This window comes from Pseudorasbora parva, chromosome 8, assembly GCF_024679245.1.
Source record: "Pseudorasbora parva isolate DD20220531a chromosome 8, ASM2467924v1, whole genome shotgun sequence".
NCBI lineage: Eukaryota > Metazoa > Chordata > Actinopteri > Cypriniformes > Gobionidae > Pseudorasbora > Pseudorasbora parva.
In genome coordinates, this window is record NC_090179.1 from 13,183,750 (window position 1) to 13,472,107 (window position 288,358).

At 39.4% G+C, this 288,358-nt stretch overlaps 7 protein-coding genes, 1 long non-coding RNA gene, 1 other non-coding gene and 2 pseudogenes across 13 annotated transcripts in view; 10 read left to right on the forward strand and 1 right to left on the reverse strand.

Annotated features, from left to right (window-relative positions):
• Positions 1–1,533: 1,533 nt before the first annotated feature.
• On the forward strand, positions 1,534–111,537 carry ece2b (endothelin converting enzyme 2b). 3 transcript variants are annotated; one of them, XM_067450148.1, is made up of 20 exons: positions 1,534–1,691; positions 1,789–1,866; positions 47,961–48,047; positions 62,001–62,145; positions 63,829–64,044; positions 82,687–82,811; positions 88,572–88,718; positions 88,844–88,906; positions 89,011–89,199; positions 95,762–95,904; positions 96,196–96,310; positions 98,160–98,270; positions 98,444–98,542; positions 98,697–98,774; positions 100,597–100,700; positions 100,795–100,905; positions 100,995–101,062; positions 101,912–102,102; positions 105,373–105,468; positions 107,954–111,537. In XM_067450148.1, exons 2-20 carry the CDS (start codon positions 1,834–1,836, stop codon positions 108,128–108,130), a joined length of 2,298 nt encoding a protein of 765 aa, XP_067306249.1. In that variant the 5' UTR covers positions 1,534–1,691; positions 1,789–1,833; the 3' UTR covers positions 108,131–111,537. The 3 variants fall into 3 exon arrangements, with proteins under 3 accessions (XP_067306249.1, XP_067306250.1, XP_067306251.1); XM_067450149.1 differs by lacking the exons at positions 1,534–1,691; positions 1,789–1,866 and adding an exon at positions 22,883–23,023; XM_067450150.1 differs by lacking the exons at positions 1,534–1,691; positions 1,789–1,866 and adding an exon at positions 37,287–37,319.
• Positions 111,538–114,269: 2,732 nt separating this feature from the next.
• ano7 (anoctamin 7) lies at positions 114,270–159,210 on the forward strand. Of its 2 annotated transcripts, none has more exons than XM_067451586.1 (24): positions 114,270–114,388; positions 126,092–126,245; positions 126,536–126,593; positions 126,945–127,093; positions 134,977–135,084; positions 135,158–135,294; positions 136,658–136,715; positions 136,850–136,960; positions 137,529–137,694; positions 138,724–138,814; positions 138,914–139,010; positions 139,122–139,265; positions 139,405–139,542; positions 139,633–139,731; positions 143,852–143,954; positions 144,035–144,146; positions 144,220–144,274; positions 144,471–144,568; positions 144,665–144,819; positions 147,243–147,448; positions 149,225–149,361; positions 149,612–149,702; positions 158,531–158,650; positions 158,815–159,210. In XM_067451586.1, exons 2-24 carry the CDS (start codon positions 126,156–126,158, stop codon positions 158,947–158,949), a joined length of 2,658 nt encoding a protein of 885 aa, XP_067307687.1. In that variant the 5' UTR covers positions 114,270–114,388; positions 126,092–126,155; the 3' UTR covers positions 158,950–159,210. The 2 variants fall into 2 exon arrangements, with proteins under 2 accessions (XP_067307687.1, XP_067307689.1); XM_067451588.1 differs by having other exon boundaries at positions 114,295–114,402.
• A 1,625-nt stretch (positions 159,211–160,835) lies between these two features.
• On the forward strand, positions 160,836–179,433 carry rnf168 (ring finger protein 168). Its single transcript, XM_067450151.1, has 7 exons — positions 160,836–160,944; positions 161,533–161,950; positions 162,021–162,091; positions 165,343–165,513; positions 174,956–175,050; positions 175,185–175,260; positions 178,433–179,433. Exons 2-7 carry the CDS (start codon positions 161,617–161,619, stop codon positions 179,120–179,122), a joined length of 1,437 nt encoding a protein of 478 aa, XP_067306252.1. The 5' UTR covers positions 160,836–160,944; positions 161,533–161,616; the 3' UTR covers positions 179,123–179,433.
• A 4,327-nt stretch (positions 179,434–183,760) lies between these two features.
• On the forward strand, positions 183,761–192,743 carry LOC137085037 (transmembrane 4 L6 family member 1). Of its 2 annotated transcripts, XM_067451590.1 has the most exons (6): positions 183,762–186,226; positions 186,535–186,726; positions 188,159–188,227; positions 188,375–188,529; positions 189,756–189,948; positions 192,380–192,743. In XM_067451590.1, the coding sequence occupies exons 2-6, from the start codon at positions 186,550–186,552 to the stop codon at positions 192,392–192,394; spliced, it is 609 nt and encodes a 202-aa protein (XP_067307691.1). In that variant the 5' UTR covers positions 183,762–186,226; positions 186,535–186,549; the 3' UTR covers positions 192,395–192,743. The 2 variants fall into 2 exon arrangements, with proteins under 2 accessions (XP_067307690.1, XP_067307691.1); XM_067451589.1 differs by having other exon boundaries at positions 183,761–186,726.
• On the forward strand, positions 188,962–189,036 carry trnaa-agc (transfer RNA alanine (anticodon AGC)). Its single transcript has one exon. It is a non-coding gene; the product is annotated as a tRNA-Ala (tRNA).
• A 22,347-nt stretch (positions 192,744–215,090) lies between the features above and the next one.
• Positions 215,091–230,905, forward strand: LOC137085038 (P2Y purinoceptor 14-like). The gene is made up of 3 exons (XM_067451591.1): positions 215,091–215,191; positions 221,994–222,397; positions 227,946–230,905. Exons 2-3 carry the CDS (start codon positions 222,009–222,011, stop codon positions 228,544–228,546), a joined length of 990 nt encoding a protein of 329 aa, XP_067307692.1. The 5' UTR covers positions 215,091–215,191; positions 221,994–222,008; the 3' UTR covers positions 228,547–230,905.
• On the forward strand, positions 224,253–224,369 carry LOC137085517 (5S ribosomal RNA; annotated as a pseudogene).
• A 5,141-nt stretch (positions 230,906–236,046) lies between the features above and the next one.
• On the reverse strand, positions 236,047–236,885 carry LOC137085039 (uncharacterized). Its single transcript, XR_010906884.1, has 3 exons — positions 236,727–236,885; positions 236,425–236,595; positions 236,047–236,319 (listed from the first exon to the last, which is right to left on the reverse strand). It is a non-coding gene; the product is annotated as an uncharacterized lncRNA (long non-coding RNA).
• Positions 236,886–244,443: 7,558 nt separating this feature from the next.
• On the forward strand, positions 244,444–279,297 carry LOC137085043 (G-protein coupled receptor 87-like). Its single transcript, XM_067451597.1, has 3 exons — positions 244,444–244,556; positions 277,239–277,645; positions 278,689–279,297. Exons 2-3 carry the CDS (start codon positions 277,257–277,259, stop codon positions 279,287–279,289), a joined length of 990 nt encoding a protein of 329 aa, XP_067307698.1. The 5' UTR covers positions 244,444–244,556; positions 277,239–277,256; the 3' UTR covers positions 279,290–279,297.
• Positions 271,478–271,594, forward strand: LOC137085690 (5S ribosomal RNA; annotated as a pseudogene).
• A 6,335-nt stretch (positions 279,298–285,632) lies between the features above and the next one.
• LOC137085040 (P2Y purinoceptor 14) overlaps positions 285,633–288,358 on the forward strand; it is a 4,412-nt gene continuing 1,686 nt past the window's right edge. The window contains exons 1-2 of the mRNA XM_067451592.1: positions 285,633–285,735; positions 288,323–288,358. The exon at positions 288,323–288,358 is cut by the window's right edge and continues 1,686 nt beyond it. Coding sequence (XP_067307693.1) covers positions 288,325–288,358 — 34 coding nt within the window. The 5' untranslated portion in view covers positions 285,633–285,735; positions 288,323–288,324. The remainder of the gene's footprint in view (positions 285,736–288,322) is intronic.

The window sequence follows — 288,358 nt, forward strand, 5'->3', positions numbered from 1 at the left end:
GATTATTTGTAAGTGTGAACTCTTAGTAAGACTACTAATATTTAGTAGTGAGCACATCACGGTACCATGCTTGAATTCACAGAGCTCCTGAGAGCGACCCATTCTTTCACAAGAAGCGTTTGCATTCACAGGTGCTTGCTTTTATACACCTGTGGCCATGAAAGTGATTGAAACATCTGAATCCAATGATTTGGAGGGGTGTCCCAATACTTTTGGCAATATAGTGTATCTGTAGTGTATAGCAGAGCTGGACTGGCAATCTGGCATACCGGGCAATGACAGCAGCCCATTGGTTTGTCTTCTGAATTGACAGGCCAAAACAAGAGAGACCCCCCCTCCATATAAGGCGCTTTTTTACATGTATTTATTTATTATTTGAGCGCATGGAACTGCAAAAGGCGAATATCCGCACAGCGCAGCTGCCGAACGTATGCTGCGTTTATCCTGCTCTATGAATGGCACTTTGACTCTGAATTTTGTTTTATACAATCGTGTGAAATGGGAACATTATGTTGAATCATCTGAAAACAGCCGTGAGCATGTATTCATGACGAGGTAAAGTGGAAAATGGCAATACACACAAACGTTTCACTTTACACAACCCCAATTTTACCTTGCAGCTACTAACAACGAATAAATATGGTGTTTTGGAAGAAACATTTATTAAAAATGTTGCTATTATTACTTAAATTAATATTGCAGAATATAAATCATTTTTATAGAGGCTGTTTTTGTATTTTCTACAGGTGTTTACAATTTTTTTAAATACATTTTAGAAACCATACAGTTATATAATGAGGAGCAAGGTTTTTACAGTCTATGTTTTTTACCTCTGTGACTACCATGATCTTATAAAACTGGCCTACAGTTAAACTACAGTCTATAAAACAGTTTTAAAGTCTGGATCCCATGAATTAAAGACTTAGCTTTTTTCCTCTTTAAAAGTTTTATTAACTTTTTTAATATATCTAATTAATTTAATTAAATTATATTTCAATGATAGACTCATGAAAGATAGATCTGTGTCTTACTCCAATTTAAGGCCCTAACCCCAGCAAAAACATTCACGGGGAACTCATGGGCCGGATGGGCTGGGTTTGCCAGGGCCGAATTTTAGCCCCAGTCCAGCCCTGGTGTATAGTATATACTGTTATATTTTGTAAAAAGATAGAAGCAACTTTATGAAATACAATAACTTTAAAAAAAAGAAAAAAAAAAGAGGCTTTAACTCTTTGGAAAACTATCTAGCACCAAAACGTCACGTCAAGGCGTTTTAATCTCTATAGAACCATATGGCAACCCAAGAACTACAGAGAAAATTGTGTTTTGAAAAGAGTACACGGAAAGGCTTTTAGCGCTCATCTCTCTTGATGCTTATGACAGCGTCAGCATCCACCTCCATACAGATGCTGCAGGAGTTCGAGAGGGCTCGCGGGAGCGCGCATTCAATCACGGACACGGAGCTGGCGCGCATGAGAGCGAAAGGGGCGGGGAAATGAGAGAGAGAGAGAGAGAGAGAGAGAGAGAGAGAGAGAGAGAGAGAGAGAGAGAGAGAGAGAGAGAGAGCACAGGGTGATCTCTATCTCCCACGGACATCTTTCTATGTATAACACACAGAGCAGAGGACGTGCTGGTCGTTGACGGTGGCACAGCAACCCATCATGCGCGCCGTCTTCTGAAAACCTTCAGCGGTAGGGTAACGCATCGCCTGTCAGTCTGTTTTCAATATCTGCAGACTGCGAATGGATGAAAGATGGTTTTAACACTCATTGGTCATGTTTGTTTCAGGCGCGAGGGATGGCTTAGTCGCGTGCGGAGCGCCGATGCTGCACGATGAGTGTAGCGCTGCAAGATTTACGCAATAACGTGAGTCGCACTGATGCTTTTTATTACAACAAAAACATCTGCAAGCCATGTCATTGGCAGAACACAGGGTGAATTGATCGAACTTGCTTTACATTGATTAATGGCACGTAAAAAGGCAAATTGTGCACATTTGGAGAAGGACCACATCAGTTATCGCGCGTATGTTTTCTGATGTTTACTCTTCGGTTGCGCAACGACTGATGTAACGAAACTCATGACAAATTATGTTCTGCTCTTGTATAACGCAGCAAACTGTTTATCTTCTACAAACGTTTGATTATATTTGTGTTTACAGGTTTCCACACTCGTTTCCGCGTTTCATTGAGCACGAAGCATCTTTTTTTAGAGAAGTTGATGCCCAACGTCAAAATGTTCGTGAGGCTGAAACGTGTCATTGCGCTCGGTCTCAGTCGCAAACAAAATATTTATTGTAACGCTTGTAGATTCCCTGAAACCATAAACTGTTCCCCGAAGACATGCTCTCGACACGAGTGCATGTCGAACGCCTTCGTTTTCCAGAATAACACAGATTCCTTTTACAGTAGGACAGCTTTTTTTCAACTCCAGACGAACTGGTTTTTATTCATTGACTCTTTGTTCGAGGTTTCGCTCGTTTGTTTACAGGGAGTGGCTACGAGAGCATCTTGAGTTGCACAGCGCTTTATAGACTTGCGTACGCTACCATGGCAACTGGGGGGGTCGCGCGAGGATAGTTGTACTGTAACAGGTAGGACAATGTCTCATTCTCCCGCGAGCTCTCCTTTACAACCACGCTGCGAAACATACGGTTTCATTTGTACATTTTTAAATTACAGTCATGTTCAAGCGTCCTTTGAGTAGGTTTGTTAATTAGATATGAGACAAACCAAACATGGGCTATTTTGAAATTGTGAGTGGTGCCCATGCAAAACTCTGTAGCCCAACCACAATATTATACTCACTGTAAAATGTTTTGTCAGATAACCTGAAATGTACTTACTTCAATGCATTGGGGCCCAGGGTCGTGACCAACATAGACACTGCTGTCCCAATTCAAAGGCAGCATCTCTTGAAGGACTCAGACTTCAAAGGCCATAAAGGTCAGACCGAGCTGTTAAAAGGGATGGTCTAGCCTATGGATGATTGTTTTTTTTCTTCCTAGCAGCTGTGACAGCTGCCATTGATGAGCAGTAGTAACGTTTGTACTGTACTTTTTAAAGTTATTTTAAATTGTCTAAAAAAAAGGGATCACAAACTAAATCTAAATATGTTCCCCATGGTCCATTTCGGTATTAAAAAGTATAAACTTTTTATATGTCAACATTTGAACCACTTTTTTATTTTTTACATATGTATCATTAGATATTTGAGTAAGCTAAAACCCAGTGTCTGCGTTTAAAAATATAATTTGACCATGTCTAATTGCTTAATGAATTCTGGCGTAGGCAAGGCTATGAAAGGATCAATCTCTTGTATCCTTCATTTCACGGGAACAAATAACACATTTGAAAGACCCTTCAAATTGGGACGCCCTTTGCCGCACACAGGTGATGCAATCGCCTGTTGAAGGATGCAGCCCTTTGAATTGGGATGCAGCATATGAAGGGAACAAGTCCTCCCCAATAATTAGAAATGGCCAAGTTGCCCCCCTCCCCCCAATATTTGTGTGTACGCACTGGTCTGTATGTTATTAGGATGACAAACAGGTTTAAAAGTTACATTTTTAGTCTGGTCTGCCTCAGCAGTCTAACAGCACTCGTCAATGTCGAAAGGACTGAGATGGCCAATCAAATCAAAGTAGGCGGTGTTTACTTGTATCAGAGGCAGAGTGTGAATTTATTGCTAAGTGTCAGTTTAACGATTAAAGAGCGTGATTTAATAGCGCAAAATGTAATACATATCAGCTGTTTTGTGTAAGAAAAGTTTAACGACTGATAGTAACCGATAGGAATGCAAACTCAACTTAAAAAAGGCTATTTTGAATTGAAAATATGCATTTACGTGATGACGAGTGTGATGAGACAAGGTATGTTTTCGGGTATTCCAAAAAAAGTTGGGACACTACAAATTGTGAATAAAAACAGAACGCAGTGATGTGGAAGTTTCGCATTTCAATGTTTTATTCAGAATACAACATAGATGACATATCAAATATTTAAACTGAAAAAATGCATAATTTTAAGGGGAAAATAAGTTGATTTTAAATTTCATGGCATCAATACATCTCAAAAAAAGTTTGGACAAGGCCATGTTTACCACTGTGGGGCATCCCCTCTTCTTTTTATAACAGTCTTCAAACGTCTGCGGACTGAGGAGACAAGTTGCTCAAGTTTAAGAATAGGAATGTTGTCCCATTCTTGTCTAATACAGGCCTCTAGTTGCTCAACTGTCTTAGGTCTTCTTTGCCGCATCTTCCTCTTTATGATGCTCCAAATGTTTTCTATGGGTTTTCTATAGAGTTTTAGCCAGCAACGGCGAATGGCACGGTGGATTGTGTTCACTGACAATGTTTTCTGGAAGTATTCCTGAGCACATGTTGTGATTTCCATTACAGTAGCATTCCTGTATATGATACTGTGCCATCTAAGGGCCCGAAGATCATGGGCATCCAGTATGGTTTTCCAGCCTTGACCCTTACACACAGAGATTGTTCCAGATTCTCTGAATTTTGGATGATATTATGCACTGAAGATGATGATAACTTTAAACTCTTTGCAATTTTTTCTCTGAGAAACTCCTTTCTGATGATCCTCTGCTCATCTTGACTTGTCAAAGACACTGCCACTCTGAGAGGCTCTTTTTATACCCAATCATGTTGCCAATTAACCTAATAAGTTGCAAATTTGTCCTCCAGCTGTTCCTTTTTTGGAATGTGTGGCTCTCATGAAATCCAAAATGAGCCAATATTTGGCATGACATTTCAAAATGTCTTACTTTCAACATTTGGAATGTTATCTATATTCTATTGTGAATCAAATATAATTTATGAGATTTGTAAATTATTGCATTACTTTTTTATTCACAATTTGTGTCCCAACTTTTCTTTGGAATAGGGTTTGTATTAGGCATGTAAATAAGTATATGTGTGAAAGTCATGATAACAGCCTTGGGTTACACAAGCAAATTACATTTTAAGCTCATGTAAAGTAACTCCTTTAGTTAAGAACTGCATTGTGTGTGCTTTTCAGTGAGGCTGTACAGTGCTGTTTTAAGAGGTTGTCACTCATTGCTGTGGTTGCTAGGCTGATCTGATAGTTGCTATGGTGTTGCTAAGTGGATCCTTAATGGCTCAAGTTCTTATCTTTTATAGAACCTTTATTTAAACAGGCAAGCCATGCGAACAGGTTCTTATTTACAACAGCCAGGCAGGAGAATAACAATGTCCTGGATGACATACAGACAGACATTGTACACATACAATCCATCAAAACATAAGACAAGGAACAAGGGATTAGTGAAAACATTTATAAATAGTAACTCAAAAGGCCACTTCCATGGTCACGTGTGTATAAAATAAAGCATCTGGGCATGGAGATGCTTCTACAAACATTTGCGAAAGAATGGGCCACTCTCAGGAGCTCTAAGGCCCCGTCCACACGAAGCCAGAGCTTTCCCAATCCGATCTTTTTTTCCCTTGTTTCAAAAAATATCTGCGTCCACACGAGATTACCGAAACCAACTAAAAACGATGTAGTTTGCATGCCAGGCCAGTGTGTGGCACTGTAATTCTGCCACAGAAATACACTAAAAACGGAAAAGAAGAGTTGTGGCTTGCAGGGGTATAGCAGTGGTCGTAGGTGAGGCAAAATCTCACAATAAAATAACAATAAATACGTTTGCTACTTAACAGATGTGTTTTATTAATGCCTCCTACCCCAACCCAAAACATACCCTTACAATAATGCAGATACGGTAATTAAATGAGGCGATATTGATGTGCGCATGCCCAGTGCCTGTAGTTGTATCCCTTAACTCTTTCACCGTTTCAGAAAATATACGGATTCGCTGTACACACGAAAACAGAAGATTGCCGTTTTCAGATTTACCCACTTTGGGACGCGGTTTCAGAAAATATCGGCTTCATGCTTCTTAAACGCCGGATCCGCGTGGACGAAACGCTGATACGGTACAAAATGTATACGTAAACAGCTAAACGTGTCTCCGTGTGGACAGGGCCTAAGTCCATCTTGAAATTTCCTCACTAATAAATATTCTACGGTCAACTGTTGGTATTATAACAAATTGGAAGCAACTGGGAACAACAGCAACTAGGCCATGTAAAATCCAAGTACACAGAAGATGCCTACTTTCTGCAGCTTACATCACCAAGTGCAATGCAAAGCGTTGGATGAAATGGTGTAAAGCACACCACCACTGAACTGAAGCAGTGGAGACGTGTTCTCTGGAGTGACCAATCACGCTTCTCTGTCTGGCAAGCCGATTGACGAGTCTGGGTTGACCGGCTGCCAGAAGAACGGTACTTGCCTGATTGCATTGTGCCAAGTGTAAAGCTTGATGGAGGGGGGATTATGGTGTGGGGTTGTTTTTTCAGGGGTGGGGCTTGGCCCCTTATTTCCAGTGAAAGGTACTCTAAATGCTTCAGCAAACCAAGACATTTTGGACATTTTCATGCTCCCAACATTGTGGGAACAGTTTAGAAATGACCCCTTCCTGTTCCATCATAACTGCACACCAGTGCACAGACTCGAGGTGTTTCTCAATGTCAAAGATGCTTCCTTGGAAGGACGGATCCTTCCAAGTCACTTCCTTCAGAGGCTAGGCGAGGCTCCTCTTTAGCATTCGGAGAACACGTAAATGGAACAGGCTAGCAAGTGCACGTCATTGCGTCATTACGTCAGTGAAAAGGTCCGTTGGCCATCAATAACGTTATTTGTATTTTTTTAATATCAATACAGTAGTATTTTGTACCGGTATTTCAACGTTAAACTTTACTTATATTTACTACGGTTATAACAAATGTTTGGTAACGTAAATAAAAACATTGTGGCAAGCAGCGAGGTGAGGGTCCGTGAGAGCGGGCCGGTGGAGTGATAACGAGCGGAGGCTGATCGCCACACCGGTCTCGGCTCACGGCAGTGACGGGAGTATAATTGGAGGAGGGTGGAAGGACTAGGCCTGGACTTTATGTTATGGTTTGTTTATGTTTTATTATGTGCGTGCGGGCAGTCGCCCGTGAGGGGGCTATTATAAAGTTGTTGAACGTTTGCCGGTTCCCGCCTCCTTCCTTCCCATCTACAAACCCCGATACAAGCATATATGCCCCGTTCACGCTCCGAGTCCGACTCCGGGAACGTCTGATAGCAAAGCTGCGCGCATAAGATTGTGGGTGATTTGAGAACGCGAAGTGCGCGAAGGCTAATCATATGCATCCTTTCCTGTATATGACATATTTTTCGAACGAAGGACTCAGTCCTTGGTTGAATTCCGAGGATTCTCGACATTGGAACAGTCCTTCGTCGGATGTCGATGACGTAGCATCCTTAGAATTCTGGCTTCCGAGGATCCTTCCTTGACATTGAGAAACGCCTAAGGTCCATAAAGACGTGGATGAGCGAGTTTGGTGTGGAGGAACTTGACTGGCCTGCAGAGTCCTGACCTCAACCCGACAGAGCACCTTTGGGATGAATTAAAGCACAGACTGTGAGCCAGGCCTTCTCATCCCTGACCTCACAAATGCACTTCTAGAAGAATTAAATTTATATATATATCCTAGTAAACCTATTATTTAAAACATGTGTAAAGGTATGGGTACCTTTCTCTATGGCTTTCTGGTTCCTGGATATGGTTTATATCTCTCATATATTTATATTTATTGCTAGGCAAAAACTGTATGTCTAGTCACAGCACACATCCTCTCCTAAACAGCCCACAATATTTCAGGTATCACGCATGTCTGTGGTTTAAACAGAGTCGGACTCGCTGAAGCGTTTATAATAAGGACATGGGGTTTTGAAGAACCCATCACCCTGCCTTAGCAATCACCACTAATAAGTGGAACTCATTTCTGTACACTCAATGTACCTCGGGCGGATGTGAACACACACTGTCTCACTCATTTGGGAGGAGTGCTCAGAGGTCATGATGAAGCTGCTCTCATTAGCCCAGTCCAATATGCTGTAAATCAATTACCGCTTGCAGAGAGAGCGCCATTTCCACAACTTTGTTATCTGGATCTGCAAGATTATTTATTTGTAGAATGACGCATGTCGTACACTGTGTCCCAGGTTGTTTTGCTGATGTTATATAAAAATGATGAATGACTTCACCACAGTTCCTCTACAGAAAAATGACTAGTTCAGTATTACTCATGAACATACTAAATGTTAAAGCATATACCCATGTTATTTTAGTGAACGATTGCATTGTATTACTATTATTGCTGGCTTTTTGTCAAGTCACTTTGGCTAAGTGTCAGCGAAATGTAAAATGTAAATGTCTGCTAAATGCAGAAATGAATATTTCAGCTTCAAAAGCATTTTTGTAGATTGGTTCACTGTGCAGTATATCTGAATGGTGTACTGTAGCTAGATATACACTCATAAAATATCCTGTTAAACGAACATAATAAAATAAAGGAAAACATTTCCACGCAATTGAATTATGCTTTTCCAACAAAATCAGTTTGAAACAATTTGTTGCAATCTTGTTGTATGAACTTAAAGTCATTTAGTTAAAACTACAAAAATAAAAATAAAAAATCATGTCATTACAACTAGATAAAGTAAGATAAAAGGGGTAGAATTGATGACCATATTTAGTCTGTGAGGACCGTGTCACATTAATTTATTGTATTTATGTCTTCACTCAAAAAAATGGTTCAGGCCCTTCATAGATACAACACATTTAAATTATTTTCACTTTACTTAAACATATCTAATTTAGATAAAATTTAATTTAATTGTGTTCAGTCAACCTAATATATTTAAAACTAAAGTTTACCTAATTAATTTGTGTTAAAACTACATAAAATATTTGAGTTGACATAACTAACCGGGCAGTGGATCTGTAGTTCCCAGCATGCTTTGCAAGGGACTAAATTATGAGAGTAAATGTAGGGATTAAAGTGTTAATTTATGGTTTTCTGTAAAGGGAAAGATGTTGTTAGTTAATGTTATTGTTTAATGTTTAGTTATGTTGGACTTGTAGAGGAGTGTTTTTGAATTCTGTGGTTACCATTTTGCTGAAGAGCGGTGCCTGGGCTTAGTCTCTGGGCACTCAGTGACCTATGATAATGTTAGGCGTTACATCACCCTTTTCTTAAATTTTCTTTATATACATTGTGTATGATGATGAAAGTATGACACGTTCAAAAAAGTAATGTTTTAAGTATAAAAATATGTATTTGATAAAATTGAGTTGGACTGACTCAATTACATTGTCCAAAACTGAGTTTGACCAACTCAATTACATTTCATTGCATGAATTAGATTTTTATTATTTGGGGCTACACATATTTATTGGATGAAAAACCTGCCCTCAATTAAATTGAGTTTGTCCAATGAGTTATTTTTTTTGAGTGTAACTGTTTCTAAACTATTAGTCAACAACAGTTGATCACTTGCTAATTGTAACATGCAAGTAATGATCAAGTAAAGCATTCCTCATCACTGGCATTAGCTCAGTTACAGCTCATTGAGAACAGCACAGCCTAATCACAAGGTCTACACCATAATTGTAACCTAAAAAAATCGACACAACATAACACAACTTTTAAATGTCAAATATAACTGTCAAATATAACATCAAACATTAACAAGCCATTCCCTTTACTAAAAAACACATTAAACAGCACTTAATTTCACCATTCACTCTCCTGATCCATCCCTATGCAAAGCATGCTGGGAACTAGAGATACACTGCCCAGTTCAGTCAGTGCAGCATAAATGATTCATGTAGTCTCAACACAAATGGTTTAGGTTAACTTAACATATAAAAAAATGTTAGTTAATTTAACATAATAAAATGGAGTAAAATGGCAATTAGGTAAAAAAAAAAAAAAACTAAAGATTTTTGTTGTTTCAGCTTATTTTATTTAAATAAACTGAACAGCTAGAGTAATTTTTTTGAGTGTAGTTTCGCTGTCCATCAGTCCTGAGATTTCGGTTTACAGGAAACCTTTAACACAGTCTTTACTTTCTGGCGAATGGGTGGTAAATTCATATGTTTTCATGCAATTTCATTCATACATTTTCTTTTTTTTCAGAGTCTTTTTTCGGAAAATCTTACATTTTTGTACTACGGAGCCCTCCACATGACATGCATGAAAAAATATCTATATCAGGGCCAAGAATTTACAAATCATTCCCATGACTACTAATACGTCAGCATGTTTTACTAATTTGCTCCCTTGTTTTAAGTCAATCGTGCACACAATATCATTTGTTCTCTTGTTTTAGTTACATCAAAATGAGGGAACGAATTAATACGAACGAAAAAATCAAAAACTGCCTACTTTTTTGGAGGGTTATTACAGTTTAGACAACATAGACTTACATGTTTATCACTTTTAGCAGTGTTTTGTGTAACTAAAAAGGGTTTCCTGTAAAATGAAACCAAAATTTTGAACTTAGACCATTGTATGTGTGTATGGGAAGCTTTTCAATTTGGACGGAAATCCCCAAAAATGGTCCCAAAGTTTAAGCGGTTAACAACGTTCGGGTGAAGATAATCTACCCAACATCCCCCCCTCCACCCCAACTCCTCACTCTCGATTATTCCTATCCCAGCCAGGGAATGAGGGAGACTGCTCTGGATTTAGGCCAAATTCTGGGCTCAGAGCCCTCTTCTTGGACAGCACGCCAAATACGCATATTTTATACTATATCTGATTATATGTAAGTGTGAATGTGTGAAACAGTAATATTGCAAATTGCATTTCCAAAAGCACTGACCCACCGCTCTCTGACAATCTTATTCTTACACTCCTATGTCGGAGTGAAATGCATCAAACCTTTTGCTAAATTTGCAGTGTCCTCTAATTGGACGTGAACTCTGTGCAAGGCCACTGATAGCTTATCCTCTACTGTACTTCCTCTGTGCTTCTGCACTTTGTGAATCATTGAAATAGTACCAGTGTCAGTTTTTGCTGGTTTTTGCACATTTCAATAGCAATGCTATTGTTTAGTAATTTCCAGGGGAGCGCTGCAAACGTTCGGCCAAACTGATGTTTGGTATGGCCAGAGATGCACACTGGCTTCTTTGGACAGTTATTGGATTATTTGGTTGTTAAGATAAAGATGTTATGTAACCAGCATCATCCTGTTTGCATGTTTATGCTTCATGCGTGCTATTTCCATCAACGCTTACTGAAAAATTAACCCATACTTATCTGGAATATTGTTGTCTTTAGCCCAACATGGTACCATTTTCAGCTGAGCACTGCACACTGCGGTAGGATAGTTTTTTCGAGACCCTCTCGGTCTAATCTAGGAGCGGCTTGTCAAATCCCGATCCAAACCGTAACCATCGTTGGAGAGAACACAGCACTGGCTCCAGATCAGAAAGACAGGGAGACTCCAGGGTGTGGTTTGCTGTGGGAAAGGCTGGTTGTTAAGCTCTCTGGAGGTGGAGTGCACTCTCTAGTCATCCCCTGCGTGACCCCTGAAGCACTGCTCGGGGCTAGGGAGCACTGGTACATCCTGCCGTTGGGTGTGTGAGAGCAGGGAGATGGCCACACTTTCCTGTCTACGCCAAGACTCCATCTGTACCGGTGTGTGTGTGTGTGTGTGTGTGTGTGTGTGTGTGTTCAGGGTCCAAGTTAAGGTCAGCAATCTAGCAATCCACCTTCTCAGTCACCATCTGATGTTCCTTTGGACTCTGCAGCATTTGGGTTTCTCTAAGTCACATTAATGGACTTCTAGGATAGAGGTTTAACTTTTTTTAGCCAATGGCCAATATAATGGCAATATTATAATTTAATGCCAATAAATCAGACACACAATTTTGAAACTTGAACATTTAGTGTTGAAACAGGCTCATTAAAAAAAATAAATAAATAAAAAAAATAAAAAATAATAATAATAATTTATATATATATATATATATATATATATATATATATAAATATATATATATATATATATATATATATATATATATATATATATATATATATATATATATATATACACTGTAAATATACACTGTTAAATGATATTTTATAATAATAATAAGCAAATATTATTTTGTTACATATTAAAATATTAAAATATAAAATATGTGTAAAATTAAAATAATTAAATATTATAAATATATAATATATAATATAAATAAATATTAAATAATTAAATTAAAATATGTGTGCGTGTGTGTGTGTGTGTGTATATATATATATATATATATATATATATATATATATATATATATATATATATATATTAATCTAATTAATTAGAGGCTTTGTAATTAATTAATCGAATTAATCGCATTTTAATCGCATATAAATATTTGACCTGAGAACAATGAGAAGTAATTTTTCACATGTATTTTTAGTATACCATTGAATAATGACTGAATACATAAGCTTAATCAACAAAATATTGTTTATTTATTTCAGTCCAGCAGACCAGCGCAATGTTTGCCATTAAGTTTAGCAAAAGCATATTTGTGATATTTGAGGCTCAATGTGCTGCGGTGATACGCAGATTCCTTGTTGTATAGCTTGCACACAACCATACTCTTGTCGACGCTTCCATTCTTTCGTTTTTTAAAACAAAATTTCCCATCCACGGGGCCAAGCAAAGCAGTCTCATCAGCTTCTTCGTTCATGTTCACTCATGCCCTGCGTCTCAATCAGCTCCCTAGTTCCCTAGTCAGGGCACTGATCAGGACATAAGTCAATGGGCTGACTCCCTGATCAGTGCCCTGACTACTGAACTAGGGAGCTGATTGAGACGCACCCATGTTGTTGTCGTGACTCCGCTCCGGAGCGCTAGTTGGTGTTCCAGTATAATCGGTCCGTCGAAACTGATTTATTGAAAAACGTTCCACGGTGCAAAAATAAATGCGGTTAAATTTTTTATTTTTTTTGCGTAATTAATTAACGCGTTAAAGTCACGTAATTAATTAATCTTAATTAACGCGTTAAAGTCCCGGCCCTAATATATATATATTATATTATAAAATATACACACATTTATTATAAAAAAAACCTTTATGTTAGATACAATAAATTGCGTTAGATAAATTATGTTAGATAAATAAAAACTAAAAATCTTTACCTATTCCTTAATGAAAGAGAATTTAAACATGACAGAAACTAAAATAAAATGTACATGCCAATGATAACACTTCTTTCTAAAAATCTTTTGTGAATTGCTATTATTAGAATAACCTTTATCAAAACATTAACCAGCATTTCTTGAAAAGTTGGAAACTTTATTTTTTAAGAGTTTATGTAATGTCGTTTCAGAAGCGGAGCATAATATCATTTTAATTAGATTTTTATGAAATCGTGTACATGCATATTAACCTTCATGTTCTTTTAAAATTGACTTTCCTGTTGTTTTGCTTCCCCGAGGCCCTAATGATGGATGTATGAAGATAATGATAGTAATGGTGCAATTAACCTCTTATTTTCCCTTCGGATTCTTTTAATTTGTTCCTCTGACCTAATCAAAACTCACTAGAGAGGCATTACTGAAGCTTTAATCTTGTGTTGTTTCACAAAGTAGACTTTTCAAAAATACTATCAAATATAATGATCTTCTGTCTCAATTAAAATAAATTGTCAGAAGTGTTTTGTCACCTTATACATTAGTAAGTGTGAAAATTCATTGCAATTATTCATGCTTATCAGGCATCTCTGAGGCTATAAACATTAGAAATGCAACAAAAAAAAAACAATTCCTAGAAGCCGTTTGAACTTCTGAGCATGTTCTCAAGTTGAAATTTTGTTTACAAACAGTTTTCATAAGATTGGGAAAACTCATGAAGTATTAACCAGCCACTTCAATGTTAATTATGTTTTTTTGAGCTATTAAAACAGAATATGAAGGTTAAGAGAGGAAATAGGCTCAATGGTGATTTCTAGGGACCGTCAGTCTTGACATGTCATTCTTTCATCTTTTCCAAGCCAGCTACTCTATCATCTGCATTTGTCCTTCAGCATCGCCTCCTGTTGTCTTTACCCTTTGTGCTCACTATACACTTTCTCCTAACTTTCTTTTTTATCTCTCTGTCTCCATTATTCCTCCATGTTGCCATCATTGGCTTGTTTAACATTCTGCCAGCTCTGCACTGCAGTACCTGAGACCTGGCATGAAAATGACAGAGAGAGAGAGAGAGAGAGAGAGAGAGAGAGAGAGAGAGAGAGAGAGAGAGAGAGAGAGAGAGAGAGAGAGAGAGAGAGAGAGAGAGAGAGAGAGAGAGAGAGAGAGAGAGAGAGAGAGAGAGAGAGAGAGAGAGAGAGAGTCAGCTGTGAAGAACTCAATTCCTCTTCCTCTTAATCACATCCCCTTGCAGTAAATTTACAGCTTGTCTAGATCGCTTACAGATTGCATATTATATATATGAACAACATTATTATGATTTGTTCTCTATATTTTTCAGCTAATTATTTTACAGACTGTATTCTATCATGTTTGGCAGTTTATGTAAAACATAAACGGTTGATTTCAATTTTTAATTGTTTGACAGCCCTAATCTAAACTAGACAAATTCACATAAGAATCTAAATGATATAGGATAGTAATATTTATTTTCAGGAAATATATTTTGATTTAGTTTGTTAAACACACTTAATTCAAGATATGGTCTCTGATTAGAATTAAATAATGCATTAATAATTATATTTATAACTATTAATTATTGTCCGAAAGGAAGTATCTTTATTTCTTGTCAAGTAAACTTAACTTGTTGTTGGGGTTCGTACTGACAACTGTACAGAAATAATGATTAAGAACACGCGTTTTGCCGTGTAAGCTTTCTCTGCACAAACACACCTGTGTGAAAGCTTAGACAACAGGAGGGAAGCTGTTTGAAGTCTTTCAGGGCCGCACAAGCAGAAATCCACAGGAAGACAGGAAGCAGGCAGTTAATAGATGACGATATGCTGTGAAGAGCAGCTCTACAGCAGACTGTGACGTTCGGACGGCTCCCTCCCATGATTCCTGTGGTGCATTTCAGCTGGAGCTCTGAGGAAAGCTGAATGTGTTTGCACAATTTGCTTATGTGTCCTACATTTTCCTTTCAAATGCGCGTTGGTCAACAGTTTGCGTGTTCTTTTCTTTTTAAAAGAATCAAGTTAAAGACTATGCGAGAGTGAATCTGAAGGTAATCTCATTTTTTTAAATCCTGTTTCACAGAAAAAGAGCACAGTATCACTGCAAACCCATCACAACTCTTTGCAGTCTCTTCACTGTCTTTTCTTTTCCTTCCTTCCTTCCTTCCTTCTGTTTTCCCTCCGTTCCTCCCTTCTTCCTCTCGCGGTCTGCGTGTGGGGAGTGAGGTAACCTTGATGCCCAGATGGGTGACGTCATTTGGGCTCTCTGGGGAATATGCTCTCTCTCTTTCTCAGAAATACACACACACACGCACGCACACACACTCAGTGTGGTTCTTTTCTTTTAATCGATGACACACTCAAACCGAGAGTGGCATAGCAAACAGAAAAGAGAATGTGCACTCTCTTAAGTAGATGCCTTTATGTTTCTGCTTTATCGTGAATGGCTGCATTCACACAGCTGTTAAACATGGCTTCTTAAATGTAATTTTTTGATATGTGGAATTACATTTAAAGGCACAATATGTAAGATGTTTTAAAATTAAATTATCTAAAAAAACACTTGAAAATTTTTAAATATTTTGTTGACTTGTGTATTGGTGCACTTACATTATCCCAAATGTTTCCAAGAATGTTTAAATCCAGAGGAATAAGCAATTTAACCTAGCCTGACGTGGTCATACTCAATTCTAGTCAGAATATGAGTCTGAAACTGCTCCATTGGGCTGTGATTATGAGGCGTGTTTCAACCAAACCAGGAAAGACCTCAATTGGACAGATCTACAACCAATCAGAGCAACGAAGCGACGCATTGTCAAATGTCAACAGAGCTCAACTGCACTGTGTTGCCAAGTCCGCGTTTTTTTTCCGCGGGTTGTTTTCTATGTCCGCGGGTTTAATTGACTATTATGTGATATATAGACCCATGAGTGCAAATTTTAGCAGCAACCTTGCCAAAATAACACACATTTTACCCCCCAAACACCTTGTTTTCCGGAGAACCCCCCCTCTCCTAGTAGTTGGAGGATTTTTTTTGTAAAAACTTGGCAACCTGCACGCGTGCTGAAATAAACGATCTTAGCCGTGTTGTAAAAAAATAAAAGAATTTATTGATACACAGAGTACTTACCCAACATGATCATCACCTTTGAGAGAAATTGTGAAGCTGAATGAATATACAAACAAGCTCTCCGTTTAGGATTCGAACAAATATAACCCAAGCCCCTTTCATGACGTGGATGATTACGTTACTGTTGATCATCTGTCCGTCATCGTCTAAAGCCCGCCCTGATGATTTCATTGGTCCGAACAGTTTCTGTTCGGGGATAATTACTCCTCTATGGAGCAATGCCAGACCGAACTGCCAATACATTTTTTTTTTTTATCGCCATGCCTAATATTGATCTCTTACTGCAGTGTGTCTCATAGCAGCCGCCGAGCGTAGCATTATAACATAACTTTCAACATGCTCAATTAATTTCTAATATGATAAAACAGCGATGGGTTACCTCACATACACATGAAATCAAGGCGTCATCAATCTACACCTTGGTTTTTTAATAAGCACCATCTAGCGCCAAAAAAATTACGCATTTGACTATATGAACTTCATGACTGACGTGATTTAAACTCTAGTTGCTGCATTTTGGGCTAGTTGAAGTTAGTTGAGTAAACATGCAGTAATGATCAATCATCCAGCTTTTCAATATCTAGATTCTATGCTGTCCATTGGGTTTTTTAACCTCAAGGACATTTTGAGTATCATCAGAGAAAAGCAACGGTCCTAGTACTGAGTCTTGTGGTACACCGTATTGAACTTGTGATTCATCTTTATTTATTATCTGACTATAACTTAATCTGATTTAAACCATGCTGATGCCATTTCACTATATGCCAACATATTTGTAGAGCAATATTGTGGTCAATAGTATCAAAGGCAGCATTACGGTCCAGTAATACTTAAAGAGATATACAACCATGATCAGATGATAAGAGCAAGTCATTTCTACTTATTATCAAACTCTGATGAGAGCAGTTTGGGTGATGTGATATGGTCTAAATATTCCTTATACCATTTCTCTTCAAGTAGTATTTGGATTTTCACCACTTCACTAGCAGCACTCGAGCTGCATTAACTGCACAAGTTTGTTTGAATCCTGATGATCAGGATCAGTGTTACAAATGGGGTTATTTTATTAGTAACATACACTCCTGAACAAAATCTTGGTCAAAAAGGTCAAATCTGCGCAAAAATATGGCTTTCATGTCATTGTCCTTCAAGCAGTCATACTGTCAAGATCTCCTGATGGCAAAGGCAAAAAGGCTTTCTCTCTTTGAACGTGGCAGGATTTTTGAGCTGCACAAGCAAGGCCTTTCGCAACGCGCCATCGCTGCCGAGGTTGGACGCAGTAAGACAAAAAATCCTGAGAGTTATCGGACGAAAAAGTCAAGTGGTAGACCCAAAAAGATTTCACCTGCACTGAACCGCAGGATCCGACGGGTTGTCCGTGAAGACACAGGTCGATCCTCAACCCAAATTAAGGCCCTTACTGATGCTGACTGCAGCCCAATAACCATAAGACGTCATCTGCTAGAGAAGGGCTTCAAGAACAAAAAACGTCTTCAAAGGCCACGTCTCCTCCCACAACACAAACTTGCCCGTTTAGAATTTGCAAGGGAGCACCAAACATGGGACATTGAAAAGTGGAAGAAAGTTTTATTCTCTGATGAGAATTTTTTACCTGGACGGTCCTGATGACTTCCAACGTTACTGGCATGACAAGATCCCACCTGAGATGTTTTCTACGCGGCACAGTGGAGGAGGCTCCATCATGATCTGGGGTGCTTTTTCCTTCAATGGGAAAATGGAGCTTCAGGTTGTGCCGGGGCGTCAAACGGCGGCTGGCTATGTGGATCTGTTGCAGCGGGCATCCCTCTTGACCGAGGGCCCCCGTTTGTGAGGTAATGACTGGGTCTTTCAACAGGACAACGCTGCAATTCACAAAGCCCGTCTGACGAAGGACTTCTTCCAGGAGAATAACGTTGCTCTTTTGGACCATCCTGCGTGTTCCGCTGATCTAAATCCCATTGAGAACATTTGGGGATGGATGGCATCCATTATTTACAATAATGGATGTCAGTTCCAGACCGTGGATGCCCTTTGTGAAGCCATCTTCACCACATGGAGCAACGTTCCCACCAGCCTCCTGGAAACAGTCTCATCAAGCATGCCGAAACGAGTGTTTGAAGTGATCAACAAGAACGGTGGGGCTACTCACTACTGAGTCCTTTTTTGACACTTTTAGTACTGTTGTGCGTTTATTTTTGGGCTATGGTCTTAAACTTTTGATCAGCTGATGAACGGCCTGTTTCAGTTTAAATGCAGTTTTCAATAAATTGCCTACTCTCTATTTTTTGTCTCTTACTCCTGTTTCTTCTTTTGGCGTTTTGAAGCAGCACTGACAACCCAAGTGCGAAATGTGTAAAACTTGCAATGCATCCCCTGGTCTTAAGATTTTGTTCAAAAGTGTATATTTAAGCTGCTTAAAGTGTCAAATTATAATATATATATATATATATATATATATATATATATATATATATATATATATATATATATATATATATATATATATATATATATATATATACAGTATTGTTCAAAATAATAGCAGTACAATGTGACTAACCAGAATAATCAAGGTTTTTAGTATATTTTTTATTGCTACGTGGCAAACAAGTTACCAGTAGGTTCAGTAGATTGTCAGAAAACAAACAAGACCCAGAATTCATGATATGCACGCTCTTAAGGCTGTGCAATTGGGCAATTAGTTGAATTAGTTGAAAGGGGTGTGTTCAAAAAAATAGCAGTGTCTACCTTTGACTGTACAAACTCAAAACTATTTTGTACAAACATTTTTTTTTCTGGGATTTAGCAATCCTGTGAATCACTAAACTAATATTTAGTTGTATGACCACAGTTTTTTAAAACTGCTTGACATCTGTGTGGCATGGAGTCAACCAACTTGTGGCACCTCTCAGCTGTTATTCCACTCCATGATTCTTTAACAACATTCCACAATTCATTCACATTTCTTGGTTTTGCTTCAGAAACTGCATTTTTGATATCACCCCACAAGTTCTCAATTGGATTAAGGTCTGGAGATTGGGCTGGCCACTCCATAACATTAATTTTGTTGGTTTGGAACCAAGACTTTGCCCATTTACTAGTGTGTTTTGGGTCATTGTCTTGTTGAAACAACCATTTCAAGGGCATGTCCTCTTCAGCATAGGGCAACATGACCTCTTCAAGTATTTAACATATGCAAACTGATCCATGATCCCTGGTATGCGATAAATAGGCCCAACACCATAGTAGGAGAAACATGCCCATATCATGATGCTTGCACCTCCATGCTTCACTGTCTTCACTGTGTACTGTGGCTTGAATTCAGAGTTTGGGGGTCGTCTCACAAACTGCCTGTGGCCCTTGGACCCAAAAAGAACAATTTTACTCTCATCAGTCCACAAAATGTTCCTCCATTTCTCTTTAGCCCTGTTGATGTGTTCTTTGGCAAATTGTAACCTCTTCTGCACATGCCTTTTTTTTTTAACAGAGGGACTTTGCGGGGGATTCTTGAAAATAGATTAGCTTCACACAGACGTCTTCTAACTGTCACAGTACTTACAGGTAACTCCAGACTGTCTTTGATCATCCTGGAGGTGATCATTGGCTGAGCCTTTGCCATTCTGGTTATTCTTCTATCCATTTTGATGGTTGTCTTCCGTTTTCTTCCACGTCTCTCTGGTTTTGCTCTCCATTTTAAGGCATTGGAGATCATTTTAGCTGAACAGCCTATCATTTTTTGCACCTCTTTATAGGTTTTCCCCTCTCTAATCAACTTTTTAATCAAAGTACGCTGTTCTTCTGAACAATGTCTTGAACGACCCATTTTCCTCAGCTTTCAAATGCATGTTCAACAAGTGTTGGCTTCATCCTTAAATAGGGGCCACCTAGGGGCCACCAAAATTTCAGACTTTTTTGGAATGTTTGTATAATGTGTTGTAAATGTGTGAACTTAAATGTGTGAACAAAACTGTAAATCTGCCATTTATCATGTATCCTTGAAAGCATAGAATAATTTATGAATTGCATATAAAGAATTAAACAAAAATGTGCAAAAGGATGTGAGACATGGTTTTAACAGAGACAATAGATTTTATATATCAGAAATCTTTTTAGTCTTTGACCCAAATTGACCCAAGTTGACATGAAATTACCATATTTATTTCCTTAATAAAAATTCCTACTTTTTTGGTGAATGATTCACCAGTGCATGGTATTACAAAAATGTTTGTCTGCATAATCAAAATGAAATAACTTGTTCCGCCTGTGATACATCTTTCCTTTTTCTACTGATATCCGTGTTGAAAAAACAGCATATGCTGGTTAGGTATGTTTTGAAGCATGGCAGCTGGTTTGAGCTGGTTTGAGCTGGTCCTGAGCTGGAGCAAGTTTCTTAGGACCAGCTCTTGACCAGCTTAAACCAGATCAAACCAGCTCAAACCGCAGATGCTATGCTTCAAAACATACCTAACCAGCATATGTTCTTTTAAAAAAAAGGGATATTACCAATCTCTTACTTCTCAACCTCTCTTAAACACAACGTGCCTCCATCTTAAACACCCACTTTTATGATCTAATCAATTCCCGGCGGATAAAATCAAGTCCAGCCGCGCATTCTTCAACACTGACAGTTCTGTTGGTTCTGTTAAATGGGTTGCAGATGGCATTTCACTTTGACTTGATTGTCAAAAACAACATAAAAAAGCTGCTTTCAGCAGGTCTTCATATATTGTGCTTATTGGTTTACAGTGAAAGGGGGACTCGTGTGAAGTGCGCTCAAGTGTCTAACTACTTCAGGGCATGTTGGGCCGCCGGCACAGAACAGAATGGCCTTTTGTACCACAACAGTACGACTCTCTGTCCCTTTACCCTTTAACTGGCCACAATGGAAGCCCCCTCTAACGGTGCAGAAGTGTTAGCACACTCAGAGCGGGCAGCCTGAATGAAGTCCCTATGAATGAGCGGCCAGAGGACTGTGGGAAAAGGGGCTGGTGGGGCGATGTTGAATGGGAGTTACTGTGGAGCGCATGTGTACAGAGGAAAGGAAGGGTTGCGGTTTGTTTTTACGTGTTATGTCTCGGACACGGTGGATACTCTAAATAGCTGGATGTAAATGTATGTTACTGTAAAAACTGTGAGATGGAGAGTCCATGTTATTTTAGATTTGATTTCCTTTTTCCCAAATTAAAATTCTGTCATCATTTCTTACACTTTCTGTGAAACGCTAATGTAGACGATGAAACCAATGATTCAGAAATGTAGGATTTGGAGTGCATGAACCATTTGGGTTAATTTTCAGGTACTTTTATTGTGTTATTTATTTATTTGTTTTATCTTTTTGGAGCTTGATAGCTAATAGTCTCCAACCGTTTGGATTGTAGAAAAGGGCAACATGAATATTTTGCTAAACATCTCATTTTGTGTTCAACTTTAGAAAGAAATCCATACAAGTTTGAAATTTGACAGGCATGAATGATACCTCAAACCATCAGACTTCAAATTTTATCTTGAGGAACACTTTTGCAAGCTAAATTTGAATAATCACCATGATCACCATAATCATCATGGGTCAATGTGTGAATAAATGATTGCTACATTTTCCTCTTTTTTTGGCTAAACTATCCCTATTTTGGGGCATTTTAGTAGGCAAACATCATTATTACATTAACAAACTTGAAAAATTTGAATAAACCCCTAACATTATTAATTAAAGTTGATGAATTAGCGAAAAATCTTTTTATCCATACTGGGATGTACATCCGAATGTAATGGATTATGCACAAGTAGGGCAATTTTCATGCATGGGTTGTTGATTGGATTTTGAGATCTAGGCATTGCATCTAAAAATATGAAGTGGACTTAATTTGGCATACGTGAATTTTCATTTTGGCCGACTTCTCTCACAAAAGTTTGTTCTCTCGCAAAACTATTGCGTTCCCAGTGAAACATTGCATTTGCTTTCTGTGGCAAAACTATTGCGTCCCTTGACAACTTACTGAAATATAGCTTTTCCTCCCGCCTCATATTATTTCCATCACAAAAGTTTTGAGACTGAAGGCAAAGTTTCTCAGGGGAACACAAACGTTTTAAGAGAAAAGGCAGAAGCCCTGAAATGTTGCCTCCCATCTCATTTTTGAACATCACCCTGTCCCATTAGGGGCTTAAAATTGTCACCTGGCAGAAGATTTATTAATGTTGCGAGTAGGATTGAAACTAGTGTTTCCTCTAGGAGCACCAAGGCTCAATGTGTCAGCATGAGGCGAAAGCTCCTATTTTTACTTCTCTCTCTCATTGTGTAACATTCATTTTATAAGGACCTCTCCTCTATTGTGTCATGATGTCGAATGAAACAAGCAGCCGCCCCAGGCATTTATTCGTAGGCGAAGCTGTTTATTTTTCCCACTATCATCATGCCTTTAGAGAACTCCCCTGTTGATTCTCTCTCTTCCTTTTTGTGTGTCTCAAACCCCCTCCTACTCTCACAGACCCTCCTGACTGTGATTTTCAGACTCCCCTGCATGTGTTGTCTGTCTGTGCGTTCATCTGCTCTCACTCTTCCCTCCCGCCCTGTCTGAAAGCTTTCTGCTCGCTGTTTATGGTCTCTCTGTGACGGAGGCCACCACCAGTGAGAGAGACGAGAAAAGGAAATGAGAGGGGGAAGGCAGTGTATTTCATGTGTTTGTGGTGTGCGAGGTACGTTACAGAGCTTGTTCTCGGCACTGTATGATGCGCCGTGTTGAATGAGGGATTGATTTATTGTTTTGTTTGCCTGCCGTCCGTTTGCAGCCGTTGCTGACTTAACAGAGATGGTGAGAATATATCCAGTATATTAAAGCTATAAGTATTTACTACAGGCTGTTTCATTATGTTTATGGCTGTGTTTCTGCCCACTGTTGCGCAGACAATTTACACTTAGTACAAATAGCTTATTTGAACTTTGCGTGAATTGTGTTTATCGCTATTTTCACTTTATCTAAAGAAGAGGTTATTTTTAGCTATTTGCATTTGATGAACAGCATATCTACATCAATATACATTTACTCTAAAGAGACCCCGGGCAAATAAGCCAGAACGTTTATTGTTTATTTTTTATTTTTTAATAAATCTAAGTTAAATAGTTAGAAATGTTATATATGTCATTGTATACTGTTTTCTATAAGTATGTTAAGATGCTAAAATGTCGAGTGTTTGTAACCAATAAGTAAAACGTTCTACTTTCTAAATTCAATTTTTTATAAGTAAGTTATGATAACATGTTTTTACATTGCTTTAAACTCATCAAAATAAAAATAAAAGCAAGTATCCACTTTTTTTAAGTTATACAAGATTCAAATCATTTTTTAAAGTCAGTTTAATGTAATTTAAGTTTAAATTACTTAAACATCCAAGTTGATTGTACTTTTTTTCAAGACTAATGTAGTGCTCTACATGACATGCAGGTACATACATAATATATATATATATATAAATATATATATATATATATATATATATATATATATATATATATATATATATATATATATATATATATATATATATATATATATATATATATATATATATATATATATATATAGTAACCATGAATTAAGAAATAATGTTGTATGTGAATAATGTAGTCTTGTTTTACTAAATCATGGCCACATTTTATTAATTTGTTCCCTTGTTTCGATGTAACTAAAACAAGGGAACAAATTATTACAAAGTCGCCATGATTTAGTAAATCAACAGTATGAATTGTTCATCCTTGGCCACAATATACACTATATTGTAAAAGTTTTGGGACGCCTGCCTTTACATGCATAAGAACTTTAATGACATCCCATTCTTTAATCCGTAGGGTTTAATATGGGGTTGGCCCACACTTTGCAGCTATAACAGCTTCAGCTCTTCTGGGAAGGCTTTCCACAAGGTTTAGGGGTGTGTTTATGGGAATTTTTGACAATTCTTCTAGAAGAGCATTTGTGAGGTCAAGGATGAGAAGGCCTGGCTCAGTCTGTGCTTTAATTCATCCCAAAGGTGCTCTGTCGGGTTGAGGTCAGGACTCTGTGCAGGCCAGTCAAGTTCCTCCACACCAAACTCACTCATCCATGTCTTTATGGACTGATACTTTGTGCACTGGTGCGCAATAATATTGGAACAGGAAGGGACCATTTCTAAACTGTTCCCACAAAGTTGGGAGCATGAAATTGTCCAAAATGTCTTGGCTTGCTGAAGCATTAAGAGTACTTTTCACTGGAACTAAAGGGCCAAGCCCCACTGCGGAAAAACAGCCCCACACCAAAAATTCCCCATCCACCAAACTTTACATTTGGCAGGATGCAGTCAGGCTAGTACCGTTCTCCTGGTAACAGCCAAAGCCAGACTCGTCCATCGGATGGCCAGACAGAGAAGCATGATTGGTCACTCCAGAGAACACGTCTCCACTGCTATAGAGTCCAGTGTCAGCGTGCTTTACACCACTGCATCCCACGCTTTCTATTGCACTTGTTGATGTGAGGCTTGGATGCAGCAGCTCAGCAATGGAAACCCTTTCCATTGAGCTCTTCACACAATGTTCTTGAGCTAATATGAAGGCCACAAGGAGTTTGGAGGCCTGTAGCTTTTAAAAGTTGGCGACTTCTGCATACTGTGTGCCTCAGCATATGCTGACCCTGCTCTATGATTTTACGTGGCCTACTAATTCGTGGCTGACTTGCTGTTGTTTCCAGCTGCTTGCACTTCGTTATAATACCACTAATTTGGAATATTTCGTAATGAGGAAATTTCCCAAATGGATTTATTGCACAGGTGGCAACCTATCACGGTACCACACTTGAATTCACTGAGCTCCTGAGAGCGACCCATTCTTTCACAAATGTCGAGGTGCTTGAGTTTATACACCTGTGGCCATGGAAGTGATTAGAACACATGAATTCGGTGATTCAGAGAGATGTCCCAATACTTTTGTCAATATAGTGTAGGCTATATATCTTTTTTCTTTCCTATGGGAAGGTTTAGTGGCTTGAACAACATTAGTTTCATCCCAAAATTTCCCTCTGATTGTAGTTGTCGTCAATGGTTATGTTTAGGAACGTTTTTACATGAACTTTTTTTCAAAACCCACAAAAGATGTTGATCGGTTTTGCTGAGCAAAAACAAACACTGTTTGGATACAATAACATATCTGAGGAGATGTCTAAGAGATAATTATTGGTTTGTTCTGTCTGCATTAACAGGTGTGTGTGTGTGTGTGTGTGTTGTGGTTGTTTGTGTACATGTGTGAGTTATTGAGCGGGTCTCGCTGTCGGAGTGTGGAGAGAGGTCATGAATTGAAGAAAAGAGGAAAAGGAGATTGCTGAACCCTGACTTCCGTTTCGTGTCACCACTGAGAGCTCGGGCCAGCAGTTTCTCTCTCTCTCACTCACTCGTTCGCTCTCACACCCTTGTTTTGCCCTCTCACCCTCTCGCATTTGCTCTATTAGATTTGTAGCATTTATTAGAATTACTTTACAATAAGGAACGAACTAATCTAAATGAACTTAACCTTGAATTTATACATATGTACATATATTTATACATTTGACAGGCTGTGACATGAAGAGTGTACAAAATAACATATTTTAGCAATTGTGTGAAAGTGATTAGCACATAACGGACACAATACTGGCATAAACATGAATATCTATTGTGTCAATATCCGTCACATTACTAAATTTACGTCACCGTTTTCCAATACCTCCGTTTTCAAACCACACTACAACGCGAAAAACGAAATGTTTCAAATATGCACTTTTTAGAGCGTTTTCAAAAAGCTTAGTTCTCTCTGGTCACCCCACACCACTTGATTTATGGATTTTGACAGAGCATAACTAAAAATAAATGTATTAGATTGATTAGATTTAGCCATTTTGTTTAGAATGCTGTAAAAACAACCACATAGAAACGCATGAAAAACCACCTGAAATGCTTTAGCAACCAACTACAACACACAAGTGATGGTGCGTTTTGCACAGACAGGTTGTGCATATTTTTGTATGTAAAAATCTTTTGTGTGTGTGTGTGTGTGTGTGTGTGTGTGTGTGTGTGTGTGTGTGTGTGTGTGTGTGTTATTGTATTTGGTATCAGAAGTGGCACAGAAATCAGGCCTGCAACTTAATGATATTGTTCACTGAAAAAAGCTCATAAGATCTTCATTCACCTTTGAAACACAGCCCTTTTAATGAACGCAATGAATGCCCCAATTACACCAACTGCAAAACCTTTTTGACAGAGGCTATTTTCATGAACTCCGCCCACCATTATCTGATTGAGACATAGTTACAAAAGAAACTCATCTGATAACAGGATCAGTGGTGTGGAGAGTAAGGCGGATGGCGTTAGCGTTTGTTGCAATCGACCTTTTGAATCCACCTTTTTCCAAACTCATTATTCTCCCTTTTCCCACCGCGTATCAGCATGGAGAAGCCATTATTTTAAATAATGGTCAAGAAGATATAGTTGAAAAGTGACAAAGAAAATGCACCAAATGGGTGTTTAATGCTGGGGTAGGGTTATGGTATGGCTTCAGTGACAGGGACAAGTCAACATCCATATATGATTTTAATGAATATAATTATATGCATTATATTATAGTATTATTGTGCTTTCAAGTGCACCTTCCTTTCCTTCACGCACTCCCAAAAGCCCACACTTAACATCCAAATCAGCCAAATTAAAGTTTGTTGTAAAATGCAGTCTACTGATAATAAACCGCAGGACGTGTTTGATATTAAACAGTGTAAAAAACACACATTAAGCCGCAAATAAGACACTGTTGCCCATGGCTTTCTGTGTGTGCACTCCGAATTGGAATCGAACGTGGGAAAAAAATGGGATTTGTGCGTAACATTACAAGTGACAGCCGAATAAACCTGCTGCAGTCCGTCATTAATGAAAATCAAACAACCAATGGCAAAGGAAATAACTTAAGTAGCTTTAATAAGAAAGTTTTATACATCTAAGGGATAAAGTACACAGAAGAATAAACCCAAACCCGTTTATCCTGTGATAACACACGGCTGGATGTACATTATCTCGCGTATTACATGACTACTTGCCACATAAGTAAATAATTAGACACAAAATATTGATTGATATTGAGGTCTTTAAATGCAAAACTTCGTGAAGACAGCAGTTGCTAGCAAGTGGCTAGTTCAAACTAGTTCAAGACGGACACACTGTATATTACACTGTATTTTGCCACATAAATAATTATAGGAGTTAAAGATATTGATCTGACATGAAACCATCCAATACAGTGTCCAAAACAATTGTTGCAATATGGCAGCAGCTGCGTTTGTATGAAACGAGAGTGAGTCTGCGATACCAGGGGACGGATTCACACAAATTTTCTTAAAGGGGTACTTCAGCGCTGGGAAGATGAATCTGTATTTAAACTGGGTCATCAATGCAGTAGAAATGTGAAATTATTTTTGAACTTGGTGTCTTCTAGACTGAGAAAAGACAGAAAATGTATTTTTGTCCCATGGGGATGAAAGACTCCAATTCCCAGAATGCTTTGCTGTCCTGTGAGGCCATTCCCAACGCCACCAACTTGATTACAGTGACTGAGTTAGAGGAGACACTACAATTAAAAACTGAACGTGTCTGTTCAATATAATGAGTGAGTCACCGCGCGAGTATCACAGCACTGAGCACTGACTGCAAGAGTGATGAGAGCTGAGGTAATCGCGACTTCACTCGCGGCATACATTCACAACGCCTGTTCAGTCTGGCACGCGTTTCAGTTCATGCCTTTACAAGCTTAACTTTCATAGAAATTAATTTGAGAAGTTAAAAGACTTACATTGCTCACCATATCTCCGTTTAAATGAGTGCCTGTAGCTGCCTGCTGAGCTCTCCCTGCCAGCTGAGTGTGATCTCCATCCCCCATGCGCAGATTCAAAACATGCGGTAATGGCTCCCTCTGCTGGCTGTAGTCTTTAGCCTTTGGGCAAACATTCCTCCTATGATGCAAAAATCGTCAATTTGCATCATAGGAGGAATTTTTCCAGAAATAAAATGCATAAATCTCTTGTCTCAGGGGGATATGAGGGGGGAAATCACAATAATTTAAATATACTCCAGGGTTTCTACTGATACAAAGCCATATGCTAATCGCTGAAGGAACCCTTTAAGAAAAAAGTTACGAAAAATCTTAAAATAAATTCTAAGAGGTTCGTAAGAATGTTCCTCAATATTTTCTTAAGAACGTCTTAATTTTTTACTTAAGAAGAAAATAAATGGTGTTATTTTATTGAAAGGTATTACTGAAGACTCGCTGAATGAAAAACACCTCAAAGCCTGTCTTTTTGTGCTTCCTGCAGATTACCGTAGATATCATAATAAGTGTGCAGCCTATTTTCGTCATAACTGGCTTGACGGGAGAAAATCACTAAATGTTGTGTTTTTAATGTGTTAGTAAAATCTGTATTTTATCAAAGACGTTTATCAAAAACGCTGCTCAGGTACCAAGGATCGGCCGCTAGATCTACACAAGACAAATCATATTTCAGAGACATCCGAGCCCACGGCGGACGTCAGAAGGACTGGCCGAGGAAAGGCTGCTCTCGGCGGCTTAACAAGCGCTGGCTCTTGCAACTCTGAAAATGTCAGATAAAATTGTCAAATAGGCGCTCTCTTTATAATAAAAAAACAGATTTAATATTTAAACAAGTACATTCTCGGCTGAAAAAGTCTTAAAACTACTATTTGTGGCACAATAACAATAGCTAGTATTTTTAAATTACATGCAGTTTCTCATTCGCTATTGTCTTGCTGGTTGGTGCGCGCTGGTTTCTGGTTTTATACTCATCTGTATGGAAATATTAGTTTTAAATATTATATTTAGCTAGCTACTGTTATGTTGTAACGCTTAATATTTGAAACAACTCAATACATTCTGTAAATATCTTAAATCTGGGTATTTAAGATAGGTTGGAGTTTATCCTAACTTTAGGAAGTTATTTACGATGATTTTTAAGAACATTTTTTTTCGTGAATATGAATACTTCTTAAATTTTATCTTAAAGGGTGAGTTCACCCCAAGATTAAATTTATGTAATTAATGACACCCTAATGTCGTTCCACACCCGTAAGACCCGTAATTCATGATTCGGATCGCCAATGTAACGTGATTTCAGCAGTTTGACACGCGATCCAAATCATGAATCAATTCGCTGATTCATAACCGTTTGAATCTTTATTTGAGGATTGAAAACAAACACAGAAGAGAAGACAATGCTGAATAAAGTCGTAGTTTTTGTTATTTTTGGACCAAAATGTATTTTCGATGCTTCAAGAGATTCGAGTTAACCAACTGATGTCTCATCTGGACTACTTTGATGATGTTTTTATTCCCTTTCTGGACATGGACAGTATAGTGTGTCTACACTTAGATACGCTCTCAGACTAAATATAAAATATCTTAAACTGTGTTCTGAAGATGAACGGAGGTCTTACGAGTGTGGAGCGACATTAATGACATACATTTCATTTTTGGGTGAACTCACCCTTTAAAAACAATCATAAGAAAAAAGGAAAGAATATTTTTAAGAAAAGTTTTTCGGAATACAAAATATTCTTATATTTTTTCTTAAGTTAGAAAATAAGAAGATATTGGCAGTTAAGAATAATTTTATACTAAAGAATGTTTTGTGAATCCGGCCCCAGTTGACTATTTAATAAATGTACACACATTTTTTTGTTTTAATATTTTATTAGCTCACCAAACGCAAAACTTCCACAAAGAGAAAACATTCCTGGCAAGCATATAGTGCTGACTTCAGTTAGATAAGCCGATGTTATCAGTTTTTACTGGTTTTCATCAGGGAATAACATACCGATCAGAATCAACTGTTCCACAGAGCTGAGTAATCTTAAATCTTAATAATACTGTTTATTTAATTTATATTTTCGTTCTGTTGTAGTCAAATAAGACTTTGATCATATTGCCCAACAATAATTGTATTAAATAATTGTAATTTCAATACTGCCCAAAAATAATTGTGATTATGATTTTTCCATAATCGAGCAGTCCTACACTGGGTTCACTTCTCTGTAGAGCATTGGCCTAATTACAGATCTGGTGTCATCCAATTTATCAGAGCTTTCCCAGCTGTTCAATATCCACTTTCAGCAAGGCAATGTTTTTCCGTGCGTAAGTGTGTTTTGTTTGTGTAATCCACACCCTGCGAGGAATTCCACTTCCTCAAATGATCAGGCAAGGTCACTTAGGCCCTGACATTTGCTGTTAAGATTTTACAGATTGTGTGTGTGTGTGTGTGTGTGTGTGTGTCCCATAAAACATGGAAACACGACATGAGCGTGCGTGTGTGTCACCTCAAAGCCTTGATGAAACTGGAAAGTGCCACTCACATCCTCTGAAAAACAAAAGTGTAGTCATTAGGAGAATATTTTTTGTAGAACTGAGCCACTAGCAAATAGCAATTTTACTATTCAAGTCATGCAAGGATGTTTAGATGTTTTCCAGTCATACTAATAGGAAAAGTAATATTTACAGCTATGATGTAAAATGTAATTGTTTAAATATTTTTTTTCTTAAATGTTAACAGTGAAACATTTCAATAGCAATTTCTTTTTTATTTAGTATTTTTATAGTTGTATTTCCTAATAATAATAATAATAATAATAATAATAATAATAATAATAATAATAATAATAATAATAATAATTATTATTATTATTATTATTATTATTATTATTATAATTATTTTTATTAATAATAATAATAATAATAATTAATATTTTATAGCCATATTGATATATAATCACAAAATATTGGCTAAATTGTGTAGCCGAACAGTTTTTTTAAATGCATTTTTATAAGAAACATCACAATTAGATCCCCCCACCCCCAAATCATGCAGCCCTATTTTTGTTTGAGCAATATTTGTAGTCATCGCTTGTCTGTAAATGTACTCATATTTTAGCAAGTCAGACAATGTAGATTGTGTGTGTAATTATGTATGTGTATGTGATTATTTGTACTTGGACCTCACCCATGTCTGGCGGCGACAGAATGTCTGAGCACCTTCATTTGGGGCGACTGCAGACCGATGATGGCCCGCTCTCGGACTTGCGCTCTGTTTTCCACCCATTCTGTTCATCCTTCTTCAGTATTCTTCTAACTTGGATCCAGTATTTCCCATGCTGGCTGTTCACAGCAGGCTTTGTTACCTCATCTTTCCCTTGCATGGTCTCTGAGGGCTAACAGAAACGTGTGTGGACCCGCTAGTCTCTTAATAACTGTTCAGCGAGTGTGTGTGTGTTTGTTGTATAGCTGGTGCTCTCTTCTCTTCAAGGTGGCTTTGGGTTGGCTTGGGTGGGTTTCTCGGGGCAGGAGTGTGAGAGTATTTCTAGCTCTCAGGGGCAGAGGTTGGGCTATGCCAGCCTTCCCCCACCGAGCTGTTTCCTTTCAAAAACACTCCTCAGGAAACCACTTCAAACAATCACATTCCGTGCAGAGAAAAGGTCTGCACCACTCCTGGAACTTGGGAAAACCTCTCCCTTCCCCTCGTAAGGCTACTCTTTTTCTCCGTCTCGCTCTCATGAGTGAATCTCCATCTCGCTGTATGTTTCTTGTTGGCCGTCAGCTTACGCATATGGGCAAATGTATCTTTTAGCTATTGTATCTTTAAGTAATATTATAAGTAAATTGAAGTTGTTGTGATTAGTTCATCTTCTTAATTTTGTACAATCTGAACATTTTCTGATTGGCTTACATACACTGGCCTTGGTTTGTATTGAGCCTGAGGCTACAGTGCCTGCACAATATATTCGTAAAATATACATCACATCGGTTGGTGAACGTTGGTCCTGGAGAGCCACAGTCCTGCAGAGTTTTGCTCCAACCCTGATAAAAGCTCACTTACCTGTAGCTTTCTAGTAATCCTTCAGACCTTGATTAGTTTGTTCACATGTGTTTGATTAGGGTTGAAGCAAAACTCTGCATGACTGTGGCTCTCCTGGATCGGCATTCACCACCCCTGCACTATATGGATGAAAGTATTGGGACACACCTCTTAATTTTATTGAAATTGGAGGCTGCTAATTAGCTTGATCACATGGATCAAATTTTTTGCGAAGAGCGACGGGGGTGTGTGTCACCCACACACACAATATGGCTGTAGCTATCATGGACAGTGCTGTCTTCTTTTCTCTTGGTTGAGCTCTTGGGCTGGAGCGGACTCCTGGTCACGCTCTGGGTAGGAGTGGACTCTGGTGCAGACTCTGGGGCTGGAGCGTACTCATGACTGAGTGCTGGGGCTGGAGCAGGCTCTGTAGTGGACATATGGGCTGGAGCAGAATAGGGAGCAGGCTCACAGGCTATAGCAGATGCAGCAGTGTATTGTGAAAGGACCATCTCTTTGATCATGCTCAACCTGACGGAAAGAGCTGAAGCAGACTAAGAAATTTCACTCCCTGGAACAAACTTGTAACTTGCACTCTCTGGAACAGACTCTGAAATTTCAGTCTCTGAAACAGGCTCAGGAATTTCACTCAATGGAACGGACTCTGGGATTTCACTCACTGGAACGGACTCTGGGATTTCAGTCTCTGAAACAGGCTCAGGATTTACACTCACTGGAACGGACTCTGGAATTTCACTCACTGGAACGGGGTCTGGGATTTCAGTCTCTGAAACAGGCTCAGGATTTACACTCACTGGAACGGACTCTGGGATTTCACTCACTGGAACAGACTCTGGGATTTCACTCACTGGAATGGATTCTGGGATTTCACTCACTGGAACGGACTCTGGGATTTCACTCACTGGAACGGACTCTGGGATTTACACTCACTGGAACGGACTCTGGGATTTCACTCACTGGAACAGACTCTGGGATTTCAGTCTCTGAAACAGGCTCAGTAATATCACTCACTGGAACAGACTCTGATATTCCACTCACTTGAACAGACTCAGGAGCAGACTCTGAAGGGGAGTTTCTGATGATAAGGTCCGTGGAGGGATTGTATGCAGGCTCGGGACTAGAGTGCTGAAAATCAGGATGGGACTGGATGATCATGAAAAAAAAGGTCCTCATTCACTTCATCAACAATTAAATCAGAACTGTTTAGCCAGAGGACATTGTTGATATAATTAACCAAGGATACATGGAATTTGCCAAGAGAAAGAAACTGATATAATTCATCATCCAGGCATGAAAACAGGCCTTGAGCACATGAGTGCTCCAGCTCACCAGATGGTAACACTGCAATAACTCCTCCACATATTACTCCAGAGGCTGACTGGCTGACAATACAAAACATGAAAACAGACTCATACTCTGACAATGGGGCTGTTTTCAGGGGTCGGGCTAGGCCCTTTACTTTCAGTGAAGGAAAATAGTAATGCTTCAACAAAAGGAGGGACCAACTCCATATTAATGTCTATGTATTTATAATGTCACTACAGTCCCTGTTGATGTAATGATCAGGTGTATCAATACTTTTGTCTAGATTTACTAATAGCTTGAGTCAGCGCAAAAATTCTCTTTTGTCATGAAAAAGACTACTGTCAGCTTTTACTAAAAGCACACAGTGAAAAATTAGCTCTGAAAATGCATGGACAGGATTGTTTTTGCGGCTAACCTTATTGCATATGCATTTGTAGGAGCTTCCCTTTTAGCAGCTAAATTTATGGGAGGAGAGTATTTAAATAAATCATTGTGGCAAGCAGCGAGGCTGAGGGACCGTGGGAACGGGGCGAGGCCATGGCGTGAGTGATAATAAGCGGCAGCTGTGTGCCGCACCCGCCTTATGTCTCACGGAGGAGCTCGGACGCATAAAAGGAAGAGCGACGACAGTGAAGGATGAAAGAGGACTCGTCCTGTGCTGGGACAAATTATTTTGCACCATTTTATACTGCCCAATAAGCATGTCTTAAACCAGATTCCAATTGATCAAAAAATTGTCACTGGCTGTGTCAGTGTACACTAATTTCTGCGTCGTCAGTAGATCACATGCAGAACTTTACACTCCCATCCCATTTACACTAATTTCCCTTTTTAGTTTATCTGGCCCATAGTGTGTATTATTGAAAAAAATGTCAAAACTATATTATCGCCGCGGGATATGTTAAAAGTTTTGTATATATATGGTTCTATACATACTTTACCAATAAACATACAGTAAACTCAGCTAAAGAAATATAAACTACAAAGGAAATATCGACTGTGTGATTGTTAATATCATCACAAAATGTAAACTGTATTATTGCACAACTCTATATAAAAAGTTTCATCTATATAATATCAAATTTTTACCCACATACATACATTATACACATATACACAAGCAATATATATAGCAAATCTGAACTGCCTGATTATTTTTGTCAAAAAAGTTAACTGTTGCCTAGCTCTATAAATTTGAGAAAAAAAGTATGCTTTAAAAAGTAAGAAAAAAGTATGTCCAGCTTACATACAGTACACTCACATAAAGTAATACTATATAGCAAATCTAAACTGCTCATTGTTAAAATATGTATACTATATTATCGCACAGCTCTAATCTGCAAAATGTGATTATAAGGCATGAAGACATTAATGTCAGCATGAAACGGAAGTTGCAACAGTATGTTCTTCCCTATTGTGAGTATATCCGAGTGAAACGGCTCCTCAAACAAGAAGAAATGTGGGCGGGACTTGATTTTGTCCATTGGGAATTGATTGGATGATTGTGGTTTGCTATTGGTGGATCCCGTGTGAGTGACAGGTTGCCCCGCCCTCTCGCCAGTAAATACGTCATCAGAAAAGAGAAGAGGGAATTTATTAAAAAGGCTCATGAATAATTTTTTTTATGGTGTGTGTGTGGATAAATAATGTATATTAAATACTGCATTTTTCCATCATCTTTTGATTATTTATATTAGACTGTGAAATGCATTCTTTATCAAATCTTTAATTGAATATCCATTTTTCATAACATACATTCTAATCTTGTGATGCCTAAATTTACTTGAAGCATTAAAATGGATTTTATTTATGTATGGTTTTTTAAAAATATATAATTTGTAAACTATAGGGTTTATCGTATCAGTCAAAAAATTATTGTTTTATCCCTACAGTATATTTCGAATATTATCCCTTTATTTTTATGAGCACATGTAGATTTATTTTACTAGTGAAATTCTAAGCAGCTTTGATGTCGGATTGAAATATTCAAGGACCTTGAATATAAACTTCAGCCCATGTTTCATAACGCTGTGGAGTATGTTTAGATAATATATCATGTTCACTTTTAAAAGTCTCGTGGCTGATGTAGAGAGACCTTCACTTTTCCTCAGTTGCGTCAAGGCTTTAAAAAGGCCTTCATAAATAACAATTATAGCTTGCTTCATGAACTTCATGTGCATGTACTGTAAGTGTTCTCTCTCGCTCTCACTCTGTTATCTACATATTGCTGTTTATTGTTTGTGCATATGAATTTTCCTTGTCGTGGTGCACGTGGACCCCACTCAACCTCACAGCTCACAGCCTCATGACCCTTCTTGCTTAAGGCTTCTGCTTGGAGAGTTCTCTATCCAAACAAACAGCCTATGAAAGGATACAGAACATATTGATTTAATTTGTGATAGTTGGCTTGATGGGTGCCTTGTTGCCGTGGTGATGGGCTGGGCAGGGAGATCTCCGGGAGCAGAGAGTTTATGATGGCCTTTAAAAAGAGCGTTGACCTTTTAGCCATCACCGTATCTTTAACAAATATACACACACGTGACTTCTGCAAACTCACGGCGGGTTTGATGCAGTGTTGTTAATGTTGACTAAAACTAAAACTTTTTTGTTAAAAGCGTCATGAAGTGGCTTTTTTTCTTTTTTTATACTATTGTCTAAGGTCAACTAATGACGTTTGTGTGTTTTTTACATTCAAAAACATCATAACTAATAAGTAATAGGCTGTTTTCTACACTGGTTTTGAGGCTGTCTTCTGAATGCTGGGTGCGGGAGGCTGCCACTTGGAATAAACGGTGCGCTGGTGATGCAAATATAGTTATCTTTTTATAGTTATCATTCGTTGTGTTAAGTCTCTTAAAATATCCCGTCATTTGATCGTTTTTATGACAAAAGTCTAGATCATGTTGTACAATGTACAACTCCCTCAAAATCTTATTTATGACCAACTAGTTATGAAGAATATATAATTATATTTGTGAAAACCTTGCAAAATATTTTGAAAAAAACTGGACATTTAGAAAATAACAATTCACGTATATATTTGGAAAATACTATAAGATTACTTTTGTTGAAATATGGCTTTCCTGGTTTCTTGCCAATTCAGTGGCAAGGTCATTCGTGAGCTGAGTGTCTTCAAAGAAATATTCAATGCAAATATTTAAGAAATATTTACTAAACAGGAGCGGATTTTTGAGTCATGCAGGCTGTTTCTGGAATGAGGATGGTTTATAGAAGAAGGGTGATAAACGAATAAAAATGTAGGAAGACAGCCTGATTGTCCGTCTGATTAGACAAGAGTAAGATGGAACAGATGAAGAAGAATATTTGGCGAGATTTTAGCATTTCATTGTCAAAACATTAATTCTTTTAATGAATGTGTGCTAAGCCACCTTTAAATCCTGCTGAAAAGTCGTACGCGCATTGAAGTCATCAGACGTGTTGAGCAATTTCACATTTCTTGTTCAAAAACAAAAGTTTCTTTGTGCTAATGCATTAAAAATAAATGCAGATGTTTGGCAACTGGCTTCACGTGGTTAGCATCCCACATTATCCCATATCCCCAAAACGTCTATCAGTGGTTCAAGCCACAACTGCTGTTTACTGTAACTCCAGTGACTTTTTTACAACTTCCCCATATGCATGTGTTTCAGTGTTAGCCATGTAACCGAGGTAGGAGTCTCCTTTTTCGGAAGTGAGGTTTATCTGTTCCTCACTCCCAGCAGCCTTCCCTCTCCCACGGTAGCGACCTGCCCTTTCTGGGTCATGTTAACAAAACATTGGCTTTCCTCCCCCCGTTCTCCAGTAGATGGTTTATTCCAGTCATTCCACAGCAGTGGCACCAGTTTAGTTCTGCTTTTGTGTTGCTGGTGTGTCTTGATAAACGGTAAGTCCATCAATGGCTTTGTCTGGGCTGCTGCAGAATGTGTCTGCTTGTTGGAGTCTGTAATGACGGTCTGTATCTGTTATTATATAAGACTATGGCTAGTTTAAAATGGAATACTGCGCAAAAACTGCACTGTGTACTGCATATGCTGTATGTACTTTGCATGTTCAATGCCACATCCTGCTATCACCTTCTGATTATTTTGCATTTTGACTCTAATTTTAACTTCAGTCTAGTCAAATAATGAGTCAAGAAAGAGATGCTGAAATATCCCTGATGTTTAATATCTTAAACCAGCCTAAGCTGATTGTCTGGTTTTAGCTTTTCTCCTAGCTGGGTCTGGCTGGTCTGTTGGCTGGTTTTAGATGAATTTAGCAAAATTTTTCATTTACTCAACAACAGTGTATTGGGGGCCTGAAAACACATTTGAAAATGTTTTCAAGAGCTCCGTTTCCACCGGAATTACCTGGAACAATTCCCCCCCTTCTAAGAAAAAGTTCTTGAAAAAGTACTACCTCACGAGCAGGGCCATTTTGAGAGGGAAATATTTACTCGAGACTTTGTTTAGACCCTGATCCGTCCCGACAAAACATAAGCCCCGTTTCCACCAAAATTACCCGGAACAATTTGTACCAGGAACTTTTTTACAGGAACTTTTCTCCCCCCCAGACCTTCAACTGTCTGCGTTTCGACCGCGATCTAAAGTTCCGAGAAGATTAGGCAAATTAGTCCGGTGATGTAGGACTGCGCGCGACTGCTCCTCCAAGTCAGAGACGGACAGTAATCATTTTTGTGTGTGCCGATTGAAAGATTTAGTGGACTGTTTACATGAGACGTTATCTAAACCGATCTGGTGTTTACATGTGATGACTTTCAATCACAATCATTTTGTCACATGCAGTTTGTCTGCCGCATCAAAAATGTCAACGCTGTTTTCTCCAGCAGCTGGAATGTGTTTACTGTAGCCATAGCAACTCTTAACGGCCACCAGGACTAATACAGTATTATATAATAAGCTATTTATCTGTTTAAAGTGTAATAATCATCTCAGAAAGAAAAAAAAAATCTGTCAGGCGCAGTTAAAGGGTCATGAAACCCCAAAACACTTTTTTTGAGATGTAAACAGATATGTATAGGCTGCACATCATTGAAAACACTAAGGGTATTCATATGTGAAAATAGTTATTTTTGCATTTTTCAGAGCGATTTCTGTCTTCCGGTTTGAAAAGCTTAGTCGGAGCAACGTCACAAATGCTAACGTCAGCGTGTGCTTTCGGCCCAAGTATGGGCTGCTGGGCACATGCTGACGTCGACCGCTCCGAGCGATTCTCGATATATATTCATGTCATAAAGCTCATTCAGTCCAATCCCTGCGCTGTAGTATGCATACAAGATAATTTAGTTAATATACATGAGACAGTCACTTCTGTCAGGCTCGTCTTCCATCATTATTGTAGAGACATGGTGGGGAAGTTTTGGAAGCAGCCTGTGGAAAAGTCACGGAGGAAAGCTAGGCGTTGTGCTGATACGAAGTAACGTAAGGGCGCCGAGCGAGCTGTAACCGGCGCCATCTGTAGAAGCCTTTGCTACAAAGGCTCGGTAAAGTAAAATTCACCTGAGGAATCGCATGCCGAACCTGCAAGCGTTGACTATCTAATTTATGTCAGGAGTGCAAAATAACCAATCTGTAATCTGTAGGCTAATGAACAAAAGCCACGTCCTCTCCGTTTTATTTGTCGTCACAGCCATGCACTAAACCGCATGTGTTCGGGCTCTTAGTGAAACAGTGTGCTGCATATTTGGACAAATATAGATTTAGCTGCCGAGTGATAGACAGCGCGGATCATCACGGCAACCCAGCGCGCGTCGCTCTGCTTCAGATGCGCGGTCGAGACTATGAAGCCTCACACTCCTTCGCTTTTACCCCGATCTAGAATTACACATCTCTGTCACATCGCATGTTGGGTGGTTCACGTTCTCTTATCACGTCGGCGCGTTGTTCATCTTGCCAAACAGCGTGCATATTTGGACAAATATAGTTTTATCACGTTTGCAAAATATTTCGTCATGCAGAATAACATTTATTTTCATTTCTCACTGAATTATGCTGGTTTGAAGAGCTGAATGAATTGCGATCTCTGCTGCACGCCACTCATAGCTCTCTCATTCGCTGTACTCATCCCTCATTTAATCTCACTGTGGTAGCCTAAACTATGCCAACGTGAACCAAGAACATGTCTCAGAACCGCTGTAACTGCTGCTGTTGGTATCGCTAATCTTAATGCTCCTACTGACACTCCCCTATTTATGCAAACATTCCCTCTTTCCACACAATACCCATCCCACCTTTTCACAGTCGACCACTCCCCTTTTAACAAGCCTTTTCAAATCGAAGGTGTGAAAAAACGCTGCTGCAGCAGGGGGGTTTCATGGCCCTTTAAAGTAAAAACTGCCTGGGGCAATATACACTGTCATTATTCCAACATTATCTTCATAACTTACGAAATAAAAAGTTTACCCCTCAGAAAAATTTGCTTTCCTCTCTTGTCAACGCGGCACTTTTTTTCATGGTGAAAAAAATAATAATAACGAGTATGGAAGAGATTCAAGCTGTGCTGCTTTTGCTGGTTATGTATAGGTTTACTAAAGAGGTAATTAACAACGACAGAAAAGAGCACAAATATGCAGATTCAGCAGCATGCAGCATATTCAGAAAGCTTGTAAAGCTAGATTTAAAATGACAATGTATATTATTATCATTATTATTATTACTGTGGACGAGTACTACCCCAAAATCCCTAGTTCTTGGGATAAAATTGCTGTGGTGGAAATGTGGCTAAAGTTTTGCAAGTTTTTGAGAACAATATTGTTATCGTCTCCGTGTAAACTACAAAAACACGAATGTGCATCATGCACGTCACGTCACATGCAACACGTCATGTGCATGTGAAGGTACATATTGTTTCTTTACAAGATGACATCGCCAACTACTGGCCTGGCATGAATAATACAGCGGTTTTAGTCATTTTCAAGGATCTGTGTTAACAAGAATCGTGATTAAAGCTACACTATGTAACTTTTCCGTCTGCTAGAGGGCGCTTATTCAAAACAAAGGCGTAGTTTGATTTCGCCAGGTTTGAGTGCAGAATCTTGGGACATGTGCTCTTCACATCACAGCCGGGGGAAAAGAATTGGGATTGGACAGAAATCATGTTGATGGATGCGGTTATTAACGTTACTGTAGTGTGAAGCAGAGCAGACCGAGTGTTGAGGAGCTGAGGAAGGGCGCTGGTGCGATTGTTAATGAGATGAACAACATACGGCTGGTGAGCAGCGAGACTTTTATTATGACAGGACAAAGTCGCCGGCGCCATTTCCGCTTTTCCAGTCATGAGTATGAAGTATCAGATACCATTAATCACTCTGTCTCCTCTCCACCAATCAGATGGTGTGCGGTGGGCGTTCTGGCGCAAAATGGCTGCCGTCGCATCATCCAGGTGGATGCTGCACATTGGTGGTGGTTGAGGAGATTCCCCCCTTCTAAATGTAAAGGGCTTTGGGTGTCTAGAAAAGCGCTATATAAATGTAATGAATTATTATTATTATTATTATTGATAGGTGACTCCCTCAGTCGTCCCGGCTCCTTGGTTAAAATAGCAATTTTCACTCAACTGAACAAAATATATAACACTAGCCTAGTGGTTTTTGAATATTTTACTGCAAAAAATACTACATAGTGCAACTTTAAAATCGAAATCGCAAAATGAATCAAATAAATCGTGATTTTTTTTTTTTTGTCCACATCGCACAGCCCTACACCTGATGCCAAATGTCTTTTGTTACCCGTAAAAAGTGACCTACATTATTTTAAATATATCTAGTCATTCACAGAGAGCAAGCATATTCGTCTATAATAATCCTTTATTTTCAGCTTCAGAATCATGAACATTTTTATTCTAGTGTCACCATTATCCTGTGCATTGGATTACTAGCACCACGTCCACCAAGCCTATTCATTTCCACCTCCAATGTAATACCAAATGTAGCATTTTAATCAACAGAAACATTTTTTATTAACCTTTTACGTATGTAACCATATGGTGTATTGCAATAATCCCATATCGTGAGTTCAGTATCATGATATGTATCGAATAATGAGGGAATTTTTACGCCCCTAATGAAAAACAATCATTCATACCCTCGGAATAAATGGTGAGGAGTATTAACGGAGATTAGATCATTATGCCAAGGTAGCAAACAGTATAGCATAAAATTACCTCACGTATCCAGTGCTAGTTTCGACAGAATTGTCTTTGAAGTTGCAGCGAAAAAGACTAGGTGTTGGTTTCATTCCACTATATTGACTTTGTCAGCTAAATTCACTGTTGGAGATCAATTACACACAGAAAAATAGGGTGTCAAAACTGTACCTTTAGAGGTACAACAGCTTGTCGCTGGGGCAGTACCCTTAAAAGGACATCTTTGTACCTTTTTTTACTCCTAAAAGGTGCATATTAGTACCTTTGAGTACAAATGCGTACCTTAAGGTACTACTATGAACCTTTTTGTGGTAAAAATGGTACAAAGTCCTTTTAAGGGTACTGCCCCAGCGACAAGCTGTTGTACCTCTAAAAGTACAGTTTTGACACCGTATTTTTCTGTGTGTACGCCAGCTAGATTCACTCAAAACATAGCATGCTGAGGACATTGAATAACATATTTCCAGTGTAACCTTTCTGAACTCCACAATGTTCACACATCACCGTCATTGCAATTTGTAGGTATACAGTATGCAGTGTATAGAGTAGGTTCAGTACTTATTGTGCTGTAAATGTAGTATGGAAGGATCAGATTCCCAACATAGCCTTAAAGACTAAAATACTAAATTTCACATGACACCACGTCATGAATGTCTCAGTTAGAGTTAAAAGAAGAACTTCAGTGTGCTAATTTTGGCCTTCTGTCCACACAGAGATTGTGTTTTTGGATACATTTGAAAAGGATGCCATATGATGCTTAGTCATATGAGGCATATACTCTCTCAGAAAAAAAGGTACAGTGCTGTCACTAGGGCAGTACCCTAAGGTACAAAAGTAAAAAGGTACATCTTTGTACCTTACTCACCCCCAAATGTTACATATTAGTACCTTAAAAGGTACATATCAGTACTTTAAGAGTGCAAATTAGTACCTTAAAGGTACATAGTAGAAACTTAAAGGTACATATTAGTACCTTTTTGGTTTTGTACCTTAGGGTACCGTCCCAGACAGTGTACCCATATATATCATTTGTTTGCTCATTGACTTTTAGTTAGGATGACCACATTTTGATTACCGAAAACCGGGACACTGGGCCTGACAATGAGATACTCAAATGATACTTGAAGTTAACTCAAAGATGCCTTATTAATTTCAATACATTAAAGTATGCCCCCTCTGTATGAAATTGTTATATTGCAAAAATACTCTCTATAACCAAAATGTCTATGTCCTGGAAAAACAGGACATTTGGTCAGTGTTGCTAAAGATAAGTGCTACTTTGAACAATCTTCATATTACGTTACTGCAAAGATAGCAGAACATGTACTCGCAGTTGTAGTCCTGAAGCAAACCATGATTAATATATCCAGATTAATGTAGACAACGTAGCTATAAAACGTCCATGAACAGCATCCCATGAATCTTGTCCAGACCTCTGGAGGGAATTCTTGTGGGTATGACCCCTTAAAACTACATCCCTCTTCTCAACCACGGTCATTGCATTGCAAAGCAGTGTGGGAACTTACGACAAACAACTGAAGTGTCAAATGACTGCTTATGATAAAGCAAATGATGGGAAAATGTCAAGCCAGTCATCAAGATACATGATTGTGTGGGCTTAGCATGTGTGCATGCATTTGTTTCACATCACCATGAGTCAGAGTTTTTTAGTCTTTGTAATCTCATTTATGGTTTCCAGTAAAAGCCCATAGAGGAATAGCTTACCGAAACTCCAAATCTGGCTGCGAAAAAACAACATTTATTTAACTGAGACACTAACAACCAAGATGATTGAGCGTGTTGTTCCGGTTGAACTTTAAAGCATGTTGCAAAGGGCTCCCATTGCTTACTTGCTCCGGTGTGTGTGTGTGTGTGTGTGTGTGTGCAAAAACCTTCAGTACAACCATCTGTCCTTAGACGAGGGCTTTTAGCAGTTGAAAGTATGTAAAGTGTGTGTATTAAAATTGGCCTTAAAAAAGAAAGTGTTTTTTTATCTTGTCTGTTTCAATTCTACTGATATCCTTAAATAAATATAGAATTTTTTCTTAGTTAAAATGGCAAAAAATGTGTTCATTGAAGGTAAGTTTTGTGTATGTTTCAATTGCAGTGATATTTTCACTCTGATCTTTAGATATCTGAATTGATTTTGGTCCCTGAAAAGGAAAGATATCCACTGGAATGAAAAACACAAACGAGTACCACCGATGAGACTAAAAAGAAAACGAATGGAGACATTTTCCCCGTGAGAAAATACACTAGTTTTGCATTGTTTCTTTTGAGGTTGACACTACTGAAAGTCTCCAAAGAACAATCTTTGAGCAATACAGTTTTTCCTCTGGGTACATCTGTGTTTTATGTCTGTTTTTTAAGTTTACAAATGTGTCTCCAGAACTTAAATCATTTTGGCAAAACCTCCAGGGACATCTTCAGCAGTTGGAGAAGCAATTCATAAAAACATAAATAAAAAAAAGTTATTCTGTAAATGCACAAAGGGTCAGGATTTGGATTCGTCACCAGTATTTAATATAAACCATATTAATACAATCTCTCTCTCTCTCTCTCTCTCTCTCTCTCTCTCTCTCTCTCTCTCTCTCTCCTCTCTCTCTCTCTCTCTCTCTCTCTCTCTCTCTCTCTCTCTCTCTCTCTCTCTCTCTCTCTCTCTCTCTCTCTCTCTCTCTCTCTCTCTCTCTCTCTCTATATATATATATATATAGGGATGCCACAATTCTTAATATAATATTGAACCGTTCAGTACAGCATTCACGGTTCAATACGCGGTTTTTCTGGTTTGCGTTTAATTAATTAATTATTTATATTTCTCTCCATTTGAAATATTTCTCTCAGTTTTTTTCGGCTCTGTTTGAGTGTGCCTGTGAGTCTACGCACTGATATGAGCAAATATCCAATCATATTATGCACTAAAGTGAGTGTTTAGCCGCGTTTTAAAGCCTTGCCAGTTAAACATTTAATTTGTGTTTTACATGCGCTGGGCGCGCACACTAAAGGCCTGTCAAAAACACGTGATTAATGGACTAAGTAGTCTTACTGTGCTAATACTGTCAAACACATACAAGGTTAACATATATAAACACAGTCTATGTCTAAAGTGAAAGTAAAATCGCATGTGTCTGTAAATGAGATGCAAACAGGTCTCAACAGCGTCGACTAACTGAATTGTTGCATCCCTATATACCCCATATATATATATTAAAGGGGGGGTGAAACACTCAGTTTCAGTCAGTGTCATGTCAATCTTGAGTACCTATAGAGTAGCATTGCATCCTGCATATCTCCGAAAAGTCTTTATTTTTTTTATAATTATATAAGAAAGATGCGCTGTTCCGAGTCTTTCCGAAAAAAGCCGAGCGGGTGGGGGCGTGTCGTGTGAGCGGAGCTGAATAATGACGTGTGCTCGCTGCTGCTATTGTGTTGAGTCGAGTGCGTCGTAAAGCTGTGTCATCCCTAACAGCGGGAAAAAAACTTTATTCAAAATAAAAATATGGCTTTTAATCAGATACAGCCATACATCTATGAGCCGGAATCAGACCCAGAGGCTGCAGTTGAACAGGAGCAGCAGCAAAAACGACTAGAGCAGGACGTCTCTATGTGGTACAAGTTATACACTAACTATATAATATGCTTAGCGGCTTGTGTTATTTACATATTTATACTTGAATTATATCGTCGTATTTTTGTCTTTGAAGGTGTTCATGTGGGAAGTGCAGTTGTGCACGTGTGTGTGTGTGTGTTTACGCGTGGTTTGTGTAGACGTTAGTAAGCGGACTGGTTTTGCACGGCAGGCTAAGTTAGTGTTTACATAGAAAGACACGGAATAGTAGCGCATTTGAATGAAGAAGCGCGCTTATTTAGTTCAACATATTTCCCCACTCTTTGTGTATTGTTGTTTGGAGTGCTTTTACAATACACAAACATAAAGTTACACATATAGTGGCCAGCTAAACAAATGTACACGCACTACACATCGCATGCTCCATTGATCAATTAACTATACGTGATCATGTTTGGGCTACTTGATGAGCATAGGCAATAACACAGACATTTGAAGCAGTCTCACTCACCGCCTGCGGTTCTAACGTTGGGACCTTTATCGTTGGGACTGCTCCATCCTTCAGCATTAGGCGATCGGAAAATCCTGTGTCGAGCTGGGCCTTGTTTATGGAACAGTCGGCACGAAATGCAGCAAACAGATATAAACATTCGCGCAACTCAGTTGCTGATCCGGAAAAGCAAATTACATCCACTGTTGCCTTAACGCGGGGTTTTTGGGGAATCTGTGCAGGACTGTCTTGGTCTGGCAACCAAAAACGCACTTTTTTGGTGACATTGTTATGTGCACATCACCTGTGGAGCATCCTACAAGCCAGCGCTTTGATGGGCGTAGGCTGTTACTTTCGCTCTCTCTCGCTCACGCGCTTCCGGTAGAATTGTCCGTAAGGCCCATACAAGGAAATTCCGCCCCCATTAACGTCAAAGGGGACGCATGATCTCAAAAAACTTGCCGAAACTTATGACTAACCGGAAGTAGTATTTTTGACAAAGAAATACTCCCATCAAACGTCCACCTTAACTTTTGAAACTTTGTCCATGTTTAGTATGGGAATCCAAGTCTTTAACAGTGTAAAAAGATCAGTATGCATGAAACAGCATTTCACCCCCCCTTTAAAGGTAGTGGTATAGCCTCATTAAGTGAATGTGTGTGAGAGAGATCCTCTGGCTGCCTTGTTTATTCTGCTCCTGGGTGGGAGGTTTTGCTCTAGGCCAATGTGTCTGCTGTCTACATGGCTGTCAGTGCAGGCAGTGAGATATCAATAGACGGCATAAATATGTTTACATTGAGCTAAAAGTTTCTGTTCTCTGTAGGGCTATGCTTATAATACTGAGACAACTGCAGCAAAGTGCAACCTTTGTGTGTAGATTAGTCACCTCTTCAATCGTGTATGTGTGTGTGTGCAAATGTTTTGAATAAATTCCTCTCCAACGTCCAAGAGGGGGCTGAGAAAACAACCCAATCCCCCTCAACCCAACATTCATCTCCATTTCACACTCTCTTGCAGTATCTCTTGTCCTCAGACTCGAGGCCTTTCAAATTGTTTTCTGTAGACTCTGTTGGAACTTAATATAAAGAAATATGATGAAAGTAAATAGGGTCAGTTTTGATTTCATGGTGTGTCTTTCGCAATTGTCAAGTGGCTGTGTGAAAAACAAATTTCTTTTTGTTCCACCAGTTCGGTGTTGCTTTGGAAGGTCTTGTAGAAAAGCAAAAAGGACTCTTTTATGGCCCTATGATAACCGTGATGCACAAAACGGGGGCAGAAAATGTATTTACTGTATAACAGGGAATTTCAAAGAATTTGTGAAATGAATAAATCAAAAGTAGGTCATTATACTTAAATCAAATCGTGATGTGGACTAGTGTCTGTGAAAATTAAAATGCAAAAAGACTTATTTGAAAATAAATCCTGCATGAATCCATTGGCACAGATGCGCGGTTTCGTTTCCCACACTGAAACGACGCTCTGCCGCCTCTCTAAATGAGGACAAGAATGCATGAACTTCATCTCCAGAGCTGCTCTCAAGAGTCACTTCATGAGCACTTTACAGTTTCACTTGAGAAAAAGTATGTCCATATCATCAACACACAGAAACTCAAAGGTCTTTATGGCAACCCATCAAAAAAAGTTTGGTTGACCCTGAGAAATTATGACAGAACTATATTGCTGTTGTACAGTAGAATTGAGCTGTGTCTCAATGTAATAATAATACACACTTACACTAATAATAATAATAATAATAATTATTATAATATATATATGTATATATATATATATATATATATATATATATATATATATATATATATATATATATATATTTTTTTTTTTTTTTTTAAGGAATCATCTTTTTTTTTTTTTTTTTTTTTTAAAGAGTAAAGCTCTTTTGTGCAGGACTATTCGACAAAAAGGTGTGTTTTTTACATTAAATAATTGATTGTTAAAATCGAATTAAACCATTCAAATGGAATCCAGCAGCAAAACTTAAAACTGAATTTGGTAAAAATAAAATGTATTTTTAGAAAAATAAACGTCATAAAAAAATTGAAATGCTTTTTAGTTATTAAAATTGAATTTGACCAAAAAAACTAAAATATAAAACACAGAATCCAGAAATCTTAAAATGGAAAAAACTGAATTTGGAATAAAATTTGTGAAACAATAAAACGGATATCATAGGGCCCTACTATTTTAACTTTTCCTGTCTGGGTCTTATTAAAAAAGAAAAAAAGAAGTCATGTTTGCTGTAAATTGATCTTCAATGCCATGGTAATATTTCAACACAGTCATATTTTATCTCTCCCTTTCAGATGTCTAACTACAAGCGTGCAACGTTTGAGGAGGAGGACGGGACAGACATCCCTGCTGATGGGGCCATCTCTCCTGACAGTGTGGAGGTGAGTGTGGGTCAAGGCTCAGGGTGGATGTGGACATTTTATACTTTCAGGTGTCTTTATCCAATGCCACATACAAATAATTAAAGCAACTTATTTTTCTCAATTTAAGCTGTAAGCTCTACAGATATGATGAGAAGTATTGCTGCTGCACAATTCCCCCAGGGCCGTAACCACCATAGACATTAAGGGGGACAAGTCCCCCCAATAAATAGAAATGCTCAAATTGCCCCCCAATATATGAAATTCTTGCTCAGCATTCCATTACGCACCATGTATGTTAGGATGACAAAAAGGTTTAAAAGTAAAAAAAATGTGTCTGGTTTGCCTCAGGTCTAACGATGCTCGTCAATGTCAAAATGATTGAGCTGGCCAATCAAATCAAAGCAGATGGGGTTTATGTTCTCTTCTGACTCGTGCACAGTCTAGCGTGTCAATCTACCGCTTAATGCTGTTGCGGAGACCCCTATTCTTTCCAGTGAAATCACAAAACAAAATACACACCAACGTGTCCATGCACTTATACAATCATTAAACATCTTTAAATGAAGAAAAAACACTATGAGGAGGGCGGATTAGAACCAGTAACCTTCGACACGGTTTACGAATATTCTACCACCAGACCACTAAGAAACTCAAATGTAAACAGCAGATCTACTGTATGTATTTATTCACAAATGGGAAAAATGTGTGAATAAATGATTAAAACTCGCAAATTAATGCAAATATTACTTACAAATAGTCCCAAAACGATTACTTCTCAAACAGAATTAGACCTAGAATTTTGTTCACTGTTCTGTTTCTTTACATGCTATATAAAAATAACATATTATTTCAACAACCCCCATGTTCAAGACATGGTTACGGCCTAAAATTCCCCTGAAAAGTAGAAGAACAGAAATGACACTGATACATGGCAATACTGCAGCGAGAGAACAGTGAATTGCTGGGTAGTTGTGATGTGCTCTGTGAAGTTCAGCTGTTTGCTGGCTGACTTGGATGCTTTTTACCACTGAAAAATCTAGCTGACAGTCATGTTATGGTGAATTGCTGGGCTGGCAGGAAAGAAACACTGTCATCATGAGTTGTGGTGATGTTCTTTCTTCCAGGCTGAGATATCCAGGCAAGCCAAAATACATACAGACACCGTAGGAACACAGATACATAAAACATAGCAGTAGTTGAAAAAAATCACTCCTCGAATTAAGCTACACATAAGGTTTTTTTTCTTCTTCTTTTTTTTTCCTTTCTTTATTTTGTTTTGTTACAGCAACGCCATAGAAGAAGCCTTTTGGGTTCACCAGATAAACGTTTAGCTGAAAGAACGAGAATGTAGAACGATTGTGGATTTTTTTATTTTATTTTAATAATACAAATAATAATAATAATAATTTACTTCTTATATATAAGTTTGTGCTGTGTTATGGGGGATACGAAGTAAACATTTTTTTTGACCATATACTGCACAATTCCACACCATTAGCATGCATATGAAATATATATATATATATATATATATATATATATATATATATATATATATATATTTTTTTTTTATTTTTTTTAAAGGCAGCGGTTATTTGCACTAAGTGTAAATAAAATCTAGTTGCTATTTACACTAAATTCATATACCAAGTGTTAATAGCAACTAGATTCTAGTTACAGTCAGTGAAATCAACATATTTTCTTAGTGCTAGATGATATTCACACTAAGTGCAAATAGCTGTGGATTATATTTACTAAGTGAAAATAGGGATATGTTCTATTTACACCATATAAAGTTGCAGTTCTTTGTACTATAAATACTAATTACATGTAATTTATACTTTAATTTGACAGATATATATTTGCACCTCAGTATTGTTGTACATTAACTGGATGAAACAGTGTGAATTATTATTTTTAATAATAACAGTGTGAATTATTATTTTTATTGAAATTATGAAATGGATACCGCCTTAAAGGAACACTAAAATCCCTCCTTACACCTATCCATAACCCTACCCAATAAATGCTTTTATTATAATTAAACATTTTGTTATTTCCACATATAGAACTTTTTCTTAATTTTTATCGAACATAAATGCCTTTCCTATGTGATTTGTGATGAGAAAAGAGAGAAAAGCAAGATCTGTGAAAGGGGGATTCAAAGTCGCGACACAACAATGATCCATTAGTTATACGCTTTACTGATTGCACCGATGAGGTTGTTGAACTATGATGTTGAATTATGGGTGTGTTTTTTTTTTTATCTTGTGCCAACAAGGCACACTATTTGCACTTATTTTGACACTCGAAAAAAAACAACAACCCACTTTAATGATGATCAAAATGTAATGAGTTAGTTCTGGATAATGATCTAGGTATTAAAGGTCCCATTCTTTGCGATTCCATCTTCCAAACTTTAGTTAGTGTGTAATGTTGCTGTTAGAGCATAAATAATACCTGTGAAATTATAAAGCTCAAAGTTCAATGCCAAGCGAGATATTTTATTTAACAGAAGTTCCCTTTCAAAGCCTACAGCGAACGGCCGGTTTGGACTACAGCCCTGCACTTCCTGCTTTAATGACGCAACTAAACCGTTTGTTGACGAACCTCCGCCCACAAGAACACGCACATTCGGGGGCGTTGTCCTTTTGCTCTCGCAGGTCGAGAATAGGAAGCGTTGTTTTTGTAGCGTGTGTTTGTCGCCATGCATCTGAAACGCTGTTATTTTCATCCCGGAGTCGAATCACCTTTGTTTGGCCTTCCCACGGACGATGTACGAGATCAATGGCTACAGTTTATGGTTAACTCGGTTCTGGAAAATTATAATCACAATTTAAAAATATGTGCAGCACATTTTGCTTAGGACTGCTTCCTCAATCTCAATCAGTTTAATGCCGGATTCGCAGAAAGATTATTCTTAAAAGATGACGCAGTTCCCTCTTTGTCTGGAGAAGGCGTTGTTATGGACCACAACCGGTAAGTGTATTTTATTATTTAAGTCGGTCCGTTTAACAGTTTATGTAACTCATGACACAAAGTGCAACGCTGTTTAGCTTTGTTAACTAACGTTAAATGGTAATTGAAACTAATCCGAAAAACTTAGTATATCAAAGTGTAGTAATTCATTCAGACACCATCGATTGTTGGTGTTTGTAATGATCAGTTTAAACTACTGAATAGACAGCTCACCATTCTGAAACATCCAGCAAACGTCTTTCCTGAGCAGGTTGTAATCGATCCTCTTCGATATTCTCCGGGTCTGATTCCGACTCAAATTGATAAGGCAATATAGACATTTTTGCAATAACATTGAGCGCGCGTATGGTATCTACACGTTATGGTAAGAGGCCGGACCTTTCCGGACAACGTGCTAAGCTGCTGTCCAATCGCAACACGGGAAGTGCTGGCCCAATCAGAACTCGTTACGTGTTTCTGAAGGAGGGACTTCATAGAACAAGGAAATCATCAGGCCGTTTTTAGGACAGAGGAAACAGCGCTGTACAGATAAGTAAATTGTGTGAAAAATACTGTGTTATTTTACACGCAAAACATGAACTCATGTTATATTGCACACTGTAAACATAATCAAAGCTTCGAAAACACGCGAAGAACGGGACCTTTAAGGGCAGAATTCTGACATCAGCGGGTTCAACTTCTTTTTGCAGGTGATATAGTTTTAGAAAGAAAGAGTGATTACCATATCTCTCCAGCAGACGCCCCATTCATTCATTTTTATGGGTGTGGCATATATATATATATATATATATATATATATATATATATATATATATATATATATATACATATGGTAATCACACTTTGTTTGTATAGACAGTAATGCAGAAAAAGTGACAACATTTTATGCAGCTGAGATGAAGGCGAACCGTGTTTATTAATTAAGGAACAGTTGATTGGGATCAAATCAGATGTCTGAACATACGTGGCTAGGTGTTTATTACATGATGACTAGTGATTAAATGGGCAAACATCTTGCGAATTAGTAACTAATACAAAATAAATCTGAACAATTATCCAGATATTACAAGCCTATTAAAAAGATCAAATGTGGCCAGACATTAATAATCAGTAATAAGCATGGATAACAGTTTATAAAAAGTAAGCATTCTTTCTCATGTAGACATTTGAAACTCGTTCTCACTCCCGAGGAGCACCCATCACGTCGAAAAATGACACCTAGGGGTACCTTTATGTCACGTCACAGACAAAGGAAAAGGTGCGAGGACTCAAGTGCAGAGAAAGATAATTTATTACAAAATAAACATAAACTCAAAACAAAACCCACGAGGGGGAAAAACACACAATAGAATAATAAAATATAAACTTAAACAAACCAACAGAATCACAGGGAGAACGGGAGACGCAGACATTACACAAGGATTCAACACAGACTGACAAACACAAGGAGCTTAAAAAGGGAAGAAATCAAGAGGGAACAGGTGGGAGAAATCAACACTAATCAGATAACAAGGGGGAGGGATCAGACAATGACAGGAGCACATGCAAGACATGACAAAACCCACATGTGCACACAAGACAGGACAGGCATGTGACATTACCCCCTCCTTAAGGAGCGGCTACCAGACGCTCCACTAGGGACGGGCGGGACAGACCAGGGCGGGACGGGAGGGACAGACCAGGGGGGCACGGGAGGGACAGACCAGGGGGGCACGGGAGGGACAGACCAGGGGGGCACGGGAGGGACAGACCAGGGGGGCACGGGAGGGACAGACCAGGGGGGCACGGGAGGGACAGACCAGGGCGGCACGGGAGGGACAGACCAGGGCGGCACGGGAGGGACAGACCAGGGCGGCACGGGAGGGACAGACCAGGGCGGCACGGGAGGGACAGACCAGGGCGGCACGGGAGGGACAGACCAGGGCGGCACGGGAGGGACAGACCAGGGCGGGACAGGGGAAACAAACAAGGAAGGAACAGACAAGGGAGGGGTCAACAAGGGAAACATGGGGAAAACAAAAAGTTCAGGAGGCCATGGTGGCACACAAAGTTCGAATGACCAGGGCGGCCCGCCGAAGTCGGGAGGCCCACAGAGTTCAGGTGGCCGGGGCGGCCCATAGAGTTCAGGCAGCCAGGGCAGTGCGGGTAGAGCAGGGCGCCAGGGAGGCGCGGTGAGAGCAGGGCGCCAGAGAGGCGCGGTGAGTGCAGGGGGCGCCAGGGAGGCGCGGTGAGAGCAGCACGCTTCAGCGGCGCGGTGAGAGCAGGACGCCTCAGCGGCGCGGTGAGAGCAGGACGCCTCAGCGGCGCGGTGAGAGCAGGACGCCTCAGCGGCGCGGTGAGAGCAGGACGCCTCAGCGGCGCGGTGAGAGCAGGACGCCTCAGCGGCGCGGTGAGAGCAGGACGCCTCAGCGGCGCGGTGAGAGCAGGACGCCTCAGCGGCGCACGGAGAGCAGGACGCCTCAGCGGCGCACGGAGAGCAGGACGCCTCAGCGGCGCACGGAGAGCAGGACGCCTCAGCGGCGCACGGAGAGCAGGACGCCTCAGCGGCGCACGGAGAGCAGGACGCCTCAGCGGCGCACGGAGAGCAGGACGCCTCAGCGGCGCACGGAGAGCAGGACGCCTCAGCGGCGCACGGAGAGCAGGACGCCTCAGCGGCGCACGGAGAGCAGGACGCCTCAGCGGCGCAGGGAGAGCAGGACTGCTCAGGGGCGCAGGGAGAGCTGGGCGCCTCAGGGGCGCAGGGAGAGCAGGGCGCCTCAGCGGCGCAGGGAGAGCAGGGCGCCTCAGCGGCGCAGGCAGGGCGTTGGGGAAACTTCTCCAGTCCAGCAGTATCCACCGGCACTGGGACCACCGGAATACGATCTGCTGGCATTGGGACCACCGGAACATGATCTGCCGGAACTGGGACCACCGGAACACGATCCACCGGCACAGGGACCACCGGAACACGATCCACCGGAACTGAGACCACCGGCACACGATCCACCGGAACTGGGACCACCGGAACTGCCTCCGGGGCTTCGGATAAAGCCCTGTGCTCCTTCCACGCATGCAGGACTGCCACCACAAAGCATCCCATCACAGCCCTCCAGGCCGTTTCCGGACTCGGGACCACCGGAACGGAGTCCACCGGCACAGGGACCACCGGAACACGATCCACCGGCACAGGGACCACCGGAACACGATCCACCGGCACAGGGACCACCGGAACACGATCCACCGGCACAGGGACCACCGGAACACGATCCACCGGCACAGGGACCACCGGAACACGATCCACCGGCACAGGGACCACCGGAGCACGATTCACCGGCACAGGGACCACCGGAGCACGATCCACCGGCACAGGGACTACCGGAGCACGATCCACCGGCACAGGGACTACCGGAGCACGATCCACCGGCAAAGGGACCATCGGAGCACGATCCACCGGCACAGGGACCACCGGAGCACGATCCACCGGCACAGGGACCACCGGAACATGATCCACCGGCACAGGGACCACCGGCGCACGCTCCGCCGGTACTGGAACCACCGGAATACGATCCGCCAGCATAGGGACCACCGGAATACGATCCGCCGGCAAAGAGACCACCGGAATCCGATCCACCGGTACTGGGACCCCTGGAATCGGGACCACCGGAGCAGGTACGGAGGGAGCCTTTCTCCTCCTCCTCCGTTTCGGGACCACCGGAGCAGGGACCACCGGAACACGGTCCACCGGCATAGGGACCACCGGAACACGATCCACCGGTACAGGGACCTCCGGAACACGATCCACCGAAATAGGGACCACCGGAACACAGTCCACCGGCATAGGGACCACCGGAATACGATCCGCCAGCATTGGGACCACCGGAACACGATCCGCTGGCACTGGGACCACCGGCACAGGGACCACCGGCACAGGCACGGAGGGAGACTTCCTTCTCCTCCTCCGTTTCAGGACCACTGGAGCAGGGACCACCGATCTTGGGACTGCCAGGGCAGGGGCCATCTCCCTGGCAGCTCTCTCCTGCTGGCAGGCGATAGCTTCCACCATTGCCTCAAATGTGCCTCCGTCATATGCCCTTCTGAGCCACCACTCCATGGGCTCATCTAGGGCATAATTAAAAAGGTCCTTGAGTGCAGAGTCACTGAGCCTCAGCCCCTTGGCGGTCTCCAGGAACTTCTTTGCAAAATTCCTAATCTCCATTCCCTCCTGGTGAAGTAGGTGGAGGACTCGAAACCGTAGAATCCGCTCATAGTGAGGACAGGTGGTGAGCGATTCCGGGATCGAGTCCTCTCTCTGCTGAGTCCTCAACATGGTTGGATCCTTCTGTCACGTCACAGACAAAGGAAAAGGTGCGAGGACTCAAGTGCAGAGAAAGATAATTTATTACAAAATAAACATAAACTCAAAACAAAACCCACGAGGGGGAAAAACACACAATAGAATAATAAAATATAAACTTAAACAAACCAACAGAATCACAGGGAGAACGGGAGACGCAGACATTACACAAGGATCCAACACAGACTGACAAACACAAGGAGCTTAAAAAGGGAAGAAATCAAGAGGGAACAGGTGGGAGAAATCAACACTAATCAGATAACAAGGGGGAGGGATCAGACAATGACAGGAGCACATGCAAGACATGACAAAACCCACATGTGCACACAAGACAGGACAGGCATGTGACACTTTAGCGTCTTCATTGTGACACGGAAGGCACTTGACCGTGCTTCAGCTTTTGACGCCTTGGGAGTGAGAATGGGTTGACATTTGTATTAGTGATACCTTTTAACTGATGAGAACAGCAGGTCAGATTTCCTGGGAATGAATTATGAGTGACATCTGATATGAATTCATATCGATTCATGTGGCCCTTTTCATTTGCTGCTCACTTTCAGGTCAGGCAGGAAATGTGACACCTCTTCTGTTAGATTTATGTACAAGCAATGATGGGAAACATGTATTTGATATTGTATCCCCCAGGCAACTTGTTTCATGTTCTTTGGGTGCTCAATGATGTTAAGAGACTTGCAGTATATGTTGACACAAAAATTTGATGTGACGCTCATAGAGTTTCTACACAAGGAGACTTCTTTTGATTTTATGAGAAAGGAAGGAAGGATGAGATCAGTATTTGTCAGTGGCCATTTCAGGAGAAAATGTTTAAACAATATTTAAACAATAAACAATACGGGATTTAGTCAAAACCCAATGGATCTGGAATTAAATGCAATGTCTTTTTTGTTTACAGCCATATAAACATTACCTGTGCTATTTTATACATTCAGCATGCATGGTAGTATATATACAGTTGCAATCAAAATTATTCAACCCCCTTGACCTGCAAGATATTTTGCTGCTGAGAACAAAATTTGGTAACATTTTAGAATACTGTTCTGTCATTAATGAATCACAGGAACAGATGAGTAACACATTATTAACTCTCTAGTAACTACTATTAACTAACAAGAAACTGATTAATTAATTAGTAAGTAATAGTGCTCAGTCGAATGTGGTTATTCACTATTACCTAATCAATAACTGCTATTTTTTTCATACTTCCCAGAGGACTACTATAATTATGATTAACATGAATAATACATAATACATAATTAATTCGGTAACACTTTACTTGAAGGGGTGTGCATAAGACTGACATGACACCTTCATAATCATGACATGACACGTGTCATGAATATGAACGAGTTTTTATGCATGTTTATGACAACTGTCATTAAGTGTCATTCGCTTAATTATGTCATTTTTAATGCAATGATGACATTGCAGAGTTGTCTTTGTTATGACAACTTGACATAAACCAATACATCATAACCTGTCAGTGTCTTTGTCATGACAACTTGACATTACCAAGACAACATAACCTGTCATAAACATGTTATCAAATTTAAGAAATTTACTTAGCTTATAGGGTTAACCGTAAACTGTCATGTGGTTGGTTTTGATGTTGACTGAGGCTATTATAATGTCATACATTTTTTTCAGTGGCACAAGTTTAATTTGTCATTAAAATGTAATTAGGTGTTAATACGCTGTCAAATTATTTTTTAATAACAGCATCATTAATATTTTTCAGTTCATAATGTTTTATTTTATGTTTTAAGTTTCCTCCACCAGCTTCAACAGAAGGTTAGATAATAGACAATTCCAAATGTCTTAAAAATATGAAAAGGAGTTCGAGAAATAAAATCAATCATTTAATTTTTAAGACCTGCCCTCTCACAGAACTGACACTTAAAAACACAAGGCATGAATTTATACACAGGTGACCAGCACCAATTAACGCAAAAAGGGGAAAACACGTACACAAATAATGGCCATTACACAAAATAAACATATATATATATATATACACGGGACTCCACCATGACAAACAGACAAACAAAAAAAATGGTAAGAATAAACTCAAACTATTCGTTAAAGAGTGAACGAAAGTTTAAATAAAGTATATTAAACCCAAAATAACGTTGTTGTGAATTGTTTTTACTTACTGCAAACTAAATTGACATTAAACACCTAAACAAACTAACCTGACTGAGGCTTTGCCAACATCTGTTACAGCGTACACATAACCAGTGGTGCCACCATAGACATCATCATATAGGTGTATATGTCTATGCCACTCTATCATTTTGAGTTATATTAATAGTTTTTAATGACTCAGTACGATTTTCTCTATGATGCCATATTTCAGGTCAAGTTAAATATTCATGACACTGTTATAAAATAATTTGACTGAGTATTGACACTTAATGACATGTTAATGACAAATTCAACTTGTACCACTGTAGTTTAGGTCAAGAAATAGATTCATGACAATGTTATGAAATAATTTGACACAGTATTGACACTTAATGACATGTTAATGACAAATTCAACTTGTACCACTGTAGTTTAGGTCAAGAAATAGATTCATGACAATGTTATAAAATAATTTGACAGAGTATTGACACTTAATGACATGTAAATGACAAATTAAATTTATGGAAAAATCATGACATTATAATAGCCTAATGACAGCCAACGTCAATACCAACCACATGACAGTTTAATAATAATAATAATAATAATAATAATAATAATAATAGATTTGATTTATAACGCACTTTTCATTCCGAAGAATCTCAAAGTGCAACAAAGGGAAAAAATAACAATACATGAATAACAAGTAAAAATTACATCCCAACATCATGCCGGACGCTGATGACGCTAGCCTGGTGCAAACTTCAGCCACCATGCAGTTCAAGCCCGAGGGAGACCACGAGCTGACACCCAGAAGAGAGAGCAGCCGCAGCGAGCAACATCAAATGTCCTTCAAACCAAAACCAACCACAAATTCAAATTCATTCAAACAAAAACATAAGAGAAGTGGTGAAAAAACGGCAAACAACGTCCTCTCAGTGGCTGCCAGCAATCAGCAACAGTCCCAATTGTAGCTCTGACTGTTAGACTAGTCACAAACATAAGAAAATAAAATAAAATCTAAATTTAATAGTAAAGTTAACATGATTTGTGGGTGGAGAAGCGGCGAACAGACAACGCCAGCGTCCTCTCCCCCACGTTGCCTAGCAACTAATGTAATGTAAACCCAAAAAGCGAAGTAGTTTCTTAAATTTGATAATTAATCTGCTATGTCATTTCATGTCTGTTTATGACAGGTTATGTTGTCTTGGTAATGTCAAGTTGTCATGACAAAGACACTGACAGGTTATGATGTATTGGTTTATGTCAAGTTGTCATAACAAAGACAACTCTGCAATGTCATCATTGCATTAAAAATGACATAATTAAGCGAATGACACTTAATGACAGTTGTCATAAACATGCATAAAAACTCGTTCATATTCATGACACGTGTCATGTCATGATTATGAAGGTGTCATGTCAGTCTTATGCACACCCCTTCAAGTAAAGTGTTACCATTAAGGGTAAAGTGAAGGTCTTAATAACCCCCTAGTAATGACTCAAGTATTACCAAATACTTCAGAAGGAATGACTAATTATTTGGATCAGTATTCTAAAAAACACAACAACTCTCATGACAAAGTCATTGTAAGCTTGTGAGGCTTTTTGGATAGCAATGACTCAAGTGTTACTGTCAGGGTTGAGGTAAGGGATAAGACAATACATTATTAACTCAGTCGCAGGAGAAATTGGCTTTTTATTATTAAGATACAAACAAAAACTACCCTGTGGGGGAAACAAGACAGGCAGGGTCAGGAGACAAGAAGGGTACATTATAAAGGTGAACCAGCCCAGGACTGCAAACACAATGAGAATAAGGAGGGAAGCAAACAAAAGAGGGTAACGAAGGAAGACCGGGGGTATTTAGCAATAATCAGATAACAAGATGGGGGGTGGGGGGACTGGGGGTTAGACAATGGACAGGAGAGCACATGGCACAAGGAAACACATGATAAGTCATGTGCTCACACCAAACATGACAAACACAGAAGGGTCAGGGCTCTGTCACAAACACAAGAATAAACTAGACCGAAGTGACAGAACCCTGACAGTTACTACATCCTTCTAAATAATTACTAATTATTTGGATCAGTATTATAACGTGAAAACATGATAACTCTAGTAATTATTACTTAAGTCGTTGTAAGCTTTTGAGGTTAAAGTTTTTGGATATAATGGCTTCTGAAGGATTTTGTAACACTTGAGTTAATACTAGAGAGTTATCATGTTTGTCACTTTAGAATACTGATCCAAGTAATTCGTTATTTCTTCTGAAGTATTGGGTAATACTTGAGTCATTACTAGCGGGTTACCATGACCTTCACTTTAGAATTTATTATATATTATGCATTATTCATGTTAATTATGAATCTGCATATAATAGCTCTTAGTAGTCCTCTGTGAGTTTTTTTTTTTTTTTTAGTTATTGATTACTAAATAATGAACTAATAATGAACTACCACATTCAACTGAGCACTACTACTTGTTAGTTAATAGTCGTTACTAGTGTGTTAATAATGCATTATTCATTCGTTTCTGTGTAGTTATTTATTAAAGGTGCCATAGACTGGCTTTTTTCTTTTTTTATACTGTTGTCTGAGATCAACTAATGATGTTCGTGTGGTTTTTACATTTAAAAAACATCATAACTAATAAGTAATAGGCTATTTTCTACACTGGTTTTGAGGCTCTCTCCTGAATGCTGGGTTTTGATGGGCGTGTCACTGGAGACTTGGACGTAAACGCCCACGGCTAGGATAGGATAACATTTGCATATTTAATGAGCTTAAGCTTCCCTGTGAGTTCAGTTCACATGACGGATAGGAGAGATGAGGGAGAAGCGGCAACCAGAATGATTCTCTCGATCACAGGACTCGTAAACGTCTTTATCAAACAAACACAATGATTTATTTCTCATCCACCTGCGATTGATTGGACTATTATTTTTATATTACACATAGCCCGCAAGATCGGACGATATAAGCATTCTTCCACAATATCTTGCTATTTTCTTCCACATGTTTATTGCTGCTGGCTTGTGATCGACCGAACAGCTCCATGAGTCGGTAGGCGGGGCTACTAAATTACACGTTCTGTAGAGGTGTGTGTTACGTCTCGCAGTGACGCAAGTATGTAGCACAGGACCGTTTGCTGAGCCTAGTGTTTATAAAAGCTTTTCTTTGACTAACAAGGACGTTTTCCGCTCTGAAACGTATATTACCATGACCTTTTATATATCAAAAGCTCAAGGGAAAGTTGATTTCTTAATTCATCACCCGTTTAATGATGGACCAGTATTTACCAGTGTTAACCAAACTTTCATGAAAACAATTCAACAAAGGCATTAGTAAACTATTATAGTAAGTTTATTAATATACATATGAGTGATTCTGATGTAAAGTTGTAAAGTTGAAAAAAAGAATAATTCTAATTGGCTCTAAACATTAGTATACAAAATTATTTAACCCCCCAAAGTCACATTTTGTGCAGAATCTTTTATTCTTTATAACCTCCGATAAACTTCTGTCACCTCTCCACTGCAATCTTGGCCCATTCCTTGCTCGCAAAAGCTTCCAGATCATTCATAATCTTTTGGTTTTCACATAACCACTGCTTTCTTCAAATTCCGCCAAATTTTTTCAATGAGATTTAAGTCTGAAGGCCGTACAGGCCACTGCAAGAACATTCCAAGACCGATCCCTGAACCCGTCTTACAGAGATTTGGATGTATACTTTGGGATGGGTACCTTAAGTCCTTCATAACCACACAATGCATGTCCTCCAAAAAAGTCCATTGATCCTCAAGTGTCAGTCTCTGCATCGAAGGTATCTCCATATTTGCCAAAAGGGCCTGAGACTTCAAAGAATTCATCATGTCCTTCATACAGTCAAAATTTTCACTTCCTGCAACAGCAAAGCAATCCCATAACACGACTGGACCACCTTCATGTGTGACCATTAGATGGTGTTCTTCTGCTCAGAAGCTTTGCCCTTTTGGCACCAGAAATAACGCTGATCCATCGGTCCAAAAAGTTCCAGTTTGGTCACATCGCTCCATAAAACATTCTTCCAGAAAAAATTAATTTTAGCATATTCAAGTCAGCCTTTTTGTTCTTGTTGGCAAGATGTCCCAACATGAAGGCCATGCTTGTCTAGGTTTTCTTATACTCTGCATTAAAATGTTTTTTTTCCCCCCTCTTTACATCATTTCATCTTGCAAGTTAGCAAGTACATTTTTACAGTCTCCGGGAGGTTGAATAATTTTGATTGCAACTGCATCATGCCACTTAATGAAACCATGTTCAGAAACTCTATCTGTATTTACATGACAAAGAGAATTGTACTAATGTGGTATGTATCCTTAAGGCATAGTATTAGGGAAACTATATAAACTCTTTAAATAAATAAATCAAATTATCCTAAACTTTTTTGTAGATAGTTTGGTATTTTAGCCAGCAAATAGCAACAACTTTAAAAAAAGAACTTAAAACGATCAATATTTGACTCTCTTTTAGGTGGGTTTCCGTAAGGGTGGTGTTCAGTTGTTCGGTCCACTGGGCAGGAGGACTCAGCTGGAGGTGGTTTTGGCCGGTCTGCTTCTCGCTTCACTTCTAGCACTATTTGGCTGTGCGATCACACTGGGAGTCCGCTATAACAGAGGTAACACACACAACGTTTGTTTTTATGACATATGGGGACATTCCATAGGCATAATGGTTTTTATACTGCACAAAACCATACTTTCTATCCCCTTACACTGCCCCTACACCTAAACCTACCCATCACAGGAAGCATTCTGCATTTTTACATTCTCAAAAAAACAAAAAACAGATATGATTTATAAGCATTTTGAAAAGTGGGACATGGCCAATGTCCTCATATTACACCCTCTCCTTGTAATACCCGTGTCATACCCATGGCAGTATACACATTTGTGTCCTCATGTGTCACAAAAACATGCCCCCCCCCCACACACACACACACACAATGTACAATTGCTTACTCATAAATGATGCAGTGTAACACTGATTCTATACTTTCATGACAGTTTAGTATATTAATTTAGTATATCGTTTCCCAGGTGTACATGGTTGTTTTGACTAAGAACATCCCCTTATAGATACTCAAAGGGACAGTTTACCTACAAAAGCAAAATCTTGAATTATTACTTCCCCTTTGTTTAAAACTTGCATGAATTTATTTCTTTTAGAAACATAATGTAATGAGTAATTTAATGAATGTTCAAAACAATGGCAATACATCATATTTAACAGTAAATACATCACTCACTCACGTCAGTATAGAAGGACATATGGCTCGCTGATAGTGCTCTGATTGGTTTTGTTGGGGAATAAACAACAACAATTTTTCAAAAATCCTTGCCATGTGCACATTTTTACATGCAACTATGTGATGTTGCTTTATGAAATTTGAATTATGAATTGCTTCAAGACAAATACACTCCTTATTTAAATACACTCCTCAAAATAAAGTTGTGATGCCATAGAAGAGTTTTGGGTTTCCCCAAATAAACTTTCAGTCAACATTTTAGTAATTTAAACATTTAATAATTAAGTGTGTAGCTCTATATTGTGAATATTTTGAGAAGAGGAAGGGGCCCAGCACCGAACCCTGAGGTACTTCAGTGGTTAGCTGATAGTTAGATACTGCTTCCCTTAAATACACCATGCAGAATCTACCCAATGCGCTGTCTAAATGGGTGATCATTTACTGTGACAAATGTCCAACAGAATGAAGATACACTTTTTGTGTTCTTGGCAGACATTTTTTGCGTGGCGTCTACCTTCAGTCAGAGTTTTTAAAACTCTTTTAAGCTATTCTAAACACAAACGTTTCATCAAAACATAATTTCCTATGATTAAATGCCTGTTCACATCAAGACGAATGCTCAGTGTGAACATTTGGTGCTGTAAACATTGCAATAATTGGACGACTATTAATGTGTCTGTCAAGAACGACATGAAAAATTGCCTGCTGTCAATGTGGCTGTTTTGTTTAACAGAGAGGTGTTCTAATCTCTTTTCCATCATACTGTGAAGAAAACTATCTAACAAATAAGATTTGCGCTTTTGGTCAGAGCTCAGAGCCCCTGCTTTGGCATAAAACTATGACTTGGTTATGACTTGGGCAAATGGCATGGGAAAATCAGATCAACTTTTTGTGCCAAACATTCGTGTTGGAATGAACATGCCTTAATATTATTACTGTAATAAATAATTCAAATACTATCATACACAATCCAATGAAATCAATAAAATCAGTGCTCTCCTTACATCATTTTGACATTCAGTTTTGTCACATTATGTTGTTTTTAACCCCCAGATCCAGCCCGTAGTATCTGTCTAACTGAGGCATGTGTTACCGTGGCCAGTAAGATAGTGGAAGCTTTGGACCGCTCCGTGGACCCATGTCAGGATTTTTACCAGTACGCCTGTGGAGGATGGGTCCGCAAAAACCCCCTGCCAGATGGCCGGTCCCGCTGGAGCACATTTAACAGCATCTGGGACCAGAACCAGGCTGTGCTCAAACACCTGCTGGGTAAGTGCTGGAAAAGACAAAGACACACACACACACACACACACACACACACACACACACACACACACACACACACACACACACACACACACACACACACACACACACACACACACACACACACACACACACACACACACACACACACACACACACTTGTCCTTTTTGTAGGATGGGATTTGCTCAGTAAATCTCTCACACCGTGTTCACGGAACAGAATATATTTAGAAAGACATATAAATGATTTATTTGGTTTTCCAATAGAAAATGTGTGCGTTTTGAAGAGTTTTACACCTCAGGTCTCTGTACTCTGTTTTTTGTTGGTATTTTTGTTTTGTTTGTATATCTGCACAGAAATCGATTCATGCTCCGTGTGACCTGATTACTTGTTTTCTCTGAGTGCATCCATCCCTGTGTGTTTGTTCGATAAGGGACAATGGCTTTCTGCACCCATTCTCTGGTTCTTTACATTTAAATCCCTCCATCATTCACTCTCACATGGATTTACTTTAAAGTTCTAGCAAGTCTTTTTATTGGTTAAACTTTAAAAAAAGATTTTTACAGTTAAAGTTTTAAAAACTTCTATTCAAACTGGCAGTGATGATGCCATTGACTTGTACTTGTAGACTAGGGCATTACTATGTGGTTGCTAGAATGTTCTGAGGGGTTTCTGGGATGTTGCTAGATGGTATACCACTGTGATTGTTTGGCTGTTCTGAGTGGTTGCTAGGGTGTTAATTGGTCATTTGCTAGGGTATTCTGGGAGATTTTTAGGGCGAGGAAGTACACTGTTCTTGTTCATATGAAGGGTGTTGCTAAGGGGTTGCTATGCTGTTCTTAATAGTTGCCAGAGTGTTGCTAAATGATTGTTAGGATTTTCTGAGTAGATGTCAGAGCACTGTAAATGGTTTGCTAGGTTGTTTTGTGTGGTTGCCATTTGGTTTCAATACGGTGGCTACAGTGTTCTGGGTGGTTTTCAAGGTGCTGCTAGGTGGTTACTATGCAGTTATAGATGTTGGATTGTTGCTAAGTGGTTGCTATACTGTTCTTGATGCTTTCTAGGACTTTCTGACTAGTTATTATGACGCTGTAAGTTGTTTGCTAGGTTCTTTTGGGTGGTTTCTGGTGTGATGCTAAGTCATTTTGTAGAGTGTTTGGGAGAGGTTTCCAAGATGCTGCTAGGTGGTTGCAACACAGTTCACAATGATCGCCAGGGTGTTGCTTAGTGGTTGCTGTGCTGTTTTTTTGGATGGTTGCCAGGGCATTGCTAAATAGTTGTTGGCATATTTTTGATCAGTTATCTGGTACTAATAGTGTTTTGCTGGGTGGTTATTGTGGTGTTTCTAGATGGTTGCTAGGTTATTGTCAGTTTTTTAGGTTATTGTGGTTATTTTCAAGATAATTGTGGTTATTTTAAGGATCAAAAAATCCTACCCACTGGAGTTCTTACTTTGAAGTAAGTCTCAGGGATTTTATCACTTATTTATTGTCCCCCAGGCAAAAAACATAGGTCTGATCTCTTAAAGGTGCACTATGCATCTTTCCGTCCGCTAGAGGGCGCCTATTGAAAACAAAGGCGCAGTTTTATGACGCTAAGTTTGAGCGCAGCAACTTGGGACATGTGGTCTTCACCTCACAGCCGGTGGAAAATAGGACTCGGGCAGAAATCACGTTCATGCATGCGGTTATTAACGTTACTGTAGTATGAAGCAGAGCAGGACCGAGTGTTGTGGAGCTGAGCACAGCTGCTGGAGCGATTGTTAAATCAACACCCGCCTCGCAAACACCGGGACTTTTATTATGACGAGACGGGACATTCGCTGGGCGCCTGCACTGATCCGCTCTTCCGGTTATGATTATGAGGTACTGCAGCTCTGTTGATCATATTAGATACATTTAAGTGTGTTGAAAATGATGTTATGACGTTACTCCGTGCGTTCACTTGTTCACACTGCTAGGAGTAAAGCGCTCCTGCCAAATAAAAGCCGAAACCGAGGGTAACGCAGATATGACGCAATTGACAGGCGACTCCCTCAAACGCTATGCTGAAACATCCCGGTCCTTAGTTAAAATAGCAATTTTCTCACAATTTACAAATGGTTGGAAACATTTGGGATATTGTAGGTACTCAACTGAAAAAAATATATAACACCGGCCTAGTGGTTTTTGGATATTTTACTGCAAAAATACTACATAGTTCACCTTTAAGAATGGCCCACACAAAAATATATATTTTTTTAAATCTTATTAGATTTAACAAAAAATGAGAGACCACAAACATGATGATAAAAAGTCACAGATTTAACAGTTTGGTTCCTATAGTTTTGCAGAGCCATGCTACTGTATAACCAAGACACACACTAATTCACAAACATCCAAAATCCAGACTGTGAACACGAGAAATCTCGCAAAATCTCTCACGGTAAAACATGACTTTTGATAATAGTGTTTGGACTGTTTTATCAGTAAATTGCGGGGGGAAAAAAGAAAAAAATTGGATTGACAGTTTGCTTTCTGATTTGGTATTGTTTCATTCCATTTGACAATCTACAGAGTGTTTGTGCATTTGTCCTTGGGATTCCCCTCAAACAATCTATTCGTAAATATTCAACATTTTTGTTATATATTTAATTTGAGATTGGTGCGGCCCGTTGTTTTTCCGAGCAGATTCAATCACTCTTAACACACCACACCACAGGAAATTCTGATAAGATAATATGTAGAACCATCAAGATAATCTTTACATAGGATTGTTGAAAGTGGAGAATTGGGACCAAAATTGTCCCAATTACCTTGTAGTGTGTGACTGCTAGAAAAGTAATAGCACCTCTCCTTAAGCCATGATTTTACGTAGGCTTATCATTCATTACATGCTGTTTTGTACAAACCTAACTCCAACTCTAAAGCCAGATTCACACTGTACAATATCTGAGACAAATGTTTAGAATCCTAAAAGATTCCTCTGATCCTAGGCCAAAATCTCAAGTCTTTGATCGCTAGTTTGACATGTTGCCCAACAGCTGATTAATGGCCATTTTACCTCTGACAAAATTCTGGCAGTGTCAGAAGATTTGATGTCCTGCAGTGTAACTTAAGACAACTGTCAAATCAAAAACCATTCGGAGCCTAGAGCCTGATGATGCAATCACCGAGAAAACAACAAACCATCATTTGCTTCACACATATCGTCAAATTTGATCATCTTTCACATTTTTCTTTTCAAGACAAGCCACGATCAAAGTTAACGCTAGAGTTTGATTTTGTTTCCATTTTAATTCCGCATGTAAAGCAGCAGGCAGACACCGAATATGGAAGCTTGTTTCCGCCATGGAATAAAAATTGTGTAAAGATAATTTTTGTCAAACACAAAAGATAATGTGTGTAACAACTTTTTAGATCCCAATTATGATGTTTTTTTTCTTCACAAATGCAAGATATAAACTTGCAATTGCAAGCTATAAAGTCAGAATTGTGAGATAAAAAGTAACAATTACCTTCTTATTTTTCTTTCAATGGTGTAATGAATTGATGATGTAAAACTCCAGACAAGTCTTCTTGAATGTGTCCCTTTTAGCATGTCTTGACTGCCATACAGTGTGACATAACTAAAAAACTGAGATCCTACAGTCTGACGTGGCTTATAGCTGGGATCATGTTCGTACGGTCATATAGAACTATTATAAATTGTGCACTGTGCACCCAGCCGAAAGAATGATAAATAGCAATATTGATGTGTGCCTTAGCAAACAACACTAATGGAAAGTCAACTATAATTGAGGAGCCTCATCAATCTCTCTCTCTCTCTCTCTCTCTCTCTCTCTCTCTCTCTCTCTCTCTCTCTCTCTCTCTCTCTCTCTCTCTCTCTCTCTCTCTCTCTCTCTCTCTCTTCCACTATGTATATCTGCATCCAACTTTTCATTTTTCACAAAACTATTTATTGACTTCACAGGTTTACTTATTTGCTGCCTTGCAAGAGCAATACTTCCCTCTCTCTAATTGTTGGTCTATTTGACTCTGTTTTATTCAATAAGCTGTTGTAAAGCACTGACTTTGATCAAGCGCTCTCTCTGTCTAATGAATGCGCTCTCACACTGGGGTCCCTGCAGCCGTTTTGCTCTGATGACACTCCATCACATTGACTCTGCATGTTGCATCACCCCCGCAGCCATCTCCATCCAATCACATGACACTGTTCTCTCACCCTTCTGCACATTTAATAACACTCGCCTTACATGAACATATTTTTGATCTCAACTAGCTAGATATGTGTGTGTGCTTGGATGAGTGAATACCTCAGCGTGCTGAAGTGAACACAACGCTCCAGTGAACAGTAAATGAAGAGTATTCTCTAATGACCTGTGTGAGAGAACTGGTGCAGCCCCCTGCAGAGGGAGGGAGGGAGGGAGGGAGGGAGAGAGGCAGGGAGGAGTGGTGTGATAAAAGGTGCTCACATACCCCTTTTCCACCAAGGGAGTTTGAGTGCTGGTTCGGAGCCAGAGCCTAGTCAGTTCTTTGTCTTTCCACACCCAAAGCACCAGCTTTGGGAAAAGTGGTTCCCTGTACAAAGTGGTTCCTTTGGCGTATTTCTAGTTTGTCACTCGAGTGTTCAAGGTTGGTTGCCAGAGCAACAGGGCTAGGTGATTACCAGGGCATTGCTAGTTGGTTGCCATGTTGTTCTGGGTTGTTGCTGGGTTTTTGGTAGGGTGTTCTGGTTGTTGCAAGTTGTTGTTAGGGTTACTAGGGTGTATAAGTGGTTGCCAAGATGTTGCTTTGGCGTATTTCTAGGTTGTCGCTCAAGTGTTCAATGTTGGTTGCCAGAGCAACTAGGCTAGGTGGTTACCTGGGCATTGCTAGGTGGTTGCCATGGTGCTCTGGGTTGTTTCTGGGTGTTTAGTATTCTGGTTGGTGCATCCACCACCCAGAATACTGAATAATGTGTTTAGTATTCTGGTTGGTGCAGGTCGTTAATAAGTGGTTACTAGGGTGTTTAAATGCTTGCCAAGGTGTTTCCCAGGTATTTCTAGGTTGTAGCTCAAGTGTTTAATGTTGGTTGCTAGAGCAACGGGGCTAGGTGGTTACCAGGGCATTGCTAGGTGGTTGCCATGGTGCTCTGGGTTGTTGCTGGGTGTTTAGTATTCTGGTTGGTGCAGGTCATTGTTAGGTGGTTACTAGGGTGTTTAAGTTCTTGCCTAGGTGTTTCCCAGGTATTTCTAGGTTGTCGCTCAAGTGTTTAATGTCGGTTGCTAGAGCAACTGGGCTAGGTGGTTACCAGGGCATTGCTAGGTGGTTGCCATGATGTTCTGGGTTGTTGCTGGGTTTTTGGTAGGGTGTTCTGGTTGTTGCAGGTTGTTGTTAGGGAGTTACTAGGGTGTTTAGGTGGGTGCCAAGATGTTGCTTTGGCGTATTTCTAGGTTGTCGCTCAAGTGTTCAAGGTTGGTTGCCAGAGCAACTAGGCTAGGTGGTTACCAGGGCATTGCTAGGTGGTTGCCATAGTGCTCTGGGTTGTTGCTGGGTGTTTAGTGTTCTGGTTGGTGCAGGTCGTTGTTAGGTGGTTACTAGGGTGTTTAAGTGCTTGCCAAGGTGTCGCCAGGGTATTTCTAGGTTGTCGCTCGAGTGTTCAAAGTTGGTTAGGTCTGGGTGGTTTCCAAGGTGTTGCTAGGGTTGCTAGGGGGTGTTTTACATTGCTTGGTGGTTTGATAAGGTGTTTTGGGTGATTTGTAGGGTGTTTTTATGGTGTTAGGGGGGTGGTTACTGGCCCAAGTCATAAAATAAATTCTTGTTTACACTCCAGTGCTTTTGTAAATAAATAATTTTATATAAAAGTGTAATGTGAAATGAAAAATAATATAAATATTTTATTTTGATATGTATTATAGTATTGTTTTTGGAGATATGTATTTTTTTTTTTATTATGTTGTAATGATATTTGCATATTAAGATATGAACTAGGTGGTGTACTGTGTAATGGGAGAAATGGGGACCATGAGGTTTTGCTACACTGCAGTAGTATTTACCACAGATATTTACTCGATAGTTGAGTGACTAAAATAGAAAGAAGGAAAAGATAGATGGTACACCAAATTAAGAGGAAATATTTTCAACAAAACAAAACGGAGAGTCCTGAAGTCAGACTATTTGTTTGCAAGTGCGCGCTTTGCCCTCACACAGAGCAACTCTAAAAAAGAAAAATGAGCGCTTTCTGCCAATGTGCCTGGTTAATGGGCACCTTTTGCCCAGCAAACACAAACAAACAAAAGCAAAATCTGGAAACGGAATGAGATCAGCTCTGAATTCTGCTAGACGAGCAGCGAGTCATGCCAAAGTCATTCTTTTCTCACCGTGTGTCCTCTCTCTAGACTAGACCTGCTGACCAGTAATTGGACTGCCACTGTTCCCCTGAGAATTTATTACTTGAATATTCCTACCTCCTGTTTCTTAATGTAATTGCACTGTTAGGAGGAGAAAATATTACTGAGAAGAAAAATGAGCAAGATTAGAGGGGAATGTGAAACTCCTGTAAGAGGTGGTTTAAGGATTGTTTGCTTGAACGATCATGTTGTAGATTAATTACGCCATCTCTCTTTCACACAACACAGATGTGTATAAAAACACAAAGAGCAGAGTGAATTATTCCTCCTCCAAAGAAGTGTGAGGTGTATTACCATGACAACAACTAAAAGCACCAATCGAAGATCACGATGACAAGCATAATTGTGTGCTCAGGAGTGGGTGGTTGCATGTATGTTTGCGACTCATCATTTGTGTGCCTTTATTTGTTTGTTCACACCCCGTGTGTTCCTTGTTTTATTGAGATGTTTAAAGATAAAGTGTATAATTTATGTGCAACTAGAAACACTAAATGAAACTGCAACATGATATCAGCTACTAGTTTTTATCCAGATCTTTTCTTTTTAGTACAATTCGTTAAAAGTGGAAGGCATAAATGCAATTACACATATTCTATGACGAATATAAGTAGTGAAGCAGCGAAAAGGCATGGACAGGGTTATTTTGGCGGCTGACCTTATTGCATATTGGAGTTTTTCTTTCAGAAACAAATATTTCGTCGCTGTCCGATGAAAACCACTTATGTCCATTTTGCAGATTTTGAGATTTTTCGACGGATTGAATGTCCAGGCTCGTCTCCGTATACAGTATGCTTCACATATCTAAATGGCTATCTAAATATCTAAATGACAAATGAAAAGTTGTGAAATCATGCCATCTGATTTTAACGTATATCCATTTGGTGTCAAAGCTGTCAATCACGCCGTGTATCTCCCACCCTGTGGAAGCATCTCGCCGGTCTCGTGAAGTTTCAACGTATTGTGAAGATGTTAACCCTTGGATTTCCAAAGTGAAGTGAAACAAGGTTGACTGGGCACAGCGCTATATTTTTTCTGATCTATTTTTCTCTCTTCCTTCAGGATGTCTGTCTCTGTAAAGGAGCTGTGTGAATTGATGAATGTTAACTATGATAGGGCTGTTATTGATGTGATTGCGATCAATCAACAATTGAGGAGGAAGGTTTGCAGGAAAATAAAATTGAGTCAGCCAAACAATTAAGTCTACATTGTATTCATTACTGAAATGTAGGGCTGCTCCGATCCCGATCGGCCGGTCGTTAATGCGCATCTCGTCAGTAAAGCCGGTTCTCTAATCAGTGGTAAACTCCCTCAGGTGCGTGATTTCACATAGAGCAGCTGTTACTACACAGAGCCGTTGTTAACTGAGAAGATGCGCAAATAAACGCTGAAAATGAATGTAAAATATGAAAAGCAACTAGGCCATTCTAATTATTGATCTGAAGAATGCGTATCGACCACCGTTACTGTAAAATATGCACGTATGTCCATTTAAACTCAATTTTGGTCAAATGTGGATTATATCATTACACTGGCAAGAATATGGTTACATGTAAAGATGCCGTACCAAGTATGACAACACTACATTCAACTGCTTTTGAAATACAGTGGTTTTTTTCACTTCCTGAAAAGTAACAAGTTTTGGACGTACGTGAGTTTCATCGGGCAGTGACGATTTTTGGGAGGAGAGTATTTAAATGACTCATGCAAGGTGATTTACTAAGGTTTGTGTTTGCCAATTTGCTAGTATTTGCGCCATTATTTACTGCCCAAAAACCCCTGTCTTAAACCATATGCTAATTTGCACTGCTCTTGGTAAATTGTGTTGGTCATTATTTAAATGGTCCTGCTGCATTTGTGTTCTTTAATTTGCACATCGTCAGTAGATCACGTGCTGAACTTTCCACTCCCATCTGCGCTTTTTTGGAATTTCACTTTTCTCTCACTTGAATTTAAGCTGGCTCCACGTTCTTACATACCGCTAGGCATGTGCCGATATCAATTTTTCATGTTGCGATTAATTGATGAAGTTTTATCACGGTATACGATATTATCACGATATTGAAATAAGTTGCAAAAAAAAGTGTTGCCATAGCATAACAGCTTTAGGAACTATTTTTGTAAGAACAAAAATAACTGAATATTTAAATACAATAATGCACCAAAAATATATACAGCTCTGGAAAAAAAATTAAGAGACCCCTCTTGAAAAATCAATGTTATGTGGTCTCTTGATTTTTTTCAGAGCTGTAAAAGTACAATTTTCAAACAGATTAAAGTGCAAAAGAGTTAGGCTATAAAGAAAAACAGGTAGGCTTACAAATAACAATAAGGTCTCATTAGTTTATGCATTAACTTTGAGGTTGAGCAACAGCTACATTTGGTACAGAAAGTATAATGTTTTTGTTAATGTTAGTTAAGAAATACTGATCATTATTAGTTTTATCTTAGGTCCATTAAAAAAGTTATTTTGATTTTGATTTTAATGTTATTAAAAAGTAACTAAGAAATTAACATAGAATGATTAAGTCTTTATAAGTATTTTTCATTGTCAGTTTGGTAATAATGAATTAACATGTTAACTAATGAAGTCGTATCTCAAAGTTATACTGTATACAATATTTGAAAATAAATAGCCTATTAAGTCTTTAAGTATTAAGTATTTGGTGCTGTGATGAACAACATTGAGATTACAAAAACGAACGGCTGTTTTAAAAACTACACGCGTTTTTGTTTGTTTGCTGGTTTCCGGGGTAACCGGCTGCATTCTGCAGTTCATCAGCGCCCTCTGCTGTCACTGAGCGGCACTTCAGCAGCGCGTCTCCTTCACCGGTTCAGTCATGTGCAAACACACGTTGGGCTTGTTTATATCTGAGCGCTTGTCCCTTTGACGCAGAATACAGCGGTGTTGAGCATTTATACGGTTGATGGGCAAAGTATTCTTGAGTGCATTATAAAAAAATTATAAATTGTTAATAAATTATTATTTACGATATTTTAAAGTGCCCACGATAACAATATCGTGCATATTCATTATCGTGATAAATCGCATTATCGAAAATCGGCACATGTCTACATACCGCCACTCAATTTTCATTTTCCTTCAGTACGTCATCTGGGTTTGAGGTATATTCGCTGGTTTTCTCCAGCCAAATTTTAACAGGTCCAATCAGTGAACAGACAGAGGGGCTTAGAACGATGTCGTTGATTTCTTGCTCTAGTTTGAGTTGTAGTTCAGTAATGGCGCCGGTGAAAGATGCAAGCGAAGCCATTCGGTTTGTTGGGACCACGCTGCCAAATATCCATTAATTCTTACATTCGACTAACATAACCTGCAGCTCTCGTTGACAGACATCTTCACATACTCCTGTGCTCATTCCAATGGCGGATGGTTGTTGTTTACAGCCTGTGCAGCTACATGACATACGTCACAACCAAATGTTAGCGATTGGTTATGGCAGATCCAGAGTGGCTCTGGGCAGATCTGTAAGAATCCAAAATAATCAAAGATATTTGATATTTGACTTTGAACAAAGACATTTGTTTTACTGTGTTCCACCCCCTCTCTCTTAGCTGTGTGGCCATTTGGGATTCCTAAAGACAAAGAGATGCTGAAGGCCTGTAGGCCAAATGGTGCCACACAAATGGTGCCACAGTGGGGGGAGTTTGGTCTGATTGGTCAGTTTGAATGTCTCAGGGTTTCAGTCACATGGTCAAGGGATAGATAAAAGAAGATTGGAAATATTGCTCGGGGTCTTTTGCTCTGGCTGTCGCTTCTAGGGGCCTTCTTGCTCTCTTCTCTTTGCTCTCTCTTTTTCTCTCTCTTTCTATCTCTATCTATCTCTCAGGTAACATTCTATACATGCTGGGTACGATTAATGGTATAAGTTTTTATCATCCCATTCATCTATTTTGTAACTATTTTAAGTGTAACCATAACCAGATTTTGACATTAAATTATTTTAATTATAAATTATTTGCTAACTAGTTTTGATTTGGTATTGACTTTGAAGTGCTACCTATTGCAATACAATATAGTCACATTAAAGCAACGCTCTCCCACATATTTTGCTATTGTAACTGCGCTTATTTCCGTCGTTGGTATAAGTTGCAGTGGGTGGTTATAGACAAGAAATGTACAGTTTTCTACCATCTTACTGATAAGGTTTCTTTAGTCGTTCGGCAACCATGCAGTCAGAACCACTGTAGGCAATCCACCCTTACAGATCCAATAGTTTTAAACTTCAACAGAGTACTCGCCCACTTCAAGGACGTTAACGCTTGTCAATGGCCAGACTCACAAATGAAATGTACGAGAGTCTGGTAGGACCAGGCTAACTGTAATTTGCCCTGTATAGTAAATCTGGCCCTTAGTCTGTAAATTTAATCTTTTTTTGAAAACAACATGAATACCACAAGTCCATTTGTCACATGCATTTTAGTGTTTGACATGTGTTTTAAACTATATTTTTACAGATTTATCCTTTTCTTCTGTGACATTCGTATTTGTCATGGACCCTACTAAAGAGTAATACTATTCTGGGGGGCTGATAGGTGGATGCTTACTGACCCAATGAAATGTGCCCATCCTCAAGTCTTTTATAATATTTGTTTAAATCATATTATTCACCAAATGAAAGCACATTAAACTCCTTGGAAAAAAACATGCCTGTGGTGATATTTTGGAAAGATTGGAAACATTTTGTGGCACTTTCAAAATGAAATCCAGTAAGTGGCTCAAAAAGAATGTTAGGTTTCAACCAAAACAAATTAATCTGATTTTAGCAACATTTTATTATGTTGGTTGAAGTTCAATGGGTAGCACTAAAAGGTAATGTTCTAATATGTTTTCAAATAGCGTACCACCTACCCCAAACCTAACCAATAGTGTTAGCAAAAACAAATGTTAAAGAACAATTGATTTGCTGAATAAACTATGCAATTTTAGCTTTTTTTAGTAGAGGTGTGACTTGTGTATCAGGACTTGTACCAGATTAATGCTGTATCAGGTGAGCTTCCGAGCTAATTTACTATGTCTGAAAAGCTATCCAACTTTTTCCTGAACGTGGAAGTCTTGCCGAACTGGGCTGATAATGTTATGGTAAACCTTTGAAAATGATTTTAAAAAGCACATGGTTTCATAGTGCCTACACAATTATTGTCTACTAGTGTCTAACACTGGTACAACATATAAGGATGCAGAGGATGAATTGAAAGCCTACTTTTGTGACAAAAGTAGCTGAACTCCACACCTTTCGTAAATTCTGTCTGGCGTCTCATACAATTATACTGTACATTCGTTGCTTTGAAAGAGCTTGTTGTTTCATGTGAGTTTGGTGCCAGTATTGACGAAATGTTTTGCGATCAGTTAGTAGAGAATGTGTTTAGTCCACGAATACGTGAGAAACTTTTACTAGAAACTGATCTCACACTGGACAGAGCTGTTATATTAGCAAGCCAGATTGAATCTGCTGCCGATCAATCCACAGCAAAACGCAGAACAATGGGGAAACATGGCACAGGATTTAAGGCACACTTAGATAATGGCTGCAACTGCAAAATGCAGTGTAAAAAGTGTAAAAAGATTGAACATTACGTTAAACTGTGCCAATCAGCGCTATCAAATACATGTAAGGTCCATGAAATTTAATTACCAGAAGTTACTTTCACAGAATGTTCAGCTTGTATTCCCTGCAGTATCTGCTTCTGACTAACAGACATGTGGTGGATTTGGTGGTTGACATGAGGCCTTGTCCACACGACCATGGGTATTTTCAAAATCACAGCTTTTTCTATGTGGTTTGGCCATTCATCCACATGCAAACAAAGTATCCGGAAACTTTTTTGAAAACTCCGGCCAGGGTGAAGATTTTTAGAAGCTCCGGTTGCAGTGTTGTCGTGTGGACAGTGAAACTGGAGATTTTGGCTTGTTGCGTCAGAAAAGGAAGCATCAATGAAGGCTTCTGATTGGCCAACATGGCTTTACGTTTGGGGTTATATTGCCACCTGTTGATTTGGCATGCTTTGGCATTCAACCTCTCTTTATAAAAATACCCGTGTATGTGTGGACTAGGCCTGGGTCTTTCATATCTATTCTACCCTGCAGTATTTATGCATGCCATTTCAGTAATGTCCCACTAGACCTAAACACCTAAGTCTAGTTTATTAAAGGACTAAGCAACATAATGCTGATGTAGTATTATGTTCTTTTAAAAACAAATTCAAAAGCCTGAATTCCGGTGGTTGTATGTTTGTCAGCGAACATTTCCCTACACAACCACTCAGTTCCTGCTACATTCTTCATCGTGGACAAATTAATGGGGCAGGACCTAATGTCTGCACTGCATGAGAGGATTGAAAACAATCAAGTCCGAATGCCCTTCCTGTGCCTGCTTCTCCTTTGCCAGTCTTTCAGTGTACTGTTGCTGAGTCAACTGAGTTTGGATGTGCTCAACTTTTTGCATTGCGTAAAGCTAGATGAAACTGTCACACCTGTGCACCACAAACTTTGCCATCTCTCTGTCAGAGGAATTAAATCGCTTGCAAGCAGCTTCGGTGATAGAACACACTGGCGACCAATTGTTACGCAAAAAAAGAGAGGTCAAATTAGGATGAGAACACAGAGAGCCAAATAAAGCAGTGATCGTGGACTGTGTTCCATTGCCACACATGGATGAACTACTCTCTGCTCTAAAAGGTTCTACTGTTTTCCATTCCATTGACCTGACTGCTTACTCTACTAAGTGCCACTGCATGAGTACAATCGTTATTTCAGTCGTTATGACTTCTTACGTCTTCAAGATTGCTTCAGCACCGGTGGCATTTCAGAAGATGATGACCATCATTCTGACTGGCTTTTCTGGGGTTGAAAATTACCTGGACATTACCATCCACGGATGTGATGTGTATGAGCATGACAAAGCACTTCAAGCGGTCTTACAACGACTGGAAGCTGCTGGATTGCAGCGCAATAAAGACAAGTGCCGCTTTCGTCATACCAGTCTGCTGTTCTTAGGTCATACCGTTTCAGCGGAGGGTCTTCTTCCTGATGAATCATGTGTACAGGCAATTCAAAATGCTCCAGCTGATTATCGGTCACATTTACCCTTACCTGCTTCTCATCCAGATAATAATATTTTTCCACATTTATATAGCGCTTTTCTGGGTCCTCAAAGGGTTTTACATGGAAGGGGGAAATCTCCTCAACCACCACCAATGTGAAGCATCCACCTGGATAATGAGACAGCAGCCATATTGCGCCAGAAGGACCACCACACACCAGCTGATTGGTGGAGAGGAGACCTGATTAAGCCAATCAGGACAGGGGGATGATTAGGAGGCCATGATGGACAGAGGCCAATGGGCAAATTTGGCCAGGATGCTGGGGTTACACCCTTACTCATTTTCCGTTGGGATTTTTAATGATCACAGAGAGTCAGGACCTCAGCTTAATGTCTCATTCGAAGGACCGAAGCTGATAATGCTGCTGCTGAGTTGATGAGACTGATGAGGATTTTGTTGCTTTTCTATCTACCTTTAATTCTAATTTTTCCTGCTGATGCCACCTGTGCTCCTGTTCTAACCAAACTTCGTACACATATTGTTCTAATTGTTGACCTCCTTCACCCAAGAGACCGGAATGTTGCTGTACTATAAACTATGTCTGGAACTGTCTGTTATGGGGAACTTCATCTTTTGAGGCTCACGTATGATTGCACCTGCTGCTCTTCGATCTGTGCTGGTCCCCATAGCGCACAAAGGACATCAGGAAGAGGTGAGGACCAAACAATGCCTTTGTGATCTCTATTGGTGGCAACAGATGGATGCTCAGGTTCATGATGCTGTCCGTTTCACACAGTATCAGCTCAGTGACAAAACTGTCAAATCACCACCTGCTGATGGTAGGGCTGGGAATCGATTCCAAAAAGAATCGATTCCTCACTCCCAAGGCGTTGGGAATCGACTCCTTTTTATTCGCTTGTCTCTCGCTTACTAATAATGATTGGAAGTCTATTTAATTTTTGCAAAAGGTTCTTTTGAACAGTTAGTTTCAAATAACGAGTTAAAAATAAAGCAATTCAGTGTTTTTTTTGCGTCATTGCGTGATGACGTCACTAGAGCGTAATTCTAACTAGGCTACTTATTTTTATGGTGTGAAAAGTTCAAATCAAGCCATATGTGAACGCATATCGCTGATTATTACTATACCTTTCATTCACTTAGTTTAATAGTGTTTATTGTCATTGTTTCCTTCTGTGATCCTGCATCTAGGACATTTTGTACACAAAAACTCCATAATTTTAAATTGTGAAATGGTTCTTATGTCCACAACGGTAGGTTTTGAGCGCTGCTTACAGATGCAGATGTGAGGGTCTTATTTTAATTTTCTATTTTCTTTTATTTTCTTTAATCCACTGATAACTGAAAGAAAATGCACCTAGACTAGTACAGCTTTATGACCGAGTCTAATGTTGCTAAAGTAATGAACGCAAATTGCTCGCGCATCTGATTGACAAATAAACTGCACACTCTTATATTATTGTTTATGTTAATATTGTGGTTATTTTGCCTCGTACATTCTGTACAAAAGCACTTATTTGAACATAGTCATTCAACTTAACTGTGCACATGCATTTTAGACATGTCATGTAGTTTTAAACATGCAATAAATGCACATCCATGAGTAATGTGCTATCCTTTTTATTTATTAGGCTAAATCACATTTACTTCTGGGCTATATGGGCCATTTCGGGAGAATCCATCATTTAAAATTCATCAGAGTTATGGAAATGTATCATCATTTTACAAATAAAGTTTCGGAGAAGGATATTTTCTACACCCTGCGGTCACTCCGGAACTAGGTTCCTCCATCGATTTTGTTTAAAAAAAGAAGAATCGAAAAGGGATCGAAAACAACAGTGCGGAATCAATTCTTGGAATCGACTCTGTCGATTCCGAAATTTTTGGAATTGGAATCAATTCCAAAAATTTCGGAATCGACCAGCCCTAGCTGATGGACCATGGCACAAAGTGGCTGTGGATATAGTCAGGCAAACTGACACTGCTGCATCCAACTACAAGTTTTCTATTTTATTTCAGCAAATGGACTGAGGTCTACTTTACTCACACTGTAACTACGGATTCTGGAGTTTCGTTTCCGTAATCAGTCATCAGCCGACATGGAAATCCATTGAGCTTAGTTACTGATAACAGTGTTCAGTTTAAGTCTGCTGCTTTAGTTGTTTTTCTGGAAGGAAGGAATTTTCGTCACCATCGTTTCTTTCTCTACTACCCTGCAGCTAATGGTGCTGTAGAAAAGTTAAACCATGTGCTTATACATACTGTCTAAATGGCCATCCAGAAACATCAGCCATGGAAACCTTTGGTAACTGACTTCTTGCTGGTGTACTGTGCCACTCCACATGTTGCAACCATAGACTGTAAAAAAATATGGACGACGCAACATCATCTGTTTTCGCTTCGCTGTTTGAAGCTTTCAGGCGGCCTGCACGGCGCTGACATCTTGGGACCGAGTCTGCGCAGTAGAGATTTCAGGACCGAAGTTGTGCAGTAGAGAGCCGGAAGGAGAGCAGGAAGTACAGCCGCGATATCAAAAGCCAGCCCACACTCTCACAGATGCAGAACAATTAATTATGTTGGTGTGACATAAACAGTTATGGAAATGTAGAAATTAAGGCCAAAGCTGATTGGCCTGGGCGTCAACACCTCATGCGGATGTTGCACTCTATTTTCAGCAGCCATATCGACTGTAGCCCAAGACCGGTTTCCCACTGAAGCTAAACAGGGCTTAGCGAATGGTCAGTACCTGGATGGGAGACTAACTGGGAAAACTAGGTAGCTGCTGGTAGAGATGTTAGTGAGGCCAGCAGAGGGCGCTCACCCTGTGGTCTGTGTGGATCCTAATGCTCCAGTATAGTGTTGGGGAAATGGGAAATCTGTCATGGGAAAAATCCCATGATGTCCTTTGAAAAAAAAAAAAGAGTAGGGGTGTAACCCCGGCGTCCTGACCAAATTTGCCCATCATGGCCTCCTAATCCTCCCCATATCCTGATTGGTTACAAACACACTCATCCCACTAGACCTAAACACCTAAGTCTAGTTCATTAAAGGACTAAGCAACATAATGCTGATGTAGTATTATGTTCTTTTAAAAAGGGGAAATTGTTGGGTTTATAAGTGAGTTGTTTTGTACTATTTTGCATTCATATATAAGGTTTGTCAGTATTATCAGCAGCTATTGCATTGCTCTTGAGCTAGTTACCCTTCTCCCTCCCCAGCTCCTCCTGTCATCAGGATTTGACCTTATGATTCCCCTTCCATCATTTCTCTAATTATTTTTTGTATTAAAATATTGACAGTAATGATATCCGCAGTACATTATGTTGGTTCTGTTCTGTTTACCCTAGGGGGTTATCGCCAAGGATGATTGACTTTTACCACAGTTTGGATTAGCGGTATGGTTCTGTTCTGGGCAAAAACTCATCCATCCTCAGCCCAGAACAGAACCATACCACCAATCCAAACTTTATGCTAAAGGTCAAGCATCTTTGATGATAGTGGTCCTGACAGAAGTGACAGAATAAACTAAATGGATAAAGTTCCTGTCTTGTGTTCTTCATTGTTTTATAATTCTTGACAGATACCACAGTTTTCTCTTGTCAGTCTTTGGCTTAAAATGCAAGGCATACAACACTATATACAGACATTCTTTTCAGATGCCGGTGCTCAAAACACATACTTTCCAGGAATTTCTTTAGTTTTTTGCTGTTGCTGCAGAACCCAATAACAGTACAGCTTAACACTGCAGTCATTTGTATTTGTAGTAAAGTTTCTGTTTAATTAATGCAGTCTCTCCTTTTACCCTCTTTTAACAATGGGTTCCTATAGAGACCAGAACAGGACAGCATACAAATGGATGTTAGAATCCATCATTTACTCAGGAAAAATGTGGATTTATAGAGCTGGTTATGTGATGCAAACACCAAGATATATTAGTTTACAAATCTTGCAGTATTGTTAAAGTGTTTTGGGGTCAGAACAGTATTGTGCATGGAATTGAAAACAAGTCTTTATTAATTGATAATCTGACCCTGAATCATAATTTGTGTGGGGAAAAAAACTGTTGGTGGTAATAATGTTCAATTCAACTGGAAATTGCAGTTAATTGTATGTATAGGTAGGTTTTTGGAGTTGGAAGAGGCACAATTTTTCAATGAGCCTATGCTGTCAACACTTGAGTGTTTACACTCTTCAGTCAGTCAACTGCATGGCTTACTTATAGGTTGGCCTCACTGGTTGTTTCCCTTTTGAGTCTAATTTGCACCCAACACTGTCAATCACCTGTCCTGGATCTATCCTCTTAATTTGGCCATTTGTCATGTGAATAAAGTTAGCATGACAGTGGCAGTGTTTTTCCCCTCTGCCTGTCTTCCCGCTGGCAGCTGCGACACACCGTGTTTTGACTGCGACTGATGGCAGAGGTTATTGAGGATGAAAACCACCCTAGTTGTTTGGCTCAGCAATGGGGTCTGCATTTCGTCACGTTTTGTCGTGCAAGGGCAGCTGTCATGAATGTGACATTAAAAAGATGGATGACAGGACCCTTTTTGCGTTCTTCCAGTTTTGACTCAGTTTCCACTGCATTGCTTCTGCTTACGTACCATCATTCCGCGCAACATGACGGGAGCCAATCAGAGTGCACCGTATTGTCAGCTTGTCAGGCAGCTGCAGAAACTCAGATGGCTGTTTCATGACCGTGTGTGTTGACCCTGCACAAGTTGTTCTCCCTGCTGTCATGTTTGTTTACCCTAATGATGGTGCTCCAAGCTTCCCCTTAACTATGTGACGTTCCTGTCTCTCATCCTTCATGTCCTGTCTTTTATTCCTGTGGGGAACAATTTTGCCTTGGCATCAAGTGCTTAAAGAATATTTTACCTAAAAAGGAAAAATGGTCATGTTTTAGTCACCCAATGTTGTTCCAAACACAAACAAAATGAAGGTACCTAACACCGTAAAATAAAGTTTAATCATAAGTTTAACCATGTCCTATATAAATAAACTTGCATTGACTAAATAGCAGCTTGAATATTTCTGTCAATACAGAACATTGCGTTTTGTATACTATGGAAAATATAAATGTGGATATAAAGTTTGGAATAAACATGAGGCTGAGTAAATGACGACAGTATGATATGATTTATCAAATGTTACAGTTTTGTGATGCAACTAAAATGCAATTTCTTATGTGTTCCTGTAGAGAATGGCACCTTTAACTCAAGCAGTGAGGCAGAGAGAAAGACGCAGTCCTACTATCTTTCCTGTCTCAATGAACAACGAATAGAAGAGCTCGGAGCCCAGCCGCTCATTGACTTGATTACAAAGGTAAGTGTGTCTGCGGCGCCCCCTCTGGTGTGGAGGGTAAGCAGTGCAAACAGAAATTTGGGAAACTTTTGGGTTTCTTTAAAGTAAATCATCAAAATCAACATGATCATTTCAAATTGTCCCCTTTGACAGACTTAATGGTGCGTTCACACCAAACGCGAATAGAGCGTCTGGAGCGAGTGATTTCCATATTAAGTCAATGGAAATTGACTTATAATGGACTTAACGATGCTGACTTAACAACATCAACGTGCGTTGACGCGCGTCTGGAGGTCCTGTGGCGCATTAGACATGTTTAGTGTGGCGGATGCGATTTGTGCCTCATTTGCACATCCAGTTTGTGCAAATGATGCAAATTTGATGCAAAATTTGACGTGAATTTTGACGTGAATGGTGCTTTTTGTGCATTCACGCATTTTAAGGTAATTCGTGTCTGGAGCCCAAATTGAAAAAGCTGACCTTTGGTGTTAATTTGCGCCACGTTAACCAATGAGGAGCCTGCTTGCTGCTGTCACGTGGTAAAGTGACGTGATGAGGAACCCTGCATAAAATACTACTATTGTGTCACAAAATGTAATCTTGTTTTTGGAGGCGATCCAGGTGATCACCGGGCGCTAGCGCTCGTTAACCCCAGCGAGAGCAGCCTTACCTCGGCCAGTCCTCCAGACATTTGCCGCTGGCTCTGGTTTCTCTGTAGTGGTTAAACACGAGATATAATTCGTCTTGCGTAGATCCAACGGGTTGAACTTAAACTTGATATTCATATGTATGCACACATATTAATGTGTTCAATATTTGTTTTTAAAAATGCAAACGAAAAGAGGCATGGTTGTGTTTTTTTATTTTGTTTGTTATAAATATACATGCAGTTAAGATAATCAATATTCATTGCCTGAGTCACATTTAATGTTTTTTTTTTTATTAAAATGAAAAGAGATATATTTTATGACATATTTCATTTTATTGTAGCCTAAAATATGCAATATTTATTTTATTTATTTGCACGTCCAATTCGCGTTCAAGCAACCAACTAGACGCGATAGATGCGAACTAGACGCTCTATTTGCATTTGGTGTGAATGCAGCATAATAACATGTATAAAATGTAAAACAAACTGACTTATTAATTCATTATAGAATTATTATGCATTATCTCGGTTTTAATAATGTATATAGTCTTTCTAATGCAATTGTGCATATTTACTACAGCAAAAAGTACTTAAAAAAATACAGTAAAATTGCATGTTGTGTTAAGACACAACATATATGCTTATAATAACAGTTAAAGCTGGTGTCAGCTATTCATTTGTAGTCGTTTTTATGTATATTAATTAAGGACACAAAAGCACCAATCTTGTAGAATGACCTTTGGTTTAATTTGATGCTTGATTAATTTTTTTGATTGGTTTTCTGTGCATATCTTTTCTGTGTCCTTTATTTGAACTGAGCAAGATAACTTGTCTCAAATGGCTACGATACTATCAATTCCTCTCGGTTTAAAATCAGCGAGCCTTGAAATTATGTAGACATCCTTCAGTGAAAGACGTTTTCATGCACTTCTATCTCTCTGAATCAGCCATTTTGAAAAAGAAAGCTCTGAAACTAACCCTCAGCACAGACCTGAAAGATTAATCCATGTTACGTACACAAAGCAGTGATGTCAAACAGCCCTTCATCTACCTAATTTACAGCCCTTCTCACATAGAGCAGCTTTCTGGAAGGTTTAAAAGAGATACGGCTGAGAAGATGGAGGACGAAAAATGTGCTCTGCCTCTGATGAGCTGCCTTTTGAACACACTTTTCCAAACGCTACCCGTATGTCTGTCTCTCAATTTGTCACTCTTTCTGTCATCTTGTGTCATTGCACAGTGATAGAATCTATAGTGTTGAAGAGAGCTGAGAATAGTTTTATTCTCAGAGGTGAGACAGATGTAATTGGCTTTGATATTAGGTGTCAGGCCGAAAACATCAGCCCGATTCATGTTCTTCAAGGTTTTGTCTTGTTTCACTCTTCCAGAGCATAAAACCTTTGGTCTATACATTTTAAAATCAGCATGAAATTGCATTTACTGCTTATTCTACTTCAGTAATGTGACATATTTCAATAAGAAAAGTATTCATGAAGATCTGAATGGAAATAGAAAGATCTCTAAGTGAAAGACGTTTTCATGCACTTCTATCTCTCTGAATCAGCTATTTTTTAGAGATCTGAATATGAATTTGCCGTCAATCTTGGAGAAAATTATTATAAATATTATTTAAATTATAAAAAAGAAACTTTTATTAGGATATATTTTATCATCATATTTTAATATTGTTCTCATCAAAATCCAATAATATTCAATCAGTTCAATGAAAAAGATTTAGTATTCTCACTAAACGTTGTTACTAGGGCTGTCAATAAAAAAAAAAAAAAACAATTTATCGGTTACACTTTATAATAACTGAATGCTATGAATCATTAGTTAACCTTTAGTAAGTAGTTAATTCATAATTTATAAAACGTTAATAGACTTAATGAGCAGTTTATAAATACAGCTATACATTTTTTATTCTTAAATCAATAAGCATATCTATAATGTGTTTAATAATTATATTTTCATATTTCATTAATAATCAATTCATCATTTCTAAATTAAGTATTTCATTATATACAAACTAAATATGTATAATAAATAAATTATCTATTTAAATGTACATTTATACATATCATTTAGACATACAGTAATAGTTACTCAATGTGTTAATACATGTTTTGTTAACATGTATTCCTTCTGTAATTCATGATTCATGCAGGTAGTTGCAAAACATTTAAGTAGTTGTTTAGATTTTTTTTTTTCATCAGGCTCTCTGGATCTCAGAATGAATGCATGATTTCACATACTGGATCTGGATTTTGTGGCTTTGATCTGATAGCAAGCAGAGAAGTAAAATCAGGGTAAAGGGTTATAATATAGGTGATGGTGTGGTGCCCTGTCCCATCAGCAAAGGTCGATGGTAAATGCGCTGAATTTTGAGCCGCTGATTGATTTGGAGAAGAGCATAAATGTTAGCACCTGCCTATTTCGCCCATCCTGCAGAGAGCCTGTTTTGTCACCTAGCAATAAGTAATTGATATCTTTGATGTTCCCGTCCTGCCTCCCATCTCCCACCTCCTCTGCCTGTTCCTGATATCTCTGTTGGCCCCGCGGTGACCAAGAACTGTTTCTAATAAGTATGTGTAAAGAGTTTGTGGGTGTGGAAGGAAGAGGACACGGGGGTCGGCTGGACTGTTGACGCTTTACTTTTATTATAATACTCAAAACACATCAGCACACTCAATGGTGTGGTTTCTCTCAACACAACGATCACTTCAGGGTCGGCACTTCCGGCTTCCGGGGTTACTCAGTCTCTGGGGTTCGCGTCAACAGTCCTGCTCTCTCTCTCCCAGGCTTCCGGTTCCACAGGCGTTTTATCCTCTCTCCACGGCCATTACTGGAACAATATACAGGTGTTATTAATCTGCGTCCAACCCACTCACTTACCGCTCGTCCCGCGGCTCTCCCGCTGCAGACCTCGCTAAACCACGCCCCCCTTGCCACAGTATGCCTGTCCCCTATTGGCCAAGGAGGTTACTCTTAGACCCTGTCCCATATAGCACCATAAACACTCGTGGCCTTCCTACAAGTCTGCACTTTTGTGAAGTAACACCTTTTTGACTGTCAGTTAGAAGTCTGCTGGGCTCGGTAAAAGTGTGCATTGAGGGCGCATATCGACCTCAAAGGGGTGCTCACGAGCCCCCTTCTGAAACCTAAAATGACAGAGAGGACACTCTAGGTAAAGACCAGAAAGGCTTTTTATTAAACTCCTGTCTACATTGCCCAGTCCTTCAGCTCTGTCTTCACTGCCTCTCATCAGTTTTCTGTCTCCTTCTACACTGTCTGCTCGGTGCATCATGGTTTCACCTTGGACTGATAGTTTTTCGCCAAGAACCTCCAAATCTGTCACTTCACCTCTGTCTGTCAACCTGTCAGCTACACCACGGCTCCTTGCCCCCTCTGGTCCACCTGGGACCCTCAGATGGAGTTACAGGCCTTCATCTGTGACTAATTCCACCACCCCTTTGGCTCTATTCGGTTGTGCCTTCCCTCCGGCTCCACCTTAGTCCTTGGGCACACCGGCTGCGCTTCAGTATTCTGGCACCCTGGCCTAGTCTTGGCCATTCTCCCCCACAGCTCCTCCTTGGTCTCCTGGATCTTCTGTGTCACCTGTTTTCTTCTGCTCTCTCTGGATCTCCACCACCTGGGTCTCAGTCAGTCGTCCACCTGGTTCTGCCTGCTAAGTCTCCACCATGGCTCCTCCCTCCCTTGACTCCTTCTTATGTCCTGTAATCTCTGTTAGGGGTTCCACCTTGGCTCCTCCATCTGTTAACTCCTCCCTAGCTTCTGCTGCCATCATACCCTTTCTGGCTCTTCATGTTGTCTTCTCCACCTTGGCTCCCTCCATCTGTTAACTCCTCCCTAGCTTCTGCTGCCATCATACCCTCCATGGCTCTTCATGCTGTCTTCTCCACCTTGGCTCCCTCCGTCTGTTAACTCCTCACTAGCTTCTACTGCCATCATACCCTCCATGGCTCTTCACCTTGGCTCCTCCATCTGGTAACGCCTCCCTAGCTTCTGCTGCCACCATACCCTCCATGGCTCTTCATGCTGTCTTCTCCACCTTGGCTCCTCCATCTGGTAACGCCTCCCTAGCTTCTGCTGCCACCATACCCTCCATGGCTCTTCATGCTGTCTTCTCCACCTTGGCTCCTCCCTCTGTTAATTCCTCCCTAGCTTCTGCTGCCATCATACCCTCCATGGCTCTTCATGCTGTCTTCTCCACCTTGGCTCCTCCATCTGGTAACTCCTCCCTAGCTTCTGCTGCCACCATACCCTCCATGGCTCTTCATGCTGTCTTCTCCACCTTGGCTCCTCCATCTGGTAACGCCTCCCTAGCTTCTGCTGCCACCATACCCTCCATGGCTCTTTATGCTGTCTTCTCCACCTTGGCTCCTCCATCTGGTAACTTCTCCCTAGCTTCTGCTGCCACCATATCCTCCATGGCTCTTCATGCGGTCTTCTCCACCTTGGCTCCTCCATCTGTTAATTCCTCCCTAGCTTCTGCTGCCACCATATCCTTCATGGCTCTTCATGCTGTCTTCTCCACCTTGGCTCCTCCATCTGGTAACTCCTCCCTAGCTTCTGCTCCCATCATATCCTCCATGCTGTCTTCTCCACCTTGGCTCCTCTGGTCATCCCCTAGGCCTGCTCATTGTCCCCCACCTAAGCCCTCCTGTGCTACTCTGTTGGACTATTTGTCATTTTATTTCATTGGTAATAAGGCGCGAGGCTGTGCCTTCTTGATTGGGGCACAATCAATTGTGTCAGTTTCTGTTTTTGGGTGGGTTGGATACGTTCTAGCTCTGTTTGAGTTAAATAAATCTACTGCTGCATTTTGATCCTGTTGTTTCTTGTTGTTATTGCAACTGTTGCTGACATTATATGAATTAGAATTTTGGAATTGTTGTGTTTTCACATTCTCCACATTGACCAGATGAAACATAAATGAAACACGTAGAAACATTTCCACAGTAGGACGACTTGTAAGGACCACCTCAGTCTTCTTGCTAGAAACTGATGTTTTATCTTTTCTTTGTGTGTGTGTGTGTGTGTGTGTGTGTGTGTGTGTGTGTGTGTGTGTGTGTGTGTGTGTGTGTGTGTGTGTGTGTGTGTGTGTATAGATAGGAGGCTGGAACATCACAGAGTCCTGGGATAAAGATAACTTTCTGGACGTTTTAAAGACCATTTCTGGACCTTACAGAGCTCAGCCCTTCTTCACTGTTGGCGTCAGCGTGGACCCTAAAAACTCCAACAGTAATGTCATTCAGGTACATTTACTAACTTTATCAAGTTTTATTGGACATCTGCTGTTTGAATGTTTTTTTTATTGTGTTTGCTATATTTATCTCACATGTGGTGTTTGCTCACCTGTGTAAACATCCTTTTTCACCAGGTTGACCAATCAGGACTCTTCCTCCCATCCCGAGATTATTACCTCAATAAGACAAATGAGAAGGTATCATGAAGCAGAAATTAAAGTATCAATATTTAAAGACATTGTGTAATATGTAAACCAGCTTTTAGTCCATGTCTAATAGCCTGCCGCTGATCTTTGTTTAGGTGTTGAAGGCTTATCTGGATTATATGGTAGAGTTGGGATTGTTGTTGGGAGGAGATAAGAATTCCACTCGGGGTCAGATGCAGCAAATTTTGGACTTCGAGACAGCGCTGGCCAACATAACGGTGCCTCAGGACGAACGGCGAGACGAGGAAAAGATCTACCACAAGATAACGATAGCTGAACTCCAGGTGCGTGTGCAGGCTCACATGGTTTTAATTAGACAAAAGTCATGAGGGTTTGGTGTGATAGTGCTGGAAACAGATGAAAGTGTGTTGAGGAAGCTCAGAAATTCTGAGCTGAATATTTGGGATCATTAGTTGTAATCATTAAACTGTTATAATGAGTGTGTTTCAGGCATATTGCTTATTAAAGGTGTTTGTATGAGATATGAGGAGAGAGAGCTCATGAATAATTCACAGTGCATGGAGTCAGGTTTACTGCTGTGTGTCTAAGTGTGTTCGAAACTATATGAATTTTCTGTTGTTCCATCCATCCATCCATCCATCATTCTATCTATTTGTCTGTTGTTCTATCTATCTATCTATCTATCTATCTATCTATCTATCTATCTATCTATCTATCTATCTATCTATCTATCTATCTATCTATCTATCTATCTATCGTCCATCCGTCCGTCCGTCCGTCTGAAAACCAACCCAATCCACCGATCCATCCACCTCTTTATCCATCCATCCACCCGTTTATCCATCCATCCATCCATCCATCCATCCATCCATCCAACCATTCATCCATCATTCTATCTATTTGTCTGTTGTTCTATCCATCCATCCGTCTGTCCATCTGAAAACCAACCCAATCGATCCATCGATCCATCGATCCATCGATCCATCGATCCATCCATCCATCCATCCATCCATCCATCCATCCATCCATCCATCCATCCATCCATCCATCCATCCATCCATCCACCCACCCACCCACCCATCATTCTATCTATTTGTCTGTTGTTCTATCCATCCGTCCGTCTGTCCGTCTTTCTGTCCATCCATCTGAAAACTACCCAATCCACCGATCCATCCACCCATTCATCCATCCATCTATCTATCTATAGCTGCTAGATTCTCATATATTTGTCTCAACAGAACATCACATCTGTTATCCTTCTGTGCATATAGAATTTGCGTCTTGTGGCTTGTTTCCATCATTTAATTATCAAGATTTTATCTTTGGGCACCTGCATTGAAACTTTTGTTTTGTGAAGGCTCCTGTGATTTCCGTGGCAACAGTTGCTGAGCAACTGTACAGTGAAGTGGTGAGGTGGAGGGGTAGACATGACGGTTGATTGCTTACTGATTAAATTATGTCTGCTCTCAGTATAAAGGGAAGTTCAATCTTTTTAAAAAAGGTTTTTGTTACAAATAATGTTTTTTAATATTATTAATTATAATTATATGTAATTATATATAAATTAATAATTATAATCAATCATTTTGTTAATATTATTTAATGCTTATAAATATACTTAAATTCTAAAATAACAAATGTATAGTTGTTATACAAATGATTAAACAGACATCAGTTGATTATGTAAATGTACATGCGTAATAATGTTTTTGTATCTCCATTTGTAGTATATTTTAATTTACTTCTTATGAAATTTGATGGAAGTATATGCCAAATTCCCAGCAGTTCTTCATTGCTCTGCTTTAAAGCTTAAGCCCGATATATTATATATTCATGTCACTATTCTCTGACATCTGATGAGCAAACGTCTAAGGCAGCCGCGCGGCTCAGATGTGTGGTGATGCCCGGGAGGATTCTTACATTTGACTTAACATGCAACATTTGTTTAAGGAAAGGAAGCTGAATAACATAACGTGCTATTAGGTTGTGAGTTTTGTGTGGGTGACACAAATTTATAGAAGTGCTCTTAACTCGCTCTCACAAAACAAAAAATGATGTTTTATTTCTTATACAGTTATCATGTTATGGTCAGCAGTAATCGCACAGCGATAGAGAATAACACCAAACAGTCTTCAATCACAAAACCCAACAGGGAGCACATATGAAATAACAGGAATGAGCATAGAACACAACCATATAATACAATGATGATACCGAACCAAGAACTGGGAGAACAGAAGGCTTAAAAACAGGGAGTAATAAACAGAAGAGAGAACAGGTGTGAAACTCAAATTAGTCACCAAGGTGTCGAGTTCACACTGCACGATTTTCAAAGTCATCAGATCACTGTGTTGTTTTCACACTGCATGACTATCTGGGCTAGCATTCAGTTGCTGCTGTTTGCACACTGCACGGTGGCTCAGCGTGTCACAAGCAAACACACGCAAGAAGTGACGAGAAAATAATGCGAAATCAGTCATTAAAAATGATAGCCCGCAAGAAGGATGCGATCCAAATTATGGAAAAAGGATTTTGAAAGAGGAAATGGTTGGGGAGACGAGGGGAGCAAAGATAGTGTTCTGCAAAGAGAGTTGGAGGCAAACAGGAACAGAACAATACCAAACTAAAACACAATGAAACTCACAGAACAGAGTTTACAGTTTGTTGATTCTTTGTTGGTTTGGGGATTAAGTTTAAACAGTGAATTTTGAAGTGATCTTCTCTGGACAACTCAGAGATTTGGATTCGGACTGCAATTAAATGACCACACGTCCACGGTGTTCATCTAAAAACAGCAGAGGCGGATAGTGGAGTATTTTTTACTTTCCACGTCATTTTATTTTTCACGTATATTTACTTTATCGGTGTTCTTCTTTGGAAAATTTTTACTTCACAACATTCCAAAACATAATATTGTACTTTTTACTGCACTGCGTTTCATATTGAATATCGTTTAATACTTAATTACATAACATTTTTTAGTACTGTATACTTTTACTCAAGTAAAAGTGTTCAAATTTTACTTGAGTACAAGTAAGAAAGTACTATATGTTTAGTGTAATTAAGAGTTAAATGTAAAAAAACGAAATGTAGTGCAGTAAAAAGTATGACATTATATATTATGCTTTGGAATGTAGTGAAGAAAAAGTTTTCCAAAGAAAAACACTGATAAAATATATTCTTGAAAAATATACTTGAGTGGAAAGTAAAAATACTTCATACTGTCTGCGTCTGAAAAACAGTAGGTAATTCAACCAGGGATTTTTACGTTGGGAGAAAAGCACTGACATTCTGGATTCGGACGGCTATAAAATGACAGACTAGCCCCTGAGAATGATGAAAATACCTTACAACCCCATGAGAAACAACTACCGTCCCAATAGGGCATTTGTTGCATTATTGTTGGTTGCTCTGTTCGCGTTTTTCATATCCGATTATTCTGACAACTTTTGTTTTATTTTGAGTTTGTAAATAAAAAGAGACTTCTGCAAATATAGAGACTGCTCACCTCATCTCTGCGTCAACCAGTCGTGACAGGAACACAGAGTACTTCCATAATAAACAACTTTCCCTTCCCCACACTTTATGGACTTTAATCTCCCCTTACACAAAAGATTTAAGTATAAATTGATTTTTTCACTTACCAATCACTTACCAATTAACGGGTGCTTAACTAGGAACTAACATGTATCTGTGATCAGCTCCAATCAGATCTGAAGGTCCTTAGCAGTTTGTGGAAATCATTGAATGAAAACAGAATGAATCATGTATAAAGTGGAATTAGATACAAGTCCATGTTTTAATAATTCTTATATTTTAACATTTTGACAGACCTAATTTCAGAAATGAATTGTATTTTACATCAGCTCTCATTAGACAATGCTTGAAACAGTCACTTCTTATTTTGCACGTCTTTATGCAGAGCAACCTCAAGGGTTCGCTTGGTTTCTGAGTTTATTAAAAAACAACACAGCTTCACATAACCATAAGACAGATGGAAAATAGTCCATTTGAGTCACCTAATTTGTTTTCATCTGCTTGAAATCCACAGTAGAGATGAAGGCTATTTGGTGAATGAGGGTAGATGGGGGCTTTCAGCTGTGTGTTTACGATGGGGGTCTTTGTTTTATTACACCCAAGGGCAGAGCGGCTAGAATTGCATCTAGGATTCAGGAATGCAAACATGCAGGTTATTGACTCTAGCCTGCTGATTATTCAAGCATTTTGGGTGAGAGCGAATCCGAACACGCATTCTGTGTCCTTTTCACGGCTGAAAGAGAAGTCATTAAGGGAAAATATGGAGACAAGCAGAGCTTTCACAGCCAAGGTTATGGAAAAATGAAAGTTGGTCATAATTAAATGTACCTCTCCATGTTTGGTGGCCTACACAAGGTTTTATTAAAGTGCATGTTATGTTGTGAGCTGCCGAACACTATTCAATTGATTACTGTAACCCCTGTTACTAAAGCTTTAACTGTTGAGTAAAATATTTATGAATGATGAAATGAAGTCAAATTGTGTTATGTAAAGTCACCTAGAGAGATCTGAGTTTGCAATTGTTAGAAATAAAGGTACAATTACAGGAAAGAATGTTGTCATTGAAAGGTCACATTCAATAATAATGAAAATTTACATTGTGAGACGTAGTGATACTGCAAGAATTTATCACGCACGGTGCTTTACTAAGGTTTGCACTCGTCAATTTATTAATTTATTGGTGCTTGCGACATTATTTACTGCCCCCAAAAAACGTCTTAAACTAGGTGCTAATGCGCTGGTCATTATGGAAATGATTCGGCTGCATCTGTGTTCATTCATTTGCACGTCGTTAGCAGATCACGCACAGAACTTTTCACTCCCATCGGCGCATTTACACTGTCAGAAAAAAGGTACATTTCTGTCACTGGTGTAACGGACTGCCCTGAGACAGAAGGTTGAAGATCCAAGCGCAGTATTTATTAAAGGTAATCCAAAGTCGTAATCCATAAAACAGGCAAAAGGTCATACACAGGTAGGCAGTTCATTCAGGCAAACAAAACAAGGGACAGAGGCAAAAGGGTAATCCACGGAGAAGGCAAGAAATCAAAGACCAACAGACATGAAACCAGGGAAACGCTCAGATATGCAGTTGTGACACTAAACAAGACTTCGCCATGAATGACAGAGTGAACAAGGTATATATAGGCAGAGGTAATGAGGTGATGAGACACAGGTGTAAACAGTGAGTGCTAATGAGTCCAAGGATTATGGGTAATGTAGTTTGTGATGGAGTGACAGTCCGGGGTGGAGTGCCCTCTGGTGGTGATCACAGGCACTCACACTGGTGAATTGTGACAACTGGGGTGGTACCCTAAGGTACAAAACCAAAAAGGTACTAATACGCACCTTTAAGGTTCCACTCTGTACCTTTAACATACTAAAACACACTCTTAAAGTACTGATATGTACCTTTTAAGGTACTAATGTGTACCATTTAGGGGTGAGTAAGGTACAATACCTTTTCACTTTTGTACCTTAGGGTACTGCCCCAGTTACAGCACTGTACCTTTTTTTCTGAGAGTGTAGGGAATTACGCTCTCACACTAATTTGCCCTGTTTAGTAAATCTGGCCAATAATATTAACTAATAGTGTCATTTCCTCTACTAATTTCCAAATACAATAAATAGTCCTATTGCGAATTATACAGTCAAAATTGACAATACAGCCATATCACACTGCTACTCTTTCTATATTCGACAACAGATAGACAGCACAAGTGTGTAAATAAATGAGAAGCAACAACGGAGTGTCTTTAAAAACACTAATTTGTGCAGAACAACTTCCTTCAATCATGGATTCAAATCTCAAGTTGACAGTTTGAGTCACGTTAACAGATGAGCCCAAGCCTCTTTACTAATTCTAACACGTCACTTTAGAACTTGTAACGAAGGAACACTGAGTCGAATCATTGAAGCTTGGTTTATTATGTAGAGTTGAGTATTATAAGAGAGAGATCAACTAAACGAGTGTATAACCTGCATCTGATACAGCATTCATTCTTCAGGTCGATGTCCATAATTTAATATCCATTATAAAAAAAAATCTGTTTGAATGTCCATTGAGGAAAGCAATAGTTTTCCTTAACTTTTGAAAGTTAAGGAGATCCCATGACAGCGTAAAAACAACTTCCTTGTCCTGACCAGAGACTCACTCACACAGACCGCCATATAATGGCCGCAAAATTTAACACTGAAGTCCATTTCACAACCACTAATGGGACGTTTCTCAATGCGAAATATGGCATATTATTTATATAAAATAATATTTGTTGAACAGCAATATTTAAATTAACAACAATAGCCATTTTAAAAGACAATAAGAAATAAACACTAGCCAACTATTTAGTCAGGATTACAGGATTCAAGTACAGGAGTTAACTTAATTTTCCCCATTACCTAAGTTTCCAGTTTGCTCTGAAACAGGTAATAGATTAATAAGACCAAAGATTGCCCGTTTACTTATCTCGTTTAACCACTATATACATAAGAGACAACTGTAAATTCCCGAAGGACTGGCTAAGATAAAACTTTTCTCAAGCAGGGTAGAGTACACGAGCACCGAACAGTTGCTTACGGCCTGGAGCTCGCATCTGCGAAAGCATCTAAACAGATTTTAAAACAGGCGCTATGTTTATATAGCCTACAAGAGTCACATATTTGAGGTCTAAATAACTACATTCTTACCAAAAAAATTTAATTCTTAAATTTTTTTGTGCTTTTTTATTCGTATATGGGTGCCATTGACAAAGCCCGAAACAGCCCAAAAGAGTTCCTAACGTGATTTTACAGCCTTACATTGCATTAGACTGAAATGAATAACATTATAACGTTTGTTTCGGTCATTAGGTGTTGGCCCCGGCGGTTGAATGGTTGGATTATCTGAACTCTGTCCTTTCGCCGCTAGAGTTGAACGACACAGAGCCTGTGGTGGTCTACGCCAAGGAATACATGCAACAAGTTTCGGAGCTTATCAACAAGACGGACCGCAGGTACGGCTGTCTCTATGGTTACAGCTAATCAGGGTTCAGGAAGAGGACGTCCCCTCTGAGAGCGTCTGTTTAGATTGTGTATCAGAACATTCAGTACTAATAACAGTCTCTCTCATTCTCACTGTCTCTCCTCTCTTTCTGCCTCTCCGTCTAATAATTTTGCATTTATTCCTTCTTCTGTAGATCTTCTGTAACACAGTCTCTCACTCTACCTGTATAAATAAATGAATACACATGCAGGGATGGTCTTTTTTTAGATATTAGGATGCACTCTTTCTCTTTGTTCTCCAGCCTTCTGAATAATTACATGATCTGGAATCTGGTGCAGAAAGGAGCGTCCAGTCTTGACCAGCGGTTTGAGAACGCTCAGGATAAGCTCCTGGAGAGCCTCTATGGCACTAAGAAGGTGTGTGTAGTTGGGGTGTATATGGAGGAATTAAAGAAATAGGACACGCAAAAGTGTCAGTTATTTACTCGCCTTTGTGTTGTTCCGATCCCAAATACACGGAAAGACATGGAACACAAAAATATGTTTTTCTTCTCTTCTCTCCATGTAATGGAAGTGAATGGGGACTGGGACTGTCAAGCATTGAAAATGACACAAAAAAAACTCCTGACAATACCAAAAAATGGTCTCTATTCCTTTTATACAATGCCACACACCTCATGAAGTCATATGATATGCTTTATGTGATGAACAGATGGAAATTCGTGTCATTATTCACTGAAAATCATGCCCTTTTTTCTACGTCTCTCAAATCTAATTTGAATTTGCGCATATTGAGTCAAATTTTCGGTGTGTTCTTCATGCTTAGCAATCGTATGGATTCAGAAGACTTGAAATAGGCTCGCTAATATCATATGAACGACTTTTATGATACATTTATTGTGTTTTTAGAGCTCAACATCCCCAGTCCCCATTGACCTTCATTGTATGGATTAAATACTTATGGAAATAATATACTTTAAAACAATATACTTAAGTGTGAAGTAAATGTAATATTTTAGAACATGTAATTGCATGTTATTTAAAGTGCACTATAAAAAAATATTTAAAAAGTAAGTTACCTGGTCGCCTTACAATTTTGACAATTTTAGCGCTGGGAAGATGAATCTGTATTTAAACTGGGTCATTAATGTCTTGTGTTTATTCCACGAGATTTATTGATTTATAATTATTAGATTATTTTCTAATTTCACTTACCCTGCTGTGCATGAACATAGCTGTTCCTCAATTTGTGTTTCCTATTGGAATGGTCAGCGCATGAGGCAGCTGTTGCTTTCGCTGAGACCTATAGGCTTTAGCTTCAATTTTGATGGAATTATTCTCTAAGCGGTTGCATATTATGTCGTTGATATTTCCCTTGAATGCATACTGCAGTCCCTTTTGTCTTGCGTGTCTTTAATTTCACCCGTTCACCAAAAATGACTAATTATCTCCCTGGGAATGTCTGACACATGCATACTGTAATAGACGTGCCAGGCGCGGAAGCTTGTCAGGCTTAGCAACAGTAACTAAGGAGGACGGGACTTATGAAGTGATAATTTCACAATTATTTCTATTGTTTTTTAAATATGCCCTGCTGAATGTACGAGTGTCACAGTTAGGTTCAGATATGCTCATCTTAGTTTCGTTTTCATGGACGAACTTTTAGTTATTCATCACATGTATTCCTGTCTTCCGTCTCCATGGTCACACTTCATTATGAGTTTGTTGGGTTCAGCTGTGTTAATTATCACCTTGTTATCTGCACTAATTAAAGGGATAGTTCAGCCAAAAATGATAAGATATGGAAGATATTTAAAAGAATGTTTGTAACCAAGCGATCTCACCCCCTCATTGACTACCATATTACCCCCCACCCCAGTCAATGGGGGGCGAGATCTGGTAACAAGCATTCTTCCAAATATCTTCCACTGTGTTCAGCAGAACAAAGATATTCATACCGGTTTGGAGCAACTTGAGGGTGACTAAATGATGACAGCATATTCATTTTTGGGTGAACTATCCCTTTAACTAGTGTACCGTTAAGATTTGAAATACACTACAAATAGACATTTAAGCATTCTTCTTTTTCATAATGACAAAAATGAGAAATTATCTGTGAACTTTAAACTTTTCTTGCGATATGTGCGATCAGTAGCCTATAATTATACTAGTGATTTGTTTATTTGGAGCATGTTTATGTGTTATGTGCAAGTTAATGTGCATGTAATTTGTCAACATGTCTGTTTTTTTTTTTTTTTTTGTTCAGTCCTGTACCCCACGCTGGCAGACGTGTATTGGGAACACAGATGACACTCTTGGTTTTGCATTGGGTGCTCTTTTCGTCAAAGCCACTTTCGACAAACAGAGCAAAGAAATAGTGAGTTACTCAAAGCCACTGTGAGACTAAAGCCACACTGTATACGTATTCGACAATGCAAATTTATGGCCTCATGTTTCATTTAAAATCGAATTGGTGATGCATGTTTGCCACCATGTGGCCGCAATGCGAATCACACAGTTCTCAACCTCATCTTTTCTGTCAAAATGAAGGCGGAGGGGATGATCAATGAAATCCGCTCAGCTTTCAAAAGCGCGCTAGATGATTTGCGCTGGATGGATGAACAGACCCGACAAGCTGCCAAGGACAAGGTGAGAGAGAATGAGAATTGTAGAGACAGCAGCATGACTAGATAACCAAAACTTTCGGATTTGTTTGGGATTCAAAACTGCAAAAACAGCTTAACTGTAAACACTTTGCATTGCTTGCCAAGAAATCAGGATAAAGTGTCTTCTCTGGCTCTAGGCGGATGCCATCTACGACATGATCGGATTTCCAGACTTCATTCTGGATTCCAAAGAGCTTGATGATGTGTATGATGGGGTGAGTCAGCAAATAACTTTTGTTTATCTTTAGAATAACAATAACTTTATTTCCAGGTTTAAATGATTTTCAGTGCGTCTCAGATTTAACGGTGCAGTTGTGCTTCAATGTAAAAATATAATGGTTCATAATGATTGGATAAAGCTTAGATTAATAAATACAGTATATACATGCAAATTTGTCTTAAATATAAACATGAATATGTGTGTATTTATATATAAATAATTATACACAGTACACTGACATATATTATGTAAACACAAACTTTTATTTTGGATGCGATTAATCACGATTACTAGATGTGACAGCACTAATTATATGATGTTTTGGTTTATCAAAGGTGCACTATGTAACTTTTCCGGCCGCTAGAGGGCGCCTATTTAAAACAAAGGCGTAGTTTGATGACGCCGAGTTTGAGCACAGAATCTTGGGACATGTGGTCTTCACATCACAGCTGGTGGGAAAAAAATCGGGATTGGACTAGGGAAGAAATCATCTTGATGGATGTGATTATTAACGTTACTGTAGTGTGAAGCAGAGCTAGACCGAGTGTTGAGAAGCTGAGCAAGGCCGCTGGAGCGATTGTTACGCAAACACACGCCTCGCGAGCAGCGGGACTTTTATTATGAAGGGCCACAGTCGCCGGCGCCATTTCCGCTTTTCATATTACATATATTTAAAGGGTTAGTTCACCCAAAAATGAAAATTATTTCATTACTCACCCTCATGTCGTTGGACACCTGTAACACCTTCGTTCATCTTCAGAACACAAATGAAGATATTTTTGTTGAAAGCTGATGGCTGAGAAAGGCTTCAGAAAGGCCTCCATTGGGATTTAGTGCATTCCCACTGACCCACTCACAAGACCCATAAAAGGCACTTAAGACTTCGTTACAAAGTCCATCTCACTACAGTGGCAATTGCTTTTTGTGCGCAAAAAAAATCTAAATAATGACTTTATCTGCCAAGATATTGTCTTCCGTGTAGGTCTCGGACGTGAACTCACCAGGAACTCACGCGATAGCGGCGCTCCTCCTCTTCCGGGTCAAGTATTCGCTATGATTCGAACGGCGGAGCTGCGTCATATTCTCGCGCATGCGTCGAGTTCACGTCAATAATTTGGTGGATTATATCGTTATTTTGATTTTTGTGCGCAAAATAACTATTTTCGTCGCATTGTAAAATTATTGTACAGTCACAGTAGTGAGATGGACTTTGTAACGAAGTCTTTAGTGCCTTTATGGGTCTTGTGAGTGGGTCAGTTGAAATGTACTGAATGCCAATAGAGGCCTTTTTGAAGCCTTTCTCAGCCATCAGCTTTCAACAAAAATATCTTCATTTGTGTTCTGAAGATGAACGAATGTCTTACGGGTGTCCAACGACATGAGGGTGAGTAATTAATTAAGTAATTTTCATTTTTGGGTGAACTAACCCTTTAAGTGTGTTTAAAATTATGTTATGATGTTACTCTGTGCGTTCACTCGGCGCTGCTGTGACACTTGTTCACACTGCTAAGAGTAAAGCGCTTCTGCCAAATAAAACCTCAAAAAATGGGGAATGCAGATATGACGCCAATGACAGGCGACTCCCTCAGACGTCCCGGCTCCTTGGTTAAAATAGCAATTTTCTGAACAATTTACAAATAGTTGGAAACATTTGAGTTATTGTAAGAACTCAACTGAACAAAATATATAACACTGGCCTGGTGGTTTTTGGCTGTTTTACTGATTTTTGTTTATATAGTACACCTTTAAGTACTTTATTTAATTTATTAATTCTGAAAATATCCCAGCTAACAGTCAATGTGATGTTTTGCTTGTAGTATGAGGTTACAGAAGACAACTTTTTCCAGAATATGATCAACTTCTATAACTTCTCAGCGCGAGTGATGGCAGACCAGCTCCGCAAGCCACCAAACAGAGACCAGTGAGTTTAACAGTGTGTGTGTTACGAGAGAAAAATCCCAGGCATCCTGTCAGACGGTGGATGATTTGTGATTGCTCCATCTTTCCCTCTTTAGGTGGAGTATGACTCCACCCACGGTGAACGCTTACTACATGCCAACCAAGAATGGAATCGTCTTCCCCGCTGGCATCTTACAGGCCCCGTTCTACGCCCACGATCACCCCAAGTGAGCAGACATGACTGAAATAGTTTACATGTTGCTAAAAAAAAAATTCTGAGTTTGTAACAACTATAATGTTTTGGTGTGTCTCACAGAGCTTTAAACTTCGGTGGTATTGGAGTGGTCATGGGACATGAGTTAACGCATGCATTTGATGACCAAGGTTAGTACACTGGGGGTCATATCATATGTTTTTGACTTTCCATCATGCCCAAAAATATTATTAGTAAAGATACAAAAATATCTGGCTCTTTTTTTGTGGTTGTCCTTTTTGAAAAAGAAGTACATTTTAGCATACTATTAAAAATAGTATTTGTTATGGAAGTAATATACTTTAAAAGAATAAATTGTGAACTGAATGTAATGATTTTGGACACTTAATTGCATGTTGATATCAGTTAAATGAAATTATAGTTAAAATTTATATTAAATACAATAGCTAAACTTTACTTCTAATAAGTTGCACAGGTATATTTGTTGCAATAGCCTGTATGGGTCTTTCTTTTATGCCAAAAATCATTAGGATAGTAAGTTAAGATCAAGTTCCATTAAGATATTTTGTACATTTCTTACTGTAAATATTTCAAAAATGTATTATTATTAGTCAAATGCATTGCTAAGGATTTTCTCAATATTTCTTTTCGAACACATCAAAATAAGTGCACTTTAAAGCTGGCGAAAGATTATTACAACACAGATTTAATATGTATTTAACTGGAAACTTGACTTAAATGTGTTAAGAAACTGCTGTGAAAGTGTACTTTCTTCAAGTACACTTAAAGTGACCTTTTATTTCATTAATATTATATAATCAACATGTAAAATTTAAAATGTATACATTTAAGGTTTGCTTGTTTCCACAGGTTGCCTTTGCAAAGCCTGCTTTTAGTCTTTTTCAGTTTAACACTTAATTTCAGGTCTTTCTGAAAGTTGCAATACATTTTTTACAGTACATCAATAAAATTCAATATTTCATTACATAGCCCCTTTAACGCTTAATTGTATTCCACAGGCAGAGAGTATGACAAAGATGGAAACCTTCGACCGTGGTGGCAGAACTCCTCGGTGGAGGCGTTTAAGAACCGCACCGAGTGTATGGTGGATCAGTACACTCAGTACACCATCAATGGAGAGCACATTAATGGAAAACAGACGCTGGGAGAAAACATAGCAGACAACGGTGGTCTGAAAGCGGCCTATCACGTAGGTTACATTCAGTGTTGGGTGTAAAGCATTACTAAATAATGAACTACTGTGATTGAATTACTTTTCCCTTGGAAAGTAAGGTAAGGGATTTATCTTCATTAATATGTCATTATTAATGTCATAAATACAGGTTTGGAACAACTTGAGGGTGACTAAATGATGAAAGAATTTTCATTTTTTGGGTGAACTATCCCTACTTTAGAACTCAATATAGCAATTATATATAAAGCAACATATTTAATATAATAACTAATATTTAAAATATGCCTTTAAGTTGGTTCTGAACATCTAGTCACCCTCAAGGTTTTTTCAAACCTGTATACATTTATTTGTTCTGCTAAACACAAAGGAAGACATTCGGAAGAATGTTTGGTTTGTAGCCAAGCAGTTCTCGCCCCCCATTGACTACCATAGTATTTTGTTTTCTACTATGGTAGTCAATGGGGGTGTTGGAACAGGTTTGGAACAACTTGAGGGTGACTAAATGATGAACTATCCCTTTAAATATTTTAGAACTCAATATAACAATTATATTTAAAACAATATATTTGTAATGACTCGTCACTCGAAGTGGGATCCATATGCGAGCTTTAATTCAAATGTTGCGGTACAGGCAATGGGCAGGCACCAGTAAACTCTGAAGCAAACGTGGTCAGTTGGCAGGCAGAAACACAGTCTCAGGTCCAAAACCAAACAGAAAGTAAACAACGGGCAGGCAGCAAAAGATTACCGGGGAAGATGACAGAAGGGTCTCAATACGTAGGCAAAATGAGAGACTCACTCAAAGATGTTTGCTTTAGCACAACAAAACTTCGCAGTGGGGAACAGGAGAGGGCCAGCTTAAATAGGCCAGAAGATGGGTTACAGCTGGAAGGACTCATCAGTGTCAGTAGCAGGGCTGATGGGAATTGTAGTTCGGTGAGTAGAAAGTCAATACTCGGGCGAGGGAGCCCTCTGGTGGTTAGAGGAGGGGACTGCAGAGTTCGCCCTTGTGACAATATTTAATGTGATTACAAATATTTAAAATATGCCTTTAAGTTGTACCTGAAATTACTCCAATGTTTTTAATCATGATTAATTACAAAAACACGCTTTTATTTTATCGATTGACAGCACTAGTAGATATATACAACAAGGGTGTAGAATACATCTATGAACATAAAGCAGACATTAAGTCTTTGTCCTAATCAGAACTAAAACTCTTTTTCCTAAATACTTGGTATTTGTATGGGCACTCAATTCATGTATTTTATAATCCTTTAAAGGGGGGGTGAAACACTCAGTTTCAGTCAGTGTCATGTCAATCTTGAGTACCTATAGAGTAGCATTGCATCCTGCATATCTCCGAAAAGTCTTTATTTTTTTTATAATTATATAAGAAAGATGCGCTGTTCCGAGTCTTTCCGAAAAAAGCCGAGCGGGTGGGGGCGTGTCGTGTGAGCGGAGCTAAATAATGACGTGTGTGCGCCGCTGCTATTGTGTTGAGTCGAGTGCGTCGTAAAGCTGTGTCATCCCTAACAGCGGGAAAAAAACTTTATTCAAAATAAAAATATGGCTTTTAATCAGATACAGCCATACATCTATGATCCGGAATCAGACCCAGAGGCTGCAGTTGAACAGGAGCAGCAGCAAAAACGACTAGAGCAGGACGTCTCTATGTGGTACAAGTTATACACTAACTATATAATATGCTTAGCGGCTTGTGTTATTTACATATTTATACTTGAATTATATCGTCGTATTTTTTGTCTTTGAAGGTGTACATGTGAGAAGTGCAGTTGTGCACGTGTGTTTGTGTGTTTACGCGTGGTTTGTGTAGACAGTAAGCGGACTGGTTTTGCACGGCAGGTTAAGTTAGTGTTTACATAGAAAGACACGGAATAGTAGAGCATTTGAATGAAGAAGCGCGCTTATTTAGCTCAACATATTTCCCCCCTCTTTGTGTATTGTTGTTTGGAGTGCTTTTACAATACACAAACATAAAGTTACACATATAGTGGCCAGCTAAACAAATGTACACGCACTACACATCGCATGCTCCATTGATCAATTAACTATACGTGATCATGTTTGGGCTACTTGATGAGCATAGGCAAAAACACAGACATTTGAAGCAGTCTCACTCACCGCCTGCGGTTCTAACGTTGGGACCTTTATTGTTGGGACTGCTCCATCCTTCAGCATTAGGCGATCGGAAAATCCGGCGTCGAGCTGGGCCTTGTTTATGAAACAGTCGGCACCGAAATGCAGCGAACAGATATAAACATTCGCGCAACTCAGTTGCTGATCCGGAAAAGCAAATTACATCCACTGTTGCCTTAACGCGTGGTTTTGGGGGAATCTGTGCAGGACTGTCTTGGTCTGGCAACCAAAAACACACTTTTTTGGTGACATTGTAATTGTGCACATCACCTGTGCAGCAGCCTACGAGCCAGCGCTTTGATGGGGGTAGCCTGTTACTTTCGCTCTCTCCCTCTCTCTCTCTCCCTCTCTCTCTCTCAGGCTCTTCCGGTAGAATTGTCCGTACGGCCCATACAAGGAAATTCCGCCCCCATTAACGTCAAAGGGGACGCATGATCGCAAAAAACTTGCCGAAACTTATGACTAACCGGAAGTAGTATTTTTGACAAAGAAATACTCCCATCAAACGTCCACCTTAACTTTTGAAACTTTGTCTATGTTTAGTATGGGATTCCTTTAACAGTGTAAAAAGATCAGTATGCATGAAACAGCATTTCACCCCCCCTTTAAAATATGCCTTTAAGTTGTACCTAAAATTACTCCAATGTTTTTAATCATGATTAATTACAAAAACACACTTTTATTTTATCGATTGACAGCACTAGTAGATATATACAACAAGGGTGTAGAATACATCTATGGACATAAAGCAGACATTAAGTCTTTGTCCTAATCAGAACTAAAACTCTTTTTCCTAAATACTTGGTATTTGTATGGGCACTCAATTCATGTATTTTATAATCCTTTAATAATTTAAACAGGCCTGAGAATTTCCAATATGCTCTGTCCATTTAAAGATTGGATGGCCATTTTGAGCCTTTTAAAGCCATTAAAGAAGTAAGTTACATTTTATTAAAACATCCCATAAAAATGTTTCTTTTTTGAAGATTATGTGGTTCACAAGGCTCCCTCTTCTGGTGATGGATATAAATCACTACACATGGTTCCATTCCAAGCTAATGCAAATGTTGCGATTAAATTGAATAAAGACAAATGGCTGAATGTGCGATCTTTGTTTTGACACAGGCGTATAGGTCATGGGTGCAGAAGAACGGCGAGGAGAAGAGACTCCCAGCTGTCAATCTGACAAACGACCAGCTCTTCTTCGTAGGTTTTGCACAGGTATGAGAAGACAAGACACACATAAAGAGAAGCAAGTATGCAAAAATAATAACAAGGATAACTTAAAACATCTGTTCACTGTGTGACTGGTAAACACACTGTGCCTCACCAATAAAGGCCAAATATTAAACTTATTTTACATGTGGTGACAGAACAAGTGCTTTTTTTGTTTAAACAATAAAGTAACACTTTCTACAATAAAGATCCATAAATGAATATTGGTCAGTGCTTTAGATATCAGGATCTAACATATTTGTTACGTTTTGCTTTATGTTAATATTTTTAAATTATAATATAAATTATAAAAAATATATAAATAATATAAATGTATTATTATAGTATATACTAACCAATCATATCTTAATCATCTTATCATATCTTAATATATATGATAAATTAATTATGTAATATAAATAATGATTTTATGTTAATATACCGGCGCAAGGTGACCAGTGTTTTTTTGCTAGTTTCAGCCCGACGCAGTTCTCATTTTCACGTCCAGTGTGATGTTGTTTAAATATTAAATACACTCGTGCCCATCTGTTCGCACATGGGTGTGCTGGTCTGTAAACCAGGTGTGTTCAGGCACATTGTTGGTTTGATGCTATTTTGAGGAACTGAAAACGACTGCGCCAGCGACCAACAAAAACCAGGCCGCAGTATTTTTTGTGTTATTTAAAGGGCGTGTTATTAATATTTCCCTATAGAAGGGTGCACAGCAGGCGTACACTCTGCTTATTACACACACAGGGACGGGCAGCAGCACTCAAACATTTTTAAATATTAAAAATAAAAGGATCCGTCTCTGGAGAAGCGTTCAGTCTCTCAGCTCGCAAATTCCACCAGCTGGCTTTTAAAGGGAAAGGGAGATGAGATTCTGGTTGGTTTATTGCACGTTAAGCCCAAAACACACCCATGACTCATTAAGAGACTAAGTACAATGATTTTGGACCATGTGCCGGCCGCCGACAATTTTTCCCGTCGCTAAACTTGCAAAAGTGGATTTGACACGCTCTAAGTGCATCTGCACCTTGTGCTTAGATTGTTAAAATAGGATGTTAATGTAATACTAGCAAATGAATATTAAAAAATAAAATAAATTAAAGAACAATTACATGTCAGGCACTATATGATGTGGTGACAAAATAAAGTAGATTCTTAGTTTTTTAATGATAAAATAACACTTAAAAATAATTCAATTTTTGACAGCATTTTTTTTAATGTTAATATGTAATATTAACATGAATGATATGTGATAATATAATAAATAATTAAATTATGTTAATATACCAGTATTAGGATTATATTGCTAATATACAGTATTATTACTAAATGTAGAAAGTCTTTAAATATTATTATCTATAAATATTATTTAATGTTATTTATTTATTTATTTAATTATTTTATATTATTTTATAATTGTCTGGGTTAAAGGTGCACTATGTAGTATTTTTGCAGTAAAATATCCAAAAACCACTAGGCCGGTGTTTTTTTGGTCGGTCATCACAGCCGGTGGAAAATAGGACTCGGGCAGAAATCACGTTCATGCATGCGGTTATTAACGTTACTGTAGTATGAAGCAGAGCAGGACCGAGTGTTGTGATCCTGAGCACAGCTGCTGGAGCGATTGTTAAACAAATACCCGCCTCGCGAATACCGGGACTTTTATTATGACGGGACGGGACACATTCGCCGGACGCCTGCACAGATCCGCTCTTCCGGTTATGATTTTGAGGTAATGTAGCTCTGTTTATCATATTAGATACATTTAAGTGTGTTTAAAACGATGTTATGACTTTACTCCGTGCGTTCACTTGTTCACACTGCTAAGAGTCAAGCGCTCCTGCCAAATAAAAGCCGAAACCGAGGGTAACGCAGATATGACGCAATTGACAGGCGACTCCCTCAGATGCAATGCTGAAACGTCCAGGTTCTTAGTTAAAATAGCAATTTTCTCACAATTTACAAATAGTTGGAAACTTCTGGGATATTGTAGGTACTCAACTGAACAAAATATATAACACCGGCCTAGTGGTTTTTGGATATTTTACTGCAAAAATACTACATAGTTCACCTTTAACTAATACATTTAAAGTTGTATCTGTTAATATTATTTAATGGACCTAACATGACCAAATGAACAATTGTATTTGTATTAACTAACAAAAACAAAGATTATTAAAAACTGTAAAAAAAAAACAAAAAAAAACAAAATGTCTTCCTCATTGTTAGTTAGGTAGGGCGTTAACTAATGGGGAAATTATTGTATAGTGTTACTATTATAATGCTAGTATGTTAGTAGTAGATGTATAAAAAATGCTGTAAATCATAAACAACCTTAAGTGTTCATACATTCATGTTTTTTTATGTATTCAGACTGTTGCACGGCCTTCTTACGCCTTAAAGCAATCTTGAAGACAATTCAAACCACAGCAATGATTGTGAAAGCATGTGGTCTCAGAAATGCTTTGGCTCTTCTCCTTAGGTCTGGTGCTCTGTCCGAACGCCAGAAAGTGCTCACGAGGGCCTGATGACGGACCCTCACAGCCCACCCAAATTCCGCGTCATCGGCACCCTGTCCAACTCGCCCGAATTCACAGAGCACTTCCAGTGTCCGCTGGGCTCTCTCATGAACTCAGGCCACCGCTGTGAGGTGTGGTAGGACTGGCACCCTCCAGACAGACCAGCAAGGCCAAAAAGATTACACCGAACGGACAGTTTTGGCTCTTTCTCAAGCACTGTTTTTTTATTTATGTGCTATTGTTATTTGAGGAGTTGGGCCGAACGCAGGAGGATGAGGCGAGCGCCTGCCAACATCGATGTTCTCCAGTGTCTGAATCGACCAATATCAAATTTTTCCTCCGCTGCCACATCAGCCAACGTGGGCTCGCTTTATTTATTCGCTGAACTCGAGAGTCGTTAACGGGCCCCGTCCAACGCTTACACGTGTGTTTCTGTGCTTCATACCCCGACTGCTCGTCTTCTGATCCGGAAGATATGCCCACTGTGAACGTTTCTCCGTGACCTCACAGGAAACGTTTGGCTCCATCCGTGACGAATTCCCAGGAAGATTCCCGTTCTCACGCTGACCTCACAGGAAGTGCTGAACGACACCTGTGTGCCCCCACAGGAAAGGAAAGAAGAATATTTCCCAATCGCGATTTCAGAGAATGACAGGGAGAGCCACTGTTTGTTCATCCCACCTGTGTATCATGTTTTGATCTTGACAAAGTTGAAATGAAATGTTCATTTTAAACTGCTCTTTGCCAAAGAACAATTTTAGTTTTGTTCCTTGTGTAAGTGGAAATTTGCACTGCTTCGACCTTCAGTAATTCCATTCCAGTGTGACTCCAGTGTGTTTGCCTAAAGACATTTCATGTATGTGAACGCTGTTTCCGTGTCAGTGTGTCTGTAAAGCGACGTCTCCATGTTGTTTGAACTTTGTCGAGTCTGCTGAAATGCTCACGTTACGTTCTCAAAACCACTAAAAGGGTGAATCTCACCAATGTTTGAGTCATATTTTAACCCCCGAATCAATGGATTATTAGGATTATTTGCATTACAATGTATATTTTTAGAACTATTTAGACAATTTAGCATATTTCTCAAATTCCTTACCGTTTAATAGATTATGCTATGTAAATAATGTTACAGTAAACAAATACAGTAATGCAATAGCTTTGAACATAAATTAGAGGTTGTACAACAAATACCACCAAACTAAAATAAAAATGAATTCAATTACTGATAATTATTATAAAAAGTGGCTTACATTGTCACAAAAAAAACATTATATTAAAAAAAAAATGCTGTTATTTTAACCTTTCAATTCATTAGAGAATGTATGGTTTCCATAATAAAATTACGCAGCACAACCGTTTTCAACATTGATAATAATAATAAATCATCATATTATAATCATTTTTGAAGGATTATGTGGCACTGAAGACACTGGAGTAATGATGCTGAAAATTCAGCTTTGCCTTCACAGGAATAAATTACATTTTCAAATTCATTAAATAAGAAAACGGTTCTCATAAATTGTAATAATATTTAACAATATCACTCATTTTTTACATTAAGTCTCTGTGAGCATTACGAGATTTATTTTAAAAACATTAAAAATATATATTTTGTTTTACATCATGGTGTTGGTGATTTAAAAGAAAAAAATTAGCATCGAGATTTATTGGCTAAATATTTGAAAAATAATGTCGCAGTGCAAGAAATCTTAATAACAGGCTTAATTTTTTTTATCATGTTTAGTTGAAATATGACATATTCTTGCCATGTTTTTTTGAGATTCACCCATCTGCTAAACTTCCCAGCATGCCTAAAGTGTTTCAGAGAGTTGCATCAGACGTCTTTGTATGTGTAGTGCGATTAAATTACTCATTTCAGGTTGGATTGCTGCTGTGTCCAATCCCGTCTCCAGTGTTTTCGGTTGCTGTAAATTGACCCCGCGATCGCATTTTAATCTGAATGTTTGTTCTGTTTGTGCTATTGGAGTGTCGATTGACCAGTTTTTCTTTTGCCTTCTGCATTCCTAAAGCAGGCCGGTTGCGTCATTTGATGTATTTTGAATGCTGCTGACTTCACCATTTATTGGTTTTTGTTTATTTTAAACCACAGTTGAATTGCACCGTTTTAAAAGCTCAAGCTGTAAGTGTGTTCGGCATCTTATTCCGTCAGTTGGCATATAAACATCCACATTTCAACTCTATTTTATATATGGCTTGGGTCTGAATGATGAATGTTACTGCCATTAAATTTGAAGATTCTAACTGTTAAAAAGCACTATAGATTATTGTGCCATGCTTATTTGGTAAAGCCATTTAAGGTATAATTAACCCAAAGATGAGAATTCTGAATGCTTCACTGTATGCTTTCTTTGAATGGAAAAGAGCAGCATAAACATTTTTTTTAAAATATCTCCTTTTTTTGTTTCGTGTCATACAGGTTTGAACTGAAGCAAATTATGGTAGAATTTTCATTTTTGAGTGAATTATTCCTTGAACTGTCTAGTCAATCTTTCTTCATGTTGTCTATCAACACTTTTGGAAGTTTTAGTGATTTGTTTTAAGTTTGATCGAACGCCCCCCGACTACTGCATTTTTATATTTATCAAACACCATGAATATTTTTCCATTCATGGGCTCCATGAGGACCCTGGGGCTGGTGTCAGTCTAAAGGTGAAAGGTATTTGGTTTTGGCCTTAAATATTTACTGTAGACCTTGGAATAAAATGTACATAGATATACTTAAATATATTCCAAGTTATATTGAACAAATGGAAACTTGAAATGTTTCAAAGCCTTTAAACAGCCAGTAAATGCCACTTAAGTGTGTTATATACCCACTTTATTAGCAACATCAGTCTCAAATACCAAAATGCCAATCCAGAATTTCCTATTGAGAACTGAAAGAGGTTTTTGACTGATTATCTTATATTTTTGCTGGATGAAAGCCATTTCTGGAGCTTGGGCTTGAGTGGAATGGAGGTATCTATCACATTCTGACACTTCACTTTCAGTGTTTCAAAGAAGTTCAATCAGGAGAAATGATAGATGTGAAATGTTAGTTCCAGAATGTCATTAAATGTGCCACATACTGCATTCAGTTCATAATTATTCGACGGAAAGGGGTGATATAGTCCACCCTCTCACCGTTAAATACAGAAATTGTCCATCATCTTCATGAAGATGCCTTATTTAATTTATAGCGTGTACATTCACCATTTAATCAACTTGTTGTCATCTCTCTTTTGTACTGCTGGCATTGATGTTTGAGAGGTTACACTGTCTTATAGGTGTGTTTTTCTTTTCTTTCTTTTTTAAATCAGACAACATTCCCTGAAATATTAGTTGAGAGGGGAATGTGCTCTGCCCTGTGTGTAGTGCAACATTCAACCTAGAGAACTGTCAATGAACATGAAATAAAGGATATATATTATAAAAAAGCTACATTTTATTTGGTTTATTTTCGAACTATTAACTTTGTTACTGCTGAAATATTGTTGGTGTCATTTATGGAGGTAATGCAGTAATAAATATTGTTTTTATATATTAATATTTTAATGTTTCTGTTGCATTTCTCCTGTCACAGTTCCCCAAACAATCAGCTGCACAGACTTCATCAGCTTCCCTTCATTAGCACACACACACACATTCAGTCAGTGTCTGGCCTATGAGGAGCCTTAAGCTCAATTTATACTTCTGCGTCAAGTGCACGCGGAAGGTAAGGCACACCATACGCTTAGGCCATGTCCACACTAATACGTTTTCATTTGAAAATGTATATTTTTCTCTCCGTTTTGGCCTTCCATCCAGACTGAGACAGCGTTTTAAGTAAATGAAAACGTATCGTTTTGAAAACGCTCTCCAAAGCGGATAAATTTGAAAACGGCGTCTTCGCGTCGTAGTGTGGACTGTGAAAATGGAGGCTTTTTAATACGATGATGCATTTTTAGCCATGTGATGCAGTCATATGACCAATTCACGCCGTATTTATTTTGGCATATTTATCCCCGTATTTATCCCAGTCTACATTTTCACTTGCTTTTATCACTTTATATTCATGTGTTACTCGCAGCAACAACTCCACCTCACTGTCAACCCATTTAAAAAACTCAGTGCCTTTTTTTGACATTGCCGCAAAATTTCAAAGAGTAAATAAACGAGTAGAGGTAATGACGCAAGTCGAAGCGTCTTGGATTTGCTCATGCGCAGTAGGGGATGTAAGCGTTTTCAGACGTTTCAGTGCAGATGAACATTTTTTGGAAAACGATTGAAAATGATACTGTGGATGCGGATCGTTTTTAGACGAAAACTCAGTTTTTAAATTTATCTGGATTAGTGTAGACGTAGCCTTAGACGCGTTACATATGCCATACCCGGACGCGCACCTCTCTAAAAATGTAAATACACGTCAATTCTATGTGGACCCCCTGGCAGACCATTCAGTGTCAGATCGCCCCATGTTAATCTACTAATCAACTAGAGATACTTCATTTATATTACATACAACAACTCAAGGTGCAAGAAAAGCCGCTATCTGTCGCCATCACTGCTGATACTTCAGGTGCATGCAATGACAGTGTAAACAAGTCACTTCTTCGGCATTTGCCTTGAGACTGGGGGTTACCATCAACATGGCGGTGGACACTGCCCACTAGCGGCCTGCATGTGTAGTTGCATGTTGACGCAGACAACAACACAGAAGTATGAATGAAAACCAACGCTTAAGTTGCGGCGTAGAAGATACGGCATAGGTCCAACGCAGAAGTATAAATCAGCCTTTACCTGCTCTACTCACCTGTGGATCTTGGTAAATGGATATGGACTGCATTTATATAGTGCTTTTATCCAAAGCGCTTTACATTTTGCCTCACATTCACCCATTCATACACCGACGGCGATGTCAACCATGTAAGGCGCCATCCAGCTCGTCGGGAGCAGCTGGGGTTAGGTGTCTTGCTCATGGACACTTCGACACTTGGTCAGGTGGAACCGGGGATTGAACCACCAACCTTTCGGTTTGTAGACAACCTACATGAACCACTGAGCCACTGCCACCCGAAGTAAGACTTACCTTGTAAGACTTACCTTTGTGTTCCTATGATCTCCAGCAGAGGCCACTGCCCCAGTCATGGCCAAGGTGGCCCATCCAAGCTCCTCCATCTTAGCCAAGGAGGCCATTCCAAGCTCCCTCGTCTTGACAAAGGAGGTCGTCCCATGCTTCTTCACCTCAGCCAAGTCATTTATTTTTTTACCTCAATCCAACCAGAAGGAACATTTTTGAATTTTTCCAGTCCCCAGTTCATGCTCTGCTGGCATCTCCCTGGCTCCCTACCCTTCTTTCTCAATTGATATTCCAGATATCATCATTCTCTCAGCCGGCATTCCCAAGACCTTTTTCTCAGCCGGTCTTACAGAAATCAACCTCTCATTCAGTCCATCAGAAGCCTTCCAGAGTCCCTCCTCACAACCTGTCTTCCAGAGTGTCTCCTCGCAGCCGATCCTACAAACGCTTACCGCTCTGCCGGCTCTCACTATAAAACCAAAAATACTTTAAAAACAAATGTATATTTAAAAAGATTCTAGGGCAAGGGTAAGATTTACCCTGACCTTTAGATTTTTTCTTTGTCCATACATGTTTTTTTGTATATTGATGGATTTGCTTTTATCAAAAACATCAACATTTCTGAGATTTATTCCATCTGAACAGTTTTGCCTTACCTTCTTACTCGAATTCTAGAAACTCACCCATCTAGAATCATTTTATTTAATTGATTCTTCAGAGAACTTACAATGCAGTACTAATAATTGTGTTCATCGGAGCTTCTTTATCCTGTTTAGCTGGATTTTGCTGCTTTGTCCCTGTAGTGTTTTCTTGTGGAAGTGGAAGATATCATGCTACACATTACAAAATAGTCAAAATAAGGTTCTAAAGGTCTCATATTAAATAAACTTACTCTCTCATAATTTTTGGTTCACATAATATTAATTACATTTTATTAATTTTTCAGTTTTAAGTATGCAAACTGCAACTTAAGCTAACGTCAAGCTAACGCTTTTGCTCTGACAAGACACTGATACTGTATACAAGTCATGTATTACTGTTTGATTTTAATGTGTGTCTGTGTGTTTGCAAATATGTGTGTGTAGCTGAAGTTAGGAGAAACTCCTCCTTAACAGCAAACATGACCAGACTCTACACCCTCCATTTCCTCTTCGCTTGCACTTTATTTATCCTCTCCCGACAAGGAGTTTTTCTCTCCAAGCTTTATCCTGCTACAGCTCTGGAGCCTTGGAAAAAGCCACTTGAATTTTTTTTGGAAAAGGTTTTATTGATAATGTCAAGATCTTTAAACTGAGGAGCCACGGTCAACAAATGCAGAGAGGAGGAGAGAGAGATTCAGGTAGGAAACTAAAGGTGAGAAAAAAAAAAATGTAGTAAATATGACGTGTAATAGCAAATTGGATCTTATTCAATAGTTTATAATAAAATCCAGAGTATTGTATCTAACCGATAAAGATTGTGGATATCAGAGTATAGAGAAAGAAGGACCCAAAAGTAGTTAGATATTTGCAAAAGAGAGGTGGAAGAGAAGAAGCAGACGTGAAGAGCAAAATAAGATAAATTAATATATATACAAGAAACTTACATCCAAGAAAAGGTCAAACAGACTTATCTATTATGTCATAGCTGGTGTAACGGCTAGGTCAGTGCGACCGGCCAGGTGTCAAATATAGATAAAACATTTACATTTAATCATTTAATCAAGAGCCAAAGCGACTTACTAATAAGGAGAGCAAAAAAAGCAATCCAACCAAGAGTAGGGCAATAAAACGCAAGTGCATTTTCAAGAAACAGAAAATGTTTTCGTCAACATTTGACCCATTAATAATAACAGAATATATATATAATGAAAAAAGTATTCAGTTTCTTGGAAATGGCTTAAAACTCAGAAGCTCGGGTTTAGTTGGCAGGTCATTCACTAGTTTTGACACCTTTAGTACTATAAGAGAATTGCAGATTTTGCATTATGGAAATAGACATATTTTGATACAAAGTTTTATTGCATAATCAATTCTAATAAAAAATCTTCCAGCACAGAAGACACACCAAAGATCTTATGTTTAGAAATGATCAAATATATCAGAGCATATAGTAGAAAATATATAAATGATTAAAGAAATCTTCTTGGGTTACTTGACTATAACCCTGTTTCTCTGAAAAAGCGGTAACATGATGCTGTGTCATATGCTATGGGAAAACATCTTTGTTTGACAGGTTGTGAAGCATTTATGGCAAACACCTCAAGAACTTGGCTTTAAATAACCTCTGAAGATAAAATTGAAATGTGTGCTCTTTCTATAAAGGCTACAAATACATGTGAAACAGGATCACATTCAGGTATGGTCAGGTTTGGTCTGAAAAGACGTCTGGACACGCCCCCAGTGCGGCATTGAGGTACAGAATCTTGTTCCCTCTTTTTCAAAAGCTAATCTTGATGGTGTGTTATACACTATGGGAATGAGAATACAAACGCTGCTACACTGGAAAGTGTCTACAGTACTCAAGGTTGTGTAATATGTGCTCACAAACACGAGAGAGGTTTCAGACATGAGCTTGGGATGTCGACTCGAGGACATGTGAGCCTAGAGTAGCATAACCATCCAAACTAAAATATCTGATAAATGTGAGCAGACAGGACCAGCCTGCCGCATCACATACTTGTTGCAAGGGGTGCCTCTTGCCAAGGCCCTAGAGCAGGGTTGTCGTATCCTGCTCCCGGAGGGCCACTGTCCTGCAGAGTTTAGCTCCAACTCCAATCAAACACACCTGAACAAGTTTATCAAGGTCTTAGTAGGCATACTAGAAACGTCCAGGCAGGTGAGTTGAAGCTAGTTGGAGCTAAACTTTGCTGGACAGTGACCCTCCAGGACCGACTTTGGACACCCCTGCCTAGGATGCAACTCCCTGGGTGGAATGAGCCCTAACTCTTAGAGGCGAAGCTTGACCGTGCACTTCATAAGCTAGAGCAATGGCAATCCTCACTCAGTGTGACATTGTTTGTTTGGTTGGCAGAGATATTATTTCACAGAACCAAACTCTGGTTGGCCAACAAGACACTATCAATAAGACCCTTGTTGACGGACCTTGGCCAGGACTCCAGGGAGCAGAGGAACCATTGCATCCAGACTCAGGGCTGGGTGACTCAGAAAGAAGTAGAGGGGACATTGCGCTGTCTCTTGTGAGGCGAAGAAGTCCACCTCTGCTTCATAAAATATTTCCCAAATCTGCACCCACATTCAAATGCCCAGGGATGTAAATCACCCTGAGGAACAATAACTTGTCCCGAGCCCTAAGCAAAACCTGCTGCACTAGCCTGTTCAGACGGCGCAAAAACATTTTATATAGGCAACTACCGTAGTCTTGTCCACCCACACTAGGACATGGTAGCCCCTTAACTGCTGGATGAAGTACTTCAGGTTCAGAAATACAGCCATCAATTTGAGGCAATTGATGTGCCAGTTGAGATGATGATCTTTCCAGATCCCTTGGGCTGGACAGCCATTTACGACCATACCCCAGCCCATTTGGGAAGCGTCTGTTGTTGGCATCTTGCAATGACAACACACCCCTAGAATGGGACCCAAGTTGAGGAACTAGGGTTTGAAACACATAGAAAGAGTATGAAGCCCAAAACACCTAACATTCACCATAAACATTTAAAAAAGTGCACAAAGTGTTTAGCATGTGCACTTACCATAAACATGGATTTTAGAAAGGGCACTCGGTGCGTGCCCTTACCCTTATTTACCTCTGAGGAAATCAACCAGACAGGTTGATATTCAAGGCTGAATATAGTATATTAACAGAGGTATATTATTAACATGTAAAAGAATAATAATGTTCATTAAATGAATACATAGCTATCAATGACTAGAATTCCCAAATAAGAGATTAAATACATTTTATAAATTCACCAAGTACATTATAACAAAAGACACGACAAAGTGAATTCAAATAAAAGAAATAATGTTAATGCTGCGCTGCCAAATCATTATGCTGGCTTGGCAAAGGACACCAACATTTTAAACTCAAGCTTCACCTACCAAACTTTACACTACAGACTGTTCGGACCAATGATTTTCCCGTAGAGGACAATCTAATACTCCCAAAATCCTATATACTTATATTGTAAATTTTAGATTGTTTCTAATGGAACTAACTTAAGAGTTTTTCAAACTTATCTTGACATTTGTCTGTAAGGCTTATATAATGGTATAAAGGTTTTTAAATACAGTAACCAAATAATTATGTAAAGAGAGTGAGGATAAAATGCAAAATTGGGGTCAATTTTATGACATTTCTCCAGTTTGACATAAACTAGTTTGAAGCTGTACAGTAGGATAATTCTCAGTACAGCAGATTACTATGGCCATCCCGCTCACTGTGTGGCTCGAATCTCACAGATCGGTGTGAAGTCACACTCCTCTGGCACATAACATGCACACACATCTGGTATTTTGGTATTTTATCACTGTAAATGAGGAATTTTATTTAGTTACTACTGATTTCAAATCTTGAGAGAGAGAAAAATTACTTTGGTCTCCAACAATCTGATATAACACTGATCATTTTCAAAAACTGGATTAATTTTTTTTTTTTTTAACAATTTAAACAAGGAACCATTATGACATACAATGAATAATAATAATAATAATAATAATAATAATAATAATAATAATAATAATAATAATAATAATAATAATAATTAAAGCTGCAAGCAGCATTTATCGAGGTTCGAGCATTTTAGGGCCTTTAAGAACATATGCATAAAAAAAATGTTTTATTTAGCAAGCACTTTGAAAAGTTACTTTTGGTTTTCAAAGTGTAACCAAAACACAACATGTCAACATCAACATCAGTTGAGGGCAACAACAACAACTTTTAAATGACAATATCCTGGCCGGACTACTGTTGTCAGCGATATAAGTATTTGAAATTAACATGATTTCTTAATGTCTACTGACATATCAGGGCCATTTTATGATTCATTGAAATACATTTGTTACATACAGTTCCTTTAAGAGTTTATGCCAATCAGTAATATTCCATGTGTCCGTAATGATGTAAATCATGCCCTTGAAACTAGTATAATTGGGGTAGCAATTTTGTGTGAGGTAGAGTATGGCTTCGACTTCCTCGTGACTCTGATACTGGCTCTACAGATGAAACTGCAAACTATTTTTCAGTAAATTATCTTTATTTGATTGAACATCCAGACCCCTGGTCTTCATTAAGGTAGAGTCTGGCTTGCAACCTCCTCGAGAGACTTTGATGCTGGCTCTACCGATGAAACTATTCAAACTATTCTTTAGTAAATTGATTGAACTCTTCATTTGATATACCAGTTTCATTATACAATTACACCAGTTTCAAGGGCATGATTTGCATCATTACAGATACAGAGAATATTACGGATTAGCATAAAGTTTTGGACACAATAGTTTGTGAGCAAATGTAAGTCTTTATTAATTTTCTGCATGCACATTGAGAAGCAAGCTCAACTAGAACAGCATTAACACAAATGAGAGATGATTGCTTAGCACAGATTGATACAAATAAATTAGGAGTATTGTTAGATTTTATTTTACAATTACAAGTTATCTGTTTAATAGGGGACATTGAGTATTTTATATTGGAAGTTTTTCAGATGTGAAAGAGTTGCAAAGTGGTGTGCCTCAAGGAAGTGGTTTAGGACCATTACTATTTTACCAATACACTTCTTCTTGTTTTAAACTGTGCAAAGACAGTCATGTATGCAGATGAAACGGCATTATATTTAACTGCACTGTCAATTAAGCAGTTGTCTGCTGCTTTGGACGAGGAATTACAATTGGTCAAAGTAGGTACAGAATAACACGTTGGTTTTAAGCTTAACAAAAACCAAAAGCCTTTTGGTGATCCATAAATCAGCATAATATCTGAAATGTCAGTCCCCTGTCCACCACAATGTCCACCACTGGAGGTGAGGTTTAGATGTTTAGATCCAAATGCAGTTTTATTTAACAAACTCAAAATCCAATCAAAACAAAGACTTGGCATGGCTTGGAAAAAGGCAAACAAAAGACTGGGCTTGACAAAAACTTAACTTCAAATGACACATAAACTTGGACATAAACTACACCTCACCAACAGTGGATACAACTTCAATAGCAGACAAAGACACGAGGCAAACATAAGGGCTTAAATAAACAAAGACTAATGACTGGACAAGGGACACCTGTGAAAAATGATCAAACAATAAACCAATGACACGACAGAACACAAGACAAGGGAGCACATGGCAGGATCATATGACAAACCAGGACGTGCATGATTGAACATGACAGTGAACATAAAAACCTAAAAACATGAAACATGAACCCAACCCCAAAACAACCTGTGACATCGCCAAAGCCAGATATACTAATAGAATAACTATTTCAGATTATTAATTAAAGATAATTAAAGGGTCATGAAACCCCAAAACACTTTTTTTGAGATGTAAACAGATATGTATAGGCTGCACATCATTGAAAACACTAAGGGTACTCATTAAAGGTATTAATGTGTGAAAATAGTTATTTTTGCATTTTTCAGAGCGATTTCTGTCTTCCGGTTTGAAAAGCTTAGTCGGAGCAACGTCACAAATGCTGACGTCAGCTCGGGCTTTCGGCCCAAGTATGGGCTGCTGGGGACATGCTGACGTCGACCGCTCCGAGCGATTCTCGATATATATTCATGACATAAAGCTCATTCAGTCCAATCACTGCGCTGTAGTATGCATGCAAGATAATTTAGTTAATATGCATGAGACAGTCACTTCTGTCAGGCTCGTCTTCCCTCATTATTGTAGAGACATGGTGGGGAAGTTTTGGAAGCAGCGTGCGGAAAAGTCACGGAGGAAAGCTAGGCGTTGTGCTGATACGAAATAATGTAAAGGGCGCCGAGCGAGCTGTAACCGGCGCCGTCTGTGGAAGCCTTTGCTACAAAGGCTCGGTAAAGTAAAATTCACCTGAGGAATCGCACGCCGAACCTGCAAGCGTTGACTATCTATGTCAGGAGTGCAAAATAACCAATCTGTAATCTGTAGACTAATGAACAAAAGCCACGTCCTCTCCGTTTTATTTGTCATCACAGCCATGCACTAAACCGCATGTGTTCGGGCTCTTAGTGAAACAGTGTGCTGCATATTTGGACAAATATAGATTTAGCTGCCAAGTGATAGACAGCGCGCATCGTCACGGCAACCCCGCTCTGCTTCAGATGCGCGGTCGAGACTAGCCTCAAACCCCTTCGCTTTTACCCCGATCTAGAATTACACATCTCTGTCGCATCGCATGTTGGGTGGTTCACGTTCTCTTATCACGTCGGCGCGTTGTTCATCTTGCCAAACAGCGTGCATATTTGGACAAATATGGTTTTATCACGTTTGCTAAATATTTCGTCACGCAGAATAACATTTATTTTCATTTCTCACTGAACTATGCTGGTTTGAACTTTGAAGAGCTGAAGGATTTGCGATCTCTGCTGCACGCCACTCATAGCTCTCTCATTCGCTGAACTCATCCCTCATTTAATCTCACTGTGGTAGCCTAAACTATGCCAACGTGAACCAAGAACATGTCTCAGAACCGCTGTAACTGCTGCTATTGGTATCGCTAATCTAAATGCACCTACTGACACTCCCCTATTTATGCAAACATTCCCTCTTTCCACACAATACCATCCCACCTTTTCACAGTCGACCACTCCCCTTTTAACAAGCTTTTTCAAATCGAAGGTGTGAAAAAACACTGCGGCAGCAGGGGGGTTTCATGACCCTTTAAAGATTGTGTCTCTGCTTTGTTTTTGTTTTTTTAATAAATATATTAGAGTTCCTAATGTCCTGTAATGTCAACTTTTATATAGTAGTACTAGTCATAATTTCAACACCAGGATGTTTTTTACTTCTTGTTTCGAAAACTACTGTAATACAACGTACTGTAATGTATATTGAAATGGAAATATGGAATGATTTGCTATTGCATATTATATATTTGAAGTAAAATAAAGTAAAAATAAAATAAGTTGGAAAAAAATCTTTAAAGGAACATTTAATGGCACAATAGAAAATTGTTGATTTTGATATTTGGAATGAATTTAGGATTTTTATGTTTCATTGACTTTTTATTGTTGTGGATTAATGTATTTTTTACTTGTTGGTGACCTCAGGAAAAGTAGCCACTGCCTAGGTATTGGCTAATGGGTATTAAAATAAATAAATAAACTTAGATCATAGATGAGAAAAGACCATTTAAAGGAAATTTACTAATGAATAATTTTTCCTTGCCCAATCTCCACCACTTTTTTAGGTGTCCTCAGAGTATGTCCATATATATATATATATATATATATATATGTGTGTGTGTGTGTGTGTGTGTGTGTCGAATATGTTATGAATATCTCATTTAATTTTGAGATTATAGACCAAGGGTGTCCAAAGTCTGTCCTGGAGGGTCACTGCTGTGTTCCACTCCACTATTAGACACCCACTTGCAAACTTCACTAAGCACTTCCCCTCAGGGGAATCCCTGCCGCCATTTTGAAGTGCATTCCACTTCGTGAAGTGGACAAGGGAAGGTTATATGAACAGACCCTTGCTCCCTTGATTTTGACTGAGGGAGTGAGTCTTCTTCATATGTACACTTCAGGCAGCTTCATATACCACAATGCAACATGATTGTGACATCACCGCATATCGCGTTTAATTAACCCCACCACAAACAACTCTATGATATTTTAATTCTTTTTTAAAAACATTTAAAACAACCCAAACACACACACACACACACACACACAAATACATATATATATATATATATATATATATATATATATATATATATATATATATATATATATATATATATATATATATATATATATATATATATATATATATATATATATATATATATATATATATATATATATATATATATATATATATATATATATATATATATATATACTGTGTGGATATTCCCACTGGTTAATCACCGTGAATGACAGCTCGTCAGTAAATGCACGCTCTGTGCGGCCAAGCAGATTTTAGTTTCAGTTTAGAATTGGCGCCGATTCGGGGGCGGGTTGCTTGAACTGTATGTTAATTGGCCTATTATGCTTAATGAAAAACACAACAACACACAATGACAAACTCACTTAAATAGGCACTTTTACATATAACTTTGAAACCAAATCTTCCGCGACCATCTTGTCCTTTTTTTATTGTATGGAAAATCCCATTAAAAAAACTGACCGCCATTATATTTTTCCTCTTTTTTCCTGGTGGCAGCTCGCGTACCCCTGGGGGTGCGCGCACCACACTTCGGGGATCCCTGACCTATGTTATCAAATTTCCTGTGGTGGTTTTATCTCAATTGGACTAGCAGTTTCAAAGATAATCGCAAATGTTTTGTAAGTACTAATTTGTGCTTACAAATCTGTTACATTATTTTGTAATCTGTTACACAAACCATAAGGCAAAACCTGCCATGTTTGGGATTGTTGGACTCGGCAAGAATTCATGAGTATAATGGTGCTTTCACACCTGCCAGTTCGGTTGAATCGTACTGGAGTTCGTTTCCCTCTTTAGTGCGGTTCGTTTGGTCAAGTGTGAAAGCAGCAATCGCACTCGGGTGCGCGCCAAAAGCGGACCAAACAAGCATACAGAGACCTCCTTGAAGAGGAGAGGTTCGTTTGTGGTGAGAACGTGATCTGGCCTCGAACAGAACCAAATACAAAAGTACTGATAATTTTTGGACTTAACCAGCTGCCGTAGACATTGAACCGTTTGCATGGAAGATCAGATTTTAAGCTTTCACTGAAGCACAAGACGAATGTTTGGAAATTTCTCAAATCATGTTTTTTTTTATTTTATTCTAATGATATGATTGTACTATATTATATATATATATATATATACCGGTATATATATATATATATATATATATATATATATATATATATATATATATATATATATATATATATATATATATATATATATATATATATATATATATATATATATTTTTTTTTTTTTTTTTTTTTTGCAGAAATTATAATCCATTTATGCACTTTTTATGCAAAATATATAATGCATATTATTGCCAAAATTTTATAGGCACATTATTGCTGAATTGAAAAAAAAAGAAAAAATAATATATTTTTTTGAAATGAATGAAAAATGCACAAAAATAAAATTTTCAGTTTGTATTTGAAATCATCGATCAGGCATATGATTATGACCACTGACAGGTGAAGTGAATAACAATGATTATCTCTTCATCACGGCTCCTGTTAGTGGGTGGGGTATATTAGGCAGCAAGTGAACATTTTGTCCTCAAAGTTGATGTGTTAGAAGCAGGGAAAATGGTCAAGTGTAAGGATTTGAGCCAGTTTGACAAGAGCCAAATTGTAAACTTTGGGTCCTGCCATGTTACTTTGACACATATCACCTAAGCATTGTTGCAGACCATGTACACCATTTAATTGAAACGGTATTCCCTGGTGGCTGTTGCCTCTTTCAGCAGATAATGCGGCCCTGCCACAAAGCAAAAATGGTTCAGGAATGGTTTGAGGAGCACAACAACAAGTCCAAATTCCCCAGATATCAATCCAATCAAGCATCTGTCGGATGAGCTGAACAGTCAATCAATCAATCAATCAATCAATCAATCAATCAATCAATCAATCAATCAATCAATCAATCAATCAATCAATCAATCAATCAATCAATCAATCAATCAATCAATCAATCAATCAATCAATCAATCAATCAACTTTATTTATATAGCGCTTTTACAATCAAGATTGTGTCAAAGCAGCTTCAAAGTGTCAAACATGAAGCACACATTTGAAGCAGTTTTACTCACCGGCTGCTTCCAAAGCAGGACCGAACCTTTATCGCTGGGACCGCGCCGTCAAAAACACACTTCTTTGGTATGATTTGGTGAAGTCCTGTGACAGCAGTGACCTTGGAAATCCACTTTGAGACGCGACTGAAGCGATGTTGTGAAGCTTCCCGTCATTTCTGCGTTCAAATCGGTTCAAATGCAGCGCTGCCTTCCGGGAATGCTGTGCTGAAGCCATAGGAATAAAGTGGAGCGCGGCGTGACATAAGTGTTCACAGACGACTGGATCTGCGCCTGAGAGACTGTTTACGGGCGTGCATTTCCTCTCTCGCTCTAGTTACGCGCGCGCACCCTACCGGGAGAAGAGCCCGTACGGCCCATACAAGGACCTTCCGCTCTATCGACGTCAAGCCGAGCCATACTCAAAAAAAAACTCTCTGAAACTTGTGAGAAACCGGAAGGAGTATTTTTGACACAGAAATACTCCATCAAACGTCCAACATTAGTTTTTGAAACTTTGTCTATGTTTAGGATGGGAATCCAAGTCTTTAACAGTGTAAAAAGCTCAGTATGCATGAAACAGCATCCCCCCCCCCTTTAAACTGACTTTATAAAATGAGTTACATCTTGTATAACTAAAAAAAATTAACATTTCTTAACTTATTTTGATGAGTTAAAACTATGTAAAAACATGTTGTCATAACTGTTTTACAGTGTAGTTCTGAACAATACAAATATGACATTTTTTAAGGACCATTTAACCTTGTGTGTGTGTGTGTGTGTGTGTGTGTGTGTGTGTGTGTGTGTGTGTGTGTGTGTGTGTGTGTGTGTGTATGTGTGTTCACACAGCATTTATTGTTACTATTAATGTACAAATAATTACCCCTCAGACTGCTTAATTGGTAGAAGCATTTCCCTTGTTGACCCTGTTAACTAACATCCTCTTTCACTGTTTCTCTTTCATGTGTTTCAGAGATCAAACTCAACACTAGGGTGTTAATGGCACAAAACATGTATCATATAGACATACACGCCTCTTAGTTTTATATTTTGTTAACATGTAATAAAATGTATTTCCCAGTTAAAATAAATATATGTTTGTAGTTGAAGAAAAATGTTTGTGTCTGTATGCTGTTGTTCTGTGTATGAAGGTTCTCTCAGGGACTCAATGCTCTTTAGGGAGGTTTTCTAAGTACATCATGCACATCTTTAATTAGGTCATTTTATAAACAGTGTTTCATCTTCTGAATTCACTTTATCTAAATAATGTTTTTAAGTTTGAGGCCTTTTTGAACATCATGCTCTGTTTGAGGTCTGAAAGAGCAATTTAAAACCTCAAAAATATCCTGAATTACAGGATTATGCAGATATTACTCTGCAAAAAATGCTCTTCTTATTTAGTTTTTTTTCCTTCTTGTTTCCAGTCCAAATATCTAAATATTCTTAAATCAAGATGCATTTACTAGATAAGTAAAATTACATAATATATATATTTTTTCATTTAAAGTTTTTGCTTAAAACAGGCAAATTCTCCTCTCAGTGGGGTGAGAAAAATAGAAATAGAAACAAGACAAAATTACTGAGTAAGAAGAGCATTTTTTGCAGTGTATTTACAGTATCATTCAAAAGTTTTTCTTTTATCTAATATTTTTGAAACATGTTCAATCTCTATTGCTAATCAAGGCTGTATGTTTGATCAAAACACAGTTAAAATAGTAAAATGTTATTACAATTTCAGAAAAAAAATATATTTTTATATATTTTAAAATGTAATGTATTCCTGTGATGTGAAAGCTGAATTTTTAGCATCATTACCCCAGTCTTCAGTCACATGATATTTCTTAAATTATTCTAATATGATGCAAATATGATTTCTTATCATTATCAGTGTTTCAGTTTTTGCTGCTTAATATGTTTGTAGAAACATTCCATTCAAAAGTTTGGGGTAAGATTTAATAACAATAAAAATAATATAAATATTTTTGTTCAGCAATGATGCATTCAATTGATCAAAAGGGACAGTAAAGACATTTATAATGTAACAAAATATTTCTATTTCAAATGAATGCTGTTCTATTAAACTTTCTATTCATCAAAGAATCCTGAAAGGAAATCTATAATCAGTTTATTGCCAAATAATAACTGAATCACTTCATGATGTTTTAAAGGGGGACAGAACATTTTCAGATTGGCGGTCAGACAACACAAAGATAAACTGGCTCTTCTGATGTAATGATGAAAAGAAAGAAGAGTTTAGTGGAGGACAGCGCCACACTTATCGCCCTCTCGGACCACCCTGAACAAACCTATGGGAGCATGAAGGTACTTGAATTGCCTGTTATCTTGGTTTGGAAAAAAGTATAGGTTGTTTATAAAAATCATCAGCGGTCACAAAGAGAGGAAGCTAATTACAAGTTAACAATGCAACACAAACATGCCAAATTTCCTCACATCCCTCACCCTCCACCACTCCACCCTTAAATCCTTGATAAGACACACATTAGAGGCTTTTCCTAGGAATTTTGTTCTTATGATCATTCTTTTTTATATCGCATGGATATAAGTTCTTCATATTGATATCGATAATGGAGATGTGTTCATGTTTGTCACAGACATGTGCGGCACCTCAGGAAAACAAGAATGTATTTAGTGATGGGGTCACCCGAATTGGTGAGTATTATGGAGGAGAAGTTGTGAACATCAAGGAAATGACTTCTGTGTTTATAAAAGTAAACAAGGTTTGCTTGAATTCTGAGAGTTTATGTAATCATGAAATTTACAGTCACTTTGACAAAAAAGTGTTTTTGATTTGTCTCTACTAACAATGTGTTTCCTGTACGAGATTCATCTGTATGTATAATGCCAATCTATGAATGTTTGATAAATTGTTGTTTTTGAAAATGTTAGCCTCTCATGAAAGCATTTAGATGAAGCATTTAGATGAATGCTGAATGCATTTAGATGAATGATTATGTTAAGCATTTGATGAATATGAAAACCACATTTTTAATTTGTTGACAGATTTTGTCTTGGTTTGGGAGGAATCTGTGAATCCCTTGAAGTCAGCAGAATCGGATGAACTCTCATCTGGTTCCTCGCATGATACACACAGGAAATGGAGGACAGAATTCCTTTCCAGACTTCAGGCTGCCGGCCTTCATCAGGAGATGGTACGTAGCTACAGTATGACAAAGTGTGCATGCATATCAAATTCAGTTTAAGTTCTATATTACTCAGAATACAATATATTACTCAGAATACAATATATTACTCAGAATACAATATTACTCAGAATACCAAATGTTTCTGTATTTGGTTACGTTGTGAGTTTTTGCAGTGTTTCTGTATTTGGTTGCGTTGTGAGTATTTGCAGTGTTTCTGTATTTGGTTGCGTTGTGAGTATTTGCAGTGTTTCTGTATTTGTTTGGGTTGTGAGTATTGGCAGTGTTTCTGTATTTGGTTACATTGTGAGTATTTGCAGTGTTTCTGTATTTGGTTGCGTTGTGAGTATTTGCAGTGTTTTTGTATTTGGTTGCATTGTGAGTATTTGCAGTGTTTCTGTATTTGGCTACATTGTGAGTATTTGCAGTGTTTATGTATTTGGTTGTGTTGTGAGTATTTGCAGTGTTTTTGTATTTGGTTGCGTTGTAAGTATTTGCAGTGTTTTTGTATTTGGTTGCGTTGTGATTATTTGTAGTGTTTCTGTATTTGGTTACGTTGTGAGTATTTGAATTGTTTCTGTATTTGGTTGCGTTGTGAGTATTTGCAGTGTTTCTGTATTTGGTTACGTTGTGAGTATTTGTAGTGTTTCTGTATTTGGTTGCGCTGTGAGTATTTGTAGTGTTTCTGTATTTGGTTACGTTGTGAGTATTTGTAGTGTTTCTGTATTTGGTTGCGTTGTGAGTATTTGCAGTGTTTCTGTATTTGGTTGCGTTGTGAGCATTTGTAGTGTTTCTGTATTTGGTTACGTTGTGAGTATTTGCAGTCTTTCTGTATTTGGTTGCGTTGTGAGTATTTGCAGTGTTTCTGTATTTGGTTGTGTTGTGAGTATTTGCAGTGTTTCTGTATTTGGTTAAGTTGTGAGTATTTGCAGTCTTTCTCTATTTGGTTGCGTTGTGAGTATTTGCAGTGTTTCTGTATTTGGTTGCATTGTGAGCATTTGCAGTGTTTCTGTATTTGGTTGCATTATGAGTATTTGCAGTGTTTCTGTATTTGCTTGCATTGTGAGTATTTGCAGTGTTTGTATTTGGTTGTGTTGTGAGTATTTGCAGTGTTTTGTATTTGGTTGGGTTGTGAGTATTTGCAGCGTTTCTCTATTTGGTTGTGTTGTGAGTATTTGCAGCGTTTCTGTATTTGGTTGTGTTGTGAGTATTTGCAGTGTTTCTGTATTTGGTTGTGTTGTGAGTATTTGCAGTGTTTCTGTATTTGGTTGTGTTGTGAGTATTTGCAGTGTTTCTGTATTTGGTTGTGTTGTGAGTATTTGCAGTGTTTTGTATTTGGTTGCATTGTGAGTATTTGCAGCGTTTCTGTATTTGGTTGGGTTGTGAGTATTTGCAGTGTTTCTGTATTTGGTTGTGTTGTCAGTATTTGCAGTGTTTTGTATTTGGTTGTGTTAGGAGTATTTGTAGTGTTTCTGTATTTGGTTGCGTTGTGAGTATTTGCAGTGTTTCTGTATTTGGTTGCGGTGTGAGTATTTGTAGTGTTTCTGTATTTGGTTGCGTTGTGAGTATTTGCAGCGTTTCTGTATTTGGTTGGGTTGTGAGTATTTGCAGTGTTTCTGTATTTGGTTGTGTTGTCAGTATTTGCAGTGTTTTGTATTTGGTTGCATTGTGAGTATTTGCAGTGTTTCTGTATTTGATTACGCTGTGAGTATTTGCAGTGTTTTGTATTTGGTTGTGTTAGGAGTATTTGTAGTGTTTCTGTATTTGGTTGCATTGTGAGTATTTGCAGTGTTTCTGTATTTGGTTGCGCTGTGAGTATTTGTAGTGTTTCTGTATTTGGTTGCGTTGTGAGTATTTGCAGTCTTTCTGTATTTGGTTGCATTGTGAGTATTTGCAGTGTTTCTGTATTTGGTTGTGTTGTGAGTATTTGCAGTGTTTCTGTATTTGGTTACGTTGTGAGTATTTGCAGTTTTTCTGTATTTGGTTACGTTGTGAGTATTTACAGTGTTTTTGTATTTGGTTACGTTGTGAGTATTTGCAGTGTTTTTGTATTTGGTTGCGTTGTGAGCATTTGCAGTGTTTCTGTATTTGGTTGTGTTGTGAGTATTTGCAGTGTTTCTGTATTTGGTTACGTTGTGAGTATTTACAGTGTTTTTGTATTTGGTTACGTTGTGAGTATTTGCAGTGTTTCTGTATTTGGTTACGTTGTGAGTATTTGCAGTGTTTCTGTATTTGGTTGCGTTGTGAGTATTTGCAGTGTTTCTGTTTTTGGTTACGTTGTGAGCATTTGCAGTGTTTTTGTATTTGATTACGTTGTGAGCTTTTGCAGTGTTTCTGTATTTGGTTACGTTGTGAGCATTTGTAGTGTTTCTGTTTTTGGTTACGTTGTGAGTATTTGCAGTGTTTCTGTATTTGGTTACGTTGTGAGTATTTGCAGTGTTTCTGTATTTGGTTGCGTTGTGAGTATTTGCAGTGTTTCTGTATTTGGTTGCGTTGTGGGCATTTGCAGTGTTTCTGTATTTGGTTGCGTTGTGAGTATTTGCAGTGTTTCTGTATTGGTTGCGTTATGAGTATTTGTAGTGTTTCTGTATTTGGTTGCGTTGTGAGTATTTGCAGTGTTTTTGTACTTGGTTGCATTGTGAGTATTTGCAGTGTTTCTGTATTTGGTTGCGTTGTGAGCATTTGCAGTGTTTTTGTATTTGGTTGTGTTGTGAGTATTTGCAGTGTTTCTGTATTTGGTTGTGTTGTGAGTATTTGCAGTGTTTCTGTATTTGGTTGTGCTGTGATTATTTGTAGTGTTTCTGTATTTGGTTACGTTGTGAGTATTTGAATTGTTTCTGTATTTGGTTGCGTTGTGAGTATTTGCAGTGTTTCTGTATTTGGTTACGTTGTGAGTATTTGTAGTGTTTCTGTATTTGGTTGCGCTGTGAGTATTTGTAGTGTTTCTGTATTTGGTTACGTTGTGAGTATTTGTAGTGTTTCTGTATTTGGTTGCGCTGTGAGTATTTGTAGTGTTTCTGTATTTGGTTACGTTGTGAGTATTTGTAGTGTTTCTGTATTTGGTTGCGTTGTGAGTATTTGCAGTGTTTCTGTATTTGGTTACGTTGTGAGCATTTGTAGTGTTTCTGTATTTGGTTACGTTGTGAGTATTTGCAGTCTTTCTGTATTTGGTTGCGTTGTGAGTATTTGCAGTGTTTCTGTATTTGGTTGTGTTGTGAGTATTTGCAGTGTTTCTGTATTTGGTTAAGTTGTGAGTATTTGCAGTCTTTCTCTATTTGGTTGCGTTGTGAGTATTTGCAGTGTTTCTGTATTTGGTTGCATTGTGAGCATTTGCAGTGTTTCTGTATTTGGTTGCATTATGAGTATTTGCAGTGTTTCTGTATTTGCTTGCATTGTGAGTATTTGCAGTGTTTGTATTTGGTTGTGTTGTGAGTATTTGCAGTGTTTTGTATTTGGTTGGGTTGTGAGTATTTGCAGCGTTTCTCTATTTGGTTGTGTTGTGAGTATTTGCAGCGTTTCTGTATTTGGTTGTGTTGTGAGTATTTGCAGTGTTTCTGTATTTGGTTGTGTTGTGAGTATTTGCAGTGTTTCTGTATTTGGTTGTGTTGTGAGTATTTGCAGTGTTTCTGTATTTGGTCGCGTTGTAAGCATTTGCAGTGTTTCTGTATTTGGTTGTGTTGTGAGTATTTGCAGTGTTTCTGTATTTGGTTGTGTTGTGAGTATTTGCAGTGTTTTGTATTTGGTTGCATTGTGAGTATTTGCAGCGTTTCTGTATTTGGTTGGGTTGTGAGTATTTGCAGTGTTTCTGTATTTGGTTGTGTTGTCAGTATTTGCAGTGTTTTGTATTTGGTTGTGTTAGGAGTATTTGTAGTGTTTCTGTATTTGGTTGCGATGTGAGTATTTGCAGTGTTTCTGTATTTGGTTGCGGTGTGAGTATTTGTAGTGTTTCTGTATTTGGTTACGTTGTGAGTATTTGAATTGTTTCTGTATTTGGTTGCGTTGTGAGTATTTGCAGTGTTTCTGTATTTGGTTACGTTGTGAGTATTTGTAGTGTTTCTGTATTTGGTTGCGCTGTGAGTATTTGTAGTGTTTCTGTATTTGGTTACGTTGTGAGTATTTGTAGTGTTTCTGTATTTGGTTGTGTTGTGAGTATTTGCAGTGTTTCTGTATTTGGTTACGTTGTGAGTATTTGCAGTTTTTCTGTATTTGGTTACGTTGTGAGTATTTACAGTGTTTTTGTATTTGGTTACGTTGTGAGTATTTGCAGTGTTTTTGTATTTGGTTGCGTTGTGAGCATTTGCAGTGTTTCTGTATTTGGTTGTGTTGTGAGTATTTGCAGTGTTTCTGTATTTGGTTACGTTGTGAGTATTTGCAGTGTTTCTGTATTTGGTTGCGTTGTGAGTATTTGCAGTGTTTCTGTATTTGGTTGCGTTGTGGGCATTTGCAGTGTTTCTGTATTTGGTTGCGTTGTGAGTATTTGCAGTGTTTCTGTATTGGTTGCGTTATGAGTATTTGTAGTGTTTCTGTATTTGGTTGCGTTGTGAGTATTTGCAGTGTTTTTGTACTTGGTTGCATTGTGAGTATTTGCAGTGTTTCTGTATTTGGTTGCGTTGTGAGCATTTGCAGTGTTTTTGTATTTGGTTGTGTTGTGAGTATTTGCAGTGTTTCTGTATTTGGTTGTGTTGTGAGTATTTGCAGTGTTTCTGTATTTGGTTGTGCTGTGATTATTTGTAGTGTTTCTGTATTTGGTTACGTTGTGAGTATTTGAATTGTTTCTGTATTTGGTTGCGTTGTGAGTATTTGCAGTGTTTCTGTATTTGGTTACGTTGTGAGTATTTGTAGTGTTTCTGTATTTGGTTGCGCTGTGAGTATTTGTAGTGTTTCTGTATTTGGTTACGTTGTGAGTATTTGTAGTGTTTCTGTATTTGGTTGCGCTGTGAGTATTTGTAGTGTTTCTGTATTTGGTTACGTTGTGAGTATTTGTAGTGTTTCTGTATTTGGTTGCGTTGTGAGTATTTGCAGTGTTTCTGTATTTGGTTACGTTGTGAGCATTTGTAGTGTTTCTGTATTTGGTTACGTTGTGAGTATTTGCAGTCTTTCTGTATTTGGTTGCGTTGTGAGTATTTGCAGTGTTTCTGTATTTGGTTGTGTTGTGAGTATTTGCAGTGTTTCTGTATTTGGTTAAGTTGTGAGTATTTGCAGTCTTTCTCTATTTGGTTGCGTTGTGAGTATTTGCAGTGTTTCTGTATTTGGTTGCATTGTGAGCATTTGCAGTGTTTCTGTATTTGGTTGCATTATGAGTATTTGCAGTGTTTCTGTATTTGCTTGCATTGTGAGTATTTGCAGTGTTTGTATTTGGTTGTGTTGTGAGTATTTGCAGTGTTTTGTATTTGGTTGGGTTGTGAGTATTTGCAGCGTTTCTCTATTTGGTTGTGTTGTGAGTATTTGCAGCGTTTCTGTATTTGGTTGTGTTGTGAGTATTTGCAGTGTTTCTGTATTTGGTTGTGTTGTGAGTATTTGCAGTGTTTCTGTATTTGGTTGTGTTGTGAGTATTTGCAGTGTTTCTGTATTTGGTCGCGTTGTAAGCATTTGCAGTGTTTCTGTATTTGGTTGTGTTGTGAGTATTTGCAGTGTTTCTGTATTTGGTTGTGTTGTGAGTATTTGCAGTGTTTTGTATTTGGTTGCATTGTGAGTATTTGCAGCGTTTCTGTATTTGGTTGGGTTGTGAGTATTTGCAGTGTTTCTGTATTTGGTTGTGTTGTCAGTATTTGCAGTGTTTTGTATTTGGTTGTGTTAGGAGTATTTGTAGTGTTTCTGTATTTGGTTGCGATGTGAGTATTTGCAGTGTTTCTGTATTTGGTTGCGGTGTGAGTATTTGTAGTGTTTCTGTATTTGGTTGCGTTGTGAGTATTTGCAGCGTTTCTGTATTTGGTTGGGTTGTGAGTATTTGCAGTGTTTCTGTATTTGGTTGTGTTGTCAGTATTTGCAGTGTTTTGTATTTGGTTGCATTGTGAGTATTTGCAGTGTTTCTGTATTTGATTACGCTGTGAGTATTTGCAGTGTTTTGTATTTGGTTGTGTTAGGAGTATTTGTAGTGTTTCTGTATTTGGTTGCGTTGCGAGTATTTGCAGTGTTTCTGTATTTGGTTGCGCTGTGAGTATTTGTAGTGTTTCTGTATTTGGTTGCGTTGTGAGTATTTGCAGTCTTTCTGTATTTGGTTGCATTGTGAGTATTTGCAGTGTTTCTGTATTTGGTTGTGTTGTGAGTATTTGCAGTGTTTCTGTATTTGGTTACGTTGTGAGTATTTGCAGTTTTTCTGTATTTGGTTACGTTGTGAGTATTTACAGTGTTTTTGTATTTGGTTACGTTGTGAGTATTTGCAGTGTTTTTGTATTTGGTTGCGTTGTGAGCATTTGCAGTGTTTCTGTATTTGGTTGTGTTGTGAGTATTTGCAGTGTTTCTGTATTTGGTTACGTTGTGAGTATTTACAGTGTTTTTGTATTTGGTTACGTTGTGAGTATTTGCAGTGTTTCTGTATTTGGTTACGTTGTGAGTATTTGCAGCGTTTCTCTATTTGGTTGTGTTGTGAGTATTTGCAGTGTTTCTGTTTTTGGTTACGTTGTGAGCATTTGCAGTGTTTTTGTATTTGATTGCGTTGTGAGCTTTTGCAGTGTTTCTGTATTTGGTTACGTTGTGAGCATTTGTAGTGTTTCTGTTTTTGGTTACGTTGTGAGTATTTGCAGTGTTTCTGTATTTGGTTACGTTGTGAGTATTTGCAGTGTTTCTGTATTTGGTTACGTTGTGAGCATTTGCAGTGTTTCTGTATTTGGTTGCGTTGTGAGTATTTGCAGTGTTTCTGTATTTGGTTACGTTGTGAGCATTTGCAGTGTTTCTGTATTTGGTTGCATTGTGAGTATTTGCAGCGTTTCTGTATTTGGTTGCGTTGTGAGTATTTGCAGTGTTTCTGTATTTGGTTGGGTTGTGAGTATTTGCAGTGTTTCTGTATTTGGTTGCGTTGTGAGTATTTGCAGCGTTTCTGTATTTGGTTGCGTTGTGAGTATTTTTAGCGTTTCTGTATTTGGTTGCATTGTGAGTATTTGCAGCGTTTCTGTATTTGGTTGCGTTGTGAGTATTTGCAGTGTTTCTGTATTTAGTTGCGTTGTGAGTATTTGCAGTGTTTCTGTATTTGGTTACGTTGTGAGTATTTGCAGCGTTTCTGTATTTGGTTACGTTGTGAGTATTTGCAGTGTTTCTGTATTTGGTTGTGTTGTGAGTATTTGTAGTGTTTCTGTATTTGGTTGCGTTGTGAGTATTTGCCGTGTTTTGTATTTGGTTGCGTTGTGAGTATTTGCATTGTTTCTGTATTTGGTTGCGTTTTGAGTATTTGCCGTGTTTCTGTATTTGGTTGCATTGTGAGTATTTGCAGTGATTCTGTATTTGGTTGCATTGTGAGTATTTGCAGTGTTTCTGTATTTGGTTGCCTTGTGAGTATTTGCCGTGTTTCTGTATTTGGTTGCGTTGTGAGTATTTGCAGCGTGTAGCACATTTGCTGAAAAACTGATGAAGATGTTTTCTTATTTTGCTGTGTTTTTTTGTCTATTTATCTATATTTCTGTCATTGCATGTCATCATTAGCTGTGTCTGCTAAGCCTTTAGTATATACTACATAATATAATTATGCAATCTGGAGATTCAATGATTTTCATTTGTAGGTTTTTGCAGTGCATAACCTGCAGTGCATTTCACTCCTTAAAAGATAGCATTCATTTATAGTGTATGGATAAAACAAAAAACACTGATATATTTCCAAATATCTCAATGTTGATCTGAATATACACAGAAAAGTACACTTTCTGATGTAATGTCTTTCTCCTACTGTGAATGTGTCTCAGAAAGAGGTTGTGCAAGGAAAAACAAAAACCACTTATGTCCTTCTGAGCGCACCCTGGAGTGTTCTGTGTTATTACGCTGAGGAGATCAGCATTCGAGTGCCATTACAGGTAAAGCTGTTCACAAGGTAAATTATACACATACTCAATAAATCTTAACTGTTCTTCTCTTGGGTGATTTCAGGTTGTGACAACTCCAATATCAAACTGGTCTGAGAACATCCTAGAAAAACTGCACATCCCAAACATAATGGCACAAGATGTTCCTAACCTTCCACCAGACTACTATACCTGCCAGTTTCGCACCAATAAACTAGAGAGGTACTGATCCATAATGATCCAAATAAGGCACAATTTTTTACTCTGTAGCTTTTTATTAATTTTTCATCAGCGTTGAGTAAAGTTACTTAGTAATGTGTTACAATATTGTGTTACTCCCTAAAAAAGCAACTAATTATATTATTTATTTTTTATATGGAAAGCAATGCTTTACATTACTTCTGTGTTACCTTTTCTCATCAGGGTTAAGACTATCTCTCTACAGGCCTTACGGGTGTTTTTTGTTAACTGATAAGTTATTTTTTGGAAGTGTTTATTGCAGTAACGCATGTCTAAGTGACTACATTGTGGAGAAGAGAGAATTTAAATTTGGTAGTTTAAAATATGTTGTTCATATTATTGATATATAATTAATTAATTAAAGGGAAAAGTAATGTGGATTACTTTTCTTAAAAGAAAGTACAAATTCAAATATGAATGTGTAAATTATCAATGCATTACTTTATTTGTTACATTAAAACATGTAACAAATAAAGGTTTTTGATAATGTGTTATCCCAACACATTTAAAAATGTTATGCATTCTCCTTATTCTTTATATTTTTGGATGAGGAATACCCCAAACCCACTTTTTCATAATAAAGTAAATAAGATTTTATGTGCAGCTTGCCGTTTCCATCCAGTGATCCAATATCCCGGCATTTGCAAAAATAATAATAATTAAAAAAAATTACATGGATGAAAACAAAGCTATTGTGAAGGAAGGGAGTGAAAAAAATATTGTACTGTAAACATGTATTCAAACCCCCTCGTGCTTAACAAAGAGGATATGAGCCTGTCATGTAACATGCAGTTCATACACTTCAGTGTTTACATGGAGTTAGCACCTCCTTAAAACAAACACATCACACACTCCCAATACACACTTATGCAAAGTGCTTGCTGAGTCAAATGGACAGTATCGACACATACTTACACACACTTGCAAACAACATATCAAAACTGTTAATATTTGATAACAAATTATAATTAATATAATATAATATAATATAATATAATATAATATAATATAATATAATATAATATAATATAATATAATATAATATAATATAATATAATATAATATAATAATTTATTTTTACAACTTCGCCTCAGTTGTACTGTCATTTTCACCCCAACTTACAATTTTGGACATATTACGTTTTTTTCAAACGATTATTTGTTTACCAAGGAGAGAACGGACTCAGAGAAGAGCTTAAACATGAAACGTGACGTCTCGTGTAATGTAAATATCACGTGTGAACTGAATATTTGTAATGTGCATCATTACCAATCAAGCTATTACATGTGTTTACTGTTATAAAAAGTGTGTGTTTACTTACACTAACCTTTAATTCTGCTTTTAGGTTTCTTGGTCATGAAAACAAGGACACTTTTTTCAAGACCACACAGAGGCACCAGATAGTAAGTTTCAAGAGTTTGTTCTTAAAAAAATGAAGGATTTTTTTTGGTCTTAGTCCACTTTTACTTACCATTCTGTTTCTCATACAGTTGCTGATTTGCTAGTTTTCTGTCATTTCTCTGTCCTTGTTCTAAAGCTATATGAGATATTAGCCAGGACTCCATATGGAGTGTTGAAGAGAGGGGAGGTTGGAGTCGGCAGGCTGGTTAGAGAGAACGTTCTCACTGCTGCTTTTCCTTTACATGAGGTACAGTAAAAGTCTCTTACATAATATCTGAACATTACCTTAAAGGGTTAGTTCACCCAAAAAATGAAATTTATGTCATTAATGACTCACCCTAATGTCGGTCCTCACCCATAAGACCTCCGTTCATCTTCAGATAACAGTTTAAGATATTTTATATTTAGTCTGGCAGCATATCTAAGTGTAGGCAATATAGGTAGGTCTTACGGATGTGAAACGACATTAGGGTGAGTCATTAGTGACAAATTTCATTTTTTGGTGAACTAACCCTTTAATAAACACACTTTTTATCTGCATATTACTCCTTTTTGCATTTGCATGCTGTGGTACGTAAAGTCAACATGAAATCAAATTGGACTTACATTCTTAATGCATGTTTTGCACCATTCCACAAATATGTTTATGTTCATAATCTTTCCTCAAAATCAACTAACTTGATCTACGTTAAATAAATTTCCTTTTTTGTCTGACACCATTTGCAAAGCAAAATGTCAAATTACGAAAGCAAAATGAGTTTTCAAACAAAATTGCTGGGTTTGAACAAGTGAAAGATTTGTGTTCTTGTCATTAGGGTCCATTTGAGATACAGAAGACTTCAATAGATCCACAGTCCCTAAACATGAGGCAGATTCTTCATCACTACTGGGCTCGCTGGGCTTGCTGGAGGAAGTACCAACCTCTGGATCACATTCGTGAATACTTTGGCGAAAAGATAGCACTCTACTTTGCATGGCTGGGTATAATAATTTTTTGATTATCTTTTACCATCATTTCAATTCGATTCATTTCATTGTTTGCCGTGTTTGTTGTATTTAAGTTCCGTTGTTTCTTTCAGTTGATTGTCAGTCCTCATGACATTTTACTTGGTTGTTTTGTTAAAGGTGGGGTAAGTTGGTAACCGTCATGTTTCAAATCACCAAAACAAACACCCCCAAAAGGGTCTCAGCCCTGTTTTGATAGCTCCGCCCCATACATACGTAACCCAGGCATCAACTATGGCAGAATCTGTGTTAATAATCCAGGTCGAATATTCAATAAAAAGTCACCGCTTCAATCACAAAAACACAAACCGTTCTCATGAACAACTCGATAGTACACAAGCTCGATAATCCAGCTAAATAAATATTACAATTATGACCGGATAAGTGTTATATAGATCATGAAAAGAGGAAACAAACATATATCAGGAGTATAGTATCTTACTTGTGGGACACATTTTGTGAGCTGGCGCTTGAGACAGACAGTGAGGAGATTTAGATGCTCCATACGGTTTGGAAATGAACGGGTCTTTATCATCGCTGAAGCGAGTGACAATACGATCACAAATGGACAAACAAGCGAACATGACACACGAGCATATTCAAGCAAAAGCAGCATATATCAGCTCTCGGCTAATATCCCTCATGTGTGTCGTGTGTTTTTAGTAATGACGTGCACTGAGTCTCTCTTCTCACCATCATTAGTAGCCACGCCCCTTACCTGATGACTGTCTACAAGTTTGTTATTGCACTCGGCCCGAGTCCGTTTTGTAAAACGGTTTTGAAATAACACTTACCCCACCTTTAAAAAAACCTCTTTTAAACCTCTGCGCTTAGATCATTTCACTTAAATTTATTTCAACTAACGGTGACAGAATAGGAAAACTTTATAATAGGACTAAATAATAACAGTCTACAGTTTTAACCAATATTGCAATCGGCCTTTGAATGCAGCTTTCGAAGAGCAGCTTATGACTGACTTTCTGCTCTTATTTCTTTTTTCTGTAGGTTTCTACACAGGCTGGTTATTACCAGCAGCAGTAGTGGGTTTTATTATATTTCTATTTGGTATCTGGCTGATGGTCACCGACGTGCCAGCGTAAGTATTATCACAGACTTAATAACTGCATAATGTTGATGACTCAGCACTGATGCTGCCTCTTGACCCCTGTGCTCTGTGCCGATAACTTTTCCACAGAGAAGAGCTGTGCTCCAGTGGAGACACCTTTGTCATGTGTCCACTTTGCAACATCTGCAGCTACTGGAACCTCTCCAGCATCTGCTATACTTATAAGGTGACATTTCTACAAGTTTTTTTTAAAAATAATTTATTGCATTTTCACATTCGCTGTGAACTAGGCTATCACATGTTGTACTCAAAATACTTGTTCATAAATTTGTAATAGGCAGGCTTACTATTTGACAATGGAGGAACTGTGTTCTTCAGTATATTCATGTCTCTGTGGGCGGTCACCTTCCTGGAGTACTGGAAGCGCACAAGCTCCATACTCTCCCACCGATGGGACTGTTCTGAATTTGAAGACATAGAGGTGATTAAGCTGCTTGTCTAAACCTTTAATATGTACAAGTCTCCAGGCTTGAGCAATTCAACAAATATTTTAGCTAATAGAATAACAATATAATGCTTTGCCTCCATTTATTTCCCTAATATTTTCATTCTGACGTCAGGAGAGGCCAAGACCAGAATTTACCGCATTGGCCCCAATGACGGTCCGTAATCCTGTGACTGGGGCTGAGGAGCCCTATTTTCCAGAGACTCAACGACTGAGTCGTACTCTAACCGGCAACATGGTCATCATTCTAATGGTTAGTCGATGGATTTCCATTGTACATCTTCAACAATGCAAACTAAATTTTAAAATCATCATGGTTGAATTTTCTTCTTTGTGCTTGCAGATTGCCATGGTCTTAATATTCCTAATGGGCATCATCCTGTATCGGTCCATTCTAAGCATAATTATCTACAGATCTCAGAGTGCCTTCTTCATTTTTTCAGTAAGTTTCTTTCTGTTCCTTTTGAATCCTGACCATATTATCTTCATAATAGTTAAAAAAATCTCTTTGATCAGATACATTTGCATATATATTTATATTAGCATGCCCTTGTGAAAAAGAAGTACACTTGGTGGAAGTATAAAGTTCTCACTGAATTTAAATGTTTCCATACACTTAACTGAATGTTAATGGTAGTTAAAATATTTAAATTTAAATTAACTGTAATTAGCTAAACTTTTTGGAGTGCTTTTTTGGCAGCTTAAGTGGGACTTGTTCATTGCATAATTACTATTTGTTTCAGAATGTTTGCAAAATGATAAAATGTAATGTCCTTTTTACATTTACATGCTTTCAGCATGTTGGTTGCCGCAGCAAAATACCCCAAACTACCCCGAATATTTATTTACAAAAAGAAACAAATGTATACATGTTGGAGAAAACACTTAGGAGCAAAAGGATACCAACATAGATGCAGTAAGAGATGTAAGACCAGACAAGGAACTGAACTGAGCAGGGAACATATACAACAACTAAGGGGCCATTTACACAACAAAAACAAGCCCATCATTTACATGACAACTGCATTTATGAGGTCTGAAAACGCAAACATTTGCAGTCCAATCGGAAGACAGAACGTCATAGGCGGGCGACGTCTCGGGCCCAGAAACTATAAAGCACCCACCAACACAAACAAGTACTAGCTTCTGAAAAAGGCTGAAGTAAGATGATCATGGGCATGCAGGGAGTATGGCAGGGTTACGCAGCATCTCGTTCCCTATTCAGGGAACTAAGGTTACATACATAACCGAGACGTTCCCTTTCAAGGGAACTCGGGCTGCATCGAAACGGTGTGAGAACGCAATACCCACATCACCAAAAGATCAAGTGACCATATGTGTGAATCCGAAGTGCACACGATTACGACAACACCTTCATCCCAACCGTGGAGCCGACATCCAGTTCATAGAACCTGACGAATGTATGCGGTGAGGATCAGCCTGCCGAAATTGCAAACATCTTGAAGTTAAGCCCCTGACAATAGAGCTTTAGAAGAAGGAGAAGGCTGTCCGGCCGCCTTATAAGCGAGTGAGATGGCCTCAATCACCTATCTGCTCATTATCTGCTTGGATGCAGGGTACCTCTTCTTATGTGATCCAAAACAAACAAATAACTGATCAAATGACTGATTTTCTCCAAAGGGCAGCTCTGTAGACGTAGGCATCCAACCTATACAGGTCATAGCAGATTAAGTTTCTCTTGGTCCGACGTCCCGAAAGGAGGAGGACAGAAAGCCTGCAGAACAATAGGACCTACAGTGCTTGTGGGAACTTTAGGAATGTAACCCGGTCTAGAATGTAGAAAAGCTTTCACCATACCGTACTATAGCCATAGTGTGCAGACACACTGCGGCCTGACCTGCTGCCGAGCATGCTTTACCCAACAACGCCGATGTTGTCTTCAGCGGTTTGGTGGGTAGTGTTGGGGCTGTAAGCGATGATGCAGCTGAGTGAGAGAGATGACTCGCAAGCGTCTCTTGAACCCTAGGCATCGCCCCATAACAATCCTGCTTTAGCCCTAAGATGTTGCTATAAGAAGATGTTGCTATAAGAAGATGTTTGAGGGCTAAAGACACAATATGATGCCAGCTACTTCCAGGACTTCAACACCTTGGTGTGGAGGTCTGGAAAGAAAAGCAAGCCCCGAGGATGAGGTTGCAGTGCACGAGAAAGTAGGAAGCACTCATCTAAAAAATTTTTTGATGAGGCTCCGATCTTTCTACTGGCCAGTCAATACTCAATCTGGCCACTGCCCTCGTGAGCACCTCTAACAGCTCCTTTCTAGCAGGTGACTGAAGTGGCAAATCTTCAGTAGCGATGCTCTCAACGTCCACCTCCTCAGAGCTGGATAGTTGGAGCACCGGTGCCCCACCCGGGGAGGAAGAAACCACAGGGCGGGCTTCCAAACCCCGAGACGAGGCACTGGATCTCACAGGTGAAGGCTGAGATAGGGATGGGTCCGTCTCAAACCCCTCTGTAAGATCCATTTGTGAACCCCACGACTGAAGCCACCGCTTTGCCTCAGCAGCAGCGGGAACTGAGCCACGAGGAACGTGAGCCAAACCACCCCCCTCAAAGAGTGCTCGGCGGGAGCGCAGCGTTCTTAACGGTAGCCACTCACAATGCTCACAACCATCTCCCTCGAAGGCTGGCTAAGCATGCTGCTCTCCCAGAAAAGCAACACACATAGAATGTGTATCCCCACCTGTGATAAAACGAGGACAGGGATGAACACATCTAGTAAATTGTTGTCCACTCGCCATATTTTAGTTTTTCTTTTGTTTCTTTTAAACAAAGGTGGAAAACTTCTGCCTAGCTTTTCACTAAAGACAGACAAAAAAACAAATTTGACAGACAGTGATTCACACCGATTACTTACTGTAGCTCAACAGGTACTTACTGTACCTGTTTGTGTTGGCGGGTGCTTTATATTTTCCGAGACGTCACCCGCCTATGACGTTCCGTCTTCTGATTCTACATGCGCTTCATGACGCAATCACACAGAGGCCTTTAGCGTTTTCAACAGCGTTTCGACGCAACCTGAGTTCCCTTCAAAGGGAAATACAATAATCGTCTCGAAGGACAATTATGGCGTCAAGTGCATGTGTATTACGTTTTTAGTCTATGCGTGTAGTGTCTCTTTACAAAGTGAGATCGCCAATTACTGGCCTGTCAGCAGAACACAGCATTTTGTTTAGTTTTTCATGGATCCTTGTGCATGGGGATCACTTTGACAAGGTTGTCATCTGTACTAAAAAAAAACGCAACGGAAAAACTTTTCTGATTTTAGTGCATCATTGTTGTGTAAACTTAATTAACTAAATTAATGTTAAAGGTATAGTTCACCCACAAATTATCCCATAATTCAAGACATCCTAGATATGACCTTCTTCTTTTAGATTAATGCAATAGTTATATTAAAGCTATATAAAAAATTCTCCTGGCTAATCCAAGCATTATAATGGCAGTGAATGGCAGCCCAAAATTTAAAGTCCAAAAAAGCGTGCGTCCATCCATTATAAAAGTGCTCCACAGGGCTCCAGGGGGTTAATAAAGAACTTCTGAAGCAAAACCATGCATTTGTGTAAGAAATATATCCATATTTAAAACTTTATAAAGTAAAATATGTAGCTTTCGCTGGACCGCGTTCTGTATTAAACTTACAAAGAAAGTTTAACTCCTCTCGCAGTTCAAAACGCTTACGCTACGTTCGACACTATCGTTGTGCCAGTTACGCTTTTTCCTCGTGCTAATACTTGTGCCGATGTAAACCAACCATTGCTTAAAGGAGTACTTCAGCGTTGGGAAGATGAATCTGTATTTAAACTGGCTCGTTAATGTAGTAGAAATGTGAAATATTTTTTTTTATTTAGTGCTTTCTAGACTGAGAAAAGACAGAAAATGTATTTGTGACCGCGTTCATTTTCATAAAATCAGTTAGAGAATAAACACTACAATTAAAAACTAAACGTGTCTGTTTAATATGTGATTTAGCCACTGAGGGAGTCTCACAGCCCAAAATGCTGCAGGAGTCAGATTGACAGTCATGGATGAGCTCGTGATGAGAGCTGAGGTAAACGCATCCGTGGCATAGATTCACAGCGCATGTTCAGTCTGGCGCGTTTTCAGTTCATGCCTTTGAAAGCTTAACTTTCATAGGAATTAGTTTGAGAAGTTGAAAGACTTACTTTGCTCTGCTGGCCGCACCGTTTAAACATGAATGCCTGAGGCTGCGGATGTCCCATCCCACCTGCGTGAGTTGACAACATGCGTAAAATGGCTCCCTCTGCTGGCTATAGTCTTTAGCCTCTGGCCAACAATTCCTCCGATGGTGCAAATTGACGATATTTGCGTCATGGTAGGAATTTTTCCAGAAATAAAATGCATTAGTCTCTCGTCTCAGGTGGCTATGAGAGGGGGGAGCACAATCATTCAAATATACTCCAGGGTTTCTTCTGATTCAAAGCCATATGCTAATCGCTGAAGGAACCCTTTAATCACATATTGCAGCACAGTTTTAACATAATGTTTTGCTGACTAAGAGAGTTTTTTCACCCCTGTAGGCTGGAAGGATAGCTAGCCTTACTGGATCTATGTTAAATTTGCTGGTTATTCTGTTGTTGTCACGGCTCTATACTTACCTGGCCCAAATTCTGACACAATGGGGTAAGCTATTTCATATCTTCACATAATATTTAGATATTTCTTTATGCAACAACAAAGTATTCTCCTCTTCCTTCTATCAGAAATGCACCGCACCCAGACCAAATATGAGGACGCGTTCATCCTCAAGGTTTTCATCTTCCAGTTTGTCAACTTCTACTCATCTCCTGTTTACATTGCGTTTTTCAAGGGAAGGTGGGTGTGCAGTAAGAATCAATGAATATGTATGAAGATTCAATATTCATCTAATATTTGATCTGTTCTACAGGTTTGTTGGATACCCTGGAAACTATAACACACTCCTAGGAATCCGAAATGAGGATGTGAGTGTTTACAATGTTGCAAAAAGCAAACACGTTTTCACAAAGCCCTCCTTTGTTGTAAAAAAAAAAAAAAATACACAACCACAATACACAATATTTCCCCCTCAATAATGAGAAAAATTCCGGAAAAATATGCAAAAAAGGAATATCTAATTAATACATGTGTGTAACATGGCTGTGTCCTTCTTTTATAAAGTGTGGCTCCTCTGGATGTCTCATTGAACTAGCTCAAGAGCTGTTAGTCATCATGGTGGGCAAACAGGTCATCAGCAACATCCAGGAATTTGTCTTGCCGTAGGTCTTATGTTCTATTCATCTTCTTTAAAATGTAGTTTACTCATTGTAGTGTATTTTATTATATGCCTAAGAAATTCATTCTCTTTCCAACAGTAAATTAAAGACATGGTGGCACAGGAGGAAGCTGAAGCCAGCTCCCAGTCAGGAGGTGATAGATGAACCTGATACAGAGCCAGAGATCAATCCATGGGAAACAAACTATCAGCTGCTGGTGTGTGAGGGGCTGTTCGATGAGTATCTAGAAATGGGTCAGAACTCATTTTTCATTATTTTATCCCCCTACACTGCCCCTGCCCCCCATCACCGGACACATTTTCAAAAAAGATCACTTAGTATGATTTATAAGATGTTTTCCTCACGGGGACCAAAAAATGTCCCCACAAGGAGAAGGATTTCATATATTGCCATCTTTTGTGGGGACATATTTTCCCTATAACATCCAAAATTGAATTGAACGTTGGACGCTTAAACATTTTGAATCCACTCGCACGTCCAAAGCGAATTGGATGCGCAAAGCGAAAGTAAAACGAAAACGATATAGCTTGTTCCTCCATGTTGACTGAGTGACTCCGGGCGGGCCTGCCCCTGTTTATCATGTCGCTTCACCACATGGCAGCAGTAAGCAGGCTCCTGATTGGTTAACGTGAACAGACGCCAAAGTTCAGAATTTTCAACTCGAGCATCAGACCGAAATTCGCTTCAAATGCGTGAATGCACAAAAGGGCACCAAATAAAGTCACCCGTGCTTAAATAACACCAAATAAAGTCACTCAATTTGCATCTTTTCACAGCTCAAACAATGTCTCCGACAAGTAAGATACGATACTCCTAATATATGTTTGCTTACTCTTTTCATGAACTAATTATAACCCTTATCCAGTCATAACTGTAATATGTCGTTAGCGGGACTGTCGTGCTTGTGTTCTATAGAGTTGTTCATGAGAACAGTTTGATCGCTATCTCTAATCTTGTCATAATTGTAATATGTCGTTAGCGGGACTGTCGGATCGTGCTATAGAGCTGTTCATGAGAACAGTTTGTGATTTTGTGATCGCTATGACTCTAATCTGGTCCTAATTGTAATATGTTCGTTAGTTGGGCTGTCTTGCTCGTGTACTATCAAGTTGTTCACAAGAACGGTTTGTGTTTTTGTGATAGAAGGGATGACTTTTTTATTGAATATTCGACCTGGATTAGATACACAGAGATTCTGCCATAGCCGTTGATGCCTCTGGGTTACGTATGTTTGGGGCGGCGCTATCAAAATAGGGGCGAGACCCTGTTGGGGGTAGGGGCATGTTTGTTTTGGTGATTTGAAAAACCAACAACGGTTACCAGAGAGCACTTACCCCACCTTTAACTGTTTAAAATACAGTAAAAACTGTTTTCTATTTTGATGTTTTTTAAACTACTATTTTTTTTAACTCCTGTGATCAAAGCTGTCTTCAGTGTCACATGGTCCTTCAGAAATCATTATAATACGCTGATTTAGTGCTTAAGTTACATTATTATATCTGTTTATCAGTTCAAATCTCTATAAAAACTGGTTGTCCAGTGAATAGCAGTATCCTGATTTCAGAGATCTTCAGTCTATTACAGTCACAGACTTTATCCAGTTAATGACTTATTGGCTCTGACAGTTCAGCTATTATGATAACAGAAATAATCCCCTGTCGGATTAATAAATTCACTTCTGATAACCGTCAGAAGTTTGTGCAATGTAAATCTCAGCCTTTGTATTCACTAATTTATAATATCTCTGTGTACTGTTTAGAATCCTGATTGTGTTGTTCTTATTGTAGCTCCTTTTATTTAAGTATGATAAATCTGTTATGCAAATTATTATGAAAAGAAATCAGTTATTTATTTAATTTTATCTTAAAGTGCCCCATTATGCTTTTTTAAAGGTTTGTACGTTTGTTATTTTGAGTTCTCCTTGGATCATATGTCAAAAAGCACTTAAATTTTCTCAATATACATTGCAGCTTCAGCACTTTTCTCAGTGTCTCAAACGGTTCACTCAAGAATTTGGTCTCGCTAAACCCCTGATTCTGCTCTGATAGGCCAAATGGCCCAGTCTGCTGTGATTGGTCGATCGCTTGAGTACATGTCAGAAATGAAACGGCCATTGACATATCTGAGTTTTAGCTCCGCATCTTCCGCAGCAATTAATACAGTGATACAAACAGTAACAATGCTGTCGGTTTTACAGCATCAACTCGAGCTCAAGTCCTTAATTTTATTAAAGTGCTGCAAAGTGGATTCTCTACATGTCGACAAAATCAAACCAAACTCTTCATGTCTTAGCTACAACTACAGTGTTTGAGGGTCAAAGTAGACGTTGTTCACAGGCAGCCAATGAAGATGCAGGCACTATGCAGGAAGTAAGACTGGAATTACTGATGACTCCTTTCAGGCAGTATTGTCTGTCTTAGACAACAACTTAATTTATCGCAGACTTTGATCTTTGAAACTTTGCAGGCCTTCTACATTCACAAACAGCTAGGCCTTACACACTACAATGAAAGGTAATATCCGAAAGAGCATTATAAGGGCACTTTAAAATAAATTATTTACAACACAATGTATTTTAATGGCTGGCTTTCAAACTGGTAGCAACTGCAGTTTAGCTCTGATGAAATGCTGATTTTGGACTTCTTTATCTTGTCAGTTCTGCAGTTTGGCTTCATCACCATCTTTGTAGCAGCCTGTCCTCTGGCGCCGTTGTTTGCCTTGATAAATAACTGGGTGGAGGTGCGTCTCGATGCCCAGAAGTTTGTGTGCGAGTACCGCCGGCCCGTTGTGGAAAGAGCACAAGACATTGGCATCTGGCTGACCATTCTACAGTTCATCTCCTACCTGGCTGTCATCAGTAACGTAAGGGTCGTCTTCATTTATAGTGATCATTCAGGACCAAGCACTTTTACCTTTATCTAGAGTGCATTTTCAGAAAGAATTGTTAGCCAACTATGGTCGCAAGTTCTATCATCAACATATTTCAACGAGTCGGTGTTTCCTAAAAAACACAGTTCCAACAAAAACTCTCAAACGGGTATAATTCCACATCCGTCTCGTTCGCAGTCGTGTCCACACAAGTTTACTCAGTGTAATAGTTCGTAGACAGGAAGGAAAAGGACTGGAATAAAGAGGTATTTTATTCTCCGTTAACTCAAATACATACATGCACACGCACCACTGTGCGACTCTTAAACTCAATGCTTCGTCGTAAACACTTCCGGGTTAAGTCGGGTGCACACTGTGCAATTTTGGCCACGATTTGGCCGTCTGGGACAAATTTAGCAAATCCTAAAAGATTCCTCAGATCCTAGGCTAAAATTTGACATCTTTGGTCGTTAGTTTGACATGTTCACCGGCAGCCGATTAATGAGCGCTGCGATCAAATTTGACCTCAGACGAAATTCTGGCAGTGTCAGAAGATTTGGCGAACAATCCTGCAGTGTGACTTCTTCTACGACGACAGTCAAATATCTCGGTTTTTCAAGACAAACTATGACCAAAACAAGAGCTAGAGATTTCTTTATAGCCAGCATTTCAGTCCCGCGTGTAATGCAGCTCATTGTCACTGAACGCGTCATTCATTGATGATATAAAACTCCGGACAAGTTTTCTTGTGCGCGTCCGTTTTTAGCGCGCCTTCACTGTCTGACATTAATGCCAACTGAGATCTTACAGTGTGACATGGCTTACATCGGGGATCATGTTCGCACAGTCTGACAAGGGACATTCGCAAAGGATTTTGAAAATTCGCACAGTGTGCAGGACCCATTACTGTCATCCGGGGATCTCTCAGCGTACGTCAGCAGTCCGTCTCTCTCTCTCTTTCTTCCATCCCTCCTGGTGTTTTTATGCTCTCTCCGCGCCACTTACTGGAATGAGAAACAGGTGTTGGTAGTTTGCGTCCAACCCACTCACTTACCGCGCGTCTCCCGCCGCTCTCTCCCGCTGCAGACCTCGCTAAACCACGCCCCCTCTGCCACACTCAGCCACGGATGAGCGTAGATGGCCGAGATCGACATACACAGTATATTGGCACAGTGCAATTGTTATTAAAAAACTCTACCAGACCTCAATTGGCCATGAACGCCATGTGCGCTAGTGGATTTGTTTTTGAGCACTCAAGTTACTTGTCGGTGTAGGGGGCTAAAGTATACTTTAGGCTTAAGTCCTCAGATGTCATGCCTGTAATTTTAGCAACAAATCTGGCATTAATTAGCTCGCAAACGTATTCATTCAAAGAAGGTATTACTCCAACGCCTGTGAACATTGATGCTCCTTGGTTTTCGCGTTGCATTGTGGTACTTTTTTAAAATGCGCGAAGGGAGCGAAAGTTTAAATGCGCTGGTAGGGTTTTGCAATTGAGACCGCTTTAAAATGGCCGATTCCCTGAGCAGTGCCCTGACTACTAAACGAGGGGGCTGATTGAGACACACCCAATGTATCCTTGGCACATTTCCCTGATCAGCCTTATGATGTCTGCCACTGGTATGCTTGACTCTATCATTCTTAGTCTCAATAATAAAGTGTGAGTTCATTTACAGCCTTTGATGTCCAAAAACCCCCCTCAAAATAATGTTGATTAAACAGGCTGTGTATCCCGTCCTAGGCGTGTTTGACATCCTGTTCTTTTGCCAGGCTTTCCTGATTGCCTTCACGTCTGATTTCTTGCCACGACTCTTTTACCGCTACACTGCGGGCAGCATGGCCGGATACGTCAACTTCACCCTCGCTTTTGCTCCTGCAGACTTCACTCAAAACCAAACATCATGCAGGTGAAGACCAAATGGTTGATATATTTTTTATATTATTTACTACTGTTCAATTGGTGTTTGTGAATTGGGATACTGTCATTTTGGATCAATAGCAAAAATCTTACTAAAATCTTAAAACTCTTAAGCCAAACGCTTTTAAATGTTAAATGAATATTTGTAGTTTTAGAAAATGGTATGTACATACAAAGATGTATCTATAAACCACCTAGAAATCACATGAGTGTTAATCAAGAATTTGTTTTGTTTAAAGATATCGAGGTCTCAGGAATGAGAAGGGACAGCACACACAAGATTACTTTCATCTGCTGGCAATACGACTGAGTTTCGTCATTATATTTGAGGTGCACAGTCTAGCTCTAGCTTGACATTTGTTCTAATTATTATGGAAGCTTGTTTCCAGCACTGAGTTAAAAAACAAACAAATAAATTGCAACTTCTCATAGTTCTGACTTTTTTTCTGACACAAAGTTACAAAGACAGAATTGCGTGATAAAGTCAAAATTGTGAGAAAGTCACAAATATCTTATTATTATTATTATTATTATTATTATTATTATTATTATTATTATTATTATTATTATTATTATTATTATATTCTGTGGTGGAAACAAGCTTCCATAGATAATTTATGGAAATCTGTTTCCTTTACAGAATAATTAAAAAAGGTGACTTTATACCTTGCAATTGTGATTTAATTCTCGCAAAACTTTTTTTTATCAGAATTGAGAGACATAAAAAATTATAACTGAGTTATACAGACTGACTTTTTCTGACTTTATTATTTGGGAGCCAGGCAAGAGCCAGGGCGGATTAAGCAGGGAATGTGTCAAGGGCAGAGCTGGTGGGACTGAATACCATCTTAGCTGTGCTGGAGACCACCATGGCCAACACAGGACTGAGCTCTGGAACTTGAGCAGGCTCTGGAGCAGACTCATGCACCTCCCCACGTGATTAAAAATAAAGTTCAACCACACATTCCAAATATTAGGATCCGAAGGAAGTTCTGTTGAAGGACTGTACTTCCACAACCAGGAATCTTCTTCGCAGCTCCATGAGTCGGTGGGCGGGGCTACTGAATTAGACTCACTGTAGAGGCGTGTTTCGTCACGCAATCGTTTTCTGGGCCTGGTGTCTATAAAAGCTTTTCTTTTAAGGACTTTTTTAGCTCTAAAATGTACAGGATATTCTTATATTACCATGACCTTTTATATATCAAAAGCTCAAGGGAAAGTTGATTTCTCAATTCATAAACCCTTTAATGAATGCATGGGAAGACCACTTAAATAACCCCCCATATAGCAATTGTTTTCTGGCCAAGCTCCAGGCCACATAACCACTTTTCCCTCTGCACAAGTACCACAAAGAATGACGGCCCTGAAGCAGCCCAGAACTGGATTACAGACAAGGATCTCAGCCAATCTCAGCCAGTTAATCACCCTTAACTGGCCCTGAGCTGGGCCAAAACAGGTTTTATTATCGGTAACAATTCTCAGCCATAAGTTAACCATATCAACACCACCCTTTGACCAGAAACCCCAAAACTGAGACATAACCCAGCCTAATCTTACCCAAACAATGTGAACAAATAAGTCACAAGAAAATTAAATTTTCAAAATTTGTTTATTTAACAATAATGCAAAAAAGACAGCCAGAGTTGTGTAACGTACAAAATTTTTCACAAACTTGTTTAAACGCTAACTCTCAACACACTGCGAGAAAACACCAGAACTACTAATACACGACAATACACTACACAAATAAACTGATCTAACAACAGCCGAGCAAACAATCAAATGAGAAAAGTTTACAAACACTTACACAGTAGCTGTCTTCCTGTTGATCGATGATTCTCTCTTACAAAGTACATTATACTCATATACAAAGTACATTATACTCATATACAAAGTACATTATACTCATATACAAAGTACATTATACTCATATACAAAGTATATAAAAAGTACATTATACTCATATACAAAGTACATTATACTCATATACAAAGTACATTATACTCATATACAAAGTACATTATACTCATATACAAAGTACATTATACTCATATACAAAGTACATTATACTCATAAATGAATTTATGAATGAATCTAACACTGAAATTTAAACATATATATATATAATGTAATTGGACCCACTTTATTTTATAGGTGGCCAATAACCCCCAAAACCTTAACTACTTTGTTCTAACATTTCAATTAATAATTTGATTATTATGTACAAAGATGTTTTACATTTAAAAAAATAATCCTTAACCTGTCCTTAACTTTACCCGTATCCCATCTCAATATCAGCAAAAGTGTTTTGCAATACAATATGAACACATTAAGTACATTATACTCATTTTTGCAAGTACATAGTAGTTAAGGCCACCTAATATAAAGTTGGATCATGTTATTTTACTCTAAAAAACAAAGCAAATTAAAACGATTAATAAGAATGTTTGTATGTGTGAGGGAGAAATTAATTATATTTAGGACGGTCCTCAGGAAGTGAAGTACAGCTTTACAGCCCCTCTTTTCTCCTCAAGCGCTCTCTCCTTCCTCCATCTCTATCAGGAGCTTTTTTTTTTTCTTTTTTGCTCTCACAGCAACTAAAAGACAAAATACTAAATTAATAATACTAAATTAATAATACTAAATTAATAAATATATACAAACATTCATTCACCTACTGGTGGGTGAAATGCTGTTTCATGCATACTGAGCTTTTTACACTGTTAAAGACTTGGATTCCCATCCTAAACATAGACAAAATAGTTTAAAAAACTAAGTTGGACGTTTGATGGAGTATTTCTGTGTCAAAAATACTCCTTCCGGTTTTTTACAAGTTTCGGAGAACTTGCTACTGCTAAGGTTAAGTCCATAAACCGAATCATGTCCTCATAAACTGCGAGTAAAGACACACAAATGTTGACAGGCCACTAAATACAGTACATACCACAGAGACGGACGTCCTGCTGTTGCTGCTTCTCCTGTTCAATTTATTTCAGCCTCCGAATGATTCTGGATCATATATGTATTTCAGTCAGGACCACTTTGAGAATAACATTTATTGACAATCTTTGATTTGGCGAAAGGCTTACGCCCGTTTCACACATACTCCGTCTGCGGTGCGTGTGCGGTGCGTGTGCGGTGCGTGTTGCGTTGCGTGTGCGTTGCAGGAGCCCCACACCCTGTAGTGCTTTCACATATGCTGCGTTTGCAGTCCGCAAATGATCCGCTGTTGCATACCACAAATACAACATTTATTCATTATTTTTTATTTAAAATCCAAAAGTTTTTACTGAACATGGGTCGTCAGAATGCCAATTCTCTTTGTTTACTCTTTAATAGAAGTCAGGTTACGTAGCCTACTACATTTAAACAACATTTTATTAAATTCATTTATTCATATTTATATAGGCCTACTTTAGATTTAGCTCACACAAGTGGCAAAACATTTAAACATAGGTTATAGCCTAAATCACAAACATTTTAAATTAGAAACTTACAATAGTCTATTCAAAAACAGCCGACTCTCGTCTTTTCTTTCGTTTTTACACCCTTTTAAAAGAAATCCTGCAGGTCAAAAATAACTGCTTTTCACCTCCAAGAAAGTACGAGTGCTATCATTATGACACTTTTGTTTTTACCTAAATGCCAGGTATGGTGTTGTTTTGTTGCTTTACTTGAGAAAAAAAGCCATGTGTTGACTTTGAAACAAGAGTATATTTTAAATGATATGCATCTGTGGTGAAATTACTAGATTTTTGCGTCAGTACACGTTTATTTTAATGCGAACAATGTTCTATTACTTTAATGCAGCAACGCAGCGCAGCAAAAATAGACTCGGTACGAAAGCGATCTGTGCACTGCTGCAGACGCAACGCTCCTGGAACGGACTGACGGACCGCATCTGCGTGCAGTGTGAAAGCTGTCATCCGTTAACATGGGTACTGGAAAAAATACGCACCGCACACGCACTGCAGACGGAGTATGTGTGAAATGGGCGTTAGGCTCAAAGATGCTCGAGATGCCATACAGACAGCTTGAGATACATCCTTGAAACAATCCCCCAACACAATAACGTAGAAGAATTCTATGCGTCAGATTACATAATTACTAGAGACAGCGTGTCTAAGAAGAGCGCAGCTCCTCGAACTTACCGGAGGTAGCGTACCTCAATATAGGGTAAGGAACGTGATTCCTTGAGCTAATTCCCTGAATCCGATCACGCGTGATCGGAGGAATACAAGCAAGACAAAACTTGATGACTCTGATTTATTATCGAACCCCCCCAACAAACTGAGAGTTATACATGATGATTGCATGATCAGTACGATCTTAACAGTTCATGTCTAAAGGTTGAAGTGACTCATGGATTTCTGCGCTTTCAAAATGTTGTTGGTTTCTGGGCGAATGTAGCACTGGAAAGCAGAGGATGTCCATCGTCCCATTCTTTGGAGCATGGGAGCGGGGATGGTAGAAGCAGCTGTTGTGGCAGCTCCGATACGAAATGAGTGTGCTGTGTAGAGGTTAGGGGCGAGACCACAATGTTGGCAAAGAAGACGCAAGTGATGTGTGAACCAGTGAAGTGTCTGCTGATTAATGCCAGGTCAACAACTGACCAGTCCAGTCTCTGATTGAAACGCTGAATATACATGGCTGCTTTGGCAGAGAAAGACTTGTGATATTCGTAAAACAGCGTGCCGCCATAGGACATAGCTAGATCTGAAATAATTGCAAGGTAGGTGTCCAGTTCTTGCCTTCTTTCATGTTGGATTTCACAAATAACGTCTCTAAACACTCCAAATGCAATGTTGAATTCAGCCATTGTAAGGCTCTTAGAGAGTCTTGGGTCACTTTCTTCAAGTATCACAGATACATCTCCACAGTCAACAATTTGTTTATCGGTAGATTCAGAACATAACAATATCTTAACTAAATTAATATCGTTACCTGCCAGAATTTGTGTCTTCAACTGAGGAGTGATTGCTGCGGCTGGTGGGAAGAATGGCACTCCAGGTGAAACTGTTGGAACGGCAGAGCTGAGTGTTCTTCTTGGCAGGAAATCGAGGCTTTCGCGAGACGTAACATTACCGGCGAGCGTCGCCTGTGGGTGAATTCCTGAAGCGTTCTGAATCGGAGAAAAGTTGGTGTGTGGCTGATTCTCAAGCGCTTGTAGCCTTACGTCCATGTTTGATAAGACATTTTGAATTGAAGATAAGGCATTTAGGATGGTTTCGTTAGGCTGAAGCTCAGGACGAGATGCCGAGGACTTCGTTTGTTTAGAGATATGCACTGGAAGAGGCTCGATAGACGAATGTTTCCTTTTTTGTGACGCTTTCCGTCCGGAAGGTCGTGGAGTGGAGACTTCTGAAGGTGGAATAGACTCTTGTTCATGTGCAACCGCTAATCTAGAGCTTCGTCTTGGAGGTGGTTGGGCTTCTATGGACATTTCATCTATATCTAGGTTGGATTGAGCTTCTTCGGACAGGTCCTCGGGGAAGATGGCATGTTCTTCCGTATCGGAGCAGGCCATTGTCGCGCAAATCAAGGTAAGGAATAGGACTTTGATTAGTCGCATGTGGCTGTGTAGCTGACTATGATCTCTAGGGTGTTGTAAATGTCTGTGCGACAGACTGAGTAACATGAATTTGAATGAGCTTAAATACTGTAGTTGATTAGAGTAGGTGGAGTTACAAATCAGCTGAGCGTCAGCTGATATCGTTTGCGATCAGTGGTCTGCCTGAACTACGCTTGAATTCCATTTGATCACTCAAGCTCCATTAGTTGAATTTGATTGATAGCCATGGTTTATTAGGGTAACGTTTTCTTTTCCACGCATGACGATGTCAGCTTTCAGACGGTCTCATGCAGTAGCTGTGTGCGCTCATCATTCTTTAGCTCTGCCCACACGATACACCTCCAGGCGGTGTCTTCTTGAAAGACTCGGTACAGCCCATATTTCTTTTATAAATATAAACTAAAAACTAAAACTAAAGATTTTTCGGAGATATGAAGGATGCAATACTACTCTATAGGTACTCAAGATTGACATGAGATTGACTGAAACTGAGTGTCCCCCCCCCCCATTACATTACATTGTTCCGCACACCGGATAGGTGCCTCGGACATCCCGCAGCCCGGTCTATCACATCCTGGTCGCGTCAGTCTGTACTCGCGTTCTCAAGTTCAAGGGGCAGTGAATCAGCTACCATATAGGCAAAAGTTTAATTAAATAAAGAACATAGTGGCACACATAACTTCACTTACTTGAACAGTTAGCGGTTGTCTGAAAGACGTCTTCTTCACACTGCAGTTGGAGAAATTTCAAATGACGCATCACCATCACGTGAACCATATCCAGTATCCACCAACAAGAAAAGCTACTATTACCATGGAGATGACCACCCATTTATAATAGTACATATTTTTAAATTAACAGTTAATTAGAAAAAAAGGTTTTAACATGATTTTGTGGTGCTTAAACTAAAAGGTATGAAAAACGTAGATTATTTTGTATGTGAAAATAAATAAAAATAAATTATATATATATTAGCTCTAAAATTTACAGGATATTCTTATATTACCATGACCTTTTATATATCAAAAGCTCAAGGGAAAGATGATTTCTCAATTCATAGAAATGAGTTGGTTGGTTGCAGAGTACGTCAGGGCACAGTTCTAGGACCGCTCTTATTCAATCTCTACATGCTTCCTCTACAAGCCATCAGTCGCTTGGGAATTTAATTTCATTGCTATGCTGATGATACACAATTATATCTGAAAATTGACACTCATTCATCATTATCGTCATCGACGTCATCATTATCAACACTTTCTGCCTGTCTTCAAGAGAAACTTTCTCCAGCGGAACAGCTCTAAGACAGAAGCCATCCTTATTGGTTCCCCTTATCAGATCAGATCATCCACCATAACCTGTATTGCATTTTCTGGCCAGGACATTCCTCTGTCATCCATAGTCACAATCTCGGGGTTATGTTTGATCCACACTTAACCTTTGAGGCCCACATTAAATATCTTTGCAAAACATCCTTTTGTCACCTCAGGAATATAGCCAGACTGAACATCTGAGGGCTCCACAAACAACTGATATTTATAAAACGTACATTCACAACGCATGTTCAGTCTGGCACGTTTTCAGTTCATGTCTTTGGAAGCTTAACTTTCATGGAAATTAATTTGAGAAGTTAAAAGACTTACATTGCTCATCATAGCTCCGTTTAAATGAGTGCCTGCAGCTGCGAGCTGAGCTCTGAGTGTGATCTCCATCATAGATATCCATAATAAAGGCTAGATGTCTTACGGTAGAGTCACCATCGGCATCACCGGCGGCCATCTTGTCACAGGCAGGCTTTCTGTCGGGCTCTGTGGAACCTGATGTAAGGTGAGTGATCTGTACGAACATAAATACTCTTATCTCGCTGAAATCTTGATGGATTTACAAATGGTTTGGTTTCTTACAAACGTTATTAACATGGCTACAAATCTGGATGCTTTAACACGTTAAAATTGCAGCTTTTAGTTTACGACTTAATCGTGCAGCTTGTGTATCACGGCTAACTTACGTGCACGCTATCAAGGCTGAGACCACAATCGAGCTGTTCAATTATATAGGTTTATTGACACCAATAAAGATTTTATGACAACCAATCTTTTGTCTAGTTAAAATAAACTTAGTTTGCATGTCTTTTTTTGTTTTAATTAAAAAAAAAATATATATATATATATATATATATATTTTATTATAATATATTCTTATTATAAAAGTATATATATATATATATATATATATATATATATATATATATATATATATATATATATATATATATATATTAGCTATAGCTAGCTCTGGAAAAAAATTCAGAGCTATATATATATGTGTGTGTGTGTGTGTGTGTGTGTGTGTGTGTGTGTGTGTGTGTGTGTGTGTGTGTGTGTGTGTGTGTGTGTGTGTGTGTGTGTGTGTGTGTGTGATATAATTAATAAATTTCTCATGTTGCCATTCGGTACACAGTTTTAGCAGCCTATATATTGATTTAACATAAATACCTTTTTTATTGCACCTATCTGTTCTGTTCAATGTTACTTTCATATTGAAGTCCATGGTTAAAATTATTCATAAGTATGTAGTGTAACCACATCTCTGCCATTTATAACAAACGAAACAGTTTGAAAATCATTTGAAAATTTAGCACGTTATGGCTATTTAAAAGTACATGCACCATTAAAACACACTGTTACGAGTGAGCGAGCTGCCTGTGACAAGATGGCAGCCAGTTGCGGACGGCGACCTCCATTGGCCAACAGCGCACCAGACATCTAGCCTTTATTATGGATATCTATGATCTCCATCCCCCATGCGCGTGTAAAACATGAGGAAATGGCTCCCTCTGCTGGCTGTAGTCTTTAGCCTTTGGCCAAACATTCCTCTGATGACGCAAATATCGTGAATTTGCGTCATCGGAGGAATTTTTCCAGAAATAAAATGCATAAATCTCTTGTCTCAGGGGGATATGAGGAGGGGGAGCACAATCATTCGAATATACTCCAGGATTTCTACTGATACAAAGCCATATGATAATCGCACAATAAACAGGTGTGATGAATGAAGTCAAAATGAGTCAAAGGACTGTGGGAAATGCAGTCCTTAATAGTAACACAGAGGCCATGTAGCAGAAAATGGCAAACTTCATGTGCACTTTCGGTCTTGTGGACTTACAATGACCATTGCGTGCACATGTCCGTTAAGTCCACAAGACCGTAGGGTGTCCCGTTCAGAAGGGTGCTCGTGAGAGCTCCCCCCTTGCGGCTGTTATGCGCCACACTTCAGCTGAGCCCGCAAGTTTGCGAGCTATGCAGAGGACTTCCACCCGGCAGTCAAAGCGGCATTATGTCGTGAAAGTGCGGACTCAGAGGAAGACCGCCAGGGATTAGGGTGCCATTTGGGACAGGGCCAGAGTAGTGCCTTCTGGATGAGCTCATGGGAACTCCAGCTGACTTGAGCAAATCTCACTTTTTTAATTAAAATATTACCTTTTTTATATTTTATTCCATGGCGGAAACAAGCTTTCAAAATAATGAGATATAGATGATTAAAAAATGAAATTGGAACATAATTTATAACGTTGACGATGGGTTTTCAGCATGTTGTGCTCCTGATTGGACGGATTATTGACTGGATGGTGCCAGATATTCCAGAGGAGGTGGAAATTAAGATCAAAAGAGAGCATTACATGGCTAAAGAGGCACTGGCTGAGAATCAGGTGACTTTTATATTGACTCAATGCAGTTATGAAATAATATATTAGAATAATATAATAATATTATCATTTATATGTTGATTCCTCATTCATTTTAAATATTGACAAGTTTGTTGCCATTGTTTTTCTCTGTTTTCTTACACATTGACCCTCTTGTCCTGCTTAAGTCTTTGAGTAGAACTGTTTTGGAGGAGGTGGAGAAGCAAACCTCAGAGCTGCGACGAAGAATGCAGAGTCCTGAAAACAGTATCTTCCCTACCTCCAGTCCATCTCCTGAACACAAGGACAAACCTTCACCCTGACAGTTCCATGATGCTTTTCATAAATCAAGCTGGAGACTGTACCGTGAATGGATGTTTGTAAACTGTTGCCTATTGATTGTAAATGCATTACATGAACTATAGAAACTGTCCTAACTTTGATGCTGTCCGAAATAAAACACATGAGGATCAAATTAGTATGTCTACCATTATGCTGAAAATATATGCTGAATGTGTGTCTATTATAAAGGGACATGGGGTAAGACATCCCCTGGGGAAAGATCCCCCACCCCACTTAAAGTTTTTTTCTCCTGACCATAGAGGGCACAAAGTGTACACTATTTTTAATTTTGCCATTTCATCTGATAATAAATATTTTTTAGATTTAGTCTGTCGAAAGAGAATGGAGGTTAATTTATCAGATTGTATGTCTCTGGAAAAGAGTGATCTATGACATTATGTTGAATAAAAAAATATATAATAATAATAATAATAATAATAATAATAATAATAATAATAATAACAATTAATATAATAATAATAATTAAAAATATTAATAATTATATATTATTATTAATTATTTATTATTATTATTATTATTATTATTATTATTATTATTTATTATTATTATTATTATTATTATTATTATTATTATTATTATTATTATTATTATTTGTGTGTGTGATAATGAGTGATTTGTGGACACATCATTGTAATTTTGGATTTGTAGAGTAAAATGTGTAGTATTATGTTGAAGTAAAAAGATAAATATGATCCTTGGGGTAAGATGGGCAACCATAATTGTCACATATGGCACCAAGGCATGTTGTTACTAGTGATATTATTTGAAATGTAATATTAATAGGGTTATTATTTAATATTTCCATGACTTAAATGTGCATTTCTGACATCTTCACTTTCATTAAAATCTATAGGCTATGGTTAAGTGATTTAAATTGTTACATTTGATTTCATGGTGGAAAAAAATAATAGAAGAAAAAATGGAAGCAAAATATTATTTATAGCTGTAAACATTTTGGCTATTAAAAAAAGCTCCAAATCTAAATGTAGGCCTACCCAAACTTCTTGTAACCAAAAAAGAAAAGAAAAGAAAAGAAAAGAAAAGAAAAGAAAAGAAAAAGAAAGACATCTGTTTCAAGCCATCGTACGGAGTCTTGTGAACCTACAATGGAAGTGAATACATTTTTAGGCAATTAATTTCACAACTGTAGATGCTGATATTTGCATGCGACTGTATAACATACACAAAATACACGGTAGGATATTTACTTCCCTGTGATCAGTGAATTAGGCTTCATATTTTAGCGCAGAAGTGTGTGAACTGGGACACATCCGTTCACATTGCATTGATGTGTGCAACAGTAGTTCCCTCTGCTGGTGGTGACAGGATCATACACTACAAGATCAGAATAAGAACCATTTTAACATTGTTTTAACCATTTTTTAGACATATAACCATTGACAATTACCATAGTTGCATATTATTATTATTATTATTATTATTATTATTATTATTATTATTTATTTATTTATTTATTTATTTATTTATTTTAGAAAAGCATAATCCAAAATTCCAAACCATCTGGTGTCACGACACGGACCCTTAAATATGATAATCCTGGCGCGATGGACCCCCTCCTAATTAATTTAAAAGAATGCGAAAAATATTTTCTACTCAATATATTACTGTGCTGTACAAATGTATTATTATTTATGTATTTCTTTTTACTCGTTTTATTTATTTTGATCAATGTTTTATTTATTTTATTACATGTATTTAGTAAGTTTAAAAATCTTTTGTATTTATTTATTTGTACATTTTCACACGGTTTTGCCGAATTTTCGACACACCTCTTTGGGTTCCTTGAACCAGGAACCCGTTTGAAATCCATAATAAAAGCGAAGGACTTTTATTTTGAATTCCCGCTCCGTCATTGGCGCTCATGGCTTCACATGCGCGGGGAGTTGAGCGCAAAGATTTCCCGGGATTTTGGGGCCTAATCAATAAGAAAACAAGTAAGTAACTGTGTATTGTATTTTTATTTTTTTATTGTTTTTGACATTTGCATTAATAAACCACATGACAACAGAGACGTTACGTTCGTTAAACAATAACGTACACAATGTTTACTTTAATTTTACCCTCATAATCACACACTGCCAGAAAGTTGCTAAGTGCTCTAGCATTCAGATACGGGTTAGCATAAGAACTTGTGTATAATACACTTAATAATTTTGACGAATATTTTGTTGACAATAGTTTATGAACTCTGCCTTTTTGGACGTCTCGTGATGAAATTCACACAGGCTAAGTTAACGTTAATGTTGCTGAGGATGAACTCAACTAACGCATTTTACCAATAACTAACGTATTTGATTTGCTGTTACTTGCTAAATAATTGCTTTATTATTGATATGAATAAGCAGTTCATATGTACATATTTACATTCGATTTGATTTCGATGTTTTATGTATTTTCTCCATACAAAACCTGCTGTGCTTTGATGGTGGAAACCCTGGATCTAATGTAGTAACAGTTACATAGCTGTGTAATACAGTGTTTTAATTTAGAAGATGAGCTTTTCATGTTGTTTTGTCTTTCAGCTGACTGTCATATGCTGCTGTAGAAGCTGAGAAAAAGAGAGAGAGAGAGGCATCATTGACTGACACAGAGAGGCCGGCCACAGAATGCCGCCTGTGTCTGAAGTGGACACGGGTCCGGTTGAAGAAAGTTCCGGAGGTCTTGAGCGTTCAGACTGCCTTTGTCCGATCTGTCTGGACATATTCCTGGAGCCGGTCACTCTGCCCTGCACCCACACGTTCTGCAAACCCTGCTTTCTGGAGACCGTGGACAAGTCCAACATGTGCTGTCCGCTTTGCCGCAAACGTGTGTCCACTTGGGCACGACTCAACAGCCGGAACAAGACCCTGGTCAACATGGACCTGTGGAAGCGCATACAGGACGCTTTCCCCGCTCAGTGCGAGCGGAGAGTGCAGGGAATCGATGATTGTGATGATGCTGGTATGGAGCGTAGCTTGATTTATGTTCATAGTAATGCATATTGCATTGAATAACTGCTTTTCTCCCCCAGTGCTGATATCGAAGCCTCGAGTATGTCAGCCAGGAGAGCTGAGGAAAGAGTATGAGGACCAGATCAGCAAGGTGAGAGATTCATTATGGTTGCCCTGTTAAGATGTCACTGAAATGGCAGGTGGGCCTCCGTGAATGCACATCACAGACTGCAATCACAGGTTTACATTGTTGTTCTGCCAACAACACAATAGTTTGTGTGTCCAGTCCAGTCCTGCTCAGAGCAGAATGCTACAGTCCAACTTTACTGCTATAGAATTTATTAAAGATCTGATGCACATAATATTTATAATTGTTCATAGCCAGATAATTACTATTAAGATTTATTTTTATTATTACAACTACTATGTGTACCTTGTATTACAGGGATGACTTCTTTTTTGCTCTTGTACCTTTAAAGGGAACATAACACACAGTTTTTGCCAGTCCCGTGTTAATCTTGTGTACCTTTAGAGTAGTTTTGCATCCTTCATGTCTCTGAAGAGTCTTTAAAGGGTCATGAAACCCCAAAACACTTTTTTTGAGATGTAAACAGATATGTATAGGCTGCACATCATTGAAAACACTAAGGGTACTCATTAATGGTATTCATTTGTGAAAATAGTTATTTTTGCATTTTTCAGAGCGATTTCTGTCTTCCGGTTTGAAAAGCTTAGTTGGAGCAACGTCACAAATGCTGACGTCGGCACGGCCTTTTCGGCCCAAGTATGGGCTGCTGGGGACATGCTGACGTCGACCGCTCCGAGCGATTCTCGATATATATTCATGACATAAAGCTCATTCAGTTCAATCCCTGCGCTGTAGTATGCATACAAGATAATTTAGTTAATATGCATGAGACAGTCACTTCTGTCAGTCTCGTCTTCCGTCATTATTGTAGAGATATGGTGGGGAAGTTTTGGAAGCAGCGTGCGGAAAAGTCACGGAGGAAAGCTAGGCGTTGTGCTGATACGAAGTAACGTAAAGGGTGCCGAGTGAGCTGTAGCCGGCGCCGTCTGTGGAAGCCTTTGCTACAAAGGCTCGGTAAAGTAAAATTCACCTGAGGAATCGCACGCCGAACCTCCAAGCGTTGACTATCTATGTCAGGAGTGCAAAATAACCAATCTGTAATCTGTAGGCTAATGAACAAACGCCACGTCCTCTCCGTTTTATTTGTCATCACAGCCATGCACTAAACCGCATGTGTTCGGGCTCTTAGTGAAACAGCGTGCTGCATATTTGGACAAATATAGATTTAGCTGCCGAGTGACCGCGCGGATCGTCACGGCAACCCAGCGCGCGTCGCTCTGCTTCAGATGCGCGGTCGAGACTATGAAGCCTCAAACCCCTTCGCTTTTACCCCGATCTAGAATTACACACTATCACATCGCATGTTGGGTGGTTCACGTTCTCTTATCACGTCGGCGCGTTGTTCATCTTGCCAAACAGCGTGCATATTTGGACAAATATAGTTTTATCACGTTTGCAAAATATTTCGTCATGCAGAATAACATTTATTTTCATTTCTCACTGAATTATGCTGGTTTGAACTTTGAAGAGCTGAATGATTTGCGATCTCTGCTGCACGCCATAGCTCTCTCATTCGCTGTACTCATCGCTCATTTAATCTCACTGTGGTAAACAATGCCAACGTGAACCAAGAACATGTCTCAGAACCGCTGTCTGCTGCTGCTATATCTCTAACCTTAATGCACCTATACTGACAGACACTCCCCTATTTATGCAAACCATTCCCTCTTTCCACACAATACCATCCCACCTTTTCACAGTCGACCACTCCCCTTTTAACAAGCTTTTTCAAATCGAAGGTGTGAAAAAACACCGCTGCAGCAGGGGGGTTTCATGACCCTTTAATTTTATCATATTTATAAAAGACAGATACGCTGTACCGATTCTTTCAAATCCACGGCTAGCCATGCATTAAAAGATTTTAATGCATGGCATAGAGGCGAAGAACCGCCCGACGCGAAGCGGAGTTGCCTCTAGATCGTGCATTAAAATCATTTAATGCATGGCTAGCCGTGGATTATCCCGCTTATACCATGGTTATTCGCTAAGTTAAAAACAAGTTAAAGCTGTAACTGATGTTTTTTAAGAGCCGGGTTAAAATGACGCTTGTTTTCTTACATCTCGTTAGTTCTAGCACACCGTCGCTTAAAATAAAGTAGAGCCATCGAAATGTTTTTATATGAGCAAATTATCACATTTATTTAAATTCATTATTAAAGGAAAGAGACAGAGAACTGAAATAGAAATATCAGAGAGAGAGAGAGAGAGAGAGAGAGAGAGAGAGAGAGAGAGAGAGAGAGAGAGAGAGATGCATTCGCGATCTCTTCTTTATGTCAGTCTGAAGATCCCATTGTTGCTTAAGCTTATCGAACATAACTAAATGGTTATTTAATGGATTTATTAAAATGATTTATGAATGACAGGCAACACTGCAGTGACAATGCAATCTTTATTTGAACCAATCATTATTATGTAGCCTAGTGTGAAATAAACCCCGCGTCATAAAGACACATTACATTTAATGCATTAAATTATATAATAATATAGGTCCTCGAGTCTGTCAGTGTAGGTTTCACGACCATCATAGACTGTAAAAAACGCACGACACACGGCGACATGTTCCGCAACTCGGCGTCATGCAGGTGTCAGTGTCAGTCGCGATAATGTCAGTGACATGACAATGAAGACCTCATGTGCCACGGAGGTGCCAATACAATACGCACATAGTTATAGATATGTATATGTATACATATCTGCGCATAGTGCCATATGTGCCATTGGCTCCTGTGTGTCACGTAATGTCTCATGTCACTTAATGTTGCCATAGATATGCATACCTGTGGTTGATACTGCCAGCTGCCACTGTCACTCTGTTTGCAAGCGTAACTGTGTTACTGTGGTGACCAGTGTTTATAGTGGCGGATTAATTTCGAGCTGTAATCAAACTGACTGGAACTACCTGTGCATTAAACGGTTTTACTGCACACCTTTCAGCCAATCAGAATCGAGTATTAAAACAGACCATGGTATAAGTACAATATGCCTCATGACTAAACGTATGTCATGGTTTTCATATCACCCATCCCTAATGGAAGGCCAAAGCAGGGGAGAAAAAGATTAGTGTGGACAAGGCCTATGAAAGTCTTTACTGTCACTTTTGATTAAATGAATGCGTCCTTGCTGAAGAAACTATTAATTTCTTTAAAACTAAATCTCACTGACCATAAACTTTTGAACAGTAGTCTTCATTAAGTTTTATTTAATGTTTTGTTGTTGTGAAGGGTGGCTGTCATCTCATCTCTTGTTTTGAACAGCTTGTGGAGGAAAAGCGAGCTCTGGAGGAAGCAGAACGGAGAGCCAGTGAGGAGTACATCCAGCGCCTCCTGGCTGAGGAGGAGGAGCGTATGGCGGAGGAGAGGAGACGACATGAGGAGCAACAACTGGAGAGTGATGAGAAACTGGCCAGACTGCTCAGCCAAGAGCTGGTGAGGTCACACATCAGAGATCGTGAGCCAAATTCAATGACATGCACAGTCAGAAAAGTGCAGACTGAAATCCTAGGGATGTAACGATTCACAAAACTCACGGTGCAGTACGAATCATTTATTCTCTTTCGCTGTGAAAACACTGCGCCTTGTGATGTCCATGGCAATCGCCCTCGACACCACGAGTGGGACTGCAAATCTGCCATGAATTGGTTTGGTATTATCTTTTTACATGCAGACGGAGGTGACTGGAGTCTCACTTTGGTGATTAGTAGTCTTTGAAAAGTCAATGCAGCCACACACTCATTTGAATGAGTCAGCATAAACTACACGCTTGCTGTCACCATAGCCTCGCTTCCACTGCAGGAACTTTACCCAGGAACCAGGAACTTTGGGTGGTACTCGGTGTGTTTAGACCGCAGGAACCAGGGTCTAAATGAAGTTCTGGGTAAATATTTCCCCCTCCAAACGGCCCTGCTCGCGAGGTAGTACTTTTTCAAAGTTCAGGAGCTTTCGAGGGCGGGATTTGGGCGCTGAACATGCTGATTCGTTTAGCATTTTATTTCAACCGGCATTTTTAAAAGTATTTTGCGAGGTTCGTTCTGCGTTCAGTAAATATCAGTCTTGCTCTCTGTCTGATGGCGCGCATCTCAGCCATCTCACGTTCAATGTCCGTAATAGCTGATAATAATATACATTGTCATTTTAAATCTAGCTTTACAAGCTTTCTGAATATGCTGCTGAATCTGCATATTAGTGCTCTTTTCTGTCGTTGTTAATTACCTCTTTAGTAAACCTATACATAACCAGCAAAAGCACCACAGCTTGAATCTCTTCCATACTCGTTATTATTTTTTTTTCATCATGTAAACGACCTGACCGATTACTTTTAAGTGTGCGTCCTTACATGACGTGACAGCGCGCGCCGCGCTCATGTTGACGAGAGGAAAGCTCATTTTTCTGAGGGGTAAACTTTTTATTTCGTAAGTTATGAAGATAATGTTGGAATAATGACAGTGTATATTGCCCCAGGCAGTTTTTACTTTAACTGCGCCTGACAGAAGATTTTTTCTTTCTGAGATGATTATTACACTTTAAACAAATAAATAGCTCATATAATACTGTTTTAGTCCTGGTGGCCGTTAAGAGTTGCTATGGCTACAGTAAACACATTCCAGCTGCTGGAGAAAACAGCGCTGACATTTTTGATGCGGCAGACAAACTGCATGTGACAAAATGATTGCGATTGAAAGTCATCACATGTAAACACAAGATTGGTTTAGATAACGTCTCATGTAAACAGTTCACTAAATCTTTCAATCGGTACACACAAAAATTATTACTGTCCGTCTCTGACTTGGAGGAGCAGTCGCGCGCAGTCCTACATCGCCGAACTAATTTAACTAATCTTCTCGGAACTTTATCGCGGTGGAAACGCAGACAGTTGCAGGTCTGGGGGGAGAAAAGTTCCTGTAAAAAAGTTCCTGGTACAAATTGTTCCGGGTAATTTTAGTGGAAACGGGGCTCATGCCTCTTTTTGACAGCTTGTGCACACACTTCCATATGAATGAGCTGAAAACATTAGTTTATTCCACTCTTCTTATCGCCAGTGTGCACGCACAGTCTGTAAGGCTAGCTACAACTTTCTCGTTACTATCGTGCCTGTAAAGCATTGTCACAGTATACAGTTTCAGCGTCCCTGCTGTTTAAAACGTGTATCGCGATTTGTTTTACATCTCAACCGACTTGAATCATCACACATTTGTAGAGATTTTCAACCAACTCCAACTGAATCGTTACATCCCTAAACATAAAGATAATCCCTCAAGATAAATCTTACACAGTGTTGGGAGTAACGCATTACAAAAGTAATACATTACAGTAACTTATTCCTTTTTGATGTAACACAGTAGTGTAAGGCATTACTAATGAATTTTCAGTTATATTTTACTCGGTACATTTTCAGTAACACTTGCGTTACCTTGAGCCATTCTCTATTGTTAGCATGATACCCCACAGTCATTATGCTTCATCATATCACCTTCTACTGGATGTAAGATGCTCTCTGGTAGCATACATCTTAGTATGTTTAGAGCTACGTCTGTAGTTATTTTGGTGAAAGTAACTCGAAAGTAATACAGGAGTAATGTAACGCATTACAATTCTGAGACAGTAATATTGTAATGTAAAGAATTACTTTTAAATAGCAGTAATAAGTAATCTATAATATATTACAATTTGGAAGTAACTTGCACAACACTGATCTTACATAACAACAGGAAGACGTGTAAATAATCTCATTCTTTGTTCCTAATAGAGATGGTTAAAAGTATCCGCTGTTAAAAATAAATCATCCACCTGTCCCCCACCCACATCTATGATTTTTTCTGATCCGCACCCGATCGTCACATTACGTTCTAATTCTCAGTGTTAAGGGGGATATTCCGAACACACACACACTAGAAATAAAACATTATCAGCCTGAAGTATTGCTGGACAGCATCATAGGTGGTTAGAAACATCTTAACTGGGAATCAATGTGCTCTACATCATTATGTATTACTTATCACAACACAGCCCAAGTAAAGATGTGGGCTTTATTAGTTTATTGTCATATACATGCTATGCTTCACAGGCGTTACATATCACATGCCCATCACTTGATTTGTCCCATTTAACCATTTCAGTAAAACGCTTCAACTCGGATCTGTTTTGCCTCCATTGCTGATTAAGCAAGTGGTTCCCACAGTCTGCAAATTAGTGTCTGATGAAAAAAATAAGCTTTAAACGCATTCATATTTATGTTATATTATGTTGGAAACCACTCTTATCTGAATAATTTCTTTTAAGCTTGTGTATATTTTTTTGTGTTAGGTTGTTTTTTTTCCCTTTGAGTTTTATATGATGAACACTAGGAGGTGTACTAGGCATGTTTTCATTGATTTTGAAGTAAGAGATATGCACGTTTGATGTTGCTACCATGCAATGAGAGTTCAGTGTCTTAAAGGGGTGGTTGCATGCGATTTCACTTTTTTAACTTTAGTTAGTGTGTGATGTTGCTGCTTGAGCTTATCTGCAAAGTTACAGCGCTGAAAGTTCACTGCAAACGGAGATATTGTCTTTTAAAGTTATGGCAGTTTATTGCCTACAAAACCATCCGGTTTGGACTACAGCGCACTTCTTCCCGGGTTGGTGACATCATAAACCCTTGCTAGTCTCTGCTAGGGATGGCTCAATACCACAATTTTGGCTTCGGTACGGTACCACAATCTAATACCGATGTACCGATATTAAATCGATACCACACGGTCTGATATTAGCGCGGGTATATTGCACAAGAATGAGTACAATTATGCAAGTTTTGAGTTTATAAAGTGGAAAATCACCACAAATGTTTATTAGTAAATTAATTAGCAAAGCTTATCACATCAAATCAGTCATTTGAAAACTTTCTTGTGAGAAATAATTGCAGCAATAATCTCTCAAAATTAGCAAATTGCTTCTGGATTCAAAAGACATCGCACCTACACTAAAGCAATCTGCTTAATCCGATTCAACATTTCACGCTCGTCTCGGGATGGATAACGGAAATCATTTGAACATGCAAGCGATTTTATAGCATTTCGTAATAACAGTTACAGGAGATATGAGCTCATAACAACGACACACACTCCTGTAACGTAGAGCTCGCACATTACAAATTAAATTTCCTTAAACAGTCAAATACACAGAATTATGTAAAAATGTCCGTCTTTAGTGAGTATTCACATAAACACAGTCGGTTGTGTCCGCGAATGTAAATAGTGCAATAGTACGCATGCAAATATTATGAGATCTAAATGTCATTGGTTGAAATGAAAGCTGGAGATTTTGTGATATTCGATCTTATGTTAGGCTGTGTGTGTTGATCAGTGTTAAAAGAAAATAAATGTCTAAATGAGATGGTTTGAATGATCCACTGACCTGTCGATCTCTTCAGAAGTCTTAAAGTCAGGATACAGGGTATCCGCGGGGTCTTGAAAAGTCTTAAAAGGTGATAAATCAATTTTGGGAAAATTAAGACCCTTATAAAGTATTAAAAAGTCTTATCACGGCTTTATAAAGTCTTAAATTTTGAAAGTATTTTGTTCACGTTTTGTCAAAAGAGTTTGACTCCAAAAAGTATTTATGAATATATTTATTTTCATCCCCATAAGTATTAAAAAACAACGTGGCACTCAGTCTGAGATCGGCTCGGAGCGCGGGCCAGGGATGGACATTAGCACTGCCACCAGCCAGACGCGGCTGATTTTGAGTTGCGGCGGTAAACTCGCTTCACCTACCGAGCTGTTTCACCTCTTTGTAAACTTTGTTCAATGCATGCGAGTGCTGCCGTATGTGCGCATGTGACCAGTCGTTTTCTCCGTCATCACTCGCGTGAAGACGCGCTGTGAGACTCGCGCGCTCTGAGAGAAGATCTGACGCTGTGCATCATCCGAGAGCGCGCGCTTGTCTAAGTTTCTCTTTCAAGTCTTGCGCTTATACGGACAAACTCACACAAGAAGTATGTCAACATGTCCATCTTGATGAGTATCCTAGCAGACATAGTCTGAATATGCCTTAAGTGAACTGTATAGTGTGCACAGTCGAGAAAGACGAGCATACCCCTGCCTCAGGTCTTAAAGGCGCAGTAGCCTTTGCTGCTGCCTGAGTGATGTCCTTATATTTAGTTGGACATTAAACAATGCTCTTGATTGAATAGCTTTTGTAAGTTTAATAAGGATTAATCTTTCATTTAAACAGTTAAATATGCAGTTATTTTACATTTGATTACTTTATTCCATTTCAGGCCAGTAGGCATGTGCATTATTATTTAATGTACACATGAGTGAGGTCGAGTTAAACATTTTAGTTTTAATTTTATTTTTCGGTTTTTGGCTTTGGTTTCTTCTTTTTTGGTTTTGGCCAAGAATTTTGATTTTGGTGCATCCCTACTGACAATGTTCTGCTCCGTGTGTCGTCAACACGCTTCAAAGATGCCAGAACGAATAGTTTCATTGTTGGGACTAAAAACCATAAAACTGGAAGCCATTGTAGAGCTTGTAGTATTAATTTTCACATGCAGTTCCACATTGTCAGTTAAAAACTAAAAAGTGGCTGTTAAAAACGTTGAGTGGTAGACTTTGAAAAAAGTTAATTTCCATCCCTGGCAAGCGCTCTCTACAGGTGACGTCATGTATTTTGCGAAATACGCAGTTAGGTGATGTGTTGCCCTCCATACGTTATCGTTGTGAAACAGATATGCAATATAAACGATACAAAATTGGCCTACGATAGAGATTTTAAGTCTACATTCGACTACAACTAGGGGTGGGCGATATCTCGATATTTAAAATATATCGAGATATTTTTTCAGCTCGATATGGATTTGGACATATCGTATATATCGATATATTGGTTATATTTAATTCTGATTCCGCCACTTTGCTTGTTTGCCTTCTCTGTGTTGTGCTCGCGGAGCCTCGCGCGCCTCCCGCCTCTTGCTTTGTTCCCCCTCCCCTCGCGTGTTGTCTCATTGAACACGGCTGCTTCCACAACCAGGTGAGGATTAGTTATCATGTTGACAAGCGCGCACGTTGTTCAGGACTCAGTTTAGAGACCATGTTTTCCTTCTAACACAACTGCTTGCTAAAATTCATAAAGAAATATTAATCTTCATCATAGTTCAAATCGCACGTTTCACCCACAGTCAGGTGATTGACACTGGTGCGAGAAGCGGTCGCAATCATGCCAGTTTATGATCTGTGTCTAACTGATCGCATAGTTTTCGGTTAAAATGTCAAAATGGTCGCATATCATTTGAAAACATTTAAAAAATATTGCAATATCATTACTATTATTATTTTGTCAGCTTTATCACGGGATTATGATGAATAGGTCTATTCACGTTTTAACCAAGCCTGCAGTCTCCCTCTCATTTACTGAAGCTTTCGCGCCTCGATCGCCCCCCGGTGACCGGTCCCAGTTTAGCCGCCCCTCTGTGTTTTCTAATGGACGCGAGGCAAACTAAATAATAAAATTACACTTCAAAATTGTTTCCCCAAAGTTAGTTTATGTCACTGAAGGCAGTTATCATCATGATGATTTCATTTCAGGTGTTCGTTTTAAAAATAAGTTTAGTTTGAGTTAGTTATTTGATGCTATAAAAACGGGGGTGTGACGTCATGATTGACAGCTGAGACTGACGGCTTCTCTGAGTGAAGTTATCACTGAGGCACTAACGGACTTTTTACGGAATTTTTGGGAGCAGATTAGAGCTTTAGCTTTAATTTCTACATTTCCATAACTGTTTATTTCACACCAACATTATTAATTGTTCTGCATCTGCGAGAGTGTGGGCGGGCTTTTGATATCGCGACTGTACTTCCTGCTCTACTTCCTGCGCTCTACTGCGCAACTCCGGTCCCGAAATCGCTACTGCGCAGACTCGGTCCCAAGATGTCCGCGCCGTGCAAGGCCGCCTGAAAGCTTCAAATCTGCCAAGCGGAAACGGATGTCGAGTCGTCCATATTTTTTTACGGTCTATGGTTTTAACCAAGAGGGAAAAACGCTTCATCCCGGGTGTCCTGAGACACGCGGTGCTCTTCTGTAAGTTGTACTGTATCATATTATCATATAGCCTACCTTCTGACATTCATATTTCGTTCTGTAACTGGAAAAGAAGGGAAATTCAGCTCATGTGTAGCCTACATGATCCGCATAATGAGTTTGAATTTTGATACAAATTTAACAGGAAGTGGTGTTATGACAAAATCAGTTTATTTATATCTCAGTCATGCCCCCATCTTTCTGCAAAATGCTTACTGTTTACTTTAACTGTAAAAAAGGGAGTCTTTGATTCATCTTTTGAAAGCATGAAATAAATGAAAAGGCAATATTATTTATTTTCTTTTACAGTTAAATTATTATTATTTATGTAATCAGGGAGTTTTTTTTTTTAAATGTCGCAAAAGCACTTGACTACCTCTTGGTACTTCAATTTAAAAAAAAAAAAAAGTTTTTGTGGTATTTGGCATATTTGTTTTTGCTGTAGTTTTTAGGGGGTTATTTTTCCTGTAAAGATATCGAGATATATATCGTATATCGAGATATAGCAAAATATATTGAGATATATTTTTTGCTCCATATCGCCCAGCCCTAACTACAACTGTTTATTAAAGGTTTGTTGCCGATTAGAACTTGAAGTGCGATGAGGTCTTAAAATATTTTGAGAAGGTCTTTAAAAAGTCTTAAAAAGGTCTTGAAATTAACTTCAGGATTCCTGCTTATACCCTGGGATAGTGACAGATGCTTCTTGGCTGGGTTTGATGGTTCTTCATCAGTTTTATAAGCAAAGTCATTACAAATTCCACTTCTACTCCTCTCTTTATTAATTCGTTTTGGGCATCTTGAGTGAGATTCAACTGATTTATCCATTTTGTTCGTCTATGTTGTTGTCATATTTGCCGGTTGTTTTGGGTCAGTTTGGGTAGTGCGCTGCCATCTAGCGGTGAACTTCGCAAAAGCAGCATATACCGAAATGTGCAAAATCATGATATCGTACCGTTTGAAATAAAATATATACCTGTATACCGGTACCGGTATACTGCGCATCCCTAGTCTCCGCAGATGTGACTTCTGCCCGTAATGATAAGGGGCGTGGCGTTTCCGGCAACCTGTGCTTGGCACTTCAGCCAATAAAAATACAGGAAACTACATTTAGCCATCTAACCGATCTAAGACCGTTGCGTTTTTCGGAGGGATGGGCTTCATAGAAGCAGGAAGCAAACGAGCCGTTCAAAGGACAGTGGAGACAGCGGTGTGGAATAAAGGCAGAATAGAAGAAAAACACGGCGTTTTAAAAAAAAAAGAAGAAGTATTAAGGCATGTTATACTGCGCCCCATAAACACAACCAAGCCTAGAAAAAAAAACCACGGAACCACCCCTTTAAAGCAGCACTAGGTAACTTTTCAACCGTCATAATATATTTTTTAAGACTCTTGTGATGATAAATCGACTTACAATAGGTTGAATGACACGTCTGCCATAGCCTGATGGGGTCTGTATCGTTTTTAATCGTACTTTTAAACTTCGGGTTTCGGGTAGTAACCCGAGAACAAAAAGAACTACAAAATTCGACTGCTTTACGGCATATACGTCACTTCCACCAACACACACACTTCCTTACATTCGGACGTGCGAGCCCAGCTTTGTTCGTCGGATAATATAGTCATGTCCGAAGCAGCAGAGACAAATAAGAAAGAAAAGGTTTTGTTGGAGGAAAGCAATAAGAGGAAACGAAAAAGTGATGGGATTAAAGGCAGGACGACGATCAACATTGGACCAGTGTTTGCTCGTCGGCGTGAGCTGAAGGAGGCGTGCCCGACCGATGCTGTCCTGCATTGAACTGAAGTATCATATAGATTCTGTAAAACGGTAACCAATAGACTACTATAATGACGCTGGCTTGTAAACGTGAGCATCGTGATTATTTGGCGTTTGAAAAAAATAAAACCCATGAAATTATATTCATATGACATGCTGAAACATATGCCACTGACTGTACCTGATGAAGACATTTCACACGCGACGCCAGAAGAACTCTGAACTCCTCTTGCAGTGTTCAGGGGAACTGTTAGTGCTGCACCAACCCGCGGCGCCACTTTAATGAAGTTATTTGGCCCGCACCGCACCACTGTATATATTTTAACAACCCGCCGCGCACCCACGACCATTAAATAGACATACGGGGTCCGCGGGCTATGAGACGACCCGCGCATCACTAGTTCAGGGCTATCAGGGTTGTCATCTCAACAAATGCACGCGCGATGGCATCCCCTGTTGTAGGATGACTGAGCTTACGACAGTAGTTGAGGACATTATTTTTTCCAAACTGTAGGGGGACCCCGAGAGCAAAAGTAGCCAAGTGCTGCTTTAAACACATTAAAATGATTTCTCTCTCATCCGACCCGCAATTAATTGCAAAGCATTTTTTTTAATTACTTGGCCCATTCGCCCGACCCACAGATTATTCACAGCGTTTGCAGATATAACCACGATCCACGCGTCACTAGTTCCTAATGTTTACACACACTGGAGAATTGACTGCATTTGTGAAGCTCAGCCTAAAGCTTTTGTTACACAATTTTGTAATAATGCGAACATTAGTAAAAAAAAATTTTAATTGGATGCCAAACTAGCTAAACTATGACAGCATAATTTAGAAAATCTATGAGACATAAGGACCAGTCTGCTCTGATTGGTCAGATGGCCCAGTGTGTGATTGGTATGTTAGTTTGAGCAGTAAGTGCAATGATTAATGACTTATTTCAGGCAGTTTATCTGTTCTTTCTTTTGGCAAGAAAACGCTACTATCGGCCTGATTAGGCCATGATGTAATGTAGTTTTGTGCTGTTTGTGCAGAATTCAGGACCAATCTCTGAATCGCCATGGAACGTCAAACCTACTGATGCTACGCCAGCCAAGAAGACGAAACCAAATAAGGGGGATATAGAAAAGTGAGTACTTGCCATAGAGCCCCAGTATATCAGTAATATTACTCATTCTTTCAGGCCTGGTTATTGTTGAAAGTATTGAAAGACCACAGAGAAAGAGTGGTTTTCTAATCCACTCCATTCTCCCTGTATGTCAGGTTTTTGCGCCCAGTGCCTCATAAACAGCCGAGCAGTTCTGACAGCAGCCCAGACTCTTCTCTAATGGCTAATAAGGTGATTTTAAAGATGCTTTGATTATTTCCTCTTGTAAATGAAATCATTACAAAGAAAATAACCTAAAATTGAGAATGAAACAGATTTGAAAGGCTCAAATCCATAAATATGACGTATTTGAGATGCCACATGTGGAACAGTACCTTTACTAATTTGTAGTTAAGTTGTATTTGATTTTTAAATGTTATAAACATTGCAAGAAAACAGTGAATATAAAGTATTTTGGTTACACTGTACTTAAAGCCTGCTTTCTGTTTGAATGGGTTTCAAAATATAATTTATTAGGCTTAGATTAAAGGTAGGAAAGGTAGGAATTGGTTAAAAAACGTTTTTCCAAGTTTGTTTAAACTTTCTTTATATATCAATACACATAATTAAAATGTAAGTACTCTGAAAAAGAAAGTATAAAAAATGAGTGTCTGTAGACCTCTCAGGACTGTTTTAAAGACGGCTCATTATTTCCATTCACTCCACCTTCTCCCTTCTGGGCTCTTTCCAAAGCCACGCCCCCAAAATACACGAACGCACCTCACCGACCAATCAGCTGGAAGACGCATTATTTACCTCAGATGAGCGGTGTGTATGTAGTGACATCATGTCAGAATCACATGTAATAAAACATCTAACTTCATCAGAATGAATATAAACAAATAAGATGTCTCTTAGTACTCACTATCAAGCTAGAATACCGGTACTGGTCAAGTTTAAAATATATTTTTGTTTGATTTGGTAACGAGCTAGTTATATTTATAAGGCAAAGAAAACGGGTAGCATCATGTTTTTCCAATAACATCAGTTATACTGTGATGAAGATGAATTTTGTGTAAGATTCATAACACATACTGTGTTAGTGTTGTCACGATACCAAAATTATGACTTTGATACGATACCAGACTAAAATATCGATATATCGATACTAAATCGATACCACAGTAAAAAAAAAAAAAAAAAAAAGATAAGATAAGATAAGATAAGATGCTTAATATGACAACAGAACTTGTTATTATTCATTGTTATTTTTTACAAAAAATTCATGTGGCCAGCATGTTCCTTAGGGTTGGGCATCGTTTTGATTTGAACAATTATTGATCAATTACTATTAAAATTATCTTACAAATTTTTGCTATCTCAATGTATTTTTGACAATGGTGTAAATGTGTTGCAATAGCTTACACACAGCACAAGAAAGCTTGATTTCGAATGGTAAATTGAATTTAAAAAGACAACTAAACAGTAATAAAATAAGAACAAATAAACAGATTACAAACAATAGCACAAATAAATGCAATAGAATAGAAGATACAAATGAAATAGACTGCTTTATTTTTTCAGGTAAGTCTAACATTCAGATAAGAAACTGAATAAAAAAAATGCATAGCAATTACATTTAAAACAACATTGGATAATGTTCTTTGTAAAAAATTCAATAGCGTACAGATGAAACTATTAAAGTTACACAAGTTGATCAGTCAAGAGCAACTGATCGTTTGTCTTTTTGTAGTTTGAATAACAAATGACTGCGGTCCCTTTAAGACTAACGGACACATGGATCCTAAACACTGTTCCTGTGACTCGTTCTTCCTGAACTGTTTGCGACTGTGTTTACGTTAATACTCTTCCAGATGTGCACAGATAATTCTTTGAGTGTATTTGACCAATAAGCTGGAAAAAGAAGCAAATGTTTGCACTTGTATCATGTCAGAAGCGGCTTTATTACGGTAGGCTATGTGTGCGCTTCAGATGCGAGCACGAAATCTGCGGGGATTAGTAGAATTAATTTATGTGCAATCCCGCGCGAAATTCAGACCGATCACACACTAACACTAACACACTGTCATGAGGAAAAAGTCCAGCAGAACGCGCGTTCGCCGTGCTCAGAGGTTAACCGGGCTGAGTGAGAATATGCCGGTGTGTGTCAGCTCGCTTTCGGTCGGAGAGGAGAGCGCAGCTGGTATCGATACTGTAAAAACTGAGAATCGTATCGTTTCAGATATTCCAGTATCGATACATATCGAAATATCGATATTTTTGACAACACTATACTGTGTTTTGCATGTAAGCGTGTCCATGATGAAAGCATTGTTGATTAGCAGAAGCTAAAGCTAACTTAGCTCAACAAAAAAAAGTTCCTGGATGCGGTGTACTGGCTTTTACACATGCATTTTGTTATCTAAAGTTAAATTTTGCGCAATTCAAAACGACAGCGATCAACTTGAGCTAAACATATTGAGTATTTATCATCTCTACTAATGGCTAAGTGTATAATATTGTAACTTTATGCTAAGTAATGTTATGTTAGCTATATTAGGCAGCTTCATGTGCTCTTGATACATGCTTCATGAAAACATAAACCAAAAAAAATTATGATCAAAATGAAAGATTACCTGTCCAGCAGAAATACAGCCAGCAATGAGTCGTTTTTCAGGTCCCTCAGTTCTCACCATCGTTGAAAAGCCACGCAGATATTTACTCGCGTTTGATTTCTTTGTTTATCCAAAGACTTTCTCTGCATTGCCTTTTCTCGTACTGTCTTCCTTTTTTGCATTGTTTGCCTTCGCTGACTGCAAAACCCTGCACTGTGAATTTTGAATGCTCTTTCTCTGCCATTATTTTGCCGAGGTTTCTTGCCTCTTAAACTGCTCAAATCAAACGAGCGCGCGCATGTGGGCAGATCCTGTAGTGAAAGCGGCGGTCGCCATGGTAGCGAGAGAGAGTGACAGTCGCCAAAGCCAATCATTTGTTTCGTCCCGAACAAATATAATGAGCGGTGTTTATTGCAGATTAAAAAGTCTAGAGTCACTCGATTTTTATACTCTCCTTTTCAGAGTACTTACATTTTAATTATGTATTGACATATAAAGAAAGTTTAAACAAATTTGGACAAAACTGTTTTAGATCAGTCCGTCCTACCCTACCTTTAAGCCAGGATTAGGCCTTAGTTCATTTAACTATCTTTTATAAACGTGTTTTAGAATTTTTTTACTGGTGTGCATCTTGAAAACAAAACAATGGCACGGATATATTTTAAGATATGTCAGTGCAAGTTGCTTTCAGTTAAAACAGCTCAAACATGCATTTTAGTCTGGGACTGCTTAAGCCTTGTCTGTGAAACTGGGGGATGGTTGCATAGTTTAATGTTAAAGATGATAAATGTTCCTTTCCTTTTTTTCAGGAGAACATTCTGAGCCCTCCAAAAACCCTCACAGTAACATCTGTGGAGGACACAGTCAAACAGACCGTGCCTGTGCCGGACTACAATGGGAAACCTTCCACCTCCAGCTTCAACCCCAGCTGCTCAGAACAAACTTTTGTTTTTAACAGTCCTAACAGCAGCTCTTCTAAAAGGAAGAGTTCAGAGACAGAGCTTCAAAATGAAGCGGACGTACACACTAAGAGGCCTTGTGCTGCTCCGCAGTGTGCGTCTCCTACTTCAGTCAACAGCCCTTTTCTGTCTGAAGTGGCGTGGCATGAGGAGACCTTTCGGATTCGCTGGCAGCAGGAAGAGGAGGACCGAAGATTGGCGATGCGACTTCAGAAAGAGCTGAACCGACAAAACGCCGTGGACCGCAGGAAGGGTTCCGCCGATAGCTATCAACTCCGGCAAAAAATCACTACGGCTTCCACAAGTACAAGCCCAGATGTGGAGAGTACGAAAAAGAACATTAGTACGCCACGGACGACTGCGAGGAACAGCACGGGATGCAGGGACGAAGGGAAAACTGAAAAGAGACTGTCTGGAACAGAAGGATCGACCCCTGGGAAAAGCCCTGCATCTTCTCCTTCAACAACGATCCAAACTAGTTTGAAGAAGGGGGTGAAGCAGACCACCCTTACTGAGATGTTCCCCAATGTGAGCAGCTGAATGACCCTCTGCTGCTTTGATCTGGTTTCTCAAACACCCCACAGACTTAAAACAGATGTTAGTAGGTGCCGGGCTGCTACTAAAGGACGTCATGTTGTTCAGTTTCAGCTCATATGTTGCTAATACTCCTTCGGTGCCTTTCCACAGAGGTTCATACTGTAAAGTCATGATGGAATGCTTTTCGTTTTATAAGCATTTATAAAGTCATGACTAGCTTAGAGTTTAAAATAGTGTGAATGCTGCAGAAGAAACTCATTTTGTAAGCATTTGCATTCACTTTGAATAAATAAAGAAAAGATTACTTTACAGAATCTTTTTGTTGTGTGTTTATTTGACAGACCAACAGCTTAAGGCAAGGACCTAAATGTTAAGGCCTAAATTTAATATGTATGTAATATCATATTTTAAAGTCACGATGTACAGAAAATTTATAAAAATATTTTGGATCAATAAACCTAAAAAATAAAGAAAAATAAAAAAACTAATATAACTGCAGAAAGGCCACATTGCAGACAGGATTTGCATTTAACATGTCAGCAAATCTGGCTAAATATCCTGTACGAGCACACTCCATAGTGTAGTGTCAAAATTAGTCATAAGTTGCGCAACAAATGTGTGCAAAATGCCTTGTGCAGGGGAACATATATTCAAAACACATGAAATTGTCCAAAATGTCTTGGTTTGCTGAAGCATTAAAGCCGGGCATACACTGTGCGATTTTCGTCCGATTTCAAGCCGAATTCTGACTCGTGCGACTCTTTTTTGGGTCGGGCCGATTTTCAGGTTTATCGTGCGTCGTTTGTCGCGAGGTGTTTGTGCCGTGTACAGGGGGAAACGAGAGGCGAAAAACCTCTCACGATCAGGAATCGGATGGTCGGATGAATTTCTGGCATGTCAGAAATTCTGCTCGCCCCTCGTGAGGTTATCGCACAGTTGAAGCAAAGCCACGAACTGATTGCCCTATTTCCCCTCACTGCGCCTGCGCGAAAGCAGAAGTTCAACCATTTAATTTTTAAAAGCATTAAGAAAGAAAACGAAAAGAGGGAGATCTTTAATTATGTAGGCAGGTATCAAATAACAGAAATTAAGTAAACTGTTGTGCCTCCAGTTTGTGTTGTATATATCCAGTGCATCTTATTCATTTAGCTAGTTGATCATTAATTTAGCCTACTTGTTTTACTTTCACATTTTATTTTTATTTTTTTAATATTAATTAATATTTAGCCTAGGCCTACTTAATCTTATTATGACGGAAAGTGGGAACCGTTGTCCATCTTGACACAATGTCATGTTGCAATGTTTTCTTTTTGTTCATGAACGCGAGTCAGTGGATATCACGCAACGCGCAGGTTAAACGCAGTCTTAAACCCAGTCAATTATTCACTACAGAAAGTGAAAGCAAAATCTGACAAGCTTTCAGTGCATATTCTCAGACAACGAGAGATAAATGTAATTCAACATACTGATAACGTAGCCTATTGCCTTTTCTTATTTATTTTCTTAATATTTCTATTTTGGTCCATATTGTGAGAAAAAAAATAGAAGAGAAGTAGGCCCATTTTGTGTTAAACAAGTTGTTTTTAGATAAATCTGCTCTTACTTTTCATTGAGACAGACATTATTATTGCAGTGTTCTGACATTATAATCATAGACCTATAATTCCTTGTTTAATCGGGCTAAATGTTTTTAAATAGTGAGGAGTAATCTATCTATTATTTTATTACGCAGTGTGTCGATTATGCATTATTGTTGGGGGGAGGGGGAAATTAATGTAATATCAATTTAATAATAAAAGTAGGCCTACTCTTAATAATAATAATTTTATACATAAATTCTAAATCCTCTTGATATCAATAGCTGATGCATTTACCTCTCTATAATACACCATGGTCTATCGTCGCCACGGGGGTTTTATTGCGCATTTTTCACCCGTACAGTGTGAGCAGTCAAGACGCGCTCGACGGTCGGACCGCACAGTGAGAGCACATCAATCGCGAGCTTTGGCTTTACATCGCATGCGATCTACTCGTACAGTGTGAGTAGGTAACCTTGCTGAAAACGCATAGAAATCGCACAGTGTATGCCCAGCTTAAGAGTTCTTTTCACTGGAACTAAGGGCCCAACCCCAACCCCTGAAAAACAACCCCACATCATAATCCACCATCCACCAAACTTTACACTTGGCACAATGCAATCAGGCAAGTACCGTTCTCCTGGTAACAGCCAAACCCAGACTCATCCATCGGATTGCCAGACAGAGAAGCGTGATTGGTCACTCCAGAGAACACGTCTCCACTGCTCTAGAGTCCAGTGGCGGCGTGCTTTACACCACTGCATCCCACGCTTTGCATTGCACTTGTTGATGTAAGGCTTGAATGCAGCTGGAAACACATTTGTTGCAATAACCTTTCATTTTTTTAGTCTGTGGCGTGAACAAGCATCCTTATGAATCTCTATATTAAAAATATATAAATCATTATCAATCACAGTTTAAATATGATCAGCTGTGAAACGATATTTAATTAGTTGAAATGTATGAGATTGAAACAAACTGGACTGATTGATAAATATATAAACATGATAATTGTATTTAAAACATATCCAGTACTATTACAGAAATCTAGCTTGTTTCATTTAGATATGACTAACGTGCATAGTTCATTTGTTTGTTCAAACTAATCGAAATGCATGGACATTTTGATAGCGTGCACTTTACAACAAGGTTTCATTTGTTAATGTATTAACTAACAGTACATTTGTTACAGTATGTATTAATCTTTGTTAGTGCCTTCTGGTAACCGTTGTTGTAATTTAAATTCACCAAAACAAACACGCCCCAACCCCTAAAAGGGTCTTCCCTCTATTTTGAAATCTTGTTATATGCACTGTGAACTAACACGAACATAAACAGCGGTATTTTATTAACTAATGATAACCGAGACTAACAAATACAGAAACAAATGTACTGCTTATAGACTAGTTATTTCATGTTAGTTAACACATTAACTAATATTAAAGAACGACCTTATTGTAAAGTGTTACCAGTAAGATTATTAAATGCTGTAGAAGGGCTATTCATTCTTAGTTCATGATAACTAATGTTACCAAAATTGTATATAATTCAACTACACACCTAAATTAAACTTTTTTTTTTCAGATCTAAATGTATTATTATCATGTAAATGTAAATGTATTATCAATTAATTAAATGTATACATTAATTTATGTATTCATTCATATTTACCCCTAATCTTACATTTAAAGAATGCTAACGTGACTCACAACTGTCCTAAAGAGGAAAGCTTCAGCATAACTGCTGATCTGCATTGTCATGACTGCATTGTCCTTTTTTTCTACATAAGGATTTCAAAAGCACTGCGTTTTGAGAAGTATTGTCGTCGGATCATCTGACAGTCTGTCAGATGATCAGTGAACCAGACTGTCAAAGTTAGCTCTAGTCTTGCCTCATCACATTCCACTATATAAGGTATAAAACAACTCAAAGACAGTTCCTTCCTGTTGGCTTTACTTATAGCCTGTTATGGTCTTCTTTTAGTTGGCCTATTTCCCATATTTTTAGGCTGAAGTTGGTTGCAGCACTTCCCAATTGAGTCTCGTGAGTCTTTATACAACATGAGTAATATTCCTCACTTGGTTCTGTGACAACAATTCCCCCAGGACTTTATAGAAAAGAGTTAAACGCACGCACTCATGGATTATATTTAAGGTGCGCAATGATAATTGCTTGTTAAAGGTGAAGTTAGCAAATTGAACGCAGCCTTGGTGAGCTTTAGAAACTTCTTTAAAAAATGACCCCAAACTGATACGAAAGATATCAATTATTCACATTGAGAATCAGTAAATCAGGTTCCTTTTGATCTCATGCCGAATTGAAGAATTGGCCATTTAACAACCAAATATTTGATGAGTGAATATTGAAAGGGGAACATGTTCCCTTATGGTTCCTTTAAGTTGGTAGGATTTGACTTGGCTTTCAAATTGAGTAGTAACGTTTTCAAATAAAATGATTAAACTTCTAGTAATTCTAGTTGATGGTTTGACAGGTGCAAAACTCCCCTCACAGCAGATTCATGAACTGTCTCGTGAGCTCGCTGACTGATGGAGGTCTGGTCATTTGACTTGGTTCTTTACATGCAATCCAACTGCATCATAGTTGGGTCATACAGTTCGTTTCGCACGCAACCACAGATGTACATAGTGGCTCAGATATCAGATCACCTTTCAAATGACGCAAATTGAACTTACAAATTGCAAAAACGGCCAATGGACACGTCGTTTTCTGAAAAACTCAAATATAGCGTTAAAAAGTGTTTATGCTTGCATGAGGTGGTTTTTCTTTAGAACAAATGGCCACAAATGCGAAAAAATCAAGGTTAGAGCTGCGCTTTATTACCCGTCAAATTGCAAATAGAAAATATCCACAATGGAAACGCAGAATTTTTCGCAAAAAGTCCCATATATCACAAAATATTTTGTTTTAGTCACATAATATTGGTTAATGGAAATGCCATCACTTTGCAATAGTTTTTTAGCGACATTTAGAAAATATCGCAAACGTTTTGCCCAAATCTGTAATGAAAAACGGGCTAGTGAGGCAGTAACAACAGAACTGCTGTCATTTTTGGAGGATTTTAAAACAGAAATCTGATGCTTAGAACTTTATAAAAGCACTTGAAGATGCAGTGTGTAATATTATGAGGATCTTTCGACAGATGCATTTTAATAGACATATATACAAATGCATTATAATATTGATAACTATGTTTTCAGTGGTATATGTGGGATTACAAATGTATAAATTGTTATATCCTGGTTCCAATGTGACAGTATGCAAACTGGAAAGGTATATAAAGACCTTACACAACAAACCGCTATGTTTTTATTACCTTACAATGAGCCATTTCTATCTCCATACACCACAGGTCTCGTTTCGGTGAAGTCGCCATTTTGCGCCACCATGTTTATAGCCCTAAAAGGACAAACTGCTCTACAGAGCGCTCGCTACTCTCTGCCTTCTCAGATGATGACATTTTTGTCCTGTGTCAGCCACCGTAGCTTCTCTATGTGCTCCGAAAGGAAGGGGTGGGCAGTTGCAATTCACAACCTCACCACTAGATGCCTCTAAAATCTAATTTAAGTTATTTTTTCTGTTAAAACTTCTGTATTATTTGAGCTGTAAAGCTGGTTAAATCATCAATGTTGCTGTAGTTTTAGGGTTTCAGTGTTTATGGAGTTACACATGTTTTAAAATTTAACATAACATAGTAAGTGATTTTTCACACTAAAATCATACAACCACACATGTTGCTTACATCTTACATACTATTGAAAAATTATTATAGCATGTACAGTGGGTACGGAAAGTATTCAGACCCTCTTACATTGTTCACTCTTTGTTAAATTGCAGCCATTTGTTAAAATCATGTAAGTTCATTTTTTTTCTCAGTAATGTACCACACATCACCCCATATTGACAGAAAAACACAGAATTGTTGAAATTTTTGCAGATTTATTAAAAAAGAAAAACTGAAATATCACATGGTCCTAAGTATTCAGACCCTTTGCTCAGTATTTAGCAGAAGCACCTTTTGATCTAATACAGCCATGAGTCTTCTGGGGAAAGATGCAACCGTTTTTCACTCCTGGGTTTGGGGATCCTCTACCATTCCTCCTCCAGATCCTCTCCAGTTCTGTCAGGTTTGTTGGCAAACGTTGGTGGACAGCCATTTTCAGGTCTCTCCAGAGATGCTCAATTGGGTTTAAGTCAGGCTGGGCCATTCAAGAACAGTCACAGAGTTGTTGTGAAGCCATTTCTTTGTTATTTTAGCTGTGTGCTTAGGGTCATTGTCTTGTTGGAAGGTGAACCTTCGGCCCAGTCAAGGTTTTCGTCCAGGATATCCCTGTACTTGGCCGCATTCATCTTTCCCTCAATTGCAACCAGTCTTCCTGTCCCTGCAGCTGAAAAACACCCCCACAGCATGATGCTGCCGCCACCATGCTTCACTGTTGGGACTGTATTGGACAGGTGATATTTTTATCCACACACCGCTTAGAATTAAAGCCAAAAAGTTCTATCGTGGTCTCATCAGACCAGAGAATCTTTTTTCTCACCATTTTGGAGTCCTTAGGGTGCTTTTTAGCAAACTTTTCATGTGTGTCACACTGAGGAGAGGCTTCTGTCGGGCCACTCTGATATGAAGTCCCGACTGGTGGAGGGCTGCAGTGATGGTTGACTTGCTACAACTTTCTCCCATCTCCCGACTGCATCTCTGTGCAGTTAAATCAGTAATATTGTTAAATATTAAGTGTCTCTAACTAAGCAAGCCAGAGGCGACAATGGCAGAGAACCCAAACTCCATCAGGTGGCAGAATGGAGATAAGAACCATTCAAGCTTTTTTATGTAACTGACTTTAAAGGGTGGGGGGGGAATTAGATGACTAACTTTTAAGTACAGTCTAAGCGATTTATGCAATTGGCCACTTCTTGATTTGTTGTTCTGATTAATTTCACATCTGCAGTGTTCATGGTCATATGCTACTTATTTCCATAAACAAATCAGTGTTTGGCTGTCATTGGATAGTATAAGGTTTAATTTGTTAACATTAGTTCCTTACATAAGTTACCATAAACTAACAACGAACAATACTTCTAACGCATTTATTCACCTCAGTTAATCTCTACATATACAAATCAAATCAAAAGTTAACATTAGTTAATGTTCTATGAACTGTAACAAGAACATTTTTAATTAACATTCACAAAGGTAAATAAGTGCTGTATTGCTTATATAACTTCATGTTAACTAATGCATTAACTAATGTTAACAAATGAGACCTTATTGTGAAGTGCTTGTAAACACAAACGGCAGTGCTGTTCATTTTAGTTTCAACATCCTCAGCTGGCGGTGTCTGTGTGTGTCACAGAAACGTGGGTAGGAAACACTTTGCTGTATTTAAGCAGTCCAGGTTCCTCATCCTGGAAGACTCGAATGCTCAATCACGGCTGGAGACTCTTCTGAGCATTTAGCACAAAAGATAGATTGTCATCCCGACACTATATTCTATCTACAGTCTTTCAACAGGTAGGCTTTTTTCATTATTTCAAAACATATTGAGTCCAGAAAGTACAATATGTTGATGCTTGAGCACACAAACACAGGTTACTCTGCTAAACGTGTGTGAACTTGAGGAGAACTGACTACATCCACTAAATTTCTCCAGTTGAGAATCATTGCAAAACTAGTTCTGAGAAAAAACTATAGCATCATTTTTGCTTGCAGATACCAATTGGTTGCATATGACGCTGAATACATATAGTCACAGAACACTGATCTGGATAAAGTGGATTCAGGAGTGACAAAATAAACTAATGTCTGATGTGTACATGCAGGTTCTCTGTGCTGAGATGTGTGTCGGTCACTGCTCCAGGTGTGTGGGAATGGCTCTGATCCCTATAGCCATCGTCTGCATGGTGGCAAATGTGCTGCTGTTGTTTCCAGACATGAAGTATCAGTACCTGACAGAGCGTCATGTGACCAGAGAGGCAATGTGGGGCTCCGGTATATGGGCATCAGGCTTTCTGGTGAGTTTTATTACACTTGCTGTGAAGCTTTTCTAGTTCTTTATTGGTTGTACGAGATCTGATACTGTTTAATAGCATGATAAAGGCATTTATTTTAATGTTAACAATGACTATAGAGAAGTAAAAAGAGAAAAAAAATGAATATTATTGTAATGTACAGTTTAATTAATCAATAATCAATCAATTACTGCACATATACAATATACACACGACTTCCTAATATTGTGTTGGTCCCCATTTTTCTGCCAAAAAAGCCCTGACCCATCAAGGCTGTGTTATCTGGTACCAGGATGTTAGCAGCAGATCCTTTAAGTCCTTTAAGTTGCGAGGTGGGGCCTCTGTGGATCGGATTTGTCTGTTCAGCTCATCCCACTGATGCTCAATTGGATTGAGATCTGAGGATTTTGGAGGCCAAGTCAACATATCAAACTCATTGTTGTGCTCCTCAAACCATTCCTGAACCATTTTTGCTTTGCGGTAGGACCATTATCCTGCTGAAAGAGGCCACAGCCACCAGGGAATACTGTTTCCCTGAAAGTGTGTACATGATCTGCAACAATGCTTAGGTAGGTGGTACATGTCAAAGTAACATCCACATGGATGGCAGGACCCAAGGTTTCCCAGCAGAACATTGCCCAAAGCATCACACTGCCTTGGCCGACTTGCCTTCTTCCTATAGAAGTGCATCCTGGTGCCATGTGTTCCCGCACCCAGCCATCCATGTGATGCCAATCAGACAAGGCCACCTTCTTCAATTGCTCTGTGGTCCAGTTCGCTTGGACAGGGGTCAGCATGGGCACCCTGACTGGTCTGCGGTTATGCAGCCCCATACACAACAAATTGAGATGCACTGTGTATTCTGACACCTTTCTACCAGAACCAGCATTAACTTCTTGAGCAGTTTGAGTTACAGTAGCTCGTCTGTTTGATCGGACCTCACGGGCCAGCCTTCAATCCCCACGTGCATCATTGAGCATTGGCCGCCCATGACCCTGTCCCGGGTTTTCTACTGTTCCTTCTTGGAGCACTTTTGATAGACACTGACCACTGCAGACCGGGAACACACCACAAGAGCTGCAGTTTTGGAGATGCTCTGACCCAGTCATTTGGCCCTTGTCAAACTCGCTCAAATCCTTACGCTTGCCCATTTTTTCTGATTCTAACACATTAACTTTGAGAATAAGTTAACTAACAGTTGCCATGATGAAGAGATAATCAGTGTTATTCACTTCACATGCCGGACTGGTGTATACAGTTGTTCCTCAGTGAGGTTTTATTATTGTTCTGGTTTCAGTATCCTCAGATGTTGTCCTTTTTGTCTCTAACTGGTTCAGATCATCATGCTGAATCAGCAGTAGGGCTTCACTGTCACATGACGCAATTGTATTTTACGTCAAACAGGATTTTTCTGATGACTTGTGTGTTTTGTCAGGTGCTTGTGGCTGCTCGAGGCTTTACAACACACTACGAAAAGAAAGGATGCTGTTATTTTACTGCTGAGGTAAGATAATAGTATTTTGTGTTTTTTTTGTATTTTCATTTCAAACATGATCAGAATAATTGATTTACATAATGACGCTTTGAACAAATATCCTAATGAACATGTTTTTTGGGGAATTTCTTTGCGAATTTCTTGTCATGTGTCCAGGTTTTGCGTAAGTTGGGGTACACATGTTTGGCTATTGTGGCAGCTGGGTTGTGTTTTGTGGTCAGTGCGACGGGGCTGGCACTGGGACCCCTCTGTTTACACAATGGCACTGAAGGCCTAGAGTGGGAACGGCCATTAAAACAAGTCAAAAGTGGGTGAGTAAGGCCTGAGATTGTAATATTTGTTCACTGTTATTTGTTCAGTAGTCAAAATCATACAAACATTGGTTTTGTTTTGTTTCACTGAGAAACAAATTAGAAGTGAAACAAACCTGATGTGGTCAACAGACTTTTGTAAGCTCACCAATTAAACATTAAAGTATTACATAACAAAAAAAGCTGTGTTAAGTTTGTTTTACAAAACATATGTTTTGAACATATAATTTTTTACAGTGCCATTTCTAGCTTGAAATGAAAGAGGCAGTATAACAGCGACACCTTTAATTTTTTTTGCACACACAATTATGATTATATTGAATATAAGACTTTTTGTGTCGCTCTTTGCACAATATAACCTCAAGAATTTTATATATACACCATAGTCGGGGTAAGCGTGGCACAACCCTAATGCAGGGGTAAATATTTCAGGCTTTCCTGTAGCTCAACCAGTAGAGCGTGGCGCTAGCAACGCCAAGGTCATGGGTTCAATTCCCAGGGAAAGCAAGAACTGACAATAATGTAAAATGTGTACCTTGAATGCAATGTAAGTCGCTTTGGATAAAAGCGTCTGCCAAATGCATAAATGTAAATATATTGCCATAACTACTATATAAAGAAATAATTCTGCCAAAATTCATAAATCTTTGGAAGATATCACTGAACATGTATTTAACCAAAGCAAGCATACATTTATTTCTTAAGTTATTTTTTTCTCAGTTTTTTTGTTTATTTATTTAAAATGAGACAAATCTGATATTGTTTTAATCTTATCATGCACCCAGCCAAAATAGCTGCAGGCGCGACGCAAGTGTTTTTTTGCTAGTTTCAGCCCGACGCAGTTATCATTTTCACGCTGTTTAAATTGCAAATGCAATCTGTTCACCCATGGTCTGAAAACCAGGTGTATTCAGATGCATTGTTGGCACGTTGCTATTTTGAGGAACTAAAAACGACTGCAACACTGACCAACAAAAATCCTGCTATAAAGTCAACAGCACAGTCTTTTTTGTGTTATTTAAAGGGCACGTTAAGAATATGCACCTACAGGCAGATCCACAATGCTTATTATTACACACACAGGGATGCGCAGCGGCACACAAACATTACGTTTTGAAGATGATGTTCATAACGTAAACTGTTACAATATGACCATACAGTGCACTCAAGCATGATGTTTCATGTAAATAAATGATGAGCATGTTTCTTTGTGTCTGTTAATGCAGAGAGAAGCTTTATCTGTATGATCCGGAGCGGTGGGCGTCGGCCTGTGTGGAACCGCGAGGTGTCGTGATCTGGAATATTGCTCTCTTCTCTGTCCTCATGGCAGCAAGTGGCCTTGAGCTCATCTTCTGCGTTCTGCATCTCCTCACCGCAATACTGGAGTTCATGTTTGGACCGAGCTTCTGCAAGAATAAGGTACAAATTATTACAAGTAGTGTACTTCACATTTTCAAAAAAGAAAAGAAAAAAAAAGCTGAATATTATATTTATTAAATAAAAGGCCACTTAAGTGTACTTAAAGAGTATACACGTTCATGACTGTTAACTGACTTTTAACACATTAAAGTACACTTTTAAGTGCAGTTTGTAATAATGACACATTTTTGATAAGACTTTAGTTTAGGGTCCGATTCTCTCTTTTAACTAGTTGCTTGTAGCCTGACAAGCCAGACCCACATCAAGATGTTTGGTCTGGAAACTCACCATTGACAGCTCAATCCGAGGGGCGGGATATAAACGGCTGTCTTTCAAACTCCCTCTGCACGCGATAGGATAGCGCTACAACCAACCAGAGCAGCGAAGGTGAAACAGAGCTTGTTGATAGATTAAACATTCACCGTATCCGGTCGGCTAAACTCTGAACACATCTTCCCTTTTTAAGAATGACTTCAGTGCCGTTCTTTTCTCAGAGAAAAGCTTAACTCCAAGTCTTCCAGAGTCGCAGTCAAAGTTGATTCGAAAGACCGCCGCCGTTCGCCAGTTTCTGTGTTTACTAGAAGCACGCAAACGCAACTCGGCCGTCGTCATTATGGCCCCGCCCACCGACTCTATACACGATGTGATTGGCCCGGCAAGAGTGAGAGGAATACAGCTCAGAAGGGTATTGAGAATTCCTAGACGACACTCGCGGGCAGATTAAGTTTGCTGCCGCTAGGGTGCGTCTAGATTTCTAGGCTAAGTTGCTTGCATATTAGCTGTTTAAATCTAGGGGAGATGGAAAATGAGTGTTACTTTTACTAGTTGCTTTTACACCTGCATAGGATATTAGCTATTTATTAGTAATTATAAAGCACATATTAATGCCTTATTCTGCATGACCATATTCTACATCCCTTAATGCTACCAAAACTTAACAGCTGCCCTACTAACTATTAAAGCATTTATGAGATTTAAAGGGGTGGTTCCGGGGTGTTTTTATAGGTTTGGTTGTCTTTATGGGGCGCATTATAACGTCTTAATTTTTCTTTTTTTTTAAACACCGTATTTTTCTTATAATTGCCCTTTATTCCACACCGCTGTCTCCACTGTCCTTTGAACGGCTCGTTTGCTTCCTGCTTTTATGAATCCCATCCCTCCGAAACACGCAATGGTCTTAGATTGGTTAGATGACCAAATGTAGTTTCTGTATTTTTATTGGCTGAAGAGCCAAGCACAGGTTGCCGGAAACGCCACGCCCCTCACCATTACGGGAAGAAGTCACATCTGAGGTGTAAATAATGGCATTAATATTGCCATACCCATTTTTGTTATTGTAGAATGAATATAACCAAATAGGTTTTGCAGGGCCCGTTACAAAACCTAACCATGCCTCTACTAGTCTACTGCACTGGCCAAACGAAACACAAACGTGTTTTGCATGACTGTAGCTGAAATAGCATGTGGTCAAACACAATAACGTTGTACACTAATAACAGAAACGTCAAAAATAAATAAATAAACAATATTTGCGGGTGTAATTAAATATAAGTTTGTTGGTGTTTGTAGCCGTTTGTTGAAGCAGTATGAAACAATTTAGTTAGCTGCCTAGCGTAGCCAAACCACGCTGGTCTTGATGCCACCAAAACACACACAGAAACACACATTTAAAAGACATGTACTTACAGGTTTAGGCCCATAAAGAGAAGCTTCTGCCTTTAATTTGCGAACTGCTTCATCTTTTAGCAAATCCAGTCTTGAACTCGTGAAGATTCTAGAAGCTGTCTTCCGTGAAATGTGCAGCACAGATGGCTAAATTCACATTGTAATCAACAGGAACTGAATTAAACACAAATTGTAACCATTGCTCCCGAAGTCCAGTGTCCCGAGGAAGGCCGAACACAGAAGTCGTGCTCTTGGGGTGAAAATAACTGTTTTGATGGCATGTCTGCAACACTCCAGTCTACTGCAACAGCTCTCTCTTCCGCAATGACGGTGACGCGGCCTCACCCACTTTGTTGCGTGTTCACGGGGGCAAGGGTTTATGATGTCCCCAACCCGGAAAAGAAGCTCGCTGTAGTCTAAACCGGCTGTTTTTTTAGGCAATAAACTGACATCACTTTTAAAGACAATATCTCTGTTTGCAGTGAACTTTCAGCGCTGTAACTTTGCAGATAAGTTTAAGCAGCAACATCACACACTAACTAAAGTTAAAAATCGCATGCAACCACCCCTTTAATAAACTAATTAAAAGTAATTAGGAGTTTATTGAGGCAAAAGTCATAGTAAGTAGTGAGAATTGGACCCTAATCTAAAGTGTGACCAAAAGTTTAACATTTTAAATCATTGTTTTAATAATTTATTATTTATTATGATGTGTTGAATGTTCTACAGCATTTAAAAGCACTAACCTCTTTTGTTCTCTTTTTAGATTGTTCCTGCTTGAAATGACTATTATTGTTTTCATCTGCATGTGAGAATGACATTTTTGGGGGTTAAACTGTCAGCTATGACTACTGAAATTATTTAAAGCCGAGAAAAAAAATAGAAATGAGAAGTGGATTAGGAAAGTCAATTTTAACATCCCTGAATCTTTTACTACACAGTATGTGTTGCTCAGCGGGTTCAGCATGATGCTGGACATATAAATAAGCTATTTAAATATATATGTAATTAATATATTGTGACATTCTCAGAACGCACTTTAATTTTTATGCACTGTGAGAATGTGGGTAATTTAATTTATATGTATGTGATAAAATACTGGGTTTATATAGTTTTGTTAATACTGAAATGCTGAGTGTTAATATAAGTCCTATTTATTGCTTGATTTCTACATGATTCGTATGTAATTGTATGACCAATTCAGTGTGTAAAGAAATGCATAATTTATTTTAAAAAATTGAATAAAAAAAAATCCAAACTTTAAGAAAAAAAGCATTTTATAAAAATGCCTTTAATTTATTGCATGATGGTAGATTCTGTTTATAATTCCGAAGTATTGTGAAACCGTAGAAAAACAAACAGAAAAACCCTATTTCACAGGCATCTGACACAACAATATTAGACTGGACACGTCAGAATCATGACCTCAGCCAGAATCATGACCTCAGCGTGGGAAAGAGAAAATGCTTCTTTTAGAGAAATGGCTTTTAACCTGCAGCGGCCACAAGAGGGCCACATATTTCATGCCTATCCTTACACCTCTAAAAATATGTCTGTGGTTCTCAGTGCAGAGCCAAATGATTTCCAGCTCCCCAAAAAAAAAAAAAAAAAAAAAAAAAAAAAAAAAAAAATATATATATATATATATATATATATATATATATATATATATATATATATATATATATATATATATATATATATATATATATATATATATATATATGTGTATATATACATACATACAGTCTTGTTCAAAATAATAGCAGTACAATGTGACTAACCAGAATAATCAAGGTTTTTCGTATATTTTTTATTGCTACGTGGCAAACAAGTTACCAGTAGGTTCAGTAGATTGTCAGAAAACAAATGAGACCCAGCATTCATGATATGCACGCTCTTAAGGCTGTGCAATTTGGCAATTAGTTGAATTAGTTGAAAGGGGTGTGTTCAAAAAAATAGCAGTGTGGCATTCAATCACTGAGGTCATCAATTTTGTGAAGAAACAGGTGTGAATCAGGTGGCCCCTATTTAAGGATGAAGCCAACACTTGTTGAACATGCATTTGAAAGCTGAGGAAAATGGGTCGTTCAAGACATTGTTCAGAAGAACAGCGTACTTTGATTAAAAAGTTGATTAGAGAGGGGAAAACCTATAAAGAGGTGCAAAAAATGATAGGCTGTTCAGCTAAAATGATCTCCAATGCCTTAAAATGGAGAGCAAAACCAGAGAGACGTGGAAGAAAACGGAAGACAACCATCAAAATGGATAGAAGAATAACCAGAATGGCAAAGGCTCAGCCAATGATCACCTCCAGGATGATCAAAGACAGTCTGGAGTTACCTGTAAGTACTGTGACAGTTAGAAGACGTCTGTGGATCAGTTTGCATATGTTAAAATACTTGAAGAGGTCATGTTGCCCTATGCTGAAGAGGACATGCCCTTGAAACGGTTGTTTCAACAAGACAATGACCCAAAACACACTGGTAAACGGGCAAAGTCTTGGTTCCAAACCAACAAAATTAATGTTATGGAGTGGCCAGCCCAATCTCCTGTGCCCGGTTGCATAAAACACCTTAAGTGAAATTTTCCTTTAAGATCGCCCTTAGGTTTCCCTTAAACTTAAGGGTGTTGCATAAAATAACCCTTAAGTGTCACTTAAGGGTTTCTTAAACTGAAACGTCATAAACCCTTAGAATTTTCCTCAAATTTTTCACTTAAGTAATCCCTTAAAAACCGTTAAGCGTTGCATAAAGCCCCATAACTGTCATTTTCCTAAGTATAGTTTAAGGTTAGGAAAACTTTACCTTAAGAGTTGACAAACATTGATGAGAAAAAAATGGCTGAGTTTATTGATCCTGTTGAAGATGTAAATGTGCCAAGGCGAATTTTTCGCGATAGAGAGAATCCTCTGGACCATCTTAGCAATGAAAAACTGCTTCGCGAATATAGATTTGATCGCCGCGGGATATGAGATCGCTAACAAACTGGAAGGCGATCTTGATCATGTTACCCAGCGCAACCACTCACTACCCTCTGTGTTACAGTTGCTTATAGCACTTCGGTTCTTTGCAACTGGGAGTTTCCAGTCTGTAGTGGGAGATGTTTTCCATGTTCATAAATCGTCAGTTAGAAGAGTTATTCACCGGGTTGCAGGGGCTCTCTGCCGTCATTTAAGCCAAACTGTGACATTTCCATCGCGTGTTGAACTGGATGCCATTCAAACCTCTTTTTTTTCGGAAAGCGGGGTTTCCTCGAATAAGTGGTGTAATCGATGGCACACATGTCAGAATTCAGGCTCCCCGCACGCATGAAGATCAGTATGTTAACAGAAAAAATAACCATTCTGTTAATGTGCAGCTAGTGTGTGACCATCTGTGCAGAATTAGAAATGTTGTTGCATCATGGCCAGGGAGTACACATGACTCTAGGATTTTGACAGAGAGCAAGATCGGAAGAGATTTTGAGGCTGGGATGCACGGTGGTCTTCTGCTAGGGGACAGTGGTTACCCCTGCCGACCATGGCTCATGACGCCCTTCATATATCCCCTTAACGCTGCACAGGCATGTATTTAATAATGTTACAGACAACTTAAATTTACAAATCATTTCAACTTAAATTACGTTTAACTGACTTGAGATTTTTTTTATATTTAGACTATAGCTTATTAACTTTAAAAAGTTGAAAATTAAGTGAAAACATATAGGCTATTGTCAACTTATTGATCATATTTTTCAATGTATTAAAATTTATTTTGACTTGTTGATACTTATGGTCATCGTTTGATCCTAGGAAAGATACAACAATGCGTTGACACACACACGGTCTATAATTGAGAGGACGATCGGACAGCTCAAACTGAGATTTCACTGTCTCCACAGCGAGCTGCGCGTCAAGCCTCCAAGGGCCTGCAGAATTATTGTCGCCAGCGTTGTTCTTTTTAACATGTCAAAGATGTATTGTGAAGAGGGAGATGATGTCGAAGAAGAGGCTCAAGAAGCAGAAGCAGAAGAGGCTCATGAAGAAAATCAACAAGATTTTCAACGGGCTGGATTTGTTGTCAGAGATGCCATCGTAAATGCATTCTTTAATTAGTTTAGCTAGTAGCCTATGGACAATAGTCATAAATATAAATAAATAAATCATAAATAAATACAAAACCTGTCAGACCTGTCATAAAAAAATGTATTCGTAAATTGATGTGATTGTTATTTTTCCTTCACTTTGTAGCTGCATTAGTTTGTTATTAAGCATGAAGTTGTAAAGGTCTTGATTTTCCTTCTCCTTTTTAATTTTTGATCTCTAATTGCAGTTTTGTCTTTTGAAGCTGTAGGACGTCTCTTTGCAGTTCTAGCACTTCTTCTCTTGTAGCGGCTGGAGAGGATATTTGCGTCTTTCTGCAATTCACAAGTCTTTTGAAGAAATAATGAAAAAAAAAATCAAGGCTGTTCTAAGTAAATTTAACAATAGACTAAAATAATTGTTAACGAAATAAATAATAAAACCTTACTTCGCTGCATGGTTTGGCGTGCTGCTGGCGCTCTGCCGGTGTTGAAGCTGATTTGATTGCTGAGAAGGTCTAACATGTGAAACAAATAACGTTACCAAGCATATTTTATTTTGTCGTGATCTTCAAATCGTTTATCCTCAGTAGTGATATTTTTTATTTGATTTAAGACAATAATGTTCTCACTCCGTGTAATTATCCTCTTGTTGAATCTCAGCTTCACTCTCTAACCCGCCAGGGATGCCAGCTAGGACAGGTGAGTCCGCCCCAATGATGTCTTGGACTAGTTTCGTTGAGTCTGACAGTTCAGAAGGCGGCGGTCCTCCACCTGCAGTTTTGTTATCGTTAGCTCTTTGACTCTGTGATATGGTATCAAAACGCACTCGGTGCGAAGAAAAAAGAACTTGTTTTTTTTTCTTACCCGTTTTGTTGGATTCCCTCCTATGGAGGTCTTTTTTTGCCACCACAGAGACGTTTTCATATTTATTTATTACCTCCGATACATTCCTCTTTACACCTAGATTACGTGCGTTGATCTTCTCCGTTATTTCCTCCCACTGTTTATTCTTTTTGGCCGCAGTTATTTGGGGATTGAGTTTGCTTTTTAAAATTGCCCTTTTCCCATATTCATCCAGAAGGATACATTTCTCCTCCTCTGTCCAATTTGGCTTTCTTTTTTTGTTTTCTTTATCCATATCTATTGTAGGCCTATTCATTGTCTTACAGTTCCTATAGGTTAATGTGTACAGTAGCGTGTCTATGGCAACAATAGAATTTTATAACGGTAAAACCTGGGTTGCAGTCGTGAAACACTTAACGGGTTCCCTTACCTAAGAGAACCGTTTAAGGGATTATATGCAACACCCTTAAATCATTCCCTTAGATAAGGGGAAATCACGCCTTAAGTATCATACTTAAGGGAAAAACTGGTTTTTTATGCAACCGGGCACAGACCTTAATCCAATTGAGAACTTGTGGGGTGATATCAAAAATGCTGTTTCTGAAGCAAAACCAAGAAATGTGAATGAATTGTGGAATGTTGTTAAAGAATCATGGAGTGGAATAACAGCTGAGAGGTGCCACAAGTTGGTTGACTCCATGCCACACAGATGTCAAGCAGTTTTAAAAAACTGTGGTCATACAACTAAATATTAGTTTAGTGATTCACAGGATTGCTAAATCCCAGAAGAAAAAAAAAATGTTTGTACAAAATAGTTTTGAGTTTGTACAGTCAAAGGTAGACACTGCTATTTTTTTGAACACACCCCTTTCAACTAATTGCCCAATTGCACAGCCTTAAGAGCGTGCATATCATGAATGCTGGGTCTTGTTTGTTTTCTGACAATCTACTGAACCTACTGGTAACTTGTTTGCCACGTAGCAATAAAAAATATACTAAAAACCTTGATTATTCTGGTTAGTCACATTGTACTGCTATTATTTTGAACAAGACTGTATGTATGTATATATATATATATATATATATATATATATATATATATATATATATATATATATATATATATATATATATTAAAGGAGTAATGCAATATTGTAATGCATACTTTTCGAAGTAACTTTCCTCAACACTGATCACTAGTGTGTAGTATTAATGTAATCAGGATGTATTACATTCACCATGTTGTCGTTATCATGTGATCTACCAGCATCAGTTGTGTCGCTTTGCTGCCATTCACAAATCTTCTCCTGTGGCCTCATGGTATAGTGTCCATTTATGCACACTTCAAAATCTCTGTGCAAGTTATTTTTGCCTAATCTTTTATGAGTGCTGTGAATTCATACATAGTTCTCTACTACATGGTATGGAAGTATGCGGTCTTGGATGTAGCCAAACTTTAGACTAGCAGTGTGACTTCTTCATGTGAAAGTGGAATGGCCTGCAGCTCACCATCGCCCCCTAGCATCACCCACCAGTATGCACGGGTTTAAGTGATGTTAAAGGATTAGTTCAGTTTAAAATGAAAATGTCCTGATATTTTACTCTTTACAGTAAACAAACATCACAGACAATGGCAGACCAGGTCAGCTCTTGCATAATGTCAATAATACTTATATAAATGTTACAGACTTACAGTTTCTTTACAATTATTGATGTATGTATCTCTTAACTACCAAAAAATGGTATCGTTGGGTACCGGTACCGATTTAAATGTGAACGGTTAACAAAAGTACAAAAGTAATGTTCATAAAGAACTTTAAACATATCCATTGGTCTCTCATTCTTTAATATGTATTGTGTAGTTATAAACTCTGATTGTTATGATTAGTGATTTTTATTTTTTAAAGTTTGTGGGTAAGAATTGTGTAAAAAAAAAAGAAGAAAAAAAGTCTCGGTTGCGTATGGTAACCCTTGTTCCCTGAAGGAGGGAATGGAGACGTACGTCAAACTGACCGACGAATTGGGATCACTTCTGGGAGCCCCTATCAGCTTCGAGATGTAGAGAACGGGCCAATGACTATTGGCATGCGTGTTTCGCATATCGCACCCTGCCCCGCAGCGTGGGCATAAATCGGAAGCGATCGCAAAGCACTATTGTTTTTCACTGAGTAGCCGAACTAGTGACTCGGCCTGCAGTGATGGTACAGCAATTGTGGCGTCAAGACGTACGTCTCCGTTCCCTCCTTCAGGGAATGAAGGTTACCATACGTAACTGAGATGTTCTCTTTCAGTCGGTCACGTTCGATGTACTTCAGACTGACCGACGAATTGGGATCCCTTTGGAAAACAAGAAAGTTACTACCACTTCCAGTGTGCTGGTAGAGCCCCTCAGACCCCGTCTGTACCGGGCGGGGAAATTCATGCAGGCAGAGTCACGCTGCTGTTCTGCAAGACCCATTCAGCAGACTATTGGATAATGCTGGGAAAGCATGCCCGGGGGGCCGCTGCGGAAGACACATCATGCCCAGAGGGAGTTACCATGTATAGAATCTAGCGAACGTGTTTGGTGTCACCCCGACCGCAGCTCTACAAATATCTGTCAGTGAGGCGCAACGAGCCAGCGCCCAGGAAGAGGCTACACCCCTGATGGAGTGGGCTCTAATCCCGAGCGGGCAGGGCACGTCTTGGGATTCATACGCCAAGACGATGGCATCCACTATCCAGTGGGCCATCCTCTGCTTGGAGACAGCCTTTCCCTTCTGCTGGCCTCCGTAACATACGAAGAGCTGCTCTGAGGTCCTAAAGCTTTGCGTTCTGTCCACGTAAGTCCGAAGGGCACGGATGGGACAGAGAAAAGCCAGGGCTGGGTCTTCCTCCTCCGAAAGCAGCGCTTGCAGGCTCACCACCTGGTCCCCGGAGGGGAGTGGTGGGAACCTTGGGCACGTATCCAGGCCGGGGTCTCAGGATTACGTGAGAGTTGCCCGGCCCGAATTCCAGGCACGATTTGTCGACTGAAAATGCCTGCAGGTCCCCTACCCTCTTGATGGAGGCCAATGCAGTCAGGAGTATCGTCTTCAGAGACAGAATTTTTAACTCTGCTGAGTGCAAAGGCTCAAAGGGAGGTCTCTGCAGTGCGGTCAGCACCAGAGACAGGTCCCAAGAGGTTATAGAGGGAAGGCGAGGCGGATTTAGTCTCCTCCTCCACCTTTCCTAGTTCTTTCTATCACTAAAGACTTTGTCTTTGTTATCTGATTTTCTTTTTGCTTCAAATCAAACCTTTTAATGTTTTGATTCTCCTCTTAGCTGGCTGGTTAGGTCCATGGCTTAAAATGCTTTAGCCAATACCTTTTTTTAAATACCTATGGGAGAAATATGGGAGAAAAAACATATCTGAAACCATCACTGCTAAAAAAATGCATGCAGGTACTAATACACTATATGGTGTGGACATGACAGAATGTGTGATGTCCTCAGAGTTTGTGACTACAATGCACTCTGTTGTTTGTAAAAAGATTTGAGTAACATTTGCTTAAGACATTTGTGTACTGTACTGTAATGTCTATGTAAGTATTTGTTTTGTGACTATTACATTGCTAATGAATAGAGTTCACTGAATAGAGCTACACTCTTCCGGAAAGTGCTGGCTTAAAATAACGTTGAGTTTAGAGTAACCCCTGCTATGATTCTCAGGATGTAATTCATAAATTTAGTTTGTCTTATTTGTCTTATCTACTTCCTCTTTTCCTTCTTATTGTTTCTCTCTGCTGGCATCTCCTCTGTCACAGCACTGCACTTTTCCTCTCTCTTTCAAACCTGCTCTGCTTAGACAAGCAAACATTTACAGATGAAACTGTGTCCCCTCCAACACAATGACTCGGAGTTGATTATGTTTCTGAAAGAGATGAGCACAGGAAGCATAAACCTGCAGTCTCTCACAATCTCCAGCAATCTGATCAGTGAGTCACGCTACAGTTGACATGAGACACTTCAAGAAATATATCACAAAAAAAGTAATTCACTCTCACTCGTCATTCCAAATCCATAGGACATTCTGTCTTCCAGAAGGAAAAAAAAAAAAACACAGGAAATGAGTTTTCAAGTTATGTTTTCAAGTTATTTTATTTTTTTTCTGTGCTGCATGGAAACGACTTTCAAGTAACTGAACTAAAAAGTCATTTATGTGGGATGAGGTGCATTTATTTTAATCCTTAAATTACTTCCTAAAAATATTTTAACTTTTGTTAGAACTAGAGCTACAGAAGCGACCACAGGGGAATAGAAAGAGGAAGTTAAAAACTCGAAGTCACTCATGTAAGATGGTACATGTGGTTTAATTTTTGTCCTTTTTTTGTAAGAGAACAAGAAATGGGGTTTAGTTGGTATTAGGATTGTGAACTGGTGTGAGCTGGAATAACTCATGTTACTCACATGAATGGCAGATTTTGATAAGTCTGATCATGTGCGATAACCAGTTACTGGCCTAGTGGTTTTCCAAAGTTACTCAACATTTTTACTTGGCAAAATTTTGTTACTGGGAAATTTGTTGTTGGCTATATGTAAATGATCACCGTACGCACCCAAATCAAGTCTACATGAAATGTATAACATGACAGGCCATCAAGCTTATCGGTAACACTTTAGAATACTGTTTCTTACTTAATGCATAACTAATAAAGAGTTACTGCAGTACTAATGAATAATTATTCATTAACACTCAAGTCACTAATATTAACTACTAAGGAATGAGTGTTAACTAATCAATATGTAATAGCATTTTTTAATTGTGTTAAGTTTCAATTAGTTAATCAGTAACTATTCAATTCAGTCATGCCTCCTTAAGAACTACTATTAAGTAACTACTAATTCAGCTTCATAAGGAATAACTATTAAGTAACTACTAATTAACAGTGATGCACAGTATCAGATCGAGGCCCTTTCTTTTTCTTTAGTACTAATGTTGTTAGATAAATGTACTACTGTGCATAACTGCTAAACAATAAGAACATATCTTTAGAATAGAGGGTCAAATTGCCTTTATTAGTACTGTATTAATGGTAGTTAGGCTTAATTAGTGGCTTATTCTGGTTAGTAAACTTAAATATCATTCAATAAGTGTCATAATTAATGAGAATAAAACTTTCACTTTAGAATAGAGGGTCAAATTTCCTAGTACTGTACTAATGGTAGTTAGGCTTAATTATTTAACTATTAACTATTTGGTAATTCTTCATTAATTATGAATGGGTTCCTTATGTTTTCACTTTAGAATACTGTTCCAGGTTCTAAGTAACTCCTTGAGAACTATTTGGTAATTCTTCAATAATTATGAATGGGTTTGTTTTCACTTTAGAATACTGTTCCAGGTTCTAAGTAACTCCTTGAGAACTATTTGGTAATTCTTCAATAATTATGAATGGGTTTGTTTTCACTTTAGAATACTGTTCCAGGTTCTAAGTAACTCCTTGAGAACTATTTGGTAATTCTTTTTTAATGACTCATAGGTTCCCTGTATCCTCATTTCCCCCTCAGTCATTGCCTTAAATACAGAAATCATTTGGTATCACATAAACATAAAATGCCTGAGCCATGTTGGCAAGGCACTTAGATTGGGGATGGGGTTCCGTCCTGAACTTCTGGTTGCAGACATTACTTACATAAAAAAAAAAAAAAAATCATCAACATCCTTATTAATGTAGTATTAATATTGTACCACGAGAGCACATCAAGTTTACAAGCAACGAATCTCTGCTTACAAGCGGAATCTCAATCCATTCTCGCACAAAACTGGACTCTGGACTGGACAGAAACTGGACAGAAATCGCGTGTGCGCTCACATTTTGTGCACTCTGCATGTGCACTCATGAATCTGTGTACTCTTTCACTAGAATTGTTTTCTCTGATTTAATGCTGCAAGAACTGCAACATTATAGCGTGGGGACACACACAGACAGAAACATTAATCGGCACATTTGCGAGTGAATGTAAATGAATATAGTACACATAACAGTAGTACATTTATCTAACAACATTAGTACTAAAGAAGAAGAAAGGGCCTCTATCTGATACTGTGCATCACTGTTAATTAGTAGTTACTTAATAGTTATTCCTTGTGAAGCTGAATTAGTAGTTACTTAATAGTTATTCCTTGTGAAGCTGAATTAGTAGTTACTTAATAGTTATTCATTGTGAAGCTGAATTAGTAGTTACTTAATAGTTATTCCTTGTGAAGCTGAATTAGTAGTTCCCATTCAGTCGGTCACTCTCGACGCCACTAGGAATCTCGCTAGCGAGAGCCAATTTACTTCGAGTGTAACTAAACGAGCCAATGCACATTGGCATGCAATGATTGCACCAGCTGCCCATGCCACGCCGAGCGGGTATAAATGAGGCACAGGTGCTTGCATCAAATTAGCCTTTTGCTTCGGAGCCGAGTGGTGAATGGATCGTCCTGAAATCACTCTCTACAAGCGTGTGTTAACATTATAACGAGTCAAGCTCTTCGGGTGAATCTCTCCTCGTTTGGTGTTGGAGTGACGGCATTGCAGCGGGGTCAAATTTCTCTCTTTCACTTTCGATTGTTTTATTGAGCATAAACAAAAGGCTGTTCTCACAGCTGGTTTGGTGCGCTGTTTTAGAGCGCTGAAAGGCCGTTTTCACGGCTGGTAAGAGATCGCCTTCTATGAGAAAGAGAGCGCGCATGACAGGCTGCACGAATTCCCTGTCTGTGTCGCCGCGACTATCCCCTGTGTGCTTCAGCACCCCAGAGAGCATTTTCCCTAAAAGAGCTGCACAGGTAGAGCTTGCGTCTTTTTAAAGATGACAATCTACCTGTGTGTTTCTGGTTGCGGTTGTTCCCTGTCCTCACTGACGGCCACGAGCACTGTTTCACATGTCTGGGCTGCATGCTGAGACTGCGTTCGTGAGTGGTTCATGTTTTCAAATGGGAACATGACCACGTCGGCACGCCGGTCGCGACTCTTCTTTCTCCGGGAAGCTTGAGTCCCCTTTGTTGTTGGCCAGCCGTGGCTCGTGTGTAAAAGCACAGCCTCGGGTCTGCTCGACACTCTGGGAGACCGTGGAGATCAGCGAGAGCTGCCGCCGGGGGAAACCCGGGAGGATCTCTCGCTTCTCTGCGTGTCGTGTGCCGTCGAGCGGCTAAGCTGCAGCGCGCGCTGTCACGGCAACCCAGCGCTCGCTTGCCGCTCTATGTGCGCTGTCCCCGGGCCGATTTCCCGTTGTAGCGCCCTCCCTGGTGGCCACAGGAGAGGACTACTTTGGTGTAATGGCTGGGGTGACCTGAGGTGGGTGGGGCTTCTTCGGGGATCCAACCCCCTGGGGCCCCTCCCCCTCTAGCGCACTGTAAGCTGTGCAGCTTCTGGATGGAGTTGCTGGTCCTTCTTAGGGGGGAACCTAGCATTTCATTCAGGGCTCCAACTGAGGATCAGATGTCAATCGCTACATCGGAGAGAGGGCTCCTCCGCTCCATTTCGCTCTGGGAATGAAGATGATGCTGAGCCCACTGTAATGGTGTGTGCTTTGCTGAATAGCCATGCTTTCCTGGGATCAATCCCAGATGTGCATGTAAAACTTGGCAGTATGGAACTACTTTGGATATGGAATGCCAGAGGGGCCAGCACTGCATAAGTTTTTCCTCCCTCACTACCCTCCTTGGTGGGGTGGCTGTACGCAGACCACCTCCGCCCTGTCCTCTTAATGCACGAGGGTAGTTCTGAGTCGGGGTTGAGCTGCGCATGTTGACTAACCGTGATCAGGTCATGGCGCAGGCCCTCGGCCAGACGATGTCCACCTCTGTGGTCCAGAAACGCCCCCTGGCTTGCCTTGCTGAGATGCGAGTGGTCGTCAAAGTACGCTTCACGAATGCTTCCGTCTCACAAGGTGGCCATTTCGGCGACACTGTTGAGAACTGAGCCCAGCAGTTCTTTGCAGTCGGTAGCGGGCTGAGGAAATCAAGCTTCAGAGCGCCTCATGGGCCGCCCCTCAGTCTGCTTGTCGCCAAAGGCGTCGCCCCTGCAAAAAAAAAAAAAGGGGACCCTCGGCACAGTCTGCTCTACTGTGTTCGCTGCAGGAGGACGACGCCACCCGTTGTGCTGTTTAAGCGGTCGGTGAAACATCACCTCTGAGACGGGTGACCTGGAGATGGGCGGGGCTGCTTTTCCCCGGAAGAGGGCCGGGGAATGTTTTGAGTCTAAATTCTTTTCTGCCGCTGGTCACAACCAGTGGTACCCAAATTCTCAAAAAAAAAAAAAAAAAAAAAAAAAAAAAAAAGCAGTTCCTCTATCTCTGGGTCCTCAGGAGGCTTGGAGAGTTGTGGCTGGTCAAACACCGGACCACACTCATCCTCCTCCTGTTTCGCCAGCAGGCAGCAGCGGATGACGCAGGGATGCACCACAGCCTCCTCGCGGACCCTCTGCCCTCCGTGGAATCAGGTATGTGTTGCACAGCACATTCACACCTCACTGCGGGCCTCCTCCACGAGACAGCCGCCCCAGGCCGGTGCCTGTATTCCACCTCGCTGCCCCACGGTGGGTACACCGGTGGTCCTGATGTTCCCGCTTGTTCTGCGAACCTGGTTAGAGCTCCCCAGTCCGTCTCGCTGGCTCATTCAGACCATCAGGCTCGGCTATGCGATTCAGTTTGCCCGCCCCCCCCCCCAAGGTTCAAGGGCGTCCGCTTCACTTCTGTGAAAGCTGCGGATGCCCATGTCCTGTGTGTGGAGGTCGCAGTCCTACTGGCGAAGGACGCGATAGAGCCGGTCCCTCCAGCTGATATGAAGACAGGCTTCTACAGGCCATACTTCATTGTACCCAAGAAAACCAGTGGGTTACGGCCAATCTTGGACCTGCGAGTACTGAATCGGAGCCTTCACAGGCTACCGTTCAAGATGCTCACGCAGAAATGCATTTTCGAGTGCATCCGTCCCCAAGATTGGTTTGCAGCGATCGACCTGAAGGACGCGTACTTTCATGTCTCGATTCTCCCCCGACACAGGCCGTTCCTGCGCTTTGCGTTCAAGGAGCGAGCATATCAGTACAAAGTCCTACCCTTCGGGCTGACCCTTTCCCCCCGTGTATTTACGAAGGTCACGGAGGGGGCCCTTGTGCCCATGAGAGAACAGGGCGTTCGCATCCTAAACTATCTCGACGACTGGCTCATCCTTGCACAGTCCCGGGAGCTGTGGTGCGAACACAGGGACTTGGTGCTCAGACACCTCAGCCAGTTGGGTCTTCAGGTCAACTGGGAAAAGAGCAAACTCACCCCCGTGCAGAGGATCTCTTTTCTCGGTATGGAGTTGGATTCGGTCAAGCGGACCGCGCGTCTCACGAAGGAGCGTACGTCCAGTCGATGCTGAACTGCCTAAACACGTTTCAGGGCAGGATGGCGGTTCCACTGAAACAATTTCAGAGGCTCCTGGGGCATATGGCGGCCGCGGCGGCAGTAACTCCGCTCGGCTTGCTTCATATGAGACCGCTTCAGCATTGGCTTCACGACCGAGTCCCGAGATGGGCGTGGACACGCGGCACTTACTGGGTGAGCATCACTCCGTCCTGCCGCAAAACCTTCAGTCCGTGGTCAGATACCGGGTTCCTTCGGGCCGGAGTGCCTTTGGAACAGGTATCCAGGCATGCTGTGGTCCTCACGGATGCCTCATCCAGGGGCTGGGGTGCCACGTACAATGGGCATGCAGTGTCAGGGGTTGGGACGGGCCCGCACCTGCATTGGCATATCAATTGCCTCGAGTTGCTAGCAGTACATCGTGCGCTGAGCCGCCTCAAAGGCCGGTTACGGGGCAAAGATGTACTGGTCCGTATGGGCAACACTGCGACCATTGCGTACATCAACCGTCAAGGTGGTCTACGCTCCCGTCGCATGTCGCAACTCGCCCGCCATCTCCTCCTCTGGAGTCAGAAGTGTCTGAGGTCGCTTCGGGCCATTCATGTCCCTGGTGTGCGCAACCGGGCAGCCGACGAGCTGTCACGAGCTGCGCTTCCGGGAGAATAGCGGCTCCACCCCCAGGTGGTCCAGCTGATCTGGGTTCAGTTTGGGATGGCACAGGTCGACCTGTCTGCCTCCCCAGAAACGTCCCACTGCCAGTGGTTTTATTCGCTGACCGAGGACACACGGCACGGAGGCACTGGCGCACAGCTGGCCCCAGGGCCTGCGCAAGGACGCGTTTCCCCCAGTGAGCCTACTTGCACAGATATTGTGCAAGGTCAGGGAGGACGAGGAGCAGGTCCTGTTGGTGGCCCCGTATTGGCCCCACCGGACTTGGTTCCCAGAACTCATGCTCCTCGCGACAGCCCCTCCTTGGCCGATTCCTCTGAGGGAGGATCTTCTAACTCAGAGACGGGGCACCCTCTGGCACCCGCGTCCAGACCTCTGGAAACTTCATGTCTGGTCCCTGGACGGGACGCGGAGGTTCTAGGTGATTTACCCCAAGAGGGAGTTAACACCATCACTTCGGCTAGAGCACCGTCTACGAGACAGGCCTATGCCTTGAAGTGGAACCTGTTCGTCCATTGGAGTTCTTCCCGCCGAGAAGACCCCCGAAGATGTTCGATCGCGTCAGTGCTTTCCTTCCTACAGCAAGGGTTGGAGCGTAGGCTGTCGCCCTCCACCATCAGTTTGCGTTGCTGCTATTTCTGCCATGTAGAGGTAAGTCGGTGGGGAAGCACGACCTGGTCGTCAGGTTCCTTAGGGGGGCGAGACGGTTAAATCCTCCTCGACCTCCCTCCATACCCTCTTGGGATCTTGCTCTGGTGCTCTGAGCACTTCAGAATGCCCCATGTGAGCCCTTGCAGTCAGCAGAGCTTAAGATTCTGTCCATGAAGACTTTACTGTTGGCTGCATTGGCCTCCATCTAGAGGGTAGGGGACCTGCAGGCATTTTCGTTCGACGATTCGTGCCTGGAGTTCGGGCCGGGTGACGCCCACGTGGTACTGAGACCCCGGCCTGGCTATGTGCCCAAGGTTCCCACTACTCCCTTCAGGGACTAGGTGGTGAACCTGCAAGCGCTGCCCCTGGAGGAGGCAGACCCAGCCCTAGCTTTGCTCTGTCCCATCCACTCAGGTACATGGACAGAACTCAAGCTTCAGGACCTCAGTTCAGCTCTTGGTCTGTCACGGAGGCCAGCAGAAGGGAAAGGCTGTCTCCAAGCAGAGGATGACCCACTGGTTAGTGGATGCCATCACCTTGGCTTACCAAGCACAAGGTGTGCCCTGTCCACTCAGGGTGCGAGCACACTCTACTAGATGTGGTGCATCCCCCTGGGCGCTGACACGTGGCGCCTCACTGTCAGACATCTGTAGAGCTGCGGGCTGGGCGACACCCAACACGTTCGTTAGGTTCTATAGCTTACGTGTGGAGCCGGTTTCCTCCTGTGTTCTCACCTCAAACAGGTAGAAGCACTGAGAGGCCCGGCTCCTGTCGGCTTGCTGCGCCTCGGCGCTTACATTCTCCAGAAGTAAACTCTGTGAGTCCTCCACCGCCCTCGGTGCAGGGCGTGGCGGAGCGTCCGGCATCAGGCCTCCTACCGCTGAATCCTTGAGAACCGGTATTGGCTTGGGCCATGTGAGTGACCCTGCTGGGATCCCACATATTGTTCCATGGTTGCTCCTCTCGGAAGCCCGTGTCTTTCCCTTGGGAGAGCCCTCCTTTTTAGGGATGGGGCCCCGTCACGGTGGCGGGCTACGGCTCAGCTCTGTGTCCACATAACTCCCCTTGGTATGATGTGGTTCCGCAGCGGACCCCCATTAGGGCACGCTTCCCAGTGTTATCCAATAGTCACTGAGCGGGTCATGCAGAACAGCAGTGATGGACTTCTCTGTGTGAGCCCCGTCTCGTCAGGTAAGAGAGCTCAGGAGGCTCACACAGGGCACTGGAAGGGGGCACAGGCCATGGCGCTTTGGTAGGGATTCCTATTCGTCGGTACTCCGACGTGGCGTCGAGAGTGACCGACTGAATGGGAAGGTCCCCGTTACGTATGTAACCCTCGTTCCCTGAAGGAGGGAACGGAGACGCCACGTCCCGTCGCCATGTCCTCTGTACCCTGCTGGGGTGCCAATTCACCTACTCGGCTCCTCAGCAAAAGACTAATTTGATGCAAGCACCTGTGCCTCATTTCTACCCGCTCTGCGTGGCATGGGCAGCTGGTGCAATCATTGCATGCCAATGTGCATTGGCTCGTTTAGTTACACTCGAAGTAGATTGGCTCTCGCTAGTGAGATTCCTATTCGTCGGAACTCCGACGTGGCGTCTCCGTTCCCTCCTTCAGGGAACGAGGGTTACATAGTAACCGAGACGTTACTTAATAGTTATTCATTGTGAAGCTGAATTAGTAGTTACTTAATAGTAGTTCTTAAGGAGGCATGACTGAATTGAATAGTTACTTATTAACTAATTGATACTTAACACAATTAAAAAATGCTATTACATGTTTATTAGTTAACACGCATTCCTTAGTAGTTAATATTAGTGACTTGAGTGTTAATGAAGAATTATTCATTAGTACTGCAGTAACTCTTTATTAGTTATGCATTAAGTAAGAAACAGTATTCTAAAGTGTTACCAGCTTATTTAGCCCTGATACATTTGAGGTAAAGCTCCTTAATCTAGACTTTATGCCAGTCACCTCAGATCTGCTATGGTTCTTCTGTGATCTTTGTTTGAAAGTATTTTCTGAAATAAATTATAACAAAAACTGTATGATGAATGAATCTTTTACGTGCATCTCTGCTGTGTTGTTTATGATGAGAATCCATATTTCAGGAAATGAAAGCGCGCTCTTAACAAAACAGAGCTTAGACATTGCATTCACAAGCTCAACAGAATCATGTGTAATTTTAAGAAGACTACAATACATTTAATCCCGCCAAAGTGGCTAGTGGGAGTGAATGTGTTACACGTCACTGCTGAAATCCCCCTGCAAATGGTGGATTGAAGGCTGTTAATGTCAAGCCCTGGTTACACAGTATCGCCTATAATTATAAATGATTAAAATGTAAAATAGGCATATAATTACATTTATAAACCTCTTCTGCTGAATGTAATTTAAAAATTTAAATGATTTATGATTAATTTCCATTTATAAATGTTTTTTTTTTTAATGTATATTTTGATATCACATACCCATAGGTCCATACTCACATACTCATAGCCCTCTTTTATCAACATTTTGTGCAACGGCTGAAATTTAGAATGTTTCTAAGTACAAGAAAACCCCTATTTATCAAATGTGCGTACACAGTTCTGACGCACGTGATAAATCCCATTTAGCAATTCAGATGTTTAGCACTTACATGTGCATAAGTACCATGCTCGTTCACGTTCACACACACGTTCATTAGTAGCGACAACACTTCCCTTTAAAAATCATGTGATTGTGTTTTTCCTCACCACAATTATGGCAAAGAAGAGGACCTTCACAAACACAGAATGAGTCACGCAAAGACGTTCAACAACAACAAATTTGCATCTCAAATTATTTGCACATTAACAAAATGAACCCTTTTCAATTTACGTAATTAAATAAGTTGGTTGATGGTGCTTATATGGCGATGTGGGTGCAGTCTATGGTTCCAATTATGTTTGGGAATCGGTCGATAGCATGAAAGCCTAATTTTATTTCGGCTTGTTGAGAATTTTGGTAAGGAAACTGGATGTAGGTTGGGTCCAAGGAAATAATTGCATCCAACAATTGTCACAGCAGTCTTTTATAGGGTTTGACACCAGTTACGTATCGTGTTTAAAATTACTATATATATATATATATATATATATATATATATATATATATATATATATATACAGTATATGAATTGAGAAATCATCCTGTTGAGAATTGAGAATATCCTGTAAGTTTCAGAGCTGAAAACTTCCTTGTTAGTCAAAGAAAAGCTTTTATAGACACCAGGCTCAACAAACGGTCCTGTGCTTCATACTTACATCATTGCGCGATGAAACACCGCCTCTACAGCGCGTCTACTTCAGTAGCCTCACCCACCGACTCATGGAGGGCTCGTGCTAGCTGGTCAACAACAATAAACATGCAGAGAAAGATTAAGCTATTCCTGGTTGTGGAAGAACACCGTCGCTGCATAAGCTTCCTTCGGATCCTAATATTAGGAATGAGTGGTTGAACTTTATTTTTAATGAAGTTCCAGCTCACATTGGGAAGACAATCACTTTAGTTCACTGCGGAATCGTTTGTAAACAAATCTCCGCTCGATGCTGGATTTGGATCCGACATGAATGGTGCAACACACTTATGTGAGTAAAACGTGTTTTTATATGTAATACTGTAGTATTGCATTGTTATAGATCGTTTTGCTTATGTGTACGTGTCTAACAGAAACATACCTTTAGCACGCTGGACTCACGTATGGGCCAGGGCTCGCAAAGCCTAGCAGGCCGATCAATCTCATCTCTCTCTCTCTCTCTCTCTCTCTCTCTCTCTCTCTCTCTCTCTCTCTCTCTCTCTCTCTCTCTCTCTCTCTCTCTCTCTCTCTCTCTCTCTCTCGATAAAGACGTTTACGAGCCCTGTGATCGCGAAAATCATTCCAGTTGTCGCTTCTCCCTCAATCTCTCCTCTCCCTGAACTGACAGCGGAGCTTAAGCTCATTAAATATGCAAATCTTACCCAATCCTAGCCGTGGCCGTTTACTTCCAAGTCTCCAGTGACACGCCCATCAAAACCCAGCGTTCAGGAGAGAGCCTCAAAACCAGTGTAGAAAATAGCCTATTACTTATTAGTTATGTTTTTGAATGTAAAAACCACACACACATTATTAGTTGACCTCAGACAACAGTATAAAAAAATTAAAAAGCCAGTTCATGACACCTTTAAAGGAAATGCAGGACATGTAGATTGCTTAATGCATACTGTGACACTTTTCAATGATTTTTATGTGTAGTAACCACTAGATTCTCTGTGTAAGCATGCTCAGAGGTGCCATTTAGCAATTTAGTAATTTACACACATTTCTACGTATAAGTACACACTTTGCGTGGAACTGTTCTTACGCACTCACTACCCATAGATCTGTGCGTACGCACCATTGATAAATGAGGCCCCGGACCTTTACATCTCTGCTCTGACAAAGTAGTAGGCCTACATGTCTAAATTCTATAAAAAGTGACATATTTACCTGCAAACCCTACCAATCTACTACCTGTTAGGCTGCATTAACTAGGTCAGCCGGAACCGGGAACAATTCCCACAACACCTGATGTACTCATTACATCATAAGAAGATAATTAGGGGGGGGGGGGGGCACTCAGTTTCAGTCAATCTCATGTCAATCTTGAGTACCTATAGAGTAGTATTGCATCCTTCATATCTCAGAAAAGTCTTTAGTTTTATTATATTTATAAAAGAAATGTAGGCTGTACCGAGTCTTTCTGAAAAAAACCGAGCGCCTGGAGGCGTATCGTGTGGGCGGAGCTAAAGAATGACGAGCGCAAAGCGGTGACGTCCTCAAGCGTGGAGAAACCCTTGGCTATCAATCTCAGCTAATAGATATATGATCCAGAATCAGATCCGAAGGCTGAAATAAATTGATGAAACAGGATGTCCGTCTCTGTGGTATGTACTGTATTTAGTGGCCTGTCAACATTTGTGTGTCTTTACTCGCAGTTTATGAGGACATGATTCGGTTTATGGACTATTGTAAGCAAAACGGTTTTGCACGTCAGACTAGTGTAACGTTATACATAGATGATCTCATTGGTTATACGTCATACAACAATGGAGTCCGTTAGCGCATTTGAATGACGAAGCACGCGATCGTGTCGTTTACTGATGTTTACTCACGCGACGAGCCAACAGCACAGACATTTGAAGCAGTTTTACTCACCGGCTGCTTCCAAAGCAGGACCGAACCTTTATCGCCGGGACCGCTACGTCAAAAACACACTTCTTCGGTATGATTTTGATGATTTGGAGATCCACTTTGCGATGCGACTGAAGCGATGTTGTGAAGCTTCCCGTCATTTCTGCATTCAAATCGGTTCAAATGCAGCGCTGCCTTCCCGGAATGCTGTGCTGAAGCGTTGAAGTCGCTCAACGTCAACCATAGGAATAAAGTGGAGCGCGGCGCAACCATAGGGCGCGTCAGACGTGTTCAAGGATGACTGGATCTGCACCTGAGAGTGTTTACGGGCGTGCATTTCCTCTCTCGCTCTAGTCACGCGCGCACAAGCCCGTACGGCCCATACAAGGACCTTCCGCTCTGTTCACGTCAAGTCGAGCCATACTCGAAAAAAACTCTCTGAAACTTGTGAGAAACCGGAAGGAGTATTTTTTTTTAAGTTACATGTACTATTTATAGTAATAACAGTAAATTATGCATAATTACATGCAACTTACCCTAAATCAAACCCTAATCATAACCCTATTGTACTTATAATTACACTGTAACAATGACACCTTATAAAGTGTAACCAAAAGAGCTTACCTAAACTTTTAAATAGAAGTATATAACACGTTTCACAAAAAATATTAAGCAGCAACAAATTCTCAACATTAGAAAGAAATGTTTCTTGAGGAGCAAATCAGCATATTAGAATATTAATATCTAATTATATAAATCAGTTATTGATCTTTTTGGGTGAGGTTAGTAGGAAATTGGTGTATTATCCCATCTGATCCATTTTGAGAGTGTTTTTTTTCTATTAGTACAATGTGCATAACCCTATAATGCATGCTATCTACTATATGACTAAGCACTGCTGTTCTCGCTGTGTCTATTACTAATCTGTTACATAACACCAATGTGTAAATTATCAACTATCATATGGTAAGGAACTGCATTTCTGGGAACATGACAACTATCATTATGTCATCAGGGTCCAGACAAAATCAAAAGGGCGGTTCCTTCTGTCCCTTCTGAAACATTGAGCTTCACAGGACAGACAAAAGCACATGAGCTTTAGATCAGAGGAATACGCCACAAGTCAGGCAACAAATCACAAGATTCAGCTTCTGTCGCTTTAGGAAGGATTGTTTGAACAGACAGTGAAGCAATTTCCAGTTGACATATTTCCACTTTCAGTTTTTACAAAAGCAAACACGGTGTTATTAACATTCTCAGAGTTAAAGGATTTTCAAATTGCAGCGTTAAACTGAAATATAATGTGAAAAGTATTCATACTCCACATCTGATGTATTAATGGTTATAAACATTCTCAACCAACAGCACTCTGCTTACATTACATATTTCTACCTAGAAATGTAATTCCTGGTTCTGATGAGTTCACTGCACTCTGATTTGTATAACTATGTTCTCAATCTTAATAAAAAACTTTATTTTGCTATAAAATTTGTTTATAAGAGGTCTGATCTGATGACAGGAAGGTTGTTGGTTTTATGAAGGCGACTCACAGTTTTGCAATGTACATGATGGCCTATTTGATGTTCCCCTGTTTTGTGGTTCTTGGTTTGTTATTTTGTTGTTTTCTTCACATTGTTCCTGTATTCTGTCATCTTCTGTGTTTATGCTGCATTCACCCCATTATTGAAAGCGAGCCCTACAATGAACACTTTTTATGTTGAACTTGAATAGAACTTCTCGTGGTCTTTGTCTGATGCTGTCCTTTTTGGATATGTATGTAAGTAGCCACAAAAACTGTTTTGAACAAACTCTGAACATGACGTTCCAAGGTTAATTTACTTCAGGGCATAAGTGCCCTATTTATGAGGCTTAGTTGGCGTGACATATTTCACACAAAATAACATTATATATTTATATCTATTTATTTATATATATACATACTGTAAAAGTAAAGGATATGCCTTCCAAGCCATATTATATTTGCGAACACTGACTACTTTCAGTTCAATAATTATTTCTTTTTAAATTATCAGGAAAAAAAGAATATTGTATTTCATTTGGTTTCTTTGTGTGCTCCTTTATGAAGTGTCTTAATAAATTTAGTCATTTGACCTATACATGTGGCATGCTTAGTAAATGGCGCTTGTAATCTCATCGTTTCTGTTTGTATAGTATTTATGTCTTGTTTGTTCTGTGTAAAAACAAAAAAGGCAGAGATTTCCCGACATCCACAGAGAAATATGGGGTGGGTGGGGAGATAGATAAGCTAATTTTCCCAGTAAAGAGGAAAGTTGAGAAAGACAAACGCCGTCTTGATTCCAGGGGGCTAAGAGGGTCAGAAAGCAGCAGAGCCGAGGGTCATCGCTGTCCTGAGAAAACACGCAAAGATTCAATGCGGAGGCGGACTGCAAACATGAGCTGAGAGGTCATTCGGCTTTATTTAGACAAAAGCAATATGGTGAGGAGAAATAAGGTGTAAAGACAATGACCTTTTCACGTGAGCAACACTAGATGAATAAGACAGTGTTGTTTGTCAGTCAGAACTGAGCTGAGAATGCCTTTTATATTTTATATACATTTTTGAATTAGCAAACAGCATATGAAAAAGTTGTGAATAAATAATTATTGTCACAAACCAACTTTAAACAGCTTCTGTTAAATATTTGTTACTGCAGCATAAACTGATATCCTCATTTTTTTTTTTTTTTTCAAAACTCTGAGGTAATTTTCAGGGTATATAAGTAGCCATAGCAACTTACTGGGGAACTCAAGATGAAGTTCCTATTTTTACGGAAGTGAAAGACACAAAGTAGAGAGCTACGGTAAGTAACGCTTTGTTTTAAATGTCAAACTATAGTAGTAAAATAAAGTAAAAGAAAAGAAATGAGGGTAAAAAGTAAATTAATTTACTTAACTTCTATATAAGTGAAATTTAGAATACTATTTCAATAATGTTTTTTTTTCCATCTTTCAATCATGTTTATTTATTACTGTTTTTATTTTATTTAGTATATAATTATTTGACTGTATTGGTAAAACTTTACACTAAGGCTCCATATGTTCGCATTATGTAAACTACTACATTAGTTAACATGAAATAACAATACTTGAACTATAGCATTTGTTAATATTATGTTGATCTCAACATTTACTAACACCTTATTAAGATCAAAAGTTGTATGTTAACATTAGGGTGAATTCAGGTTGATTGGGACACTTTTTGCCATTGAGATGACTTGAAAATGTGTCCCAGTCACCCTGAATTCACCCTAGTTAATGCACTGTGAATTATTATGAGCATGAACATTTTTTATAACATTAATAAATGTTAATAAAAACTGTAAAATATATATTGCTTATTGTTAGTTCATGTATGAGAAACAAACGCACGCACGCACGCACGCGCACACACACACACACACACATATTTCAACATACATACACTGTAAAAAAAATTGCTTTAACTTAAAAAAGTAAGAAACCTGGTTGCCCAATTTTTTTGTTGAGTTTATTGAAATAAAAAATTTGAGTTGATACAATGAAGAAAATTTGTTTAATAAATAGAAACTCAAAATATTATTGGATCTGAACTACACAACACAATTGATAAATCATGAAAATAGCACTATTTGGCATGTTCCACTACATCATCACAAATAAAAAATGACCTAATATGCATACAAAATCTTTTAATAATGTTTAATAAAGGTTGTCGAATCTCAGAAAAATTGCATTGCTTTAACTCACATTTTTAATTTCAATGAACTCAAAATTTTAAGGCAACCAGGTAACTTTGTTTTATTATAATTGTTTACAGTGTACATACACATTTGAAAGAACGCAATTTCTTTGTTCTCAACATAGCAAAATTGTATTTGATAAAGATTAAACTTTTTTTAGTAAATCTAGTGAGCATCTATTGAATTGACTGTAGAATAATCAAAATAAATAAAAAAAGTAATGAATAAATGTAAGCATAAATGATACTCATGGGTCAATGAGGCGTGAAATAGTTTGTGTCTGTGTGTTGAGCTTTGACCTTAATTGTGGTTGAGGACAGACAGCTGAACTCAATTTTATTAAAAATGTTAAATTGTCAAAGTATGAGTAAAAAAAAACACAGGACAAGTTGTTAGAAGCTGTCTCTTATGCTAATAGCTGGTGAGCCCTTTCTCAAGATTTACCTTGTTGCTGGGAGTTACAATCAGCTATTGGGAATTGTTAGAGTTGTGTAGGAGGTAAATCTTAGTCAGGGTACCATTTCGGGTCAATTGGGCACGGGACACATCAGCAGTGTGCCTATGCTTCATTGTGTGTTTTGGCCATACAACACCTCCACAAGGGTGGAGCGCTGCAGGGTGATCAGTGTGTCCGGGGCTTAACCATTCCTGACATTCAAACTGTTGATGAAGTCTTCGGCTGACTGAAAGGTTGACGGGTGGGAGTTCTCGAGGGATTTATCTCGCTTTACTTCGGCACAGGTCATTTAGCTTGAGCCAAATTCATTGGCTATTTCTTTCCACCACCTCTGAGACTTCTTCGATGGTCTTTTATGAAAATCCTGTTTGGCGATTCATTGGAGATGAAAGCACGTCATACATTGCTCTAATGATAAAATCAATAGCCAATCTTGCTAACCAAGATTTATGGAAGCTAATCTTGTTTGCTTCCATCTCCCATAGCTCCCTCCGGCTGATCTTTCTCCTCTCCACACCTTCCCATCGCATCCATTGCCCCTGTTTAGCAAGAAAGACAGCCTTCACACTTTTCGGAGCCTCCTCCTGTCGACTCAGCTCCTCGACCACTAGTGTTCTCTGGTCTGATGGTGTAGCCTTTCACCAGGATTGTTTGCTTGCTTTTTACTTCTGCCCACTTACTAGGGGAGGTGCAGCAGTACTGATGGTCTTGTCTCTGGAACCCTTCAGAGTCAACTTTAGTCTTACTTTAGAACCGGGGTGAGGAATGTTGATCAGAACGGCCACTCTCTTGCAGAGTTTAGCTCCAACCCTGAAAAAAACTTACCTGTCTGTAACTTTAGGAATCCTGAAGACCTTGATAGCTTCAGGTGTGTTTAATTAGGCTTGGAGCTAAACCAGGGGTGTCCAAACTCGGTCCTGGAGGGCCACTGTCCTGCAGAGTTTAGCTCCAGCTTGCATCAACACACCTGCTGGAAGTTTCTAACATGCCTAGTAAGACCTTGATTAGCTGGTTCAGGTGTGTTTAATTGGGGTTGGAGCTAAACTCTGCAGGACAGTGGCCCTCCAGGAGCAGGATTGGACACCCCTGAGCAAAACGCTGCAAGAGAGTGGCCTTTCTGGATCAATGTTCCCCACCCTGCTTTAGAACATTTGTATTCCTCCGTTAGTCTAGTGAGAGGTGGATCCAGTCCCCATTTGTTGTAGATGCTGATCTTAGTTAAGCAATTTTTTAAGTTATTTTTTTGTCTATGAAGTAATGGTTCATTCCATCTTCTCCGTGATTGTTAATACACCGGTTTCAAACACACAGCGAGTGGCCACATTGTCCAAAGGTGGAGGAGTCCAAACTGTAGGCAACAGAGCTTCAGTTTCCCCAGCAGAAGTGTTTTGTTGATGTTGACCATGTTGACTTAACAATCTCTTGACTTAGTTGTTACAGCTGCTCTTCATCTTTAAAGCTTGAGTTGTACCATCTGCCTAGGCTTTTGATATGCTCCCAGCCAACATTGCCATGTGGACCCCATGTGGGTTTTTGATTGGCTGTCACTTGGGCCCTGCATGGGCAACCCAAGTGGGGCCCGTATAATTTTGTCCATCGGCTCCACATGGGCCCCATGTGTATTGGCCCACAGGGGCACATTATAGGTCCATAGTGGGCTCTAAGCGGGGCCCATTTGTGTGTTCATTATAGGGGCCAACATGGGTCCCATATGGGTTCTAATAAATGGGGCCAATGTGGGCCACATACAGAACTCTTATGAGGCCTAAATGGGTTGATGACGGTCTCTTGATGGGCTCATACTGGGCCCATATGGGTAACCCAGGTAGCACCCATTTGGGGCCTACATGGGTCTGCCCATAAGGGTTGATGACGGGATCCAGATGGGTGTTATGTAGGTCTCTTATAGGCCGCAATGGGAATATAGATGGGCTACCATATTTTCTGTTTGGGTTATCTTATATTAAAAACACACTAAATACAAACATTACATGTAATCCACTAACTACACTAAAATGTTAAAAGTATTCAATGAACAGAAACCAGTAGTTCATGCTTTAGTTTATTATGCAAGGTTTATTTGGAATAATTTGAAAATTACTTACTACATTTACAACTTTATAATACAAAAGTACAGTCTAAAATAATGTATTTCACAAACAAATAAAAGACAAACAGTGCAGCTCCACACTCCTCTGTCAACGCTCTTCAAACAGCCTCCTTTCATTGTGCCTCCTTTTGGTACCCCACGTCAGAAAAACAGATGGCGAAGAAACGACACATGCTAACTGCAAAATAATTCAGAATTAAGGTGAAGAATTAAGTCTGAAACCATCAGACACCCTTTAGTCTCCAGCAGCACAATTTTCCAGAACTGCAACCTACCTGGAGTCTCCAAGTGAAGGTTTCAGGATCTCACAGACTTCAGTTAGCTAAAGAATCCTAAAAAATGACCCCCACTTAATACGAATCACAAGCAGATGTGTTGTAAAATACATGGTTATGGTTATGGTTGCAAACTTGTCTTGGAGTATCACCAGCTCTGCAAATGTTGTATGTCTCCCCATATATGACACACCCATTTCAGGTTTTGCAGTCTAATGAGCTCATGATTTGAATCAGGTGTGATAGATGTGGGAGATCTTATATAATTAATTATAAAGTGAAGATCCTGTGCTGCGTCCCAATTCGCCTACTTATACTACGTCCTAAAAGTATGTACTCTTTTTGTGAAGAAAAAGTATATACTTTTGAGTGTGTAGCAGAAAAGTATGCAAGCTTCGGGACATACTACTTCGCCATCTTTAACGGACTCTGTCGCTTAGTTACGTGCATCCCGTCACCGTTTATCTGCTCTGTCAATCATCGTCAGATTCGTCACAGTTCAAATCCTTCACATTCAGTTTAATCTCCTACCGTATCGGAGAGAAATGTAGCCGCTCGTTGATCTGCCATTTGTGGATCTTTAATGCAGAGACTCTCCTCATGTGTTTGCAGTTTAAATATAATGATGCATTTAAAAGTTAATGGCCAAACATGTCATTACAAAAGTTCACAATGCTGCTGCATGTGAAATATAATGTGGACAACACTGAATAAATATATTTTTGTCAGGTTAAATATTGATAGGGTCTCTCAAACCCCTTTATCTAAACTTCTCTCCTTAACCGTCGAACTCGCACATCCGTCATGTTTGTAGTTTTTTAACGCTTTTTATCCGCGTTTGTAGTTCTAATCGAATCCTCGTCCAACTCGCAATGGGTTGTGGGCAATATCAGCCGTTAGAGTGCCCATCGATCCATACTGTGAATTCGGACCGGAAATAGTAAACCATCCGGGAATCTTTGGAATACTCTTTTCAACATACTACGATTTGGGACATACTAATTCTATTTTCGTATACTATTTAGGATGGATAGTATGCGAATTGGGACGCAGGGTTAGTGTAACCTACTAATAATGACTGAGTATTACCAAATCCTTCTGAAGGCATTACAAATTATTTGTAACAGTATTCTAAAGTGTTACTATATTTGGTATCTTTTGTGCATTTTTTATTTGAATTAGCACTAAATAAAAAAGGGAAAAGGCACAGACAGCTGAGTGAGGAGATGGATAAAGCTCCTCAGATCTCATTGCTCAGTGGAAACTAGTTGTTCGTGACAGCATAAACATTTATTAAAGATCTATTTAAAATGAAACATTTGAGAATGGAAATATTTCCCTCAATGTGCACAGTTTTTGAATAAAAGCTTAAATGGCCCCTGTATGGCGCTTTTTTGTGATCACAAAAAAAACTTTTTTATTGCCTTTTTTTCCTCTGTATCCATAGGCTCTTGATGCCTGTTACCACTAAATGGTTTAATATTTGGTCAAATTGCAATTGTGCTGGCCTTTTTAGATTTTGATTAGATTGAAGTCACATTGTGTTTAAGTGTCAAAATAACAATACAAATTATTTCAAGGGTGATATTTGTGTGCTATCTATCCAGTCAACCTTTGGAATTGACTGTGTTTGCACTTGCCTTGACTGTGAATGAATTAGACTGAGTTGCCCATTTTCAACCCATGTACTCATTTCCCATTAGTGAACCATCTAGGTCCCACATCGGGAGCCCAGCTGGCTTTGTGGGAAGAACTACATTTATTAATATACAAAAAATCTCCAAGTGCTACAGACTTAAAACAACCAACATTTTTTTAAAAATAAAATGGAAAAATTAAGAAGTTATATATAAACTTATGAAATACTTCAAATGCAATAAATGTAATCAGTTGTTAGGGTTAGGCTGTTACCCACATTCAGCCCATCAAACTGCCCACCCTGAGCCCATGCCCAGATGATGCCCATGTAGCCCAGCTAAACCCCATGTGGGGCCCACATGGACATGTTGGCTGGGCTGCTAAGACAATGTTGGCATTGGGTCGACCTGCTGTCTCTAAGCACTCCTTTGACTATGTTGATGCTTTGAGATTGGCTTGACTTGATTTTTATGTGGGCCCACTTGATGTTCTCCTGCAGCTTTCCATTGGTGCATGCTTCAGTAGTGGTCAGAGTTGTCATGTTGTCCATGTATTCTCTTTTAGCCCCGGCCCTGGTTGGTTCTCCTCTACCCATTTTAAGGCCCTGATAATGACTTCCATGACCATTGTAAAAACCAGTTGTTAAAATTGTTAAAACTTACTTAAAGTCAGAGGAAAATGTTTTTTTTTAGCATAGTTCCTGCTTGGAAATAAACAAGTACATCAATACTCTGTATTTTGTTTCTTTCCAGGTAGGCGTACAGCCTCTGTGCTACTATGCTAAAAAACATTTTCCTCTCGACTTTGAGAAGGGCAGACTGGCCGGAATTGGCTGATGTCTAATGCATTTGGCATTAGCATGTCGCCAAGCCTTTGGCATTCTTTGCTTTAAAGAGCCAGTCCACCCACAAATGAAAGCCATATGGACCACTTGTATACTGATTTTACTTACTACCAAAACATGAACTTCATAATTTTGTCAATTCAAATACATTTGACAAATCAATTTGACAAACAAAGTAATTAAGTTTAGTGTACTAAAAAAATATAATTTTTAACATAATAATAATAATAATAATAATAATAATAATAATAATAACTATTATTATTATTATTATTATTATTATTATTATTATTATTATTATTATTATTATTATTATTGATGTGATGATGAGAATTATAGCAATAATGTATTTTGGTAACATTTTACAATGAAGATGTATTAGCTAACATGAACTTACAATGAGCAATATATATTTTTAGTTACACATTATTTACCCTATATATTTTAAAATAACTAGCTTCATCCAGACCACCATCTGTATTCTAATGATTGTTGTAATTGCAGTATTTTGAAAAAAATTACCCATTTTGTACAGTAAAATTCAATCTCTCTTCCAGCAGATATCGATCTGTCTCATGTCTGGGTCACCATCTAGCTCGGTCATGGACCAGAACACAACCAATTCAACCAATTCAACTCCAGGAGATTGTGGCTTGTCTGAAATGCCAGCTCGTTCATTCTTTATATCTGTATACTCTCTGATTTTTGTGGCAAGCCTGGCACTCAACAGCATTACAATATATGTGTATTTTTGTAAAGCTACAAGACAGTCCAGCATCACAGTCTATCTGAAGAATCTGGTTATAGCTGACTTGTTTGTCTGCCTGTGTTTGATATTACGCATTATCAAAAATGCGAACACTTCAGTGGAAATTCAGCTTATCTACTGTAACTTTGGTGCTCCAGCTTCCTACCTCAACATGTACTCCAGTATTCTCTTCATGGGATACATTGCTGCAAACAGGTATGGATGTTATTTCTTTTTTCTATCCATCCATAGTGTTGTCAATCGATAAAAAAAAACTAAATGAATTAATCGCTCAAGTTTTTAATATTTCTTTACTGTAATAATGTCACAGTTAGTCAAATTAATATAGGAACAACTTAAAATATTTTTACTTTTTATGAATAAAGGCCAGTATCACTGATACTAATGTAAGGCGTGGGGTTTAACTGTGCATGGACTGACATCAATAAAGATGATGGACTTCAAATCGTAACAGCTAATAACTTTCTTTAATCACCAGGCAGCACCACACTTTGCCCTAGCACAGGCACAGTGCTCACTACACCTCACTACACCCAAGGACTCAACACCAAAATAAAAGTCCTTGATAGAGAATAGAAATAATGTAAAACAAAATTAACCAAAATAAGATACAATGAACATTAAACAAGCAGCTTCACATTAATATATGGAGGACCAAACCTGCAGAAATTAAAAATGAATGAATGAATGAATGAATGAATGAATGAATGAATGAATGAATGAATGAATGAATGAGTAAGTAAATACATGAATAAGTAAATAAAAATAAAAATATATAAATTAATAAACAGATGAATAGATAATGTGATAATGTGATCATAAATAACAGAATAAACAACTTAAAATAAATATGATTACATTTTAATCAAATACAATTTTGTATTATCTTTCCCTTAATTTATTACTTTCTGCTTTTATACATTTTAAAAAACATTTTTAACTTTTATTAATTTGTTAATTCATTTTAATATTTCTTTTTATTTACATACACTCTAAAAATGGCTGGGTTAAAAACAACCCAATTGGCAACTCAGCGCTGGGTAAATATTGGACAGAACACATGCTGGGTTAAATTAACCCAGTGGCATTTTAACCCAGCAGGCTGGGCTGTTGAGAAAACCCAAAATGTAGTCAATTTTTTACCATTAGTGGATTTGCTATTCTGGGTTATTCTTGCTGGGTTGTTCCTAAAAATCTCCTGTGCATTAGCCTACTGTAAAACTACTAAAAGAACAAATGAAGAATGCATGTTTAGACTGTTAAAACAATAATTTGTATTGCTTGACAAATGGTACAATACACAAATGTGTTAAAATTGGCAACAATAGCAACTACAAACCTATATTCTGTCAATTTATTCACGTTTAAACTGAACTTTTATTTTGACGGGTTGCCGTGACTTTTGAGTCTCAGTGTTCATGATATGACACGCGCCCCCGTCATTCACACAGAGACGCAAAACATGGAAGAGTAACGTTAATATTTAAATAGTATTTAATATACACAGACACTCATATTCGGCTACAGTCTGGAGCCCTGGGTGACGCGACTGAACGCAGCTGGTGTAATCACAAACTGTATCAATCTATCGTCTCACATGCCTACCTAAACTAACACGAGTCAGTACATTGCATCGGATTCTGAGGTAAAACTTTTGTCATCTTAACGTCATGTAAGCTTAAGAATTGTTGCCGGGAAGAAGAAAAAAAACTATAATTATGCTAATTAAAAGGATTATTAATGAAAATATATGAACTTATCTTAAAACATCTGCAACCAGTGGCTTTGCCTTTGCATTGTCCTTTCAAAATGACAGTTTGGGAGCGAATTTAAATGAATAAGGCGGGAAGCACGTGAAACAACCAAGCGCTGGGTAGAATCAACCAAGCATTGCGACCCAGCAGGTTTAACCCAACGACTGGAAATTTGAAACTATCCAATGGTGTTTAAAATGTGATCAAATAAACCAACAAAAATTACCCAACAGTCTTAACCCAGCATTTTGGGTTAAAAAATAACCCAGCATTATTTAGAGTTATTTGCATTATTTGCCAGCAGCCATATCACCCTGTAGCCCAAGACTGGTTTCCCACTGAAGCTAAGCAGGGCTGAGCCTGGTCAGTACCTGGATGGGAGACCAACTGGGAAAACCAGGTAGCTGCTGGTAGAGGTGTTAGTGAGGCCAGCAGGGTGCGCTCACCCTGTGGTCTTTGTGGGTCCTAATGCCCCAGTATAGTGATGGGGACACTATACTGACAATGAGTGCCGTCCTTCGGATGAGACGTTAAACCGAGGTTCCGACTCTCTGTGGTCGTTAAAAATCCCAGGATGTCCTTCGATAAAGAGTAGGGGTGTAACCTCGGCATCCTAGCCAAATTTGCCCATTGGCCTCTGTCCATCATGGCCTCCTAATAATCCCCATATCCTAATTGGCCTAATCACTCTGTCTCCTCTCCACCAATCGGCTGGTGTGTGTGGTGGGCGTTCTGGCGCAATATGGCTGCCGTCGCATCATCCAGGTGGGTGCTGCACATTGGTGGTGGTTGAGGAGATTCCCCCCTTCTATATGTAAAGCGCTTTGGGTGTCTAGAAAAGCGCTATATAAATGTAATGAATTATTATTATTAGAGTGTATTTCTTTCTTTCTTTCTTTATTTCTTTATATTTATTTCTTTATCATTTATTTTTCGATTTATTTACTCCAACATGTATTTATTTTCCGATTTATCTATCTATTTATTGACTCATTTACTTTTGCTTTTCCAACTTGGAAATGAGGAAGGTGGTCCTTGTGTAGCTTCAGTGCATCATTGGTTGAGAACTCACGCATAGAACCGATAGAGCGATGAAGGAGAGTTATCAAAGTAAATGGTGGCCAGATAGACACATTTTGCTTAATATTTCCCAGCACATTCAAAATCTGTATGAGTCAGATGGCACTACTGAGATGACCACCGTAATTGATTCCGATAAGTGCCATTGAAACTTATCTCTCAATGGGTCAAACTTCTGGAAACATTGCTAAGTTGTTTGGTGTCTATAAATATATATATATATATATATATATATATATATATATATATATATATATATATATATATATATATATATATATACAACAAGCAGCAATACCGAGGACAAGCGCAACAGAAGCAAACAAGGAAGCTAGTAGCTGACCAACTGCAAAAATGAGTAATGACATTTGGACCCCCACATTAATACATTGAGCTGTAGGGGCGTCCCCGGCTAAGGATTTACACATTCGAATCAGAATTTTCGAATCTCTCTATGGTCGACCAATAGTCGAATCATCTATGTGTGTGTAAACCATAGACCGGAAAAAAATAAACGGGTTGGGAAGGGCAGGACACTAGTCAGTAGGAGGCTAAGACTATTTTTATTTTACTTTACACACGGCACACAGCCACCACTTTTAATAAAGTGATCAAAACTAGGCTACATTACACATTCGTAAATTAACCGTTCTCTCATAACATTTAAAAGCCACGATAGAAACACAGATCACACAAATATATAAAAGAACATTTTGATAAATAAACCTAAAAAAAAAAAAAGATAGGTAACCAAGATAGGTAAAGAACACTTTGAGTGCGTTTATATGCACGTTCTTAAGCCGACTGTGCCTAAAGGGGGTCACACACCGGACTGAAGCTCAGCGCCGTGTCTGAGGTATCTCACACCAGGCAGACGTGAACATTATATACGCGCAAGCTCAATTTTGAATCGACTTCTGACAGAAGAGCTGCACGATGAGTGTATCTTGTAGCACAGGGTGAAATCAATATGTACATTCACGATTATACATTTAATCGCCGCGGACAGGCGTCAAATGCCGCAGTCGGTGTATTTGTTTGAATTTTAAAGGTGCGGCGCGTCCGATGCAAAGCTCAGTGCCCTTAAAGGGGCGATCGCTCAGCGCCGCGACATGTCTTTATAACACTAATATTGAGCACCCCCATATTGCCAAAATGGTATGATCCTCGTTTCATAACACCCGCGAAGATTCGACCATGAGATCAGTGGTCGAATCCGGTCCTGCATATCGATGCATCGAATCTTCGACTATTAGGGGTCACCCCTATTGAGTTGGATAGAGCCAATTTCATGTTTTGTTTAATTATAACACCACCAAGAGGCCCAATCCTTCCATTTTTTATGTGTCCTCCAAGTAAGCTCATACATGTGTGTGTGAAAATATCTAATTGAATCCACTAGGAGCGTAGCTGCCTCTTGGGCTTTAGCGCGTGGTGCCTCACTGACAGACATTTGTAGAGCTGCAGGCTGGGCGACACCCAACACATTTGCCAGGTTTTATAATCTGCGAGTAGAGCCTGTGTCCTCTCGTATATTTGCCCCAAATGGCCAGTAACTGGATACACGCTGGTGTCTTTGCTTACTGCGCCATTCCACTCCACGGACTGGATACGTGCGCTTATGTTTGCTCAGGTGAGCCTCTCCGAAGGCCTTGAGTTCCTCCAGCACTGTTGATGCCGGCACCAGAGTGCATGCCCGAATGGTCCAAGCCCTCTTGTCAGGCTAGGTCCCCCGTGTGCTTGGTTCCCCTGCAGGCCAACTGTCACATGTGTATTCTCCACGGTAAGTCTCCTTGAGCGCGTGTCTTCCCTTGGCAAGACCCTTGCCACCCCTGGGGTTGATAAACTTTTCCACCTGCAGCTGGATACTCTAGGTACTTCCCTATGCAGCCCATATGTGGGTCATACGTGTATTCCTAAGTCCTTCCTACGGGTAGGCACTGTGATTGCATTTCTCCAAGTGGGATATGCCTCCCAGTGTACCTTGGTAGCTGAGCTGGCCCCTCGTCATGTTAAATTCCGAGGCAGGGTGCACAGGTCAGCCCAGGATGCTGTAAGACAGCCGCTGTGGAGTGATTAGATTGGGACCCCCATTTTGTCAGTACTGACGTAACTCGAAGTGTACTGACTGAAAGGAAGCGTCTCGGTTACGTATGTAACCCTCGTTCCCTGAAGGAAGGGAATGGAGACGTTACGTCCCCATGCCACATCTGCTGTACCGCTGATATGGCCGGCGTGGTCGGCCTCAGCTCCTCAAAAGGTAACATAAATGCGTGACTGCTATGCAACGCCGTTTATACCCATGCAATGGGGCGGGGTTGCATTAGGCAAATTCCGCAGACCCATGACATTTTCATGTCCTTGGATCGTTTTGATTGAGATTGAAGGCAGCTGGCTTTTTAAGCGAAACCCCCATTTCGTCAGTATTAGCGTAACATCTCCGTTCCCTTCCTTCAGAGAACGAGGGTTACAAACATAACCGAGACATTCTGTTGACATTTGACAACTAACGTTATGCGTCGCTCCGTTGTTCTGATAGGTTGTAGGTCTATCAAATTGAGGTCTTTTCAGGTTCGGTTGAAACATGCCCTATGATTACAGCCCATTGGAGCAGTATCAGACTCATATTCTGACTACAATTGAGTTTGACGACGTCTGGCTAATTGGTAATGACCTCTATCTGTGTGCCAAATTTCATAACTTTCACGCAAGCAATTCTATGGGCTGCCATAGACTCAAAAACGGAAGAAAAAAACGGAAACAAAACTATTTTTTTTTAATAGGTGCCTTCGCACATTCTGTGTTTGGCCCCTATTTATTACACACTAAAGAAAAGGATAATATAATTAGCACTTCAGCAAACAATTGCTGTGAAAGCCTTCTCTTTATTCTTTGCTCCTTTGTTTCAGGTACATGAAGATTGTACGGCCTCTGGAGACTCACTGGTTGCAAACAGTCCGTGCGACCCACTACATCTGCACAGTGACCTGGGCTGTCCTGTTGTGCTTTGCTTGTGTCTACATTGTTGTTTTTGTCAGTGCTGATAAAGAAAACATTCCCCTCAGTGGTTTCAGCTGTGATGGCTTTCATAACAGCTTGCTCAAACAGATCTACTTAGTCATGCATATTACTGCCTTTTTAGTATTTATTTCTGTGCTGGTATCCTTGATTCTGTTTTATTGGCTCAATGTACAGAAGCTTCGTCAAGCTCAGCGCACTATGCCGGAGCAGCCTGGGAACATTAAGCTCAGCAAGTCAAAACGTAACATGCGAGTACTGGTGCTGGTTTTCTGTGTGTGCTTCGTGCCCTATCATATGGTGAGACTGCCACACGTTTTCATCAGTCCCCTGCTGCAGGACTGTAAAGCAGCTCAGGTATTCAACATCCTAAAGGAGCTGACCGTCGTGCTTGCAGTATTAAATGTCTCCTTGGATCCACTTATTTACTTTGTCTTTTGCAAGACCTTTAGGGCCCAATTTAACCTTCAAAGATTTCAACAAAGCAACTAGAAAGTTGAAACGTTTGATTTCTACACCACTAGTGAATTGCACAAATGTAAATCAATATTTATTGTTGGGCCAATGTAGGCAAGAGAAGGGCATGAGGTAGGGCTGCCATGAAATCCATTGACAAACCCATGTAGGGGCCATACCTCTGGCCCATATTGTGCCTACATTGGCCCCACCATGAAATGTTGGCTGGGAACAGTTTCACATTTCACATCCCCCATTTTTTATTTAATTGCTTTAAAGAGCCTCTGATATAGATTTTTGAATATAACCTTTCATTTAGTTTGTAACATAGTTCTAAGTGAATGAAAACATCCGGCAAAGACTCAATTGAATGAATCGCAAGCCGCAAGACCTTTAATTGTTATCATACAGGTGCTAGTCATATAATTAGAATATCATCAAAAAGTTGATTTATTTTGACTAATTCCATTCAAAAAGTGAAACTTGTATATTATATTCATTCATTACACACAGACTGATATATTTCAAATGTTTATTTATTTTATTTTTGATTATTATAACTGACAACTAAGGAAAATCCCAATTCAGTATCTCAGAAAATTAGAATATTACTTAAGACCAATACAAAGAAAGGATTTTTAGAAATTTTGGCCAACTGAAAAGCATGAACATGAAAAGAATGAGCATGTACAGTACTCAATACTTAGTTGGCGCTCCTTTTGCCTGAATTACTGCAGCAATGCGGCGTGGCACGGAGTCGATCAGTCTGTGGCACTGCTCAGGTGTTATGAGAGCACAGGTTGCTCTGATAGTGGCCTTCAGCTTTTCTGCATAGTTGGGTCTGGCAAATCACATCTTCCTCTTCACAATGCCCCATATTCTATGGAGTTAAAGTCAGGCGAGTTTGCTGGCCAATTAAGAACATGGATACCATGGTCCTTAAACCAGGTACTGGTTCATTTGGCACTGTGTGCAGGTGCCAAGTTCTGTTTGAAAATGTAATCTGCATCTCCATAAAGTTGGTCAGCAGCAGGAAGCATAAAGTGCTCTAAAATTTCCTACTTTACGGCTGCGTTGACCTTGGACCTCAGAAAGCACAGTGGACCAGCTGATGACATGGCACACCAAACCATAACTAACTGTGGAAACTTTACACTGGACCTCAAGCAACGTGGATTGTGTGTCTCTCCTCTCTTCCTCCAGACTCTGTGGCCCTTATTTCCAAAGGAAATGCAAAACTGACTTTCATCAGACAGCATAACTTTAGACCACTCAGCAGCAGTCCAGTCCTTTTTGTCTTTAGCCCAGGCGACATGTTTCTGATGCGGTCTGTTGTTCAAGAGTGGCTTAGCACAAGGAATGTGACAGCTGAAACCCATGTCTTGCATACGTCTGTGCGTAGTGGTTGTTGAAGCATTGACTCCAGCTGCAGTCCACTCTTTGTGAATCTCACCCACATTTTTTAAATGGGTTTTGTTTCACAATCCTCTCCAGGGTGTGGCTATACCTATTGCTTGTACACTTTTTTCTTCCACATCTTTTCCTTCCCTTCACCTCTCTATTAATGTGCTTGGACACAGAGCTCTGTGAGCAGCCAGCCTCTTTTAGACCCTGTGCTCTACAATCTGTTTATTGTGTTTCATATTGTGTAAGTATCTGGCTAACTGACTTACTCATGTATTTACTGTCTTACTGAAATAGTACTGTAAATAAGCTGTGGGCTGCAGTCTTACATAAGTCTTTTAATGCAAATTGTCTGTCATTCTTAATACTTTGAGTAAAGATAAAGTATTGAGCAAGATTTATTTTGCAAATGTTAATGTTTACACCAGCTGGGCTAATCAGTCCCTCCAGAAAATGTGATTATGAGATCGCAGAATTCAATACATAACCAGGCAAAGTCCAGGGCCGCATTTAAAAAAAAAAATACGCCGCACTTTCGCCACATAAATTGAAGATTTCCACACGCAACATATGCAGGGCTTGCATGATTTCATAATCCCCACTTTTCATTGCAAAAAAAGTATGCACCGCAATAACGAGTGTACAACTGAAGTACACACAATTACTGTCCGACTTTATGCACCTGTTTTCATTCACGCCTTCAAGTGAACTGTATTAGTGGACTAATGTAGGGAATAGTGATTGAGGTTTTGGGATTTAGCCTGTTTTTTTATTTTCCCAGGGGATGGTTGTAGTTTCATTTAGGAGTTGATGCAATTTAACAGTTGTAAAGTTGAACTCTTTTGTTACCAGTGGGTTATATCATACTAGTTTCAAAAACCTTATAGTAATTATGTTAGTAATATGTAAATTTACGCTACAGTAAGAGATTGCACTTTGTGCAATGGGAGCACGAATTTTAACAGATGTCGGTTTTGTATAGCTACCTCTGTAAAACAGGAAATTTTATTTTAATTTTTATATTTTATTTATTCATTTTTACAGAAATTGTAGCATATTTCTTTTGTACAGCAGAATTTGTTTGACTCATTAATGTTTTGTAAGTCTGAGCCATGTGTTAATTATGGTCTGAAATAAAACAAGATGAGAACTTAAATATTCCCTGCCCTTTCTGTGATGTAGAATGTTTGCTTATCATATGAAGTAATAAGAAATTACTCTTTACATTATCCCTTGTATGGTGTTCAGGTCTGTTGGATCTGTTTTCATTTTTTATCAAAATGAAAATATGATTAATTATTTTTTTAAACTGAGACTCAGTGGCCTTGGCTCATTTTCTGGGAGGAATGACACTGTACCCACCCCCCCACACACATTTATATTACACACAGGATGTTTGTGCGTGCATGAGTGTGTGTCTGCGTGCATGTAAAAGAGATTTTAAAAGAGATTTTCTTGCGGTGAGATTTTATGCAAAATCAACATCAATGTTACTGTCTTTACAGTGAGTAATCGCTGAGCTTTAGAGGAAGCCTCCTGACGAAGCTGGAGTTAAGTTATGGTATTGGCCGTTTGTTTACTGAAAGCGTGTGGTAGACCAATCAGCTCTCCAGCATCATTTGAGAATTTTTTACATCTTGTGGTTCAATGAAAGCAAGAACATCTCACTGTCTGATCAGTTTAGTTGTTTATTTAGTAACAAAGCAGTAGAGCAGAAATATTTATTTTCATTTTAACATTTTCTTTTCTATTAATATAAAATCTAAAATATACACTATATTGGCAAATGTTTTGAGACATCTGCCTTTACATGCACATGAAATTTAATGTCATCCAAATCTTAATTTGTAGGGTTTAATAAGCTATAGAGTTGGCCCACCCTTTGCAGCTATTGGTGCTTTCATTCCTGCCTAATTTAGTTCGGTTGAATCGCACTAGGGTTTATTGAATTCAATAATCGCACTTGGGTGCACACCAAAAACGACCAATCAAGCATGCCAAGACCACAAATAAAGAATCTCAGAAATGAGTCTTGGGCTCAGAAAGCCTTTTAAAAAAAAAAATCGAACAACCCCTATTATCACCACATGTTGTTTGAGAGGGTTTCAAGAAAAATCATCCTTGCTCATTAAAAAACAAACTCTATCATATTCAGGGGTCAGACATGACAGAAACGTGTAAAGCGCTTTGGATAAAAGCGCTATATATAAATGCAGTCCAAACGTCAACCTGGTTCTGTGGTTAGTTAAAACTATAAAAATAGTTTTTTGGCAGCAAACCCACCAGATGGGTTTGGTGCAAACAAGGATAAAAAGTACCCCATGTTCATGGTTAAAAATACTACTGGATCTTTAATGTTTGTTGTTGTTTTTTTCGTGGAGGTCTTGGACATCTTGTACAGATGGAATCGTGGATTCAGGCAAATACCAAAATTTAAAAAAATTAAAACCTGATTTTGCTAGAATTCTTATAATGGGCCGTGGTTGGATCTTCCTTCAGGAAAATAATCCAAAACACACACACATTTTTTTACTGAGCACAAAATAAAGTTTCTGCCATGACCATCCCAGCCCCCTGACCTGAACCCTGTAGTAGAAAATGAGTGGAGTGAACGGAAGAGAAGAAGCACCAACATAGATCTGGAAATCTAAAGGATCTGGAAAAATGCTGTATGGACGAATGGTTTCTGATCTCACATCAGGTGTTCTCCAAACTCATCAGGCATTATGCTGTTATCTTGGCAAAAGTGGGTTGCAAAAGTATTCAATAAAAGGGTGCCATTTATTATGGCTAACGTTTTTTGGAGAAAAATATTTATTTCATAATGTGATTCACCCCCTGCTTTTAATTATTTTACCTCAACGAAAGGTTCAGTTTTTGCTATTTTTTTAAATGAAATATCAAAAGGATAAACAATGCAGATTTATCTTTACAGCCATCTTTGATCATATTTTCCAAGGGTGCCAATAGTTTTGGCCAATACTCTTTAAAGCAAATATTAATGCCTTATTCTGCATGACCATATTGTACATCCCATAATCATACCCATACAGGTTTATAATCACAGAGATCCCAAATATGAGGTAGTTAGGGCGGTTCAGGGGCAAACTTCCCTGAGAAATGATCTATATATGCATTTTAAGATGTTCTGAAGGCAAAACAATAAAATAAACCATATTAGAGGGCAGATATGACTTATATAGTTTTTCCATTATCTTCAGTAAACATATGGTTATTTAAGGTCCACTGGAGGCAAGCTTGAAGGAACCAAGCACAGTTTTTATTCAACAAAAGATCCAAAACATAAAACAAATACTTGGCAAAAACGTTAAACAAAAGGCTTGGCTTGAAATAGAAACAAGATGTGGCTAACATAACATGGCTTAACTAAACTCACCAACAGTGGCTACAGCAAACATTTATTCAATACAAGATAGGGATACTCATATTGACCGTTTAACCAGGATGGTAACCAGACGCTAAACTGACGTTGATATTGAGCTTGCCGCAAAACTCTCTCCAGACAAGGGAGGTAAACTGAGGGCCGCGGTCTGAGACAATGTCCTCGGGCAGACCAAAGAGCCGGAACACCTGGTTGAGAAGAGCCTCAGCTGTCTGTAAGGCCATGAGTAGACCGGTCAGGGGTATAAAACGGCAGGACTTAGAGAAGCGATCCACCACGGAGAGGATAGTGGTAAACCCCTGGGTTGGGGGTAGATCAGTTACAAAATCCACCGCGATGTGCGACCAGGGACGCTGTGGTACCGGCAGAGGTTGTAACAATCCAGCTAGTTTGAGATGAGAGGATTTCACAGGGTTACAGACAGAGCATTGATGAATAAACTTTATGACCTCAGACTGAAGGGAAGTCCACCAAACGCGTTTGACAACTAACTGTATGGTAGCTGCAATACCAGGATTACCAGCGCTGGAAGTGCAGTGAACCCACTGAAGCACACGGTGGCGGAGCCCAGGCGGAACAAAGAGCCGGTCAGCGGGACATTCGGGCGGAGTGGGAAGATGCTTAAGGGATGCGGTAATCTCCATGATAATGTCCCATTGCACAGGTGCCATGATAAGGGTTGTGGGAATAATTGTTTTAGGCTCAGATTAGCTCAAACTGTCGGGACAGGGCGTCAGCTTTGCCGTTCTGAGAGCCTGGCGTGTAGGTGATCTTAAAGTCGAATCTGGAGAAAAATAGAGACCAACGAGCCTGACGAGCGTTTAGGCGCTTAGCTGACCTGATATACTCTAGATTTCTGTGATCGGTGAGTACCGTAAAAGGCTGATGAGCTCCCTCCAGCCAGTGCCTCCACTCCTCAAAGGCGGTCTTCATGGCCAGCAGTTTGCGATCACCCACGTCATAGTTGCGTTCTGGAGAGGTAAGCTTGCAAGAATAAAAGGCACATGGAAACATTTTTGCAGGTTTACCACACCGCTGCGACAGGACAGCCCCCACTCCTGTGCTAGACGCATCTACTTCAACGATGAACTCCCTCTCAGGGTCCGGGTGACGGAAAATGGGAGCAGAAGTGAATCTCTCCTTGAGCTGAGCAAAAGCCGCGGTGCAATCCGCTGTCCACCTAAAATATTTTCCCCCTCCTCGAAGCAGAGATGTGAGAGGCGCTACAATTACACTGAAATTGCGAATAAATCTGCGGTAAAAATTGGCAAAGCCCAAAAAGCGTTGCAGCAAAACACTGCAGCTGGTTCTCAATCAGGCCCGTGAGGACCGCCCGGACATCCTGGACATACTCCTCGAGGGAATCAGAAAAAATCAGAATATCATCAATATAGACAATCACTCTCTGCTGTAACATGACCCGGAAAACCTCATTTACAAAAGCTTGAAAAACTGACGGACTATTGGAAAGGCCGAACGGCATTACCCGATATTCGTAGTGCCCAGATGTAGTATAGAATGCAGTTTTCCACTCATCACCCCTCCGTATGAGAATCAGGTTGTATGTGTTCCTTAAGTCCAGCTTGGTGAAGTAGCAGGCAGTGCGGAGCATCTCCAGGGCTGCAGGAACTAATGGGAGAGGATAGCGATATTTCACCGTCACTTCATTCAGGCCATGATAATCAATACACAGCCGATAACCCCCATCCTTCTTTTTGACAAAAAAGAATCTGGCAGAGGCGGGAGATGTAGAGGTAGTGATGAAACCTTTAGCCAGCTGTTCGTCAAAGTACGCCCTCATGATCTCTGTTTCAGGTTGTGACAACGGGTTAACCCTTCTGCGTGGAGGCACTACTCCAGGCAAAAGCTCAATAGCACAGTCGCCAGCCCGGTGAGCAGGAAGATGAGAAGCCTCAGTTTCACTGAAAGCCAGAGCTACGTCGTGGTATTCGGGGGGAATTTTCTGGAAATCCACTCCCAGATAGCAGACAAACAGTGAATCAGCGTTGAATCAATGTTAATGCATCAACTAAAATATCATTGAATCAATGTTGAGATGTCCACTGCATGAAAAGTGGGATTTTCGTCCCCGTAAACGGCCGGAAATCTCCCTGATTTTCGACAATTAATGTCAGTTTACAGCCTGTGAACGTCGCGTTCGTCTGTGCCACATATTGACGGAAACGAACCATGACGTATGTGGAGCTCGCGGAGGCATGCTGGCGCCGGCGCTAATGGCTCTAATTAGCATATGAATAGCAGCTCTGGGCAGCGCCTTGCCGGAATGGCTTGAATTTCCTCACTCAGTATTGGTTGAAACTACTACATTGAAACAAGAAATATCACTCGTGATTGGTTGGCAGATCTGTTACTATTGGTCAACCTGGGTAATAAATTAATAAATTTAAACCCCCAAATTATAATAATTTTACACACATATATAAAATTATGATTTGCATATTATTTTTTAATTGTATATATTCATATTCATGTGATATGCTATTATGTTTTATATTCATGTCATTGTTATCCTATGGACTACGCTATTACAACCATCAAGGACATTCATTTATTGAGGAAAGGAAAATATGCCAGGGACGTGCAGTTTATTCAAAGAAAGAGCTTTATTAGAACAAACACAAACACACAACCAAATGCAAAACGTGTGAGATCTGCCCACACAACAATAGGAAGCTCACGAGAAGCTTACAGCACCATGAAGTCTCTGTTTTCCGCTTCAGAGCTGTAGGTAACTAGCGCCATTCTGTCTGTTTTCAGTCCATTTTTCAGACGTCTGTCGTGCGTTGCCCTGTTCTTTGGAATCGCCTCTAATCTCGATTGCAGCGTGGCACAGAGCTCGGCGAGCTCCTGGCTGGTCAAACAGTCCATCCAGACACCGCGCGAACGATGCCGTCTTCCTCATCAGACATCAGGTGTATGGTAGCGCACTTCCAAAGGCCCACCTCATCCTCAGCTAACACACTCTTTCTTGCTTGTAGCAGCTGTAAAAACAACAAAGACAATCAGAATTGCGCGATGTACTGCGTAAAATGCACCTGAAAAATAGTCACACTGACCAAAAACGGATCTAATCTAATAAATCTTACCCTCTTTCTTCTCAATCGACTCCGAGCTGAACTCTTCACAGCTTCTGCGTGCGATGCAAGAACTGGATGTTTGTACCTGAAGCTCCTGCGTACTGTCTCTATGTCTTACATGCAGCTGGAAAACAATTAAATGAGTGTTATGACGAAGTTGTGAAGACGGCGTACTGCTTCCTGTAAAATGACCAGAAAAAGAAAACACTTTTATAAAGCAACTTACATTTGTTCTTTTACAAGGCTAATTTCAGCTTGTGCTACTTAAAAAGCTTTGCTTTAGGTTACTTTAGCTTAGATAACAGTCTTACCGCAATCTTAGGACTGGTCTTCTCTTAGGCACTCGTCTTCTCTTCTTAAAGTTAGTATCTTCCACACAGTTTTTCGACTCCAAAGCAAGCAACCTATCATCTATGGACAGCAACCTGGAGATTACTAAAGTTAACTGCTCGTTAAAATCGGCAGCAAGCTGACGAGATTGCCCAATGATTGCATTCAGCTGTTTCTACCCGCCGGTGTTACGGATCAACTGGGGATCATGTTATCTGGGGACGGGCGCGTGCACGCAGCTAGTTTTACCTGGATTTACAGCAGATGTTAGACGAGGACAGATTCGTCACAGTGGATTTTCCACTGAACAGATTTAAAACGCTTTCCACATTATTGGTAAATGTTTGCATAAAATCAGGCTCTGTGTTTTCCTCTGTCGCTGCTTTGCTGTATGTTTCAAACGCAGTTTAAGGGAATTTTTAATGTGGTTTCATTTCACAACACAGACCACGCCCACATTTTATTACATTCTTTTCGATGAAAGTCGTATCCAATGACAATTACATTCAATAAATTACATTGTGTCGTATTAGTATCGGAATTTTTATTTTATTTTTAATAACTATTGTTTTTGTAATTTGCTTAGGCTATTTTTTAAATTATATATATATATATATATATATATATATATATATATATATATATATATATATATATATATATATATATATATATATATATATATATCCTAACTAAAATAACTCATAGCCTGTCATATTACCTTTCTCATATTAGCCTATTATATTCTATTATAATCTATTATATTGCCCACCCCTTGCCCACCTGCACATCCCAGCTGATATACAAGATTTGGGGGGTCATTATGCATTTGAAAGTTTGAAAGGGTTTTAAATCTTCTAAATAAAGTAAAATGATTCAAAATCAAGTAATTTATATATGCCAAAGTCAACTTTAAACATATACAATGTAATTAATTGTGGCCAGTGAAAATGCTGAGTGGCTAGTAACTTTGGAAAACCACTAGCCACGGTGGCCGGTGAGCAAGTTAATGTCAACCCCTGTATATATATATATATATATATATATACACACACACACACACACATATATATATATATATATACACACACACATATATATATATATATATATATATATATATATATATATATATATATATATATATATATATATATACACACACACATATATATATATATATATATATATATATATATATATATATATATATATATATATACACACACACACATATATATATATATATATATATATATATATATATATATATATATATATATATATATATATATATGTAGTGCCGTTAAAATTAATTTGCGTTAACACGTTAATTTTGACAGGCAATGATATATGATATATAAAGTTTGCTGATGTATGACGCCGCTTATTAGCAGGAGACCGCAATGATTGGTAAAAGTTGCGGTGATTGGTCAAAATTGCGAGTCGCACTGAATTCACGGGGACTGATTGCAAATGACACACAATAAATAATCTAGAATACTTTCATCAAATATATAAATTCAAGCTAAAGTTTAAGATTTTACAATTAGGCTATACTGAGCCTGATCTATCTAAGAGATTTTCTTAGAAGGAAGTTAATACCTTTTAGAAAAATGTCACATGGGTTAAAACTCCTGCTACCCTGATTTGCATTTGTATAGCTCACAGCATGTTCATTTACATGTTAAAGCCTCCCCTGGAGTTAAGGGAAGGGGGGTCTTGGGGGGGACAACTGCCAAGCAAGGCCCATGTCAATTTCTGACAATTCACGGCAGTTCTCGGTGTCGCCTGCAAACTGCCGTGTACAGTCGTAAACCTGATCTTCCACGACAATCTACAGTGCCGCTTACTGACGAAAATCCCACTTTTCATGCAGTGGTCAATGTTGAGAATGTTGATTTTTCATCAGGTTTGCACCCTGAAATAATGTTATTTCAACGATGAAAAATAGATCAAGATGGGCTTAAAATCAATAGTTTTCCAACTAAAATTAAACCACTTATTTAAGTGAATCAATGTTGAATCAATGTTAATGCATCAATCAAAATATCACTGAATCAATATTGAAATATAACATTGATTTTTCATCAGGTTTGCACCCTGAAATAATGTTATTTCAACAATGAAAAATAAATCAATCTTGCTTTATGTACAGCAGGATTCTATGCCAGTTAATTTGTCTCTTTATTTTATTCATTTTAATCAGAGACCATGTGTGGCTGCAGTCGATATGATTTTGCATCAAAAAGTCACTCGAAGTAAACAAAATCCTTCAGTTTACATGCAAATGTATTTATGCCCCCACAGTTACAACAGGAAATCTCACATTGACTTGAAACAATTACATCTGAATTTATGACACAAATGAGAAGAGCCTGGAAAAACATGACAACGTGCATCTGCAAAATGGAAGTAAATACAAATGTAAACTTGCCAATAAATACAGAAATGACACAGTACTACTGAAAGAAAGAAGGTAGAAGAAAGAATAAAATACTCCCAACTTGGGATTTCCACCATGAGCAATGCCCCGAAGCCTTTCAGGTTGTAATGGAGCCAGTTTGGCACCGTCCCAGCAAAGATAAACTCTGATGCCTCTTTTTATCAGCATTCACGCCATCTAAAACAACAAGAAGTTAGTAAATATTTGGAAATGTGATTAATTATACATTACAAATATAGCGTACTACAAAATGAAGTGAAACTTGAAATTTTATCAAAATCTTGATATCCCAGTTAAAACGGTAACATTAAATTCAGAACTATTTAATGCATTTTAAAATAGATTTTAAAGGACCAGCAGTCACACAATGAATGAATGAATGAAAGAAAAAGCAAAGTGAATATATCCGGTGTTTTATCTAATAATATTATTGTATTTAATAGTAAATGAAGTGTGAAAATGAAACAAGTAAATGAATGACCAAATAGCTAAATTAAGAAAATAAAAGAGGAGCTGTATAGGCTATGGTGGTTTGGAAGAGATTTTTTTTCCATTTACAACACGAACTGGAGGCACAACTGTTTACTAAATTTGATATAGCTGCCTACAGAACTTAAAGATCTCACTCTTTTTTCTTGCTGCATTAAAGATTAAACTGTAATGATGTAATTGTGATCTGCTCGTGATGATATCTTACAGCTGAAGCTGAACTAATTGTATTTCCCCTCACCGCGCTAACAGGTCAATCAGTTCTAGTTCTGCTTCAGCTGTGAGATACTCTCAAGAGTGGCGAACACAATAACTGACAAGCCAGAAATTCATCTAACCTTCCGATCGCCTCTCGTTTATACACTGGACGAATATAGGATGATTCAAAATGATTTATCTGTATGTGCAACGAGTAAGATACGTTTGTGGATCCGCGCTGCGCATGCATTCATTGACTTGTGAGTCGATCCTATATGGCCTCAAAATCCAAATGAACCAAATAGGATCGACTCACAAGTCAATGACTGCATGAGTTGCACGAGTCAGAATTCGGACGCAATTCACAGTGTATATCTTAAGAAAAAAAAAATGAATACAAATATGATATGGTTTGGTGAAAAACAAACTGAAACTCAATGTATTAAGATTATCCTGGCCGTTGGTTGTGTAACTTACGAGGGCGTTCATGTGACTATTATTAACATTGCAGTTCACTCTGACTCGCTGAGGAGAAGCACACAAGTTGTAAAACATAAAGATGAATAAAAACACTAAATTAAAATTGAGATGAATTTTATAAATATATTTTTGTTGGCCACTTACCTCTAAAAAACACGGTCGTTGTCTTGTGTCTCTTTTTCGCGATTGAAGTCTGTTCAGCTGCGCTTGCTTTGGTTGATTGGTGGATGTCTTGAAGGTGCATTACCGCCACCTGCTGGATTGGATTGTGGCGCATTCGAAAGGGACATATTCTAAATTCTTTATTAACTCTGTATTCTTTAGATAAATAATGAATACATTCTACATGATTTAAATAATAATAGGCTACATTTTTATTCATTTAAAACTGATAGACTAAATTTATGGTAGAAGTTCTGTTTTTATTTATTTATTTGTTTTTTACATTTTTTATTACATGCATGTACAACATTACATGCCAGTAAGCAGGAAAATAATATACCTTTTAAAAAGATTCATAGTTTTTACAGCTTTCTTATTGGAAGAGTCAGAAATCAAACACGCATACAATTTTAACTCTTCCAGAAAAATTTAAAGAAAGGCTTACAATTACAAAATTTAAATGTATGTATTCTTTGTGAATCCACACACTTGTTGGTGTACTCATCGTATACTTTTAGGATAATAAATGTGCTCACATTCACACAAATGTACCCAATTGATTTGGACTTGCCTTAACATGTTGAATAATGTGACAGATAGATTGACCGTAAGCCTCACCGGTGGAGAATTAAGATGACCAAACATCAGCATTGATTCAATGTTTGTCTTTTCAACCGTCATAGAGAGTCGTGTGTAACCAATCTGCATGGGCTCCACGTTGGGGAGAGCGCCCTCGGCGAAACTGGCCCTGAGAGGTGTGCGTCGTGAGCAAATCAAATTGTCGAGGCGGATAGCGAGCTCCATCAGTCGATTCAGGGATTTGCCGTCGGTGCGGCATGCCAGCTCTCCCTGGAGAGTCGGGTTCAATCCCTTGCGATACAGGAGCTTTAGAGGTCCCTCCTCCCATCCAGTTTGGGCTGCCAGGGTCCGAAACGAGAGTGTGTAGTCCGCTGCGGTCGACTTTCCCTTACGTAACGTGAGCAGTAGTTCTCCGAGATCCTTTCCTCCCGCTGAATGTTCAAATACCTCTCTAAATTGGGTTAAAAACTCATCATAAGAGGGAAAAGAGAGCTGACCTCCATACCAGAGTGCAGTAGCCCACTACAGAGCCCGGCCGATGAGTAGGGAGCATATGAAGGAAACGCGGCTCGCGTCAGTGGAATAGGTCTGTGTCAACAAAAATCCCTTATAGGCAGCAGGTGAGCCATCAAATTTCTCAGGAAGGGATAATTTAGGGTGGTTTTGAATTGTTACTCATGGCAGGTGTTGCGGTAGCCGGTGCGGGAGGATTCGGAGCTTGATCTTCAGCCGCGCTCTGCAGGGATAGAGCTTGGACAGATCTCATGAGCTCCTCGGTGAGAGCTGTTAATTTTAACAGCTGTTTTTGATGGGTGGTCAGCACCTCAGCTTGAGCGGATACCTCAGAGGCCAGTCGAAGGAAACCTGCTGGATCCTGATGTGGTGAAGTCTTCTGTGAGGAAGAGACTGAGGCGTTCGGATCCATCTGCAGTAATTTATTAACACAGGTGAGCCAGCAGAGGAAAGCAGACATACAGTTCAAACAGCATCAAATAAGGGCAATCCAAAAAACCTAAGTCAAACAGGCATAGGTCAAAGGCAGGCTTCTTAGGTACAAAAACGATAACAAAGTCCAAGTCAAAAACACAAGAGCAAACACGAGAAAACAGCTAGAGACAGCGTATAGGTAAATCAAGACTTCACAAATGAACAATGAACAGCTCAGTCCAGATAAGGGTGAGCTGAGGGTCCACAGGTGACACTGATGTAATGATAATGAGGTTAATCAGGGGAAATGCAGTCCTAATACGCAGGAGCGAGGGATCTGGTGCTGTCGAGCGTTCCGTGACACTTACACCTAATCTGAAGAAAACTGCTTTCTTAATATTTATTGTTTGTTAATTAGCCTACATTATGAATCACATTACATTGGCCTATTTACAATTTTAAAATGGCGAAATTAGACAAAAGTTTATTAATTTGTCTGAATATTTTATATATATATATATATATATATATATATATATATATATATATATATATATATATATATATATATATATATATATATATATAACATTTTTTACATTCAATAAATTGTACACACTATAGTTTTTTTTAGTTCACCCTAAAATGAAAATTATTTCATTAATTACTCATCTTCATGTCGTTGGACACTCGTAACACCTTTGTTCATCTTCGGAACACAAATGAAGATATTTTTGTTGAAAGCTGATGGCTGAGAAAGGCTTCAGAAAGGCCTCCATTGGCATTCAGTGCATTCCCACTGACCCACTCACAAGACCCATAAAGGCACTAAAGACGACATTACGAAGTCCATCTCACTACAGTGGCTGTACAATAATTTTACGAAGTGACGAGAATAGTTTTTGTGTGCAAAAAAAATCTAAATAATTACTTTATCTGTCAAGTTATTGTCTTCCGTGTAGGTCTCGGACGTGAACTCACCTGGAACTCACGCGATAGCGACGCTCCTCCTCTTCTGGGTCAAGTATTCAAACGGTGGAGCTGCATCATATTCTCGCCATGAGTCGAGTTCACGTCAATAACTTGGTGGATAATGTTGTTATTTTGGTTTTTGTGCGCACAATTACTATTCTCGCCGCTTGATAAAATTATTGTACAGTCACTGTAGTGAGATGGACTTTGTAATGTCGTCTTTAGTGCCTTTATGGGTCTTGTGAGTGGGTCAGAGGGAATGCCAATGGAGGCCTTTCTGAAGCCTTTCTCAGCCCTCAGCTTTCAACAAAAATATCTTCATTTGTGTTTCGAAGATGAAGGTCCAACGACATGAGAGTGAGTAATTAATGAAATATTTTTAATTTTTGGGTAAACTAACCCTTTAAACTGTCAGCTATGACTATTGAAATCAGAGAAAAAAATAGAAATGAGAAGTGGATTAGGAAAGTCAATTTTCACATCCCTAAATCTTATACTGCACAGTCATCACAGTCTGTGTGCCTGTTGCTCAGCGGGTTCAGCATGATGCTGGACATATAAATAAGCTATTTAAATATATATATAATTAATATATTGTGACATTCTCAGAACGCACTTTAATTTTTATGCACTGTGAGAATTTGTGTAATTTAATTTATATGTATGTGATAAAATACTGGGTTTATATAGTTTTGTTAATACTGAAATGCTGAGTGTTATTATAAGTCCTATTTATTGCTTGATTTCTACATGATTCAAATTTCTACACGTGTAAAGACAGGCATCATTTATTAAAAACAATTTAATTTAAAAAGAGCATTTTATAAAAATGCTTTTAATTTATTGCATGTTGGTAGATTCTGTTTATAATTCAGAAGTATTGTGAAACTCTGTGCTGTCATAAAAACAGAAAAACCCTATTTCACAGGCATCTGACACAACAATATTAGACTGGACACGTCAGAATCATGACCTCAGCGTGGGCAGTTTCCACAAGACAGCGGCCACAAGAGGGCCACATATTTCATTTCTTTCCTAACACCTCTAAAAATATGTCTGTGGTTCCCCAAAGTGGTTCTCACTACAGAGCCAAATGATGTCCAGCACCCCCCTGGTAAGTAAGGTTTAGGTTTTAGTAGGTTTAGAGATAGTGTTGTATAGAATTAGGGTGTGGCAGGACCTTCATAATAAAAATGTCCTGATATTTTACTCACCTTTATCTCATCCTAGGTGTTTGTATCTTTCTTCAGTCGAAAAGAAATTCATTTTTTTTTAAGGAAAACATTCCAGGATTTTTCTAAACATAAATATTAAGAAATTTTCATTTTGAACTGAACTAATCCTTTAACCTCACTTAAACCCGTGCATACTGGTGGGTGATGCTAGGGGGCGATGGTGAGCTGCAGGCCATTCCACTTTCATATGAAGAAGTCACACTGCTAGTCTAGTCCAAGACCACATACTTCCCTGCTATATAGTAGATATAATAGATTTTGAAGTGTGCATAAATGGACTCTTATTATTTGTGAATGGCAGCGAAGTGACACAACTGACACTGGTAGGTCACATGATAACATGGCAAGCACAGGAGTGTGGGATATCAAAGGCAGTGAAAGATACATCTATGCTGTTATTAGCCTAATCGATGGTATTTGCTTCTGTTGAAGCCATCAGTCTTTATCCCAAAACTTTTGGAAATATAGTGTACACCGATCAGGCATAACATTATCACAGCTGAAGTGAATAACACTGATTATGCCTGTGTGTTGTGCAATGTTGTGCCTGATCAGTGTATATGTATAAACCAATATATAACCAACAATTTTAAACGAGTTGTTTTATATTTCCCTATCTTTTTAATTTAATTGTGCTCTTCTCAATGCTTTATGGGATTGTACCATAGGCCCTAATACACTGTATGGCGTGTGGACATGACAGAATGCGTGATGTCCTCGGAGACTGTGATAACAATACACTCTATGTTGTTTGTAAAGAGATTTGATTAACATTTGCTTATTAAGAAGTTCATGTACTGTAACATATTTGCGTTTGCTGACTATTACACTACTGATGAACAGAGTACACAGTAGAGTACAGAGTACACAGTTCACAGTAAAGAGTTATACAAGCTTACAAGTGTGCATTGTGCATTATTGTCTGATTAATGTAATGTTAATGGTAATGTCAGTGAGTTACAGTCTTTATTTGATGAAATATATCGTTCTTGTTGTCTTTGACATCAGGTATAGCAGGGGACTGTGTGTTTTATAATTATTATACGGCAGCACCTTTAATAGGCTACTCAAAATATACAAATATATATCATTCCACGAAGATTCCTAAAAATGTGTATTGTGGTACTTTGATTACAGCTTAAAAAGACTACATACAAGTAAACATATTATGATGTCTATTATGTTGTCTCAGCAACAAAAAAACATTTCCACTGTTATTAGACCCATCTGCACCCATACGCTTTAAACAGAATTTGCACTACACTCTTCCGGAAAGTGCTGGCTTAAAATAACGTTGAGTTTAGAGTAACCCCTGCTATGATTCTCAGGATGTAATTCATAAATTTAGTTTGTCTTATTTGTCTTCTCTACTTCCTCTTTTCCTTCTTATTGTTTCTCTCTGCTGGCATCTCCTCTGTCACAGCACTGCACTTTTCCTCTCTCTTTCAAACCTGCTCTGCTTAGACAAGCAAACATTTACAGATGAAACTGTGTCCCCTCCAACACAATGACTCGGAGTTGATTATGTTTCTGAAAGAGATGAGCACAGGAAGCATAAACCTGCAGTCTCTCACAATCTCCAGCAATCTGATCAGTGAGTCACGCTACAGTTGGCATGAGACACTTGAATATATCACAAAAAAATAAAAATGCATTGCACTCAGACTCATGCCATTCCAAACCCATATGCAGAGGTGGGTAGAGTAGCCAAAATCTGTACTCAAGTAAAAGTAAAAGTACTTACGGAAATATTTACTCAAGTAAAAGTAAAAGTAACAATCGTAATAGTTACTTGAGTAAGAGTAAAAAAGTATTCGATGAAAAAACTACTCAAGTATTTAGTTACTAGTTACTTTCGATCTGATTGATAAGAAGCAAAAACCCTCAGTTTCAGACTATATATATATGTGTGTGTGTGTGTGTGTGTGTGTGTGTGTGTGTGTGTGTGTTTAATGGTTAAACAGTGTAAATTAATGGTGTGCTGGGCAAACCAGAGCTCTTTTTAAAACATACTTTGTTCTTATGTTTTTATAAGTATATGCACTCTTTAGGTATAGGAATAAAATACAATCCCATTTTTATTTGTATGTATACATTTTCAGACTGTTGTCTATTTAGATTTGTGTATAAATGCAAGACGTCGAATTAGGCTATCTATTTGTTGCGTTTTTAGCCTGGTCTCATAGGAAAAACGTAGCTGTGGCAACGGTTTTGCAAACCACAAAATATGTACCAATACTTACATATCACGACAGTTTCAAAGTGAAATGTCCACTGGGTGGCGCTAAAAGCTTAGTTTTTTTTCAGGAACAGATGTGTGTGAATCTGGAATTTGTTACATTGGGTTTTTAACATCCACCCACACTGAACCCTAAACCTACTTGATATAGTTAACAAAAGCAAATGTGACAAATAAAATTGTATCCATGTCATTTTAGCTTGTGTTTTGAACTCGTCTTTGAGCTCTTTTATCATCGTTCTTCACGGGGTTCGTTCCCAAGTTTTTCACATTGCAAATACAAAATATCAGCTGAGCTATCGAGCAAGCTTAATAGGTAAGAAAAGACGAACATCCAAAATGTATTCCTTTCCAAATCATGGACTAACTCATGGACTCAAACGCTCAATTGTTATGCTGACACGTACCGGTTCATTGGTTAAAATAGCAATTTTCTCACAATTTACAAATAGTTGGAAATATTTGGGATATTGTAGGTACTCAACTGAACAAAATATATAACACTGGCCTAGTGGTTTACTACATAGTGCACCTTTAAATAAAAATGAATGAATGAAATAAATAGTGAAGAATGTTGATGCAACTCATTTCAAGTTATTTCCCTTTTTTGTGTTGCATGGAAGTAACTTTCAAGTAACGGAAATGAAAAGTCATATATGTGGGATAAGGTGCATTTTGTTGTGGGATGTGTCTTTACGTGTTTAGTTGGGACAGCTCAGTGCGTGTGTGTGGATGACAGTGAGCGCGTGCGCGTGTCCGAGGAGCGCGCGCCCCCCTGAGTGAGTCCCCGCGAAGCAGCGGATGTGTGTGTGCGAGACAACAGTAACACGGTGACCAGTGCAGTTAGACCAATGTGGAGTGTATTTCTGTGCAGTTCGAGAAATAAAGCATATTAAAAGGCGGCAAGACGTCTCCTGGTCCTTACATGCCACCATCACACTAGACAACGTAAAAGTTAGGGAGTTAACCCCGGGAGGAAAACTTCCGGCCCTGGAGAAGACGGATCTCCCCTGTATATTCCAACCACGGTTAGGAGTCAAAAGCAGGAAAGGTTAACACTGGCGACCACGAAGGGACAGTTCACGTTGTTTAAAAACTGGTGGGCATGGAAAATAAAAGGACGATATAGTAAAGCTGAGTAACGTTAACTGTAATGCAACTGTAATAGCGGCGGTGCTAAGCTACACAACATGGCGGCCGCTCGCTATCCCTCCGATGTTTACGGACGGGAAACTAACTACTCAAACCCGTTCATGTCGCTAACCAAAGTTGATGGCAACAGTCAAGATACTGGGAAAGCTTATGAACGTAAGGCTGAGAGAGAATGCGAACATTATAACCCATTCCTGTGTGATGAAAGTTGCACTAACACCCTGGCTAATGGCGAAGATCTGCTCGCGCCGTTCGGCAGCCCCGCCTGTTTTCCACCCACCAATCCTTTCAGCAGAGGCAACAATCAAAGCCACGGCTTCGCGGGAAGGCCCGATGTTCACATTTTTGCATACTCCGCTTCAGACATGCCATTAAAGGGACACAATGAAGTCACAAATCCCTTTGCCGATGCTCACATGGGGAATTTTGTACAGAGCACACCAGCTATATCCAAAGCTGAAGTTTGCACGCTGCCCATGTCCTATTCTTTGACTAACCCAGACATGACTGTAAAACATGGACATGCCCCATTGCACCAGCCCTGTTCCTTAACACGTAGGAGACACTTTGCGCCCCGTCCGCCTCCTCTGTCGGACAGTGATGAGGAATATAACCCCAAAGAGAGAGTCCCCACTCTACGTCCTGGCCAGTACGACGGCAGCACGCCATGGAGAGAGTTCCTGCACAGGTTTGAGAGCTGTGCGGAGGCGAATCACTGGTCCGTTAAGACAATGGCCATTCAGCTGAAATTCTGCCTCACCGGGGCTGCAGGCGCCATCGTTCACCGAAACCCTCGTTCATCTAGATGGGACTACTGCCGCCTGCTGGAGGAACTTGAAACTGCGTATGGCCCTTCTTCAGATCATGCGGCGGCTGTAGCAGTAGAGCTGAGACAGAGAGTGCGTAAAGCTGGTGAGGCGCTTCATGTGTTCAGAGATGACATTTACGGAAAAGTAGCTATAGCTTACGGTGATTGGTCAGAGGCTGAACAAGACGCTATAGCTGTTGAAGTTTTCACAAATGGCCTGGGTGATGCAGAGCTAGTTCAGAGATTGTTAGAAAAACGTCCAGCCACACTAGCTAAAGCTTATGAGATCGCCCACCGCCATGACACCACTAAGAGAGCTGCTTCCTATGTCACCAGCATCATGCAGCCAGTGGCCCGCAACTTAAATGAACGCAGGCCCCGGGCCGCTGTTGTCAGAGAAAGAGATAGCGATGAGACTGTGATTACCGCTACTCCTGTAGTTAGCCCAGCACCCAGTCACTTTGGCCCAAACACGTCGGAAAAACCACTAAAGCAGCACAAGAACTTTAAGAAAGGTGACATTCGGTGTTATAACTGTAGTGGTTGGGGTCATAAACATAGCCAGTGCCCGTCTCCTCAAAGAAATACAAAGGGTTTCCGTTCAAGCGCAGCCAAGGAAAGCCCACTGACCACTGTGTTCCACCTTAAAGGACAGAATCGGGAAATGAACATTCACTTGCGCATATCTGAGCTGGAGGTCTGTGCAGTCTTAGACAGTGGAGCGCGGAGGAGCGTGCTGCCCCTCCACCAATACAACGCCATCCACCCGGATGTGAGACCACCGCTTCAGTCATCCGTCGTAGAAACTTTACTTGGGGTGGGCCCAGGGGACATGCCAGTGCTTGGTGAGGTCAAGATACCGGTCAGTATTAACAACCGTCAAGTGGAAGTGAACTTTCTTGTAGCAGACATAGATGGCAATGAGGTGCTGCTTGGCCATCCTTTCCTCACCCAAGCTGAGGCCCGCCTTGATTTCGGTAAGCACCGCATAATTCTGTTTGGAGAGGAAGTGCCCTATTTTCACCCAGAGACTGTTCCGAAATCACACGCTGTCAGAGTAGCCAGAACTGTTGTAGTTGAAGCGGGACAGGAGTACCTAGTGAAGGGCAATGCATTCTTCTGCAGAGAAGCCCAGGGGGACATGATGCTTACTCCCACAAAAGGCTTTGTTGAAAAGCACAAAATACTTATCGCCAGAGCCCTAGTCAATGCCCAGCCCACCAACATTATTCCGTTACGCCTCTTAAACCCTGGCAATAAGGCTGTGACTATTAAAGAAGGAGCTATTGCAGGCCTCCTCCAGCCAGCTGAAGCTCTATCTTCGTCATGTGTCCCCGGGACGGCCGAATTCCCAGCCAGCCCTCCTGCAGTTCCAGAGCACCTCCAGGAGCTCTATGTTCAGAGTTCCACTGACTTTGATGATAATGAAAAACTTGAGTTATCTAATTTGTTGTGTGCTTACGAAAGCATCTTTTCCAGGGGACCTGGTGATCTGGGCCGGACCAGTCTCGTCCAGCATGACATCATAACCCGGCCGGGACCTCCGGTGAAGCAGCCTCCTCGTCGTATGGCTGGGGAGAAGCAGCGGAGCGCAGAACAGCAGATCAGTGAGAGTCTCCAGAACGGCCTCGCCACGCGCAGCCACAGCAGTTGGGCCTCACCGATTGTTATGGTGCGTAAAAAGGATGGGACTTATCGCCTTTGTATAGATTACAGAGCGCTCAACAGCCACACCATCACAGACGCGTACCCGCTACCCCGCATACAAGACACGCTGGACACACTCGCCAACGCCAAATGGTTCAGCACTCTGGATCTTACTTCGGGTTATTGGCAAGTGGAGCTAACACCAAGAGCCCGCCGTGCAGCTGCCTTTTGCACCCGTAATGGATTATTCGAATGGAACGTTATGCCGTTCGGCTTATGTAATGCGCCGGCGACGTTCCAACGGCTTATGGACCGCGTCCTTGCTGGCATGCAGTGGGAGACCTGCCTCGTTTATCTGGACGACATCATCGTGCTAGCTAAGGATGTTCCTGAGATGCTGCAGCGACTAAGCCAAGTGTTCCAGAGACTTAAACAGGCAAATCTTAAACTGAAACCAGCCAAATGCTGCCTGTTCCGCCGTCAAGTTGTCTATTTAGGTCACATTGTGTCTGAGCACGGGGTGGCCACTGACCCCAATAAAGTCAGCAAGGTCCGAACTTGGCCCACTCCCACCTCAGTCCAAGAGGTCAGACGTTTCATTGGCCTCGCCTCCTACTACCGCAGGTTTGTGAAAGACTTTGCCTCCATTGCCGAACCGTTACATAACCTGACGAAAAAGAATGCACACTTCCAGTGGCACGTGGAACACCAAGCCGCTTTCGACACGCTCAAGCACCGCCTCACCACAGCCCCTGTCTTGGGCTATCCACTGGACCATGGTGAAATGATCCTGGACACCGATGCCAGTGACACAGGTATCGGCGCTGTCCTGTCGCAAATGCAGAGTGGCACCGAACGTGTGTTGGCATATGGTAGCCGCAAGTTAGGCAAAGCGGAACAGAACTATTGCACTACGAGGCGGGAGCTGCTAGCCATTGTCGACTTCACATCACATTTTCGGCAGTACCTACTTGGGAGGTCTTTCAAGGTACGAACCGATCACAGCAGTCTGCGCTGGCTCACGCGAATGAAAGAGCCGGAAGGTCAGCTAGCCCGGTGGCTTGAGAAGCTGGCGGAGTACGAGTTCGAAATCATCCATCGCCCAGGTCGTTTACATATAAATGCTGACAGTCTCTCCCGCAGGCCCTGTCGTCTGTCTTGTCCTTGTAATCTGCAGGACCCTTACTCGCAGCAAAGAACCACAAGTCATCAAGCAATTCAGTGTGAGTTGGACGCTGACACCGGCTCCCTGCTGCTGCGTCCGGTGGGGGTAAGCGCTGCCAATGTTACTAACACAGACACTTTAAAACAAGCAGAGATGGTCTATGTGACAAACACCAACGAGACCAGACTGTTTCTTGGATGGACTATGGAGGAGTTGCGCCAGGCTCAAGCTGCTGATACGGACATTGCACCAATCAGAGCTTGGTTGGAGGTCAGCAATGAGCGGCCCCCATGGGTCACAGTCTCTCCATGCAGCCCAGCCACCAAAACGTACTGGAGTCAATGGAGAAGGCTGTACTTCAGAGACGGAGTACTGGTCCGCCGCTTTTACTGTTTAGACGACACACAGTTCTATCCTCAAATTGTTCTTCCACGCAAAATGCAACCCGATGTTATGCGCCAAATGCATGAAGGGCCAGTAGGTGGGCATTTTGGTATCGAAAGGACTGTGGCCAGACTTCGAACCAGATACTACTGGTACCACATGAGGGAAGATGTGGCCCTCTGGTGCCAGACTTGTCTAAACTGTGCATGCAGAGCCAGACCCCACAAGACTCCCCAAGCGCCCATGGGAACTGTCAGAGTTGGAGCTCCCATGGAGCGCGTTGCGCTGGACATCATGGGCCCACTTAATGAGACGGAACGTAAAAACAGTTATATACTCGTAATACAGGAGTACTTCACGAAATGGACTGAAGCATTCGCAATCTCGGATGAAAGGGCTGAGACAGTGGCAAACATTGTTGCAACTGAATGGGTGTGTCGCTTTGGAATGCCTCACTCTTTGCATAGCGATCAAGGACGTAATTTTGAATCAGCTGTATTCAAAGAAATGTGCCGTTTGTTTGGCATTGACAAAACCCACACTACACCCTTCAGACCGCAGTCCGACGGCCAGGTTGAACGTTTCAACGCCACACTCCAAAAGATCCTGGCTTCTACTGCAGAACACTGTCACTGGGATTGGGACCTGATGATCCCATATGCAGTTATGGCCTACAGAGCGACCAAGCACAGCGCTACTGGTTTCACCCCCAACTTCATGCTGTTCGGCCGTGAAATAAGTGAGCCAGTGGACCTTGTGGCTGGTTTGCCCCCAGACTCTGACCATGCCCCTTCAGTCCCCGAGTATGTGCAACAAATGCGTGAGCGGCTGGAATTGGCTCACAATATCACCCGAGAAGCCCTCGGTGAGTCAGTCCAGCGTGCAAAAAGACAATATGACAAAAACGCTTGCCACACACAGTACAAAGTCGGCGACACGGTGTGGTACCTCGTCAAAGGAACATGCCATGTCAAAAACAAAGTCAAAAAGTTCCTTCCCTCCTACGAAGGACCTTACTTTGTAATGGGACAGTTAGACGATCTAGTCTATCGGATCCAAAAGAGCCCCAGAGCTAAGGTCAAAGTTGTCCATCATGATCAACTTAAAAGCTACCGCAGCCGTGAGGCCCTGGATAACACCTGGGTCCTGGACCAATCCAAGAGCTGGACGCCTTCTGAGGTCCTGCCACCCGCTGTGGACGAGCACCCAGCAGACCAGGAGGATCTCGGCTTACACAGCCTCTACTCTCCTGGCTCCAGCGACTCCCGGCCGTCCACTCCACCTGCTACTAATTCTCGCATAATTGGGTCTCTTCCATCCACTCCTTCCCATGTGATACTTGACCATGGTGGGGGTGCGGTGGGAGAACCACACCACCAGTCTCCGCGCCAACCTCGGCCCCAACGTCAGCGCAGAGGACCGGTCCGGTACGGGGACTGGGTCACTGAGTGAGTCGAGTATGACAGTTCATATTTGCAGTAGAGACTACGCAGTTACGTTTTGGACTCTAGTCCAGTTTTCTAAATGTTTCTACAGAAAAGCATTTTTCTTTGTTGTTAAAAAAAAAAAGGGTTGTTTTTAATGCTTTGTCAGACTTGCACTTTATTGTATCCAATGTATGTTCTGATCACTACCAGATTAGGCAGACAGTATTACCACTGGTCACCGACGAATGGGATTTAAAAGGGGATGTACTCCTCTGTTTTATTAGAGACTATTGGGTTTCTACTATCGTCATTTATCTGGTCATTCCTGTATACACTGTTGAATGAGCTTTAGAACTCTTAGCCCCGTTTAGACACTTGTTGAGTTAGTAAAACCTACCTATTTATTATTTGGAACACAGCTATCTCTTCACATTTTAGGCCTACAGATATCGAGAGTGTGTTCTATAAGTATATCTAAATGGAATGGAATTAGGGTTAATTGCCAGTCCATGGTGGGGGTAGTGTTGTGGGATGTGTCTTTACGTGTTTAGTTGGGACAGCTCAGTGCGTGTGTATGGATGACAGTGAGCGCGTGCGCGTGTCCGAGGAGCGCGCGCCCCCCTGAGTGAGTCCCCGCGAAGCAGCGGATGTGTGTGTGCGAGACAACAGTAACACGGTGACCAGTGCAGTTAGACCAATGTGGAGTGTATTTCTGTGCAGTTCGAGAAATAAAGCATATTAAAAGGCGGCAAGACGTCTCCTGGTCCTTACATGCCACCATCACACTAGACAACGTAAAAGTTAGGGAGTTAACCCCGGGAGGAAAACTTCCGGCCCTGGAGAAGACGGATCTCCCCTGTATATTCCAACCACGGTTAGGAGTCAAAAGCAGGAAAGGTTAACAATTTATTTTGATATTTGACATACTTCCTAAAAATGATTTAACATTAGTCGCAGAATTGTTAGAACTAGAGTTACAGAAGTGACCAAAAGGAAATAGAAAGAGGAAGATAAAAACAGACATGAAGACTCCAAACCACTCATTTTAAGATTATACGTGCGGTTTCATTGTTTTTTTTTTTTTTGTGTGTGTGTGTGTTTTTAAGAGAACAAGAAACTAATGGGGTCAGTGGGTATCAGGATTGTGAACTTGCATGAGCTGGAATAATTCATGTTTCCCACATGAATGTAATAATTTTTTGGTAAGCCTGATCATGTGCGCTAAACACTAGGTCATATTTCTGATCATACTTGTTCCATATGACAAAACATCATTTATAATTTAATACACATCATATACTGTTGTATAAAATGTATAAATAAATGATTCAAATTGTAAATATATTTAAATGTATAAACAATGGGATGTGAATACTTTCCGGCACTGTATACTCATAGTTCCTATATTCAGACCAGACTTTTACACCTCTGCTTTGACAAAGCATCTACATTTTGCTGTTACTTCTAAAAAAGTTCCCTTGCAAAGTCTTGCATCTGGTTTAAAATTAAACGAAATCGTGTGAGTTTAGCATGCAAGTCAGACATGTCAAGAAGGCTTATCTGGCTCGTTCTTGTTCTATCATGTTGTAACCTCAATGTTTACCTACACTTGCAGAATATGATACCAAGAGGCCAGAGCTGATTCTTTGATAAATATATTATATATTCTGATAAATATATTTTGACGTGATTAGCATATTGTTCTTGAAAACGATCTGGGTGCATTTCCCATACACGTACCTCACTGCTTAACTACTATAGTACGTTGCATCGTTAAATAAATAAACCAGCTAGTCCCGACTTTTTTCCGAAACCATATTGTCGCAAATTTGTCATTCAACCACGTTGGTTAATGATGTCATGCAGGAGGTGGAGCAATAACTGCTTTTAAATAATTATTTTGAGATCAAATTTATGCTAGATTTTTTGCTATAAATTATGGACATAGTGTCACAGAGTGTTTTGGTGTTGCCCGACTGAATTTTTTCTGAATTAGCCACAGTGATTGCTTCATATGAAGCTGCTTCCGCACTGGCTTCACGACCAAGTCCAGAGATGGGTGTGGCAAAGTGGCACGCTCCAAGTTTCAATTACCTCACACTGGCCCTCATTTATCAATCTTGCGTAGAAACTGGTGTATATGTTGGCGTAAGATTATTCTTAATGATGCTTGTTATTCAGAAGAAGAGTGTCGTTTTTATTGATTTTATTATTATTTAAAAGAAGAAGGTCATTTTTATTATTTTGTCAGTCTGAATTATTTTAGTCCCAGTCCGTGCGCAGCTGCCGGGCCAGGCGGGCCTGAAACGTCAGATAAAGCGCACAGGCTCGCGACTGGAGGAATACATATGCCTACAGATCAAACGCTTTGGTAAAGTCACACAAATTAAACATTGACGTTCATGTTGCACAAAAGTAAACACTGAATGTTGTTGTTGTGGTTTTTAACAGTGGGTCATATAGCATATCTTGCCAGTGCGTTTTGTGGTGTTAGGAATTGTTTTCCTGCGCATTTTCCCACTAACTCAAACGTGCGTACACCACCTCCTGAGCTGGTGTAGGATTTGAGCGTGCCGTACGCCAATGTCCATATTGATAAATCTCAAAGTCACCGTGGGTTTGGGTGTACGCAAGGTGTACGCTGGAAATTTGGTGTACGCACTTTTGATAAATGAGGGCCACTGTCACCAAACTTTCAGGCCTTTGTTGAACCCTTCATTTCTAGGAGTTCCCCTAGATCTGTGTCCAGGCATGCTGTGGAATTCACGGATGCCTCTGCCTCCGGCTGGGGTGCCATGTACAACAGGCATGCAGTTTCAGGTCTGTGGAGGGGGCCTCAACTGCAATCGCACAAAAACTGCCTCAAGTTGTTAGCAGTACATCTTGCTCTGGGTAGCTTCAAAACGCAGGTACAAGGCAAGCATGTACTGGTCAGTACAGACAGCACTGTGGCTGCTGCGTACATCAACCATCAGGGTGGTCGACGACCGTCATAAAATATGCCCTGCAATAACCCCAGTGAACCTTCTAGCACAGACACTGCAAAGTCAGGGAGGACGAGGAGCAGGTCCTGTTAGTTGCGCCTGTACTGGCCCAACCCGACCTGGTTCCCGGAACTGATGCTTCTTGCGACAGCACCTCCTTGGCCTATTTCTCTGAGGAAGGACTTGCTTTCTCAGAGACGGGTGTTTCCCCGAAAGTATTTGATCGGTTCTTTGCTATCTTTCCTGCAAGATGGGTTGGAGTGAAGGCTGTCCCCTCCACCCAGGTGTTCACCACCTGGTGCTGGAAGGGAGTGGTGGGAACCTTGGGCACATATACAGGGTCTCAGGATCACATGAGAGTAAGCTGGACCAAACTTTAAGCATGTTTCATTGACCAAAAATGTGTGCAGGACCCAAACCGCTTGATAGAGGTCAATGCAGTCAGGAGTACTGTCTTCCATGACAGATTGTTCCATGACAGAGATAATAGTTTCTGTGGTGTATTATCCCATGTGATCAATTTTGGGAATGTTTGATATCAGTGTTACAGTACAAAAAAACTAAATTTTCTCAACTTACACGACATCATGACTTCGCATAGACATAAACGCCACTTTCTAAAGCCAAGTGGCATGTTATCTGTGCGCATTTTGAGCAATCTGCGTGTATGTTTACGCGGTGTGATTTTGCGTGTATGTCTACGCCTAAACAAATCATCATCTCCGCGTGTATGTCTACGCCTAAACGAACCATCATCTCCGCGTGTATGTCTACGCCTAAACGAACCATCATCTCCGCGTGTATGTCTACGCCTAAACGAACCATCATCTCCGCGTGTATGTCTACGCCTAAACGAACCATCATCTTCGTGTGTATGTCTACGCCTAAACGAACCATCATCTCCGCGTGTATGTCTACGCCTAAACAAACCATCATCTCCGCGTGTATGTCTACGCCTAAACGAACCATCATCTCCGCGTGTATGTCTACGCCTAAACGAACCATCATCTCCGCGTGTATGTCTACGCCTAAACGAACCATCATCTCCGCGTGTATGTCTACGCCTAAACGAACCATCATCTCCGCGTGTATGTGTACGCCTAAACGAACCATCATCTCTGCGTGTATGTCTACGCCTAAACGAACCATCATCTCCGCGTGTATGTGTACGCCTAAACGAACCATCATCTCTGCGTGTATGTGTACGCCTAAACGAACCATCATCTCCGCGTGTATGTGTACGCCTAAACGAACCATCATCTCCGCGTGTATGTCTACGCTGTGTGATTCCGCCAACCTGATATGACAGAATGAATATTTATAGCCTAATTTTATATTTTGGAGCAACTAACTCCACTCCTACCCTAAACCTACCCACTCTCAACAATATAAAACACACGTTACAGGCAAATACATGTACAGTCACATGTATTTATTGCAAAAACGGACCAAAAAACAGGATAAAAGTATTAACTCATGTTGCATTCCAAGTCTTCTGAAGTCATATACGATATATTCATGTGAAGAACAGAGTTAGTTTTATAATGTTTTAGTCGTTGAAATGGTGATCGCGCCTCTTTGTGAACAGAACACAAGCAATCGTACAATGTGCATAACCCTTTAAGACTTATCTTCTATGACTAAGCACTTTTGCTGTTGTCGCTCTATTGTCCATCATTACTGATCCGTTACATTAACACCAATGTATGATCAGCTATCATATTGTAAGAAAATCACTGTAAGGAAAGGACATACGAAATATCATTACATAATCAGGTTCAAAACAAAATCCAAAGGGTGGTTCCACTTGGGGGAAAAGCTATCTCAGCTTTTGTTTTTTACTTCTGTGTTGACGTCCGTTCTGAAACGTTGAGCTTCACTCCAATTATAGTTCCAAACACACCGGATGTAGTTCATCACCAAAGACAGAGGACAGACAAAAGCACATGAGCTTTAGATCAGAGAAAGACTCCACAAGTCAGACAACAAATCACAAGATTCAGCTGCCGTTGCTTTAGGAATGATCACTTGACTCGCGTTCAACAGACAGTGAAGCAATTTCCAATTCACTTTCAGTTTATACAAAAGCAAACACACAGTTCTTTAACATTAAAAATGAGAGCATTTTCAAATTGCAGTGTTAAATTGAAATATAAAGTAATGTTAAAAGCATTTAAACTCCACATCTGATGTATTAATGAACATAAACATGAATACATTAATGAATACAAACCAACAGCACTGTTCTACTTACATATTTTTATCTAGAAATTCCTTGGGCTCAGATGGGTTCACTCCACATGCTTTTGTTATAACCATTTTCTTAATTTGAATAAAATACCTGTTTGTTTTTTTTGTTTCAGAATTTGTAAGAGGTCTGATCTGATTATAAGAAGGTTGTTGGTTTTATGAAGTCGACTCACAGTTTTGCAATGCACATGACAGGCTATTTCATGTTCTTCTGGTTTTGTGGTTCTTGGTTTTTGTCAAGGAGTAATCCCGCGATCATGAATGGACTGCATGTACGTACCCCATATCTCTTACACATACACACACACACACACACACACACACACACACACACACACACACACACACACACACACATGTTGGTCTATGTGGTTTACAGGGACTCTCCATAGGCGTAATGGCTTTTATACTGTACAAACCGTATTTTCTATCCCCCTACACTGCCCCTGCCCCTAAACCTACCCATCACAGGAAACATTCTGCATTTTTACTTTCTAAAAAAAACATCATTTAGTATGTTTTTAAGAGCATTTGAATTATGAGGACATTTGATATGTCCTCATAAACCACATTTATAGTGTAATACCAGTGTAATACCCATGTAGTTATACAAATTTGTGTCCTCATAAACCACATAAACAGGCTCACACACACACACACACACACACACACACACACACACACACACACACACACACACACACATAGGCCTATGTTGTTGCAGCATTAACACAGGCTGGTTATTGACACTGATATCGTACATATTCTGACTTGTGCAATGTTTGTGAATATTTGGTTGCATTGTGTTTCATGTGTTTAAGATATGTGGGGATACAATGTGCATTTGTTTGTAATGTATACGTGTACAATGTGTTTGGGTTAACTTAGCTGCTAATATTGTTCATTCATTGTTATTATAAATAACCACAATACACAGTTGACTGATTTCAAGTCTTTATTCAAGATGTGGTTACACAGTACAACAGATATAACTTACCGGCTTGTAAAACACCAGTTTTGGAATGTTATTTTGTCGCGTTTTCTTCACATTGTTCCTATATTCTGTCTTCTTCTGTGTTTATGCAGCATTCACGCCATGATATAATTACTGTATCAAAATTACTGTATCGAACATGTGACGTTGTATTTGAAGCTGTTCACATCCTTAAACAGGGAATTATGCATTTCAATGGCACCACTATCAATCCCTATATGAATCTAGAGCGGTCATGTGTTACAAGTAGGAGCTCTCAGACAATTCCCATCTTACAAGCTGTAATTATGAGCTCTACAAACACATGAACACTCTATACAACTTGAATAAGGTCAACGAGAGACGTTCAAGTCTGTGGAGGAAGCCTCCATGGTTGTACTGGTGCCATAGGGAGCTAGGGTGGTACCGGCAACTCAGGAGACCAGGGAGGTGCCAACAACTTAGGAGGCCAGGGCACATCTGGCAGTTCAGGGGACCAGTGCAGAGCTTCCTGTCCAGGGGACCAGGGCAAAGCGGGTGGTTCAGCGGACCAGGGTGGCGACAGCAGTTCAGCATGCCAGGATGGTGCCCGCAATTCAGGCCTCGGTGGATGGGTAGCCCCCCCCAGAAAAAAACTATCTTGGGAGGAGCTATGGTCAGTGGAGTGAGCTCATGGGCTGGGGTCCTCTTTGAACTCTGGACTGAAAATGAAGTCCTCTCTGGACTCGGGACAGGAGACAGAGCCATCACTGGACTCTGGTCAGGGGCTGGAGCCACCATTGGACATTGGTCAGGGGCTAGGGCCATCTCCAGACTCTGAACAGGGACTGGAGACATCACAGGACTCTGTACAGGGACTAGTATTGGTTCTGACCAAAAATTAAGTAGCCAGTGGTCCCCGCTGGTTCTTGTAAGGACTGATATCCAAGTGCGGTCCTCTTGGCTGAAGACTCAAATGTGGCGGCCATCTTGGCTGAAGATGCAGGCATGACGGCCATGATGGGACGAGACTCTGGGTGATGGTCAGAGGCTGGTTGCATTGACAGGTGTGAGGTGGGGCTGGACGGTGGTGATGGTGTCTTCCTCTGGTCTACCAACGACGAATGAAAAACCATCTATCCAGAGTGCGAAGTTGATATGTTTTTCTAGCCCAGCTTGGATCACCTTGTGGGATCACAAATTGACCAAAATCCTTCCATTAAGATGAGGTCACTGCAGGTGTCTAAAAACTCCCTCAAAAAGTTAATCTCCCTTTAAATCAGTATCAATAAAGATAAATACACACACTACATTCACATATGCACACACATGATTCATAAATGCAAAACACATAATTCATAAATGCACACCCTTATGAAAGGAAAATATATTTACCAATAATATATGGAATAATATATTGATGGTATTATAAAATATATTATATATTCATGCAATATATTGCAAAATATCCAAATGATTGCCGCTTTCAATATATTGCAATATATTGGAAAATATAAATATTAAATCCCATATATGTGAATATATTGCATGATATTTTCAAATATATTGCAAAATATTTTTGTTTCGTAAGGGACATAATTCATAAATGCACACACATCATTTATAAATGCACACACAGGATACACAAATGCACAAAAAAATTCACAAATGCACACACAAAATTTAAAAAGCACAGAAGATTCACAAATGCACACAAAATGCATGAATGCACACAAAATTCATAAATACACACAACATTCAGAAATGCAAAGGAAATTTAAAAATGCGCTCAAGATTCAGATGTAAAATTATATATTAAAAATTATCGTAAATACGAGACGAGATGTTAAAACATGTTTAAAAAGTTCGGAGAGTCGGCCCGATTTTTACCAGCATATGACTGTTCAGTCCCCTATTGCCAAATCATGCACAAGCACGTCACACAGGCTCAATTTGACTATGAGTATTAATAGCTCAGTGGTTGCAAACATACAGCGTTCACACACACACACACACACACACACACACACACACACACACACACAGTCTCTCTGTGTTTCTCTCTCTCACACGCACCCTTCTCTCTCCCTTTGGTTGTTTCGGTTGAAACTTGAAAGGAATGGCTACAGTTCTCTGCTTTCTCAACAAATCATTTGCACACATTTTTTCTTTATCTTTTGTATCTGATGAAGATAGCAGCAACATTGAAAGCTTGTGTGATCGCGGCCGGCTCACAGTGCAAACAGTCGTGCCGTGTACCAACTGATTTGATGCGATGATCAAATTAAATGACTCGTAGCGTCTGCAATATCTCACGAGTGTCCGAATTCGCTCAGTGTACGCCCGCCTTTATGGGAAGCTATGGGAAGCCAAACAATCCAAAAGTGGGACGAGACAGCGGGATTACAGCGCAGCGCGAACATGTTTACTATCGCTGGGGAGCGCAGCGCGAACCATAAATGCACTCAAATATACAATAAAGAAACCCCTCATTCCTTACAAACATTGGTTCTCTGCTGAAGTTGAATTATTTTTCCCTACAGTAGACAAATTAAATCAGGATAACATGCATTTTTTTTTTTTTATTATCTTGAAAAGTCAAGTCAACAGTGTTGTGCATCGATACTGAACTGCACATTATATGGAAATATCTGTAAAGCAGAAACGTTAATGACTTTCAACATCATATTTGTCTTCCTGGTAATTATAGCCTATATGTTCATTAGCTAATATTGTAGGCCTACTTCTAATTACTGTTCAGGTATATAAAAATGTAGAATATGGTCACCCATTATAAGGCGTTATGTGCTTTATGAGTTCTAATAAACAGCTAATATAGTGATATACAAGCAAATAGTTATTAACTGTGTTTTGCGCGCGTGAGTTACTATTGCCATTTGCAGCTGACAAACAGCGACAAACTCCGAGAAAGAAAATAGAGGCATCTGCCAGAAGTCCTCCACCGCGCTAGCTCGTGCTCGTGTTCGCACCACCTGTAGGCTATATCGCGATGTGTGAACACGCTCATGTGATTGGCTTATAAGTTAACAATCCCCCACGTGGGATGCGTTCTTGTGATTGGCTAAAACAAGGGCGATATCTGATTGGTCGCTGATCATTCCCTGTTTAAAAAGGGCATTTGTGTGTCGAGCCAAGTCAGGGGACTCTCAAAATTCACACACAAATGGAGTGAAGTTCAGACCGCAAGCAGTTTGTAAATCAAGGTATATTTGTGTGTGCATCAAAAATACATTTCTGAATCTTGCCCTGTGCATTTCTGAATCTTGCCCTGTGCATTTCTGAATCTTGCCCTGTGCATTTCTGAATCTTGCCCTGTGAATTTCTGAATCTTGAGCACATTTTTAAATTTTCTTTGCATTTCTGAATGTTGTGTGTATTTATGAATTTTGTGTGCATTTGTGAATCTTCTGTAGTTTTTTAATTTTGCGTGTGCATTTTTGAATTTTTTGTGCATTTGTGTATCCTGTGTGTGCATTTATGAATCATGTGTGTGCATTTATGAATCATGTGTGTGCATTTATGAATTATGTGTGTGCATTTATGAATTATGTGTGTGCATATGTGAATTTAGTGTGTGCATATGTGAATTTAGTGTGTGTATTTATCTTTATTGAGACTTAGCTCCATATTCCCTGGGGTGATGTTTATGAAGGTTATCTCCATATATCTTCTTCTAGGTCCTGTCATATGCAGGCAGGAAGAGGAAGATAGATAATTAAAGTTCCAAAGGTAATTTAATAACAAAAAATACAAAAAGTGGGCAGGCAGGCATCAACACATCTATACATAATGCAGACCGGACAAAGAGTGCAGGCAAGTGCAACTTAAGTGGCTGGCCAGTGGGAACCTGCATGAACCAATGGCAGAATGGTGTAACTGAATGAACCAACCAACCAGTGCGAAGCTCGCAAGTTTGAGCGCAGAACCCGCCAAGTGGGCGGGGCATTTGCCTATGAAAGATGGCGGCTCTGCCATATAATTCAGGTTAAACGACTGAAGCAACTGTCTTACGTAGTACTCATTCCCTTATTGCATGGAACCCAGGTTACATTGGTAACCGAGTACATTCCCTTTCTGCTGATCAGGACTGGTTCCTCTGTTTAGGTTCCAGCGTTATCCTAGGCCAGGGTCCCTGACGCTTAGGAGGGAACTGCTTCGTCTGACTAGGACGTTGACGCCGTTAGGGCAGTGGGTGGTGCTGTAGAGGCGTGGGCTCTGCTTTTTGCTGCTGCTGAGTCAGCACTCTAGGGCAAATTGGAAAGACAGAGCTGGAACACTTCTGCATTGCCTGGGATGCTTTCTGTGGCATGGTATAACACTCCACGAACCCATCCACCACTTGGCCAAATAGGCCGTTGACCAAGATCGGAGCATCCAGGAAGGCGGTCTTGTCGGCTTACTTGATCTCCATCAAGTTCAGCCATAATTGGCGTTCTAATACCACTAGGCTGGCCATAGACCTGCCTATGGTTTTGGCGTTGGCTTTTGTGGCACGAGGACCAAGTCCGTGGCAATTCTGATATCACAAAAAGCCTCTTGAGCTGGTCCAGTCTCATCCATAGCACTTGCCAAGGATGAAGTGGTCCTGCAGGGCTTGGATGGGTGAGAAACCTTGGGCTTCCAGCCCACAGATGAAGGTGGGCAGAGATGCAGGGCCACCGCTTCATCTAGTGGCAGAAGTTTCTCGTATCCCTTCTTGTCAGCACCGTCGATGGTAGAGAGCGCATGCAAGGTGAATGGGCGGAGATTAAGGCCATGATTTCGCCAGTTCATTGCACCTCAAGAAAGAATTGTGCAGCTTTCTGATGAGGGGCCTGCTGGTGCCCCATCCCAGAATCCTTAATCGAAGTGGCTGCGTGCAGGCTTTTCAGGCGAGGCCCAACCCAGGCCTAGTTCGCCGACAGCTTTTGTGAGGACGCAGAGGAGCTACAGCGTTGCTGAGATGTCGAAGGGGCGGGGTCGTCGATGGAGCCCTAACATTCCTAAGCATCTGATGTGACCAATGATACAGAGTCATCTCGTTGATGTTCTCTTGTGTCTTCGTCAGAAGCACCGAATGAGACCAGGAGAATAAATTATACATTATGCATTATTCATGTTAATTATGAACCTGTAGTAGTTCTTAGTAGTCCTCTGGGAGAAAAAAAATGTAGTTGATTACCTAATGTTGAACAACCACATTTGACTAAGCACTTTTACTTCCTAATTTATTAATCAGTGTCTTTTTAGTTAAAGTAGTTACTACAATGTTAATATTGTGTTACTCATTTGTTCCTGTGTAGTTATTCAATAATGAAGGAACAGTATTCTAAAGTGGGGGAGTTAGGAAAGACAGCTGCCGTCTTGATTCCAGGGGGCTAAGAGGGTCAGAAAGCAGTAGAGCCGTGGGTCATCGCTGTCCTGAGAAAACACGCAAAGATTCAATGCGGAGGTGGACTGCAAACATGAGCTGAGAGGTCATTCGGCTTTATTTAGTCAAAAGCAATATGGTGAGGAGAAATAAAGTACTAGACCATTAACAGCAAAAGAGAGTTGTGAAATGTCACAAACCAACAAACCAACTACAAATAACCTAAAAAAGTTAAAAAAACAAAACAAAAACAACAATAAACATTTTTCTGTGTCATCTAAGACATCTAAGGAACTCGAGATGAAGTTCCTGTTTTTAAGGAAGTGACAGACAGTGTTCATCTGTAGAGCTTCAAGGTATACAGCTAGGGTAAGTCATCCTTTGTTTTAAATCATGTGAAACTACAAGTGTCAAAAAATACATTAAAAAAAAAAAATCTCCATCATATTGATTCAATTCTAATTTAACTAAAGTTAAATAAAAGTTGAATCAATATGATAGAGATTTTCAAAAGTCAACTTCTTCTGTATAGGTGAAATTTAGAATAATGTTGGGAAAACGTTTCCAGCATTTACTAATACATTAAGATCAAAAGTTGTTTGCACTGTGAACTAAAATGAACATTTATAATAACTATAATGTTATATATGTAATATATATTGTAAAAATATATTGCTCATCTTCATGTAAAATGGGACCATATTGTATTGTCATTATATATATATATATATATTCACTTATACTCTGTATCAAACAAAATGGCAACAATGACAATACAATATGGTCTCATTTTACATGAAGATGAACAATATATTTTTACAATATATATATATATTGATATATTCTCAACATAGCAACATATCATTAGAGAAAGATGAGAAACACATTTTCAAAATGTGAAAAATCTAAATATATGACCCACAATTAGGGACAGCCAGGATTAGACAGAACAACAATTAGAGGATACAAATTGAGATGAGTTGTTGTGTGAGGAGAAACTGGAGAACAGGGCAGGTGTCTTTGTGAGTGACCAGTGTTAGCTTATCACGATATGAACACAGTGCTCATCATCACAGTACTGTACAGATTATTATCATGTATCAGGCAAGAGCAAAGCATGGCATCGGTCATCTAGGAATATTGATACTTACCAACAGAGGTGGCCAAAGTACACAACTTCCTTACTTGAGTAAAAGTAAAAGTACTACTGGTGAAATATTACTCCGTTACAAGTGAAAGTTGTAAAAAAAGGGTTTTTACTTAAAGGGTCATGAAACCTCAAAACGTTAATACTCATTAATGGTATTCATATGTGAAAATAGTTATTTTTGCTTTTTTCAGAGCGATTTCTGTCTTCCTGTTTGAAAAGCTTAGTCGGAGCAACGTCACAAATGTTGACGTCAGCGTGTGCTTTTGGCCCAAGTTTGGGCTGCTGGGGACATGCTGACGTCGACCGCTCCGAGCGATTCTCGATATTCATGACATAAAGCTCATTCAGTCCAATCCCTGCGCTGTTGTATGCATACAAGATAATTTAGTTAATATGCATGAGACAGTCACTTCTGTCAGGCTCGTCTCCCATCATTATTGTAGAGACATGGTGGGGAAGTTTTGGAAGCAGCGTGTGGAAAAGTCAAGGAGGAAAGCTAGGCGTTGTGCTGATACGAAGTAACGTAAGGGCGCCGAGCGAGCTGTAACTGGGCGCCGTCTGTGGAAGCCTTGGCTACAAAGGCTCGGTAAAGTAAAATTAACTTGAGCAATTGCATGCCGAACCTGCAAGCGTTGACTATCTAATTTATGTCAGGAGGGGAAAATCTGTAGGCTAATGAACAATATTTTTGATGAAATATCAACAAGAATCAAAAGCCACGTCCTCTCCGTTTTATTTGTGGTCACAGACATGCACTAAACCGCATGTGTTCGGGCTCTTAGTGAAACAGTGTGCTGCATATTTGGACAAATATAGATTTGGCTGCCGAATGACCGCGCGGATCGTCACGGCAACCCAGCGCGCGTCACTCTGTGCTTCAGATGCGCGGTCGAGACTATGAAACCTCAAACCCCTTCGCTTTTACCCCGATCTAAAATTACACATATCTATTGCATCGCATATTCGTGGGTGGTTCACGTTCTCTTATCATGTCGGCGCTTTGTTCATCTTGCCAAACAGTGTGCATATTTTGACAAATATAGTTTTATCATGTTTGCATAACATTTAACATTTATTTTAATTTCTCACTGAATTATGCTGGTTTGAAGAGCTGAATGATTTGCGATCTCTGCTGCACGCCACTCATAACTCTCTCATTCGCTGTACTCATCCCTCATTTAATCTCACTGTGGTAGCCTAAACAATGCCAAAGTGAACCAAGAACATGTCTCAGAACCGCTGTAACTGCTGCTGTTGGTATCGCTAATCTTAATGCACCTACTGACACTCCCCTATTTATGCAAACCATTCCCTCTTTCCACACAATACCATCCCACCTTTTCACAGTCGACGAAGGTGTGAAAAAACACAGCTGCAGCAGGGGGGTTTCATGACCCTTTAAGTAAAAGTACAGAAGTATTTGTTTTTTTAAAAGTCCTTAAGTATCAAAAGTTCCTTTCCTTCTTTATGTCAACACATTATTTTATTATTGTTGTTGCACATAATGCCATCATGGTTTAAGCCAGTCAGTGATGCTCCAACTGACATACTAGCATACGACTAACTTAAACTCATTTAAACACTTGTGTATAAGTTACAAAGCTCTTCCCTTACGAAAGGAAAATATATTTACCAATATATTATTGGAAATATATTATAATATATTGTAAATACATGGAATAATATATTTATGGTACTTTACAAATATACAAAATATTATGCAAAATATACAAATGATTGCCGCTTTCAATATATTGCAATATATTGGAGAATATAAATATTAAATCCCTTATATGTAAATATATTGCCTAATGTATTACATGATATTTTCCAATATACTGCAATATATTTTTTGTTTCGTAAGGGTTTACAAAGCTGCTGTCAGTTTAAGGCTAAATGCACGGATCCAATACACTTATACACATAATAATAATAATAATAATAATAATAATACATTTTATTTTTAATGCACTTTATATTTAACAAAATCTGTTTACCTTCACTTAAGACATAATCAACTTTATTTATGTGAATACTCGACAAAATACACATTTTGACACCGTCTTCTTACATTTTGCTATAAACTATAAATCATTGTTCAAAAAATGCTGAGAAATCATTGAACTTCAGGAGACCCTACAAGAGTGATTTCTGAAAGGCTTTCATCATCCACTGACTTTCAAAGCTGCTACAGAAACAACTTTTAACTTTGATATAAATGTAGTGGAGTAAAAAGTACAATATGTTTCCAGAAAAAATAATACTCAAGTAAAGTACAGATACTCAAAAATTGTACTTAAGTACGATACTCAAGTAAATGTACTTAGTTACTGTCCACCTCTGCTTACCAATAACAAACTAATAAGCTTTGACCATCAGGCATAAGTCAAACTCGTTAATATACGTCAACATTTAACGTACATCTGTTAAATGTTATACATTAGGGGTTTCTCTTCATGACTGATTTATAAAGGTTTTTAAAACACTCACACATATTTGAGAATCAGAATATCAGATAGTTGATGACATGGTAAGCAAGTTTGTGAATATTTTGAATTAAAAAAAGGAAAAACAAAATAAAAGAGATCCATCTGTCACTCAGCGCTATTTTGCCTGCGGTGACTCTGGCGAGTATGTGAGTATGACGTGTCACAATGGAAACAGTAAGATGAAATGTTCTAAAATAAAATAATTCACCTCTGGGGTGTCAGCTAGAATATTTTAAACTCATGCGTGAAATGGTTAACTGAGTTATAACTAGGTACTAACCCTGAACTCAACCCAACCCACCCTAACCTTAACCCATGTAGTTACCTTACTGGTAATTTAAGTACTGTAAGTACACTATACTGTAAGTTCTCATACTGTAAAATAAATTGTAACCAAGGTTTGGGTTTTGGTAACACTTTACAAAAAGTATACATTAAAATATATATTTTTAGTTAAAATTTATTTTGATTGTTCCCTTTAGACATTCTACAAAATATAAGTAATAATAAGCAACTACATTAACTAATGCTGAGTTCACACTGCATGATTTTAGCCCTGATTTTCACTCATGTTCAGGTTTAAAAAAAAACAAACAATCCCAGGCAAATCGGTCACCCGGCCCTCCACGTGATGTAAAAGAAAACGTGTTTCATTAGACCAGGCCAGCTTCTTCCATTGTGGTCCAGTTCTGATGCTCATGTGCTCACTGTTGCTGCTTTCGGCTGTGGACAAGGGTCAGCATGGGCACCCTGAATGTGATGCACTGTGTATTCTGACACCTTTCTATCAGAACCAGCATTAACTTCTTGAGCAGTTTAAGCTACAGTAACTCTTATGTTGGATCGGACCACACAGGCCAGCCTTCACTCCCCACGTGCATCAATGAGCCTTGGTCGTCCCTGTCGCCGGTTCACCACTGTGAAATTATTTATTTACCTCCAACTCTCTTTGCAGAACACAATCATTACTCCTGCATAATCTCTTTTAATTTGTATTTTTTTACACAGACAGACCAGGGTGGGGCAGGACGGGGCAGGACGGGGCGGGACAGGAGGGACAGACCAGGGTGGGACAGGACGGGACGGGAGGGACAGACCAGGGAGGGACAGGAGGGACAGCCCAGGGTTGGACGGGAGAGACAGACCAGGGCTGGACGGGAAGGACAGACAAGGAAGGAACAGACAAGGAAGGGGTAAACAAGGGAAGAACGGGGAAAACAAAAATTTCAGGAAGCCATGGTGGCCCAAGAAGTTTAGGCCAAAATGAGCCGCAGGGTTTAGGCAGCCAGGTTGGTCTGCCAAGTTCAGGTTGCCGGGATGGCACGGGTAGAGCAGGGCGCCGGGGCAGCGCGGGCAGAGCAGGGCGTTAGGTTGGCACGGGCAGAGCCAGGAGCCCAGGCGGCACGTGATCCACCGGGACTGGGACCACCGGAACACGATCCACTGGAACTGGGACCACCGGAACACGATCCACCGGAACTGGGACCACCGGAACTGGGACCACCGAAAACATGATCCACCGGAACACGATTCACCAGAACTGGGACCACCGAACCACTATTCACCGGATCACGATCCACAGAATCTGGGACAACCGGAACATGATCCACCGGAACTAGGACCACCAGAACACAATCCACCGAAACTGGGACCACCAGAACATGATCCACCATCACAGGGACCACCAGCTCACGATCCACAGGAACTGGGACCACCGGAACACGATCCACTGGCACAGGATCCACTGGCACAGGGACCACCGGCTCACGATCCACAGGAACTGGGACCACCGGAACACGATCCACTGGCACAGGGACCACCACAACATGATCCACTGGAACGCCTACAGTGGTTCTGACTGCAGGGTTGCTGAACAACTAAAGAAACGTTATCAGCAAGATGGTAAAATGGGTTGTTATCATAGCTATCAAAATCCAGTGTTCGGCATTTTGCGTACGTGAGTTTTTGTTGTAGATGTCTTTAAAAAAAAAAAAAAAAAAAAATGGTGTATTGTGCTAATTAATTGAGATTTCTTACAGCTCTTACAGGTTGTTGGCCTTGTCTGTTTCGTTGCTTCTATTACTCTCCCCTTTTTTGTAAGTCGCTTTGGATAAAAGCGTCTGCTAAATGATTAAAACCCTCAAAAGACCTTCACTTAACTGCCCTTAATTGGTCCTTAGTGGACACTTTTGTCCACGGGGGTCTGAGGTGTGCCCTCAAAAAATGTTTTTAAATAATTGTTATATCAATATCTTCAATAATATAAAAACTATCCATTGATGCAGTTTTTTTTTTTTTTTTTTTGAATTTTTGAATTTATTTACCACTAAAAGTACAATTTTTATGTAAAACATATCTATTTTATATATTTATTTTTATATATTTATTAGTAACTTAATTTTAGTGAAACAAACAATTCCAGTATGTTCAGAGAGCCAAACCCTAAAAATGTGATGACTTTGGTGACATCTGGTGACCTATGTTGGTATAAAATTAATAATTTTCAGTAGCCACTAGATGGCAATAATAGTACCCAATGGCTGCAATATGCATAGCTGCATGAAGGCTGAACTCTATAAACCAATGTTTTAATGAATTTAACCTCTTAAATTTTACATTTTATCACAAGTTAAAATTGTAAATTAAAAAAAAAAAAATACTATAAAACTATAAAAATATGCCAAAACATGCTTAGAAAAATCTAACCATGCAATAAGAAAATGACAAAGTAGGAGATCGTGTGTGTGTGTGTGTGTGTGTGTGTGTGCATGCATGTGTGAGTGTTTGCCACATTCAGAATGTTGTACAGACTCACACCTTCATTTCTGTGTATGTATGATCATCATTGTGTTGGATTTTTTTTTTTTTTTTTGGACAAATAAAAATGAAAAAGCTCTGAAATCTATTAAATTCCCATTAATTCCTATGGGTGGACATTTTTGTCCACGAAGGCCCAATTAAGGAGTTTTTTTTTTCAACCACTTAACATTGTAAAATCAAGTCAATGTATTTTTTTTTATGTTCAGGTGACAAACTTAGAAAAAGTAGCCAAGTCTTGTACCACTCAGATTAAGGGAAGTATTTTTAAAAATAAATAAAAAAATGCTTTTGGACAGTTTTGTCCCTAAGATCCGTAGAGTGTTAAATGTAGAAAACTGTACATTTCTTGCCTGTAACCACCCACTGCAACTTATACCAACGATACCAGCAGCCATACCAATGCTATACCAGCAGCCATATCACCCTGTAGCCCAAGACTGGTTTCCCACTGAAGCTAAGCAGGGCTGAGCCTGGGCAGTACCTGGATGGGAGACCAAATGGGAAAACCAGGTTGCTGCTGGTAGAGGTGTTAGTGAGGCCAGCAGGGGGTGCTCACCCTGTGGTCTGTGTGGGTCCTAACACCCCAGTATAGTGATGGGGACTCTATACTGACAAAGAGCACCGTCTTTCGGATGAGACGTTAAACCGAGGTCCTGACTCTCTGTGGTCGTTAAAAATCCCAGGATGTCCTTCAGAAAAAGAGTAGGGGTGTAACCCCGGTATCCTGGCCAAATTTGCCCACTGGCTTCTGTCCATCATGGCCTCCTAATCATCCCCCTCTCCTGATTGGCTTCTCCTGATTGACTCTGTCTCCTCTCCGCCATAAGCTGGTGTGTAGTGAGCGTTCTGGCTGCCGTCGCATCATCCAGGTGGATGCTGCACATTGGTGGTGGTTGAGGAGATTCCCCCCTTCAATGTAAAGCACTTTGAGTGCCTTGAAAAGTGCTATATAAATCGAACACATTATTATTATTATTAACGACGGAAATAAGCGCAGTTACAATAGCAAAATATGTGGAAGAGCGTTGCTTTAATGTGACTATATTGTATTGCAATAGGTAGCACTTCAAAGTCAATACCAAATCAAAAATATTAAGGAAATCATTTATAATTGAAAGAATTTAATGACAAAATCTGGTTATTTTTTACACTTAAAATAGTTAGAAAATAGATGAATGAGATGATAAAACTTATACCATTAATTATACCCAGCATGTATAGAATGTTACCTGAGAGAGAGAGAGAGAGAGAGAGAGAGAGAGAGAGAGAGAGAGAGAGAGAGAGAGAGAGAGAGAGATAGAAAGAGAGACAAAGAAAAGAGAGCAAAGAGAAGAGCCAAAGAGAAGAGCCAAAGAGAAGGCCCCCAAGATCTGAGGGAGCCAGAGAGAAAAAGAGCCCGAGCAAAAGTTCCAATCTTCTTTTATCTATCCCTTGACCATGTGACTGAAACCCTGAGACATTCAAACTGACCAATCAGACCAAACTTCCCCCACTGTACAACAGGTGTGGCACCCATTTGGCCTACAGTCCTTCAGCATCTCTTTGTCTTTAAGAATCCCAAATGGCCCTGCTAATAAGAGAGAGGGGGGTGTAACACAGTAAAACAAATGTCTTTGTTCAATTTCAAATATCAAATATCTTTGATTATTTTCAATTCTTTCAACTGGAACTGGGACCACCGGAACACGACCCACCAGAACCGGAACCACCAGAACACGATCCACTGGCACTGGGACCACCGAAACATGATCCACCGGCACAGGGACCACCGGAATTGGGACCACCAGAACACGCCCCACCAGCACAGGGACAACAGGCACACAATCCACCGGAACTGGGACCATCAGAACATGATCCACCGGCACAGAGACCACCGGAAAATTATCCACCGGAACTGGGACCACCAGACCACAACCCACCAGAACTGGGACCACCGGAACACGATCCACCGGCACTGGGACCACCGGAACACGATACACCGGCACAGGGACCACAGGAATATAATCCACCGGCACAGGGACAGCCAGAACACAATCCAGCGGAAACTGGGACCACCGGCACATGATCCACCGGCACAGGGACCCCCGGAACACGATCCACCGGAACTGGGACCACCAGAACACGATCCACTGGCACAGGGACAACCAGCTCACGATCCACCGGCACAAGGACCACCGGCACACGATCCACCAGAACTGGGACCACCGGAACTGGGATAACCGGAACATGATCCCCCGGAACAGGGACCACTGGAACTAGATCCACCAGAACAGGGATCACCAGAAATGGGACCACCAGAACATGGTCCACCAGAACAGGGACCACCAGAACATAATCCACCGGAACAGGGACCACCGGAACTGGATCCACCGGAACACAATCCACCAAAACTGGGATCACCAGAGCAGGGACCACCAGACTTCCTACCCCCGACAACGGATCCTCCTCAGCAGAGGGGTCCAATGAAGTAGGCCTGCTCTTCCTCCTCCTTCTCCATTTCCATGTCATCGGAGGGCTGGGGCCTCCACTGACAGTAGATGGAAGAGAACCGTCAGTGGGCTGGGATTCTGCTAGTGTGGATGTTCAGACTCTCCAAGATGGTAAATATGATGGACAAAGTCCCAGAATCCCAAATGCCCCCAGCTTTTCCATCTCCCCCAGGCTGAGAGGCATGACAGATGTTCAATACCTCCTTAATCTCCGCCTCTGTGTAAACCATGTGATCAATCTCAATGAGGAAACTGCAGGCAAAGTCCCTCACATCAGCCTCCTGCTGACGGATGTAACGTTAGCTCACATCTTTAGCAAGTTGCAAGAAATTGGAGGGTGCGGTTGGGGGAGATGGAAAAAGGAAGATACCCATCCTGCTGAGACAAACTAGAAATACATAAACTCAAAACATACCAAACTGGGAATCACGGGGGAAAACAGGAGACGTAGACATAACAACGTTCCAACCAGGACTGACAAACACAAGGAGCTAATAAATGGAAACAAATGAGGCAGGGAACGAGGGAACACAGGTGGGGCAAATGAAACCTGAGATAACAAGGGCGAGTTCAAACAAAGACAGAAGCACATGGCCACACTAAAGCCTAGTTCACACTGCCCGATTTTTGCCCCGATCTTGAGTCGCCGACAGGTTTTGCGAAATCGCCGACAAATGCCCAAAATCATAGGCAAATATGTGCTTGTGCACGCGAGTGACAATCACGCAGTGTGAATGATCAAAGACACAATCAGAGAGAATCACTGACGAGTCGCCAACGCCCGCGAGATATTTGGCATGCTAAATATCTAGACCTGTCGGCAATTCAAACTCCTGCTGTGTGAACTGACTGAAAATTACATCGGCGATGACCGACAGCCAATGAGAGAGTGAGATACAGGGCATCGGGAGGTTCAAATATATCATAGATATATTTACAATTCTATCAAACAGAAACAAAGGCCAAACATTTGCACATCCAGCCGTAGCAGCAGATCCGTCATAATCTTTTTTCTTTTTCTCCACAAATCAGCACACATACAATTTTAAGCAAACTTTCTGCAGTTTATCATTTTTAATAACAATTCCAAGTCTCGCACGAGAACTCCGGTCTGACGCACGTGTGATCTCACGTTGTTTACTCGTCACATCGCACGTGTGATCTCGCGTTGTTTACTCGTCACATCGCACGTGTAGTTGGGAAACGTAGTTTGCGCACCGGAGAGAGAGAGAGTTGTCGGCGATTCTTCCTCTTGTTCAGTCATGCAGTGTGAACTCCTCTGTCGTCAAACCATCGTGCAGTGTGAACACAGCAGTGACTGAATGATACCCCAGATAGTCATGCAGTGTGAAAAGAGCAGTAACCCGACGAGTTTAAAAATCGTGCAGTCTGAACTAGGCTTAACAAAACCCACATGTGCACACAAGACAGGACAGGCATGCACTCTAAAAACTAATACTATGATTTACTCAATTTTTTTGGTGAAACATTTTTACACTAAAAAAATTGAGTAAATTTTAAAACAGTGAAATCAATTATAGACACCATATGAACTGAGTAAATGTAAGTAAAAAAATTAAGTAGATCTGAGTAACTGCATTTGTTACATTAACAAATTCAATTGAGTAGAAAAAAATGGGTAAAAAGCATTTAAAAACCAATATTTATGACTAATATGAACTGTTTTTACTTATGAGTATTACTAACTTGTATAGTATAACTAATTTCCTCTAAACCTTTGTACAATACTCCACAGTCCACACAAACACACTTATACATGACATGGCCTTTATTGTCGACGAGTACAGCAATAACGTTACAGCATATATTACTGTTTTGACATGTAAAGAATAACAGTTATTTTACAACATTTAAACTCATGTAACAGGCATTTTAGAAGTAAAAATGAAACATTTAAAAGTAATTCAAGTGTAATCAACCGGTCTGTTATCCCATTTCCACCGTATCAGCGCTGTTTCTCGAGCCTGAGATGGACTTAGTGTTAACATTAGCGGTTTGCGCGGGTGGACTTTGAACTCGAGACCGGTTTCATCGTAGCTGAAAGATGCAGCGAGGCGCCAGACTCCATAACCTGACAATAAACAAACAGTGCCCAGTTTAAATAAGATTTTATCATCCAAATTCATTATATTCATTATCTTTACGAATAAAGTTGTGTGTTTTGAGCAACACAGCAGGCATTTCAAAGACCAACGCCACACGTTAACTTAAGGTGACTCACACTGTCCCTGTATGTTGTTTTATGTCCCTGTATGTATGTTGAATTAATAAAATGCCTTTTAGCACAGTAATGATTATATAGATAAAACAAAACATACAAACCTGAATTTCACAGAGGAAATGCCCCAATTCTGCGACGCTGAGAAGAAGAAACTGCTCTGGTGACTGAGGAGAATTCAAATATCCGCCCTCACTCAACCGTCGAGCTGTCGTCACGTCAGAGGGTGGGGGAGGGGTGCATTGTTTTAATCCAGTAAACTTACTCAATTTCTTCAGTGTGTGTTAAATATTAATAATCTTGATTTTAATTAAGTAATATTTGTGGTTCTTAAAACAGATCGGTTTAATTCTCCATTCTCAAATATTTTGAAATAAATTTCACAAATGTATTAAGTATATTTAAATTAAATAATTGGTTATTTGAATACTAAATTATTTTAGTGAAAAAAACTTAAATATAACTATACATTTTAGACAAAATTAACTGTTGGATTTTTAGTCAATTATTTTGGTATGTTTAACTAAAACCATCAAGTAAATGATATTGAGAGATTTTATTAAGTTAATAAAGTTAATTATTACTGTGATATTTACTAAGCCACTGAATTATTTTTTAGAGTGTGTGACACTATAATTTTAATAACAATTAAGTAATAACAATCTGGAGAGAACAGTGATGTCATCGTCCAGCTCAATACAATTATCATATAGTGTCAATGCAGATCAGTAATATAGTTAAATATTATATATAAAATATATGTCCCCAACTAAGCAAGCCAAAAACCAAAGATGAAAGAGGTGAAGGTGGCAAGGAACCAAAACTCCATCAGGTGACAGAATGGAGACATTTTTGGGGAGAGAATCCAGGCTCAGTCAGGGGGCCAGTTCTCCTCTGGCCAACAAATTAATAGTCAATGATTCAGGCAACATTTCAGGTCAAAAGTCAGATTGGATCAGAACATTTAGAATATTTGTCCAAAGTGTTTTAATAAAAGTGTTAATAAGATATTAAACAGCAGTCTACTAATTATTCTAATAATTACTTCTAGTTGACATGTTGTTGCAAAGTTACTTAAAGTTAGTAGAATATCTAAAGTGCACCTTTGAAATAAAGTGTTACCTATTTTTAAATGATTTATTAGTGTTTTGCTAATGTTTTGTTTATAATAATCAAATTGGTCATTGGTTATGTCAGTTTACAGTGCATTAACACTTGGAAACAAATACGTCTTTGGATTTTTAAAAATATATCAGTGATGAATACATGATGGAATTAACATTGAAATTAACAACTAAGATTAATAAATGCTGTAGAAGTATTCTTTATTGTTAAGTTTACTGTTAGATAATGTTAAAATATAAAACCTTACTGAAAGTGTAAGTGGTGTTTTGGAAATTGTCCATATTTTGTGTAGTAAAATTCTATCTCTCTTCCAGCAGATATCGATCTGTCTCATGTCTGGGTCACCATCTAGCTCGGTCATGGACCAGAACACAACCAATTCAACCAATTCAACTCCAGGAGCTTGTGGCTTGTCTGAAATGCCAGCTCGTACATTCTTTATATCTGTATACTCTCTGATTTTTGTGGCAAGCCTGGCACTCAACAGCATTACAATATATGTGTATTTTTGTAAAGCTACAAGACAGTCCAGCATCACAGTCTATCTGAAGAATCTGGTTATAGCTGACTTGTTTGTCTGCCTGTGTTTGATATTACGCATTATCAAAACTGCGAACACTTCAGTGGAAATTCAGCTTATCTACTGTAACTTTGGTGCTCCAGCTTCCTACCTCAACATGTACTCCAGTATTCTCTTCATGGGATACATTGCTGCCAACAGGTATGGATGTCCATCCGTCCATCCATCCATCCATACATTAATTGATACATCCATACACTCCTTCATCCTTGTAATAAATAAACAGTAAACCATGTTTTAATTACAATAAAAAATAAGATTATCAAAAAAAATATAGATTAATTAAATATATACTTAACAAAATATTTATATAAAAAATATTATTATTATACAGCTCTGAAAAAGAGAACATTTGAGAAATCAATGTAAAGTGGTCTCTTAATTTTTTCCAGACTGTATATCACTTTGAAATTGTATAACGATAATGTAATGTATACAGAATTAAATATATCTTGTATAATTTTAATGATAATAAAAACAAATTTAAAACTGATTTGAATATATAGTATTTCAATATATAATATTAAATATACAGTAATGGCCAAAAGTATGTCCAAAGATTTTTTTAATCATTAGATTAAATGATCAAAATATATTTTAAATATTTTAAATGTGAAGGAGAAACAAATCTCTGGATTAAAGTGGATTAAAGGGGTCATGAATTGAGCTTTTGATATATAAAAGGTCATGGTAATATAAGAATATTCTGTAAGTTTGAAAATGTCCTTGTTAGTCAAAGAAAAGCTTTTATTGACACCAGGTCCAGCAAATGATCAAATATGCCCCACCTTGATGTCATCATGTTGTGAAACACCGACATGACACAGGCCTCCATAGAGCTAAACCGGATCCAACTTCTAAGCAATAAACAAACCACATAAGCTTCATTCGGATTCTAATATTATGAATGCATGGATGAACTTTATTATTTATTTATTATTTATTTATTTATTTATTTATTTATTTATTTATTTATTTATTTATTTATATTTTTATGACAGCCTGGCCAAAAATTACATCGACACAATTTAGCATGTTGTGTTATCATAAATACCAAAAAAATTAAAATAAGTTCAATGCATGATTATATTTTACTTCAGTAGCAAGTCATGGAGCCACAATTGTCACAAACCATTTATGTATTTTGAAAGCCTTCTCTGTATTTCTTTGCTCCTTTGTTTCAGGTACATGAAGATTGTACGGCCCCTGAAGACTCACAGGTTGCAAACAGTCCGCGCGACCCGCTACATCTGCACAGTGACCTGGGCTGTCCTGTTGTGCTTTGCTTGTGTCTACATTGCTGTTTTTTTCAGTTCTGATAAAGAAAACACTCCCCACGTTGGTTTCGGTTGTGAAAGCTTTCATAACAGCTTGCTCAAACAGATCTACTTAGTAGTGCAGATCCCTTCTTCTTTAGTGTTTATTTCTGTGCTGGTATCCTTGATTCTGTTTTATTGGCTCAATGTACAGAAGCTTCGTCAAGCTCAGCGCACTATGCCGGAGCAGCCTGGGAACATTAAGCTCAGCAAGTCAAAACGTAACATGCGAGTACTGGTGCTGGTTTTCTGTGTGTGCTTCGTGCCCTATCATATGGTGAGACTGCCATACGCGTTCATCAGTCCCCTGCTGCAGGACTGTAAAGCAGCTCAGGTATTCAACATCCTAAAGGAGCTGACCGTCGTGCTTGCAGTACTACATGCCTCCTTGGATCCACTTATTTACTTTGTCTTTTGCAAGACCTTCAGGGCCCATCTTAACCTTCAAAGATTTCAACAAAGGAACTAGTAAGTTAAAGCTGCTGTCCGTAACTTTTTTTGTGTTCAAGATTTACAAAAATTTTATAATGAGAATGTACAACATTAATCCATTTTCCAAACCGTGTTTTTGTCTTACCCTGAATAATTATGGTCCACTTATAATAAGTGTTTTTATTGGGACTATTTTAGGTCAGTCTGGTAGGTTCTGCTGCGGAGGAGCACAGTCCCTGCGTGACTAGAGTGCAAAAAGTTATGGACTGCAGCTTTAAGTGAAGCTGAAATGTGTGATTGCTGCACTACTTGCAGCAAAAAAAAGAAAAGAAAAAGAAAGTCAAATCTAACCAACATATGGTGGGGCTAATGTAGCCAAGATATGGCCATGAAGTATGGACCCTATATTTGTTTGAAAATGAGTTCCACGTAAACTCTATCTGAATTAGTCCCAGTACAGGCCCTAAATCGGTTTATCCATGGGTTCCATGTTGGCACTGTCTGAATTAGTCCCAGTACTGGCCCCAAATCAGTTTGTCCATGAGTTACATTTTGGTACGGTCTGAATTAGTCCCAGTATGCAATGTTCTCTTTAAGCTGTGTGCAGAAAGAATAAAATGCGCAGACGGCAGATGCAAAATGAGGTGAGATATTCATTTGATTGTACTTTTTAAATGAGAAATAATTGCAGTGCTCTGTTCAACCGCTATAGAGTTATTATCGCTATCGTGTTAGAATCGGTGAATGCGGTTTACAGGTTTCTTAGAGAGAATGATGTCGATGTGAGGGGCAGTGTGTCCTGTTCACCGTCCAAATAGCTCAATATGAGAGGCAATGTGAAACGTTAAGACATGAAATAAAGCGTCAACATGTTTTAAAGAAGAGTGGCTTTATTAAGTTGAGGAAATAATGGATGATGGGCACAGAATATTACTTAAGACCAATACAAAGAAAGGATTTTTAGAAATTTTGGCCAACTGAAAAGTAGGAACATGAAAAGTATGAGTATGTACAGCACTCAATACTTAGTTGGCGCTCCTTTTGCCTGAATTACTGCTGCAATGCGGCGTGGCACGGAGTCGATCAGTCTGTGGCACTGCTCAGGTGTTATGAGAGCACAGGTTGCTCTGATAGTGGCCTTCAGCTTTTCTGCATTGTTGGGTTTGGCATATCACATCTCCCTTTTCACAATACCACATATATTTTCTATGGAGTTACGGTCAGCTTAATTTGCTGGCCAATTAAGAACAGGGAAACCATGGTCCTTAAACCAGGTACTGGTTCATTTGGCACTGTGTGCAGGTGCCAAGTCCTGTTGGAAATGTAATCTGCATCTCCATAAAGTTGATCAGCAGCAGGAAGCATGAGGTGTTCTAAAACTTCTGGGTACACGGCTGCATTAACCTTGGACCTCAGAAAACACAGTGGAACAACACCAGCAGATGGCATGGCACCCCAAACCATCACTGACGACTCTGTGGCCCTGATTTCCAAAGGAAATGCAAAATTTACTTTCATCAGAGAATATAACTTTAGACCACTCAGCAGCAGTCCAGTCCTTTTTGTCTTTAGCTGAGGTGAAACACTTCTGTCGCTGTCTGTAGTTCAAGGGTGGCTTGACTCAAGGAGTGCGACAGCTGAAACCCATGTCTTGCATACGTCTGTGCGTAGTGGTTGTTGAAGCACTGACTCCAGCTGCAGTCCACTCTTTGTGAATCTACCCCACATTTTTGAATGGGTTTTGTTTCACAATCCTCTCCAGGGTGCGGTTATCCCTATTGCTTGTACACTTTTTTCTACCACTTATTTTCCTTCCCTTCGCCTCTCTATTAATGTGCTTGGACACAGAGCTCTGTGAACAGCCAGCCTCTTTTGCAATGACCTTTTGTGTCTTGCCCTCCTTGTGAAAGGTGTCAGTGGTCGTCTTTTGGACAACTGTCAAGTCAGCCGTCTTCCCCATGATTGTGTAGCCTACAGAACTAGACTGAGAGACCATTTAAAGACCATTTAAATATAGGGTAGTCACCATACAAATACTCAACACAGCATTAACGTTAAAAAGACATTGCAGTGTATTTAAAAGAATTCACTCTTTCTAACTATTTATTGATGTAAACGTATTTTGTTCTGTATGCAAGGGAGTGAAATTGAAAAAAAAAATACAGTGTTTAAAAAGCTCAGTTCAGTGCTGTTGCTTTAATTGTAAAAAACAGAAATAACACAATAAATACAAATATTGGTTCTATATGTATCGGTTTTCAACACATAAACATACAAATAATCGGTATCGGTATAAAAATAAATATCAGCCGATTTGAGTTAATTACTGATTATAGTGTGGCACCAGGTATCTTCAATATTGAACCTTTTCACAATATTCTAATTTTCTGAGATACTTAATTTGGGATTTTTTTTAGTTGTCCGTTATAATCATCAAAATTAAAAGAAATAAACATTTAAAAAATATATCAGTCTGTGTGTAATGAATGAAGATAATATACAAGTTTCACTTTTAGAATGGAATCAGTGAAATAAGCCAACTTTTTGATGATATTCTGAGTGTATGACCAGCACCTGTATTATGTAAACCTAATAAAGAATTGATCTTATAAGGGAATTGTTTATGGATCCTTGCCGTTAAAAAGTAAATTCTGTAGATTTCTGTCAATGTTTCTGTCACAATCTCAGTGTAACTGCTTAATTTATATTATTATAGGCTGAATATAACTGTTTGGGGGAGATTTTTAATAGTTTTTCTTGGTAAAGAAGATTTGTACAGTTAACAGCATTGTAAAAAAAAAATCTCAGTCAAATTAAAATGTGCTTAATTTGACTTCGGAATTAACTACTTTTTAAAATATATATTTAATATAGCACTTCAAGTTACATCAAGAGTTAAATCAAATAGAAATAGCACATTTAAGTTTAACGTTATTACTGCATGATGAAACCACTTAGCGTGCGTGCGTGTGTGTGCTGTAGAGGTCTGATTTAAAGTATTTTTTTTCATTGGTTCCATGTTGACCCACTCTGAATTAGTCCCAATATGGGCCACAAATGGGGTTGTCTATTGGTTCCATGTTGGCCCTATCTTAAGTAGCCCCTGTGTATGGCTAAAATTGGTTTGTTCATGGGTTTCATCTTGGCCCTATCTGAATTAATCCCAGATTGCACCTCAAATTGGTTTCAAAATAGGTTCCATGTCACACAAATTTTAATTAGTACCAGCATGTGCCCCAAACAGTCTTGGCCAATGGGTTCCATCTCGGCCCTCCCTCTGAATTAGTCCCGGTATGCGCTCACATGGTTTTTTTCCATGGGTTCCATGTCGTCCCCATCTGTTTTAGTCCATACTGTCCCAATTCATATAGGGCTGGCGTGAAACCCATGGACAAACCCATGTTACCTCAAGCCCATAACGTGCCTACATTGGCCCCACCATGAAATGTTGGCTGGGAACAGATTCACATCGCCCATATTTGTTGGACTTGTTTTAATAACAGCAGCTTGAGCTGCATGAACTCCACAAGTATGTGTGAAACCTGCTCATCGTGTTCTCAGCATCATTTGAGAATTGTCACCGCTTGTGCTTTAATGGAAGCAAGAACATCTGACTGTCAAAGGAATTAACTTGGTCAATATACTTGTTTAATTAGTGACATAGCAGTTGAGTGATGTGATGTCCAGGCTAGGTAAATGGAAACCTTCACCATTTATCTAAATATTATTCAAAAATATTAATAATAAATGATGCAGTTGTATTACGGTGTCATATTCCACAGCATGGGGTGGGAAAGGCAACCAGCTTAAACTGTGCCTAACAAACACAACATCCACATTTAAGTCCCCTTTGAACTCCCACTGAATCCTCATATGGAGAGCTAATAATAATAAAAACATCCGGAAAGCTCTTCAGACAACTTTAAAGTGGTAAATGTTATTTTGTAAAGGTTCTTTACTCTAATGTGTTATTAGAGTTGTAAACTAATTTACAAAGTAATTGTTGCTTTAAGTTATTTAAGTTATTCTGTTTAAATTTAAATCCTTACATCGCACTTGTTGAACTCGGGTATGTTCTATATATTTTAGATTAGAAAGGACAAAAAAAAAATCAGGTACAAATATTGCACTATATTGTATATTTGTGGCGGGTAGCTTTGTGTGAAGAATAGGTCTGCTTGATTTTAGATAACCCTAAACTTTTTTGATGAATATAAAGTTCAAAAGAACAGCATTTCAAATAATAAATAATTATATATATTTTTTTATTTTATTATTATTATAATTTTTTAAATATCTTATTTACAGTCTCATATTTTGTTGTACCTTATGTAGTCTTAAACCCTATTCGGACGGTAATTGTTTCTCATGTGGATGTCTGTAAAAATAAATTTGCATGCCACCTCATTAAACTCCTGCATTCATATGGTGATTTATTCACTGTGGAGGAGCGAGATTTGTGATCCTGAGCATCTGAGAACACTGCTCGAATGATTGTCTGCTGCAAAAATGTCATATTTTTGGAATAATAAGAAAAAAATCATATTTTATTTAATAAATAGGAAATTATTTATTATTTCATTATTTAAATCTCCTGTTTAAAAATAGGAAGATGTCATTTTAAAAATGTTGAAATGAGCGTAAAAAAGTCGAAATAAGTTAATACAATGCAGCAAGTTGAACCTATAACGTTAATTACTGCCATTATAACGGCTCATTTCAAATGTTTACATTTTTCTTCTCTTTTTTTTTTTGAGCGGTAATGATAGATTATTCTTGCAAACACTTTCCAGCATTTCAGTAATAAAAGTGTAGACTATAGATCTTTAAAGGAACTGTATGTAAGAAATGTATTTCAATTAATCATAAAATGGCCCTGATATGTCACTAGACATTAGGAAATCATGTTCATTTCAAATACTTATATCACTGACAACAGTAGTCCGGCCAGGATATTGTCATTTAAAAGTTCTCAACTGATGTTGATGTTGACATGTTGTGTTTTGGCCTGAAGCTCCGCCCTCCACCCATCGACCAATCACGAAGTGATGAGTGTTTCTGCATCCAGGTTGTCAGATCTGCTCTAGTTACCACAGCTGCAGCTACAGACGTTCCTGCTGATCCTGCAGCCTATCTGGCAACCTTGAGTCAGGGGGAGGGGGAGAGGGATACACCGCTCTACAGTCATTTGAAAGTGATTGCAGTCCAGGATTTGGCCACAATCTTACATACACTTCCTTTAAAATGCCTCCAAATTACAGTGAAATTACAATGGTCAAAAAGTATAAACAGTGTATTTCGAAGCAATCTCTTCTTGCAAACTCAGATATGTGGATTCAGGCAATAATTAAATCACCACACACAACCTTGGTGTTTGTCTAAAAAAAGTAATTCGGCTGGGGAATTTTACACGGGTGGTGGGAGAAAAGCACTGACATTCTGGATTCGGATGCAATACAATCCCAGACTAGCCCCTGTAAATGATGAAAAGACCTTACGACCCCACAAGAAACAATTAGGCTACCGTCCGAATAGGGCTTTGCACTGAGAAGCATGATTTCATTCACTGGATATGGATGTGCTGTCAATAAAGCTCTTTTGAATTTCTAAATATCTGAGACTGATGTTTTATTGAAACACTTCTAACTCCATAGACACTAAGGAGCATTATGGCTCTATGAAATACTTGATTTTGATTGGTCAATCGTGCATTCCAGTGGTATGTTATAACACACAACACCTCTCACCCGGGTACTACAAGCTATCTTGACAGGTTCTACTTCAGCTTACGCTGTTGACTCTCTGGCGCCATCTTGTGGCTGTTAAATACTTAACGGTTTTACTTAAATATGGATATTTTTCTTACACAAATGCATCGACTAGGATCAGAAGGCCTCTATTAACGATCGGAGCTGCATTTTTTATGGACTTCAAAAACAGCTGCAACTGCTCTTTGGATTAACGTTAGCCAGTACTTTTTTTTAATATAACTCCAATTGTATTCGTCTGAAAGAATAATGTCATATACACATATGATCAATTGAGGGTGAGTCACATCATAGCTTTAGTTTATTTTTTGGGTGAACTAACCCTTTCAGTGTCTGTTTCAACATTTAGCATTAATGGTAAAAAAACAAATCTTCAGCAATACAGTTTGGAACTGTTTTTCTTCATGGAAGCTTTGCTTAAGAGCTAATCAAATGTTTAATCTCAAGACAATATTTTGTGTCAAATTGATTTGAGACTAGTAGCTGTGTAATAAGCGGGATAAGGTACACCCAGCCGGTTGTTATCCTGATCACTTTGTCAGGGTTTATTCTGCAATATATATCAGTGGAGGACGCTTCTGAGCAAGTGTCCACCCACGAGACAAACTGAGCGTTTCTGTCAGTTCCTGTCTCAGTCAACACCTCCTTCCTCTGAAATATCATGTGAGGCACACTTCTTATTCTCTGCCAGATTCAAGCTGACTCAACTCTTCAAGTAAGTTTATTTTATTATGGCAAAAGGTTATAAGCTTTTTTTTGTTTGTTTGTTTTTTAAGAGGATATTACAAAGTTATTTTGAGTGTTTTACATTTTACAAATGTCTGAAAACAAATTGCACCATATTTAGGCTGAAGACATTCAAAATGTCATTTTGATTAAAATCTTAATAAAAAGGCAGAACATGTTATTTACTTGATGCAAAAATAAAAGTTTTAGAAATTATAGACATATTAAAAATGTCATGCCTCATGTTGTTCCGAACTGATATGATTTTTCTTTCTTTCTGTGGAACACAAAATATGTTAGACAGAATGCTATTGACTGACAGCCTCAGTCACCATTCACTTCCTTTTTCTCATACAATGGTGACTTAGAGTGGCATTCTGCATTGCATCTCCAAAGTCAAGTCGCCTTTATTTATATATCGCTATATATACAATACAGATTGTTTCAAAGCAGCTTTACAGTGATAACTAGACAATGAATGATTCAATGAGGCAAATAGTTCATTTCAGCTGTATGGCACCTCTAAAAGTAAATATTGTTCAGCAGAAGTCAGTTCAGTGGTTGAGTTGCATTGTAAAGATCATCAATTATTAAATGAGTTAATTTGATCTATAAAGCAGTGATGTGCTCGTTCAGCTCAGTTCAGTTCTCACCCAATAGTGTCAGTGCAGTCAGATTAATAATATTGTTGAATATTAAGAGGAGAGTCACCGGTTTAGGAACAGCCCGGGGTGAGTAAATGACAGAAGTAAGAAGAAAATCTGATAAGACTATAAGAATATAGTTCAAACCTTATCTTATTTAGTAATCAAATATAATGGCAAAACTCACAAAATGATTTTTTTTAGTGTTTGCCCTTTTGAAAATTTGAGTACTTTAAAACTTAAAATTATACTAGCAGTTAATATAATATTAATAAAATAAAATAAAACACTTACTTAAAGAGAGCGATTATGTTTATTGCACACTTGTGCATTTTGTGATCATTTTACTTTTATATAGTTTTATTTTAAAGTACATTAAAGAAATATGGGTAGCGCTTTACAATTTTTCGGTTGCATTTTGTTAACAGTATAAACTACATTAGCTAACATGACCATGACAAATATTTCTAATATTTCTTTATTAATCGAAGATAATCTCAACATTTACTTTAAAAGTTGTATCTGTTAACAAATAAAGGTGAACTAATGTTAGATTGTTAGAAATGAACTAACAATGAACAGTTGTAATGTTATTAATTAATCTTAACAAAGATAAGTACTGTAACAAATGTATTGCTTATTGTTAGTAAATATTAGCTAATGCAATAACTTACCTTAACTATTGGTACCTTATTGTAAAGTGTTACTGAAATATATTTGAATAATATTTAGTCTTGCTTTAAAGAAACACTTATTTTAAAGTGTTCACTTACACAAGTACTTGGCACATGTAAAGTACTTGATTATAATTTAAACTTTATTTTGTTATTCAATATTACATTTTCACCATTTTATACAAATATTTTTTAATTGGCCTGCATGACATGCAAATGTCAACAGAAATAACATTAAAGTTAGCCTGACAAGCCAGAGCCACATCAAGATGTTTGGTCTGGAAACTCACCATTGACAGCTCAATCCGAGGGGCGGGATAAACGGTTGTCTTTCAAACTCCCTCTGCACGCGATAGGATAGCGCTACAACCAACCAGAGCAACGAAGGTGAAACAGAGCTTGTTGATAGATTAAACATTCACCGTATCCGGTCGGCAAAACTCCGAACACCTCGTCCCTTTTTAAGAATGACTTCAGTGCCGTTCTTTGTTCTTTTCTCAGAGAAAAGCTTAACTCCAAGTCTTCCAGAGTCGCGGTCAAAGCTGATTCGAAAGACCGCCGCCGTTCGCCAGTTTCTGTTTTTACTAGAAGCACGCAAACGCAACTCGGCCGTTGTCATTATGGCCCCGCCCGCCAACTCTATACACGACGTGATTGGCCCGTCCAGATTGAGGGGAATACAGCTCAGAAGGGTATTGAGAGTTCCTAGACGACACTTGCGGGCAGATTAAATTTGCTGCTGCTAGGATGCGTCTAGATTTCTAGGCTACATTAAAGTATATTTTAGTTCACAATAGATGTTTGTCAGTAAATCCATTGCACTTTAACCACATTTCAAAGATAATAGAAGAACACAAGTCAATTACAAAGAAGTATTTAAGTCCTACCTCAAAAAAGCAATCTCAAATATATACATTTTTACATTGTTGTACATTACAATACATTGTTGTTTAATTGCAATTAACATACAGTTGTGTCTGAAAACATTACATTCAGTTCACACCTGAGTATATTATTTTATTCTATTTATTCTTTTATTTCTTTCCACATGGGTTTTATTGTCCTGCGGTTAGACAAAGTGTAAATACAAGTGAAAAGAAGTAGAAATCAAAACACACAAAAAAAAGTCATGTGGCATATGTGCCACTTTGCATTTCTGGACATCAGCAAAAAGACCTAGATAATGTTGTGTCACAATACTTCCTGTTATCATCAAAGCAAGCACTAAAAAAAAATGTTCTTTCATTTTCCGTTTTAGATATGAACTACACCAACATGACACAGACGGAACAAA

Excerpts from the sequence above, each read along its gene's own strand:
- ano7 (XM_067451586.1), top strand. The coding sequence starts at position 126,156 with ATGATGAAAAGAAAGAAGAGTTTAGTGGAGGACAGCGCCACACTTATC. Across the intron at positions 135,085-135,157 it reads GCATTCGAGTGCCATTACAG|GTTGTGACAACTCCAATATC; the intron begins GTAAAGCTGTTC and ends GGGTGATTTCAG. Across the intron at positions 149,362-149,611 it reads CAAAACCAAACATCATGCAG|ATATCGAGGTCTCAGGAATG; the intron begins GTGAAGACCAAA and ends TTTTGTTTAAAG.
- LOC137085038 (XM_067451591.1), top strand. The coding sequence starts at position 222,009 with ATGTCTGGGTCACCATCTAGCTCGGTCATGGACCAGAACACAACCAAT. Across the intron at positions 222,398-227,945 it reads GGATACATTGCTGCAAACAG|GTACATGAAGATTGTACGGC; the intron begins GTATGGATGTTA and ends CCTTTGTTTCAG.
- LOC137085043 (XM_067451597.1), top strand. The coding sequence starts at position 277,257 with ATGTCTGGGTCACCATCTAGCTCGGTCATGGACCAGAACACAACCAAT. Across the intron at positions 277,646-278,688 it reads GGATACATTGCTGCCAACAG|GTACATGAAGATTGTACGGC; the intron begins GTATGGATGTCC and ends CCTTTGTTTCAG.
- LOC137085037 (XM_067451589.1), top strand. The coding sequence starts at position 186,514 with ATGTCTGATGTGTACATGCAGGTTCTCTGTGCTGAGATGTGTGTCGGT. Across the intron at positions 186,727-188,158 it reads TATGGGCATCAGGCTTTCTG|GTGCTTGTGGCTGCTCGAGG; the intron begins GTGAGTTTTATT and ends GTGTTTTGTCAG. Across the intron at positions 188,530-189,755 it reads TTAAAACAAGTCAAAAGTGG|AGAGAAGCTTTATCTGTATG; the intron begins GTGAGTAAGGCC and ends CTGTTAATGCAG.
- rnf168 (XM_067450151.1), top strand. The coding sequence starts at position 161,617 with ATGCCGCCTGTGTCTGAAGTGGACACGGGTCCGGTTGAAGAAAGTTCC. Across the intron at positions 165,514-174,955 it reads GACTGCTCAGCCAAGAGCTG|AATTCAGGACCAATCTCTGA; the intron begins GTGAGGTCACAC and ends CTGTTTGTGCAG. Across the intron at positions 175,261-178,432 it reads CTTCTCTAATGGCTAATAAG|GAGAACATTCTGAGCCCTCC; the intron begins GTGATTTTAAAG and ends CCTTTTTTTCAG.
- ece2b (XM_067450148.1), top strand. The coding sequence starts at position 1,834 with ATGAGTGTAGCGCTGCAAGATTTACGCAATAAC. Across the intron at positions 82,812-88,571 it reads TCATTGACTTGATTACAAAG|ATAGGAGGCTGGAACATCAC; the intron begins GTAAGTGTGTCT and ends GTGTGTGTATAG. Across the intron at positions 100,906-100,994 it reads TACGCCCACGATCACCCCAA|AGCTTTAAACTTCGGTGGTA; the intron begins GTGAGCAGACAT and ends TGTGTCTCACAG.